At 37.2% G+C, this 214,982-nt stretch overlaps 14 protein-coding genes across 27 annotated transcripts; 6 read left to right on the top strand and 8 right to left on the bottom strand.

Moving 5' to 3' along the window:
- Positions 1 to 6,081: 6,081 nt before the first annotated feature.
- Positions 6,082 to 8,481, bottom strand: LOC132203076 (zinc finger protein 385B). Its single transcript, XM_059630536.1, has 9 exons — positions 8,330 to 8,481; positions 7,775 to 8,254; positions 7,597 to 7,691; positions 7,289 to 7,540; positions 7,071 to 7,237; positions 6,888 to 7,016; positions 6,701 to 6,837; positions 6,526 to 6,639; positions 6,082 to 6,466 (listed from the first exon to the last, which is right to left on the bottom strand). Exons 1-9 carry the CDS (start codon positions 8,382 to 8,384, stop codon positions 6,228 to 6,230), a joined length of 1,668 nt encoding a protein of 555 aa, XP_059486519.1. The 5' UTR covers positions 8,385 to 8,481; the 3' UTR covers positions 6,082 to 6,227.
- Positions 8,482 to 8,686: 205 nt separating this feature from the next.
- Positions 8,687 to 12,040, bottom strand: LOC132203074 (septin-interacting protein 1). The gene is made up of 11 exons (XM_059630534.1): positions 11,789 to 12,040; positions 11,460 to 11,682; positions 11,170 to 11,392; positions 10,794 to 11,113; positions 10,562 to 10,745; positions 10,301 to 10,504; positions 9,992 to 10,245; positions 9,522 to 9,940; positions 9,263 to 9,469; positions 9,080 to 9,204; positions 8,687 to 9,023 (listed from the first exon to the last, which is right to left on the bottom strand). The coding sequence occupies exons 1-11, from the start codon at positions 11,895 to 11,897 to the stop codon at positions 8,775 to 8,777; spliced, it is 2,517 nt and encodes an 838-aa protein (XP_059486517.1). The 5' UTR covers positions 11,898 to 12,040; the 3' UTR covers positions 8,687 to 8,774.
- Positions 12,041 to 12,145: 105 nt separating this feature from the next.
- On the top strand, positions 12,146 to 14,460 carry LOC132203077 (uncharacterized). The gene is made up of 4 exons (XM_059630537.1): positions 12,146 to 12,582; positions 12,771 to 13,124; positions 13,313 to 13,725; positions 13,779 to 14,460. Exons 1-4 carry the CDS (start codon positions 12,418 to 12,420, stop codon positions 13,999 to 14,001), a joined length of 1,155 nt encoding a protein of 384 aa, XP_059486520.1. The 5' UTR covers positions 12,146 to 12,417; the 3' UTR covers positions 14,002 to 14,460.
- On the bottom strand, positions 14,428 to 18,267 carry LOC132203075 (TBC domain-containing protein kinase-like protein). The gene is made up of 15 exons (XM_059630535.1): positions 18,093 to 18,267; positions 17,717 to 17,930; positions 17,275 to 17,536; positions 16,963 to 17,224; positions 16,755 to 16,901; positions 16,560 to 16,699; positions 16,353 to 16,502; positions 16,184 to 16,298; positions 15,964 to 16,125; positions 15,522 to 15,906; positions 15,294 to 15,455; positions 15,121 to 15,233; positions 14,926 to 15,062; positions 14,729 to 14,867; positions 14,428 to 14,667 (listed from the first exon to the last, which is right to left on the bottom strand). Exons 2-15 carry the CDS (start codon positions 17,910 to 17,912, stop codon positions 14,557 to 14,559), a joined length of 2,481 nt encoding a protein of 826 aa, XP_059486518.1. The 5' UTR covers positions 17,913 to 17,930; positions 18,093 to 18,267; the 3' UTR covers positions 14,428 to 14,556.
- A 227-nt stretch (positions 18,268 to 18,494) lies between these two features.
- LOC132203775 (probable ribosome biogenesis protein RLP24) lies at positions 18,495 to 19,286 on the top strand. Its single transcript, XM_059631789.1, has one exon. The coding sequence runs from the start codon at positions 18,609 to 18,611 to the stop codon at positions 19,110 to 19,112; it is 504 nt and encodes a 167-aa protein (XP_059487772.1). The 5' UTR covers positions 18,495 to 18,608; the 3' UTR covers positions 19,113 to 19,286.
- LOC132203774 (transformation/transcription domain-associated protein) lies at positions 19,268 to 33,743 on the bottom strand. Its single transcript, XM_059631788.1, has 28 exons — positions 33,486 to 33,743; positions 33,319 to 33,429; positions 32,711 to 33,199; positions 32,241 to 32,586; positions 31,568 to 32,182; positions 31,049 to 31,514; positions 29,695 to 30,508; positions 28,850 to 29,428; positions 28,218 to 28,724; positions 27,575 to 28,094; positions 26,909 to 27,510; positions 26,582 to 26,851; positions 26,175 to 26,504; positions 25,479 to 26,036; positions 24,725 to 25,389; positions 23,845 to 24,600; positions 23,359 to 23,781; positions 22,883 to 23,222; positions 22,570 to 22,827; positions 22,040 to 22,519; positions 21,658 to 21,955; positions 21,038 to 21,596; positions 20,886 to 20,979; positions 20,611 to 20,826; positions 20,167 to 20,499; positions 19,773 to 20,111; positions 19,505 to 19,708; positions 19,268 to 19,445 (listed from the first exon to the last, which is right to left on the bottom strand). Exons 1-28 carry the CDS (start codon positions 33,627 to 33,629, stop codon positions 19,368 to 19,370), a joined length of 11,394 nt encoding a protein of 3,797 aa, XP_059487771.1. The 5' UTR covers positions 33,630 to 33,743; the 3' UTR covers positions 19,268 to 19,367.
- A 1,637-nt stretch (positions 33,744 to 35,380) lies between these two features.
- Positions 35,381 to 159,205, bottom strand: LOC132203717 (lachesin-like). 5 transcript variants are annotated; one of them, XM_059631681.1, is made up of 11 exons: positions 159,120 to 159,162; positions 158,536 to 158,570; positions 157,673 to 157,801; positions 128,722 to 128,824; positions 95,578 to 95,684; positions 89,192 to 89,377; positions 81,221 to 81,413; positions 72,553 to 72,681; positions 70,798 to 70,917; positions 39,230 to 39,400; positions 35,381 to 37,005 (listed from the first exon to the last, which is right to left on the bottom strand). In XM_059631681.1, the coding sequence occupies exons 3-11, from the start codon at positions 157,682 to 157,684 to the stop codon at positions 36,698 to 36,700; spliced, it is 1,329 nt and encodes a 442-aa protein (XP_059487664.1). In that variant the 5' UTR covers positions 157,685 to 157,801; positions 158,536 to 158,570; positions 159,120 to 159,162; the 3' UTR covers positions 35,381 to 36,697. The 5 variants fall into 5 exon arrangements, with proteins under 5 accessions (XP_059487664.1, XP_059487663.1, XP_059487665.1 ...); XM_059631680.1 differs by lacking the exon at positions 158,536 to 158,570 and having other exon boundaries at positions 159,120 to 159,205; XM_059631682.1 differs by lacking the exon at positions 158,536 to 158,570 and having other exon boundaries at positions 39,230 to 39,397; positions 159,120 to 159,205.
- Positions 159,206 to 159,538: 333 nt separating this feature from the next.
- LOC132203711 (U3 small nucleolar ribonucleoprotein protein MPP10-like) lies at positions 159,539 to 162,687 on the top strand. Of its 4 annotated transcripts, none has more exons than XM_059631670.1 (10): positions 159,539 to 159,699; positions 160,064 to 160,261; positions 160,495 to 160,670; positions 160,733 to 160,962; positions 161,033 to 161,323; positions 161,381 to 161,651; positions 161,729 to 161,802; positions 161,932 to 162,032; positions 162,090 to 162,191; positions 162,258 to 162,687. In XM_059631670.1, exons 2-10 carry the CDS (start codon positions 160,099 to 160,101, stop codon positions 162,263 to 162,265), a joined length of 1,416 nt encoding a protein of 471 aa, XP_059487653.1. In that variant the 5' UTR covers positions 159,539 to 159,699; positions 160,064 to 160,098; the 3' UTR covers positions 162,266 to 162,687. The 4 variants fall into 4 exon arrangements, with proteins under 4 accessions (XP_059487653.1, XP_059487650.1, XP_059487651.1 ...); XM_059631667.1 differs by having other exon boundaries at positions 162,241 to 162,687; XM_059631668.1 differs by having other exon boundaries at positions 159,559 to 159,699; positions 160,069 to 160,261; positions 162,241 to 162,687.
- Positions 162,517 to 165,026, bottom strand: LOC132203714 (uncharacterized). Its single transcript, XM_059631678.1, has 8 exons — positions 164,909 to 165,026; positions 164,716 to 164,811; positions 164,213 to 164,385; positions 163,742 to 164,058; positions 163,106 to 163,685; positions 162,997 to 163,049; positions 162,825 to 162,946; positions 162,517 to 162,765 (listed from the first exon to the last, which is right to left on the bottom strand). The coding sequence occupies exons 2-8, from the start codon at positions 164,780 to 164,782 to the stop codon at positions 162,662 to 162,664; spliced, it is 1,416 nt and encodes a 471-aa protein (XP_059487661.1). The 5' UTR covers positions 164,783 to 164,811; positions 164,909 to 165,026; the 3' UTR covers positions 162,517 to 162,661.
- A 340-nt stretch (positions 165,027 to 165,366) lies between these two features.
- On the bottom strand, positions 165,367 to 167,955 carry LOC132203712 (glycylpeptide N-tetradecanoyltransferase 2). Its single transcript, XM_059631672.1, has 10 exons — positions 167,796 to 167,955; positions 167,428 to 167,630; positions 167,246 to 167,370; positions 167,100 to 167,191; positions 166,929 to 167,045; positions 166,406 to 166,757; positions 166,229 to 166,346; positions 166,028 to 166,173; positions 165,837 to 165,974; positions 165,367 to 165,777 (listed from the first exon to the last, which is right to left on the bottom strand). The coding sequence occupies exons 1-10, from the start codon at positions 167,891 to 167,893 to the stop codon at positions 165,757 to 165,759; spliced, it is 1,410 nt and encodes a 469-aa protein (XP_059487655.1). The 5' UTR covers positions 167,894 to 167,955; the 3' UTR covers positions 165,367 to 165,756.
- Positions 167,956 to 168,107: 152 nt separating this feature from the next.
- LOC132203715 (NADH dehydrogenase (ubiquinone) 23 kDa subunit) lies at positions 168,108 to 169,155 on the top strand. Its single transcript, XM_059631679.1, has 5 exons — positions 168,108 to 168,130; positions 168,182 to 168,264; positions 168,396 to 168,715; positions 168,772 to 168,900; positions 168,957 to 169,155. Exons 2-5 carry the CDS (start codon positions 168,228 to 168,230, stop codon positions 169,086 to 169,088), a joined length of 618 nt encoding a protein of 205 aa, XP_059487662.1. The 5' UTR covers positions 168,108 to 168,130; positions 168,182 to 168,227; the 3' UTR covers positions 169,089 to 169,155.
- A 73-nt stretch (positions 169,156 to 169,228) lies between these two features.
- LOC132203713 (vacuole membrane protein 1) lies at positions 169,229 to 172,076 on the bottom strand. Of its 5 annotated transcripts, none has more exons than XM_059631674.1 (8): positions 171,857 to 172,076; positions 171,487 to 171,664; positions 170,808 to 171,028; positions 170,657 to 170,768; positions 170,011 to 170,457; positions 169,876 to 169,956; positions 169,526 to 169,819; positions 169,229 to 169,469 (listed from the first exon to the last, which is right to left on the bottom strand). In XM_059631674.1, exons 2-8 carry the CDS (start codon positions 171,628 to 171,630, stop codon positions 169,326 to 169,328), a joined length of 1,443 nt encoding a protein of 480 aa, XP_059487657.1. In that variant the 5' UTR covers positions 171,631 to 171,664; positions 171,857 to 172,076; the 3' UTR covers positions 169,229 to 169,325. The 5 variants fall into 5 exon arrangements, with proteins under 5 accessions (XP_059487657.1, XP_059487656.1, XP_059487658.1 ...); XM_059631673.1 differs by having other exon boundaries at positions 171,881 to 172,076; XM_059631675.1 differs by having other exon boundaries at positions 170,657 to 170,747; positions 171,881 to 172,076.
- A 439-nt stretch (positions 172,077 to 172,515) lies between these two features.
- LOC132202917 (zinc finger protein 26-like) lies at positions 172,516 to 176,635 on the top strand. The gene is made up of 11 exons (XM_059630230.1): positions 172,516 to 172,618; positions 172,866 to 173,368; positions 173,420 to 174,169; positions 174,229 to 174,441; positions 174,499 to 174,662; positions 174,722 to 174,878; positions 174,930 to 175,187; positions 175,265 to 175,330; positions 175,382 to 175,545; positions 175,602 to 175,746; positions 175,804 to 176,635. Exons 2-11 carry the CDS (start codon positions 172,874 to 172,876, stop codon positions 176,080 to 176,082), a joined length of 2,691 nt encoding a protein of 896 aa, XP_059486213.1. The 5' UTR covers positions 172,516 to 172,618; positions 172,866 to 172,873; the 3' UTR covers positions 176,083 to 176,635.
- Positions 176,636 to 176,967: 332 nt separating this feature from the next.
- On the top strand, positions 176,968 to 186,224 carry LOC132202916 (polyamine-transporting ATPase 13A3-like). 3 transcript variants are annotated; one of them, XM_059630227.1, is made up of 17 exons: positions 177,774 to 178,115; positions 178,644 to 178,870; positions 178,926 to 179,389; positions 180,309 to 180,391; positions 180,503 to 180,670; positions 180,828 to 180,892; positions 180,960 to 181,093; positions 181,233 to 181,389; positions 181,512 to 181,716; positions 181,776 to 182,279; positions 182,345 to 182,545; positions 182,612 to 182,815; positions 182,869 to 183,003; positions 183,056 to 183,449; positions 183,507 to 183,658; positions 183,716 to 183,908; positions 183,976 to 186,223. In XM_059630227.1, the coding sequence occupies exons 3-17, from the start codon at positions 179,275 to 179,277 to the stop codon at positions 184,992 to 184,994; spliced, it is 3,729 nt and encodes a 1,242-aa protein (XP_059486210.1). In that variant the 5' UTR covers positions 177,774 to 178,115; positions 178,644 to 178,870; positions 178,926 to 179,274; the 3' UTR covers positions 184,995 to 186,223. The 3 variants fall into 3 exon arrangements, with proteins under 3 accessions (XP_059486212.1, XP_059486210.1, XP_059486209.1); XM_059630229.1 differs by lacking the exons at positions 177,774 to 178,115; positions 178,644 to 178,870; positions 178,926 to 179,389 and adding exons at positions 176,968 to 177,045; positions 177,332 to 177,466 and having other exon boundaries at positions 183,976 to 186,224; XM_059630226.1 differs by having other exon boundaries at positions 178,644 to 179,389.
- Positions 186,225 to 214,982: the final 28,758 nt, after the last annotated feature.

The following is a 214,982-nucleotide window of genomic DNA, read 5'->3' as shown; positions in this document are numbered from 1 at the left end:
AGAAAGCAGGCGGAAGTACGTGTGTAATCTGCTGACAAGAAACTCGCCCGCCGACGAGGAAAATATTTTCGCAGGGGCGTGATTGCGCGTGCAAATACCAGTCTGCTTCCTTTGACTCTCGAAATCATCTCGGGGAACGAGATGCGGCGCCGGGGCAACCCCTGAGATTTCGACCGCCGTGCGTGCAAGACGCTCTAGCTCGCTCTCTCTGCTACAATAATATGCATAATTTGATTAAGCCGAGTGTACGCAATCTTCAGTACTTACACTCACAGCCAGAGATGAGAGTCGGGGGTGGCCGAAAATTAGACTTGTGAGCACTTCAAGACCCCTCGGCGCAAATGAAAAGTAATTTGAATTTTGGATGTGAAATTAAACTTTCGGCGGAGTTATTGTTAATAAGGATTATGATTCCTCTCCGCGTCTCTTCTTCGCGCTGCATAATTGCCACTTTTGATTGCTTTTGATCTCGTCGCACTCTTCACTCCAGATGTCAAGGAAAGAAGAGGAAGCTTTTCATTTTGAGAAATTTGCATGTGATTAAACTTCATCCTTCCGCAACAGCCGCAATATTTTGAGAGATGTAATGATTTTGTGCTGAAAGTCAAGATTGTTCTTCACTCAGCTCTGCTTCCAGGCTATTTTCAAATATGCAAATGTGGAATAATCAAGCAAACGCGCTAAATGAATGTGTTGTGGTGTGAAAGCAACTTGTGGTTGTAGTGGTAAGTTTGCAACAGTTTGCAATCAATTCAAATTTTGCCGAGATAAATTTTTGTGTTTATATTTTAATATATACAAAATAATTTTTTTTATAAAATTTTAAAGAAAAAATTAACAGAATGTAATATGTATATTTGTGAATAAGTATATTGAAAAGATTAAAGATTTACATGAATTTTTCGTTAAATAATAAAAGTAAAGTTGTACTTTTCTTCTTTCAATAAAAAAAAAAGAAATGAATATAGATTTTAAAAAGTAAAATGGAAAAAAAATGCAACGTTTAAATTCAAAATTATAATTTTACTAATTTTTAACAATCTTTCATGGCTGAAATGTTATAAGGGGCGTCACAGCAATAAAATTTTATTTCTATGGAGAAATATGAGTTTTTATTGTTAGTTCGCGTCTGAGGCATAACAGTTGATACAGAATCCAAATAGCTAAATAATCCTGCAGTCAGGCGTATTTCCCCGACTGCAGCGTTTCCTCTCAATAATCCTTTATCCGCAGTAATTAGAGTGTAAATTAAAATCCCCGCATTTACATTTTCCTCTCTTGGAGCGCGAAAAATGCCGCAACCAGTCGCGCAGCGCGGTGTGGAAAAATAAGAGGAAGGAATAAATAAAACACACTCTGTTTGCAGCGAGTTTGCTCGAGTGAAAAGTGTGCAGTAATAAAAGTTGACAAGCAAGGTGATGAAAAGAGGTCTCGATGGGTAAAAGAAAAGAAAAAGAAAAACGGATAAAACGGGGGGAAGTGCGCGCAGACAAAATATTTTCCAGCAGCAGGGTCGGCGGCACAGCATTCACGCAGGGAAATTTCATCAGCTCATCCTTTCGATCACCCCACGGGAAAAGTGTATACCAACACATAACACAGGCACGTCGCTTGTACTCTAGTAAAACAGATGCGGGATGGAAAAGGAACACACATACATGCACAGGAAGGCAAGCAGAGGCGAGGATGAGCGTAGATGAAGGAGGAAGCAGCGAGCTGGAGCCAATTTCTGCATCATTGACTGCACTCACCCCGGCCTCTGCGACAATGCAGGAAAAACTTCTTTATTACTTTCCGGCACTAGTTGCTGAATTATATGAAAAATTAAATGGTAAAATATTGCTCCGATGTAAAAGAAAAGTTTTCCAAAATATTTAAAATTTAAATAATAGAAAAATAGCAATTCTTATAAAAATTTATGATCATAATTTTTGCTTATCTGAATAAATGCATAATTTCTTGTACAAATATTTTTAAAACATTCTGTTGCAAGAAACCTGTTGATTTTTGTATTAAAATTAATATCAGTGTTAAAAATTCTGCCCCATGTTTTAGAAAAATCAATAATCTACAAAAAAATCTCGCATCTTATGTAATTCAAATGTAAATTTTGCAATGTTTCACATTTCTCTCCACAGCAATAAGGTTTGTTTATCAGCAAAAGGGGATCCTTTTGGGTTGGAACTCATTCCGATGCACGCGTGAGGCCTCTTCGTAAAGTTATGCGCAATTAAAATTCAGAATCAAGCCAATACATCAAAATGCGCTCGCAGGCGCCACACGCGATGATGTGCTCGCACCCTCCTTAATGTTATGCCACCTCCAGCGCGCGTCAATATTAAATAAGAGAGCAACGTACCAGCCACCAGAGAGTGAGAAAGAGCAGGGAGACGAGATAGAAAGCAAAAGCTGATGACAAATGAAGAGACAGAGAGCGTCTCTTCAAACAACGAGCGAAAAGAATCTTTAATCTATTTTCGAGACGGGAGCAAAAGAATTTCGCTGATGATGCCCATCGAGCGCACTGATGATCGCAACGCAATTTATACAAAAGACGTCCGTGCGCGGAAGAGTTATGAAGAAATTATTGTTTGGCACATGCAGCGGCAGACAAATCGCATTTGCCGAGAGCGCACCAATAATTTGTCTCTTCCCCCTTTCTTTGTGTGTGTGTGTGCGCGCCATTAGAAGAAAGATCTGTCGTCGGGCCGGAGAAGAGCAGCCTGCAAGATTGCACCCTCACTTCCTTCACTCCTATTAAATTTGCTCTGCCGCCGCGTGAGCAATGAAGTTACTCCCTAAAAGTATTGCTCAAGTAGATTTTAACCGTGCCAACAACTAACGAACGGGCCAGTGGCGGATCGGATCTTTAATGCACCAAATGCACACCTGAAATACATACATACTCCCACGCTATCCAGCACATAGAGAACAAAATATTGCATAATTGAATTTAACACCCTTAAAATATTTCTTCCACTATTTGCTGATTGAATAAACTTGACAAATAAATAGTTGGAGTATCTTCAGCACTGATATTATTTATTCTGATATGAAAAGAGTAAAATTTTCCACTTTGCATAAACATTATGTTTTATACTTGTTAAAATAAAACCCTATGACAGGAATATAATATTTAATATTTTTTTATAATTTGATTTGATTGAGTGAATTACAATTATTCAATTGGTATCTAAAGTTTTAAGCTGAAAAAAATTATATATAGTTTATCCTCAAAAATTATTTATTTCGATCGACTATTGATCATGGTTTTTATTTTAGTTGTGCAAAACCGCAATGACTTAAACTACTTTCCAGAAAAATATATTACCTTTAAAAAAAGCAATAAGTTATTATTTTAGAAATGGCAAAAGAAAATTAATAGAATGTTGTCTTGCTGTTATTTTTATCGATTTTTACAATTTTTCAAATAAAATAAACAATAATTTTAAACTCTGAAGATTACGCATCATAAAATAAATACAGATTTGCTAGTCAGTACAAAAGTGAAGCTGATTTTTAATGGACACACATCTTGTAAAAAAATATTCTCGCTTTAAACTTGTGGTATGTTGTGGTGCAGACGCCCCTGTTTGGCAGGCAACAACTGCTGCAGCGAAATTGTTTCCTCTATCGCTCTGATCAAACGCAGAAACCCCCGGAACAAAAGCTGCGCGCAAGAAAGTTCTCTCCTCCGCTGCCTGTTCCATAAATGAATGTCTTTTTTGGCCATTTTCTCGACTAATTGCGTGAAAGCCGTACAAAATGATAAGCCTTGAGCGCGCGTGGGGTCGGCAGAGGGCGGAAAGGAAAGGGAATACCATGTCTGTTTCGCGCCGAGGGCTATACAATATATGGGAAATAACAATTAATCAGACGTACAATGCACCTTATCAAGGAGGAAACGGCCAAATAATTGCACTCATTTGTGCGCCTGCTGTTTTTGCCGACCAGAAAGTTTTATTCTGTACAGCGAAAGCAAGAACAAAAAGCAAGGGGCCAGTTATTAAAAATAATCTGCCAAGGGTTGAACGATTGCTGCAGTAATTAAATAAAGAATATTAAGCCGTTGGAGTTTTTTTTTCTTCTGCAAAAGAACTGAAAAATATAAATTTAAATTTGTGCTCTCCCCCCCCCCCAAAATTTATTTTCATTTTGTTCCCTTTCTTAGAATAAAAGTTCATTTTACAGTATTTATGAGAGCAAATTATAAAATTTTCAATTCATTTATTATCTCACAAGAGGTTAAAAAAGGTTAGTTAAATCATTAACAAATATGAAATAAATTAAATATGATTATAGGGTTCCCTTGATTAACCCTAAAAAGTTATCAAAGTAGTAAATTCATAAGCAGCCTATATATTACATTGAAACGGTTGTTTCTAACCTGTCGTGTTTTTACGTGTGTTTGCTGTCAAACAAAACACAACGTAATTAAAGCGGCGGAATTATATGGAAACTAATGAGGAAGTTGCAGCCCATAAACAAACCGCACAAATACGCATTAATACGGCGGGTCGGGAGTATGACATTCAAAGCAAACGTGCATAATTACAAAGCTCCGACACACGCGTATAGTGCAACGCGCGCTCGACCACATCAAAGTCAGTCTCGAGAATAGTGGCGTATGGAAAGCGCTGATGAGAATGGCAGCTAATGAAGTTTGCGTTCGAAATAAGCATGGGAGGAAATGAGAAATGTGTGATTGAGGTATTAGAAAGCTTTAGCAATATAATGAATAATGAACAAGAGGAGGGTATACAATATAATTAAACAATTCTCTGGCCGGCCCTGCGGCATGATGGTAGCTTTTTGTAAATGTAATTAAATATTGTGAAGAAATTAATGTTAAATACAATGTCCGAAATTTGATTTCTGTGTAAGCATAGTTGTAAAAAAAATGTAATTTTTAAATTTTCTTTAAGGCGGTAAAAAAATTAATATTAAAAAAATTAATCGCACAATATTGATCTCTTTGATTGACTTGATTTTATCATTTTAACTGATTTCTCTTATACTCTATAATCGAATTTAAAATTGTAAAATTTACTCTTTTTGTTTAACCTTGGCTTCGTCATCATGGTTGGGGATTTGGATTAAAACTGTGAGGAATTGTTGCATACATGAATAGAGAGTGTATGGCGCAAGAGGCTGAATTTGTATTGACATCCGCGCGACAGATTTACTCTCAAGCGGTTTACAGTATTGACTAGTGAAAAGCTACATATCAGCATTTTACAATCCAGCGTCAACTTGAAAAGAAGATGAGATTATATCATCTATGTACATAAAAAAGAATTTTAATTAAATTATTACTTAAATATCACGATATAAATGCGGATTGTGAGACGACGGCGCACGAAAGATCAGCCAGCAAACAGCATTAAAAAAATTTGGCATAAATAAACCTTAATGTTTGAAATAACATGGCGTTGGCATAGCGAGTATTGGTGCCTTTTTAGAAAATGATTTTTTTTAATAAGTAAACTGTCTTATTTAGCAAATATTTATTCCTTTTAAAGAAATAATTATTTGTACTCATGGTTTGAATTATGGAAGTTTTAAGGAAGTGATTCTTTAAGACGTTTTAAGACTGGGAGGGTGATTTAAGCAGAGATATGGAAAAGGAAAACGGTAGTTAGGGGTAGAGGTATCTTCGCGCAGTGCCACCTTTGTTAGGGGAGAAGGCATTTTTCTTTTCACTCTGACACACTGCCTCCTCCTAACAAGGGCTGCATGCATCTGATAAAATGCCTACCCGTTGTTGGGGAAAGAGAGAGGAGTTTCACTTTCTTATCGCACCCTGTGTGACGTGCTAAAATAGCTGTGTGTGGATGTGCAAGTGTGTGCGTTCCTCCACCTCCTCGCAGACTAATGTATTATATTGCATGGTAATTTGAAACTTTATTACTGCGGGATATTATTATTCAACGGGGGAGGATAACTGCCGTGAAATGTGTTTCATTAAGTCTACCTTTCGTCGGCAGATAACAATTTGCCTCCGCAATTAATTGCCTTCCGAGAGTTTTACCAGCTATGTGATTTATAGGCATATCAAATTTCCAAACATTTCTTGCATACTCTGGGTTCAATATTAATTTATTAAATTAGCAGTTTATATGGAACACCATACATCACACTAACTTGATCAAAATTCAAAATATACACAACAAACAACAATACAAATTAACAGCGTGTGGGAATCTAAGACAAGATGTGCCTTTGATCTATTTTTCCATTTTTGTTGCAACCGGCTCTCCATCGGTAGGTATCAAGCCGAAACTTTTGCCACTTGCGTCTTCAGATGGAGCTGCAAGAGGGTCCCATTTCACCTCTATTTTCACTGCAGAGTTAGGAGCCGGCTTGATTGTGGCCAGTTTAGATTTGTGCTTCTTGCTCTCTGAATGAGTCTTGAATTGGCTCTCCGAGTTTACAGAGAGATTGCAAATAGAGCAGTAGTAATTTCCTATCAATGTAAAAATGATTCGTTTAAAATAAAAATTACCCCTATGTTATAGCATTTACCAGAGGGAGTTCGGAAATTTGCCATGTCGGAAGCAGTGCCAGGCTTTTTGACACCTTGCTTGTTATCCTTTGAAGCTGCTGAGAGAAGAGTTTCCTTTGGTGGGGCTGGCTCCTCTATGGGAAAAAGAATTGCAGATGCTTCATTCGATATAATTATGCAAGGTGCAAAAACTACCTAAAAAGATCCCTTGGGGTAGATTAGCTTGAGATTTTTGCTTGGCAGCCCATTTTTTCTGATGTCGACTTCCCTTAAGGTGGTTTTGCATTTGATCTTGGGATGTTGTGTAACAGTCGCACACATCACAATAGACCCTATTTTGCAAGAAATAAAAATTTGTGGAAGTGCAGATCATTTGTTTTACTTCAACGACTTGTCAGGAGGCGCTTTGGGCATGATCACACTTACAGAGACGACCTCATCAGGGGGGCTCACAAATTCAGATCCAATTCCAAATCTCCCCGTAGGGTCCTCAGCTGGAGCTTGCATTGGCCTGTAAAAATAATTACATTGCATTCCCGTATAAAAACACAAAAATATTCCTTACTTTACTTGCCACTCGCAAGTTTCAGGATTGTAATATTTTGCATTTTTGGGATCCAGTCCTTTCATCCTCCTAAAATGGTTTCTACTCATAAAGTGCTGAGCTGCCTGTACAGGTGAAACAAACGACACATTGCAATGGACACACTCCATTTTCTGACTTTCAATCACCTTGAAGAATATAATAAGAAATTTGATGTTAAAAAAACTAAAATTAATTACAGCTGACTGCTTTTCGAGTGAACCATTGCTCTGATTGTTTGAAGGGATAGAGGTACTTTCTTCAGATTCTTCCAGTTTCAAATTTGCGGTGATCAAAATGGGCTTTGTTGAACCACTTTCATCACTAAGTTTTGGCTTTTTAGCTTCAGAGGCTTCACTCTCCGGTCCTTTGTGGTTAGCCATGTACTGCCGAACTTTCTTTTCGTGAGTTTTCCCACTATAGTGTAGCTTAGCCATAACAGTCGAGTTCATCTGTCAAGGATTCATTATTTATAATATTGGTGCGCAAAACTAAAAATGTTTCTTACTTTGGCGTTACAAAGGTCACACTTCAGCGGGCTAAACATTTCAAGCAATTCCTTTGGCAAAGACATGTCCTTACTGTTAAGGACTGATTCAAGCACTAAATTAAAAATAAAATTATTCAAAGAATCACAAAGAATCAATTCAATTTTAAGTAATTTACTTCTGTTTTCAATTCCTTACATTTTTGCTTAGCTGCTGCAACATCAACCTTGCCAGAGGGGTTGACACTCATATTGTAAGGACTGGCCTTTTTGTTTTTAGGGGCATCTTTGAACAGTGGAGGTGGCCTTGGATGCATATGTTGATCATTCGCTGAATGCTGATCTGGAAAATGAGACCTTGTAGGTTGTCCGAAACCAGGTCTTCTAAAAGATCCACGCGGTCTATTTCTGAAATCTTGAGGGGGTGGACCACCACCAGGTCCATCCTGCCACGGCCCACTTAAACCCATTGGACCGGGGGCTGGGTTTCGGTGAGGCGCCGGGCCTCGATACGGGACTCTTCTCTTCCGCTCCATCGGAGGCCCTTCTCCATAGTCCAAGTCAGCCATTGGAGATCTAAATTCATCATTTCTAAAAGACGAGAAGGACGACGTATTTTGACACGACGGAATGGTAAAGTTGTTAGGGTTGAACTGCGGCACGTTTGCTGGTGGTGGAACTAAAAGGAAAAAAACCGGAGAAAAACGATTTAATTAATATTTAATTTAAATATATTTAGTAATTTTATTACTACCATTTCTGAAGTAATTTATTTCTTCGTGATCCCATTGATTGCTTCGCCAGTCCATGATCGCGCAAATTGATTGCGGTCCTTTGAAGTGAATGATTTTCGGTGCACCTGACACCTGATTTTCTGCTTGTTTTCTTTTTAGAAGATGCAAGAAGAGGGCGTAACCCAAAACCCAACAGTTTGATTTGAGATGGGTGACGCGTGCGATGCCGGCTGCATACTTTTTAACTCTGCAGGCGCTCAAAAGTTTCTTCTTTTCCATACTTTTCTCTCTGCTTCTGTCCATTCAACACACCGCGGTCCAAAATTTTTGCCCAAATAGATTTTTATTCAATTTAATAAGTGATGAGCATAAAAGAAAAATTCCAAGCGCTGCGTTTTATGACATGTGAACAAATCGCCTAATTTATTAATTTACTTCTATTTAATAATTTTTTTTTCTCCAAATTTACTCTGCTGCGTCCAACGCTGCTTGCAAATTAGATGGTGTCCAAATATTTGTGTTACTTTTACAAACAAAGAGAACATTCCTATCAATGTAAGCTTGAATTTTTCCGCATTTGTAGACCTGCTTTGCCTCATGGTATCGGTTGGGGATCGGCATGAACAAAATTCCTCGTTCTTCACATTTTTTCTGCAGCAGTTCTTTGAAACCGTGCGGAATCTGTCCTGCAGTCCTGACAGCTTCAGCCATAATCTGATAAAATTTAAATAGTAGAAAATTTGCTTTAAAATATATAATAAGAGAACAACCTCGTGCGCTTCTCTCTGAGTTGGCGGAGGTGGTGGTGGAGGCACTGTCAAGAAAGCAAGACTTTGATTTTGACTGACAGCTACTGCTGCCCTGTTCATTAGCTGGAGTGCATCATTAAGTTTAGCTAAAAATTTGAATTAAATTAGACTAAAACTTTGAATTTGATGTCTTTTTAAAAAGACCTTTAACCGCAGGCTGATTTCTCAGTAAGACTGGAATCATGCCTTTCCAGCCTCGGAACCAATTCCCAACCTCGTCGAAGTTAGGATTGTGAGTTAACCACATTGTGAGAACGTGGAGCCACTTCGGGAAGAAGAATTTCTCTAACAAAGTAGCCATAGCATAAAGCGGCATCAACTCTTCCCACTGGATCACCCAATTCCATTGATCTAGATTAAAAAGAGAAATTATAAAGATTCAATTATAAGTTTAAAATTCTACCAAGTTGTTGTTGATGAGGATTAATGACCAGCTCTTGCAAAGCTGTTTGCAGTTTGGGTAGAATGTTGGCCATGAGGAAGGCGTCCATGTCTCCTTGAGGAAACGCTTGTTTCCAAGGTTTTAACATCAAAAGTGCTGAATTGTCCGATGGATGCCAAGCAGTCAGGGCAGAAGAAAGTTTCCTCCTGATCACTGGATATATTGTTGTAATTAGCCGCTCTTTCGCATAAGGAATCCACGGGTGTAGCCACTGATGAACAGGTACTATGTCTGTCAAAGGATTCCAGTTCTGGACTTCTTGTTCAATGCGAGGCATGACCAGTTGTTCCACAACCGAGTTCAAAATCCAACTTGGCACAATACCTTTCCATGTTTCGATCAAAGCAATCATGCTGGTGCTCTGCCGACAGTTCCAATTGCTACAAATTTTTACTTAGAATTAATATAATTTTAATATTTGTTTGAATAACCTTGCTGCGGTCCTAATACTGGGAGTCCAAGATCCCCAAACTAAAGTATGGAATGGATCCTTGGCTGCCGCTGAGCTCAAAGTGTGGCTCTTTTCATTTTCCAATATTTTTTGCCACCTTTGGAATTCCGACGTAAAAAGCGAGGGGTCTTCAAGAGGTTTCCAAGACTTCAATTTTTCCCTCAGAATAGGGCTGATCAAATTAGATGCCATTGTTCCCATTTCATATATTTCATACTCGGCATTGTGCTTCTCCTATAAATAATTAAAAGTAAAAAGATCTGCGGAAAGATAAAAAGTAAATTCAAACCTTTAGCTCTTTGATACAGAATGCTGCCTTTTCAAGCGACAAAGGCTTCTCACACAATTTTTCAATAAGCTGAAGAGCAGATTCACTATTTTCAATTTGTTTTCCTTGCTTGTCAATAACTTCACCAAGCTTTTCAACTTCCTGCTCTATTACAATTTTTCTGTCTTTATTTGTCCTTACACGTCGATCATTTTCAAGAATGTCCTACAATAAAAACTCTTCCAGTAAATATTTTTGTTTTTAACTCATTTTAACTCTTACCTGCTCACACATTGTGACCAGAAGGTCTAAATTGTGCATTAGTTCTGGCAAATTAAAATGGACAAGTTCTTCTTTAGGAACGTCATCATCTGTTGGCCTGTGCTGGCCAGCAATAGCATGATAGCCACTTAAAACCCTCTGCTCTGGGCCAGTCATGTCAATCACTTTGACCTTACTCAAATTGCTGAAAAATTTGATTAAAAAATATCATTTTTAACACATTTTTGTTTACCTATAGTCTTTGATTGACGGCCCTAATTTTCCTTTGCCCTCTTCGATGACTTGGTCAACAGACTTATAGACATACTTCACCTTGGACTTCTTTTTTGATGCATTTTCTCCTTTTCGCCACTGAGACATTTTCTCAGTGAACTCTTTTGCCTCCTCCTCGTCAGAGTCCATTTTTTCCTCTTTCTTCTGACCTGCTATCCTCTGACCAGTCTCTGGACCATATGCTCCAATGGCTCCTCTTCCTTTTCTAACCGCAGCTTCAACTGGGGCAGCAATGCCCTGCAGATTGCGGCCCAAACCTTTTCCAGGCTGGTAACCCATCTAAAAATTTATAAGTGTTTAAGACAAACTCAAGAGAAAATATTAATTGACTTTACTTGCAACAGAAGCTTTGCTCCAATTCCTTTAGTGTGCTTCTCCCAGCTGCCCACTCCTTTCTGTATAAGTTTTCTGCTAGCCATGTCAGGACCTCTCTTTCTCAGCCCTGCAATGTCTCCATCGATCTCAAAGGAAGGCCCTGCACCAAATCCAGATCTTTTTGAACTTCCTCCCAAGCCAGACCGTTTTCCAAAGCCAGCTCTGGGCATTTGCTCTTCCTCGCTGCATAAATAGAATGGTTAATAATTAACTAATGCAAATTGAATATCAAATATTGGTTTCTATCAACCTTGATGAATTGGCCTGTGTTTCTGTTTGCTCCTCGTCTTCTTCACCCTCATTTTCCTTCTTCACTGCTGTTTTTTCCGCCTTTTTCTTGCCAGCCTGTTGAATACCACCTGCTACAAAACTGACAGGTGCTGTGTAGCTTTGTTTCTTTTTTGTTGGCTTAAAGCTTGGCCTTCTAGATGAAGAAGTTCCTGCCTCATCGTCACTGTCTTCTGCCCAAATACCTGTGTTGTGTGTGAACAAAAGTTTAATCAATACTTACAATATGTATTTTCCAAAACTATACAAATAATTAGATTGAAATTACACATCTAAAAATAAGCAACGAACCATAGATTTGCTTATTCTTAGACAAGCGATGTCTCGGGCGGTTGATGTTGAACTCATTGTCGAGGTCGTAGTCAGTAACTTCAAACTTTTCCACCTCTTCGTCTGACATCTTCGAGACTTACAGAGATTTTATGCGAATTTTATACTACTTTTGAATACAAATACATAAACGAGAGCTGCGATATTATATAATTTACAGAACTTTTGAGAACTTATATTATGCATCTGTTGAGTACATACAGCGATGCGGCATGTAATGTAAACAAAAACAAAATCAGCCAGGCGTTACGCCCCCTTAATTTTCTTTCTCCCGATTGGTCGGACGGTCAAAAGTTTGTTCTTCTTGTTTTTGAAGATGCGTGCGGCCTCCTTGCGTGCGGCTGAACTCAACATGCATGTCTCTCTCTTGTTTTGATTACAACAAAATTCTTTTACCAGGGCCGCAGCAAGTTGAGAAAAACGTGTCCAGTTAAAATTAAAATATTTCAATTGTTGAAGCAGTAGGAAAAAGGAAAAAGGATCGAGAGGAGGTTTTGGCATTCGATTGTTGGTATAACCGTCAGTGAAGAATTCTTTATTCTTTATTTTAAATCAACCTGGCTGAACGATTGCTACTCTTAACGCGCAACATGGAAGGCATCAAGAGCAAAAAGAATTTCATTAAATACGACGAAATCAAGAGATTGCTGAAGCTGCCCGAATTCAAAGGCATCAGATGCGCCAATTCCTACAACAACTTCGTTGTTACTCTGCCGTCATCGAGCGAAGTTTCCAACTCTGCAAGTTCCAGCTTGGTAACTAGCATCCGGCATTAAAAATTCTTTTTACGTTTAAATTCAAAATTCATTAAATATTTATGTGATTTTAAATCACATCAGTTTTGTGTGTAGGGGAAATTATGAATTATTTACAAAGAATTTTCATGAAAAGTACATACATCATATACTATTGAAGTTCTTTGGTAAGAATTTAAAATTTTCAGATCAACATCCCTGCTGAGATTTTGCGAAACAACAATAGTGGATCATTGCTGAGGGTTCCGAGTGGAGACCATGGTCCAGACAACGAGAACAAAGAGAACGTTGCAAGGAACAATGCCTGGAGTGAAGAAGATGGCGCCTGGACAAATACAAAAGAATCCTCAGGTGTTCAAATTCCGTACAGCAGCATTCCTGATCTCCTGAGTGGTTATGATGAGTACCTGAAAGCATTCTACAATGGCAGCAGCAATGGTGTTCTCAGGGTGACAACTCAAGGCACCCTTTCACTCAGCTTTGGCACAGGCATGCAAGTCGATGTATCTATCAATGGTGCCATTCGAGTTGTTAATCCTAAGGTATATTAATAAACCACTGAACATGTTTTTATTTCATTTCATTTAAAAGTTGCAAAATCTTTAATATTTCACAGTAACAAGAATATACTAAAAAAAAAAAAAAATACGTCATTAGTTTTTATCAAATATTTTGTTTGGTGCAAAATATTGTTGAAAAGTGAGCAATGCAAGCATTAATTTCTCCACAGGCTCACATTGCCATTGGAATCAACCACGACGGTTTGGCCACTGCTGTGATGCACCCCATGGGCAGAGTGCACCATGAAGGCGAAACTGCCCTCCTGATGGCTTGGGACATGCAGAACGGCATCCATAAGTATGCCAAATTGTGGCCGGACAAGTCATCCTTCAAGTCGAGTGACATGTCCTTCTCCTACACCATGGACTCTGCAGGCACTCGAACTACCATGACTCAACTGCCGAAGATCTCCACCAATGACATTTCGCTCCCAGTCTTCTACGACACCTCCCCTCATGGCTCTCAATTCAAAAATGAGGCCGAAGCAGCCATGAATGGAGCCAAATCTTACACTGACGCCCAGGGCTTTCATGTCTGGAAATTTTGCAATGTTATCATCAAGTACCTGGACGGTGAACTCAGGTAAAGATATTTAATTTAAAATGAAGCTTAATCTGATGGTCCAATTATTTAAGAATTGCAAGGCCACCAACAGTGCATATGAGAACTTCAGCAGTTACTGGTTGTCTGGGAATTTCCACTGACGCACTTCATTGCACTGCCACTCAGGGAGACATGTGCCACATGTTTGTCCGCTTTGGATTAAACAAAATGCACTACAATGGACAGAACTTCAAGATCAGAACACAAGGTCAATCTGCTGGCTTTGACGAGCAGAATAGAATCACATTGTTTTAATTGCTGCGAAGAGTTGAAAAGAATATGTAAAATCAAGTTTACTGTATAAGAAAGAAAAAGACTGTATTGAATGTTCTAGTGGAAAAGTTGCTTTTAGTCTGAAAAAATGTGTTCTTGTCATTAATATAAAACTGAATTATTGTGAGCAGAAAGCACGCTATGATTTCAAACTGATTCACACTCGGACATTAAATGTGAAAGTGCTACCTTGTGGCTGCTTGATATAATGTTAAGATTTTTTTCTTGTGAAGTATAAGTTTTTGTTGATAAAACGGAATGATGAAGATGAAATTAAATAAATGAAGTGATTTATGAGATATATGCCCTGAAATAAAATATAATTTTCAATACATTTGTAATATTTAGATAATAAGAGAATTTATTCTCATAAAAATGGGAGGGGGAAAGAACAAACCAATTATTTTGTTAACGAATATAATAAACTCAAATTTATTACCAGCTTAATGGTTTTATTTTGAATGAAAAAAGCAGTTTATAATATACATGACTTCTGATTAATGGCCTATTAATAGGCGATATGATAAGGAATATTGGCTAAGGTTGCTGACGGACTAGATACAACTCATTGCAGTGTGTAAGCACATACAAGGGATTATGCAGCAAACATACCCTGGGTATTCCATTCTCAAGCAATATTTCTGCAAACTAGAAATGAAGATGATTCAATAATGTTAGTAAAGTAAGTGTACGAGTTATTTCAACACACCTTTGCAGCTTGCTCAACGTCTGAACTTACGATGACAGAAATTTTGCCTTTGAAATTGTTGACCATCGTCAAATCAGGCTCATTGGCGCCATCACCATAAGGAATGTTAACACTTTTCATGAATGAAACTGAGCTAAACCTAAAAAACTTTGGTAGTGTATATTACTGTTATTGAAAAAAATGTATATGTTTCTTACTCTTCTGTGGAGCGAATGTCTACAATTTGAAGACAGTTTTTATCTCTGGTCGGCTCCAATAATTCAACAAAATCCCTCCCACTTATCCTTGGGCAAAGTTCTGCCTTCAATTCTGCAATCGATTGAGCTTCCACGTCCTTTAGAAAATTAAAATAATTTTTTTTTTTTTATAGATAAAATTTTAAAAGAAATAACCATTGGGGTGTCTAGAATTTCAGTCTTAAGGCTGTGCTCTCGGAACGTAGCGCTTTTGGGTGTTGCACAATACAGAGCGACAGAGTCTGTTGTGCACTTTCCAATATCTATATCTGCTCAAAAATAACTCATTGAAGTAAACCATCACATATTAAATGATAGGAACAACTAACCCGGAAGATCAGAGAACAGAAGAATACATTCATTGAACCCAGAAGATAGCAAGGTATCTCGTAACTGGCGCAGGATCGCCAAGCCTATGAAAAGTGGGAAGGATGAATCTCCCAGCAGCAGCCTATCCCATAGCGGCAGTATTTTGTGAAGGGGAAATACATCTGCAATCATTAATGATTTTTTTTATGTTTACCAAATTCAAAGTTTTTGTGTGTTGGCTTACTTACGAGAGAACATGGTGAGGAACCAAGGAATGGCAAAAAGTTCGGGAACGAAAGCAATTTCTCTCATGTGCATTGCCAGGACAGGCTCGTGAAAAGCGGTCAGCCTGGCAAAAACAGCCAAATATTCTTGAACAACAGCCCAATTGTCCTGCAAGAAAAATCCTTGCAAGTACTTGGGAACGAAAGCTGCCAGACATGCATAAGCTCGAGCTTCGTTGTTGAAGTTCAGATAGAGGAATGGTGCGCACAGAGAGTCAATGCCCTGCCAGTAAACATACTGAGGGTGGCCAACCACCCACGCCTTCAGCAGTCTCTTAAATTTTAGATGTCCCACAGCAGAAGAGAGCAGTTCATCGTACTGATGACAACGAGGAATATCAACCTCTATCTGAAATATATTGTTTCAATTTAAACCGATGCATCGGTTTTGTTGTTTTAACCTAACCTGTCTATCAGTTGAAGTGGGTGTCTCTTTATCAAGAGATACATACTGGCCTTCAATGTCACCTTTTGCATTGAGCAATGCAGCCCAAACTGCAGCTCTGTACAATGGGGGAACATCCTGTTTGGCTTCCCTAAGAATCCGCGCGTGTTGATGAGGCCAAGCCTTTTGGGAAATTTTTTAAATAAACAAATATCTTGGAGGAACAATATTAATAAATTACTTTCAGCAAGCGGTCAAACAGAATAATTCTGTGGAATTGGTATTCTGTATCCCTCTCTCTAATAACAAGAGGCAAGCAACATGTTTCAGCACTCGGGCCCCAAGATCCAATTTCACTGAAAATAAACCATGTTTTCAGAAAAATATTGAAGAACAAATTTTTCACTTACGGTGTCTCAATAAGAGGGAAATAACTTTCAGGGGGAACGTTCTCAAGTCGGTTGTACAAACTTTCCATGGGAAGAGGCACAACTCTGGGATCATACAAAGTTGCTGGATCTCGAGTAGCACCAAAATGTTTACCCTCCAATAAAACTAGGCTGGATTTACAGATAAAATTTAATTAAAATATTAGAGTTTAAAAAGAATCAACTCACTTTCCAATAGATAAAATTGGAGGCCTTCTTCTTACTAAACCTTGGCGCCGCAGCTCCCCATGAACGTCACCTCCTGCCAGTTGCCACAAATAAAAAATCTCTTGCAGACTTCGTTCTCCCAGGTAGTCTCTTCTCAAAGTCTAATTTTATATTATTATCTTTATCCACAAATTTAACTTAAGTAAGCTTCCAAACCTGTTTCAGAGGACTTTTCAGTAGAGATTCTTGCTCTTGAAATCCCTCAAAAATTTTGTTGCTCAAGAGCTGCAAAGGTGAAGGTCGTTTCGAAGGCATCACAGACAGACAAGCTTCCAGAATTTCTTTTAAATCACCATCCATGTTCTTAAAAATATTAAGTTCTTTATTGACTCTGTTGTTGAATAAATTAATTTTTGCAAGCAACCTCATAAGCTTTTTCGTTGCCAGATTCCCTGGCCAGTCTTTCCAAAACAGATCCTTCACAATGAACCAAGCTAAGAACTCTCCGCAGACTTCTTGCCAACTGAACCATATTTCCTCCAGCCGAATGTGGAGACGAAGGTGCCTCGCCTAGTGCAAGTTCAGCCCCAATCATGCCCAAAGACCACACATCAACTTTATTTGATGTCAAAGATGAACCCTGAGGACCAGCAAGAAGAACTTCAGGAGCAAGGTACCGTGGTTGCCTAAGAGATAAAATTTTACTATCAGAATTCAGTTAAAAAAAGGTATTTACCCAATCGGGAAAGTGACAAACTTTCCCTCTCCTGTCATATAGTAGAGGCCGTAGTTAAACAACTTTGCTTCTCCACTCCATCCTATCAAAATGTTTTCAGGGTCCAGCGCTCGGTGGACGACTCCGTTTTCTTCCAAATAAGCAAGGGCCTTGAGGATTTGGTGCATAAGTAGAATAATTTCTTTTGGCTCCCATTTTTTGGTGCCAGCCATGATTTGTGACAAACTTTTTGGGAACAGCTCACACACCACTGATATTCTTTCTAGAAGCAAAACAAATTACAATTAATGTTAGCAAAACATAAAAATGGTGTTAGTTTAAAACAATAAATATCACCACAGTAAAAATTTGCAGAAGTAACTGAAAAATGTTATGAAAATAATCCAGGTAATTATTATTATTTTTTAAATTTAAAAATTTGGTTACAAATATATATTAATACCATGTTTTCCTCTAATAACATCCAGGTACGAGCATAAATAAGGGTGCTTCAGTGTCTTCAGTTTTTGAGCGGTCCCCAGAATGCTGATTGAATTTGGAGTGAGCGGAAGCCCATTGCTGCCACATGACTCAAGTGAATGGCTCTTCGCAAAAAAAGTTGTAGCTCCAAAACGAACCTTTCCTGAATATTCAGCCATCTGACCGATTTCCAACTCCTGTTTTGGAAACATTTTATGAAATTAAAGAAGTTATACACATACATCCACATTTATTTTTTATTCAAAATGCGAAAAAGCATCGTGTTCAAAATATGCCGATTAAAATATTTTATGATTTATTCAGATTGAATAATTTCATTTACGTAGTTACGTACATACCTCGAAATATTTAGAATATTATTTACATATTTTGAATTATTCCGTTGAAAATATTACAACTTATATCTCGTTATATCTAATCCCCGTAAAGGGCGTAAAGTGAAAAAATGCTAAGTGTAATTCCAATCAACAAAAATCAACTTTTGAAAGGGCGAGGGCGGTGTTCGGGGGGTGTGTCTTTTGTTTGAAAAATCAAGACGTGAGCGTGACAAATCATAAGCCAACCTAACCAAAAACCAAACATAAAATTTTCAGTTTCATTTTATGATTTCTTGACTAATGTGGACAAATGTAATGTTTTTAATTATTTATTTTTCAATAGAAATAAGTAGATTGCATCCGAATTAACATATTTTGAGAATATTTAAAATTTTTCATTGAAATGGCTTGCAATTGTTGGCAGCCTTGTCAGATCCAGAATTCCAAATTGATTTGTTTTGTTCGACAGCACGTGCACGTCTGTAACAAAGTGCTCGACATTTTCGGCCGAATCACTCGGTAGCCGAATTCGGCACAATGCGTATCGAGGTGTGCTATTTCTGCTCTTCGCGGATCTTTCCAGGCCACGGCATTCAATTCGTGCGCAATGACTGCAAGATCTTCAAATTCTGCCGGTCCAAGTGCCACGCCGCTTTCAAGAAGAAGAAGAACCCGAGGAAGGTCAAGTGGACGAAGGCGTACAGGAAGACCGTCGGCAAGGAGCTGGCCGTCGACCCGTCCTTCGAGTTTGAGAAGAGGAGACACTGCCCCGTCAAGTACAACCGCGAGGTTTGGCAGAAGTCCTTGGAGGCGATGAAGCAGGTCGAGGTCATCAAGCAGAAGAGACAGTCGCACTTCTTGATGCAGAGGCTGAGGAAGGGTCGCGAGATCGAAAGGCAGAGGGACGTGAAGGAAGTGCACAGAGACCTGCAACTCATTCGGGCCGACGCTGCCGGCATGAAGGAGCGTTTGGAGGATGACATTGTTGAAGAGATACACGAGAGTGATACGGAAATGGAAGCAGTGGAAGCCGAAGCTTAAGAAGTGTAGAATGGAGAGTACTGGAAAAACTGTTTGTGCGAATGGAAAGACGTTAAATATCTTAATAATTATCCTTCTGATTAAAGAAAATGAATGAGCCTTGAAGAAAAATTACTTTTATGTATGATTTATGTCTGACAAAATAAACTCAGAAATTGGTTCACAAAATCCGCACATAGCGATTATTATTTATTATAAAATACTTAAATTACTTCAGCCATACAACTGATATAAATACACTTAGAAAATCGTAATTTATAACCAAGGGTGCCATGCAGGGTCCATTCTGCATAAATTATTAGAGCTGCTGGCAGCTGTTACTAGGGTTCCAACCTGAATTAAAATAAATTTTTGTTTAAATGTAAACCAGTTTTAAATTTTGGAAATAGTACCCTTTCGCTTATAAGCTTGTCAGCATGAGGCAGTGCTTCGCCAGTAGCAGATGCTTGAGGCGTTTCAAGATTTGCCAAACAATTGAGACGTTTGCAGATATCATTTGCAGCTTTCGAAACTGTGGCAACCAGTTGCTCTCCCTCCAAGGGCGGGGGCATCAAGTCTTGTGATGATCGTTCCTCATGCTTTTGGAGCATTTGGTTCTTAAAAAAGAAATATTATTTACTTTAGTGATTATTATTTGATGATTTTTGAACAGTTTTATACCTTTTTGTGCCAGCTGATCATTTCGTCCCTCAGAATGGCTCGAAGGATGTTGATAATTTTAAAACTGGGTTGTGCCAGGCACCTGGCAGCAGCAACCATACTCGCCGTCAAAGGTCCATTGATGCCAACAGTTGTGATGAACTCTGCCAAAGTGGGTGTCAGTCGGAATGGCACTGGTCTTTTGGCCATCAAATCTCCTGTCGTGTCGTCAACGTCAAATTTGAAATAGGCTACGTTGATCAGCCCCGTGTCTTGATGAATGTAGATCATGTCAGGGTTCAGCCGAGTTAAGTGCAAAACATATTCCATCAATCCAGCAAGAGCCATTTGTCCAGTAAACTATGTAAAAAAAGAAAAAAATATATATAACAGGAATAGAAAATAAAAAATATACCATTTTTCTGAACGTCCAGTACTCTGTGGCTTGAGGAAAGCTGGTGAGCGCCCATTCTTTGAGCAAATCAGGTGAAGCCATTGTGTTTTGAATTTCCTTCATCAGGTTGAGCAGCATTGGGTGACTTGCTTGTTGACCCTGGCTCTGGATTGCCTTCAGTTTGTCATAGTAATGAGCAATTGGGCTATCAGGATCCATTCCTTTTGATGCGAGTTTCTGCTTAAAGATAGACATCAGCGCTAGAGAAGCAGGATTGTCCTCTACCAGACGCATCTGAGGAGAGACTGGGACCACTCTTGGCACTGTGATGTGCAGGAACCTTCTTGACGTTTCCTAAAATATTAGGCATAAATAATAATAATAAAAACTGTTCAAAACTCAATCGACAAAACTTTCAACTTTTTTTTACAAAATAAAGCTCAAATATTCAATAATTTTACAAACCTTTTTCTTTCCTAAGAATAAGTTGAGGAGTCTGAGGAGTTGCAAAACACGCTCCTCTCTTCTTGCCTCTCCCAATCCAGAATCATTCACAACCAGGTAAGGGTAGATTTTACCGTTGTGGCCTCTCAGGTACATTCGTCGCGCGGCAGCATTGTGTTTGTGGACAACCTCCACTCTTGGCATGAATCGGGCAATTCTCACATAATAATGTGCGTGCTAAAAGGGAAAAAGTAATTAAACATTTTCGGGCAATTTTTTTATTTTAAATAACATACTTTAGGGAGAAGTAATTCTCCAGGCAGCTCAACTTCGGCTGTTTGCTGACAGAAGTTACTTAGGAAACGACATCGCTCCTCAATCAGGAATGACCTTGAAAAAAATATTAAAAGGTAAGTAAAAGACAAAACTAAAATAATTTTTGTCTTACTTTGGCAGAATTTTGGCCTTATTTTCCAGAGTCTTAATCCACTTTTTGAGTTTATTGATCAAATTATGCAGTCCCATAGTTTCTGGTGCGGAAAACTCGAATTCCTTCTTGAATTGCTCCTTCATTTTGTGAAACACAGGATCTTGAACGGTGGCCAACGTCCTCTTGGCCAGACTTTCCGAGGAAGCCGAGTACAGAGTGTTTCCAGGTGCACTAGGCCCTGCTTGCACTTCTCCTATGCCAAAAGTTGAAGAAAGTTTGCGGACAAAGTTCAGCGTGTGTGGTGTGATTTTAGCTTCGTTGACATCTCCTCGACTCTCGTAAGCAAGGGCATAGCACTTTGCCAAACCTTGGCGGAGCTGCCGCAGAACTTCCTCATACCATGATTCTCTGAACCAAACCATCTGGTCCACAATGCCCTCGAGAGAAGCCAGGACGGTGGGATGTATTTCCCTCTGCATGTGCATGATTCGCGAACAGCGCCACATCGGAGGGGTTGCTCTGATGGGGATTGTGTTCTCGGTCTGCTTCTTAGTTTCTGGCTGACTTCCACTTCCATCTGTTAAAATGAAATAAATTAAGAAAATACTGTGTTTTTCATGCCTGAGAATTTAAGTCACCATTGGCTTTGCTGGCTGCAGCTTTCTGTTCCACACTCTCGATGAATTTAACATGCTCTCTTTGCTCGATCTTGAGAGTTAGGTATAAGGTACGTATCGGGAAGTAGACTGCTTGAGGGAACATTTTTCCAACCTGACTAAGCAAGTTCAGCACCACTTTGCCTTCTTGAGTAACCAGGCAAGTCAGGAGCTGCGGAATCCATGGCAGCCACTGAAGAGGGGGAACTTGTGTTGAGTATTTTTCAATGGCCTCTGCAAGGAGGCCTCTTGAGTCATCATAGGACAACAGCCACAAAACCTGAGGATTCAATTTTTGCCAATTACAAACATGCTCATTTGCATAAAATAAGAAGTCCATAAATTATCTGCATTTATCTTTTACCTTTGCCAGGTATTTGCGAGATTTGCTCTCGTTTTGGTGACGACAAGCATTCAGGAAACAAGCGATGGCAGCCACTCCAAGTTGTTTGTCATCTTTGTGCTGCACAAACACACCTTCCAGATACTCTCCCCACAGAGACCAGCCCTTAGCCAGAGTGTCGAAGAGTTGTACTGATGCAGAGAAAGCCTTGTTTGCTTCGTCGGAGCGATTTGACTTGGCCAACAGAAGACCCTTGATGGCGTAAAACTCAGCCGTCATGTCTTTCGTGAAGAAGGTCAAGTTGGTGCTTTCGATCAGCTCAAGGCATTCTGCCAGTTCTTTAGGTCCACCTTGCTGCAGGTGGCATTTGATTTGCTGACGTATCTTCTGGAAACAGTCCATCACTGGCACAGATGGTATGGTGTATATTCGAGAGAGCGAGTTTATACACACGTTGACCAGGCCATGCTTGCGAGCTACTTTGCCAAAGGTGATGATGGCCTATTAAAATAATTATTATGTGAGAGTTAAAGAGCACATGTGATACTTACAGACGCAGAAGAGTGTGCTCCTATTATAGCGTGGTTGTTTTGAGGCTGGCTTTCCCCTCCTTGACTGAAGTGGTTTGCTATAAATTGGTACTGATGCTGCCTCCAAGTGAAAACGTCACTCCAGTGACTGAGATTGTCCGCAACAACTGGTAGCCGATTCCTCCACGTTTTGACAATGGCTTTCATGTCATGGAAGGAGGTTGGTCGGGCATGAATGAATCCTTGGTGAATTTGAGCAGCTTCTTGGAGCTCCATAATCTAATTATTTTAAGAATATTATAAATGCTTCGTCAAAATTTAATTTCAAATTAACCTGTTGTGCAGCTTGCAAAAGAGGCAAATGTATGTGCGAAACAACTCGGGGCAGTCTGCGCCATTCTCGCATGCAAAGAGCACTTGAGGCCTCCACATGACGATCGATGAGACCGAGGTGCTGTTCGTCTGTGTTGCATACAGCCAGGTAGCCTCTGTAGAGATGCAGTTGCCACTGAAGCTCCTTAGGACAGTTCTGCTCCACCTGGACCAAACAGTCCTTCATGAGGGCCCAGTCTGGAACGCGCCACGAACTCTCCAACAGGAGCTGTGCATTGCTGCCCACATTACTCTTGCCAAACTCCAGCAGTTGCTCCCACTGGTTTAGCTCCTTTGAGCACCTAATTTAAAAAGTTAATTTAAAATCAATAATTTTACTATTTAAATGCTGAAATACATAGTTAGGAATAAAAAAAAAAAAAAAAAATTAAATTAATGAAGATTTAAAATTTAGTGAAAAACGTCAAGAAAAAATACCTAATCCAGTGCTTTTCCCAAAGTGCAGATTCTCTTTGGATCGAAGCTTGGGCTTGTGGTGTGCTCATGACCTTTTCATCTTTCAGCAGTTTCATTGCTGCCTCATAAGTGGCCTGAGCTTGCTCAAAATAGCCTTGTTGCTCCCACGCAATGGCCACACTGGTTTCCTTGAAGTGAGAATGCTTTTGCCAGAGACCAGCCCAAAGATCTTCTTCACAGAGATTCCAATAAAGATCTGATAATGCGTCCATTGACTCCTTCTGAGGCACTGCTAAAGCAGAAGTCGGTTCAAAGTCATAGCAGTCAGCAGGCTTTTCTTCAATCATTTTGGCAGCATAGATGGGATCAAACGCAAGTCTCTCCAGATTTAAAGCCATCCGATGCCAGAGATTGTGAGTTTTAGCAAGATAGGTCATCAGACACCTAATGAAAATTAAATTTGGTATTAAAATTTTGTAACGAATAATTAGCATAGTAAGAACTTACGGTGTAATTGGGATGGGTGGTTCACATAGGGCGACAGATTCAACAAATGTGTTTAAAGCGCTGGGGTGGCAATCTCGCTGAATAACGTGAGCTCCACTGCAGAGGAAGGGGATGATTTCTCCCTGAAGGGATGTCTGTTGCTTGTCCGTCATCACCTTCCACACTCTGGGGAACAAGTCAAGCCAGATTCTCTCGGCAAGACTTACTTCAAAGTGGCAAAGTTGCGAGGTGGCGTTCAAAAAGTGAGCGGTTTTAATTTCACGGCACGACTCGAGGAACTTGGTCTGTCGAACGACGAGCAGACGAATCGCATGACGCCTATCAGGCCTTTCCAAGTTTTCCTGCTTTCGTAGTTCATCCTCGCCAAGTTCAAAGTCAATCTCTTCATATTTCTCTTCCTGAGCATGCGCATCCACTGGCTCATCTTTGATGCTGGATATTGCAGCTTTGTCCTCAGTCATCGAGTTGCAAACTCCGGGGACCACAACTGAAGGTGCTGATGTGCGAATTTCAGTGTGTGGGGCTGCAGTGGCCAGAAGTAGCTCAACACTTTGTTTGATCCAGTAGTGTGGGCCCATAGTCTCCCAATTTTGAGAAGTGATGATGTAAAGGATCCGATCGTACAAACGTTTTTTAATGCTAGCATCAAACACCTCAAAGAATTTAGTTCTAATTGCTGGCTGGCTGCACCTCAGTCCACTCATGAAGGCTGGCTCTAGTTTTGAGGCAAGCTCTGTCTGCTTTAGAGTGTCATCCCTGAAAAACAAATTAAATAAGTTGAAATGAATTATACAAAATAATAAAGGCGTGGTTATTTGTATTTCAAATAATGATTGTTGCAGAAAAATTAAGAAAAAATATGATGTAAGCAAACTTTTACCTGTAAATGAAATTGACAATTTCCAAGAAGTTTCCATTCAGATCAGCATCTTCTGGGAATCTTTTCTCTGTGTACTGCATTAACTTAACAAGCAGTATCGACTTTTCTCGCAAGGAGGGACCTTGGTTGATCACCTGAGGGTCTCTGCTCTTCATCCACTCCTCCATCATTTTGATGATGGCCCTCATCACTTTCGAATCAGGAGTTTTCTCGATCAAGCCGACAAGGACGCCCCCAATGAAGCTCTTCCTCATTTCAACTCCCATCACGCCTACTCTGCCCTTCAGAAGGTCCAGACTGACAATCAGCATCTCATTGGCCACTGGACTGTTATTATCTCCTGCACCAGGCTGAGTTTGTTGTTGCGGTGTCAAATGGTCCCTTGTTATTCTTTGCAGGACACGCATGAAGAGTGAGATCAGACGGTCAACGTAGCACACATTGCTGATGCAGGCTGCTTTCAGTAGCATCAAGGTTCCAAACAAACTTGAAACAGACGCATTTGGATTCTTGTCAAATGCCTCCAACCCTTCGAATATCACCCGGCTGACGGTGGCGTAGAGAGCATTCAACTCTTCATACTGAGATGCAACTTGAGAAGTTGCAGCTTCAGTTGGAAAGATGCTCATGAGTCTTGAAAGAAGCCCGTGAACAAGGCGAATAACCTGTAAAGTTATTATATGTTTTAAGTAATTTCTTATTTATAAATATGTATAAATTGAAATCGTATTTTTTTTTTAAATAATTTATTTACCTTGAAGTTAGAACATGTCATGCAAGCAGCCAGTCCCCTCTGCAAAGGCTTGAAAGTTGCCAGAATTTGCTCACGAACAAAGACTCCACTCAAGAGGTAAGTCAGCAACTCAAGAGCAGTGCAAATGTTGGCAATATTGGGCTGTGGTGTTGCATTAGCGGTCGAGAGAAGTTTGTCGAACCAGATGAGTCGCAGGTCACAGTGAGGCCACATGTCAGGTTTCAGGGCCATTTTGAAGAGAGCAACACACCGTCTGGACAGAATCTCTCCCTGTGAAGCCTGGCCTGCTGCAACTGCAGCTGCGTTTGCTCCCTGGCTGTCATTTATTTGGCAAGCGAGGCGAAGGAGGACATTCAGAATGGCATCGGCGTGAACTTTTTCTATGGGTTTGGAACTTCCTTCAAATGCTTTGGGCAGACTGCCTGATGTGTGCCTCTTGCGAGCCGGCTCATCGTCTGACTGGGAAGCTGGTCGTTTTTCTCCAATGCTTGCTGCACTCTGAGGGGTGGCTGGACTTTCACCTGTTTCATCCCTCACTCGCTGTAGTTCCCATTTAACCTACAGAAAAAATTGATTTCAAAATTTTATTTTGTAAGCAAGATCTAAGAGATAATCCTAGTTTTTCATTCAATCTTATACATATATCAGTAAATTATTAAGAAAATGTACACTGAAAATTAATTTTAATTTACTAACCACTACTTCGGCAAGCTCAACAGCAAGCTTCCTGTGCTCCATGGCAAGCGTGGGGCTGAATCCTAGCTTCTGTACGGAGGTGACCATATATTGGACCAAATGATGTCTCACGGGATAGTAAACTTTGTAGTGACGCACAACTAGTTGCAGGATGTGGTACAGTTGAGGCATGAGATGACCTTCCTCAACAATAATTTTCTTGGTCCAATGTGTGAGCATAGTATTTCCGTCTTCCATTCGAACAGGCATGGCAGGGGTGAGAATTTCCAGTGCTTGTTTAACCACTGTTTTTGCTTCCAGTGCATGAGCCTTCAGAAGACTATGGAAAACCTAGAAAAGTAAGAAATTTGTTTAAATTATTCCAGAATTATTCCTATACTGAATAAAAATATCAGATAATATCTTACTTGGAGAACAATTCTCTTGTGGATGGCAAACTTCGCGATTATGTGAGAAAGCAGCAAGTGTCCGTGGTATCGAGTTGCTGGGTCAACACAATTTTTGCCAAGAAGGCATGGCCAAGCAAAGGTCATCAACCTGCGAAGCTTGTTACCCTGCCGTTTGTTTGCCGCGTCGTGGATGTGCGGTGAGGCTTGCTCGACCAGCAGGCAAGAAAATTGCAGCAGTAGGATCCGAACACAGTCCGCGTTTGCAAAAGGATTTTCGGGATCTATTACCTAAAAATAATTTTGGAAGAATTGAAGGGAATTTATTTAAAATTTCTGTTAACTTACTTGACTGATGAAGACACTGACAACATTATCGGAGTTGTCCTGTTCTGGGGCAGCTGGAGATCCAATCAGTGTCTCACCTTCTCCATTTTCAAAGCTGAACGAGAAGCATGGGATGAGAATATATTGTAAAATCTTGGCCTTCAGCTCCTGGCTCAGAGGGTGTTGTCCACTCTTTGGAGCATCCACAAACAGGTCGACAAATAAGAAGAAGGCGCTTCGTTTCCATTCAACTGAGTATGTTGGGGCAACTGTATTTTCTAAGAACTCCCTCAAGAAGTAGAAGTCCGGCATGTAGCGGCCGCAAAGTGCTCTCAAAAGTTGGAAGAGCAGGTTTATGTTGTCTGTGTGCTGACAGAAGTAGCGCAAGAGGATCTTGACCAAGAGTCTTGGCTGCTGCCAGTACTCAGAACTGTCAGCTACTGCCTGCATTTCTGTTGAGCACCAAATGTCGAGCAGAGTTTCAATCAGCAAAGCTTGCTCGGACATCCATTCTTCGTTCAGTTTAGAGAGTACAAATGTCAGTCTGACACTTTGATGAACCACTTCTTTGCGGTCTGGGTCTGCCAAGGCCAAGCCGTTCACCCCAATTCCTTTAGCCATTTCTGTTAATTAGAAAAATAAATTAAAATATTTGCAATTATTTAAAAAATAAAATAAAAAAATTACCTATTAGACGGGAAGTACTATTCTGCAGAATCTCCCTAATGGGCTCTCCATCCTTGTGCTTGATAACATATTCCAAGTATCTGCTCCACTGTTGCTCCTTGATGTTGGCATCATTCAAAAACAGCACGATGGTCTCACTGGGATAACGAAGCAAAAATTTAAGCAGAGGCTCTCGGAAGGGAGAACTGGCTTCTATTTGCAGAGTGCGCTCGGTTTGGAATACAATTCTACTCAGCTTGTCCAACCACTTGGCTGTGGCAGCTGGAATCTGGTGGAACATGGACACAATAGCTGCCATTTTCTCCAACTCTGTGTCCACCTTGCCACCTGGGGCAACGGACACTTCAAGCATTTTACGCAAGTGCTGGAGAAGTTGCTCGCAGAGCTTTTCGTTGAAGCTGGTCGGGAAGAGAAGAGTGAGATAAGAGAGACGTTTGATGCCATTGAGTGTGAGGTTGCGGTAATCTCCCAAAGTACACAGCAGAGGTCTCATTTGAGCATGAACCTTGGATACATCGACCTAGTAGACAAATAAGGAGTATATAAATATATAAGTAAGTAAAAAAGGAATGTAGTATATAAATAAGCGTTATACTATTGTAAAACTTAATTTTGATGCTGTTTTAAAAAAATTGTATCTCACCTGGTAGCCTGAGATGAACTGTTTCATGCACTCGAAGGCCGTTTCCTGAAGTTCTGTATTTGTCCTATCGAGTGCCTTGTACAATACAGTAAAGATCTCATCTCTCTGGGCAGGTATGTAATGGCAAGCGGCAAGGGCTCTCAGGGCTGATTTCCTAATCGTGACCAAGTTGGAAAGCGACTTGTAGCATGGATTTTTCAGTAAGCTAGCGTCGTCCTGGTCGCAGATGAAAATGACGTCTTTCAGGAAGGTTTTGTGTTCATCCAAGGACACATCGATGGTAAAGAGACGGGGGGTCAAGGTCGTGCAGAAAGTGTTTCCATCCATAAGGCCAATCTGAGCATGTGAAGGTTGGTGGCGGAGGAGGTGTCGTCGAGGAGGAATGATGTCTTGCAGGACGTTCTTGTGTGGCTCCATGACTGCGGTCACTGTTGTGCCCTGAAGTTCAGCCAGCTGCTTAAGAAGATGCATCGCTTGCTGCCGAACTAGTGTGTTGGGCGAAGTAACCTGAAAGTTGTTATTTTAGAAATAAATCACAAAAAAACATTAATTTCCAGAGTTAAATAGAAATAATTTCTACTTTTTTTATTAACTTTACTTCAGAATTTATAAAATTAAATAGCTATTCTTACTTGTCTAGTAAGCTCATGAGTAACTTCGTCCAGGCTCTTCCTTTGAACAGAAAGCAGATCGTCCCTGTCAGTTGAATCTGCAGGCGGAGGCGCAACACAGGTGACAAGCATCTTTTCCAGCAGATTCTTAGCAATGTCCACTGCGCCGTTGGACACTTCTCCCGTGAGATCCATCATTACAAAGAGCAAAGCCCGCAGGAACATAAATAGGTGCTCGTAGACCCATTTGAGTGCCATTCGCTGCACCATGGCCTTGATGGCAATGCATCCGCCAACCTTGGCGAACCACGCTCGCTCGTAGCATAGGTTGCACATTTTCTCGGCCAAATACTGCATCAGAGGCAGTCGACAGGCCCTTTCTTTGCCTCCCAGCACATTTGAGCTTGTTTCGATGATCAGCACCAAAGCCAAGTTGCCAGGCTTGACGAGTTCTTTCTCCTCGTGGCCCATTATTACAGCAAGTGCGTCAACCAGAACCAAAGGATCCATTCCTGAGGCCTGCCGGCGCTGCGGTCCTGCCTCTTGGGCAACCGCCACCAGAGTCAGATGACGCACAATTGCAACCAGGAAAGGCAAAACCTGAAATATTAACACACAATTCCAATTTAAAATTTTTGTATTGACCGAGAAGAATAAATAATAATAAAGTATTATTAAAAGACTTGGCTCCAGAATACAGCAATAAAATAGATTAATGATTGCTATTAAAAAGTTTAGTAAGTGAGGCTGAAATTTAATAATTCCAAAGGAGAAATATGTACCAAAAATATCTTTCTCGCAGGAAAAAATAAAATACCTTGTTTCCTTGCAGCATAGAAAATACAGGGAGAGAAAATTTAACAAACCTGCGCTCGAAGGTCCTTGATGGCCGCAGCAACAAACATAGCAGTGAGTGCTGTCTGCAAGGTCTTCCTTGCTTCTTTGTCTGTGGACTGATAGGGAGGAGTGCCTGGGGATGGAATCTTGCTCTCAGTGAAAGACGGCAGCATGAGGAACTTGCCCAGCATGGCCTTGTCATCGTCCAAATTAAGAGAAGCTACCAAGTAACACTTGACAGCGTCCCAGGCCTGTCGTCTGTAGAATGGGTCAGTCGTGTTGCTCTTCATGGCGTTGAAGGCCGTCTCAATGATCTTTGTGGTTGGCAGCGCAATCAAGGTCTTGCACTCCGGGAAGGAGGCCACAATGCTTGGGTCATTCACATCCGACAGTCTGTATTCCAATTTCTGAGGCTCAATCATCATCTTCCGATTGCCACCACCAAACTTTCCGAGCACTCTGAAAGCCACATGAGCTACTTGATCAGCAGGGTTCCTTAAGGTGCGCCACAGGGCCTGCATCAGGTCAGCTCTGACGGGTTGGATGTGCTCATAGAGGAAGTCAGGCTGCAGGTTGTCGACGCACAGTTCCAAAGTTCGGAGACCTTGACTTATCAGGGTGTGGCTGCCGTTGAGGGCCGAGACCAGAGGGTCCATCAGCATGGGCAGGTAAGGCAAAAGGGAACTCAGACGCACTGGGACAGTGAGGCAGAGCTCCACAAAGAGGTCTTTCATGTGCTGCTTATGGAGGCTGCTCTGAAGGCCATTGAGACCTTGAAGTAAATGTGGCAGCAGGGGCAAAAACTCTTGATATAGCAGATCATGACTTCCTCCACCAATAGACCTATAACAAAATATTGAAACATTTTAAATTAGGACTAACCTGGGACTAACTCAAATGATTCTACCTCAAGGAAAAGATGAACGCAATCTCAAATTTTGAGATCGAATATATTTTAGAAAAACGTACTTTCGAACGGTTTTTAATCAATTTGGGTTTCAGAACAAGGAGTCATAACAAAAATGTACTTTGTAAATAAAAGTTTTGTTTAGAAATTTCTCCATCAAATACCTAAAATTGACAGTTTTTCTTCTAGATTTAGCATAAAATTCTCCCAAAATTGCTGTACGCGATCGCAAATGATCCCATGCAATCTACCTGCTTTTGTGATTGCGATTGCGATCATCTTTTTTTTTAAATGGTGCAATCATAATCGAAGATCGCTTTCGCCATTTTGTCCACCCTTGCCTCAAGGTCTAAATTTTGTTTGATATATTTTAAAAAGGACCGAAATTCTAAATAATATTTTGAAAATGGTAATTTTAGATAGGAAATTGAGATTATATCAAATATTTGAAATAACGTTGAAAAAATTTTAAATACCTAAAAAGAGCTCGAAGCAACAGGAAGTAGTTGTATGGCTCACGAGCACTGAGTGCCAACTCCATTGCCCTGTTGACGATTTGATGCAAATGTGGCTTGAGCATTTGCTCGTTCTCAGCTGGGAATAGAGAAACACAACCGAAGACCAGTTTGAAGAGTCGCAAATAAAGATTTGACTTGTCGGCATTGTGACCCATCTCATCCATCCGTTTTAGCAGGTACTCGACCAAGACAGTGGCAAAGATAGGCGAAGTTGTAGGGTTGGACAAGAAGGTGTTGCCAATTATCTGCAAGGCCGAGTTCTTGGCTATTCTGTTCACCATGTAGTCAATGCAGGTGGAGAAAATTTCCTGGAATGTCTGGGAGTCCATCATGGTGAAGACACCAGCAAAGTGCTCTAGAACTTCTCTTTCTTCTTTGCTACGGACAGTTTGAATGGCTGTTGCTCTAGCCTGCATTGGATTGGCTGGAAAAAATGAACATTAATTATTAGAAAATAAATTTTTTTTAAATAGTTACTTTGAGCAGCTCCGAGAGTGTAAATGTCCAGAGCCTGCAATGCCCATTTGACCAATTTTATAAAAACAAGCGTTTCCTTAGCCTGAAACTTGGGCCCAGTCTCTGTTGTTTTGCAGGCTGCGCAGCCCCAGGTAATTGTCTTTGCGCCGCAGACCAGAGTCTTGACAAGACTTCGACAGTCTGCAACATTGTAGTTTGGAGATTGCGACGGTGGGAAGCCGAATTTTGACTTCTCGATGTCCTTTGTGTCGGCCACTTTAATCTCCTCCTTTGGCTGCTTCAGCTTGTTCACCAGGACCGGAAGTTGGAGCTTGACGATGGTCTTGAACTTGAGGACAAAGACCTCCAACATTCGCATCAGTATCTGACGTCCCTGGGCTATGTTGTTTTCCGACTCGCTCCGCTGGCGTATTAGGTCAACCAGGTTTAGCAGCAATTTGCAAGACATGGTTTGTATGTTGGTGGGCAACGACTCGTCATGAACGTTTTTTGAGAAGAGATGCACAGCGCTGGCCAAGTGCTTAACTGGCAGAAGGTGACGCACATGATGCACCAAATCTGCTAAGGTACTGTACGCTAGAGGCCGCAGAGTCTCGTGGGCAGTCCATCCCCCACCTAAGATTAATATTTTCAATGCAAAATATTCTTTAAAATACAAAATACTCAAACTCACCAAGCAAAATTTTCTCATCGAAGAGCTGGTCTAGGTAAGGCACAAACTTGACTCGCAGCTCAGTTGACAAAATGTGTCTGGCGGCAACTAGAAGCTCTTTCCTCTGGTGTGTAACTTCCGGTGGACAAAGAGTGAGCAAGCCGAGCACCCCTTGAACCAACAAGTTGCTGTGCTGGCTGACAGTCTCTTGGTAAATGCGAACAACGTAAGCCAAGAAGGAGAGGGTCTTGATCTGGGCGCCCATGAAGTCTACGAAGACTTCTTTGTTAAAGTGCGGATTGTCTCTGTGGTTCTGAGCAGGGGCCAGCGTCACTGTGCTCATGATTACAGGAACAAACTCTTCAACCTTGATAATAAAACATTTTGTTTAATCATAATAAAAATTTTAATTTTTTTTTATCATTTACACACACAAAAATATTAATTTTGTGTTGTGTAAGCGAGTTTCGATATTATTTTATTTAACTCACCTCCTTCTGTACGTTGTTCTTGTAAAGCTGGTACATGAGTACAACAATAATCGGCAGCTCCTGAAGCACTTTGAGGGAGTGAATGGCTTTCGGAATCAGGTTGTACGTAATCGGAGTTCCGTCTGCTGTTTTCTTTTCGCTGACAATGGCTGTTACGGTGTACGTTTCTGCCAGATGAGCTTCCAAATTAATTTCTGCTAGTTCTTTGACGCGCAGCATTGGCTTCGGCTCAAAGATTTTGTTCAGATGATTAGGAAGATTGAGGTAGATGGATTTGACAAAATTCAAGAAGTGCTGGATTTCGGGGCCGAAGGTTGGTCGGTAATGCTTGTGGAGCTCGATAATGATCCTTAGAGCGACTAGGACATTCTCTTCGTTCTCAGTTTCAAGCAATTTGAACATTAGAGAGATCAAAGGCTTCACATGGACCCGAAGAGCGTCGTTGGTAGGAAGACGGTGGATCATCTCAAGGATCAACTTTCGGACTTGCTGCAAGAAAAATTGAAATATTAAAATTTGTGTCACAGTCAGATTAAAAGAAAATATAATCAAAAACGTATTGATAGTGAAACTATTAAGGGAAAACAAGTAAATATGAACAAAATTACCTGAATATTGTACTCGGCGATAAAGTGGGGTTCTCCCTCACTTAGAATTTTGATGAAAATTTTAATTGAATGCTCTAAAAACATCAAATACTGAGGGGAGTTGACGATCAACTGGAATAGAGGAACAAAATTAAAGACTGATTTCATTGTTTTGTGACTTAATTTACCTCATAATTCTCGCTGAGTTCCTGTGCAGCCTTCAATTTGATCTCGTCCTTGGCACTCGAGTCGGCGAGCATGGTCACATAGGACCGGTAGTGGTTCATTTGGGTCATCGGGTCGGTGGCCATGGCTGCTTTGACTGTTGCCATATCCCGGGGTCACAGAAAATCACATGTTCGACCCCAAATTTGGTCAAAATTTGGCAAAAACCGGCGAAAAATTATACCTTGGGAGCGCGAAATCAAATTTTTGTGTATTTTTATGCGCCGTAGCGATCTGCGCACGGGAGAGGGGGAGCAAAAATGGAATGGAAGGGGCGAAGTGCGCGAAGCTATAAGTTGTTCGAAAGTTTTACATTATTCTTTGCGCTGCGCCTTCAGCATCGTCGGCAACTCCGCACAAAACTATTGTATAGATACAGATATGGATATAATTAATTATAGAATATTATTTCAAAATTTGAAGTAAAAAGAAAATTTGAAGAACTGACCCATTCGACGAGCAACCTTATTTTCCCACAACCAGTTTGTTTTGTATTATATATATATATTTTTTTTAATTATTTCATCATCTATTGTCAATATATAGCCTTTAATATATTACTCAAATTAAGTATTACCTTGCATTAAATATTATTAAAATGTTTTCAAGTAAATATTGAGCCTAACTATATACAATTAAATTTTCATACTGCTTTAGCGTAGTAAATAAAATTATTTGAGTGTATAATTTTATTTTTACATTTAACCATTTGTTAAATATTTATGAAAAATGATCATTTATTCTTATAAGCGCTTTCATTAATTTATATTCAAATTCTTTTTAATTTTTTCCCATTGAAATTTGTTATATATTTTTCAAACAAATTCTCAGCTTTGATGGAAAATGAGTCTCATCTCTCAACATGCGCTTACATAAGGGTTGGTGCGAAGATAAATCGTGGCGTTGGCGGCGTGTACGCGTGAGGGGTGCTGTCACTTACACCAAAAAGCCATTCCTTACCGATTTCTCTCAGTCGCGCATTATTTCTAGATGACTTCATCTTTTTGACCCTAACATACGCACTGGCCACCTTCCAATTCCGATTGTCTCCTTGGCAGCTTCCTTATTGTATTGTGCAAAAAATAATCGATGCGCCAGCAGACTATGGGGTGTCACGAGAGAGACAAAACACGCGCTCCGTAATATTATTTTCCAGCTATATAGAGCAGGCGTAGTAAATGGGAGAGCAGACTTTTGCCCAGTGCATATTTCACCTATTTAACTACGACCGTAATGACGCGGCCAGATGTTCTCTCTTTGTTGTACTATCTGCTGGTCCGTTAATTGCTCAGCTAAATATATACCCATTTTTATTGAGGCGCCTCAATTTTGCGTCCTGTTCCACTGGTGGCACTGGTCTCATTCAAAGGGCTTAACTGCGGGCTTTCTATTTTTGTTAAAACTTCATATTTTAAAAATTTGATAAAAAAAAATCCTAGAAAAAAAATACCCTTAGAAAAGATTATGGAGCCTTTTCCGCTCATGTTTTTTTTTCTAAACTGATATTTGTGGGTTTACCGCGGCGGCCAATTAAGTCTCTTTTTATCATAGGCATTTTAGCAGACATCTGCTAACCCTTTTCTTTTTTACATTTTAAATTTTGTTTTTGACTGGGAAGAATAAATAATAAAATTATGATTCATATGAAATAATCTGAATTCATCATAGTGCCATTTTCCTTTTTTAGTATTTAAGATTTGCTACGTTTTAAATTATTGCTATATAAAAGGCTACGTGCTATGTGAAAAATTGCATTTTAAAGATAACAAAATATCTTCCTATTTTTTTTCTAGCAAAAATACGATTTTATGAATACAAAAATGATGCAATGGGTCAAATAGCAAATAACAAGTTCATACTAATTGCAATGCGATTTTTAATCATAAAATTTCGCTGCATAGGGGCTACTTCTTTGTTTACATCATACAACAGTGGAGATTACATAAATGGGTGTGTATCGATAATTAACAGAGATATAATACGCTTTGGGCTTTTTGTGTAGAGTTTGATGCTGGTTTAGCTCTCTATAATATTTCTGTCGCACATTTTTATTTATTGGAGGTTGCTTGTTTTCTGCTTTATTTTTACACTTTGTCTCCCTCCCTTGGTTATTTATATACACATATTCTGAGTTTGTATTCGCGGGATTACATCTTTTTGAACAATTCAGTTTATAACATGCATTCACAAGTCTTTATATTGAACTGAAAACACTAAATAAATACATTTCGGATTAATTGCACACAACCAAAGATCACAGAAGTAGTGCTTCATCAACTATTTAAAATATTCGAATAATCCATGTTCTTTAATTTTTAAATCTTGACCTGTGTAATCAGATGTGTCAGATTTAAAAAGCGTACATATTATTTTGAGGTGTTTTTTAAATCAGCCTATATTCACTTAATTTGTATTTATTTAACAAAACAAAAAATACATTTCTGAAAGAGTTTAGAGATAATCACAAAAAAAGGATAGAATATAAAATATTTTAAACATAAAAATTTTCTAATGTAAAAATATTTTTGACAGATATACCACAGGTTCTACTATATTTTATGCAAATTATGTGTATTAAACAGAATAAAAGAAATCTTAGATATGCGAAGGTTGATAACTTTGCTTTCTGATAATAATTTTTCATAACTTTTGATATATAATTATTGGAAATGACAATTCGTTGTACACATGTTTCCGCACAGATTAATAAATATTGAGATCTCTCTTCTCCGCACTCATTCCCTTTTGCTAAAAAAAAAACCCAACCAGCAATCTAACACAACACGCTCCTCTATTATACTGCAGCAGTGAATATAATTGTCTCCAGCGAGCACACAAAATTGATCGCACACGCGGTTTTATTCCATTGGCATTCAGCAGGGGGCTTTTAAATTTCACACACACACAGGCGTCACAGAGTTTTGCAAACGGCGACCACAGCAGTTTAATATATACATATGCATGCAGATGGGTAATCGACGAGGCGTCATGGCGCACACTTAAGCAACAATGAAAACACTCACTCACTCCCTTTTTTGTCCCGAGTTCATATTTTTCTCTTTTTTTTTACATAATTTATTGCTACATTAAGGCAAAGAGCAACGCCGTCGATCCGAATATTTTTGCTTCGTGTGTTTACTTAATTGATTTTTATTGTCACGATATGCCCGAAGAGTCAGACCTTGAGGAGCAGCAGAAGGGCGGCGACGGTGCCCAGCAGCGACGCCACCTCCATTCGAGCCGAGGATTCAGAAATTTCCATTTCGCCACGTTCGGAGAACACGACGTGGTTGTTCTTGCGGCCCGGTGGCAATAACGTGGGGTGCGGACCACCCTTGGTTGGAACCCGGTCGGCCACGTTGTTGGTCATTTCCTCCTCCGCCTCCTGCTCGGCGGAACCCAACTGGTCAGGGTAGTCCTCCTCGTCGTAGTGCGGCGGCACATAGCGACCTGGCGTCGGTTTGCGCGTCGGTCCAGGGATTTCTGAAATCAAGGAAAATTTTGTGTTTAATGGTGCGGCTTTTTGCACCTGAATCGCCCAAGGGCCGAATCACGAAAAGCGGGCAGGGTGCACCAGATTGAATGAGTTTGTCACCATTAAATCCCTGCGCCATGCACTTTTATTGCGCATATAACAACGTAAAATTTTGTATTTAAAAATAAATTTATATGTAAAATTTATAGATAGTGAGAAAAAATTCAACCAAGCTAGATCATTGATTTAGAAAGTTTTATCAAAAAACCAGCTAGCGGTGCATGGTGCCGTTTTATCAAACAATTCAATAATTACATAATTACTAACAAATATAAAATATGAAACTTGAAACATATTTTTAATAAACAAGATAAATATAAACAAAATGTAGTAATATTCGATAAAAAATTTTATTTATTTATCTTACGAAAACTTCAAAAAATGTGCTGTATTATTCTGTTAAATGTTATTTTTTAAATTGCAAATTTTATTAATTTTAAGGAATTATAATCATTACTAGAGGATTTAAATCATGTAAATGTAATGCAATACAAAATAATTTTTTTTTACTTTATATTATATAAATTAATATCACAAAAAAGGATGTTAAGTATTTGTAAATTAAATTAGTAATTTTAGTATTTCTGTAACAATTACGTCATTTTAAATTAGAACTGGGGTAAAGGTTATATTAATACATTAATTTAATTATGGGTGAATACAAAATTAACAGACTATAAAATGGCAACTGACCACCAAAATTAGAAACTCCACCATTTTTTTTTTTTTAAATATACAGCAAATCACCATAGGGTTCCAAAAAAAAAACCAGAACCCCGAGCCTGATGCTGTTGTATTTATCGCGGCAGGGGTGCTGTATGCATGATGTGCGTTTGGGAGTGAATCGAGCGCGTACATACGCAGTTATAACAGGCTAAAATGCTCATTAATCAGCAGCAGCGAAAAGACAAAAAATGAAAGCGATAAACACAAGTGCCGGCGGAGTTTATTCGGTCGGCTTTTTACAGCTGCGCGAGCTCAAATTTTGATTGAGCAAAAAGTGAGTGGGCATTCACTCCCTGATGCGTATATAATATTGCATTGCTCGCGGAAGTGAGAGGCGACGCAGCGTTTTTTACACACACAAAAACACAATCCATTTAATCTGATACGCACAAGCCCGATTGCCGCGAGATAATACGAATGGAGTGGATCATCGTCAGTACTTGAAATAAACAAATAACAAAACTTCTGATTTGCTGCTTATTATTTAAAACTCTCTGACGCAACTACAGCAAAAATGCAAAATCAAACATTAAACGTTGAACCGCGTTGAACTAACAATGTCAAGTAAGCATAATAAGGTAAAATTAAAAATTTCCCTTATAAAAATATTAGTTAACTCTTAAAAATCACTTTTAAATTTTTAAGTTTGCATTGGAAAATTTGCTAGATGTATGGAAAAGAAAATTGTCTTCCAACTCATATAAAGACGTGAATTAGAGTACAAAAATTTAAAAGTAAGAGTCGCAAAATGGACAAGATGTGAAATCAAAAACGGTTTCAGTCTCACTTTGCTTGGAATCAAAATGAATGACATAATTCTCAAAGATCCAATATCAGAATCAGTGCGAAAATGAAAATTTTAATTTAAAAAAAAAAGAAATCGATTTCCTGTCACTATATAACCTGTGATTACTGACAAAACAAAAGCTAATTCAATCAGTCATTCAAAGCCCACCGCAACAGATAGGGTCTTTTTGATGTCAAAAATCTTTGCTTTTGGTGGTGTCTTTTTGTCTAACAATTCAATGTTTCCTTCCTTACAATTATTATTTTGTTTACTTGTAGTAAATTGATTTCCTAAATTTAATTGGATAAATGAAACGAAAAAACAGTAAATTTATTTTAAAACTTCTTCTAACTTGAAACATTTAGGGTACTTTTAAATGATGAGAAACCACTAAAAAACGAACATCAAAAGATAAAGAGAATTAAGAAAGATTACAAAAACAGAAAATTTAATTACTAGATAAAAAAAATTAACAAGTCACATTGTTATAGAAGGTCTTTCTTTTTGTTTCACTTTGCTTGGCAGCAAAGTGTCTCTCCATTTTTTTTTATGCCAGCACGCGAGTGACTAAAAAAACTATGGTGCTGCTTTGAACCGTCCATAAATACATCGGGGCGTGAAGGAAATAAAGTATAAAAAGGACAAACAATGGAACTCACCATAGAGTCGGATGCTGCTTTCGACTTCGCCAAGCGAATTTTTGGCAATGCAGCGGTACGAGCCGACGTCCGCCTTGGCCAGACTCCTGATGTTCAGAACCATTTTCACCTCGAACATGGACTTGCTGGTGGTCTGCACGTCGTACTTGTCGCTCGAGATCACCATTTCTCCTGGAACAAAGACGCTCGCACTACAGCGCTCACCAACTTTGCACTCACAAGGAAACCCTTTCAACACGCAAAAAAAAGTTAACGATTTTTTTACACCAATCGACTCTCCGCGCTGCCCTGATGATCCAAAAAAATTATTTTCGGCCGATCTTAAACGGCCGCTTCGGTAGAGCGGCCGAAAGTTGGCGTTTTTCAACTTATGCAGGCCCGCTTCACTTGCTGTGGAGCTCGACGCTTTGCAATCTTTTCTCGCAGCGAGCACGCACCGACCAGTTCGGCAAGCACACCGCCGGCGGCTCGCTCGCCACTCCACTGCGGTGCATACTTGCTGCGCTCTGCACTAATCGGCTATTAAAAAATATTTCCAACATTCTAATATAGTTTTATTTCATGTGTTAATAAAATGAAAAAATCTCAACTTGAAAATTTTAAACAAATTCGAAAATAATAATAATCTTCTTATGCAATGTTTAATATTTTGTTTCCAAATAAAAAATTACATATGCTATGGATTGCTTTGTTATTGAATAATTATATAATAAATATATATTTTTGCTGTTGCTAATCTCACTAGGTTAGCGGGTCGAATGAAAAAAAATTATCAAAATAAAAATGTGTAGACTGTGCGCTGGGTTCATTCCAGGTGAGGAATGGAAGATATTTGGAGTAATTTCATTCATCGTTTATTACAATTTAAAGTATGCAAAAAATTTCTTTCAATTGAGGGAGCAAAAATTGCATTGTTATTCGACTGCAGGCATCAGTGTGCATATGAAACCTGCACCATGAACTTCGTTTGTGTAAACTCTGTACTTGCAGAGCTTTTATTGATTTGCAAATTTGATTCATCGGATAAAGGTGTGCCTAACGATCGCGAAATCAGTCTAGCCGTTCTGCTATCAGGTAGAGAAATTATTTTTCAAATTAATATTTTAAATCGTCAAAATAAATATTAATTTTGAAATATTTCAGAACTACTTTTGCAAGCATCCATCCTGGAAACGGATAAATTCTTCCAATACCTTTGTATTTTGAATGGCGTGAAAGGTAAAATGTGAATCAAAATTTAAAATATAACTTTAATAAATCCCAGCATAGAGTAAGCCCTTCTTTATATTTATATTTTTTTTTTTTAGATTTTTCGTCTCACAATCAACATCAAGAGCTCCATGAGAATTACGAGCCGCCTGGAAATGAATGTGCGACAGTTGCGGGTTGGATTATTTTTATGAATTTTCTTTTAATGCTAACTTTTAATAATGCTGAAGGAGCTATTATTTTAAAATTTTTAATTAATATTTTGAATTATGCAAGATTTATCAATATTAAAATTTTTTTATTTTCTAGTTACTCACAACCAGAAAACTTTCCACTTCGAGCGCAATGAACGCAATTTCAGGAGACAGCTGTTCCCTTCTTCTTTTGATGAAAATTATTTTGAATGCAGTAAGTAATTTATTTCTTATAAAAATATTTATTATAAAAACAATGTGAATTTATAATAAGAAAATATTGTAATAACTCAGAATTTAAATTTAAATAAAAAAAATTAAAATTAACTCATTTTAAATTTGGTCTCTCATATGCAGGGCTCTCACCAGAACCAACAAACAAAGAAGCTGAAGTGACGTTGCAAGAGGGTGAAGAGACCAGCATGGAAGATGAGAAATTCCAAAATAATGTTGATACGTCTGCTGCCAACTCTGAAGGCAGTGAGTTTATTTAATAATTTTATATAAAAGATTTTTTTTAGTTGTAATTTTGAATTGCATTTCAAAACTAAAAATAATTGGCAATAATTTTTCTTATAATATTAATATTCGTAAAATATTTTAAATTCATTTCAAATATAAGTTTTACAATAACTTCTGTTTTAAAAATTTTAGTCCAGAAAATAACTAATTTAAAATTTGACCTCTCATATGCAGCGATCTTACAAGAATTGGCAAATAAAGAAAATGAAATGACCTTGAAAGAAAATGAAGAGACCAACATAGAAGAATTGCAATTGGAAAATGCAAGGACATCTGCAGAAGATTCCAATTGTAGTAAGTTGATTGAATAATTTCAATTTTACAGGATTTATCAAGGATTAATCAAAAAAATTGGTAGAATTGTTGTTACATAATACTTGAACATTAGTGGCTATTCATTTTTTCCAATTTGTTTGCGCTCTCCATCTAATTAAAGACGCAATAATTTTCCATGAAAACGATTGTTTTGAATGAAAAATGAAGCGTGTGAGAAGAAAGATTTTTAGAAGTTTTAATTTAATAAAATTGCTTTCAAATTTTATTCAATTAATAAAAAATTAAATAGTAGAGTAATTAAATTTCGATTATTTTGTTATTATTTCTTTTCTCATTGTCATAGGCAACAAAGTAGTGACATCAACAGGCTTGGCTGAAATTGAGAATATAAGGAAGAAAAGGACGGTTTTTACAAGAGCAGTCGCACATGAAGTTGACATTCATGACCAAAGTAAATTCACTTATTAAAATTTTATGGAAACAACTTTAATTAATTAAAAAGAATAAAGAATAAATTAGACATTTATTTTTATTGTAACTTTATAAATTTAAAAAAAAAACATAAAAATATTTATATTTATTATTGCTATACTTTTTGTTAATTTTAATTTGTTATCCTAATATATAAATAAAAATTGCAGATGCCTCAAACTGTCTTGACGAAGAGTCAATTGAGTCTGATGCTTTGACAGACGTTGAGAGCGATTGCGATGAATGTGAGCTTGATTTTTTGATTGGTGTCGAGGAGAGCGACTTGCCAAAACAGCAACCTCAACGGCACGTCCTAAGCTATTCCTTAAAAAAGGAAATTGTTGCTCATTGGCAGTATGAGGATAAGTGTGCTGAAGAGAAATATGGACCAAGGCGTGGAACAACTCGAAAATTGTCATCCATGCAAAAAAAGTATCCCAATGCAAAACTATGTATTAGAAAATTGTACCAATGGCGCACTGATATCAATGAGGGAGTAATGTTGAAATCTCATATAAAAGACATTGAATCAGACGTCTACGCCAAATTTCTCGAGTTTCGAGGAGATTTGAAAATCATCAAAGGCAGACATTTAAGGCAGTGGGCAATTGAATCTGCCACTTTGAAACATGGCTTATCCACGAAAGACTTTTGTGCCTCACCAACTTGGTTAGAGAACTTTAAACGCCGTTTTAAAGTTGGAGGAAGAAAAATCAACAAATATGTGACGAGAAAATCAGTCAGGGAAAAAGATGATATTCTGAAAAGCGCAACAGATTTTGTTGAAAATGAAAAAGGCGAGGTCATTCGGGTAGGAAGGGCTTGTTTCGGCAATCTAGACCATGTCGGGATCAATAGGGAGATGCACTCTGCGCGCACTTTAGCAATAATAGGCGAACGAACGATTGAAAAGTGTATTCAAAGCTCAAATAGTATGACTCACTCTTGGACGCTTGTTCCTGCTTGTGATGCAAGTGGTCGGCTATGGGAACCAGCTTATTTAATTTTGAAAGAAGACGGTGGTAAATTCGGAGTAAGAGTGCAAGAAACTGTCCTTCGGCCCGAAAATTTGTTTGTAACTTGCTCATCAAGTGGTAAAATGTTGGGGTCACAAGTGGAGGAACTTTTTACAAATTGCATTTTCCCAAATGTGAAGGGGAAAACTGCGCGATTTTTGATTGACCACTGGTGTGGCTGGAAAAAGAAGGTAAACGAACTATGCAAAATAGCAAAAGAAAAGTTTGGGCTAAATGTGACAATAGGACTCATTCCAGAAGGCACTACTGGAAAAATCCAACCTTTGGATGTTAATGTTAATGGTCCGTTTAAAAAGCTTCTACGTACTATTGAGGATGAAATACTTATGCATAGTATTCCCTTTCCCATCCAAACCCGAAATAACGGCATAAAGTTGATTTCGTTCACGTATCACCAGCTTTGCTCACCCCGATTCGAGTCGATGATAACCTATGCATTTTTTAAGCCTGGCTACATAAGTGAAAGAGGCCCAAAATACTTGACCCCAGTTCAGTACTGCTTCGCACTTTCAACCAAAACCACGTGCGAAATTCCTTTGTGCCAAAGTAAAAAGTTCATTGTGTGCGCTTGGTGCACTTCAAACTTGTGTTTTCAGCATTCCATAGAATGCCTTCACATGTGTGACAATTATTTGCCGTGATTAATTTTGTGCATTGTATTTTTTGTGCATTGTATAAATTGACTGGCGCAAATAATATATTTAAAAAAAACTTACTTCGCTCTTTTAATTTTACCAATTTTTATTGTTTCCAACTGTCAGGACATAATATCAAACGTTTAAAAAAGATAAGATAACAATTTAAAAAATAAAAAAATATCCTATAATTTGATTGGGAAACTTGATTGGGAAAATTGAATTTTTTTTTTTTTTTTGAAATTTAATAAAAAAAATGATATAATTTAATTTAGGGATAATAATTATTGGAGACAATAAAATTATTAGAAAAGAGAATTTAAATTAAAAAAAAAAATTCTAAATTTTCTAATCATTGTAAAAAAAAATAGTGCACATTTTTCCACTCATAAATTATTTGGGGTATTCATTGTCAAAATTATTATCATTATTGATTGAAATTGAAATATTTAACCAAATATTTTTTAATAGTTTTCAGACATCCAAATTATTTTTAATATCGTTTATTTTTCACAATAAAGAAATTAAAATATTGCATGATTTGCATTGCTAAATTAGAGAAAAAAAAATGGGAATATCAATGCTTTAAATTTCTTTTATAAGATTTTTTAATACATAGCCGATTAGTGCAGAGCGCAGCAAGTATGCACCGCAGTGGAGTGGCGAGCGAGCCGCCGGCGGTGTGCTTGCCGAACTGGTCGGTGCGTGCTCGCTGCGAGAAAAGATTGCAAAGCGTCGAGCTCCACAGCAAGTGAAGCGGGCCTGCATAAGTTGAAAAACGCCAACTTTCGGCCGCTCTACCGAAGCGGCCGTTTAAGATCGGCCGAAAATAATTTTTTTGGATCATCAGGGCAGCGCGGAGAGTCGATTGGTGTAAAAAAATCGTTAACTTTTTTTTGCGTGTTGAAAGGGTTTCCTTGTCAGACAAATTAAACTAGGTCATTAGCGAAATTACAACACAGCACCGCACTATAAGGGCGCATTATTACCACCCGCTCGCTGCATTTTTCGCGCTTTAATTTTCAATTTTTGGCTGCTCGGCCCCGTCCGACGGACAGACGAGTCAACTGGAGCGGCAAATTGCGAAAACCGCCCTGCTCTCTCGTTGGCAAACAAGCGCCGGCGGTCAGCTATGCAAAGAGAGAAGCACGACCGCGCGTCCTGCGGGACTTGGAGGCGGCTAGGGTCGCGGGGGTGTTGTCTCGGCCTCCTTTGGGGACTCAGCTTATTTTATTTGCAGCTGTGAAGCGACTCTGATTGGGACGCAAATTAATTTAAGCCCGTCTGCCTTGTGTCTGACAGGGAAACCTTCATTGTTTAATTTTTGATCTAGAATGCGTAAATCTATGGTAAAACACTTGACCTGTGGAAGGAAAAGTGTTTTTTTTTCACAGTCTGAAGCGTACTATAAACGGCAAAGATGGATTTTATCAATCATTTCAACGGCTTTTTATTACGTTATTACTAAGCCATTTGCACAAATGAAATAAACTCCAAAATCAGACTGGTCTCAGTAAAAAAATGAGATTGATTAATTTGCAAAGTAAGCGTGAAATTTTTCTCCTTGCAAAGTCTGGACTTTGTATTTATTAAAGCTTAAATTTTGGCATTAAAACTCTTCCAAAATTATGAACCTTGTTTCTCTTGCACCGTAATCCATGTAAACAATCATACTTAAAAAATACATCCAAGCTATGCTGCTCAAAGAAAACAGATTAATTAAAGATTATTTGCCATGAATGAAAACTTTTTTTTTATAATTTGTGGCATCATTAAACCAATTTGAGTAAATCAGGAATCAGGATATAAATAATCTCATATAACGGGAATTAAATTACTTCAAATTTCAAATAATACATGATTAAACCATAGATACTTGATTTTATTAAAAATTGAGAATTCAGACAGAGCAAAACTTGGAGCGCTTTAAGAAAACCAGCTTTAAAATTAAGTGAAGGAGACGCCTCAACACATGAATTAACTTAGCGCAAGCTGAGTTTTTTAGCTTCGCTCTTTTTTTCCCGCACATCTTAGATTTTATAAAAAATTGAGAATTCAGTCAGCGAATTGCTCAAAGCGCCTTAAAATCTAGAAAATAAGCTTTAAAATTAAGTGAAGGAGACGCCTCAACACATGATTTAACTTCGCGCCAGCTGACTTTTTTTGCTTCGCACTTTAATTCAGCAGATCTTTGAATTTATTAAAAATTGAGAATTCAGTCAGAGCTCAGAGCATAGCTCGAAGCGCCCTAAAATCTAGAAAATAAGCTTTAAAATTAAGTGCAGGAGACGCTTCAACACATGATTTAACTTCGCGCCAGCTGACTTTTTTTGCTTCGCACTTTAATTCAGCAGATCTTTGAATTTATTAAAAATTGAGAATTCAGTCAGAGCTCAGAGCATTGCTTGAAGCGCCCTAAAATCTAGAAAATAAGCTTTAAAATTAAGTGCAGGAGACGCTTCAACACATGATTTAACTTCGCGCAAGCTGAGTTTTTTTGTTTCGCACTTTAATTCAGCAGATCTTTGAATTTATTAAAAATTGAGAATTCAGTCAGAGCTCAGAGCATTGCTCGAAGCGCCCTAAAATCTAGAAAATAAGCTTTAAAATTAAGTGCAGGAGACGCTTCAACACATGATTTAACTTCGCGCCAGCTGACTTTTTTTGCTGCGCACTTTAATTCAGCAGATTTTTGAATTTATTAAAACTTGAGAATTCAGTCAGAGCTCAGAGCATTGCTCAAAGCGCCCTAAAATCTAGAAAAAAAGCTTTAAAATTAAGTGAAGGAGACGCCTCAACACATGATTTAACTTCGCGCAAGCTGAGTTTTTTTGCTTCGCACTTCAATTCAGCAGATCTTTGAATTTATTAAAAATTGAGAATTCAGTCAGAGCTCAGAGCATTGCTCGAAGCGCCCTAAAATCTAGAAAATAAGCTTTAAAATTAAGTGAAGGAGACGCTTCAACACATGATTTAACTTCGCGCAAGCTGAGTTTTTTTGCTTCGCACTTTAATTCAGCAGATCTTTGAATTTATTAAAAATTGGGAATTCAGTCAGAGCTCAGAGCATTGCTCGAAGCGCCCTAAAATCTAGAAAATAAGCTTTAAAATTAAGTGAAGGAGACGCCTCAACACATGATTTAACTTCGCGCAAGCTGAGTTTTTATGCTTCGCACTTTAATTCAGCAGATCTTTGAATTTATTAATAATTGAGAATTCAGTCAGAGCTCAGAGCATTGCTTGAAGCGCCCTAAAATCTAGAAAATAAGCTTTAAAATTAAGTGCAGGAGACGCCTCAACACATGATTTAACTTCGCGCCTGCTGACTTTTTATGCTTCGCACTTTAATTCAGCAGATCTTTGAATTTATTAATAATTGAGAATTCAGTCAGAGCTCAGAGCATTGCTCGAAGCACCCTAAAATCTAGAAAATAAGCTTTAACCCCTGAGCATTAGCGCTATGAACTTCTACGCGATGATTAGCGTGGGGTCCGCGCGGACCCCAAGTTCCCTTTTTTGGCTCTTGGCTCTCCAGTTGTGCACGCAATGGCCTGAAACTTTCAAGAATCAACCCATAATCATTTAGCATTAGGGTGGGCTGCATAATTTTCAACCACCACCCTTTCAACCCCTTTTACACCCCCTTGAAAATATTAAAACCTGCATTTTTAGTATTTATGCTACAGTATGAGCGCAGAGCTCCATGAATTAAGGGTGCTTGGCCAACTTAATGCAAAAAGGGATGACACATATGCAACCCCTTAACTTTTCAACCATTCAACCCCTAAAACAACCCCTAAAGCAACAAAATTCTTCCACTCTGTACTACGTCAATGTGTTTTTCCTGAAAAAGAATAAAATACCCTTCTGTGATTTAGATTTTTGCAAGGTTTTCTGCCACACCCTCAAATCACCCCAAAACTACCCCTTGAATAAATGGCAGAATGTTTTCTTTGTTTTCCTTGCCTTGAATTTTATAATAGTTGTCAGTGAATGCGAATAAATTATAATTTTTGCAGCATATTACATTTGAGGCAAGGAAAATATACATAAACCATTCTGCCATTTATTCAGGGGGTAGTTTTGGGGTGATATGGGGGTGTGACAGAAAAAAATGCAAAAATCTAAATCAAAGAAGGGAATTTTTATACTTTTTTTGTAAAACACATTGAAGCAATACAGAATGGAAGAAATTTATAATTTTCGGGGTAGTTTTGGGGTTAATTAGGGGTGTGACATCATATTTTGTCAAACGTAAGCCCCCACCATGTGATCAAGGTTTATTTTATTGTAACAAAGGTGCCTCACTGATTGGAAGCAATTTATAGCAACTAAGGGTAGTTTTAGAGGGTTGAAAGGTACAGGGGTTGCATAAGTTACACCCCTTTACTCATTTACTTGGCAAAAGCCCCTAAATTTTCTGTACACCCCTAAAAATATGGTTCTGCGCTCAAGATGCAGCATAAAAAGAAAAAAATTAGTTTTTATTGATTTGAGGGGGTGAAAAAGGGGTTTCAAGGGTGGGGGTTGAAATTTCTGAAGCCCAACCAAATGCTAAATGGTTCAGGGTTGATTCCTGAAAGTTTCAGGTCATTACGTGCACTACTGCAGTGTTGAAAGCAAAAAAAGTAACTTGGGGTCCATGCGGACCCCACGCTAATCCTCGCGTAGAAGTCCCGCTTTTTTTGAAAAAACTTAAAAATAAAAAAAACTAAAAAAAATTTTTGGTTTTTACGATTGGCTTTTAGTAAAGTATCACGAAAGAGTCAATTAGAATTTTTTTCAGATTTTTTAAAGCAGTTTTCAGGGAGCTAATTAAAAAATAATGCTTATGGGGTCCGCGCGGACCCCACGCTAGCTCTCAAGGGTTAAAATTAAGTGAAGGAGACGCCTCAACACATGATTTAACTTCGCGCAAGCTGAGTTTTTTTGTTTCGCACTTTAATTCAGCAGATCTTTGAATTTATTAAAAATTGAGAATTCAGTCAGAGCTCAGAGCATTGCTCGAAGCGCCCTAAAATCTAGAAAATAAGCTTTAAAATTAAGTGCAGGAGACGCTTCAACACATGATTTAACTTCGCGCAAGCTGACATTTTTTGCTTCGCACTTTAATTCAGCAGATCTTTGAATTTATTAAAAATTGAGAATTCAGTCAGAGCTCAGAGCATTGCTCGAAGCGCCCTAAAATCTAGAAAATAAGCTTTAAAATTAAGTGAAGGAGACGCTTCAACACATGATTTAACTTCGCGCAAGCTGAGTTTTTTTGCTTCGCACTTTAATTCAGCAGATCTTTTAATTTATTAAAAATTGAGAATTCAGTCAGAGCTCAGAGCATTGCTCGAAGCGCCCTAAAATCTAGAAAATAAGCTTTAAAATTAAGTGCAGGAGACGCTTCAACACATGATTTAACTTCGCGCAAGCTGAGTTTTTTTGCTTCGCACTTTAATTCAGCAGATCTTTGAATTTATTAAAAATTGAGAATTCAGTCAGAGCTCAGAGCATTGCTTGAAGCGCCCTAAAATCTAGAAAATAAGCTTTAAAATTAAGTGAAGGAGACGCCTCAACACATGATTTAACTTCGCGCAAGCTGAGTTTTTTTGCTTCGCACTTTAATTCAGCAGATCTTTGAATTTATTAAAAATTGAGAATTCAGTCAGAGCTCAGAGCATTGCTTGAAGCGCCCTAAAATCTAGAAAATAAGCTTTAAAATTAAGTGAAGGAGACGCCTCAACACATGATTTAACTTCGCGCCAGCTGACTTTTTTTGCTTCGCACTTTAATTCAGCAGATCTTTGAATTTATTAAAAATTGAGAATTCAGTCAGAGCTCAGAATATTGCTCGAAGCGCCCTAAAATCTAGAAAATAAGCTTTAAAATTAAGTGCAGGAGACGCTTCAACACATGATTTAACTTCGCGCAAGCTGACTTTTTTTGCTTCGCACTTTAATTCAGCAGATCTTTGAATTTATTTAAAATTGAGAATTCAGACAGAGCTCAGAGCATTGCTTGAAGCGCCCTAAAATCTAGAAAATAAGCTTTAAAATTAAGTGCAGGAGACGCTTCAACACATGATTTAACTTCGCGCCAGCTGACTTTTTTTGCTGCGCACTTTAATTCAGCAGATCTTTGAATTTATTAAAAATTGAGAATTAAGTCAGAGCTCAGAGCATTGCTCGAAGCGCCCTAAAATCTAGAAAATAAGCTTTAAAATTAAGTGAAGGAGACGCCTCAACACATGATTTAACTTCGCGCAAGCTGAGTTTTTTTTTGTTTCGCACTTTAATTCAGCAGATCTTTGAATTTATTAAAAATTGAGAATTAAGTCAGAGCTCAGAGCATTGCTCGAAGCGCCCTAAAATCTAGAAAATAAGCTTTAAAATTAAGTGAAGGAGACGCCTCAAGACATAATTTAACTTCGCACCAGCTGACTTTTTTTGCTTCGCACTTTAATTCAGCAGATCTTTGAATTTATTAAAAATTGGGAATTCAGTCAGAGCTCAGAGCATTGCTCGAAGCGCCCTAAAATCTAGAAAATAAGCTTTAAAATTAAGTGAAGGAGACGCTTCAACACATGATTTAACTTCGCGCAAGCTGAGTTTTTTTGCTTCGCACTTTAATTCAGCAGATCTTTGAATTTATTAAAAATTGAGAATTCAGTCAGAGCTCAGAGCATTGCTCGAAGCGCCCTAAAATCTAGAAAATAAGCTTTAAAATTAAGTGAAGGAGACGCCTCAACACATGATTTAACTTCGCGCAAGCTGAGTTTTTTTTTGTTTCGCACTTTAATTCAGCAGATCTTTGAATTTATTAAAAATTGAGAATTAAGTCAGAGCTCAGAGCATTGCTCGAAGCGCCCTAAAATCTAGAAAATAAGCTTTAAAATTAAGTGAAGGAGACGCCTCAAGACATAATTTAACTTCGCGCCAGCTGACTTTTTTTGCTTCGCACTTTAATTCAGCAGATCTTTGAATTTATTAAAAATTGGGAATTCAGTCAGAGCTCAGAGCATTGCTCGAAGCGCCCTAAAATCTAGAAAATAAGCTTCAAAATTAAGTGAAGGAGACACCTCAACACATGATTTAACTTCGCGCAAGCTGAGTTTTTTTGCTTCGCAGATCATTGAATTTATTAAAAATTGAGAATTCAGTCAGAGCTCAGAGCATTGCTCGAAGCGCCCTAAAATCTAGGAAATAAGCTTTAAAATTAAGTGAAGGAGACGCTTCAACACATGATTTAACTTCGCGCAAGCTGAGTTTTTTTGTTTCGCACTTTAATTCAGCAGATCTTTGAATTTATTAAAAATTGAGAATTCAGTCAGAGCTCAGAGCATTGCTCGAAGCGCCCTAAAATCTAGAAAATAAGCTTTAAAATTAAGTGCAGGAGACGCTTCAACACATGATTTAACTTCGCGCAAGCTGAGTTTTTTTGCTTCGCACTTTAATTCAGCAGATCTTTGAATTTATTAAAAATTGAGAATTCAGTCAGAGCTCAGAGCATTGCTTGAAGCGCCCTAAAATCTAGAAAAAGGGCTTTAAAATTAAGTGAAGGAGACGCCTCAACACATGATTTAACTTCGCGCAAGCTGAGTTTTTTTGCTTCGCACTTTAATTCAGCAGATCTTTGAATTTATTAAAAATTGGGAATTCAGTCAGAGCTCAGAGCATTGCTCGAAGCGCCCTAAAATCTAGAAAATAAGCTTTAAAATTAAGTGAGGGAGACGCCTCAACACATGATTTAACTTCGCGCAAGCTGAGTTTTTTTGTTTCGCACTTTAATTCAGCAGATCTTTGAATTTATTAAAAATTGAGAATTCAGTCAGAGCTCAGAGCATTGCTCGAAGCGCCCTAAAATCTAGAAAATAAGCTTTAAAATTAAGTGCAGGAGACGCTTCAACACATGATTTAACTTCGCGCAAGCTGACATTTTTTGCTTCGCACTTTAATTCAGCAGATCTTTGAATTTATTAAAAATTGAGAATTCAGTCAGAGCTCAGAGCATTGCTCGAAGCGCCCTAAAATCTAGAAAATAAGCTTTAAAATTAAGTGAAGGAGACGCTTCAACACATGATTTAACTTCGCGCAAGCTGAGTTTTTTTGCTTCGCACTTTAATTCAGCAGATCTTTTAATTTATTAAAAATTGAGAATTCAGTCAGAGCTTAGAGCATTGCTCGAAGCGCCCTAAAATCTAGAAAATAAGCTTTAAAATTAAGTGCAGGAGACGCTTCAACACATGATTTAACTTCGCGCAAGCTGAGTTTTTTTGCTTCGCACTTTAATTCAGCAGATCTTTGAATTTATTAAAAATTGAGAATTCAGTCAGAGCTCAGAGCATTGCTTGAAGCGCCCTAAAATCTAGAAAATAAGCTTTAAAATTAAGTGAAGGAGACGCCTCAACACATGATTTAACTTCGCGCAAGCTGAGTTTTTTTGCTTCGCACTTTAATTCAGCAGATCTTTGAATTTATTAAAAATTGAGAATTAAGTCAGAGCTCAGAGCATTGCTCGAAGCGCCCTAAAATCTAGAAAATAAGCTTTAAAATTAAGTGAAGGAGACGCCTCAACACATGATTTAACTTCGCGCAAGCTGAGTTTTTTTTTGTTTCGCACTTTAATTCAGCAGATCTTTGAATTTATTAAAAATTGAGAATTAAGTCAGAGCTCAGAGCATTGCTCGAAGCGCCCTAAAATCTAGAAAATAAGCTTTAAAATTAAGTGAAGGAGACGCCTCAAGACATAATTTAACTTCGCACCAGCTGACTTTTTTTGCTTCGCACTTTAATTCAGCAGATCTTTGAATTTATTAAAAATTGGGAATTCAGTCAGAGCTCAGAGCATTGCTCGAAGCGCCCTAAAATCTAGAAAATAAGCTTTAAAATTAAGTGAAGGAGACGCTTCAACACATGATTTAACTTCGCGCAAGCTGAGTTTTTTTGCTTCGCACTTTAATTCAGCAGATCTTTGAATTTATTAAAAATTGAGAATTCAGTCAGAGCTCAGAGCATTGCTCGAAGCGCCCTAAAATCTAGAAAATAAGCTTTAAAATTAAGTGAAGGAGACGCCTCAACACATGATTTAACTTCGCGCAAGCTGAGTTTTTTTTTGTTTCGCACTTTAATTCAGCAGATCTTTGAATTTATTAAAAATTGAGAATTAAGTCAGAGCTCAGAGCATTGCTCGAAGCGCCCTAAAATCTAGAAAATAAGCTTTAAAATTAAGTGAAGGAGACGCCTCAAGACATAATTTAACTTCGCGCCAGCTGACTTTTTTTGCTTCGCACTTTAATTCAGCAGATCTTTGAATTTATTAAAAATTGGGAATTCAGTCAGAGCTCAGAGCATTGCTCGAAGCGCCCTAAAATCTAGAAAATAAGCTTCAAAATTAAGTGAAGGAGACACCTCAACACATGATTTAACTTCGCGCAAGCTGAGTTTTTTTGCTTCGCAGATCATTGAATTTATTAAAAATTGAGAATTCAGTCAGAGCTCAGAGCATTGCTCGAAGCGCCCTAAAATCTAGGAAATAAGCTTTAAAATTAAGTGAAGGAGACGCTTCAACACATGATTTAACTTCGCGCAAGCTGAGTTTTTTTGTTTCGCACTTTAATTCAGCAGATCTTTGAATTTATTAAAAATTGAGAATTCAGTCAGAGCTCAGAGCATTGCTCGAAGCGCCCTAAAATCTAGAAAATAAGCTTTAAAATTAAGTGCAGGAGACGCTTCAACACATGATTTAACTTCGCGCAAGCTGAGTTTTTTTGCTTCGCACTTTAATTCAGCAGATCTTTGAATTTATTAAAAATTGAGAATTCAGTCAGAGCTCAGAGCATTGCTTGAAGCGCCCTAAAATCTAGAAAAAGGGCTTTAAAATTAAGTGAAGGAGACGCCTCAACACATGATTTAACTTCGCGCAAGCTGAGTTTTTTTGCTTCGCACTTTAATTCAGCAGATCTTTGAATTTATTAAAAATTGGGAATTCAGTCAGAGCTCAGAGCATTGCTCGAAGCGCCCTAAAATCTAGAAAATAAGCTTTAAAATTAAGTGAGGGAGACGCCTCAACACATGATTTAACTTCGCGCAAGCTGAGTTTTTTTGTTTCGCACTTTAATTCAGCAGATCTTTGAATTTATTAAAAATTGAGAATTCAGTCAGAGCTCAGAGCATTGCTCGAAGCGCCCTAAAATCTAGAAAATAAGCTTTAAAATTAAGTGCAGGAGACGCTTCAACACATGATTTAACTTCGCGCAAGCTGACATTTTTTGCTTCGCACTTTAATTCAGCAGATCTTTGAATTTATTAAAAATTGAGAATTCAGTCAGAGCTCAGAGCATTGCTCGAAGCGCCCTAAAATCTAGAAAATAAGCTTTAAAATTAAGTGAAGGAGACGCTTCAACACATGATTTAACTTCGCGCAAGCTGAGTTTTTTTGCTTCGCACTTTAATTCAGCAGATCTTTTAATTTATTAAAAATTGAGAATTCAGTCAGAGCTTAGAGCATTGCTCGAAGCGCCCTAAAATCTAGAAAATAAGCTTTAAAATTAAGTGCAGGAGACGCTTCAACACATGATTTAACTTCGCGCAAGCTGAGTTTTTTTGCTTCGCACTTTAATTCAGCAGATCTTTGAATTTATTAAAAATTGAGAATTCAGTCAGAGCTCAGAGCATTGCTTGAAGCGCCCTAAAATCTAGAAAATAAGCTTTAAAATTAAGTGAAGGAGACGCCTCAACACATGATTTAACTTCGCGCAAGCTGAGTTTTTTTGCTTCGCACTTTAATTCAGCAGATCTTTGAATTTATTAAAAATTGAGAATTCAGTCAGAGCTCAGAGCATTGCTTGAAGCGCCCTAAAATCTAGAAAATAAGCTTTAAAATTAAGTGAAGGAGACGCCTCAACACATGATTTAACTTCGCGCCAGCTGACTTTTTTTGCTTCGCACTTTAATTCAGCAGATCTTTGAATTTATTAAAAATTGAGAATTCAGTCAGAGCTCAGAATATTACTCGAAGCGCCCTAAAATCTAGAAAATAAGCTTTAAAATTAAGTGCAGGAGACGCTTCAACACATGATTTAACTTCGCGCAAGCTGACTTTTTTTGCTTCGCACTTTAATTCAGCAGATCTTTGAATTTTTTTAAAATTGAGAATTCAGACAGAGCTCAGAGCATTGCTTGAAGCGCCCTAAAATCTAGAAAATAAGCTTTAAAATTAAGTGCAGGAGACGCTTCAACACATGATTTAACTTCGCGCCAGCTGCCTTTTTTTGCTGCGCACTTTAATTCAGCAGATCTTTGAATTTATTAAAAATTGAGAATTAAGTCAGAGCTCAGAGCATTGCTCGAAGCGCCCTAAAATCTAGAAAATAAGCTTTAAAATTAAGTGAAGGAGACGCCTCAACACATGATTTAACTTCGCGCAAGCTGAGTTTTTTTTTGTTTCGCACTTTAATTCAGCAGATCTTTGAATTTATTAAAAATTGAGAATTAAGTCAGAGCTCAGAGCATTGCTCGAAGCGCCCTAAAATCTAGAAAATAAGCTTTAAAATTAAGTGAAGGAGACGCCTTAAGACATAATTTAACTTCGCGCCAGCTGACTTTTTTTGCTTCGCACTTTAATTCAGCAGATCTTTGAATTTATTAAAAATTGGGAATTCAGTCAGAGCTCAGAGCATTGCTCGAAGCGCCCTAAAATCTAGAAAATAAGCTTTAAAATTAAGTGAAGGAGACGCTTCAACACATGATTTAACTTCGCGCAAGCTGAGTTTTTTTGCTTCGCACTTTAATTCAGCAGATCTTTGAATTTATTAAAAATTGAGAATTCAGTCAGAGCTCAGAGCATTGCTCGAAGCGCCCTAAAATCTAGAAAATAAGCTTTAAAATTAAGTGAAGGAGACGCCTCAACACATGATTTAACTTCGCGCAAGCTGAGTTTTTTTTTGTTTCGCACTTTAATTCAGCAGATCTTTGAATTTATTAAAAATTGAGAATTAAGTCAGAGCTCAGAGCATTGCTCGAAGCGCCCTAAAATCTAGAAAATAAGCTTTAAAATTAAGTGAAGGAGACGCCTCAAGACATAATTTAACTTCGCGCCAGCTGACTTTTTTTGCTTCGCACTTTAATTCAGCAGATCTTTGAATTTATTAAAAATTGCGAATTCAGTCAGAGCTCAGAGCATTGCTCGAAGCGCCCTAAAATCTAGAAAATAAGCTTCAAAATTAAGTGAAGGAGACACCTCAACACATGATTTAACTTCGCGCAAGCTGAGTTTTTTTGCTTCGCAGATCTTTGAATTTATTAAAAATTGAGAATTCAGTCAGAGCTCAGAGCATTGCTCGAAGCGCCCTAAAATCTAGGAAATAAGCTTTAAAATTAAGTGAAGGAGACGCTTCAACACATGATTTAACTTCGCGCAAGCTGAGTTTTTTTGTTTCGCACTTTAATTCAGCAGATCTTTGAATTTATTAAAAATTGAGAATTCAGTCAGAGCTCAGAGCATTGCTCGAAGCGCCCTAAAATCTAGAAAATAAGCTTTAAAATTAAGTGCAGGAGACGCTTCAACACATGATTTAACTTCGCGCAAGCTGAGTTTTTTTGCTTCGCACTTTAATTCAGCAGATCTTTGAATTTATTAAAAATTGAGAATTCAGTCAGAGCTCAGAGCATTGCTTGAAGCGCCCTAAAATCTAGAAAAAGGGCTTTAAAATTAAGTGAAGGAGACGCCTCAACACATGATTTAACTTCGCGCAAGCTGAGTTTTTTTGCTTCGCACTTTAATTCAGCAGATCTTTGAATTTATTAAAAATTGGGAATTCAGTCAGAGCTCAGAGCATTGCTCGAAGCGCCCTAAAATCTAGAAAATAAGCTTTAAAATTAAGTGAAGGAGACGCCTCAACACATGATTTAACTTCGCGCAAGCTGACTTTTTTTGCTTCGCACTTTAATTCAGCAGATCTTTGAATTTATTAAAAATTGAGAATTCAGTCAGAGCTCATAGCATTGCTCGAAGCGCCCTAAAATCTAGAAAATAAGCTTTAAAATTAAGTGAAGGAGACGCTTCAACACATGATTTAACTTCGCGCAAGCTGAGTTTTTTTGTTTCGCACTTTAATTCAGCAGATCTTTGAATTTATTAAAAATTGAGAATTCAGTCAGAGCTCAGAGCATTGCTCGTAGCGCCCTAAAATCTAGAAAATAAGCTTTAAAATTAAGTGAAGGAGACGCCTCAACACATGATTTAACTTCGCGCCAGCTGACTTTTTTTGCTTCGCACTTTAATTCAGCAGATCTTTGAATTTATTAAAAATTGAGAATTCAGTCAGAGCTCAGAGCATTGCTCGAAGCGCCCTAAAATCTAGAAAATAAGCTTTAAAATTAAGTGCAGGAGACGCTTCAACACATGATTTAACTTCGCGCAAGCTGACTTTTTTTGCTTCGCACTTTAATTCAGCAGATCTTTGAATTTATTTAAAATTGAGAATTCAGACAGAGCTCAGAGCATTGCTTGAAGCGCCCTAAAATCTAGAAAATAAGCTTTAAAATTAAGTGCAGGAGACGCTTCAACACATGATTTAACTTCGCGCCAGCTGACTTTTTTTGCTGCGCACTTTAATTCAGCAGATCTTTGAATTTATTAAAAATTGAGAATTCAGTCATAGCTCAGAGCATTGCTCAAAGCGCCCTAAAATCTAGAAAATAAGCTTTAAAATTAAGTGAAGGAGACGCCTCAACACATGATTTAACTTCGCGCAAGCTGAGTTTTTTTGCTTCGCACTTCAATTCAGCAGATCTTTGAATTTATTAAAAATTGAGAATTCAGTCAGAGCTCAGAGCATTGCTCGAAGCGCCCTAAAATCTAGAAAATAAGCTTTAAAATTAAGTGAAGGAGACGCTTCAACACATGATTTAACTTCGCGCAAGCTGAGTTTTTTTGCTTCGCACTTTAATTCAGCAGATCTTTGAATTTATTAAAAATTGAGAATTCAGTCAGAGCTCAGAGCATTGCTCGAAGCGCCCTAAAATCTAGAAAATAAGCTTTAAATTTAAGTGAAGGAGACGCCTCAACACATGATTTAACTTCGCGCAAGCTGAGTTTTTTTTGTTTCGCACTTTAATTCAGCAGATCTTTGAATTTATTAAAAATTGAGAATTAAGTCAGAGCACAGAGCATTGCTCGAAGCGCCCTAAAATCTAGAAAATAAGCTTTAAAATTAAGTGAAGGAGACGCCTCAAGACATAATTTAACTTCGCGCCAGCTGACTTTTTTTGCTTCGCACTTTAATTCAGCAGATCTTTGAATTTATTAAAAATTGGGAATTCAGTCAGAGCTCAGAGCATTGCTCGAAGCGCCCTAAAATCTAGAAAATAAGCTTCAAAATTAAGTGAAGGAGACACCTCAACACATGATTTAACTTCGCGCAAGCTGAGTTTTTTTGCTTCGCAGATCTTTGAATTTATTAAAAATTGAGAATTCAGTCAGAGCTCAGAGCATTGCTCGAAGCGCCCTAAAATCTAGGAAATAAGCTTTAAAAAAAAGTGAAGGAGACGCTTCAACACATGATTTAACTTCGCGCAAGCTGAGTTTTTTTGCTTCGCACTTTAATTCAGCAGATCTTTGAATTTATTAAAAATTGAGAATTAAGTCAGAGCTCAGAGCATTGCTCGAAGCGCCCTAAAATCTAGAAAATAAGCTTTAAAATTAAGTGAAGGAGACGCCTCAAGACATAATTTAACTTCGCGCCAGCTGACTTTTTTTGCTTCGCACTTTAATTCAGCAGATCTTTGAATTTATTAAAAATTGAGAATTCAGTCAGAGCTCAGAGCATTGCTCGAAGCGCCCTAAAATCTAGGAAATAAGCTTTAAAATTAAGTGAAGGAGACGCTTCAACACATGATTTTACTTCGCGCAAGCTGAGTTTTTTTGCTTCGCACTTTAATTCAGCAGATCTTTGAATTTATTAAAAATTGAGAATTAAGTCAGAGCTCAGAGCATTGCTCGAAGCGCCCTAAAATCTAGAAAATAAGCTTTAAAATTAAGTGAAGGAGACGCCTCAAGACATAATTTAAGTTCGCGCCAGCTGACTTTTTTTGCTTCGCACTTTAATTCAGCAGATCTTTGAATTTATTAAAAATTGGGAATTCAGTCAGAGCTCAGAGCATTGCTCGAAGCGCCCTAGAATCTAGAAAATAAGCTTTAAAATTAAGTGAAGGAGACGCTTAAACACATGATTGAACTTCGCGCAAGCTGAGTTTTTTTGCTTCGCACTTTAATTCAGCAGATCTTTTAATTTATTAAAAATTGAGAATTCAGTCAGAGCTCAGAGCATTGCTCGAAGCGCCCTAAAATCTAGAAAATAAGCTTTAAAATTAAGTGCAGGAGACGCTTCAACACATGATTTAACTTCGCGCAAGCTGAGTTTTTTTGCTTCGCACTTTAATTCAGCAGATCTTTGAATTTATTAAAAATTGAGAATTCAGTCAGAGCTCAGAGCATTGCTTGAAGCGCCCTAAAATCTAGAAAATAAGCTTTAAAATTAAGTGAAGGAGACGCCTCAACACATGATTTAACTTCGCGCAAGCTGAGTTTTTTTGCTTCGCACTTTAATTCAGCAGATCTTTGAATTTATTAAAAATTGAGAATTCAGTCAGAGCTCAGAGCATTGCTTGAAGCGCCCTAAAATCTAGAAAATAAGCTTTAAAATTAAGTGAAGGAGACGCCTCAACACATGATTTAACTTCGCGCCAGCTGACTTTTTTTGCTTCGCACTTTAATTCAGCAGATCTTTGAATTTATTAAAAATTGAGAATTCAGTCAGAGCTCAGAATATTGCTCGAAGCGCCCTAAAATCTAGAAAATAAGCTTTAAAATTAAGTGCAGGAGACGCTTCAACACATGATTTAACTTCGCGCAAGCTGACTTTTTTTGCTTCGCACTTTAATTCAGCAGATCTTTGAATTTATTTAAAATTGAGAATTCAGACAGAGCTCAGAGCATTGCTTGAAGAGCCCTAAAATCTAGAAAATAAGCTTTAAAATTAAGTGCAGGAGACGCTTCAACACATGATTTAACTTCGCGCCAGCTGACTTTTTTTGCTGCGCACTTTAATTCAGCAGATCTTTGAATTTATTAAAAATTGAGAATTAAGTCAGAGCTCAGAGCATTGCTCGAAGCGCCCTAAAATCTAGAAAATAAGCTTTAAAATTAAGTGAAGGAGACGCCTCAACACATGATTTAACTTCGCGCAAGCTGAGTTTTTTTGCTTCGCACTTCAATTCAGCAGATCTTTGAATTTATTAAAAATTGAGAATTCAGTCAGAGCTCAGAGCATTGCTCGAAGCGCCCTAAAATCTAGAAAATAAGCTTTAAAATTAAGTGAAGGAGACGCTTCAACACATGATTTAACTTCGCGCAAGCTGAGTTTTTTTGCTTCGCACTTTAATTCAGCAGATCTTTGAATTTATTAAAAATTGAGAATTCAGTCAGAGCTCAGAGCATTGCTCGAAGCGCCCTAAAATCTAGAAAATAAGCTTTAAAATTAAGTGAAGGAGACGCCTCAACACATGATTTAACTTCGCGCAAGCTGAGTTTTTTTTGTTTCGCACTTTAATTCGGCAGATCTTTGAATTTATTAAAAATTGAGAATTAAGTCAGAGCTCAGAGCATTGCTCGAAGCGCCCTAAAATCTAGAAAATAAGCTTTAAAATTAAGTGAAGGAGACGCCTCAAGACATAATTTAACTTCGCGCCAGCTGACTTTTTTTGCTTCGCACTTTAATTCAGCAGATCTTTGAATTTATTAAAAATTGGGAATTCAGTCAGAGCTCAGAGCATTGCTCGAAGCGCCCTAAAATCTAGAAAATAAGCTTCAAAATTAAGTGAAGGAGACACCTCAACACATGATTTAACTTCGCGCAAGCTGAGTTTTTTTGCTTCGCAGATCTTTGAATTTATTAAAAATTGAGAATTCAGTCAGAGCTCAGAGCATTGCTCGAAGCGCCCTAAAATCTAGGAAATAAGCTTTAAAATTAAGTGAAGGAGACGCTTCAACACATGATTTAACATCGCGCAAGCTGAGTTTTTTTGTTTCGCACTTTAATTCAGCAGATCTTTGAATTTATTAAAAATTGAGAATTCAGTCAGAGCTCAGAGCATTGCTCGAAGCGCCCTAAAATCTAGAAAATAAGCTTTAAAATTAAGTGCAGGAGACGCTTCAACACATGATTTAACTTCGCGCAAGCTGAGTTTTTTTGCTTCGCACTTTAATTCAGCAGATCTTTGAATTTATTAAAAATTGAGAATTCAGTCAGAGCTCAGAGCATTGCTTGAAGCGCCCTAAAATCTAGAAAAAGGGCTTTAAAATTAAGTGAAGGAGACGCCTCAACACATGATTTAACTTCGCGCAAGCTGAGTTTTTTTGCTTCGCACTTTAATTCAGCAGATCTTTGAATTTATTAAAAATTGGGAATTCAGTCAGAGCTCAGAGCATTGCTCGAAGCGCCCTAAAATCTAGAAAATAAGCTTTAAAATTAAGTGAAGGAGACGCCTCAACACATGATTTAACTTCGCGCAAGCTGAGTTTTTTTGTTTCGCACTTTAATTCAGCAGATCTTTGAATTTATTAAAAATTGAGAATTCAGTCAGAGCTCAGAGCATTGCTCGAAGCGCCCTAAAATCTAGAAAATAAGCTTTAAAATTAAGTGCAGGAGACGCTTCAACACATGATTTAACTTCGCGCAAGCTGACTTTTTTTGCTTCGCACTTTAATTCAGCAGATCTTTGAATTTATTAAAAATTGAGAATTCAGTCAGAGCTCATAGCATTGCTCGAAGCGCCCTAAAATCTAGAAAATAAGCTTTAAAATTAAGTGAAGGAGACGCTTCAACACATGATTTAACTTCGCGCAAGCTGAGTTTTTTTGTTTCGCACTTTAATTCAGCAGATCTTTGAATTTATTAAAAATTGAGAATTCAGTCAGAGCTCAGAGCATTGCTCGTAGCGCCCTAAAATCTAGAAAATAAGCTTTAAAATTAAGTGAAGGAGACGCCTCAACACATGATTTAACTTCGCGCCAGCTGACTTTTTTTGCTTCGCACTTTAATTCAGCAGATCTTTGAATTTATTAAAAATTGAGAATTCAGTCAGAGCTCAGAGCATTGCTCGAAGCGCCCTAAAATCTAGAAAATAAGCTTTAAAATTAAGTGCAGGAGACGCTTCAACACATGATTTAACTTCGCGCAAGCTGACTTTTTTTGCTTCGCACTTTAATTCAGCAGATCTTTGAATTTATTTAAAATTGAGAATTCAGACAGAGCTCAGAGCATTGCTTGAAGCGCCCTAAAATCTAGAAAATAAGCTTTAAAATTAAGTGCAGGAGACGCTTCAACACATGATTTAACTTCGCGCCAGCTGACTTTTTTTGCTGCGCACTTTAATTCAGCAGATCTTTGAATTTATTAAAAATTGAGAATTCAGTCAGAGCTCAGAGCATTGCTCAAAGCGCCCTAAAATCTAGAAAATAAGCTTTAAAATTAAGTGAAGGAGACGCCTCAACACATGATTTAACTTCGCGCAAGCTGAGTTTTTTTGCTTCGCACTTCAATTCAGCAGATCTTTGAATTTATTAAAAATTGAGAATTCAGTCAGAGCTCAGAGCATTGCTCGAAGCGCCCTAAAATCTAGAAAATAAGCTTTAAAATTAAGTGAAGGAGACGCTTCAACACATGATTTAACTTCGCGCAAGCTGAGTTTTTTTGCTTCGCACTTTAATTCAGCAGATCTTTGAATTTATTAAAAATTGAGAATTCAGTCAGAGCTCAGAGCATTGCTCGAAGCGCCCTAAAATCTAGAAAATAAGCTTTAAAATTAAGTGAAGGAGACGCCTCAACACATGATTTAACTTCGCGCAAGCTGAGTTTTTTTTGTTTCGCACTTTAATTCAGCAGATCTTTGAATTTATTAAAAATTGAGAATTAAGTCAGAGCTCAGAGCATTGCTCGAAGCGCCCTAAAATCTAGAAAATAAGCTTTAAAATTAAGTGAAGGAGACGCCTCAAGACATAATTTAACTTCGCGCCAGCTGACTTTTTTTGCTTCGCACTTTAATTCAGCAGATCTTTGAATTTATTAAAAATTGGGAATTCAGTCAGAGCTCAGAGCATTGCTCGAAGCGCCCTAAAATCTAGAAAATAAGCTTCAAAATTAAGTGAAGGAGACACCTCAACACATGATTTAACTTCGCGCAAGCTGAGTTTTTTTGCTTCGCAGATCTTTGAATTTATTAAAAATTGAGAATTCAGTCAGAGCTCAGAGCATTGCTCGAAGCGCCCTAAAATCTAGGAAATAAGCTTTAAAATTAAGTGAAGGAGACGCTTCAACACATGATTTTACTTCGCGCAAGCTGAGTTTTTTTGCTTCGCACTTTAATTCAGCAGATCTTTGAATTTATTAAAAATTGAGAATTAAGTCAGAGCTCAGAGCATTGCTCGAAGCGCCCTAAAATCTAGAAAATAAGCTTTAAAATTAAGTGAAGGAGACGCCTCAAGACATAATTTAACTTCGCGCCAGCTGACTTTTTTTGCTTCGCACTTTAATTCAGCAGATCTTTGAATTTATTAAAAATTGAGAATTCAGTCAGAGCTCAGAGCATTGCTCGAAGCGCCCTAAAATCTAGAAAATAAGCTTTAAAATTAAGTGCAGGAGACGCTTCAACACATGATTTAACTTCGCGCAAGCTGAGTTTTTTTGCTTCGCACTTTAATTCAGCAGATCTTTGAATTTATTAAAAATTGAGAATTCAGTCAGAGCTCAGAGCATTGCTTGAAGCGCCCTAAAATCTAGAAAAAGGGCTTTAAAATTAAGTGAAGGAGACGCCTCAACACATGATTTAACTTCGCGCAAGCTGAGTTTTTTTGCTTCGCACTTTAATTCAGCAGATCTTTGAATTTATTAAAAATTGGGAATTCAGTCAGAGCTCAGAGCATTGCTCGAAGCGCCCTAAAATCTAGAAAATAAGCTTTAAAATTAAGTGAAGGAGACGCCTCAACACATGATTTAACTTCGCGCAAGCTGAGTTTTTTTGTTTCGCACTTTAATTCAGCAGATCTTTGAATTTATTAAAAATTGAGAATTCAGTCAGAGCTCAGAGCATTGCTCGAAGCGCCCTAAAATCTAGAAAATAAGCTTTAAAATTAAGTGCAGGAGACGCTTCAACACATGATTTAACTTCGCGCAAGCTGACTTTTTTTGCTTCGCACTTTAATTCAGCAGATCTTTGAATTTATTAAAAATTGAGAATTCAGTCAGAGCTCATAGCATTGCTCGAAGCGCCCTAAAATCTAGAAAATAAGCTTTAAAATTAAGTGAAGGAGACGCTTCAACACATGATTTAACTTCGCGCAAGCTGAGTTTTTTTGTTTCGCACTTTAATTCAGCAGATCTTTGAATTTATTAAAAATTGAGAATTCAGTCAGAGCTCAGAGCATTGCTCGTAGCGCCCTAAAATCTAGAAAATAAGCTTTAAAATTAAGTGAAGGAGACGCCTCAACACATGATTTAACTTCGCGCCAGCTGACTTTTTTTGCTTCGCACTTTAATTCAGCAGATCTTTGAATTTATTAAAAATTGAGAATTCAGTCAGAGCTCAGAGCATTGCTCGAAGCGCCCTAAAATCTAGAAAATAAGCTTTAAAATTAAGTGCAGGAGACGCTTCAACACATGATTTAACTTCGCGCAAGCTGACTTTTTTTGCTTCGCACTTTAATTCAGCAGATCTTTGAATTTATTTAAAATTGAGAATTCAGACAGAGCTCAGAGCATTGCTTGAAGCGCCCTAAAATCTAGAAAATAAGCTTTAAAATTAAGTGCAGGAGACGCTTCAACACATGATTTAACTTCGCGCCAGCTGACTTTTTTTGCTGCGCACTTTAATTCAGCAGATCTTTGAATTTATTAAAAATTGAGAATTCAGTCAGAGCTCAGAGCATTGCTCGAAGCGCCCTAAAATCTAGAAAATAAGCTTTAAAATTAAGTGAAGGAGACGCCTCAACACATGATTTAACTTCGCGCAAGCTGAGTTTTTTTGCTTCGCACTTCAATTCAGCAGATCTTTGAATTTATTAAAAATTGAGAATTCAGTCAGAGCTCAGAGCATTGCTCGAAGCGCCCTAAAATCTAGAAAATAAGCTTTAAAATTAAGTGAAGGAGACGCTTCAACACATGATTTAACTTCGCGCAAGCTGAGTTTTTTTGCTTCGCACTTTAATTCAGCAGATCTTTGAATTTATTAAAAATTGAGAATTCAGTCAGAGCTCAGAGCATTGCTCGAAGCGCCCTAAAATCTAGAAAATAAGCTTTAAAATTAAGTGAAGGAGACGCCTCAACACATGATTTAACTTCGCGCAAGCTGAGTTTTTTTTGTTTCTCACTTTAATTCAGCAGATCTTTGAATTTATTAAAAATTGAGAATTAAGTCAGAGCTCAGAGCATTGCTCGAAGCGCCCTAAAATCTAGAAAATTAGCTTTAAAATTAAGTGAAGGAGACGCCTCAAGACATAATTTAACTTCGCGCCAGCTGACTTTTTTTGCTTCGCACTTTAATTCAGCAGATCTTTGAATTTATTAAAAATTGGGAATTCAGTCAGAGCTCAGAGCATTGCTCGAAGCGCCCTAAAATCTAGAAAATAAGCTTCAAAATTAAGTGAAGGAGACACCTCAACACATGATTTAACTTCGCGCAAGCTGAGTTTTTTTGCTTCGCAGATCTTTGAATTTATTAAAAATTGAGAATCCAGTCAGAGCTCAGAGCATTGCTCGAAGCGCCCTAAAATCTAGGAAATAAGCTTTAAAATTAAGTGAAGGAGACGCTTCAACACATGATTTAACTTCGCGCAAGCTGAGTTTTTTTGCTTCGCACTTTAATTCAGCAGATCTTTGAATTTATTAAAAATTGAGAATTCAGTCAGAGCTCAGAGCATTGCTCGAAGCGCCCTAAAATCTAGAAAATAAGCTTTAAAATTAAGTGAAGGAGACGCCTCAACACATGATTTAACTTCGCGCAAGCTGAGTTTTTTTTGTTTCGCACTTTAATTCAGCAGATCTTTGAATTTATTAAAAATTGAGAATTAAGTCAGAGCTCAGAGCATTGCTCGAAGCGCCCTAAAATCTAGAAAATAAGCTTTAAAATTAAGTGAAGGAGACGCTTCAACACATGATTTAACTTCGCGCAAGCTGAGTTTTTTTGCTTCGCACTTTAATTCAGCAGATCTTTGAATTTATTAAAAATTGAGAATTAAGTCAGAGCTCAGAGCATTGCTCGAAGCGCCCTAAAATCTAGAAAATAAGCTTTAAAATTAAGTGAAGGAGACGCCTCAAGACATAATTTAACTTCGCGCCAGCTGACTTTTTTTGCTTCGCACTTTAATTCAGCAGATCTTTGAATTTATTAAAAATTGGGAATTCAGTCAGAGCTCAGAGCATTGCTCGAAGCGCCCTAAAATCTAGAAAATAAGCTTCAAAATTAAGTGAAGGAGACACCTCAACACATGATTTAACTTCGCGCAAGCTGAGTTTTTTTGCTTCGCAGATCTTTGAATTTATTAAAAATTGAGAATCCAGTCAGAGCTCAGAGCATTGCTCGAAGCGCCCTAAAATCTAGGAAATAAGCTTTAAAATTAAGTGAAGGAGACGCTTCAACACATGATTTAACTTCGCGCAAGCTGAGTTTTTTTGCTTCGCACTTTAATTCAGCAGATCTTTGAATTTATTAAAAATTGAGAATTCAGTCAGAGCTCAGAGCATTGCTTGAAGCGCCCTAAAATCTAGAAAATAAGCTTTAAAATTAAGTGCAGGAGACGCCTCAACACATGATTTAACTTCGCGCCTGCTGACTTTTTTTGCTTCGCACTTTAATTCAGCAGATCTTAGAATTTATTAAAAATTGAGAATTAAGTCAGAGCTCAGAGCATTGCTCGAAGCGCCCTAAAATCTAGAAAATAAGCTTTAAAATTAAGTGAAGGAGACGCCTCAACACATAATTTAACTTCGCGCCAGCTGACTTTTTTTGCTTCGCACTTCAATTCAGCAGATCTTTGAATTTATTAAAAATTGAGAATTCCGTCAGAGCTCAGAGCATTGCTCGAAGCGCCCTAAAATCTAGAAAATAAGCTTTAAAATTAAGTGAAGGAGACGCTTCAACACATGATTTAACTTCGCGCAAGCTGAGTTTTTTTGCTTCGCACTTTAATTCAGCAGATCTTTGAATTTATTAAAAATTGAGAATTCAGTCAGAGCTCAGAGCATTGCTTGAAGCGCCCTAAAATCTAGAAAATAAGCTTTAAAATTAAGTGAAGGAGACGCCTCAACACATGATTTAACTTCGCGCCAGCTGACTTTTTTTGCTTCGCACTTTAATTCAGCAGATCTTTGAATTTATTAAAAATTGAGAATTCAGTCAGAGCTCAGAGCATTGCTCGAAGCGCCCTAAAATCTAGAAAATAAGCTTTAAAATTAAGTGCAGGAGACGCCTCAACACATGATTTAACTTCGCGCAAGCTGAGTTTTTTTGCTTCGCACTTTAATTCAGTAGATCTTTGAATTTATTAAAAATTGAGAATTCAGTCAGAGCTCAGAGCATTGCTCGAAGCGCCCTAAAATCTAGAAAATAAGCTTTAAAATTAAGTGAAGGAGACGCCTCAACACATGATTTAACTTCGCGCCAGCTGACTTTTTTTGCTTCGCACTTTAATTCAGCAGATCTTTGAATTTATTAAAAATTGAGAATTCAGTCAGAGCTCAGAGCATTGCTCGAAGCGCCCTAAAATCTAGAAAATAAGCTTTAAAATTAAGTGAAGGAGACGCCTCAACACATGATTTAACTTCGCGCAAGCTGAGTTTTTTTGCTTCGCACTTTAATTCAGCAGATCTTTGAATTTATTAAAAATTGAGAATTCAGTCAGAGCTCAGAGCATTGCTCGAAGCGCCCTAAAATCTAGAAAATAAGCTTTAAAATTAAGTGCAGGAGACGCCTCAACACATGATTTAACTTCGCGCCAGCTGACTTTTTTTGCTTCGCACCTTAATTCAGCAGATCTTTGAATTTATTAAAAATTGAGAATTCAGTCAGAGCTCAGAGCATTGCTTGAAGCGCCCTAAAATCTAGAAAATAAGCTTTAAAATTAAGTGCAGGAGACGCCTCAACACATGATTTAACTTCGCGCCTGCTGACTTTTTTTGCTTCGCACTTTAATTCAGCAGATCTTTGAATTTATTAAAAATTGGGAATTCAGTCAGAGCTCAGAGCATTGCTCGAAGCGCCCTAAAATCTAGAAAATAAGCTTCAAAATTAAGTGAAGGAGACACCTCAACACATGATTTAACTTCGCGCAAGCTGAGTTTTTTTGCTTCGTACTTTAATTCAGCAGATCTTTGAATTTATTAAAAATTGAGAATTCAGTCAGAGCTCAGAGCATTGCTTGAAGCGCCCTAAAATCTAGAAAATAAGCTTTAAAATTAAGTGCAGGAGACGCCTCAACACATGATTTAACTTCGCGCCTGCTGACTTTTTTTGCTTCGCACTTTAATTCAGCAGATCTTTGAATTTATTAAAAATTGGGAATTCAGTCAGAGCTCAGAGCATTGCTCGAAGCGCCCTAAAATCTAGAAAATAAGCTTTAAAATTAAGTGAAGGAGACGCCTCAACACATGATTTAACTTCGCGCAAGCTGAGTTTTTTTGTTTCGCACTTTAATTCAGCAGATCTTTGAATTTATTAAAAATTGAGAATTCAGTCAGAGCTCAGAGCATTGCTCGAAGCGCCCTAAAATCTAGAAAATAAGCTTTAAAATTAAGTGCAGGAGACGCCTCAACACATGATTTAACTTCGCGCCAGCTGACTTTTTTTGCTTCGCACCTTAATTCAGCAGATCTTTGAATTTATTAAAAATTGAGAATTCAGTCAGAGCTCAGAGCATTGCTCGAAGCGCCCTAAAATCTAGAAAATAAGCTTTAAAATTAAGTGCAGGAGACGCTTCAACACATGATTTAACTTCGCGCAAGCTGACTTTTTTTGCTTCGCACTTTAATTCAGCAGATCTTTGAATTTATTAAAAATTGAGAATTCAGTCAGAGCTCATAGCATTGCTCGAAGCGCCCTAAAATCTAGAAAATAAGCTTTAAAATTAAGTGAAGGAGACGCTTCAACACATGATTTAACTTCGCGCAAGCTGAGTTTTTTTGTTTCGCACTTTAATTCAGCAGATCTTTGAATTTATTAAAAATTGAGAATTCAGTCAGAGCTCAGAGCATTGCTCGAAGCGCCCTAAAATCTAGAAAATAAGCTTTAAAATTAAGTGAAGGAGACGCCTCAACACATGATTTAACTTCGCGCAAGCTGAGTTTTTTTGCTTCGCACTTTAATTCAGCAGATCTTTGAATTTATTAAAAATTGAGAATTCAGTCAGAGCTCAGAGCATTGCTCGAAGCGCCCTAAAATCTAGAAAATAAGCTTTAAAATTAAGTGCAGGAGACGCCTCAACACATGATTTAACTTCGCGCCAGCTGACTTTTTTTGCTTCGCACCTTAATTCAGCAGATCTTTGAATTTATTAAAAATTGAGAATTCAGTCAGAGCTCAGAGCATTGCTTGAAGCGCCCTAAAATCTAGAAAATAAGCTTTAAAATTAAGTGCAGGAGACGCCTCAACACATGATTTAACTTCGCGCCTGCTGACTTTTTTTGCTTCGCACTTTAATTCAGCAGATCTTTGAATTTATTAAAAATTGGGAATTCAGTCAGAGCTCAGAGCATTGCTCGAAGCGCCCTAAAATCTAGAAAATAAGCTTCAAAATTAAGTGAAGGAGACACCTCAACACATGATTTAACTTCGCGCAAGCTGAGTTTTTTTGCTTCGTACTTTAATTCAGCAGATCTTTGAATTTATTAAAAATTGAGAATTCAGTCAGAGCTCAGAGCATTGCTTGAAGCGCCCTAAAATCTAGAAAATAAGCTTTAAAATTAAGTGCAGGAGACGCCTCAACACATGATTTAACTTCGCGCCTGCTGACTTTTTTTGCTTCGCACTTTAATTCAGCAGATCTTTGAATTTATTAAAAATTGGGAATTCAGTCAGAGCTCAGAGCATTGCTCGAAGCGCCCTAAAATCTAGAAAATAAGCTTTAAAATTAAGTGAAGGAGACGCCTCAACACATGATTTAACTTCGCGCAAGCTGAGTTTTTTTGTTTCGCACTTTAATTCAGCAGATCTTTGAATTTATTAAAAATTGAGAATTCAGTCAGAGCTCAGAGCATTGCTCGAAGCGCCCTAAAATCTAGAAAATAAGCTTTAAAATTAAGTGCAGGAGACGCCTCAACACATGATTTAACTTCGCGCCAGCTGACTTTTTTTGCTTCGCACCTTAATTCAGCAGATCTTTGAATTTATTAAAAATTGAGAATTCAGTCAGAGCTCAGAGCATTGCTTGAAGCGCCCTAAAATCTAGAAAATAAGCTTTAAAATTAAGTGCAGGAGACGCCTCAACACATGATTTAACTTCGCGCCTGCTGACTTTTTTTGCTTCGCACTTTAATTCAGCAGATCTTTGAATTTATTAAAAATTGGGAATTCAGTCAGAGCTCAGAGCATTGCTCGAAGCGCCCTAAAATCTAGAAAATAAGCTTTAAAATTAAGTGCAGGAGACGCCTCAACACATGATTTAACTTCGCGCAAGCTTAGTTTTTTTGTTTCTATCTTTTTTCCACCATTTATTGAGCGATTTTTAATATACACCAGTTGTAACTAAAATAACGGTACAATATCAAATATCAGGTTTTTTGCAAATTTTCTCTAAACCGTTATTATTATTATTATTAAATAAACAGCAATAATAATAATAATAATAACGGTTTAGAGAAAATTTGCAAAAATCCTGATATTTGATATTGTACCGCTATTTTAGTTACTACGTTGTAATAATTCAAATTTTTGTCATTTCATAAATAACTGTCAAAACTTTATAAGTTTTTGGAGTTAATCATGGATTGAAATTCATTTTGCAATCTTAAAAACGAGATTTAAAGTTAGCTTTTTATTGTTAGCATCTGCATCTGCAGGACAAACATTAAGCTTGAGAATGAAAATTAATTTTTTTGTTTTTAATTTTTAATTCGTGCCAAAATAATCAAACCATTTTAATCAAATTTAATATTAATTTTTCGAGTAGTAAAAGAAAAAACAGATTGATACCTGTGTCTCGGACCCAGTAGTTGATCGAACGTGGCGAAGCTTCGACTTGGCATTCAAGAGTTACGTCAGTCCCTAGTGGGGCACCAACTAGTTGATTGGGAACTTGAATGACTGGGTGAACTGCAAAATCACGTACAAGAGAGATTCAATTACAAAAAAAGACAACCGAAACCATTTTGGCAAAAGTCAATTTAAATTCAGTCGCGCTGAAATCAAAGAATTCAGATTGCATCGGATAGATATAATTGACAAAAATAATGAACTGTCAGTTGAGAGCTTCAATTTTCGGCCGTTTTCATCGATGCACGTTCACGCGTGGGCACAAAACACGCCGGCAGTTGGGAGTTGTGAAATCGATTATTATCTGCGCCAAATGCAGAGGCAAAGATTGAAATCAACCGGGCTGATCCAATAACAGCGATTGGCAAAACGTCCGTCCAACACTGATGGTTAAGGCAATTATAATATCGGCGCACGGGCTATTCAATAATCGCTCTCGTGCAGGTATGGACGGACGAGAGAGACAGAAGGCAATAAAAACACGGACGGGCCGCACACAACTAAATTGGCTGTCAACGAGATGAGTGCTGCACACAAAAGAGCGCGGTCAACATTAAATTCATCCGCATTCATCGCGAGTGCAAATCAAAAATAAAATAAAAGGATATAATAGGAGCGAATGACCCGATAAGCCATAATAAGTATTGGCTCTGGCATTTTCGAATTCATAAATTGCGCTATGAATTTATTGTTAAAATTTATCACTAGATGTGTATAATTTGCCATCATAGATTTGTCATCTATTATTGGAATATAAAAAGTTAATTGAGAAAATAACTGCTGAATGTTTAGAGATGACGAACAAAGGATTTAATTTGCTATTTATTTTTAAAAAGAGTGAGAGCAAACAATGCGTACAAACTACAATTAAATTTTTTCTATTATTTAATTTAAATTTAGTGAAAATCTTTAAAAAAGCTTTATTATTGGAAAAATTAATCATAAATTTGACAATTGAATATAACTTGTAATGAGGTCAACAATTGAAAAATAATCTAAAATGATAAATAATTAAAAATAAAATTAAACCAAAAATTGAATTGTATAGTTAATTGCAAGATTGCAACAATAAAATCTTTTTTTTTTAATTTGCCTGAAATGCTTGAGAATCGTTTAGTTAAAAAAAAAGTGCAAAATATGTATGATTCATGATTAACGTTTGGAAGCAGACTTACTGTAATAATGAACAAAATAATTATTTCATTAATTGAATTTCAAAACTCTGTTGTAAACAAATTCAATATTAATTTTAAATTTATCAAACAAAGGCCTCTTTTTTGCGCCAGCCTTTGTAATATAAGCATGAAAGGCGCCGGTAATATTGATCAGCAGCCGATCATTCAAATGTCGAGTGGCGCAGCTAATGGCACTGTTATTAAATTTGGGATGCTTTTCAGTTGATTAGCGCGGAAAAAATCAATGGCGATGAGAGAGAGAGAGTGCGGTTGACACTCAATGAATCATCACACAGCGGGCTGACCATCGCCATAATGCGGCCCGCAGACTTTGAAAAAACAACACACGCTCTCTCGCTTGCTCGCGGATATGATTAATCGCGTTCCCTCTCCGGCGACGAGATTGATGGTGCGTCCTAATTAGTGGCCCCCTTTGTTTCGTATCAATTATTGACGCCATTAATTTAAGAGGTCAGTCGCGTCGCTGATTAATGACTATCAAATGAAGTGCGTCACTCACAGTGCACGTTAACCATGATCCGTTTGCTGACCGAGGGTGGAATCCCGTTTGAGGCGATGCACAGGTAGGCGCCCATCTCTGACCGGGTCACCTTCGACAGCTTCAGAAACTCGCCTTGGAAGTTGGACACTGAAACATAAGGAGGAAATAATTAGAAAAATTGATTGATTTGGAAAAACTACGGTCTTGAACTTCAATATGCCTTCTTATATGATTTTTTTTTTTTTTTTTTTAATTAATGAAATGATTATTGAACACCACGATGTGCATAAATTCATGTTATATAAAACAAAAATCAAAGTTGTTAAATAATCACACCTCCTTACGGTAAAATATTTTACTCTCAAAATTAGCCTCAATAAAATTAATAAAAATTGCATTAGGCCACGTTACATCTTACAATTAAGACAAAACAAAAGTTTGGCCTTCCAATTTATATCAAGCTAATGTGAACTGTACGAGATGAAAGTTTTAAATGATCTGATGCATATTAAATTTTCAAATCACTTTTCATAAGAAACTATAAATTAATAAATAAGCAATTACAAATAATTCTTGATATACTTATTTTTTTTTTTAAATTTGTGAGCTTTTTAATTTGGTATTAATTTTGGCTCAATATTATTACTGAACCGCATTAACTGCAAAAGAAAAGAAGTATTAAATTTTCCAAAACATAATTTGAAAAATTAAATTACGTTTTGGAAACTGATTATTATTTCACCACTTTTTGCATTTCTGGCAAATAAAAAACGTAGAAGAAAAATTAAATAAAATTTCTTAGCTTGCTGTTTTTTCCAAGTGCCTGTTGTGAATTTTGAGCCCAAGTAAGAAGCAATAATGCGCTTATTTGAGTTTGCGTAACATTTTGTTTTCTTCAGATATTTTATCAAATTGTATGTATACAGTTTTATTTATTTTATAAGGGTCTTTCCCTACTAAATTCTTTCTCTTTCCAGTATAAAAGCATAACTCAAGCCTTTTCTTGCCCTCTTATCGTAGCACGTCCCCGTAAGTAAGAAAAAGTGGCGTTGCCACTTTTGCAAACAGCTTCTTCCTCGTTGTGCTGCTTTCAAGTGGGACGCAGATCAGGAAGCCAATTACCATTGTAGATGTATAAGTAATTGGCGTAATCTGCTTATGCTCTCTGGGCGATAATTAGAGCCGACCTCGTTACACGCACACCACCTTGTGGAACGAACGCCTCCAAAGGACAACAACAATCAAACAGAGCTGCAGCGTTTCTAAAGCCGTGATTATTCAAGCGTTAATCACATTAAACTTATTGTGCGCATGCAAATGATGTGCGCCCCTCTTTTACACACATACATATCGCCCGTTTGTGCAGTACAATGAGTGCTCTGCGCCAAATCACTTGTTCTTCTTCTCTCCACCTAGCTCATTTTCGAAAGCCGCAAAACCAGCGTTCTGCCTCGGCTCCATTTCCACTTTGTCTATTTTCTGTTTTGTATGTTTTGTAACAACTTTAATCGCAAGTATAACGCGCAAAGCCAAAGTTAACTCTCTAGTTGCTGCTGTGAGCTAAAAGCGTGCCCTGTTTTGTGAAATTTATTTAATTTAATGAGTGGCGCAGTTGTGCAAGCTTTTTATGCAAAGGTCAAAGACCGCTTAACAAATTGTAAAAAAAAATAAAGAAATAGAGAGTTATGACAGATGATGTAGAGAAATTAAATGACTTTGCGATAACATACCATTGGTGCATTTTTATATCAATATTTTCGTAATTATAACAATATTGATATAATATCAAAAATAGTATTTTATTTTTAATTTTATTTTAATTAATAGTAAAATTGAAACACTCGGCTGATGTGGTGAAATTTCTAAAAACTCGGCTGATGTGGTAAAATTTCTAAACACACACCAGTCGAAATTATTTTAAATCAATAAAAATAATGCCAATGAATACTCTGAATTGATTCCGTATGTATTTCATCGATACCAAATGCTAGATAATTTATTATACTTTTTAGCACTCTGCACTTCAAAAATTTTTTAACACCTCAGAAGTATCTTAATTTAAAAACACTTAGTACACACGCACGTTTAATTATTGATGTGTATAAGAATGTATTATATAATTAAAATATCGGCATTTTCCGTTAGCCACTGCAAGAGGCATGCGTATGTACCATGTGCACACATGCTTTGCACTTGTTCCCTTTTTAATCTGTAGCGCGACAGCGGCAATTATCAGGCTGCTCTCTCTTCGCGCTGTGCAAAAGAGAGGGCAAATATTTCGTGCGCATATCTCCGTCAGTCAGCTTTTGATATGGTGATTGCAGTGCTGAGTCGTGCGCATTCTGTTTTATCTCCTAATTAGCAGGCTTATGCCCTTTGAGCATATGCATTAACAAAAACTCGCGCCCCTTAGTTGTGCCATGGATATCCGTATTTCAAACAAGCAGAGTCAAAACGTGGAAAACAAGCTGGAAACTCCACTTCGGTCTGCTGTGTGTTCACATTTAAACTGAAACCTGGGAGAAAATCTGGGCTCTACACAAACAGCGACTGATCTCAACAGGTACACTCGAGTGCTTTCTCAACAATGAATTTTTTCGTTCGCTTCTCGATTATTGAATAAATTTTTCCTTCGGGTAATATTGAAATTGTCTTTGCCAAAGCCGGAGCGAAAGCGCGATCGCAATGAAATAAAAAGTGGAGACAGAGCACCACCAAGGCCTTTATTTTTCCATTACAGTCAATTTGGCTGGCACATCTCCCCGACGCAGGCAGTTTGGCTCTCTGTCCTGCCAAATGAGGTGGAAATGTCAAAAGTGAACGTGGTGTTTTGCTCGGCAGCCCCTTTGATCAGCGCGCAACACCACTTTCCTCCGCTATCTATCTGCAGACAATGAGGCATGCAGTGAATTTTTAGATAGCGACGACGGCAACTATAGGACGCCCTTTTATGTGGCCAGTGCGAAAATTCGCAGCAGAGACACCCTGGAAAAAACGGACCCCTGGCCTCTTTCTGCACGTCTGACTAAAGCACTGGCGCGAAAACTGGGCATTGATTGCCGTCTCGGCATCCAAAACAGAGGGAAAGAAAAAATAGACAAACAACTGCAGAGCAGCATATTCGTTTGTATAAATATCTTTGTGTGCCATTTCAGAATCTAGTACATATTCTATTTCCCAATAGGCTCTCACTCAAAAAGCAATAAAAATACAAACAATTTAGAATAAATTCCATAGATTTTGATTATTAAATGCTCTTAGAAATTATATTTTTAGTTTATTTTAGGTTTCCATATTTTGACCTAAAACTGTATGAATATTAATAAAGAAAAAAAGTAATAAACCAGAAAAGAAGAATATCAAAGTATCAAAGAAAATAGAGAAAAGTATGTCAAAATCAAATTTAGATCTCAACAGCGAATAGGTCAATTTATTATTGTTAAAACCTTGTGCCATCTCAATAAGAAAAATGGTATGCAAATAAATAAGAAATGTTAAGATAAAAAGTTTCGCTCTACGTTGAGATGGTGGGATATACAGCAAATATCTAATGGTAATTTTGCCAGCAGGAATACATTATGTGTGTATGCTCATCACTGAATTAAATTAAATTTCATTGTTTTATATTAATATTTATAATCATTGTTGAATCTTTCCTTTTCGTTTATATTAAAAATCAGAGCATTCAGAGCTCATTTGAATGATTGAACTTCATTTTCCGAAAGATATTTTCAGGACTTAATAATTAGGAGTCTCTTTCAAGAGCAATAATGACACTCAGAGCAGTGCTGCGGAAAAGCTGCGAGAGGATTATTTTCACAGGTGAAAACACCGAGTGAAAGGAACTCAAAACTCATAACACACACACGCTCAACTTTTTCTAAGGGGGATTGTGCGTCACCAGCCAGCATTTTTTGAAAAATGTTTCCGCGAAAGCAGCTTAAGCGCTCTTTAAGGCGTGCGTGGCGAAATTAAATTTGAGATAATAAAGAGACGCGCTGCAGGTAAATAAGTCGCTGGCTCATGCAAGGTGACAGCGCCGCCGCTTTCATGTAGCGCTGCTCAATCAATTTAACGCGTCTCTTCGTGTTACATATCAAAGCGCGCGCCATGAATATTTCACGCGGCAAAAGTTACACGAAGAGAGCGAGCGAGCGCGAAAGCGAGTGGCAACGCCGCTGTCATCTCCGGGTGATGAAAAAAAAGGACGAGCCAAAGAAAGAATGAAAGAAGAAAAGTTGCACCGCAAGAAGTGAAAGAGGAAGAAAGACAATGATTGCGCGGTGAGCAGGTGTGAATTGTCACAGTGGCAAAAATATTTATCACCCGCCGCACATGAATTATAAAACGGGAAAGGGAGGAAAAAGAGGAAACACACGCAGACAACCGCCCTGCAACGTGAGAGGGAGGCGATCCATTTTTGAGTTATGCAACCGGCACGACGTGCGAGCTCAACAAAAAGCCTAAATCTGATTTTGACTTGTACGTGTGCTTTCGAGAGAGGGAGGTCTCTGCTTGGTAAAGGTGGTGGCAAAAGGGCTTCAAATTTCAAGCCCATATAATCCAGCCAAATGGAAAAAATAGAATTGGAAAAAAAATGGATCTAAATATGACTTATCTTTCCTTGTTTGGTTTTGAATTATTTAAGTTGCTTAATATGTTTTCAATGATCTTTAGGTTGCTCTAACTGATTTACTAACAATAAGATTGACTTTGTTAATTGATTTTTTGAAGTAAAAAATAAAATTAATTTATCTTACGTGTGGTCTTAAGAAGAATAGAATGGTTAAAACCAATTTACTCTCTTAAGTCTTTAGAGTGATCGAGTCTTTTGTTCAGTCTCAACGTTTTATTTTATTTCCAGCTGTTCAAATTATAAATGTTTACATTTTTACTACAAGTTTTTGCTGAATTTGGAATGTTCATGAGTATTTCAAAGTTTTCTCAGCTATCGTCATCGTTTTAACTGAACATTATTACAAAAATATATTAGATACTTATTAGAAAAATAACTAATTTGTCTTTTCAGAATTGTTTAGAAGCCAATTAGGAAATTCATGAAATAACTGGCAATATGACACTTTTTATTTAATATTCTCCAACGCAGTTACTGTCGGAGCGATATAGCTTTTTGATTTGTTCAACCCCATGTGAGGGAAGCGCGCCCTCTCTCTCTGCTGGTTGATGACAAGAGGCAGGCGATGTTTTGCGCCAGAGACTAATTGTGTTTGGCCTGGCCGAGTACATTGGCTGGAAGAAGCGGATAAGGAAAAATAGGAGAGCAGAGAAGGAATGGCTATCGCAAGACAAACGACCTGGCCATTAGGAGGTGGTTTTCTCGCGCGTAACTGCGAGAGCAAAGTTGCGCGCCGCAGCCGAGCAAATTGCCATTAATTTAAGCAGCTGCAGATTTCAAACGAAGAAAGAAAAAGAAAGAAGAAGAGAGGAAAGGAAAGGGTCTCGGCGAGAAACACAGGCAATTAGGCTGCAAATTGATTCAAGAGCCACTTAGCAGACGGAATGAATTTATCCCCGTGTCTTATTAGCGCGGCGCAACAAGAAGTTGTAACGCGCGCGCGTTTTATTTTCATTGCCTCGAGGGCCCCTATTCATCATCGAGCCGCGTCTCGCACCAGACTTTATTAAAAACGCCTTGTGAAGAATCGCTTTTTGCATTTGCGCCTCGTTTAAATGAGAAAAAAATGCTGCCAGCAGGTGACGAGTGGGCCAATAGCAGCGCCACGAATTCGCCAACTTCAAAAGGAGCTCGAATTAGCAAAGCGAAAATTAGTAAAAATTAAGCCGCCGCACATTTCAAGCTGGGGAGATTAGGAGCAAAAGGGTTCAAAGAGAGGCTGGCTTAACATCCACCCTAGAATTTCCAATGTTCATTTGGCAAAAACCGGCAAAAGCGTTGTTTCTGGTCAATTTTTGCTGCGGGTAATATTATACTAATGTAAAATTTTGATACTCACACCACCGGTCGAATTTTAGTAGCGTGTGGGCAAATATTTTACGAGCTCTGCGGCTGTGTCAATTGGCGAAATTATCAGTCATGGGTGGACCTGAAATTGATATGGCTGGTGGGGAATACATCTGCCATATTCGTTTCAAAAGTTGGAGAAAAAAGGATAATATTAGGTTTTTGGTAAATAAATTGATAGTCAGTTGATGCGTAAATAATTATTTAATCTATACTTAACTGTAATTTCGCATTAAATTTATCAGACATGGTAAATAAATTATTTAAAAAATTAAATTAATGTAGGCTTGCAATTTAATATTGAACATTATACATATAATTTTTTTATCTGCTATTAAAAAAATTACACTAACTCATTTGCTTCAAGTAAATATTTTTCCATCTTTTTTTTCTGCAATTTTTCTGCAACGAGGAAAAGCCCGATCTCTTCATTTCTATTTTTCCATCGTTTGCTAAATATTTATGTTCAAAATTCAAGTGAATTAAAATCAAAATACCGATTCCTTACCTTTTGTTAAATTGGAATCGGTTCATTAAATTTAAAATCAAGATTTTTAGTGTCAAGTTTCCGTCAAAATGAGTTTATCCTTTTGAAAGGCTGAAAGTTTTGGCCGAGGCTGCGTCCAGGACGAGAGAAGAGGCCAAGCGTCTAAGAAAAATGTCAATAAACGTCCTGTGGCGCGAGCAGGACGCCGAGGAAAAATGAGTTTTGTAGGCAAAATGCAAAAACGTCGACGGCTTGAATATTTTACAAATGGCTCTCAGCCAAGGCTGGCAAGAAATATACGCTTGGGCACTTCTTTCTTGCACAACTTTATTGAAAACTTCTATGGCCAATGGACATGATAGCGGTAAAATGGCCCGGCATCAGAAATTTATGGCCTTCCTCGCGAGGCTGTGAATTTTATTCGCGTCATATTTAGTTACGGAGAAGAAAGGAGTTGTTGTGGGGGGTGAACGGATGCGTGAGTAATCAAGCAACAGATCAACTTGCTGACACATTTCACGACTTGTTGTTATTATTTGACTGCGCTTGTTTATTTGTTCATTGTCAATATTACACACTGAGTGAGAGCTGCGGCGAGAGGCAATTCAGATTTGCTCTTCCCTACGCCAGACTTGGCACAAACATTGCAATGAATAAAGAGAACATCGACACAACAAAAGGCGCCAACTCGCGCACGTCCTTTGTTGAGAGCGACAGGCTAAAAAATAATAACCAAGGAGGGCCCATTAGAAAATTATATTTTGCAATCACATTGACAAAATGTTGAGGGGAAGTTCAACATCTTGAACTATAATTTCCGAATTTAATGAATTTGATAAAAACCAATTTTTAAATATTGACAGATAAAAAGAAAAAATATAATTTCAAACAGTAAATTTTCAAAAGCATTACAAATTCAAAAGTATTGAAAATAATCAAGGAAGAAATATTTGATTTTTCTTGCTCAAGTTTTCTAAGCCAATTTCGCTCAACTATTTCACAATTAGCAGGCTCTATGAAAAAAAAAATCCAAATTGTGGCAGATGAGATCATTTTGACTTTTGAAGTTTTGGAGGGAAAAAAATTACTATTCAACACTAGTAAGAGTGCCGTAATAGTTACTAAACTTCAACACTTCATTTTTTTCTAGAGTAATTTTGTAAAATAAAATTGGAAAAATGATGGACGATTAAACAACAAAATAACCGGGTTAAAATCGTGTACTCAAAATTAGAAATTGATTTGAAAAATTTTATTTTTAAAAAAAAAATATATATATTATTTAAATCGGTAAAAGTAAAAACTTCTACTTAAATATAGAAAATTGATATATTTTGTTCCGTTAACTTCTCTCCTTTTGAGTATTTTTCCCCTCGTCAGTTTTTCAAGCTCCAACGATGAATAGCAAAGTTCTTTCCAAGATGATCCATTACAGAAATCACAATCAATCAGTATGAATTTTATATCAGAAGTTTCGGCGAGTGCTCAATTATTTTAATTAATCTTCCCCGCACGAATTAATTTCCACCCCAATCACATTACTTTAACAGCCCCCCAGAAAACTAATTCTCAAGAACTTTCTTTCTGCCGACTTTGCCCGAAATCAAGCAGAATTATTAATCAATAGAATGGCTCCCCCTGAATCAGAAGAGAGAGTTGGAGAGAAAAATAAGGAAAAGGGAGATAGAGAAATTCCCCCAAATAATCTTCCCCGCTTTTTATTTGGCTCGTTTTGCTTGGCAAGGGGCCTCGGTAAGTGTTATGAGCGGTCTCTGTATATTAACGCCGCTCCTCTCATTTTTTGTCGCATTAGCGGGCCACGCGCTCGCCCCGTTGTATTTCAAACTCCTTGGAGATTCTCGCGGCCACTTTTTCCCTCTGCTTTAATTCTGGCTCCACGTTCTCTCGCCGGCTGTTTCTCTCTTATTGTGAAAACAGACCCGAACGTGACCCTGCATTTATTGCTTCGAGAGAGACAAACCGAATTTATTCAATTACAAACGAGTTCGGCCGATCCCTCGTTTTGTCGATAAATTCCCAATTTTGCTAACGGAAAGACTGCTATCGTATCTATACTTAGAAGCGGAATAAATATTAAAAAAAATGTGTTTCAGCGGAAAAGTTGTTGGTTGGTCGTAGGGTGCATAAAGTACGTACTTCAGAGTTTGGAGGGGGAGGGGGTTAGCTTGGACAATTTGAATAACGGCACGACTGACCTTTGGTCTTGACGCCGCTCGGCTCCCGAATCACAATCTCGGAGTTGTCCTCGCGCCGCCACTGCACGTGAGGCGTCGGGTAGCCGCGCGCCCGACACGTGAGCTTGACGGTGCCACCCTCGGGCACCATGACGTCGCCGGACGTGTCCTCGTTCACAATGTCCGGCGGGACGACTACATCCAAGTGGCCCATCTGTAACAGATATTTCATTTAGATTTCTTGAAAAGATTGTCGTTTTTTAGAAGAAACTATAACACACATTTGAATGCCATCCAATGTGTCTAAAAATTAGTATGAAATTTAATTGAAAATTGAATTTTATCACGTGGGGGGATATAAAATATAAAAGTTTGACCAGAATTGCAAATTACAAAAACAAAAAATTTAATAGACAAAATTAAAAATTATTTATTTAAATGAAAAAATTTATTGTAAAATTAATTTTTTTCATATGTTATACTAAACTATTAGCTATTGTTACTGTAAAGAAAGGTGGTTTACTAGCTCCGCTTGAAACACACGTCGTTTTTGTTATTTTGCAGGAGCGACCATCGCGATGATTGCCCGCGGTAATTTGGTCTGCATTTTAGCTCTGGCTTTGTACCTTTGCTGCGCGTGCGATTAGCCCGCATTTCGGATTCAGGCCACATCGCGCCGGGTGTGCGCTTTTCCTCTGTCCGTCCGTTTGTGCCGGTTTGGGCTCAACAAGCAAATCGAGCGCGCGCGGTTTGTCTCCCCGTTCGTTGGGTGTGCAAATAGCTCACCAAATAGACGGTTTGCTTTACCCTCAGTCCGCCAAAATCGACAACAAGCAAACACACGCGGGTATAATTTCGCTTGAGCGTGATAATTTTAATGGAAAGGTAAACAGGATGAAAATTGGTAAAAGTAATAATTTCAGCTAAATTTTCATTCTCAATGGAGAATGCATCTAAAATTTTTTCCTCATAAATTATTAAATTAACTCAATTTTCAGCTAATATTTTAAGCTACAACTCATAAATTTCAGAAATATTAGAAGAAGGTCGCATCTTCTTTGAAACTGCTCCCTGAGGAGGAGACACAAATTTAATAACTACTGTATTCCTCTTACACGACGAAAAATATTTTTTTACATTTCTTAAGAAGCTTTTAGAATGATTAATGAAACACATATCACACTGTAAAAACTTCTAATGAATATTATTTCATTCTCGCTTTATTCAAAATAAAGATACATTATTTGGAATTGATCTATGTAGTGAAGTAGGTTAGGTTTAAATTAAGCTTAAATTTTTCTTCCAAATAAAATGACTTATAAAATTAATATAAAAAAGTTATAATTGCACTCCAGCCATTTATTTCTGTGCACTGAACTTATTTGATGGTATTTTAAAATTGACATTTAATTATAATTAAAAATTAAAATACAAATTTTTATTAACTTGAAATTTAAATAAACTTAATTAATTAGTTTTTACGTTTCCATTGTTTTGAATCTGAAAACATGATAGGCATCAAGTATTTGCATCATTACATATATGTATCCTTATAGGTTCATTCACCCCTTCTCGAGCTGTGTAATAAGCGTGATTCGTTCCACTGATGGAATTTTCATCATTATACAGAGCACAGCTTGAATCGGTCCTAGACTGCATACACTTGTATGCAACATGTTTTTTACAGCAGGTAATATGATATGAGACTATGAGTATGGATGCGTTTGCCAATTAAAGCGTCGAACGCAGCGAGATTTGCCGCAAATGCAATAATAAGGCTGCAATTTCTGGAGCAGCGAGCGAGCTCATCATTACTTTGAGTGGTTTCCAGCAAACATGCAGCCAAATGATTTCGAGTTAAACAGACACAATGATCATGTGTGTACGTATATGTGTGGATACGCAAATAAATTTTCCACTCTCGGCCCCGTGTAATCGATTTGCATGCTTGTGCACACAGCCAGGGAACTGGAATATGAAATTACGTTCATTTGATCGGGCTTGCTTTTGTCAAATTGCATTTCCATAATTTTGTATATTTTGAAGCGGTACAAGTTAATTTTCAGAAAGGCTTGAGCGTAATTGTTGCAAACGTTTGTAATCCAAAGATTATAATGGTGCATGCATTTGCAATAATTTCTGAGTAAATTAATTAGTTTAGACAAAGTTCTATAACCACTACGTACCTTAGAAAGACAATTAGATTGGCATTTTATATATGCAAATATTACAAAGAAGAAATATAACGGTGTATGGTATTATTTCCTGAAATTTGAAATGTTACCAAAAATTTTGAATCCTTATTATTCTGATGCATATTTAGTGCAGCTGTACATTTTATGTGTGATTTAATCAAAAAATTGAGAGCAAATAAATAGAAGGGCATAATTATATTATTTTTTTTACAGAGCATATTTTCTTTTAGATAAGAATAAGAAGAAAGCTTTTGCACACAGTTAAACATCATTAAAAATTACAACATTTTCTTATTATCAGTGCTTCATAACAATCCGCTCTTCCTCAGGAATTTTAAATATACAAAAAAAAGCCAACGTTTTCTGCTAATAAAATAAGTCTTAAGCTGCGAGTTTTCAAGTTGTTTGCCAGAGAAAAGTCTATTCATTAATCACCCTAATTAATGCTTAGTTTATTCTGTATGCCAAGCACTTTTACAAGATTATTTAGCTGAAAAGTAAATTGATTTTTTTTATTCATGGCAAGCAGAATATATCTAAAATAATAAATTGTGCGGCAGGATTCATTTACCCACACAGATCAATTTGAAAAAGAGCAATAATAGAAGAGTGTTGTTCCTTTTTTTTTAATAAAATAAAAAACTTTTATCGTAACTAGAAAACCAGAAAGTTGCTCGCTCCCATATATGGTCTGAAAAAAAGAAATATTCTCTTTACAAATAGAATCTTCTCTTTCACTCTGCAGCGTCAATTCATTTAAAAAGCTCTTGTTGTTGTCCCGCTCCCTGGCGGGTCTTTCGCCGCCGAGTGTGGCATCCAAACAATGCCGTGTGTATTGCTTGCAGTGCAGTACGTCCATTATTGTATGGTGAGCTTTCAACGTAATTACAAAAATAACCGGCAAACAACTGCCGAGGGCAAAGAGAGCAAGCCTCTTGCTTAGTTAGTTCTTTCCGGTGCGAATCGCTTGTGCTTTTCTCACGTCTAATTTGGGCACTTGGGGCCACGCCGGCCGATCCCACGCTACTCTGCGGCCAATTAGACGTGGCGCGAAAAACACAGGGAACCCAGCAGGTGATTGCAGTTTGAATAATATACACAGAAGAGCGAGGAGAAGTGGAAAAGAGAAAAGGGTCGCACACTGAAATCCTCGCCGGAGATAAAGAGATAGCAAATCCCATCAGCACGCGGACGAGACGCAGCCAGCGGAGAAGAAAAACTGTGGCTCTAAACGAAGTCATACACACTGAATGAAAAATCAATGCGTGGCCTAACCAGCCTGCAGAATTCAAACTTCCACACGCGGTGCATTTCGTCGAGATAAACCAGCTCGGCGCGTGTGTTTCCCTTTCTTATTTTGTCGACGGCGGATATCTCACTTCTGTCGGAGCGAGTGCCTTTCGCCAGAGTTTACAGCTTCCTCGGCTCCTTCCTTATTCTCATTGTTCGCAAGACCGACCGACCGTCTGCTCCGCCGATATATTTTTCGCACGGATAATCTTACGCATCACTGCGACTTTATCATCCTAAAACGGGACGGCCCGTGTCATTTGTTAAACGGATACGAGAAGTCGACCGGTTGCGTTGGAAAAAAATGACAAATTTATTGAGTGACCAAAGTTATGATTACGACTCGCAAGAAAACTCTTTTGCATTTATCAATTCAAACGTGATTTTCAAATAGAAACTTTTGAAATAATATTTCTTAAAATTCGCCAAATAAAAATTTATGCAAAACAAATAAATCATCACATGGACGCAAAAAAGGATGCAATATTTTGATCTTATAATAATAAGAAAATACTTAGATCATATTTCCGTCCACCATTTGCTAAGCGTTTTAGAAAAATGCAGTTTATTTTACATTAAACAAGTAAAAATAAAAAGCTATTTTATTCATATGTTCCTATCTTTCTAGCTCTCATTTCTCATTATTCACAAGTTATTTATCGATTCAATTCTCTGCCTAATTTTTACAAAGATGTGAATGATGAGGGCCAAACCAAGTAATATTAACATAAATTACGAAATAATGTTAAGATGTGATTGTGCAGCATATTTATAAATATTTGTATGTTGACTGATAAAAACTATTTATAATAAAAATGCGAAAACAAATTACAGTAGCATAACCTTTAATAAAAAAAATTAAATCTTTAAAATACTTTAAACATTTAAGCATAATAAGTGTTCAGTAAAGAATTGTTAAATATTTTTGTTGTAATTGTAGCTAAAAGTTATCACAAGTAGTTAAATAAACAAACAGCAGAAAGTTACGTAATAAATAACAATATAACCGGAATAGATTTGCATGCGTGGTTGTATAAAAATTGCATTCATGAATAACTTATCTGACCATAAAATACGGCTGTCCACGCGTAGGTCTGCGTCTGCAGCGAGGCTAATTCGGCCGCGCGCACCTCGCCGCTAATCCGCTCATTCCAGGTCGCAGTTTTTGCATATGCGGTGTCAATTTTTAGCACCCCCCTGAGCGGTTGTAAAATATACACAGGGCTCATTTGCATTTGGCCGTTTGTCCGCGGCAATAAATTGGAGCTTTGCCGGCGGTCGGCGGCGGCTCCCTCCAATTAGATCCCAATTAGGCCGGATTAGGCGCAGGTGCTTCTTTTGATCGGCGCCATTTGTCAAATTCGAGGCGACACAAACGGCACGTGTGTCGTTTTTTCTGGTGATTTGCGGGCAGCACGTGATCGGCATCCTTTCTCTTCCAAGTGGGTGCGTGTTTTTCTCGGCTGACGTGTCGGTTAATGACTGCTAATCGCACTCCAAGTGGAATTAGCGCGGCTCAAATTCTGCCTGTTGCTGGCGTGCAGCTGTCAGTTCGCACCAGCACTTACTTAATGAATTAACCGGCCCAACTTCTTACGATATTATTTCGCCCACCGACTTTCTCTCTCACATATATACACTTCCTCTTTCTTTTTTCTCCTCCACTTTTTTTTATTAAATCCGCCTGCCGAGCAGTTTGAGTGGTGATCTGAGCAGTTTTTACAGCGCGATTTATTATTGGATCAGGAAAATGCGCAGGCCGGCAGAGCAGGGACGGACTGCATGGCGCTCTTTCTCACTTCCAGTTAGGCGAGCGAGTCAGCACCGCGGGGTTTAGTGCAAATTGAATCCGCTGATTTAATAACCGAGTCTGCAAACCAGCATGCAGAGCGGCCAACGACTATGCACTCTTTCAATCTGCCTTTGTGAAATTTTATGCCGAGCGCGGATTATTAATGACTGGATCGTGCACGAGCACTCGCTCATCCACCGTGTGCGCTCTCACTTCGGAAAGCTGAATCAAGACGAGAGGTTGTTCAGCAAAAAGCTTTCAAATATCCTTTAGAACATTATTAAATTCAATCCATTGAAGGTGAATTTAATTTAAAAATCACTTCTATATAAAATTTTTCACAATGACTATGAACGTAACAAAATTCAGTTAGTTGATTGCATGCAAATAAAAAAATAAGAATGTCATTTATTTGGTGCCCCATTATTAATATCATCATCATAACATAGTAGGGTTTCTCCAGAATCAGATTATTCCAACCAACATTAATTAAATAATTTATGACTGTTCAGGATAGGTTATATTTTTTTTTGTATGAGCATTAATTCTGAAGTTACAATTCGTGTAGAGTGATATAATCATGAAATTCTCTAATAAAATTCACATTTTTAATGTTTAATGCGGTTTAATGCAATTAAAGTATGTATTGATTAACATAAAATGAATCTTGGAACAAAAAACAGGGCCTCAATGGCCTTCCTACATCATTTAAACTTGTTGAAATTGTTATGTAGACAATTTTTTGTACAACAATCTAGTTAATTTGTAATTTTAATGTTTATTAAACATGATTAATTTTAATGTATAAAAATTTAACTCAGAAAAAGTTTCTTATAAAATTTTTAAATCAATTAATTAAATTAAATGTTCTGTTAAAAATTCTTTAAAATATATAAATAATTATAAAAATATTTTGTTTTTAATGAATTTCATGAATATGTAAACAGTATAAATAATTTTAAAAAATCTGTCACTTCCATCATTGATTTACTAGGAGTCCATGTACTTAAAGTTTTGAGTTTGATCTGTTAAAAAAGGCATCAATTTTTTCTTTAAGAAAGCAGTCCGTTCCTCTATAATCCAAACTCTGTCTTGGCAAACTTTGGCCTGCTTCGGCTTTGTATAATATTGTGGCGGTCGCTGCAGATTATAATATTGGTAATTGCGGATTGTTGTTTGCAGATCAATAACGGGAGAGAGAGAGAGAGAGAGGAGCCTTCACTGAGGTCTCCCTCCCGCGCCGGCTCTTATTAAATCATCTGCATGAAGAGCACTTGCAGAGTTTGTGGAAAAACCAATGCCGTATCTAGAGATAGAGTGAAGCGCAATATTCATGGAGGCTGAGAGGCATCGATGGCCACGGCCCGTCGAGAATATTATCATAATTATTATCATTCAAACGGCCCGGTGCAGCAGCAGTTCTTCGGATCAATTGGAAATGTGCATTTTATTATGGCCTCCTTGTGTTTGTGGTGATATTTATGTGTGGTGGCGTAATAAATATAGAGGCGTCCCGACGGCATGCATGCATAATAAATGCAAAAAGCAGCAGGTATAATGTCGGCCCACAGGTAATAAAAGAGCGCATTATGCATTGTGTGCCCCCGCCAGACTGATTGACTCGCGCGCAGCCCCGACGGATTTGAGTGCCGTCACGAGATCGACGACATTTTTTTCTCAGCTTTTCATGCGCACAAACTAGGTTAATTCTCTGCTCACGAGAGGGATGACGCATTAAGTAAATCCGTTATGATCAAGATGAAGACTTCAAATTGGCTTTTCATCAATGGTTTTTTTCGATGAGTCTTTTTAGAAATGGGAAGGTTATAATTTACTTTTTTTTCAATTCATGTGACGCTCTAGTGAGAAATTGATTTACAATTTTGCATCTTATTATTGAATTTTATAATGAATTTTATAATTTGTCCTTTAAATAAGAGATGTTTCAAAATTATTGTTAAAAAGCTAAAATGTCATGAAGCGAGAAACTGTTGATTTTGGCCATTTTTGTAATGTGTGATTTCTGAAAGTCCCAATGAAAATGTCCTAGGTAAATTTTTTATCTTGAAGGTTTTTAAACATGTAACATTTGTCTTTTTTTTAGAATACCACCTGTTTGAAATGCTTCACTTTAATAAAGAAGGTGAATTTTGTTAGTTTTTTAGACGAGCACTGGCTAGATTTTTTCATTTTAGTTTGACTGACCTAGTTAAAGTCGTTCAAGACAAAATGTATCAACATCTTGATACTTTTCGTATTTGGAGAGATCAGGAAAACACACATTATTTTCCATCTTGAATTAAAAAAAAAAAAAAAAAAAAAAAAAAAAAAAAAATCAAAATTTCTTCGAATTTGTTGATTTAGTCAGAATTTTTCCTCGTAAAACATGAGAACGCAATATAAACTTATAATATTAGCAATTTCACAAGCATAAATTGTTTGTTTGTTTTTTTATTGAAAGTCAATGTTTTTAGTTTCTACTGTAAATCACCAGTAAATCAACAAATATACTTAAAAACTTCAATTTTTCAATAGACGATTTCAAATTCGTTCACTGAAAATAAACTAACTCATATCATAGAAATGAAAATCAATTGGCCTGTCGAAATGAAATAAAAATGTTTCGACCAAAATAAACATATCAATTTTCATCATATTTTTAATTAAATTTCTTTAATTCTATAAAAAAAAATTGGATAAAAAATTGACACTAACCTGGCTCTGCATGGGGTCAGTGTTGATCTGGCACATGTAGCTGCCGCGGTCCTCCTCCTGGACACCTCTGATGTGGAGGTTCCAGGTGCTGTAGTCGTTGTGCGACACGGCCACTCGCGGGTTGTGCGTGATGACGTGGTCGTGGATGGCCTGGATGGCCTTCGTGTCCGCCTTCACCCAGCCCACCTGCAACAATGCCCACTTGATGAGTCGCGCATCGATCCCAATAATGACAACGAAGAGAATGAAAAAAAATGCGGTGATGGTCGGGGACGCAGCGATGATGGGGCGAATTACTAATCGACAAAGAGCCAGAGAGGTGTACTGTCCGACTCTCAATCAACCAGATATCGATTCTCAATTTTTAACTCGCGCTGACACCGACGAAATTACACTGACTCGCGTTCGGTCCAACCCTCTCCATCATGTTTTGCAGTGACGCGAGAGGACGTCGAAGAGACGAGTTTGCGAAATTCGGGTGGACACGCACCACTGCATCAACAGAATGAAATTTTAATTTTGATTTGCGGCCCGCAAAAATGGGTGCGATCGGAAATTGATTTCATGAAAGCTACGTGAAATTGAAATTGAAATAAAATAGTACGTTGAGTATTTCTAACTGTTTTGAATGATTTATTTTGTTTAGTCTTTTATTCAGCATGAAAAAATTTAAGTAGTATTAGGCTTGGGGAAAAAGAAAGAATAAAGTGAATAGCAAGTAAAATCGGATACGAAAAAGTGTTGAATTCTTGTTATTCAAATTGTTTAAAAACTTTAAATTTGAATAAAAACAATTGTGAGGAGGAAATGCTTCAATTTTCGTTGGACAAAACCACGAAATGTAAAGATTTTGCATCTGCCTTCAGTGTATTTAAAATGAATTAATAAAATTTTAGTTCCAATTTTTTTTTTAGTAAGAATTTTCTATTCTTGATTTATTTTCTCATACAATACACATAAATTTTCCGAGCTTCCGAGTTCATATTTGTTGATCTGATCATTTTTTAAAATGACGATTTTGCAATTTTACAAAAAGTATCCCATAAATCTGTACAAAAATAATTAAAAATAAAAAATACTGGAAAATATATATTAAAAAAAAAAAATCCTGAAAAAAAACGTTTTTCAATGTCTTGTTTGTGTTTTTTTAATATTGTAAATTCTAGAAGATTTCTCTGCTTTTTTTATTTTTCTTATCAGTTTCCCATTTAGTATAAAAATTTTGTGTCCTGCTTTGATAAAATAAGCATATTATATTCATGAAAAAATTCAATTCTAATGGAGAATAAATAGATCTAGTATTTAATATTTGTAAATAAGCAAATATCCCTTTCTCTTTACGATTTAAATTTGTTTTTGCGTTCAACATATATTATTAAATAAAATATTTTCATATTGTCTGTTTCTCTTGTATATTTGAAGAAAGCGTACAGAAATTTGAGTTTAATTAAATGAACCAGTTTGAAAATAAGAAGAGTTTCCACGAAGTGGATGAAACAGGCCAAAGCCAATATTTGTCCTTGCTAGGATTAACCGAGGATAATGGCCAGAAAAGCCCATACAAAAATTAAAAATAAACAACTGGCCAGACGGTCGTCGTAAATTTATTTTTTTTCCGTGTGTGCAGAGGAAAAACAGGCGAAAAACTCGGGCAAAGCATTATTGCGTGTGTGCGGTATGCGACGTGATTGCCGGAAAAGTGAGAGACGGTCCGCCCGAGTCTATTATTGGAGAAGCCAGTGGGTGCAGTGCAGACATGACAAACGACTGCAAACTTGGATCATTTATTACACACAGCTGTTGGCACACGGCGGGCGGGCGAGGAGATTTTCCAGTGCAGCGTCAGCCAGAATTAGTCGTGGAAAGAACAGCAGTCTGTGTGTGTTTCGCCTTTTTTTCTCTCTCTTTCTCTGCCTTTCGCGTGTCGCCGGTTGCATACCTAAGCAAGTGGTGAGCAAACTCAATCAGGGCCGGTGGCGGAAAAATTAGGCAGGCTGTTCCCAGGGCGGAAGGGTTGAATTATTTAGGCGGCGTTAAACATTTAGCGGCGGCATTGCCTCTTGGCTTCCGACGACGGTCGAGCCGCGGCTGCCGCTTTTGCTCCTCCACGCTGAATTTAAAATCGAGTTTCCATCCCTGCAGCCGGAAATTAGGACTTGGGGTGTGGAATGACGGTGCATTAGCAGAGTGCGGTTTCCGGCCACAACATTTTGTACGCACTTTTGTAAAGGAGTGAAAAAATTATCAGATCTCAGAAAAGCTGTATTTTACAGATTAAACATTCAGCTTTAATTTATAACGCAGTTATTTTTAATTCTCTATACTATAATTTACTATTTCTTGCGGACAAAATTGAGGGCTTAAACACTAGATTTATTATGTTTATATTGTTCATTAATCCAATACAATGACTTAAGTCCGAATTTCATTTTATCCATGCATTTTGTTGTCAATTAATTTTTTCTAAAGCACAAAAGAAAATCACCAAAAACAATGATAAATTTATCTCAAAAGGCTTGTATGAGTTGCGGTTTCTTGTGAAATTTTAAATTAATAATTACGTATGATCTGCGTATGATCAAATTTGAGATCCCCTTTAAGCCAAGATAATTGCTAATTGGCTGAACGTTTGGTAATATTGTGAACTGTATAAATATAAAATATTGCAATGTCTATTGCTCACTCGATCAATACAATTTTCATAAATAAACATAGAAAATGCAAAGTTTAAGTCATCCACTATCTTGAAATTTAACATTGATTCTATTTACTTTTAGAATACAATTGTAATTTTAATAATAATTTTTTTTAAATAAATTCAAAACAGATTTAAAAATATTTTTTAATCAGTTGCCGATAAAAGGAAAAGATAAAATTAATTGAAATAAATTAATAAATTTAAAATGAAATATTTTTTTATTACGTTTTGGGTGAAAAATATAGTAAAAAAATTTATAACAATTTTTTTGAACTTTTCCCTTACATATAGCAAATAATTAAATCACTTTTTTAATTATTAGTCATAAACAGATATGCAATTTATACTTATTTCAATAATTCGGAAGATAATGCAGTGCTTACAAAAACGTAAAAAATGTTATAAATATTTTTAGTTGCATTGCAAAAGCAAACGCGTTTCTCTTTATACGATTCAGTCAAGAGCGCAAACTAATGAGCATAATGAAGGCCCCTGACGATCGCCGATAAGAAATCACGTGATGGAAAAATGGGGCCCAATTTTCATTATCGCAGGTGAGCACCCTTGGCTGCTTTTTCCACTTTTCACCTCTCGCACGTCGGGGGATGCAATTAGCGCTAATTAAATCAGGGACGGCTGACGAGTTTGCCAACAGCGGCCGGTCGGTCGAGGTGTTTGATTATCTTGATTGCGGCGTCGGGGGTGCTAGGCCTGATGGATGGATATAGATGAGTGCTCAGCCGGTTTTGCACCAACAAACGAACGAGGAGCAAACGAGTGCGTGCCTGCATGTTGTTGTTTGCTCGCACAGGTGCCATTCATAAGTAAAAACGCGTCGCCCCCATTACCATATGGGACTGTCATTGTCAAAAGGCACTTTGTACCGGATCACGTCGCCTCTTAGCGTTTTCAAATCACGTTTGCAATAGAGCGCGCGCGGCGAAGGGACGGAGAGCGAAAATATGAGAGACAAACTGAACGCCGCGTGCTTTTATTAAAATTTCAACCCTTCGCGTGCGACGAGGGACGCTTCGAGTTTTGTCAGCTTGCTTGCTTGCGATTTGGCCACACACACACGTCTAATATTATTTGCATTTTATGCCCAGCGTGATGCATTTCGCAGCTGCCGATGGACCGCCGTCGTAAAGTTTGTCGCCACATACTCGACGGCTGTTTGCGCAAGACGTGCAATTTTCATCCAGATTCCGTCCGTGGTTTGGAGCCAGAATTGACGCTGCTGCTGCTCAAAAGTTTATTTGCTAAACCGGGAAAATTAAATTTAAAAATTATTTTATTGTGATAAAATTATAAAAATACAAAAATTGTTTTGTTTCAAGAGTTTTTAATTGCAAGGAAATTTTTCATAAGATCGATCAAAGTTTAAATTTGCGCCTTATAATTTGATCAATAATAATAATGGATTTGAACTAATTCATTATATCTCTCTAGTGGTAAATTTGAATATAAACCATGGGTTATAGTTAACTGAAGCTCGGCAGCGGATGTGGTCTTTTTGATCTCGGAAATTTTAGCACAATCTTTGCTACCAGTTCAACAATTTAATGTTTAATGTAAAATGAACGTGACATAGATAAATAATAATAATAATCGTGGCCCAGATTAGAATTTGATTTTAAAAACTCATTGTTGTATGGTGAAATTCGACTTGATTAAATAGATTTTTTAAATAATACTAATGTTAATACCGTGTGTCTTAAATTCACAATATGAAATATTTTTTGCATGAAGATTAATGATTAAAATTTAATAACAATTTTATTTTAAAATAAAATAAGAATTAATAATTTAAATTGCTTTTAATGCTCCAAAATAAATTTTTAACTTTATTAATATTACAGCAAAATTTTTAAAATCATAAAATTTTTTTAAAAGATTTCCTTCAAAGTTGAAAGTTGGCGCAAGATCGTAGAACTCAAGTATAAACCAAAATGAATCGGAGGTCCATAAAAGTGAACGCGCGTTCGGGCCGGCACGTGAGAGCATTTTTGGCGAAATTTGCGTGGGGGGCCCGAAGCACCTTGCTTGCCGCCGGTAATCACTGTCAATGGGGGTGGGTGGTTTTCTGGGAGCACCCCTCCGTCGTCGACTAGGGTGGAATCGCACTAGCTAGCACAAAGAGCAGCAGGTGCAGATTATAGATGATGAGGAAATAGTGCCTTTGTGCTAATGACGTTCCATTCTCTGGCAAGATAATCCCCGCTCTCGGTGTTGCACCATTATTTGACCAGAGCCTTTTAATGTCGGTCCGTGAATGCCGCCACACGTATTTCGCCACGATTATTGTTTCAATTTCATTATTCACGGACGTGTGGCGAAATCCTAATCAGACTGCAGTTGTTTTGCGTGTCACCCTTTTATTCGCTGGGATTTTTGCCAGCGCCGGCATTTCGAGCATTTAAACCGCTCTCTCTCTCGGTCCAGTTTTACTGTTATGGAGGTGAGTTGAAAGTGGATTAGCCGCAGATTGCGAGGCGGCCGAATGTGCTGAAAGGCTAATTTTCTGCGGACGACCCGACGACAAAAAAATCCGTAGGCGCGGTCGTTGGGGATGAGCTGGGAAATTGCGTCGAGAGATTTCGCAACCAAAAAAGGGATGAACTTCTATTCGAAAAATCTACTATGCCAGGGGATTGAACGAACGAAAAAGAAATCCTCTGCATTTTTAACAAGCGAGCCAATCTCCGAGCAATTGATCTATTTTGGGCTGATAAATTTGATTAAAAAATTCTAAGATTATCGATAAAAGGATGAAGTAGCTAGCCGCAGATGAAAATTGGATGCTAATATTTCAATTAAATTTTTGTTTAGAGATCATTAAAAGATGTTTCAGTGTTAGACGAAAAATGAAGATATAAGAAATTTGACAGTTCATAATAATTATTAATTATGAGAAGATATGTTAAATTTCAATGCTACCAGCAAAAATAATCAGAAATTTACTAATGCTTCTTTTATTTTTAATCAAGTAACACCAAAAAAGCTTTAATCCAGAAGGAAGATAGCATTAAAAGTGGACAAATTTACTTTTGTAAATAAATTTTTCTATGGGATGCAGTAAATATTTATTTTGTATTTTATTTAAGTTTTTAGCGGTTTTTAGATGAGTTTCTATGAGGAATTGATATTCTTAAAAAGAATTTTCGCGAAATGTTTTAATTAGTTTAGCAGATTGCAGATCAATATATGCATAATTATAGTGGTCCTCTTAATGAATTCTTGTTAAAAATTGAATTGAGAAAAATGGTATCTGCAGTTAGCAAAAGATAATTCAGATATTTTGAAAGTTTGGTCTTCAAAATAACATGATTATATTTTATATCTCAACTTCTATTGCAAGTCAAATTGAAAAAATTAAAAATTTATGCATTGATGGTAAAAAAGAAACCATGAGACTGGAAATTACTAAGTAAGTGAAGGCAAATTCTGCGATTTGATCTAGCAATAAAGATTTCCTGAACCGAGCAATACAAAAGTCAATACATTATTAAATTCTTGAATTTTAAATGATTAGAATCAGACAATAATTGATAAAAAAAATTAATATCTGAAACATTCCAAGTATGTAGCGGAGAAAAATTTGTAGTTGGCTCGTTGGCTGACAACGAAAACTGGAGAGAACTTTACTATTTTTAAAATATAATACTATTATCTCATTATTCGAACTCACCCGATACCCTCCGAGGTGGCGGACGACGCATGTGAACGTCGCGTCCCTGCCGAGGGGCACCGTCAAGTTGAGGATGGGCTCGGCAAACTCGGGCTGGAAGGCAACACCTGTGAACAAATGAGAAAAACAGCGCGTCAGTCTCCAGCAGTAATTAACGGCTTAATTTAGGGATGCTCTCTCTTTTCAAGGCACGCGAGAGTGAGCTCGGAGATTAATTTCAGCAATCGGAGCGTGAGAATTCCGCCAGAATAAAAGGCGATTTGGGGCGGTGCGCGGCAACTTTTTTCATAAAAGAGAGGATGGTAATATGATAAAACGCAGGCCGTGTGTCACAGTGAAGTTTGAAAATTGAAAAGTTTTTATCCTCTCGGCGCCGAGCCGAGAGCGAAAAAAGTGTCAAAGGAAGGCGCACGCCGAGAATATTCAAAAGATTAAAACAGAGGTGACACAATTGAGTTGCCTCGTCTCGTAATCTTTCTCAGCTTTTTCAATCCTATAGCTGCGACCCGGCTCAGCAGCACTTTTTCCACAGACTTTGGCTGCACCCGGCCGGCAAAGATTTTGGCTGTCAATCAGCGCAGGAGCTAAGCTGGCAAACGAGATTAATATGCCCCGGCGGCAGTTATTCTTGAGTCATTTGGCTGGCAAACAGCTCCTGTGTGCCTTTTGGCCGACGCTGTCTGGCCGCCTTCCAAGCCCACACGTATTTAACTGAAAGAACGAACACAAATCTCGAATAAGTCACCGAGTTAAACTGCGCTGAATTATTTTACGGCCAGGATTATTTAATAAAGAGAAAGGCGGGCGAATAATTCATCCTCATTTGCGTCGCAGCCTGGCCAAGAAAGAGACGCGCGCGCTGCCAAGGTTTGCGCTTCGCTGCAAGTGAGAGATGCAAAAAATTAATCCCGATTGGGTTGGAAAATTTTATTTGCAAGATCTTTTACGGTCGTCCTTGGTGTGTGTGTGTACATGCTGGGAATTGTCGGTCTCGCTCTGTCGGTTTGGATTTTACAACCCAGCAAATTAAAGTTGACGGACTCGTATGAAATGAGATGTCAAATCGTGCCGATAAAAACGACTTCATTTCTTGACTGGATTAGTCGCTTGTGTCACTCCGTCTCTATTTCTCAGAATTCTGCTTTGAATTCTGATGAAAAGGAGGAGAAAATTTACCAGAGAGAGGATAAGATTCCACTTATAGAAAAATTAAGTTACCTCCAAAGTTCACCAAACAACAACAATTTTATAACGTATTAAGAATGGTGTCTAATTTCCTTTTAAAATGCAATAAATCATATTAAATGTAAGTAATTGAAGCAAATTAGCAAAGCTAAATTTTAATTTAAAAATTTTCATTTATAATTTCTTTTCCAACATTTAAACCTTGACCAATATTCCACACATAGATTCCTGAAATCAAATTATAGATTCTTTTAGAATAATGAGGGATATTTACAAGCTACGTTGGCTTATATGAATTACAGGAACTAACTTATCACGTGAATATCCCTCAATGTTTTGTATACATTTTGGGACGAACCCAAAAATTTTGAGCTAATATTATGTCATTGTTTTGAACGCGGAAGTTTGCAACCCGCAAAATTGCAAACGCTTCAATTATTGAGCTTTGGTTTGCACGTCGCGGTCATTATTTAAACGGAGCGGATTAAGTCACGAGCGGGACGGCAGGTGGTCCGCAATAACGGCAAAACCGCGCGCACACTCTGCTGCTGAACCGGCGGAACACGGTGCAGAATCGTAAGAAACGGATAATGCACGTCTGCAGTCTTTTAATAACAGTGAGGCCTGCAACGAACATTCGAGAAGAATGAGATTCTAAATTGTTACAATGCAGCATCAGTGAAAAAAAAATGTAGAATCAAGTGTAAAATTAATTTACTTTTAAGACCATTTATTAAATTTCTTCTACATAAAATGGCCAAAAAAATTATATTTAAATCTTTATTGATGTATTATAATATTTTTTAATTTTTGCAAATTAAATTTTTATTTTATATGTATCCATAACACATAAAAATGTAAAGATTTTTCACTGATAAATAAATGTTTATTATAACCTAGGTTTATGGCTGGTCTTTACTACAAATGAAAATTATTTTGCGGCTTAACAAAGTTAAGTCGTTAATATGAATGGTTTGACTCAAGCTATAAATTATATATTTACATAAATAAAAACTACAACAGACGTGAAAAAACAGTCTATTCACGGAAATTCAACGTGAAATTGCAATACGTATTTCCATAGCACAGGATGCTGCAAGTGCGAATCGCCTCAGGGCGTCTTCCTTTCGCTGCCGCAATCACGACCAGGGCAAATATTGGACTCGAGCTGACCCATTCAGCGCACCCCTGCCTTTCAGTAATTTCAGTGCGCGAGCGATTTGTGCTGGAAAAACATGAATGAATGATTAATGCAGGCTGCGTTTGCATTTTGCATGATGAAGTGGCTCCAACTGTCCTTCCCTTTGCGTTGTTTCTCATTCAAATTTGATCATTTTTAACTGCCAGCCAGATGACAACGCCGAGACAGCCAAGTGATTTGATTCTCTTGACAAACAACAAACACATTACCCATTAATAACACCGAGCGAGGGAATAAATTTATAAATGAATGAGAAAATAGCTTGAAAGAATGAAAAAAAAAAAAGAAATTACAAAAAAATCTTTACTGGTATATTTTTCAGGAATAATTAAGCGTTTCTCTAGATTTACAGTAATATAGAATAATTTCAATATATACATTGATCCTTCAATCATTTTCCCTATTTTTATGTTTCGTGTTTAAGATATTAAGAAATTATGTTGTATAAAATAAATTTCCACATGAACTTACTTCAAGATACCTAATTTCTACCTCCATGTTGTGGGACAAGAAGATTTTTAATTTTGATTTAAAATATATACCGTATTTATACAAATAATATAATTAATTTTTATATTGAAAGAATTAAGAGGCCAAATAAAATTATATCTATTTAATGTTGATTTTTCTCATGGATTCAAAGTAAAGTGATTTATTCTAATTTGATAATTCATGTGGACGCACAATATTCTCCAAGACTAATCACATTAATGCACGACCTCATAAACATCTACTTTTTCCTCTATAATCTTTTCTAGGGAGAAACCCTCTCGGTCAAATAAAATTCAATTACGGTCGCATTTGGATGGCAAATAGCAGCAGCAGGGAAAGATGCGATGCATCAAGTTAGATATTATTCGCTGGCTCGCCGCCACCAAAGGCTGTGCCAATATTGATATGGCTCGATCGGAGCAGCATAAGGCTGCTTTCGCTCCATTCATTCCTTTGGAAAAGGAGACACCACAACAGATGAGGAAAACAAGCCGCCGCGCCAACAATGGGCTCATCTTTTCTCCTCAGTCTTGATCAGAAATCACTCATTTTTAATTGCGGCGCCATTTTTTGCTGGGGCTGCTTTTTCGCAGAAAATCAAGCCTGTCTCATTAACAAAATGAACTGGCAGCGATTGTGCATTGTGTGAACGAAAGAATGGGCAAGGCGAAGAGGAGAGCCAGCTGGAGGTATTACAATGAGAGGAGGATTTTCTTTCTTGTGCGTGCAGTGTCTTCACAAAAAGCTCTAAAGTGAACATTTTCAATCCATTGTCTGCCTGCCATTTCTCGTTGCAGAGCCCAAAATTAACTCTCAATCGGTGAATCCACTCAATAAATTTTACAAAAATCGATTCATTTACAATTTTATTTCATGCTTTTCTGACTTTATAAGTTTTGCTAGATTAAAATAATATGAAATTTTCCCCTTTTATATATATGCATGTCATAAACACCAAGAGCTTTTAGAAAAAAAATTTATTAAATTCAAAATTTTATTTTTATAACACAATTTTTATGAAGTACATATTCGAGTATTTTGATTTATTTTTGCAAAATGAGGAAAAATTGCTATGCAAAAGGCCCCAAGGGATCTGCTTAAGTCTGGCCTATAGTTTTTCGTGAATCTCTCCTAAAGTGTATGATAATTATTATTTGTTGTTTATACGTAAAAAAAAGTGTAAAGAATCATTGCAGATTTTTCGAAGAATTAAAAAAAAGCAGATAAAACCATTCTTTGCTAACTTTTTGTTTCATATTTCATTGCTTTAAAGTACTTGATTTAATTTAAACGATTCAATTTCTACAAACAAATTGGGCAAATTGAATTGACCATAAATTACACAGGTTGATGAATTTTACTTGAGGGGTTATTGCAATTTTGGCATCAAGATTGAGCTAACCGAGCGTTTAATGGTCTTGTTCAGACTTTTTATGCGTCTCGGAGAAAACGTTTCGGCAAACCAACAACCCGGAAGGAGCGATTAATCTGGCTAAAAGTGCATGGGACGAAGCAACGGTCGTGTGTGTTTTACGAGCGTCTAAGCCGAGCGGCGACGCACCCCTTCTGCTCCATACATGCAATCTGCGAAAACTGCGTTTTTGCGAGCGGAAAGCAGCAAACAAAAATTCCTCAACTGTGTTGGAGCAGTTTCAGCGGCCAATCCATCAAGATCACCATGCACGCGCGCAGCTAGGCAGACAAAAAGCATCGCATTTGCAAATAGCGAGAAAGAAGCGTCGCGGCGACGGCGATATCCATCTGCTGGGTGGTAAGTGCATTTCTTTATTGCGCCCGAGAGCCGGGCTGTTTATCTCGAACAAAGGCTTTGTTATGGTAGTGACGCCAGCCAGCTCGCAATCCACTGGCTAATGCTCGCGTCCATTGGAGAAATGGTGACGAACTCGCCAGTGCCCCTCTTATCGCGGTCTGCAATCATATCTTTGAAGTGTCGCTGCGCCTTCTTCTTCGTCTTCAAATAAATTTAAGCCCAAATAGGAAAAGCACGCGCGCGAAGAAGGGGGCGGACGGAAAGAGAGCTAGTTTTGTGTTCCATTAGCAAGATTGGGCGGCTCTCCACAAAAACCAAGGCAACAAGCAAGCAAATTCCCTTATAGAGAGTGTATAGCAGAGGGTCTTTTTTCCTTTTCCTCTGCTTCGTGTTATTTTTTTTTTCTTACCCGTCGTCTGCTCTGGAATAAGACGCGCCGGGCGGACCAATTTAATTTCGTAACAAGCGGCAGAAAGAGCGAGATGAAGAAAGAGAGGAAGACACACATTTGCAAATGATTAATATGCAGGGCGGGCGGCAATCCTTTTGATATCACTCAATTCCGAGCGGGCGGTGAAAAGAAGCTTTTACAGCGGCGCGGCAACATAAAGGCCGATTCAATTAGGTGCCAATAGAAGACGAAGCTGCTCGGCAAAGCCTCTTACCCAATTTTGCATACTTTTGCTCCGAATAATAAACACGCACGTAGGTATGTGGGACTTTGTGGCTTCTGCAAAATTGCCTCCAAGACGAAATTACTTGATTTTTTCAGCATTTTCTTGAAGCAAACTAGATTCGTCAAAAAGTTTTTCAAAATTTTTAGCCTATAATAACTAGCAATAATTAGTTAGCAAATAATTAATAATTAAAATTTTACAGAATTTAAATATTTATTGGGGAAAAATTGGAACTAGAAATTACAGCCATTTTCATAGCATGACTAAATAATTTTTTTTAATAACGCAATTGGAATTCTCTTACAGATAATTATTAGTATTTTAAATATAAAAATCAAACATAAATGATGTATTATAATTATTTCTGCTGCTGCAATTAAATAAATAACTCCAGGTCCCCTACTTTGTGAGAGGAATTTGCCATGGCAAATTCCTCTTACAGAATTAGACTTTAGCTTCTGGAATTTGGATATTTTCCACAATTGGAAATCGTGTTGGTGGTAATAATTATGGAAATACAATCGTGATACATGATTTGATTGAAGATTAATTAAATTCACTCAAAGCCAACCAACCAAGCAGCAAGCAATTATTTCGTATCTGCAAGCAGCACCCATAATTTCGCAATACTGTATAATAATTTAAATTTATTCATTTTGGTCCTTTGAATTTTAGCATACGAAAATTCATACATCATTCATATTTTAAACCACATTTTGGGGAATACTTTCATAATGTTATTGGCAATAATTAATTAATTTATGATTGTAATCATAATCGGCTTTTATAAGACTTTCAAATCAACGTCAATGTATCAATTATGTACCTTGACGGAGCACAAAATTATCAAAATTAAATTATGTCGTTGAAGACAGTCTAGAGCAGGTTATCAGCAAACTGTGGCTGGTTCCTCGGCTAGTTGGCGGAAAGCCGGAAAGTGATTTTAATCCGCGTAATTATCTTATCTGGGCAAAGTCGAGCCTTTATTAAGAGCGTTCAGTGGGGTCGCAAGTGACAAAGGTCGGCCGATTGCACAGGGGCAGGTGCGGCGGCAAAGCAGTGTGTCTACGCGACGCCGGCAAAACCGACTTGCTTGTTGTTAATTAGAGGGCTGTTTGAGAGGCGTCGGACCGAAGGGGTGAAAGAGGAGATGGCGTGAGAGAGGGCGAGGAGAGGCCTCTAATCAGGCCTCGAGAGGCCCGCCTGCTAATTACACGCCTCATTGCGCCGCCATTCAATTGCCCACCTCAGCGGCGATAAAGTGCAAGAGGCACAAGCGGTGATTGAGCTTAATTTCGCCGATCCGGCCTACTGCAGAGGCCCTTTCATCATCTCATCTGTTGCTCTTTCGCATCATTTAATTTTTACAGTACAAGATCAAATTTTAAAACTAAAAACTAAATCGTCAAGAGATTTAAACTACATAATTCTTTATTACAACCATTAGTGAGGGTGAAACAAATTTCACGTATATTCATATATTCACGTAGAAATATTTTTTTTTTAGTGTATTTTAATATTATTTTACACTTTCCTTTCAGCAAGGTTGCCTTCGGTTTTCTGAAAATATTACATTATTAAAAATTGCAATATAAATTGTAAACACTTTGCAAAAGTTCACCATAATATTTGATCTAGTTTCCAAATGAACGCTTCGACCTTGTGCACTTGAGTGTCAAAAAGCGCATGCTTTATTGATTTTGCTAATCAATTAATTAATTAACAGCTCCCCACGCGAGGCAAATTTAATTAATTAATTTTCAGCACGCGGACAAATAATCCAAAGGTACTTCAAAAATTCGTTATTATTTCGATAATCTCTCTTGTCACTCCACAGAGGCAGAGGGGAAGAACATGGAATATTTTCGGCCGACCGGGAGCGATTAATTTGCATCGGCTGCATCGCCAGCGGGCTTAATTAATTTACTAGATGCAAATCCAGAGCAGTCCGTGCCGCTGTTTATTTGAAGTCACGTTTGAGTGCGTCCGCGCTGCATCGGCCCACATTAATAACCGGCCGAGCCGCGTCCATTTCACTCGTATACGTAATCATTTGAAATAATGCACCGCCACCATCGCAGCTCGTTTTATTTTCGTTCCGTTTTTATTTTTCACTCGAAACGCCAACAGATGTGCTGTATCTGTGTTATTATAATTGTCACACCACGTATTTAAATATATTTTTATCTCTTTGCTGCTGTGCTTTATTTCGTGTTCTGTATCGCGACTCCCGCGCAAATGACATATTACGGAGCTAGGCTTTCAAATTAACTCGTGCGGCTGCACTAAAAGTTTGCTGTGTGTAATGCACGGCTCGGCTTGCGCCAACACACATTATTCAAATATGTGCATCCACAAAGCCTTGCCGAGTGTTTGTGTGCATTACGCTTCTCGTTTATTTGATTTTAATTGAGATACAACTTCGGAATTAATGCTTCTGTTGCCAAACAGATGCAATCATTTTTAAAAAGCAGAATTTGTGAAACTAAATTAAGAAAAAAAAGATTATCATTATAAAGCTTGGTACTTCTACAAAAAGCAAAATTTTTTCTGTCAGCAAGTCTAGATAGTGTTTGTAAAATAAATTCATAAATTAATTGTTTGTGAAATTTTTAATAATTTAAACAAAAATTTATTTGTAGTACATATAATTATTGTGACATTTTAGTCTTCTTAATTTATTTAATAATATTAAATAATATATTACTTCATAAATTATTTTTTAAGATGTTATATATATTTTTGTTTCATTTTTTTTCTATTAAGCTACTTTTATACGTAGTAAAAATATATTCTGATAGAAATAAGTAATAAATAATATTATTGAGGTCCTCCTCGAGAATTGTGTAAGTAATTCAAAAAAGTTATTTATTGCTCGACGCTGTCTGTATATAATATAAATATATTTATCATCGTTTATCACATTATTATATCTCACTAATTAATTTGTCAATGAAGTCCTCTGCTGGTCCTCTGCACACATTAATTGTAAAAAGAGATAAATTTTAAATTTCTTAAAAGCGTTATAAGCAGAGGGTCACAAAAAAATTTAAAAGTTTTGATAATGACTTAATTATGTCTGTTTAGGATCAAAACAGCCTTGTACAACTTTCCTTCCTCTTCATAGTACATCATGTGAAGCAAAAAACTCAAATCTCTACAATTTGTTGCTAAATGTTTTCAATTCTATAAGCTTAAAAGTATTAATTTGCTATCACAATGATTGACGATACAGGTCCATTTAATTTTAATTTTGATGTCACAAAATAAAAAATAGAATTCCAAAAATATATTAATTGGAAAATGGTGTTAAAATAATTTAACTTGAAAAGTATTCAAACTTCCAAACATGTTTTCTTTGAAAAACCGGAAAAACCCTCTCCATTAACAAACAAAATGCACATTGTTGTCTGCATATTAAAATCTTTTTCAGCCGGAGCACACAAATCTCAGTAATGGGCGGTTTAATTCCCTGTAACTACAGTAACGGGTTCATCGAGCAGCTCGTTTGCATACATAGCACACAAGGCAATTGTCAACGAGGCAGAGAGAGAGAGAGAGAGAGATGCTCGCCCTAATGAGAACAAAGCGCGAATGCCGGCTGTTATTGGCTCGCTGCAACACTCTTGAAATTCACTTGAGCGCCGTATCAACTCGTTGTTGTTCAAAAAAGGAAAAGGCAAAATCCGCTGACAAAAGAAGACGCTAACGAACGTAAGGGGTTGTTGGCAGAGTTTCCAACACACGGCGAACAGGAAAACTGCAAAACGGTTTTTGCTAAAGGATTTTGTTTTAAAATAGATTATACAGTTACTGCGTAGCAGGTCTTTGAAATACCAACAGCAATGTGCATCAAAAGAGTCTTTGACGGCTACATGGATAATAATTAAAATGTCATTCTGTTAAGCATCAAAGTCCAGTGAGAAAAGTATATAAAATGACATTCGGTGCGTTTGCTCAGGGGAACTGCCAAAAGCGACAAAAGTTGTGGAAATCCCTTATGGGCACGAGCAGCGGTAGCCAAAATTTGTCCGAAAAAGCTATGATTGCTTTAATTTTCACACTGATTATAAATACATGAATTATTACAAGTTATTCAAATTGAGGCATTTTCATTTGTAAAATTAAATTAATTATCATAAATTAAAAAAAGTTAAATATAATATTTCAATTTAAGTTTGTCTTCATCAAAATAAAATTTTTCAATGTAAAAAATTCTATGTTTTATGTGTTTTATGTAAAAGAGATAGAGCTATAAAAATTTATCACTTCATAAACTTTAAGAAAAATTTTGATCAAAAGTTATGCTAAATCATTAAATTATTGTTGATCAACTAGCTTGAAGTAAGTATTCTTAATTAAATTCTTTGCATCTATTGCCCATGACGAATCATTTTGACCTTATCCAATTATTTTTTTGATAATTTCCAAATGAATATTGAGTTCTTTTCATTTTACTTTTGTACCAAAGGCGGTGCCCAACCTGCAGGAGCAGAACAAAATCATCGAGGCTGAAAATGGCATTCTGCGCGAGTGTTTTTAATTTGCGTCGGCCGGCGGAGCGACAGAGGCCCCTAGTGATTTGCAAAGGGGCCCCAGCAAACCACACACACACTCTCACACACACAACGGTCGTATATTTCATTAGATTAAGTGAAACAACAACAACATCAGAGGGCACGCGCAAATAATACACAGCCGCGTAGATCTGGGCGGCCAAATCTGCAGCGCTTTTGGATATACAATCAGGATAATTGCGGCGCTTACTCTCTCCCCGCGCGCTATTTGCGATATCAGAGGCGGGGTTTTGCCGTCATTAATCCCGTTGATACGTCGATAAAGGGAAGCGTCCGTGTTCTTCTGGCCGCAGGTGTTTTTCTCTCTCACGACACAAACAGCAGGCCGTGTTGTCTTAATTTGTCCTTTTCCCATTATCTGACCCCTCGGGCTCCTCATTTACCAGCATCACTGGCCGTGTTGTTCTCCAACACGTCTCCACTCCACCGACGAAACAAAACACTCGATCTCCACACATACGTCCGTCCGCCCATCTCTCTCTCTCTCACTCGCTCTTTGTTTTTGCCTTAAAGCAAACCTCGCGTTCTGGTCCAAAAAAAGCTCTGCCGGACGCTTTTGGCTTTCTCTCACAAAAGATTGCAAAAAGCCAGGAATTTCTCGCCTACAATCACTGTGGGAGAACAAAAGTTGGCGATATAAATACAAGTTTGTTATAAATAGAAACAGCTTCATGCTATTAGTTGAAACAAAGTGTAAAATAATAACAGGATTTTGCTATTTGCTTGAGATTTTTAGATACTATTTTAAATTCTGAATGTAGAAGCTGATAATTTTCTGAAAAATTCACTTGTAAAAGTAAATATGGAATTATGATTTTTTTATAATGAAGATAAATCATTTGAAAATTGTTTATGTCACAATTTTTCCTGATCAAATAATTTATTTTAAAGAGAAATTTTATGAACACATTATAATTTTATCAGGGTAAAAAAACTAGGATCAATTTTTGAATTTCGAAATTTTTTAAACTACATTATTTCAAAGTACCCTGATAAGCCGAACAAGTGTATTCCAGTATACAAATAAAATTTAATCATTTGCAAATGAAGTCCATTTTAACTCTCACCTTAATACAAAAAACAATCAAAAAATTATAATAATTTCCTAAATTTGAGCCATTTCAACTTGAAAAATTGAGATAAAATTCAATGTATAAACCTGCAATTTAATTGGAAATGCATAAATATGTTTCAAAAGGAATTACATTTTAACTAATAAAATTTACTATGAGCATTTTTAACCAATTTAGTCAATTTCATTCCACAAACTTATATTACCGAAAGCATAAAAAGTTAATTAGAAGCATTATAATTAATATAAAAGTCAAGTGACAAATGCATCTATTTTCCCTGCATCAACTTGATTAAACAAGCAGATGGAACTGGAGGGTGGGAAATTCTGCGGCGATCAAACACCCTTAAGTACACAAATCCAGCCGTGCAGCAGAATGCAAAATACATAACATAGAAGGGGGAGTTTTTGCTGGTCGGGAAGTCGAGCAACTCGAGAGAGAGCATTAAAAGTGATTGGCGGGAGAAGTTATTGCTGGTGGAGCGATTAGGCATTGTGTTGGTGTCAGCGGCACCAACGGCACCGTCGTCGTCGTCGGTGGGTAAACAAAGAGGGTTGGGCGCCGAAACAAGTCTCATAAATTCATGCGGAGAGAGACTCGGTTCTCACAGCCACAAGTAGCTGGCAAATATCACAAGAGAGCTAGTGCGAACAGGGGTATATATAATAATATTTGGTGGTGTGCCAGGCCGGCGTCGACGCGCGATTTAATAAAATCAAAAGCAGCCAGTGCATTAGCTGATGGCAATAACAATAATAACGGCGCTATTTTATTGCCGATTTTTTACGGCCCGAAAGAGGTTTATCGTGTTGCCGGGCGGAGCGTGTGTGTGTGTGTGTTATTGTTCCCCCTTGATGACTGCCAAGATGAAAAGTCATCTGTCAGGGGACGACTTCATCAAGATGACATGCGATGACACTGCATAAAGTCGCTTTCCCACCCAAAAAATGGCCCGAGGCGAACGTTAGCATGGAACTGGGCGCGGCAAAAAATGTCCCTTCAAGGGCGTAGTCCCTCCTCGGCCTTGGGTATCTGATTTGCGCCAGAAATTTGACTGATCTTCTTGAGATTCCGTTGCCTTTTTGCGCCGTTTCTTTCTTTCCTCCCTGCCGCCGTTTTCTCGACTTCAGTTTTTCTGCTTCATTTAATCCAACGACATCCGGCTGTTCGTTTTGAGTAATCAGAGTGCATTATGCTTGGGTGCTACGTTGGGAAAAATTGGACTCTCACAATAAGTTACGAGTCTAGAAAATTTATTCAGAAAAGAAAATTTTCCCCGCGCAAATGTGAAAAATAATGTTACTTTGGATAATTATGTGAAAAAATGCAGTGTCTCATATTCGTTATCTTTTTTAACTGAAACAAAAATTGTACGTATCAATTAGAAAATTTAATTTATTTTATTTTTAATATTGGATATAAGCATGCTAAATTTAGCACCAGCAAATCCCATAAGCTAACTCAGCATACCAATATCACCCCATACCGTCAACTTTTGGTAAAATTGATAAGAGCTGAGGAAGTCAACTTTCTTCAATCTTCAGCGGGACATGCATGTCCTGTCGATCGCCCTGACAAACTGCAATCCATTTGCCAAAAGACAGGTTGTGGGCAAGCGAGGCGCGAATAAATTTGGTAGCGAAATGCGGGTTTAGAATATAATTAGAGAAAGAATCGCAAAGCCAGGCGGCGGTTAGAGAAGGGAATTATTAATTATTCTGGTGGGTGAGCAGCATAATGCAGGCGGCATTAATTGGACCACCAGATGACAGCTTATCTGTCTGGCGGCGGCGGCGCCGAGGATTTGCTCTTTGACGGATTGTTTGCGCGCAGGAAACGCGCTGATTGCCGACATTGTCTTCTCCGTGCTCCACTCAAGTGCTGCATTTCTTATTTCTCGCGATTGCGAAACAAAAACGGCGCCGCTGGCTGTGCATTTCAAGAGAGCGGCCAGCAGCGCAGACACATCGTTTTTTACGGCCCCGATCTTATCACAACCACCACAGCCACCATGTTTTGCTTTTTGCCATTTTTGTCTTTTGCAAATTCGGCCGCATGAAACTTTCATGGCGCGTTGCTTTTTTAATCGTGCCACACGAGGGCTCGGCCAATGCGACTGTCGTGCTCTGGCATTGGCAAGTGGCGTTGTAAAGTTTTTTATTGCGTTGCGCCCAAATGTAAATACTTTGTGTGTGTTTATTTGTGAGTGCAAGTGTGAATAAAATGAGGTTTTTACACCTTTGAATTATTAATGGCCTCGCTGGTTGTAAAAAATAAATAGCTTGCTCTTTTTTTACATTATTGGAGGACTTACAATTAGTATGAGAGAGATTAAACAGGGCGTGATATGGTCATAGGAATGCAATTATATTTTTTTTGACTGGTATTGCAAATTATTTTCCTGCACAGTAATTTCACAGACATAAAATATCTAAAACAATGCATGTCGAACTTGAAAATTTTGCACCGTACAATTCTTTCTCATCTGATGATTTAAAAAAAATAATTTTGTTCTTTTTTATGAGTGGCAAACTTGATATTGCTGTTAAAAGAAAAAGGTGATATTTTAGCATGGATGATGATATTTTTCATAAATTTTTGCTGCTCATTCATAAAGATAGCCCTTTTATTATTATTTTTTTTTTAATTCTTTTAATAATTTCAAACTTAAAATTTTTTGAACAATTTTATTGTAATCATTAATGAGTTAAATTTGATGTCTTTTTTGCTGGAAAATTTTAAAGTTTCAAGAAAAATTTTGTATTTGTATGCAGAAAATGCTTTAATATTTTGACCGACCAGTAATTAATATGAATTGAAAATATAAATTTCCTGAATAATTGCCCAGTTTTCTGTGAGTGCATTTCTGCTTATGTTGCACAGTTTTTCAAGACTTAACTAAATAAAATTTACTTGATTAATTATTCCATATTATTTCTGCATACTTAAAATATTTTCGCTGATGAGATGATTTTGTTCCAAATGTGCAAAAAAAAAAATAGTTTCCAAGAATCTATATTTTTTGATCTTTGTATAAATATTATGATTTCTATAACTTTTTCAGTTTTTTTCCTTCAATGAGAATATAAAATAGAACGGATTGAGAGATTTTAAGCATTTAGGCTGCGTATGTGGTTAATAATTGAAATCAAGCGGCTTTCAGTGGCAGAGAGAACTTCGACTCTAAACCATCTTTCGGGCAAGGAGAGTCGAGGGAGCGGCTTTGAATGGAGAGTGTGGGCGGCTTGGATCCGCTTTTATTTGCAAATTCGCCACACAAACAGAGCGAATTAAATCGCTCCGGCGGGGTTGCTGCCGAGATGAAGAAGCACGCAAGAATATTTCACAAGTGGCCGTGCGATTATTGAGTGCTGGCTGGCTGTGCAAGCAGACCGAGGAGCTGCGATCCATCCATGTCTGTTTGTCCGGGCGCAGCTTTATTACTAAATAACATCGTTCTCTGTGCTGGCCTCTGCCAAGGAAAGCTTTATGTCCAAGGCAAATATTAGGTCTGCCCTTGATGTGGGATCTTAGGGAACGCCGGCTCAAGTGGCTCTACCTCGCCATTGTTCCGCCCATCAATCACTTGTACCAACAACAAGTCAAATGCCTGCACGCATCCGCGAATTAAGCGCCTTTATCTTTGTTCACCAACCAAAATTTTTGCTCCGGCCGACGATTGGGAAAAGAAAAAAATGAGCACTGATTAAAGGGCATCTCCCATCAATGATTTCATTTTAGAAAATTAAAACGAACTGCTAGAGTGGAGGGAATCTCCAGGCAAAAAATGCAGTATAGATCCAGAAAGACCTTTTGTTTATAACAATTCAAACTATTTTTTGATTACTGTTTAAGGATAAAAATTTATGGATCACACTGACAACCATTGCCCATCAGATCAATACTAAATATTTTTTTTTAATCTTCTGAAATATCATTTTTTTTCATGGTAATAATTATACAATAGTGTTTTTTTTGTTGTCAAAGCTTGATTGAGATCCATGATCGCGCTTCTTTTTTTGAAGATTTTGTTATCATTACATAATTAGATTTTAATTTTATACATTTAATTTTTTTAAATCATTTACCTCCAGACTTTAAAACATCACATTTATGAACAAAAAAATTATAAAATATTACTTAATGCACTCTAATAATGGTACAATTGTAAAGTAAAAACTAAAAAACGAGTTTTAAAGTATTTCAATAATAATCCTTTTGATCTAAAAACTTATAAAAAAAGCATAATTTGAAATGTCTGAACAAATTTAATACTATAAAAATTACACTAAAATCTTCTGTTATAATAGTGCTGGGGTAATATTCCAAAAGTATTCCCAGCCGTACAAATTACAAATAATGGCAAAGGATTAAAAAATCACGACGGCTGCGGCGGCAACGGGTGCATCTTTTCTTTCTCTCGGCTGCTCTGCCGTCCGTATATATCATGCCGCAGATGGAGTTGAGTGCCACCAAGGCTGCAAAGTTTGCCTGCGCCGCCGACAACAATATCGCAGCCTCGCCCCGATAATGAAATGAAATGCGTGCACTCACCCCTCGCTGCCTGCTGGGTGGTATAGGCAGGCGTCCGCGCGCGCACCAGACTTATAGACCTTTGTTCTCCGACTCGTGGTTTGGAATATTTAATTACGATTTAAAACTTGCCCGCTGTTTGGCGTGCCCCTAGCGAAATCTCATAATTGCTTTTCTCGCGCTAATTTCTATCTAATTAAATCTGCCTTCACTCCACGCAAATTCGCGAAATGGATCTTTATATGTATGTGCTTCTTCATGATGAGAAGTAAGGAAAATCTTAACGTGAAATACATAAAAGTTTCTAGAGAATTTTGAAGACAAATAATTACTGGACATATTGAATTGAATCATATTTGTCCTTTTTTGTGTGATAAAACAAATGAAATGAAATTTTGAAAGTCCGCAGCAGCACTCTCCTCGTCGCTAATTAATCATTTCATTAATTCCCGATAACAGCCGCAGTAAAAGGGTATTTGGGTCGGAGGCACAATAAAAAATTAACGGCCCAATAAGAGAAACACGCAGCGCGAGAAACAATAATCGAGTCGTCATGGATGTCGTAAAAATATCCGCGGGCATTATCGCCTCGGCTGTGTTTCCCATTTTACTGCGCCAATTTTATTATGCTAGCTTTATGCGACATTGGGCACACCTTCTTTCGCTTCTTACGCGGCGGGCGCGATGAAAGTATTTCACGCCTCCGGAGCAGGAATCCACGACTTTATAGATGGGTATCACCCTCCGGGGTGACATCGCAAATATGCCTTAAAACTGCGCTTACACGAAAGAAAAAGAGGCGCAGCGGCCAACGGTGACTTATACAAGTTTATTATAATTTTTTTCTCTAAAGAGAAATTCTAATACCGTGCATGTTTAGGAAAAAATCCAGCGTTCTTGAAAGTTCCCATTTAAAATTAACTCGTTATAAAGTTAAGAGGAAGACAAAAAATAATATAAACTAATTAAAAACCCAAACAAAGCTGGAGGCAAAAAGGTAGAGAAACTTCCATACAAATCATGGTTTTTAAGAAACTATAAAGAAACCTTCAAAGACACAACGTGCGAAAAAATTATTTATATTTTCTTATTTTCAAAGCATTTCTGTGAAATATTGAGAGGGAAAATAAATTTTATGCTTCTCGTAGTCATATTCAGATTATTTTTGATTTTTTTTAAAATTAATTTCATAAAAAAATCACTTATTAATTAGTGTGTGAAATCAAGTTCTGAAGGCTTCCAATTCAATTTTCAGAATCATTCGTTAAATGGGAATTAAAAAAAAATATAAGTTAATTTATATTTTATATGCCTTCGTGGGCGCTGTGCTTATTTTGGCTGTCAAATTCCATTTGATTTCCGTAAAAAACGGTTAAAACAAATATGGTCAATGACGCTGTGTTAGGTGCTTATTTATAGTCCATCAGCTAAAATTTAATAATTTTGGTTATGTAATATTTGCTTATTTGAGAGTGATTCTACATCTTCTCCAATTTAAAAAAGCATATTGGCTATTCAATATGCAAAAAAAAAATCATTCTCAGAAAAGACGTGGAAAAGCTGCCGTTGTGCAAATAAATCCATCAGCAAAAATCTGTGGTCGCGAGAGAGTGAGAAAATACGCCGAGGATTTATCAAATTGCCATCCATCTTCCGCATTCGGCCGAAAATGACAAAGCACGCTGAATGTTTTTGCCTGTTGGAATGTCACAATGCTCTCTCTCGCCAGCACTCTACTGTTTTCCGGCGAGAGCGGAATGAAAAATATTCGTCGGGTAAGCGAAAAATTCAAATAGAATTAGCAAAAAATCACGCTCTCGCCGGGCCACAAATGACTAATATGAAGCAGCGAGCGACGTCGGAAATAATGAAGAGCTCCTTTTGTGCGAATATTTTTCTAGAGGCGGCGTCGCATAATAGAGCTACACCATTATCCACTCGGGCGTTTCATAAAAAAGGCCCTGCTCTGTCTTGCAGCGTATAATAAATTGCCACTGCACACTGAATATTGGTAATTTCTTCTCGCGCTCACAGTTCAATAATAAATTACAAAGAAACGCGCCCAGAATTGGAAATATTCGCAAAAAAAAAGACGAGCCCAAATGCGTCCAAGATAAATGTTTCCAGCAGATAGGAGTCGCCGGCGAAGGAGCAGTTCTGCTTTTATTGCGTGCGGCCAGCTCATGAACACGTATCGCCCGCCCGCCCGCCCGTTCGTTCGTTCGTTCCTTTGCTCTCAGCGGCAAAAACAAAACGCGTGCTGTGGAAAAATTCAATTTCATTTGGCGACGTTCAGAGCAGTGCAACAAAAAAAGGGAGCGTCGCCGCTCAGTTTTATTATTGGGGGCGGCAGAATTCCGTCTCCTTTGATCAAGATAAAATTTCCAGTTAGCGACACAAAGAAGACAAAGGGTGAAATGGCTGGTGTTTCGCTACTTCGGGGCACGGCGCCAGCGTGGCAGGCACGTGATTTTAGGACCAACTCGCCACTTGTCGATTGCTCTTTCAAATTTCCCAAGTAGTAATTAGAATTAAAAGTACAAAAAAAAATTTCCCTCTGTAATGTGTGTGTGTGTGTTTTTTTTTTTTAAATTTGGCGTAGTAAATTTTTATCAAAAGTTGCTTATTTCAGTGATTTATTTGCTTTTGTTTGAATTTTTTGTTAAGAGTTGATACAATTGTTAATGGAATTTGGTACTTTCTTTAAGATTTAAGACCAAATTACTTTTTGTTGGGAAATAAATATCTACAATAAAATTTTACAATACGGTTTTCCGGTAGTAAAAAATAAAATTTTAATAATTTGCCTTTTTTTTACGGATTTCTTCAACTTTTTATATGAATAAATCGTTTGTGTAGTAGATATGAAACATTAAAATCCCACGGCTTTCGATTTTCCTGTTAAATCAAACGTTTTCTTGCATGATAAATCAGGCCAAATATTTGTCAATATAAAATAAAAGAGCGATCCACATTCAGTTACAAAACTAACATGGAAATATTGTTTATATTCCAGAAAATCAAACCATCTAACTTATTGGCTGACTATATTTATCTCTGTTAACGTTTTTGCAAGGAAACTTTACACAAATCAACAAAAACCGCAATTTGTACGACTCATCATCATTTTAAGTACTGTTGGTAGTAATTTACATAATTTACTGCCTTTTTAGAAACGAGAGACGCGTTTATCATTTAGAAAGTCGCGATAAACCAAATTTACTAACGCGTAAACCACAAACAGGAAAACAAAGCATTTTATGTGCGCATAGCTTTATACAACTAAAATTATGCAAAAGGAACCGACGGCGGCAGCTCTCGCTTTTAATAATAATTGCAGTTTAATTGGTGTGTGGTTGGACGAGAGCTGTGTCACGTCCGGTCAGGTGAATAATTCACCCTGCCCTAATGGAGGCAGGAAATCAAGCGAGCGAGCGCCTCTCCCGCTCTGGTCGGCCGCATCAATGATTCACGTCCCGTGTGTCCCGATTGAACAGCCGTGCAGACGGTCAAAGATGCCGCTGGTACTTGCCAGAATAACGTGCAAAAACTTTGTTTGTTTGTCAAAATGCACTCAATACGCTTATCATTTGCAATAAAAATTTATTGAAATGAATTAATTTAACTAATTCTCTTAATGTCATTTTAAATATTGCAAAACTGGCTAAAAGCAATGAAAGAACATTTTAAGTATTTCAAACCTTCACATTCAATTGTTGAAAACAATTTATTTGAAAAGAAATGGAATTGTTTGGACAAAACGGCACCCCCTCTAGCATGAATTTTGCTAAAACTTTCGAAATCAAAAAGACTCCCCATTCGCCGCAGTGAGCCTCGAATTGACTTTATTTTTCTTTACTACAAATGAAAGCTTTCAAAATGTTGAGGCAAATTTTAATTTTTCTGCATTACGCTGGTTTTGGTGCTACCAGGAAGATCAAATAATGAAAGTCTTTTAACATCTCGAACCACAGCCTATTCTGAGCCAAAGAGCTCATGTTCCATAAGAACTGGGATTTGCTTGCACTTTTCTCAAAAACGAGGAGAAAGGAAATTGCTACACGTGTCCCTGTTCGTCACTTATATTATGCATTTTGGCTGAGACTCGTCCTTTTTATCTGCCAAGTCACTCTCAGACTTAAGTTCCCTTAAGTCGGTATTTGTTCGCTGACAGTTTCATGGAATATCAAGGCCGCCGTTGAAGAGGGTCCTGATTCAAGCCGACAAGGTGAGTGCTTTTATTTCGCGGCCCACGGCGCATTTCACGGGCCATCAAATGCCACACAATAAAGCTGCGAAAGAGATTCTTATTTTTATTAGGCGACCTAATGAAATAACCACCGCGGCGCGCGGTAATCGGATCTGAATTTCCGTAATGGAAAAAGAGGGCGAAGAAGGATTTGGCGCTGCGGAATTGAAAATGGGGTGCACACGTCAGATGCAGCGCGAAAAAACGCGCGGCGCTGGGGCAGTTTGCTCGAATCTGCGATTTTATCACCGGTGGGTCAGCCGGCTAATGTGCTGACAAGTCATCCAGCAAGGGTAATTTGGAGGGCCGCGCGCCTTCGGCTCAGCCGCGCCGCTACAATAAAAAACGACCGACGACCTCAGGGATCCGGAGACGGCACCGAAAATCGACTTCACTCAAATCAAATCAAATAAAAAAATGTATGGAGAGGGCAGGTTAAAAAAAACTATATGCAAAGTGAATTTTTAATCGGATGAAATGTAAATCTACAAAGAAAAAAAATATTTGAATGAATTAAAATTTTAAGTTATTCAGTACAAAGCGTTACAATTTTAAGTCATATTCATATAAAATGCAATGCAAAATAATAATTAGTTTTACCTCGCCTGCAATCTTACATATTTAACTAATATTTGGCAAATTAAAATTCATCAATATGCAAAACACTTACAATTAGTAATATTTAGAAATATTTTTTTTTATACAATTTCATTTTATAAATTGAGCTTAATTATATTATTATTAAGTTTGAATTAATCTAAATATCAAATTTATACTCTTACTTCTAAAATTATAAATTACGTTATCATCATTAATTATCAAAATAAAAAAATTAGCTCAATAAATAACATTTTGTATCACTTTATGACAAAGACTAATGCGCTATTTGATGAGAAAAGAATTTATAATAATTGTTAATTAATAATTAATTTGTTGCTATCAGTATCTAAAAAAAATAAAAATATGTGAACGCCTGCAAGTTCCATACGTATGCAGCGTGCGCAGAGATGCTGTTGTGCCGGTTGCATATCTATCAAGCACGTAATTTTTTTACCTTCCTTTTTTATTTCAAAATTGGCGTCGCCGCTTTTGCACTTAGGCACGTTTTTCGGCAACTTTATGGCGGCGGAAATAATGCGAATTAGAGCTAATTGGCGAGGGTGCTCGGTGAAATGAATTCCAGCTCCGGGTACCTGCCTCTGGGACACAAAGATTGCGGCCGGATCTACCTGTGCGCAGTGCACGTCTTGTTTACAGTTTTTTGCCGGCAAAGCCAGCGAACGAAAGAGTGTGAGCAAAAGAGTGAGAGAGAGAGAGAGGGTGGCATAAAATAACGTAGTTGCCCCAAGTAATAAAAGTGAGAGCACACGGCGCGCGTATTGGGAATAAACAGCGAGCGCATAATATCCGCGAGTGCAGAAAGAGAAAAACGGGTGCCGCCATTTTTCACACATTCATCTCAGAGCGGCGATAGCTGCGCGTAGCGTGTGCATATGTTGAGGACCATAAGCTGTTTAGTCAGTGTAAAAATGTAATATAATAATTTTGTAGTTTCATGCAATTTATTAAATATTAAATAATTCTCAAGAGCTTGCTGCACCTTTACACTTCAGAGCTTTTTCCAGAAAATTAGTTTTTAAAAACTACTAATTTGTCAGAGGACGCTGTAAATAATAAAATGCTATAAAAACAAGATCTAGACACAATTATTATAATGATTTGTTTTTAATGTATTTCGCTATCTAGCCTGGTACTCTGATGTCCAAAGTTATGCATAATATAGTTCATAATAATCTTGAATTGCCTGGAATATAACTAAATATATTGATTAATGAAATTGAAAGCATGCATTGTTTATTGGAAAAAGTCCTGCGTCACGTAGAACAAACTTATTTCAGAGACAATTGAAAAATGTAGCATGTGTAAATTTAACATAAAAAATGAGAATTATCTCATTGAGTTAGTTAATTTTGCTAACTTATTTTTTATTATTGTGAAAGAGTGAGAAATTTAAAAATTCTATATGTTTTCATGACACTATAAATTTTTAAATTTTGAAACTGCACCTGGCGCAAAAACCATTCCAACTATGTACCAATTTCAACATGAACTAACCAAAATTTAAGTATTACTACAAAAGCGATCAAGAATAAAATTGTCATGCCTCATAATAAATTTTTATTATGTTTGACTTTCAGAGTATCTTAATACAAGAGACACAAAAGGAAATAAATGTGATGTGTAATTTGTAGGGGAAAAATAAATACATTTTTATAATATTTATTCTATATTAAATTTTGGATTGTTGGTTTTTTTTTGTAACACTGGCGGAGTCAGTCGCTGTTAATGTGTATCTTTCGGAAGACGCGCGAGAGGACTCGACGAGTTTGCTGATTATTGGCTTGACACGCGATGACACCTCATTTGTAATCATATAAGCAATGCAGGAAAACATTCATCAAAATTTACATGACAAAGGGGGCAGGGCTGTTCATCATTTCCTTCGCCCCCTCGTCCCGCATTGTGCACGAGACGAAGACGTTCGTCTTGCTGTGCAAGAATTTCTTCTTCTTCTTCTTCTCTCTTCAGTGGGGGGCCTAATCTTTTTCTGACAATGCCAGATGGATTAATAGCCCTGGTCGCCTTCTTGCCCTCTCCAGCTTGATCCCCATTCAGCCAGTGATGGCCGCCCTTTTATGACTGCACCTTAATGCGCCTCCATGTCCTACACGCGCGCCTCGTCTCGCCCCCTAATATCATTTATGGTCGCCAACCGTCCGCTTAAATATCTGCTCGCCGCAAACCGGCCCCGAGTCATCCGACAGACCGCGACTAACGACGCTGATCGCTTTATTATACGCATCGCAGCTAGGCGCGAAATATTAACCGCTGCGAATACGAGCCCCTTTTACTGTTCACGCCACCGATAAGCCCCTGTGTATTCATTTACCGACCTGTTTGGTGCCGTGTGGCTCATATATGGCGAACTACCGCCGCTTTCACGCCCGTCAATTTTTACGATTTACCGGCCGTCATATTTTTTATCATTAGCAAAATGATTTTTCGTTTTCAAAGATCAATGAAAGTAGTTTTGAAAAATTTGAATAAAATACTGTAATAATATATGAATTAATTATAACTTATAACTAATAAGAAAATTTTTTACAATCCCAGGATTTCAGGACAAAAGCAATTTTCCGTTTATTGTAAAAAAGTGAATTTCTCAGATTTTCTATTATGCTTCCAATCAACTTTCTTTATCAAAAGGTTTAAAGCAATATATTTTGTCCTCTATTTTAAAAATTTTGCAGTGATAATATTTATCATCCATTCCAAAGTTCTACGGTAATTATTTGTTTTCAAATAATGAATTATCTTATATAATGCCCTTTTTCAAACGATATCTGGTCAGATTTCATAATTATTTAGATATTCTACAACAACTAATGAAGTTTGCTGGGTAATAATTAAAGTGATTATAAAGCTCGTGTTGTTTATAAGTTTGTTTTGTTAAAACAAATCCATGAAACATGCTGGCAAATATTGACATTTATTAATTACTTGACTTTAATGATCAATTATAACAGCAGTCTGTTGTTTACTGTAAGCACACGCTTTAATTAGATCTTTTTGTACTGCGATTCAGTTTACATTTTTAGTGATTGAATCGGAGTAAATATTTCAATTAATCAGAATTTGCTACTTTGACCTTTATCATTAAAGTTATAAATTTTGATCAATGTCAAATTTTGGACGTGACTGGGAAATAATAAACAAAATCAAACCCTTCACAACTCCAAAGTTTTGACCAGTTCCTCTCATCAATTAGCAAATGAGAAAATGTATTGGCGGGCAATAATTTTTATCTCTCGACAAAACACAAAACGCTGTTTGCTGTGCCCTCGACGCGTTTTGTTTTTACTTCGATGACAACCGCCCAGTTCGACCTATCGATGCACATTCCATTAAATGCTCACTTCTAATTTGGACTAATTGGATGATGGACTGCTCAATAACCGCCACATTAAACAGCTAATTAAACAAATACACACAAAATGGATGCTTTTAATTGACATTTTGCCTCGTTGTATATTTTCTGTTTACCCGGCAGCAACCGTCATTTCCGATCGAGTGGTTTGCGACCCGCGGACTACAAGACTCGGCCAGAAGTATGGCAACGAAATTCACCCACGGAAGATGAGAAAAATGTTGGAGCGCGCGGTGAAAATTTGCGCGCGCGGCCAGTCAGGCAGAATGAGCCGCAGATTATTCATTCGCCTTTTGTGGGAGGAACATACGCGAGAGCGATTCGTGATCGCTCGCTCGCTCTGTTTTTATGCGGCCGTGCAGGGAAATTTCCTCCTGTGCGTTCCTCGCTCTCCAACTCCGTTATTGACTTACTTCCAAAATTTTCACGCTTGATTTCGCTGAAAACGCGCGTTTTTCCCTTTACTGATTGACGAGAACGCAATTTATTTTTGGGCGGATGGGAATATTGGAAATTCGTTTTTGATTGAGGGAAATAATTCAGGTGGGAAATTTTATTAACTAATATTGCCAAATCAAACAGAGTATTTCGATTTGAAATTTGAAAATAATAAATATTGGAAAAATGACAAAAAAAGTGATTTTTTAGTACTGTTTTTTTTTTTTATATTTGAGTCTCTACAAGCGTTTTCAAGCTTTAAATCGTGTTTAAATCTTATTTTCTTTTGATTTAAAAATTTTTGTATGGCCGAGAAGAATAAATATAAAAATAATTATCTCAGAAACATCTCAGCTGTAGAATCTTTGCTTATTTTTGTGCCCTTTTGTCTAAATATACAATCACAATTTCAATATACATTTTTTTTTAAATATTAGGCAAATAACAATAAAATTTACAACATTATATTTTCTTAATGTGCTTTTTATCTTTTATTTAATTTATTTTCTATTAGAACTAAACCATGTCTTTCAAAGTAAATTTAGCCTCTTTTCTAATTCAATAAAATTTAATTTGTGGTAAATTGTTTACCCTGTGATATTTAACTTACTTTCGAGATAACTAGTTTTCTCAAGCCAACACTTAATGCCATTTTGAATGCTCTCAGCGGAACTTTACCAGTGTATAAGTTCACGCAAAAGTAACTCTCTACACTGTGAGCTCCCATCTGGCCCTTTGCGATGCACACTGCGCTGTTGAAAGATGCATGCGACAAATTCGTGCTTCCGCTTAGGCGGCGAGGATTAAAACAAAAGGGTCGGACGGCAGAGGCCAACTCTTGGCTGCTTAACAATTTCGTACTCTATATAATACACTATATATACGCACACGGGGAACAAAAGAAACAATATCAGTGAGGATTTGCGGTGCCACCAGTTGAATAAGAACAAGCAGGCGGGCGGAAAAACGGCTCCCTCGCTCTCTCGCTCGTCGGCCGGCAAAGCAGCCGCTGCTGCTAATGTCTGGAAAATCTAATAAAGCCGCTGGTGACAAACAAACGGAAACGGCTGGTGTGGTCGGAAGCTGTAAATCCACACGTATCAGTGACGCACTCGCCAAACAACACGTCCCATAAAGATGTACTGCCACGGCTTATCATCTCCACTCTCCGTCGGCGTTTCCAATAACCAGCTCTCTCGGAAAAACGGACCCACCCAAAGGGCGCGCATTAATCCCAAACTCTCTCCTCGCTCTCTTTCTCCCGGCCTCTGATGAATCCAATAATGCGCGATGATTTCAGCAAACTCGGCGCTATTCACAGCAGTTGCTCCGAGGCCGCTGCAATACTCAGTGGCGTGAGCTGCACTCCATTCAATTTTTTTTCTATGCGCCGCGGGAAACGTCTCAACATCCCTCGGTTCGAAATCACATGGGAAACGTTGCAGATAAAATAATTCCTTGGGCTTTATAATCCAATAAATCTCCGAGATGGCATAAAAATGAGGAAATTAAGGTCACGATTTTATGAGTTCCTTCCTTTGAATAATATTTTCTTCAATCAATGAAAAGGATTTGATCGTTTCAGATTCTCTCAAAAAATTTAGTTGAACTGGAATGAACAAAAAAATTGAAGCTTTTCCTCAGTGGTTCAAATTTATTCTACATGAAATTATGCAGAAGGAAATGGTTTAAAGCAAACGTTTTAAAATTTTAAAATATCAAGATGAGCTTAATTTTGATTAAATAACTCTAGTTCACTGCGCTATGTGTTTTGAAAAGCAACGGATTGAAAGGTAATTTCTTTTTTAATCTCGAGCACAAGTAGAGCGGAGAGCTGATAGACGTTGAAATTTATTCAAAACGCTTTTTGCCCGCTTCACTCAACAGGCAATTTATGCAAAGCTGATTCAAGCACGGCATTAGATTAAACACACTGAAGTTGGCAAAGCGCACGCTTTACACGTGCTCTGTGTATTACATGCACACACCTATCTCATTTGCAAAGTCGATTTGCAGCGTGTAGGTGACGGTGTGTAAAAGTACAAAAATAAAAATATAATAACAACCTTTACAGAGAGGAAGAGCGCGAACGAGCACATAAAATCAATGAAATACCGCGGGAAATAATACTATTCCCATTGTGCTGGACATTTTTCAAACTTTATTGGCGGCCATAAAACGAGAAAGACCGCCGCGACACATGGTTTGAATTGATAAAAATGACATGTTTCTCACATCGGCGTGGCGGCGAAAGTGGAAACCGTTCCGCCACTGTTCGGCAAAAGTAAGCAAGTAACTTGTAAGTATGCCGAGAGCGAGCGAGTCGGAGAGCAAGCGGCAGAGGCAAATTAAAAGCGCTTTTAAAATTTCAACCGCACCACAAGAACAGCAGTCGCCCCGAAACTGTTTTTATGGTCAGCGCCAGATGGTCTATTGAAGATTCAGGCGCGCCTTCTTCCCCTTTAAGCGGCGCAAGAAGAAGTTTATTACTGGCGAGGAAAAATCTTTCGGCAACGCGAGTTTTAATTTCCATACTGCGAGAGGGGGCTAATCTCTCTCTCGCCAGCCACACCAGCATTTCCAGCCATCTGTTTCACCCGAGCAAGAAAAAGCAGTTCTAGTCGAAGAGAAGCCGTGCCGCAAAATTCCATGCTCGAGCCACGATAATTATCCGAGAGGCGATGCAAAAGAGATTAATTATGCGCGAAAGTGAAGCTCCTCCGTCGTTGACACGCGCGCTAATCATGAAATATTTCAGACCGTCTAATCCATGGTGACGCTCGCTTCTTAATCAATTCATATTAGTCGAGATGAAGCGTTTTAAACTCCGGCGCGGAGGCCCAGGTGCCAACATCTTTATTAAAATAAAAGTTTACTCCGAAAGTCGATCACCCCCAAGCGTCCCCCGCTATGGAAGACTTATTATGCTTGTTAAAATGATACGGGGGTGCGATGAGTGCTTCTAATTCCATACAAACAAAGAGAGTACGAGTGCCTGAATCGGCTTTTGCCGCTAATTGTCTTGTCTGGAAATACACTTTCCGAGGAACAGGATGTTACTGTTAATCTGCTGATAATGAGAAACAACGTTCCATCCGCTTTCACTAAAGAAGAAAAATAAATTTTCTAGAAACTTTACACAAGGTACTACAAAGATGGTTTATTAAATTTTACGCACAAATTTGAAATTATTATAATTGCTGATAGCCCGTTTTTTTAAATAATCTTTGATGTAACGCTCGTCTTTTGATTGACCATTATAAAAAATCTTACTAAATTCTGCACAAATCAACTTGCGAAAAACCTTATAATTGGTGAAAAAACTAAAATTTTCAATTTTATTTTGGTCAAAATAATAATAATAATAATCTAGTGTAAATGAAGCGAGGCAAAAATTATAAAATATTCCAAATAAAAATCTTATAAATATTTTATAATACGAGAGTCTTAGTCTGCCTGACTTGATCTAGGATTATCAAATTTAACTGGAACATGGACATCATGATTATATTATTAAAAAAGGTTGCCACTTGCAGATTTTCAAACAATATTATTAGCATATTCTTGTCAAGTCTTCAGAAGTTTTTTATAACTTTGACGCAATTGTGCAATAGCAAGGCTAAATAACTTTGACATTTTTATTTTAATAATTAATTTATTAATTAAAAAAATTTGAAGACAACTATGTCGGTGTCTGGGTCTTGAAACCATTAAAAAACGGACAAGAAAAGATAGATCTCAAATATTTAGGAATCAAGCTCCGAGAATACCTCTACCCACTAAGTAATTCACAAGCTGTCATTTTGAAGACTTAGCTAGGTTGTATTTTGATACGGGCCATGTCGGAATTTATGAAGGATCCCTAATTAACGTGCTGCTGCAGAGTGTCGAGCAGAATGCCGGTCCTCTCTTTCATTTTGTGTGCCACGGAAGGCTCGACAACAATCGCACAATAGCTAATTAATTTCGGCAAGACACTCTGCTCAGATATCACGCGGATTATCTCTCTGGTGCTCTCTACAGTCGAAAGCAACACAATAGAGCAGCAACTTATTTTCAATTAGAAGTGAACAGCCCGTTTTTACGTCACCGATAAATCACCGCTTAATTAGCAATAACGCCCTGAATTTTATTTCTCTGCCGGCGCGCGTGAAAATTTTGACTGCTGCGTAATAAAAAGAGGTGCTCTCTGCTTTTAATAAAAAATTATGCGTCTGCAGCAATAACGGCGCTGTTTGTACTCTGCTTTTGCCGTTTCATAAAACAAGGCGGCAGCTTCCCTTCCCTGCTGCTTACACGAGCTTCTTAATCGCTTTATTAAATCTGGAATGTAGGTCGTAAAGGTGCCGTGTTCATTAATATCATTTCAGCCGTGTTTTAACAACACGGCGAGCAACACAACACTCCTCCTCAGCTTGCGCGCTCGCGCTTTATTTCCTTAATAATTTGCCCAACTTTACACTTTTCATGCATGCAGCTCGCAAAACATTCCACAATCATTCTTGCGTGAGAAATCATCTCAAGCTGTAGTCTGTTGTTTTAAACTTAAAAATTTTTATTTTAAAAAAATATTTCGCAATTTTTCATGTTTGCTTGAAAAATGCAGATTTTAAAATCACATTAATTTTCAGTAAATTTTGGAGCTAAAAAAATTTAAGGCAAATTGAAAATTAAAGGGAATTTTTGTTATTTCATTACAGTTATCCCCCTCACCAAAAAGAATATGAAATATGAATAATTTAATTTAATTATTAAGGATATGAAATATTTAATACATAAATTTTTTTTTTAACAATTAGAAAATAACGTGGCCTCTCTTGGAGGAACAAAACTTAACATTGTTTCCAGTGTCACGTTTTAATCAATATTAATCAACTCATGATTGTTGAAGAGTAGAAAAAATAAATAAAATAAAAAATAAAATTCTAAATCCTCAAACATATTCAGTAAAATCTTGGATTTATTTTCTTGCTGTTTTTATTTTCAAATTTTATCAAAATGAATTTTATTCTTCATTCATTATTTCTTCATAATATCGCTACTTTGTAAAAGAATCGTCAAAGCGGTCATTGCAGTAAGCTGAATGGAATTTCAGTGTGGTCGTCCGTGCCAATTGTAGTAGTTTCTGCCACCGCACACACTCCCCTTCTAGGTAATTCAATTAAAGTCTCGTTTGCGGTAACTTATGGCAGGTGATTCGATTTTAAGTGCTGCTGCGGTCCTATCTGCAGCTGATGTCTTTGGCCGGTCGGTCTCATCAGGGAGTGGTCAAGCGTGTGCCCCGGCGCCTCTTCTCGCTCCGAGATAAGCCGCAAAACAAAGGGTCTTCTTTCTTTCTCCCGCAGCGTCCGCAATTAACCTGATTAACACGCCCATGCACCTAGCTGGGCCGCGATCGCGCGATTGAGAATTATTTCCTCCGATCGGCAGCGAAAAAGACTGGATAGGTTGATAATTGAAAATTATTATTAAGACGTCTGCACTCGTGCGATTGGACGCGGAGATATAGTTGATGAACGAAACGAAACAGCTGCAGCTATTTCCAATTTGCTTAAAAGCGATGTGAGGAGGAGAAGAAAATATCTACCTTCCTGAGGCTGACAATGATAATCGCTGATTGTCTATTAATCATTCTGCGTTCTTCAATTCAGTCACTCGCAAGATTCCCAATTATGTTTCATGTAATAAGCGGGAAGTAAAATTCTTCAGTATAGTTGATATTTTGAAATTATTTTATTATAATTTTTTAACAAATTGAATTCAGTCAATATATGATTCTTTAAAATGCAACGACAAAAAAAAGCATGGCAGCCATCATTAAAATTGGCATTATTGTTTTTTGGTTAAATTGTTTTTCTGCTCTTCAACATGAAACAGAGTCGTAATGATTTATCCAATGTTCAACCTATGACTCGTGAAAAGCTTTTCAGAGAGTATACGTTAATTTAATAAATGTTAAAATAATTTCAGGAGTTGTGGCCACACAGAAATTAAATAAAGTGGTGCAGTAATTAAAAAAAAGCAAATTTTAGATATTTTGGTCTTGCCCTGCTGATTTTTGCACTTAGCGATTGACAAGACTGCTATGGCGGAGGCGGCTTCAGGCAGCGAGATGACAACAACTTTTGCGTTTCAATTATCTGCAGAGCGTTGCTTTAAAGATGCCGGCTAGGGGTTAATTATTGGCTTTCGCGTCAAAAGTCAGCCCGGCTGCTTCTTCATAAAGGGGCCGCCTTGCGTTTGCTTTATTAACAAGTATATGCGTGCGTGAGAAATCTGTGCGGAACAAAGGCTTTGAAGCGAGAGCAGAAATATGCGCTCCGTTTGATACCAAACAAAAGCAAAACAAGCAAACTAGCTATAAATTAATAAATAAAGGCAGCCAGCGGTGCTCACTGCCTGCTTCTTTGGTAATTGTTCCAATTATGCCTAAAACAGTTTAGCAGAGCGGCGGATCGGCTCCGGAACGCGCACTCGAGGGCGGGCGCCTGCTTTTGACATTTCCACAAAATTGATCAATAGCTGCAGATCCAAGTTCGCCTTTGAGTGTATTCACAAAAGTACTCGCTTCCTTTGAAGGAATCTGATTTCCCGGTGAATCGGCCCACACGGCAATTCCTTTGAGCACAAGATAAAAATGTGTGCATTCTTCGACACAAAAGCGATATCGCGTTTTAAAAACGCAACAATGTGCTCACAGTGTTATTTTAAAGAGAGAATGCTCGCAGAAATAAAATCCAATTATGAAATTTCCCAGAGCATTAAATTGAGGTCTGATTCCATTAATTCATAAAATATTTAAACTCCGTTTCAAAAATTCCGCTGTTGATAATTATAATTCCACTATTGGACAAAATACTCCGATTACACTTATTTCAGAAAATGCATCCATGAGTTTATTTAATTTATAAAACCCACTCAGTGACTTCTTAAAAAACGCATTCCGCTAAAGATTTTCCAGTGAGCCATAGAAGTTAAAGGAATGGGCATATCTTAAATATTCTTAGTGTGTGACCTATATATTTTTTTTTTAATTAGATTAAATTACCCAGCATTGCAAAGCAGCAAGAAATTACTTCTTAATTATTTCCAGTTTGCTGGAGACTCACAACAAGCCACTAGAAACAGGAAAAGCCTCGGAAAACTTGAGCATTTGAAAATTTGCGGCTTTCGCAATCGACGCGAGGCAGCGAGCTGGTGAGAGAGTTGGAAAAAGAGAATCATCCTCTTCAAAACGTGCTTGCAGGCTGGATGAGTGAGCGGATGAAACAACGTGCTAATCCCAGATCTGGTGCAGCGGCAGCTTTATACGAGCCGGGGCTCAATGTCGCGTCGGGCGACACTCTAATTGTTGTGGCCGGATTAACTGGCTTTTTTCGCGCGCAAATCTCCGCCCTTGCAGACATGCAAAAACGCACTCTCCGTTAAAAGGTATATCGTGAGCCGGGCTGCTGCTATTTCGGGGCTTTGTTTAGGCCGTACCTGTTGCTGCGAGTTCGTTAGCCTAACAATCGGAGGCGCATAAATCACCAACGGCTGGCGCGCGAGCGAGCAAGAGAGTTGTTGGCGGCCAACTTTTAATGAAGGCGGCCTTGTTTAATTGAAATCCCACCGCATATTTGACGAATCCAATTAACGCCACCCCCGCCGCTTCTTTGCCATTCACTCATTAATTAACCGAGTCGGCTCGGCATTATCTCGAATGATCCCGTTATGCCGGAATCAGCCTGCCTGCCATCTCCAATGACATTAGTCGGCGGTGAGTGGGTATGCAACCGGCACCGCAGCCGAGTCCGACGGTTGGGGGGGGGGGGGGGGGGGTTTTCGCGCTTCAGATTGCCAGCTTGATTCGATGTCGGTGACCAGCTGCTCAAATACGACTAAGCCCATTATGTCAATGAATTGAACCCTTTTGAAATTGTGCATGGAATTAGTGCATGGATTCAGTACATAACATAATTAAAGGGCTTTGGAAATCAATCGTCAATCTGTAATTATTATTGATGGCAAAATTACAAATCCCTTAATTCACAGTTTAGTTTTCAGGTAGAGAGTTTATAATGACTAGGGAGAGAATTAATAGCGCTCGAAGCCAGACAATCACGCTAATGAATTTTGAGTTTAGATTTTTTGTATGCAAGTTTTTTTCATCTTCAAACCTGCTTTGTAAACTATAAATTTAAAAAAAAAAAATTGCTTTTAGCCATCCTCCCTTTAGTTTCTATGCAAGCTATTGAATTAAATTTCCATTGTTGAAAAACAACCAATATATGAAAAGGAACAAGGGATCTTTTTAAAAATTCATAGCGCCGAGACTGCCGAGAAGAATTAAAATTTCATACTCAATTACATTAATTATTTAGTAAATGTGAGGATAACCATAAGTGTCTGCTCATAACTTTAATTTAATTTTTAAGTACTTTATTATATCGGTAAAAAAATTTCATTATAAATGACAACGGCTCGACAGACCTAAAACAGTATAAGCATGAAAACAAAACAATGGATATTGCGAACTAAATACTTATAGTTCATCAATTCCAATTAACCTCACAAGGTCAGTGATGGTATTGATATATAATATTTACAAGGGCATAGTTCTAAACATCCAAAACATTAACTAACACGGCAGTTCAATTTAAAATCATACACCCTTTCTTAAGTAAATATTTGTTTTTAATTTACACCAAATATTACCAAAAACTGATATAACTAAAATTCTTTCAATTTTTCTTCTTTAATAATCTGATTTGCCGTGCAGTTGAATTGCGCATCTATTACCCCTGTCACATTATCGTCGACTGCGTTCACGGTTATGTCATCAAAGCCCCGTTCGGCGTTGGGCGAGCGATAAAATTTTTGTACCTCGACGGCAATTTAGCGCCTCGCCCTTTCATGAGCGAGCACTTACAGCCGCCGCGATATTGCGAGAAAATGGATTGAAACGTGTATCTACTCACCGACGTGGTTGCCAGGCAGGGCGAACAGCAGCAGGAAGCAGATAATCAGGGTGCGCGTCATGAGGCTGCAGGTCATCAAGGGCTCGGCAGCATCACCCACCACCTGCAACACAGCAGCCCTCGTCGGAATTAGACACGAGAAATAAATTCTCTCTCGGCGCCGCCGTCGTTGGGCAATGTAAACAAGGAGGGAAAGAGTTAGTTTTCAGCACCGCCGGCAGCGGCCCACTAATTCTTCGTGGTGCTCGTTAGAGGAATAAATCTACCATGAGGGAGAATAACTGTCTCCTTAAAGGAATTAAAATTTATTCCGCAGTCCCACGCTGTAACCGCATAGTTGTTTTTGATGTTGTGCCGCCCGGACCCTCGTATAACTCAAACCGCCTCCGCCGCCCCCCGGTTGCGTTCGCAATCCGTCAAGTAGCAGACGACGAGCTGCTCTTGGAATTCACCGCCCTCGTTACGTATTTCTCAACGGCACTTTATTGAGATTGCTGAGAAAAATTGAATGCCATTAATTAACGGTGTGCTTTTCGTAAATATTTTCTATTTAAAAAAAAGATATTTTTCAACAAACGCAAAACTCTTCACTGATTTGAACAAATTTAAGATATTCTTTAATAGAAATATTATTCATCAAAATAATGCGATTATTAAATAATAAACTATGTCATAGAGAAGCAGCAAAAGCAAGTTCATTGTAAGTTATTAAAGTCCTTACAATTGGGGTTTTGTGGTAATAAAATATAAAAATTTAAATTTAAACCAGGTTTTATAGTTTTATGCGTTTTACGTCTTTATATAATTATGTTTAATTTTTTTCAGCAAAAAAATTAAGATGGGGAATTTTAATAATCGAAATTCAGTAAGTATGATGTTGTGCTAATGAAGATTGTAGCTTTTTTTTAATTCATTATAGTTGTTATTATGATAAAAAATGAACCAAACTTTGAAAACCCGCTTGATTTGGATTGATCACAATTTTATATAGGGTTGACACTTATTCCTCACATGTTCGTGTTTCGTAAGTATAGCTAACGGCCCTATACATTTGTCCAAATATTCCTGGATGAAAGGCCGAGCGACGCTATTGTGTGACTAATCACCTCGCCGTCACGAGACCCCACTTGCTCTTCAGACCAATTGACTGACAAGGAGCAGAAAGCCTCGACTTCCTTCTTTCGCCGGTCGCTGACAAATCCGCCGATTTACTTTGAGGCTCATTGAGCCATTTCATCTGGAATGCATTCCCATTGAGGCCGCGCTTTTATTGTGCGCCAACAGCAGTTTCTTTTTGTTCTGCCGCATTTCAGAAAAGCTGCTGCCAAGGGAAGGACGCAGTGCGAGCAAAAAGAGCGGCAAGAGGGAGACGTGCCACCTAAATCATCACGCGCGGTTAAGTAATTACAAGGCACAATGGCACTGTTTGCCTCGTTGTTTTTGCCACGAATTTAAGCGTCCGGAGTTAAGGATGCTGCGTTTAATTTTATTTGGGACCACACGTCGCTACAAGCGCCGTTTTATTTACGACCCCTTCGCAATTAGTTACGTATATTAAACACGCATTTTCGTTAAAATTTTAACTGAAATGGTCCAATTTTCAAAATTTTATAAATTGAAAATAATCTAAATTTAGTTAATATATAATTTCAGTTTTGTTTTTTAAATTGATTTTTATTCATTCGATCATAAGTAAGATATGTGCTATATGTTTTTCAATGGAGAATAAATAGATCATAAATCATTTAATTTTTTAATTTCTTTGTTCAATTCACAAATATTGTGTAAGTAAGCAAAGAGGAGAAACTATTTGCAGTGGGCGGAGTAGACAGATTCTGCTTCATGTTTGAAAAAGCTCCGGCATTAAAAGAACAAAATCCTCAAGGGAAAACATCGAGTATGATGTTTCTGATTAAACACGGTCGCTACATTTTCATTAAAAGCTTGATAGATGAGTCCCACACTGCTAATGCTGAAAACAAAGCGCGTGTACCACAAAGCGAAAGATAGGAAAATGTTCATATTTAACATTCGATTTTTGCCTCCTTGAGCGCAATGCCGCTGTTTTATTTGGTACGAGAGCTGCGGACGTAAAAAGTGAAATATATAATGTATATAACTCACGTGGTTATTTCCATCATATCTCATATATAATTCACAAGCGGCGCAACAGATAAAATTGCCGCTAATAATTCATGAGAAAGCGCCGCAGGCAATTTTTGCTGTTTCGAGATGTAGATGGGCAATCAAAATAAACAGGATATATATTGCTTGTTTTTGTGTGTTGTGCACATGATTTATTTTAAAACGATAAAATACACTGCAGCGGCTAAGTCTCGTACGTCTCGAGTGGTTCATTTTATGTTTCCTGTACTTATTATATATAATTGTATCAAAACTTACAGGAACAACCTAAATCATAACTCTCATTCAATCTTATCATACCTTAAGTCCAATTTCATGAATTAAATGATATCTAAGTAAGGTGATCATATTGTAAATGGTAAATAATTATTATATTTAAAATAATATTAAAACGGGATGAAGTTCAAGTGTGGCAAAGATGCATTTGATTATGACCCGAATAATATTTCCTTTGCAACTAAAACAGGTTTTATAAAATTTGATACTGAAACACAAAATTATGGAGATTTTTAAATGAGAAAATAATAACTTTATATTTAAACAAAGGGGAGAAGCTATAATTTTATTTAAAAACTTCTTGTTTATGATAGAAAAGATTGTTATGAAAATCATTGGAAGATTCTTCTGAACTGAAAGTTGACTAGAAAAAATATTGGATTCAAAAGGAAAAACCCACCCTCTTTGCCGCACCTGATGACGAAACTTTTGCAAATCTCCCTTTATTCCATTCCGACCAAATGTGATTCTTTGCTCGAAAAGTCACAGTTTTCGCCAAACTTTGAGAGCAGAGCCTTTCAAACTCGTCTTTCGCTGTGTGTGCCGGCAAATGTCATCGAAAAGGCGAACGGCGGGAGGCGAATCTGCGTGCGCGTGTGGGCCGCTGACGAGCAAATAAATTTCACTTCTCGGGGCGAACTTGCCAAGCAGAGACGACACGGCGCCTGGAGATTATAATTTATTGGGCTCGCAGTGCATTTCGACTCGTCGCAGTTCCCTTTAGCACACGCATGAATCTTATTTAATTCTGAACAAAACACATACAACAAAGCTAATCCTGGTGGTGCGGGCTCTGATTCGACGCGCCACATTAAACGGAACAATTCCCAGCAGCATCTCTCGCATTGCTCCACTTAATTAGGACGCTCTCATTATTATTCAGCACGCCGGTCTGTGACGGCGGATAATTATTTCTGCCGAAAAGCTCTGCCGCCATCAAAGGCCAAAGTCGGAGCGATTTTTAAATGAATCCGCCACGACGAGAAGAAGAAGCGGGCAAAATCATTTTGCGCTGATGGCGAAGGATTTTCTTTTTAATTGCGCCCGCCTTTCATCTAACTCACGTCTTGGCGGGCACAAAAGTTTCTTAACAGATTGAGTACCTGCGAAATTTTTGCTCGGCGACCAGCGCGCACCGGCAGCTCATTTGCACATTAATCAAATCGCTCGCGCCGCGGCTCTTCAAAAGACGGACTTTTTTCGCATGCTTTGTTCGTCTTAATTCCTCTCCGGCGCCGGATATACTTGGAAAAAGGGCCGGACAAGATTTTTCCGCTACAAAAACTTTTTTCATGATACGTTCACCTCGGCCGAGCTGATTTTTGGGGGGAAATGTGTCAGAAAAAAATATATACGTTCCTTCTAAGGTGATGAGGATTCGCGCGTTCAGGCCCATCATTCAAGATAACACGCATCCCGGGGATTCTTCCACTTGCGAGATTAATTTTTCACAGACAGACATACACACAAGAATGGCAACACATACAAGTGAGTGTGTTACTCGGGAAAAGTAACGGGCGGTGGTCGTTTAAATTATTCACGAGTTCAATTTTAAAGGCTATCACACGCACTCTGTTTATTCATGCGACGGAAAATGGGATCTGGAGAATGGAATACGTTATTGTTTCCATTTCGTATGGCGGCTGTCTTGGTTATTTTCAAGCGACATCATCTCACATTCACCAAAAACCTTTCAGCAAATTTGCTCTCAAATGGATTAGAATTTTACTTTTCTCACTTTTAACTGCAGAAGTGAAATATTATTGCTTTGTCTACTCATAAAAGCTGATAAGCTGAAAACAAGAGACCAGAACAACCAGGAAATCTTGAGTTCTGGCTTTTATATCTTTAATTTTATTAAATGATATTTAATAAGGGCAGTTCTTTGGTTTTTAGAAATTTGATTTAATCAATAAGGAAAATTTATCTTCTTAAAAGCTCACCTCAGTGGTGCAACTTTAAGAATGCTATTCTTGCCACCATTTTTAACTGCTAATTGATCTTTACCTTGTAATTTTTTAATATTTATAATTCGAGATCTCCATTGATACATAAAATGGATATCGTTTGATATAATTACCAACCAAACCTCGAAGTATATTAATTAAGTCTTTTTAATTTAATTTTGCTTGGAGAAGTTGTTAATTTGTTGGACGATTTCCAGATAACAACTAACAATAACGTGCCATAGACTAACAAAATTATTACCAGCTGAGTGCAACGTAAATTGTAGCACACGATGAGTTTTCACTGATCCTTTTTCACTGCTGCCATGCGGTTATTGAATAAACGCTTGATGGGCCAAAAACTTTGGTAATATTCCCGGCGCGCCCGACTTTCTCGAAATTTACTGTCCGTCAAAATGATTTTCTCCTCGGGGCAAATTCTTTTTGTTACTTTCGACACCATTAATGATGCAGTGTGTAACGAGCATACCGCAGCAGCGCCGAGTTCATAAATTCCTCGAGAGGCAATCAAGGGTGCGTATATAAAGCATGGGTCCGGCGACGTGCGCGCAATATTAAAAATCACTCGCCGGTGTTAAAGGGGTGCTGCGCAAATTTGCACGCAAAGAAAGCCGACGAGCTGCGAAAAATGTGTCTCTTTTTCTTTGATGTCGAAATTTATGACGCTGCGAGCGTTCAACTGAAACTGATGCCGCGCTCCAGCCTTGCTCAGAAATAAATCCAAAACGCTGCTCGAAATATGGCTGCTTCCGTCCAGACTTCCTGCGCCTTCCTTTGAGCTGACGAAGCTGAAACACACGGGGCGCCGGCGATACAAAGCAGCGAAAGTAAAACTGGCGTCAGCACGCGGAAAGTCGGCGCTCTCCGCTTTCTTTAGGTCAGTCCGTCTGCTTTGGTATTCTGCAGGTGCAGTCTCGCGAGCGAACGAGAGATATTGATACTCGCGAGAGAGACGTTTGTTTTCTAAGAAATTCGTAGCGAATCCTAATGGCGTTTCGCGGCGAAGGGAAGAAATTGCTGTGTAGACATTGGGGGAGAAAATAGTGAAGGGCAAAATATGTGAGGGAGAAAAATATGATAACATTTCGAAAGCTAAACAAAGACTTCAAACTTCCCAATGCAATTTGTTATATAAAAATGTTCAAAATCTCATATAAATTGTATTTTTGATCACATCTTAATTTTAAATTATTTTAGTCTTTTTTTTAGAATCCAAATTTCTGATATTACCAGAGTAAATTACGCAAAATTTAAAAGAGATCACTATTATAATATTTTCCTAAAAATATTGTGGATGAGGTTTGGTATAATGTTGAGTTTGTTTTATAAAATTCGAATACATGACTTTGCCGTCGGGTGACCTTTTACCAATTCCCAGCACACATTTAAAGCGAAAAGCCGCTTTTGCCTTGCGAATTCATCAGGAAGTTCCAGCGCCACCGCAGGGCAGACGGAGAGTTAAACTTACAAGGCAAGACGAACATTGGACATACAATTGGCAACTATACTTAAACCTTCATCTAATTCACTGAGAGATTAGAATGGGGAGTAGCTTATAAGGACATCTTTGACCCCTCAAAAAAATTGAATATTTTAAATTTAATGTAGGAACTGCACATTTTTTTTTAATACTTATCCTCAATTTGAATTTCTGTTTTTTTTTTTACCAAGATCTTAGAGTGTCTTGCTCCAAACCTGGAAATTCAAACTTATAATTATAAAATCAAATTATTAATTAATTGTCCCCCTAGAACTAAAAAATAAAAAATAAAAATTATGATCGTCTACCAACTGAGACGTGTTTTCCAGAAAATTGTCATTCATGCTGGTAATGAAACACCACATTATGCAAAAAGCTTTTGTAATTACATAAACTTGGCTCGGGCAAATTGTTTTATTTCCGTCGTTTTTCTGTGGTGCAACTTTATATAGAGCAGACCAAAAACGCTCATAACGTCGGCCGGCTATTCGACGGCGGGAGAAGAAGCATCTTAAACACGCGGCGCGCGCTCTAAAATGTGAAATAATATGCGCAAAAAGCGCGAGAGTCTTCCGCCACCACTAATGCCACGCCACTTTTTATTACAATAAACTCCAGGGCTATCTTCGCGCTCTTCTTTTAAATTTATTATCATCACGGTAATAAATTCGCGGGCGCCCAGAGAGAGCCGCGGCAGAAAAGAGCAGGTGAGCGGGGAAAAAATGGAAAAGAGAAAAAGCAGCGAGGTATTTTGTTTCTCTTCCTGTTTGATTATATTGAGATTTATGGGTGGTCCCCGCGGATCTGGCTGCCAGTGTCACCGCATCCTCGGCGGGGATGAGATGCCGCGAATAAACACCTTTCGACTCACCGCCAAAGTCAAATCAAAACACGCGTGGTCGTAACTCTGGCGACTTTCTCATTCACAACCCGATAGGCCGCCGCCGAGTCTTCTTATGGGTATCTCGCCGCGGGCTCAAAGCCTCTGCTTCTTTATATCCACAGCACAGCCACAAAGCTGCGACTCTTTTCTGCGACTCTTTTCTATCACGCCGAAAGAGAGCGAGAGACGTGCTGCTATCTGCCTGCTCTTTATGCTCCCGTCCCACCCATAAAAACTCACGACAACACTAAAAAAGCATGCCGCGGCTATTAATGCTTGCAAATATGACGGGCACGTGCTACTCCTCCCGATTCCTCAGCCAGGAACATTTTATATGTACTCTTTCGCGACGCCGCTGCTCTGTTGTGGGGCGCTAATTTCGTGTTTTTGTTGCCTCTCAAATGCCGCCCTCATCAATTTGAATGGAGGATTATTCGGAACTGCTGCTCGGCGAACAAGTGACAGACCCCGGGGAGCAAAATCAAATGTTATGGAGCATTACACGCCTTTCATGACGAAGACTCTTAAACTTTGTTGTCTGAAGCGTTAAACAGGACAACTTTCTAAACGTTTAATATTAATTGAAAGCTTTCAATCTGAATCAACGTGTTTTCCTTTTTATGTAGACTTTTTGTTTCATTTTTTTTTTTTTCAATTTTGCTGTCTAAAATATATTTGAAGAAAAAAACTCCATAAATATAGACACTGATTGTGAGAATAAAACAAAAATATTATTTTGGGTGTTGTTCAAATATTGACTCTCAATGACCTTATGTACATGTAAATATATAATTCAATTTTATGATTTTTGTGCAAATTTCAATGCAATTTTAGTCTTGTGATAATATTTTCAAAATTCAAAAACGTATTTTTAAATATTTTTATACATTTAAAAAAAATGATTTTTTTGCTTATCTAGTTGAGAACCGGGAAAATATATTATTAATAGACACTTTTTAAAATTCTTTTTGAGACTATTTAAAAATGAAATATGAAACCGAATGAAAATATTGTTGCAGTAGGATTTTTTACATTAAGATAGATATCTATTGGTGTTCCTGTAATTATAAAGATTGTTAAAATAAATAGTATTGGAAATTGCTTGTAATGTTAAATGGAGATCATTTTATAATTGGTGGTGGGTGTATTCAAAATTTTTTTGTAATACAAACAAATCAATTGTATTATCATCGATGATTAAAAGAAAAAGTGAACATTTGTAATAAAAAATAATACTTTCAATCTATTCCGTTTTTCAGGTTCCTACACCCGTTCCCATTCTTTATCATTCGATTCAACAAAGGTTTGAATTTCTCCTTGGCCGCGCGACAGGCGGAATCAATGCAATGAAATATTAGGTGTCCTCCTCGTCGCCCCACAAAATATCCATCACGGCGGGCGTCGGTGCAAAGCGGGGTGCATTTTGCGATGCACCCCTCGGTGATAGCAGGCGGGCCTGTCGTCGTCGTCACGAAAAAACGAACGGACGGAACAAACGAGGCCCGGCCGGCGCGCGCGTGAAAAAGCCGGGTGATAAATCTTGATGCAACGGTCCAGCTGGTGCGGTCTGCTGATGATGGAGGACACAGATCAGCGGATAGAGACACGCGGGCCGCGATTTATTATCCGTGGATGGCGCCGCGCTGCAGTGGCCCCGCGTGATTGATTTTGAATTGAGACTGCGCCACTCTCGAACTAACCGGCCGGCATTCATTTTTCCGATTAGCTTTTGGCAGTTCGGCGGCGGCGGATGCGGTTAGTTAGGGGTGTAAGTGATATGAGAGAAAGAGAGCGCAGGGTTAAGTTAACCCCGCAGGGGTTATCTGACTGACAGGATCACCGCCGAGAGGATTACCCGACGAGAGCAAATTTCTTACGCCCCCCTTCTTGCTTTTTCTTCACTAATGGATCACAAAATCAATGCTCGGCGGCTCGGGTTTCATGTCTCTGTTCTTTTACGGCACATTTAATTAGGCGCGAAGTTAGGAATTTGATCGCGCAGGAAATGGTGAGCAGCCCACGAGAAAAACAAAGGCGTTCCTTTAATAATGAAAAGGATGCTGCGGAGCAGACATTGTCCCGCAGGAATTTCTCCTCTTCCAAAGCTCTAAATTGTGCTGCTCAGCAAGTTGATGCGAAACTTGCAACTTTCTAAAATTCGTCAAAATTGTTGAAAACAATTTGCGGAACTATAATTAAATGTACAATTTTTGAATTCTTTTAATTTTAGAGAAAATAAAAAGAAATTTTTTATTTTGTTTAACTTAAACAAAAAATCCATAATTTCTGACAGCTTCCTTGAGTGTATTTTGATAAAATTTATCAATTTCCTTGAACGTTGGAGGCTAGAAATGTTATAAAAATCATTATAAAATGTTGTTAGATTTTGTTAATGAACTTCCTTTTTTTTAGCTTCTATATAACGACTAAACTTACATACTGTTCTTAAGAACAATGACCATACTTTTAGTGAAACTGGAATTTTTTAAACACGTCAGAATTTTTTTTTATATTTTATCCCTGTAATTAAGCAAGGTACAAAACAAATAAAAAATTTTAAGAACTCTTTCCTCTCAAAAGATCAGACCAGGCAGATTTTTGCAATAGTTGTTACGTAAAAGCCATGGGCGCTTTTCCCGCAAAGTTGCGCCGAACAAGTAAATTTTAGTACATAAAAAATAAGCGAGAGTGTGTTTTTATGTAAGGGTTGTATAATATTTCTCGCTCCCCAATATATCCAGAAACAAAAGTGCTGGCCAAAAGCAATAAGTGTGATCCGCCCATCTATAAATATCGTCAGCTGGTCGGTTTTGCTTGGCAAGTTGCAGGAGACGTTTTTGAGAGGAAAGTTGAGGGCATTGGGAATGGAATTATGCGCACGCGGCGGCGGCGGCACCGTGGTAAAAGTGCAGATGAGACGCCTTGGGGTAGTCTGTCTGTTTAATGGATATTGTTTGAGTGTGTATTCTTTGGCGGGGGATTTGACGATGATCGCGACGGCGACACAGAAAGGCTCTTTGCTCTGATGAGCGTGGCCTGGCGGCCCGACCAACTCTCGTCATCTCATTTTTCACCGGCCAATTTGGCCTCGTCATGCCGCGCCTGCTCGCCCCCGATCATTCATTTGTCGCAAACGCATCAACCGAGATGACACCTTTTGCGCTACATTAGAGCCCTTTTCCGGCGCCGCTCTCAGGGGGGATGCAAACGAGCTGCACTTGACTTGCAAGATGCACTTCCGACATCTTGCTCCTCCAACGCCTCCGAGTAAATCGTTCGAAATCGCAAAAAGAACGGCTGTGATGTAAAGTGAAAATCGATTTAAAAACGATTTTGTTGGTTTAAAGGACCATGTTATGACTAAAAAGTAAAAATTTTATTTTTTAATACAATAGCACAAAATGAAAAGTTTAATAATTATAGTTGATTCATATTAATTGTACAAATTAAGGAAATCAAGCAGTTTTTCTTCAACCCCAGCAGAAAACAATAAATTTAAATATTAATTTGTAACTTCATTTTTCCTTAAAAAAAAATCCAAATAAAAATGTGCAACAGAATTAGTTTTTAAACTGCCTCTGGCAATGAAACATTGTAAAGCAGATTTAAAGCAAGATTTTTTTTATTTATTAACTTGGAAAAGCGATCAAATTATTTCTACATCTATGGAAATATATTTTCTGAGAACTAGCCAATAAATTAATTTAAAAATGGAAAGCAACAAAGGTTTTAATTTCGGTTAAAAAAGAAAATAAAAAGATTGTTGAAATGCATGGGAAACTATAAATTGTTGGAAAAAAGCAATACCACTATAGCAACTATTTATATTTGATGAACACCTCTCTATATCACCGTAAGTCCACCAGATGCAGTGTAATTGATTTATAATTGAAAAGTAATTCAGAGGCCTTGAGTGCGTTTGACTTTCCTAAGTTTGTAACACATTATGTGCCTTTCATCTTACATGTTAGCTCGTCTTGTAAAGATTTGCACAATTATTCAAATTCTCGAGGCACAAAAGGAAGCCATTAATGCGAATCAAACGCTTATGCAAATTATGGAAATGAATTCCTAATGGTGCAATATTGAACTGCCGACTTGCCACTTTAATCATACGAAGTGCTGTGTAAGACACACACCGTCAGTCAGTCACACACATATGTGATAATGCAATGAGTGTGATTAAACATGCAGCGAGTCAAGTCGATCCATCTCAAGTGAAAAACTTTCAGCCGAGCTTCTCTTCCTTAATGTAGGTTAGAAGGAGCGCGCTCGGCATTGGATGCCATTAATTTGAAGCGCAGCCCTTGAAAATGTCTCCAACTGTCCCGCTCCCACCCGCTTGCTCGCCGACAGACAAACTTTATTCCGCCAACTGCATAAATAGTTTTAACATTTGCTTCCGGTTTTTACGACTTGAATAATTTAAATTAATCCCAAGACACTTTTGTTGTCGTCGAGTGCTGTTTTAGTACTTTCTTACAAGAGCGAGAGCGCATTACTAATTTTTGACCCAGAAGTTCACGTTTTACGGCTAAAGTTAACTATATTTTTTCGATTTAATTGTTATAATTTATTAATGAAAAGTATAAATGAAACAACTCGCCAGATGTTGAATGAAGAAAATTGCAGCACTAGCAGTGACTTTCGATGAAAAATTGTTTAGAATTTAACTCAGTAATTAACCTAATAATTGAATCATTACTTCATATTTTTTAAATTTGATAAATTTTAGATATTAAAACAGCAAATAAAAAAATAAAAAAAATGTAGTTAAGAATTTTACGATCGAGGGTTGATTCATAGTGCAGCCAAAATTCATGAGCTTTCTGGGTGTTGGTTGAGAGAATTAAGACTCTGTTTTTCTTAAATAATAAACAACAAAAACCCATTGAGAAGAAGCTGACTTTAAATTCAAATCTCACCACAAAAAAAATTAAATATTTGAAATCAGAAAAACAATTTCTTAGATTTTTTAGATTTTGATCCCCTTCCTAATTTATTCTAAATTGATATTCGAAAGAAAAAATAAATAAATAATAAAAATTTTGCTGAGTTAGAAAGAATTTTTATTAATGAAAAAATTAAACCAAATGGCAGTAAACAAAAACCCAACAAGAATGAATCAACCTTTCTTCAAGCTCTCCTATTACTTTTTGAATGTAGTTTCAAACTTTCTTTATCAGGCAATTACTGCCAAAATACATCTCTCATAAATCATCACTTCTATGATATATATTTTTTTTAAATATTCATAGAAGTAAAAGTTTAAATTACGCTCTTTTCAGTAAAACTACTCCACCTTTACGAAATTCTGTTTGCTGTAAACGCACATTTGCCGGACACAGCACTTAAATTTGCGAGAAAATAAATGTGCAAAAGTAGCCTTATTGCAACGCCTCATGCTTTAAGTCCTGTTTACTGCGCCGTCAAAGGCACTTTTGATCTCTTTCACGTACACACACAGCGTATCAGAAGCCACAGAGAGGACACTTCACGCCACTAAAAGAGAAATAAACTGTCAGGCCGGGAATAAATAATTCATCGCGCCGAAGGCACCGTGCATGAGCAAAGCAGGCTTGGGAGGCGAGGGGTGAAGCCACAATGTCAAATCACCTGCATCCTTTTCGCCCTGTCTCTGCATTATAATTATGGCAGAGCGCAGCCTGTTTGCACAACGCTGACTGAGAGTGTTGAATGTGTTATTAGGAGGAATCATTACCAATTCACCTTGGCTGTATTGTTTCGCCTGGCGTTCCTTCTCCAAGAACAATCAAATCGCTCGTCTCTACTACTAATGCACATACCGGCGTGTGTATATTATTCTGGCCCTTAAATAATTACACGCTCACTGCCTCTCGCGCGCGTACACTCGCTGGCAGCACCAGCAAATGGGAATTAATTAGCTACACACCAACTCCAGTGGCGCCTGTATGCCGTGGCACGCTGTTTGTGCGAGTAAATTTTCACTTTGAGCAGTCAATTTGCATGTCATTTCCATTAATATGGCTTAAAATTAGAGAATTACAGCGAGCATCATGCAGCCTTAATGCCCCTCTGACGTCGGCCTGACTTAATTAGTGGCGGAAAAATGCACTCAATTGAGCGCGAGCACCTCCAGCAGAGAGCGAGGCCATTCATTAATATTCGCCACCGCAAACGTATATCAAGAGAGATATGCAACCTGTCTGTCTAGGGTGCTCTTCAGACCCTCGAACGTCTTTATTCTGTGAAAGGCGCGGCAGCGTGAAAAGATTTTCACTCGTTTGTGAGCTCTTGACTCAAAAAGGAGCGCTTTTCTTTTTATTTCCGTTTGCGTATTGTTGTCCATTGTGCGAATAAAATGCCGCAAACTTTTTTAATAAATTATTTTCAAATTCTTTGGCAGAACTTTCATGAAAAATTTTTTTTAAATTAAATATATTATATATTCACATTAATTGCATGGTAAGCAAAAATTTATTTTCGATCAAAATAATTCATAATTTCACTGCATTACCTTCCTACAAATAGGAAAACCATGAAAATATGAAATGTTCAGGTAAAATAAAAGCCTAAAATTGATTTTCTTTGTGATAAAAATATGTGAGATTCTTAACAATGCAAAGATTTTTTTTAGAATTTACTAGCATTATTATGTTTTGTGTGGTTATTATTTAACTTTTAATATTATTTAACCAGGATTTAAAAAGCACGAAGGTAAAAGAAATACATTTATTCCTATACCAAGATTTTATAGCTTTCTTTATAATTTCTAAGCATTACATGATTACTCTTAATGCATCTCGATTTACTTCTCTATCCTTTCGAACTTCCTCTGAAAGTAGACCAACCTTTCTACAACTTGTATCAAATAAATAACTATATTTATTCAAGTGATTTTTATATATTGCAAAAGTCTCCATCACAAAAATAGTTAGAAAATGCTCGCATAGCGATGGCAGATATTAAAAAGGGCTCCGCAATACATAATGGAACTCTTGAAAGTGCAAAACCGCAATATACCTGCTGCATACAATGAGAAAGCTATCTTTCGCCAAAGCAGCTGAACCTGTCTCGGAGTTATTATTAATATTCAGATTCGAACGGCGGCCATAAATAAAACATAAAAATCGCTGTGCGCGATAATGATGCTGCTGGCAGCAAAGCCAACTTTTTCTTACACTCAGCGGCCGGGAGTTTTTTTTTTTTGCTATTTTTCCATTAACTCAGCACCAAGAGCGGCGCATGCAAATTGGAGAGAGCGATGAAAATGAAAAATCTGCCTTGATAAAACCCAATTCTTAGGATTTGCATTAATTACGACGGTCGACGCGAGCGCCGCGGAAGCATTAGAATTATTGCCGGACAGAAAAAGCTCAAAATAAAACTCGGCAAAACGCATTCTATCTGGCACCGAGAGGTGAGAGAGAGAGAGGAAGATCCAAAGCTGACGATAGAGCCATTTTTTGCGGGCCGATGGCTTTTAAGACGGCCGCCAGTTTAAAAAATAGCAACAGAGTGGGCTCAGGGGGCAAGTTTGGCGTGAGATAGCCTCCTCGAGAAAAAATGGTCGGTTGGTCTCTTTTGTGGCGCCCACAGCACATTATGGACCGTTTTTATGTCACGCAGAAGATGCCGCCAAGCCCATTTTATTTCTTCAAATATTAAAAAATCCTTTGTGTAAGCCGATTATATCAGACCGTATCGCCCATTGTGGGCCAGATTATGTGGCGCTTGATGTGACAAAAGGAGACGCCCCCACCCTCTGCGGCTGGGCTAGGGATCATCGCGAGGGTCAAGTGGGAGCGACTTCAAAGAACATCCCCTCTGCAATCAATCGCGAATTATTCTATCTCGAGAAAATGCAGATGAGCCTTTTGACTTTGAGTCGACGAGCGGGCGGACGGACGGGCGCCGCCATTGTCTCAGTTTGCTCAGCGCATTGCACGACCAGATTCACTTTATGAATTCCAGACCAACGGCGCTTTGATATGATTTTCTTTGATTCAAGACGCTTTATTCGATAGTGAAATCTGCTTTAATAAAGAAAAAACGTCCATGTTCCTCTCACCAAATTCTTAAAATTTCAATGCAATTTTCAGTACTAAAATAAACACTATTTTATAATAAATGAAAAGTCTTGAAACCTTTAATTACCTTTAGAGGTGCTGTAAAATTAATTTTTTTCCTATTTAGTCACAAGAAGAATGGTTCGTTTTGCTTTTTCATGTAAATGCATTGCTGATACTCAAATCGGGACTTTGTATTGTTCTCTTTGACAAGAAGTTTATTGTTTATAGGCTTGAGAAAAAGGGTTGATTTTTGTACGCAAAAAAAAATTGGCTGTTAATGATCATATTTTTCAGCTAAATTTTAGGTGATAAAAGCAAAATACATGAAATTTCGTGCTAATTAAATACTTAACTAGGTGAAAGAAGATAAGTGTGTTCATAACTTCATAATTAGGGATGGAGGAAAACTTTGTTGAATGAATTGTTGAATGAACAGTTAAAATTCTCTAACTCGGATTTCCAGTGGTTTTCAATGGTAACTAACAAAAGATGAAAAATTTTCGCAGGAAAAAAATTATTATTACTATCAATTCTCTGAAAATATGTTACATCAAAGTTTCAAAAATTTATCGATCACAATACAATTTTACACTTTCCTTGAATATCAACCTATTGTATAATCAACCATTTCTTAATGTAGACCTAGGTTACCATTAATTTAATTAACATAGTCATTGTTTCTCAATAAACATATCGACTTTTACTTCACAATTAGAAAATCATCTCAGTTTACAATAAACAAAAAAGTTTGATCAGTTCCAAATTGACGCGTGCTGTTGAAATTGAAACCAAACAATGCTTATCACTTGAATTGAGACTTCAAAGCTGTCTCTGATTTTGGTGCCCCGCCCTATACGACCGCCTAACGAAAGCGAACTGAAGATGATTGCTGTTAGCCGCGCGCTTATTAATTGAAATTCACATTTTGCTTTGAGTGTCGCTCCGTCGAGCAACTCCCGCAAGATAATTTTGCTGAATACTCCTCCGCCGCAGCCGCGTGTATCATACAATAATTCCGGCTCACAACAACAACAACAAACTTCTTCTCTGGCTCAACACAAAAAGTTTTATCACAAAGCCGTTTGCTATGGAATGGCACACCGATATTTCACTCCGGCCTCTTGCTCCGCTTTGCTAATTGAAATGTAAACTTAATTAAAATCACCGCGCACTTTCGGTTCTGTGAGTCTGGTGTTTCTCTTCGACTTGGCTTGTTCGGTGAACGTGAAAGGAATTGAGCTACCGGTTCACAAAAGGAGCAGAGTTTTACATAATTTAATGTGCCGCGCACGCCTTTGATCAAATGAGCACGTTAACTTTTCAGCAGAGAAACGCCCACGACTCTGTTTTTTTTCTGGATCCGATAGAAAATATTGTACCGCGTTCTAACAGGTTTTCTGCTAATTTTTATGATGATAATATTGAAATAAAAAACTATCGATAAAAATTTTGCATCAAGTAAGGATGAGGAAAATCGTATAAATTTTTATGTTAATTATTATTTCACAGTAAAAATTGTCTCCTGTAATTTCTGCATTTATTTTAGTTAAACAATGACAGTTTATGTAGGCAATAACTTCCTTGATATTTTAATTATAATTAATCATTCATAGTAAAATAAGAGCAAGCTGAGAAACTGCAACTTATTTCAGCACAATATTTTGAGATTTTATTTGACTCTTATTATTTCACATATTTAATTTTTTTATTCCATAAGACTTACAATTAGTATTGAAAAGCAAATATTTTGCGTTGAAAAACGTGCATACTTAACTTTTTTCTCCATTAAAATTATCTCTTTGGAAATTTATCGAAATTGCTCAATTTGTCTGGTTATTCCCTCCGCCTCTAAAAAAGTTAGTCAAACTACACGTTTTTTATTAACTTAAAAAGCAGCAATATTATTGTTCTCTGAACTGTGCGGATTCAATGGAAGTGTTTTTCTATCGTAGGGAAATCACGGTAGCACGGTAGAGTGATTCCCAATCTTAACAATACTAATATCGTTATTTTATGAAATACATCAAAAGAGCAAACAATAAAAAATGCAATAAGTACCCTTCTTATTCCACCTTCCTGCATAAGGAAATTTCCACCGAGCTTTTAAAAAGTTTTTGTATAAGATAACTAAAGGACATTTTCTTTGTGTTTAAAAATTCCTCAATGTGTAATCATGTGGGATGAATTGAATAACTTGACTCTATAGCCTCTATATATCTATTAGTTTAATGATAATTTATTGTGCGCTTTTCTCAGTTACAAAGAAGGATATTAATATTTGTATTATTTTTTTCCTTTAGCGACCAGCAGAAAACAATAAAGTATCATGCAGATGCAACTCATGAAGGAAAGTTCCAGTTTCAATTCAACAACCTTAATAATATTTGATCTTTAAACAAAACTATTTTTACACCAAATAATAAAACCCTTGTGTATTGTAGATTTAAAAAATTATTTTCGGATGCGCAAACGGTTCATTTGGGCGGCAATGATGGTGTATATATCAATAATTAAACTTTACAACTAACACAGAAAAAAAACGCAAACAAATTTCCATTCTACAAACCACTTTGAATGCAAATTTCCCTTGTAACTGAATATAATTTTGAGCGCAACTTCAGTCAATTCGATTTATCACCCAAAGAGATATTCATTAAGCAACTTCCAAAGTTAATGGCAAGAGATAAGAGAGTGTTACTCACTCAGCACGTGGTGATCAGGAGGGTGCAGCGGCGAGGCGTTCGTCTGCCACAGATGCAGGAGACTGAGTGATGCTGGGCGCGCGGAGCACGCGGCCGAGAGGTGCGCGCGTCGCGTGGCGTTCATGCAGCACGGCCCTCGCCGCCGCCGCCGCGCACCACGAGGTTGGCTCGCCGCAAATTATCGGCGCCCCTAATTTGCCAAATAAATAATTCAGCCGCCAACGACTGCCACTCAAAGAGCGGCTCCTGCGGTCAGCGCCAGAGAGAGGCCTGCTGTCAGCGCAATTTTTACCTGCTCTCGCCTGCAGCCTGTGGTGCAGCCGCTCTCTCTCTATCTCCGGCTGAGAGCAGGGAGCCAACTCGAGTGGAATGTGCTCTGACAATTTGCCATTCAAATTCATTTTTCCTCCTGTCGTCAGCCGAGGACGATTTTATGGTTGGTGGATGGGAAAATTTGTCTTTTTTTCCTCATTACACGTTGAACAAGCGGAAAAGATTGAAACACGGTAATGAACTGGTAAATGAACGTTGATAAAAAGCAAATTTTTTATAGGAAAAACCCCCTTGCTTATGTTTTTCATATTTGTTTTCATACTAATGGTTTTTTAATTTCTTTTTTCCTTTTGCATCGCGCCTGATTATTAAACACTCACCCTATTATCCAAAAATTTAAGCAGATACAAAATATTTATGCAACGTTCCGCAACCCACACAAAAGAATAACAACTGCAATAAAAAGCATGTTTCATAAGGCATCGTATTCATTCTGGATGTTATTAAACGCTTTAGATTCAGACTAAAGTTTCAATTTTGATTTTTCTCTGATATCATTTTTGCAAGTTTGAATTTCCTGTTTTGTGCCAGATGCTTCAAAGAACTTGAAAAAGTTTTAGATGATTACAGCTATAGATTTTGTAGAAAATTCCATCCAATCGTGAAGCTTTTACGGATTTAGTTACAACTGTACCCTAAAGGTGCCTGAAAAGCAATAATTTTATTCAAGAATTTTCGCAAATAAAATTGTTAGCATCCTCTGCTCCGAAAACTGCGGGGAACGCTTTCACTCTTGATTTAATAAAAAGTCATAAAATGCGACACCATTTCACATTTTCATCGCGCGGCCAACGCAAAAGTGCTGTCCGACATTAATTTAATCTTCGCTACATCCCTCTAAAAGTTGGCATTTTTCATTTCGACCCGAGCCAAACGCCAAAACTTCCACCGTTTTATTATTCAAAAAGGCGGGAAAATCTGGTGGAGGCGCACTCGAAATTTGCATGTCGCAGCCTTTGTGTTTATTGGAATTATGCATGAAAAGCAGCTCGCGCGTTTTCTCTGTTACCATTTCAGGCGTTTCCATCACCCATTGTTATGCAGCAAGCGAGCAAGCAAGCAAGCAAGGTCTGTCTGTTGTGTTGTTTCTCTACGAGGTGTGTCTTGATAAAATTTGAAGAAGGAGGCATAATGGCTCTCTTAAGATATCCGCCGCCAAGCTTCCTTTTTATCTCTCGGGTGTGAGGGAAGAAAAGTGGAGCGGCATTGAGAGGGGGGCGTTTAAGGGCAAAAAGTCAATACTCTTCATATTTGGCTGTAAAAACGGTTTGTAAAAAACGAGCGTGCGAGAAAAGAGAATGCTGGGGAGCGGCCAATCACCTTGCGCTAGATTAGGTCACGGAGAAATACCCAGGAGAGACAACAAACGGTGCGAGAGAGTGAGTGTGTGTGTGTGTGTGTATGATGCTATTCCACAGCCTCCTTCGCAGCCAATTTGCTTGGCCAGGTAGAGAGGTTGAAAAGGTGCAGTGCTGGCGTGTCGACCAGTCGCTTACTCAATTCCCAAGGAGCAGATGCGACCATTTGAATACCGTGCTCTGGGGTGCTATGGACATTTCCCTCCAAATCGAGCTGACCCCTTTGAATGTGAGGTTGTTAGAAAAAATATAGTGCTGAACAAACAAACGTTTTGTGTTTGTATGGGACGATAATGGTTTTTATTATTATTGTTGTTTTATCCAAAACTTAAGTGAGCTAGATATTGAACAAACTAATTTGTTAAAATTAAACAAACTGAGTTGTATTTAAATATATGGAATCAAACACTTAATAAATTACAGGTAATTAATTTTCAAAACAATTAATCATATGATTCAAAAATTTTTATTTTAATCACGAAAATAAAAAAATAAAAAAATTCAAATAACATAATATGACTCACAGTCAGAAATTATTTAAAAAAATTTCTCTGACATTGCTGCCTTGAAATAAACAAAGTTTTTTTTCGTATTTTTTGATAAAAAATAAAGTACAATTTTTTTATAACTGCGTATAACCATAATGTTTGAAAAAATTTCATTTTGTTTAAAGTCAATTTTAAACCTTTGATTTTTGTTACATCTTATTGCAGAGATGGCGTTTAAGCACTGCACCATACTCTATGAACTAAATTACTTTTCTCATGGCTCACTAGTTACTCCCTTTTGAACGAGTAGAAGAAAAAGTTTTCCGCCTCTCTTGATTGCCCATGATCCATTTCACAGTGATGTGCGCACCACGGTAAAAGTTGTGCACAGACAAGACCCCGATGGCTTAGTTAAAACAAAAACAAGACGCGCAAAAAAAGAAGCGGCCGACGCCTTGCTCTTTTCGTGTTGCGGGATTAAGCGCGAGGAAGTGCGTGCGTTTTTGCGCAATAAAAATTTTATTGCCGACCTCAGTATTGACTTTTTGCATTGCTCGCCAAATCCACTGTCACTTTTTGTAATAAAACTTTTTGTGAGTTACTTTGACGAGTTGTAAGCAGAAATGATGATGGCGAGCAACAAGGCATAAAGTGCTCCCTGTATTTTAGCAGGAGATAAAAAAAAAGGGGCGACAAGGCGCGGCGGAGCAACTCCGGCAGCAGGGAAATTTCGCACCTTCCCCCTTTTCTCTTCCATCAGTCAACACTTTTCTCGTTCACTTGTAAATCGTTCTGCTGGCTGACTGCATTCAGGGCACACACATGACTCCAATCAATATAGGGTATGAATACATTTCCTACACGTTTTGCCAATTTAAACAAAAGTTGCGAGGGAGTGAGTGAGGAAGAGCGACTGCTGCGCCGTTTCTGGGAAAAGTTGTTTCCAACAAAGACCGTGCCTAAGACAAATTCCACGCACATCTCGTTAAAATCAAGTGCTTTTCAGAATCAAAATCAGATGCATACTCAAAATTAAACACGTAGAAGCTTGAAAATAATTATTGTTAAATGTTTCGCCAAGCAGTTGACTGGGTGAAGTTTGAATTGATTTGTTTTGTGGTTCGTTTGTGCAGCAGAACTGTTGAATCTAGAAGTTATCGCTAAGAACTTACATATAAATTGATTATTTTGGAATGGTAGAGTTTAAAACATATCATGCGTTGACTATCTAAAGATCTTTTAATGAATTGCTGTGGAAATCGCGAAATTCAAATATAAAATGTTGCTCTGTTATTTAATTTTATATTACTCAATTTGGGGCAAATTTTATTAAATAATGATGCATTATTATTCTTTTAAACAAATATTCTATCTTCCATTCAAGCGGATTCGACCAGACTAAGAAAATAATCATGAATGCTCGAAAATTTATAAAATAACGCAAGGAATAAAATAATATAAAAATGGTGAGCATTTGAAATTTTTAATATCACATTTTTGCTTTGACTAAAGCACAATATTTATTAGTGCATCCGCAATGATAATGCGATGTGCAGATTCATTTCACTGTCTGGTTGAGCGTTAGACGCGCATATATTCGCCAGAGCACAAAGCGCCACTTGGCAGTGCAGTTAATCTATAGATGCGTTCTCCACGCTCCATTAGCAGTTAAAACTGCATTCACCCATAAATTCCGCGCTTGCTGAACAAAAGCAAAGGGGCTGTTTAAATTTTCAATATGTGTGGCCGGATAACATATTGCTCTACACAGGACATATTCATTTCGCGGCGACCTCGTTTCGCAGCCGGAAAATTGATGGCCTTTTCAATTTTTAAACCCGCGTTTATTGTTTCTGTTAATGTACCTTTTTTGATCGACTCAGCACAACTCAACGAGTTCTGCTGCGCTCTCCCTTTAGCTTTTTGGATTATCAGCAGTGATTTGTGGCGGATTATCTCTCATGTTACGTGCGCGAGGACTTCCAATTACTTGCTTTTTGTATCTAGAGAAGTCTCAAGGTATTTTGCTCCGCTCCTCTCCATTTCTCAAATTGGGCCAGAGCGCAAATATAAACTTGAAGCGAGTTTATTGTCTGGCGACGCTCGTATGTTATACTTAAGAAAGGGACAGCTTGCGCTTTTTTAGGTGATAACAACGTGCGCAGACTGTGATTATTTCCCTGCCGACCCAATTTCTGAGCCAATGCTTTGCTCGGTCGTCAAAATTAGTTCTTGGATGTGTATGGAAATTATATTGCATGAAAAAATACTCATGGTTTAAATAAAAATTTTCAATGAGATCATAAACTTATGAGGGGGTTAACTATGAATTAATTAATTAAATTAATAATTAATCAAAATGTGTGAGAAGACAAGCACTTTCTTAAAATGGCATAAGTGAATACACTTACTCTCATTAATTTTCCCCTCCTGCATGTTTCTTGCAAATAAAAAATTGGCAGTTATATAGTTGCAAATTAGGTTTATTGGTGTACCACAAGGCAATCTCTGCCTATAACGAGATACATCATCTAGATATTCAAAATTATAAATGAAAACTACAAACAAAATTTGAGTTAGAAAAAAAAATTCACATATATTATATATATGAGAATTATTTCATGGAAATTTAAATTTTGATAAATAAAACATTTATATCTAAAAAAAAACCTGACTACGCTCAAGGGTTGATTTGTGCTATTTTCAATGTCTTATTTAAATACGTAATATATGTATATGTAATTATGAGATAAAACTAGTTAATTGGATTTTGTCTCTTGTTATTTGCCTCCATGCGTTTCATACCGTAAAAGGGGGAGAACTGGGGTGTTTTCGACTTAAGTTTTAACACCACCTTCCTTCATATAATGTGTAGACACTCACATGTGTACATAAGAAGCCGAGGGAGGGCATGACGCGCGTCTCAATAACTTAACATCAGCCTCACAAAAGGGTTGATTCAATTAGCATGCTAAGAGCTTGTGTCTAATGCAATAATAATTCAGCAGCTCCTTGTTTACAGCGCCTTAAAAAACAGCCTGCGAGAAAGGCAACTCAGCAGCTGCGGAACGGCGTAAGAAGGCGAGAGAGATCGCAGATTTACGAGTCGCTATAATGGAGTTTCCATGCTCTCTTTTTGCAGCGGGTGGTTAATTCTCATGGCCGAGGGCCGTGTAATAACGCCGCCGCCACCTCAGATAGGCCTATTGTGCGCTCCAGCCCCGCGGGACGCTCGGGCCACTTTTGATCACCACTGGTCATCTCGCCTCGGGCCGCCGATCATTGTCCAGAAAGCGTCGTTATTGCTTCGCCCAGGACACCTCCAGGCCGCCCCCGTTTCAAAGCAGAGCGCTGACGCTGCGAATTTTTTGCTTTCTACGCGCGTGTTTTGCCTCAAAAATTATTTTGGTATTATGCAGTCTTTCCCGAGGCAGGATCCCAAATGCCTTCGCAATAAAAAAATGACCAAATTGAATAAGAGACTATTATTAATGATGCAATTTCTAAAATCTAAGTGCGTCGGCGGAAATGCGAAACTAAGTTTGTAAATATAATTATATCACTTGTGAACAAACTTGCTTTATTTTAATAAATATTTAATATTAGGCAACTGTTTGTGTCCCAAAGTTGCGCAGGTTGCCTATATCAATTTTTCCTTCATGCAAATTGAGGATTATTTTCTCTGCTGTGAAAGTTCTTAAGAACAGTGAATGTAATAAGAAATTCTTATTCGTAAGTTGTTGAAGAGATAAATTAAAAAAAAAAAAACTAATAGAGAACCTATAAAGTATCTTAGCCCTCTCATTTTTAATAAATTATTTGTAATTTAATTTGTTACTGCTTTAATTTTTTTATTTTAAAGTCAGATAGCTTTTAGCAAGCGCAGATGTTAAATGAATTTTTACTTAAGTTTTTTTGCCCGCAGGTGAATAGTTACAAGTTATTTCAGTGCCAATTTTTGTTATACTCACAAGCGTCAGACTTTTTTTCATACGTTTTCATTATTTCGACATAATGTTTTCGCAGCTCTTTGCGTGGGTGGAGAACTAAATTTCTCGGGAAAAAGCTTCTGAGCCACTTTTGTTACGCCAGAAAAACCCGTGCTGCAATGGTATTCCGCAAAAAATATTCCAATTTGGTCTGGTAGAGGCGGATGGTGGCTGGGGGCCGATTTAGAGCGAGTGGTTCACTTATTGGAATGCCTCTTTCTTTGTTTCGGCTGTGCTTACCTGGCAGATTGGGAGGCTTGAGTGCTTTTTTAATAACACACCGCTCTCGCTCTCTCACCGGCTGCGCGATTTGAAATGATGATATCACGGGGGGGGAGAACAATAAGCATCAGGCGAGTGCGGTGCAGATGACATTGTGCGCGAGAGATGGATACGAGTGCGCCCAGCACACAGAGCCGCGTTCAATTGCATTCAGCAGCCAGTCAGTCATCAGGGGGCATTAGAGGCCGTTTTGCATTGTTGGACAAACTCACTCTGTTTGAAAAAGAACCCATTTTGCTTGGAAAACACTCGCGTCAAGTGCGCTGGTCGTGATCGATAATAATCATAATAATAATGATGGTTGGCGGCTGATCGGTCTCGGCATTTCAAAACGCCCGTCGCCGCGCCTTTTAAACAACAGAGCCTCGCCGCGTGCTCCCCACTGTCTTGGCGAATCAATTATTAATCCAATTACAAATGTAAATTGAATTTCAGCTGACTACGTTGTGAATTAATGCCGCCGTTCGCGGAGAGAATAACACCGCCGTCAGAGTGCGCGAGAGAGAGAAAAGTCTTATTTCCAACTTGAGAAAATCAAACTGATGAAGTGAGTGACTGGCTGGCTCTCCACTCGCGAGTTCTCTCTCATCTCGTTTCCAATGCAGGGAGCGGGATTGGATTATTGGATGTGTAGATATCACAGATTTGGGCGTCCCTCCCACCAGATCCTTTCAATGAAAGAGTCAAATCACAAAGCAAAAATTTTGCAAGTAAAATTATTGAGGCTTTAGAATAAATCACATTAAAATTCATAATCAAAGAAATTTGTGTGTATAATTTTCAGGATTCTAATGCAACAGGTTTCCTAATATTAAATAGTTTTTTTTTTATTTCTGAAAAAATATTTTTAGTTTTTGATGTAAAAGTTATTTACATAATTATGCACACAATTTGAACATTCGAATAATATTTAGGTCACCAAATTACTGCATCATGATTATATTTCATAATTTAAAAATAAATACAAACCCTCTTCTGCCATGAAAGACGAAAGAGACATGATCTTGCCCTCATCAAGCTCATCGAAGGGCTTTTATTCATATCCATAAAGCAATGAAATGAAATAACAATAATTGCTGAAATATAGAAGAAATTCCCTATATTTCTGATAAAAGAAAAATTTTAATTATAATGAAAAATATTATGCTTTTAATTTAGTATTGATGAAACAAGCATTTTTCACATAAATTTGATAAATTCAAATTACTTGTTAAATGTTTTGAATATTAATTATTAAATTTTTTCATTACAGGAACTAAAACTGCTACTTATATAACATTAAATTTGTTTAAATTGGTTTAAATAAGAGTTTTTTTAATCAAGTTGAATTCAATTCCAGTGTCCTACTCCCCTGCAGTGAGGGTATACAATAGCACAACTTAAATTAATTCTAGTGACGAACTTTAAATGCAAGGATGATGTAGGTCAAACGTGGTTTTATCTCTAGCTCTGCACGTACAGGGGTGAGAACAGAAGTGTTACCTTCCGTCTTTGTAATTGTGAGCGCATATATATTTGGCGTCCGCATTGAGTTTTGAAACGTAGAGAGAGGTGGACGCGCAACACCTCTTAATTGATCTTCGCAGGATGCACTTCAATAATTCAAGAGTGCAAAATGCTCGGACGCTTGTGCCGTTGAAAGAGGCGAGAGTTTCAATTCGGCAAGAGACAAAGAGCAAAACAAATGCCCGGCGGGCTGCAGCTCGAAAGGGTAACATGTGTTCCAGCTTTGCACCGTCGTTGCTGAAAAAGCAGCAACTTGGCGCGGAGAGCGCACAGGGTGCAAAAGTTAAGATTCTCTCACTGGTACGTGTTGGAAACGCTGCAATTGTGAAACAACTGCACCCCAGCGCATTATTAATGGGCCAACGGTGCAAATTAAAATAAAGAGAAGAATGAGGCAGAGATCGACCGAGCTGATACTTACACGGAAAACTTTATTCCTTTCAAAACTTAAATTTTTATTTTGTCAGACTAATCTTCTGCAGTTTAAATTTTTTCAGCTTACATTAAGGTTTCTCAAATTTTAAATAAATAAAATATCAGTATGAGAAGACGAGAGACTAGACTAATTATTTTCTTAGAAAATAACATCATGTTTGAAAAAGGCTTTCAAATCAAATGGCAAATGAATTGAATATAAAATTTACATCTCGAAAATAATTTATCTGGAAGACATTAATAATTATTTGCTTGCTTCTAAAGATTTATTTTTAACGATTTTCAACAAATTTAAATCATAATAAATTGCAATTAATTTTTGAAAACGCTTTAGTCTCCGAGGGTAATTTATCAATATTTCTAAAAAAATTATTTTTGTACATATAAAATGCAATTTTGAATATTTACCATGCACTCTATTTTTTATGTTAGTTTTGCAGAATTTCCACTGCACAGCCAAGAGGAAAATGTGTGATCAATGCACGGTGCACTCTCGAGGGAGTTGACACTGCATTCGCCAATATCGGCAGACAAGGCAGTATACATACGTAGGCGTATATTAGCGCCGGTCCCATCGGCACGTGTGCAGGCACCTTGCGTCCTGATCAAACACCGCACGCCTGCAATATGTCTCAATACCGCCTGTTTATCACAAATTTTATGGGGCCGGTAGGCACGTAACACGCCATAAAATGCTGCTTCACTCTTCTTTATTAAGTTTATCCTCCCCGTGTGGTCCCTCATCTGCCGGCAAGGCGAAAGACAAATTTTGACGGCAGCCGTGCGGAGGTGTCGGCGGCAATTCACCCAACAAGATGTTAGCCGCTTAAGCCTAAGTGACTGCTTTATGGAAATGACGTCCGACCTCTTAATAAAATGGTAATGAAAACGAATATAGTGCCAAATTCATGCTTTTTCTGTCTGAAATAATTTTTTTTTTTTTGAAATACATAAATAAATGAAAAAAAAAGATAATTCTGCGATAAAATGACCAAACAAAAATTATGTTTTTAAAAATATATAAATAAATTTTTAATTTTTTTTTTTAAGTTTTTCCTTAAAAAAGTTTTTTTAAATTTGGAATTAGTTCAGACCTGGTTCAAAAATAGTACGTAACTAGTGCAGAACCGGTTCAGCTGTTCTGGCATCAGTTCTTTACCAGTTTTGAACCAGATCCAAACCAGATTTGAACCAAGGGTCAATTTCTGTCATATAGAATGGTGCCATTTTCATTTATGTTTCGTTTTCTTGAATATATAGAAATAAATTTTTAATTTTTTTTAAATTTTTTCCGTAAATTTTTTTTTTAAATTTGGAATTACTTCAGACCTGGTGCAAAAATAGTACGTAACTAGTGCAGAACCGGTTCAGCTGTTCTGGCATCAGTTCTACACCAGTTTTGAACCAAATCCAAACCAGATTTGAACCAAGGGTCAATTTCTGTCATATAGAATGGTGCCATTTTCATTTATGTTTCGTTTTCTTGAATATATAGAAATAAATTTTTAATTTTTTTTAAAGTTTTTCCTTAAAAAAGTTTTTTAAAATTTGGAATTAGTTCAGACCTGGTTCAAAAATAGTACGTAACTAGTGCAGAACCGGTTCAGTTGTTCTGGCATCAGTTCTACACCAGTTTTGAACCAGATCCAAACCAGATTTGAACCAAGGGTCAATTTCTGTCATTTAGAATGGTGCCATTTTCATTTATGTTTCGTTTTCATGAATATATAGAAATGAATTTTTAATTTTTTTTAAAGTTTTTTCGTACTAAAGTTTTTCAAAATTTGGAATTAGTTCAGACCTGGTTCAAAAATAGTACGTAACTAGTGCAGAACCGGTTCAGCTGTATGTGACATTATTTATTATCTCAAATTTGGTACGAAATTGTGATAAAAAAATTTTGGTACCACATTGTGGTAGCAAAATGTGGTACCATGTATGTTAAAAAGCTTGTTATTTTTTTTATTGTAAATAAATGGAAAAATGTGCGCTGAAAATGAAGATTGAAATAATAATTTTGATATAAAAATCATGTTCACAACCGTTTAAAATTGGCTCCTCTTTTCAAAGCTCTCAAAAGCAAATTTAATGGTGGAATAGAATATAAAATTAAATAGCTTATGTTTAGAATGAGTAATTAATCGCATAATAATATGCTGTTAAAATTCTATCTTGAAAATTGAGCCACTGCTGGTTGAATTTTTATAGATATTTTAATACTAGCCTTAAATCATTCAAGCATTTGCGAGGGAAACTCACGTTTGACCACCACATGGGACTGTCTAGTCTTGAATGAACGCAACATTAAAAAATTCAGTTTCGAAATTGCAGTAACTGCAACTTAAAGCACTTTTAGGCAACCCAAGAAGATTTAAAATATTTGATTATTGCTTCAATTCCTACATTTGTATCAATCAAGAATATTGAATCTTTTTCATCACAAAATTTGAATTTGCTAAAAAAAACTTCTTTATTTAAAACAAAATTTTTTTTTAACAAAATTCAGTTTTAGGATCAGACCTCAGACACCACCTTGTTAACTTTAACCCAGTCTTTCGTCAGAGCAAATTTTTCACGCCTGGCCGTAATGAAGGTGTGAATATTCCAATCACATTTTGCAATCAGAGAGCGGCGGCTCCCAGTGCGTGCGCGCGATATTCCTCTGGACTGAGGTCACTGAATCCATACCAAATGCAATCAACAGCCGGCGGCACCCTTCGCGCTTACAAATGTTGATTTCCGATGGCCTGCGGGAGAGACGCGGCCCTCCAATAAAAATAATGGGAGGCAATGAAGGTGGTCCCCGCTTTGATATTATTTAATCAAATTCGATATTATATTGTGTGCGGAAAAAATATTTTTTGAGAAAATTCGCATCGATTTGCATTTTTGTTTTCTTAAAGAAAAAGCAGCGAAAGGCAAAAGCCGCGCGATTTCCAATCAATCAAGTGATATCAGATGGGGGGATGATTTTTCCTCCCTCCCCGCGCGGAGGGATTAGAGAAGTCATTAAATTATCCTTTGCTCCGCTTTGCATATCAGACTAATCCTACCTCAAGTTTCATAAAACTCCTCCAGCGTAATCCTCGTTGCACGCAGTCAGCACTTTGATTTCCTTATATTCCGCACAAAGCGAACCGAAAAGCTCGAGTCCCTGCTCCCTTCCGACTGCAGGTCCGTCTCTGTAAATGACAAAAACCTTGCATTTTTTTATAGAACAAAAACAAATTTTATTTCAAAACAATAAAAATTTTCTATAAGATAAAATTTAAAAATAAAATATTTCTCATGTACAAAATATGTATTTCTAGAGAAGGAACTTTCTGAGAAAAAAAAATAAATTTTGAAATATGGTGTATTCCGTTACAGGCAGCAATTGCCTTAGTGATAATATATAATTAAAAATACAAAATGCAAAAAGAGGAATAATTAATTCATTGATTATCCTTTAAAAATGTAAATTTTCACAAGAATGTTTTTAACTAATCAGGAGAAGTTGTTAATATATGGTTGCTGTGTATGCTTTTTTTTTTATTTTTGTTGTGAAATCATACTCCGTCTTTAAATAATTGAGACGATTTCTGATTAAAAGTTGAAATTTGGGTTTTAATTTGTTTTCCGAGAGTTGATTTTCTCGCTCAGTTTCTGAATCCACATTTTTTTTATTATTTAAAACGCATTCAATTGTTTAACATTGAAGTTGGCGTAAATGAGGTGAGTATAATCATATCGAAGAGACTGACTATCTAGATATTTTTTTTACATTAATTAATTCGACGAACTTGATCATCAACTTGAGTTCATCTTTGTGAAAAAATTGAACTTTTTATCTTTAGATTTTTTTATGGATACAACCCATTATATTATCCGCAGGCCCTGCCTCTTATATTGACAATTAAAATGTAATTAATCCCACCTGGAACATTTCCACTCCCCGCCGGAACAACCAACCTAAAGCCAAATACAAACGGCTCTACAAGTTTCGGATTTCGGATACGGTACATGCGACCCTATTTCATTTGCAAGAAAAACACAAAAATAATATATGTTAAAATGTTTTCCAATTTCGCTGATTTTTTTTTTTGTATATTTTTCTTCCTCAATGAAATAGGGTCTAGGGTCGCAGACCGTGACTGAAACTGGTAGAGCCATTTGTTATTTAAAAAAAAAAACAATTTCTGCAAAACGTGTAAAAAGCCTGATCTCTTCATTTCATCCATCTCCTCAAGTGTCAACTTCTTCAATTAAAATATAATATGATTGCAATTTCAATTTGCAAAACAATCAATTTTTGTATTCTCGACGGGGGTCGAAAAGATAGGTGTGGGACCGCACTGACAAAATGAGAGTGGGTACTGTAAAATTGGCTGAATAGTTTAATAAGTACATAAAAGGACATAAATAAACTCCATAATAATTATACTACATATCCTTAAAATAAGGTCATGAAAACTTGGACGTATAATGAGAAAGGTAGATAATAACGTGAAGTATACATACGTGTCACTATAAAATGCAAAAAAAATGCATGTCGCTGCGGCTATGGCAGCCGCCGGCACACTACACATGTCTGTCGTCTGCGCTTTTTGGTGCTTGTGAGGAACAAAAATTTGATGAATGTGAAAGTGAGCTTTGGCCGGGTAAAAGTTGCTCACCAAATTTTTCTCCTAAAGAATTCCGGCAATCGTGAATCGTGATGTTTGCGACTTTGCGCTCGCCGCTCACTTCTCACTTTGCTGAAGAATTGTTCCGACTTGCAATGCTTAACTCTGCATGCACTTGCACAGTGTTGCACGCACAGCACATTTTGCACAATTCCGAATTTGAAAATAAATCAGATTCTTGCCATTCTTGGTAGCCACTCTTGAATTCCTAGCTGGGCTACGTGACATGATTGTCATGATTCATGTCTCGATGTATCCAATGAAAAGCGCCGACGCCGCCGCCTCCACCTCCAGTAGCTGAAAAACGGTTTCTCGTTGCATTTTGGATCCAGTCAGCAATGAGAGTAAGGCCTTAAGGTCAGCAGGTCACGTATGCGCTGCAACCTTATCAATAACGTGGGAAACTCGAGCGAGAGGTGAAAAAAGTTGTTTCCTGCACAAATATCGTGTGGCACAAAACCCACCTACAAAATTCATTTTTTAAATTCTTTTACAAAATTTCCAAAATTTGAATTATAGTTCACCCTGGCTCCTGCATCGATTTTAATTATTCATATACATTACATTTTTCAGTATAATTACTTACAACTAACCTTTCTCTAAAATAAATGATCCCTCTTTTTCACATAAAAAATTTAAAAAAAAAATGGAACCGTTCCGTTCATCCCAATTAATTGCATGCTGTCCCCGCTATTTTGCTACATCTAAATTTATTTTTATTTTTAAATCATGTTCAATTTTTGTTTTATTATCGTTTGCAGTCTCAATAAAATTTTACAGAACAGTTGCTACAACGAATTTCCTGTGAACCCAGCATGGCACACAACGACAGATCGAAATCAAAGCAAAAAAAATTGCCTCTACCAAACTCTGGTTCTCTGAGTCCACGTCATTTGCGAAATGTGACTGTAAGAAGGAATAGAAGCACCACACAATCTCAGCCGACAGAAGAGGAAGAAATTGATGCTCAGCTTGAAGGTATAAAATGATTTATTCACATATTTTAAGTTTTTTGACTAGAAATTTACCATAAAAAATGTGTCCTTTTTTAAATACATAAATACTTGTAATATTTATTAGCAGAGGAGAAGATTTTAAATTACTGAGATTACTCAGATAATATTAATGTTAAATATTTTCATTTGTCAACAATATCAATCCAGTTCAATTTAATATATATAAATTATATATCATTAATATGTTTTTCAAAGCAATGGGGTTGGATACAAGTGACCTGGAAAGCTTAGATGAAAAGAAAAATATGCTGAAAGCTTTGAAGAACTCAACCACTGAAGGTTCCCTGCAGAATGAAAGTGTGCTGTCTGAAACTGATCCATTTGAAACTTCTTCGTTCGAAACAGCTTGCGGGTCTTCTAATGCCTCAAATGTGATGCCTTTTTATTCTTATATTCTCTGTGTATTTCCTTTAATATAATTTTGCTATCATAGATTGATGAAGAGATTACCGTCAAAGATGAGCAAAAAGAACTTGTTTACAGTCGTAAGCAAAGGCTGCAGAAGATTGAGGAGGAGATCTTTGAGCACATGCGTAATTGGACACGTGCAGATCAAGAAGATTACGAAAAATTGATGTCAAACAAGGTTTTTACTTTCGAGTCCTACTCTGATGATGATGAAGACCTTACATTTGAGAGAAAGAAGAGAGTGGATGAAAATAGGTACGCATTCTTGAGTTTACAGAACTTTTTTACCTTTGAAGAATGCATGCATTATAATTCATTATTTTAGTTTCACATGGTACTACACCAAAGAATCTGGATTAACAAAGATGCAGCATCATGAGAAAGTTGCAAATAAAATGGAGAAATTGTCTTTGATGGCTATGCAGAAGGATGTCGACAGTGAATTACAAGAAAAAGATGACACCAATTGGGATTGGGGTTTGCAAGATGCTGTCAATGTTCCATACAGGAAAGTGGTTGAATTCAACAAGCGCCAAGAATTGCTCAACAAATTAGAGGGAACAAGCACAAGTTCAAACTGGATTGGAGGCATAGGAGCAATGGGATCAAAGATAATGTAAATAATGAAATTTAAATTTAAGACAAACTTAATTAAACGTGTCATTTGATGCAGCAATAAGTTCTCAGGGCGAGACCCCAAGAAACCCTCATTCCCATCCCATCCTGATGCCTTGGATAGCAACGATGATGATGATGATGACATTTTTCAAGAGTCCAATCACAATACATTCCTAGATGGCAAGAACAAGGCCGGTAGAGGAAGAGGAGCCAAGTCAGCCAAGCGAGGTGCTAAGAGCTATGCAGGGACTCCTTCAAAGCCCCAAACATCTGGAACGGTACGGAAGCAAGCAACTACAGTGCGAAGCACAAAGGACGAATCCAAGGTGATTCTAAGTGTATATATGTATATAATATATGAATTAAATTATAAGGATGATTTTAATTTGTGATATTGTTTTAGAAACACGCCTCTAGTGACCCTCAGGCTACTTTGGATGTTGATGCCGACAAGGAGCAACAAATTGAGTTGAAAAAGTTTGTATATTTTAATTTTTATGTTACAATTTGAAGTATATTAGAAGTCATATTCCCACAAAACTTTGCATGAGAGTGTCTTACAAAGAGGATAATATATAATTTTTTTCTAAATATAAATTTATTCAGATGCCCTACATGCGGGGTCACCATTCCTGAAAATGTCCTTGAAAGTACTCATCGTGAGAAATGCTCCCAAAAATCCAAAAACCTGGGATTGAACAAAGAAGGTAACCCTGAATAAAAGCTTTTAACAAAAACAAATATTTTGAATTTTAACTTTTAAGATGTGATGAAACAGTTGGTTGAAGATTGGGAGAGTGATGATGATGATACCATACTAAACGCAGATATTACAAGGGGTGTAAAGAGAGGGCCGGAAACCGAAGGTACAGCTTTTGAATAACCTATTTACATTTTGATTGTTTCTTACTACAGGTGCTAATGAATTCAAGGAAACTGATGAATCAAACGTGGAGAGCTGCCATGCTACAAAGAGGAGCCGCCAAAATCTAAATTAAAAATATAACACATAGCTATAGGTGATGTGCTCTCAACTTAAATGATCAAAGGAGATGCAATCCAACAAAAGAAATTATATTTCAAACCAACAAGCGTGGCATTGTTATATTTCTTGGATATTCAAAAAGCCCAAAAATAATTTTGTGTTACTCATAAATATTCCTATTTCCACATTGAAAAGCACAAAAAAAATTACAATAATTAGAGTTTTAATCGGTTCTAATGTACATTGTGTATTGAAATTGAGCTCCCACAAGAAATTAAAAATTTTCTTATTAATAGTGGATGTCAATTGAAATTTGGTTACATGCTCAAGTCCGAAATACAAGTATTTTTCTTACAAATTTTCCAAACATTTCTTTTCCACCATAGTTTCCTCACATGCATCGCTCAAGTCCGAATCATCACTTCTTGAATCGTTAAGATTGTTGACTGGCTTGTCTACATGTTGTCAGAGAACAAATAGATACAATTTTATGTGGGGCATTAAATTAATTTACCATTCGAGAACATGGTCTGGATGGATGGTACTATCCCATGGGCTGCCTGTTTGCTCAGGCACTTACTCATGTGCTTTTCTCTTAAAAATTCGCCAGGCAATTCAATGTGGCAAAATGGGCAGCTATAAAATTAAAGTTAAGATTTATAATAACAAAATATTATAAGTTCTACCGTCCATCAACTAGCTCAGTATTTGAGCTACGGTCACAAAGATCAAAATGGGCCTGCAATTTCAAAGCGATATTAATAATATCAAAGTTTTTGTTAATGGAAGGAATACCTCAATTTCAAATTTGTCGAATTTGCAAAAGCACAGTGGGCAGTCCAGTAGATCGTCTGGAACCAAAGGTTGCACCTGAGGAGATTGAGATCCCTCAACCACTATATCATCGTCTTCTTCCATTTCTTTCACTGGACTGAAATTTGTTTCGTTGCTAGGCCCAGGCTTCACTTTGTTGACATTTTCATCTTCTAAATTTATAAGTCTGGGCTTGATAACAATTTTCTTAGGCGAAGACACCTTTTTAGCTTTTGGAGACTTGAAATCATCATCACTGTCATCATTACTTCTATTGTCTTCGCTTTCTGAGAGACGTCTCTTCTTAGCATAAGTTTGCTTGTCCTTAGGAATCACTTCACTGTAGGGAACTTCTTTAGGTATAAATCCATAAGGCAACAACTCATAAATTGGAATTTCTCGATTGTAACAGTCACCATTTTTTGTGAAACGCATTAGAAATTGCAAATTAGACAGCTCTTGTCTGGCAGATTTTTCAGTTAGTTTTTCCATCTCCCTATTAACTGCACAGAAGTGCTCTTCCTTAGAGATTCCAAGCTTTGCATCAAAATACCAAGGAACTCTGAAATTAGGGTGAAATTTTTAGTAACATCGCTAAAAAATAAATCCTTTCAGTACCTATTGCACTCAGCTTTGAGTTTTTGTTGTGCTTTCAAGTGTACTTCACAGGATAGGGCCACTTCCTGGGAAGGTTCAACCTGGTGATCCAAGATATTCATGCCCGACGACAAAATTTGAAACTGTTCGAACTCGCTAGGTGACGGAGCTGTTTTTTCAACGAGCTGGGTTTCAGTCTTTTTCGGAGATGTTGCTGGGCTTTGGGGTACGTCTTCATATGAGTTATATGATTGGAAACCAGAAGATTGATCAGCAGCTTTTCTGTTTTCTTTGGAGCTGAAGTCACTGCATTCTGTGCTTTCATTGCTGTCATCAATCTAAAACAGACAATGAAACATTAAAATAAAATATTCATTGAAGCTTCCTCTCATCATATAAACTTGAACATTTTTCCCATTATACATAATGAATTACTGTTATATTTAAGAACAGTTTTTTATGATTTTTTTTTTTTACTTTACAGTGAATTACTTGAACAACAATATTGTCTCCTTTGTTCTTCTCTAAAGTTGTTGACGATACAACTGCCCCATCTTTAGGGGCATCCACCATATGCATACTTTGGTTCTTGGAATCCTTTATGGCTTGGAGAAGTTGCCTCTTTTCCTCCAAACTCATGTCATCGAATTCATTCATACCTTCATCTGTAAAATGTAAAAAACGTTTACATTGTATGTACATACTCAAATCAATTTAAATAAAATTGCATTTTCAAACAAAATTAAAAATTAACAAGGAAAAATCTAAATTTACCAAGGAAAGAGAATGTTCTTTTTGTTGCTCTTGATAAATAAACAAACCCGGAAGGTAAAACGTACATACAAAATTACAAACTATTACTATTACCAACAAGTTTAGAAAATTGAAATTACGGGATTAGGGATTATATTGGAGACCTTAAAATGTGGTTCAACGTTTAAAGAAAAATTTGTGATTGAGAGCAACAAAAGTTTGTAATATTTCTAGATACGTGCCTTCCAAAGCTGAATTAAGCGACTCTTCTTCCGTCGGCACCTCACGTGACCGAATTTTTCTGACCATTTTGCAAGGAGCGCAGTCGGTTGGAAAATCTGCCAAATATTATGAAATAAAAATGATTTAACTGTTCGGTGTCGGTCGAGAAAAAACACTAGTCATTAATGTTTTCAGAAAATTGATTGGACTTACCAGTTCTCTCAATTACTATGAATTATCAACGTTTCTGTAAAGAAATAATCTCTCTGCTGTTCCTTGCAACGCACATGCTAGTCATAAACAAATAACAAACTCACGCGGCCAATCAGGACACTGTTAGTGAGACGTCACTAAACGGTTTCGACCAATCAAAATATTAATCATGAGCGAGGATTTAGCGGTAAATACAAAAAATGTCTGATTGCAAAATTTTAAATGCCATCAGGTTATATATTTAATTTATCTTCCGTGTTTTAAGGTTTCACAAGAAAAATAATATAATACACTGAATATTTCTGAACATAAATAAGAAATTAAAAATTGTGAAACTTTATAATAAAAATTAAAATACCGCAACAACGTAATAATGACCGCTCCCCCTTACGTATTTCATTTATAGGGACCCTCCTTCTATTAATACTTCTAGTCCATATTTTCAAAATTTTGCCATTTTATATTTATGTAATTAGCCGTTAAACAAAATTTGTAATTCTTATTTTATTAGAATAATGGAGGTGTGAACAATTAGCCACTAATATTTGTCGGCTCTTTTAAGAGATTCTCAGCGCCCTCTTAGGAAATACATAGTATTTTAAAATCCGAGTCGATCAATAAAAATCAGCGAGAAATAAATGAATAATAAAAGAGAGCCAGGTAATGTTAAAGACAATTTTGTTTTGAATTGAACATTATTTTAAATTTTAATGATACTTGCGTCCCATTTAAATTCTCAAGTAAAAAAGAAGGACTACAAACAGTGGTGCATAATTCTTGAATTCAATTTTTGCATCTTGTGTAGAAACTGAAATCACAGCTTGCTCCTAAACTATATTGGAGAATCTTCACTGCAAAACAAGTCCAATCTGGAAATTAAAATGTTGTTAATTTGATTTCAAAGTTGCAAAATAAACCAGATCCATACTTTGTGAGGGGGGATGGATGGACAACGCCAGTTGTAGAGGTAATACTGCAGGTTACCATCTCCTTTACCAAACTTAAGCTCCTTCAGAAACTCTTTATTCTCCATCAAATCAAGAGCGTTGAAAACGTCAAATCCGCTCTGCAAATTAATTTTATTAAAATTGCATCCAAAATTGAAGAAAAAAATCATACATTTTTGGCAGATATTAGAGCATCATTCATCAAATCGATCAGAGGTGTACAGGTGCTGACGTTGTAAAAGGAGTAGGCCGCCTTGAGAGACTTGTGTATGGGGTGATTCATTACAGTCGAGGGAAGAGTATAGAAGCTCACAAAATCTGGTAAAAAAAAAAATTACTAAATTTTTCTTGAGAGGAGCCACCACAACTTTACCTGTGATTTTTCCATTTTTCTCAACCACATAAGCATCAACAATGCCTGGTCGTGGAAAGAACCAATGTTTGAAGTCTTCTTTGGAAAACACCGGTGCCAGGTCAAATTTTTCCAAGTACTAGATCCACAAGAAAACAACTGTAGTTTCTTATTAATGTGATTTTATGTAATGTATACCTTATTTAGAATGGCATGAGTTTTGTCTAACTCTTGCAAAGTCAGAATCTTAAAACCCTCTGTCTTTGGCATATCTGGCAGTTTATTTAACTTGAGCGTTCGCTGCAAGGTCATGTTCCTTGCAAGATGAGAGAACTTGACCTCAATCAGCTTCTTAGGGTTGAGGGAGCGGTGGTAGTAACGGCAAGCGCCCACGGGTTTTGGCAAAACGACCCCAGCCGTGTAAACAGCTTGAAAGATTCCCTGCTGATTTACGCGGCGGGTGATTTCTCTGATCAACACAGGAGCCACTCTCTTGGAACGCAACTTCTTATGCACACATAAAAAGTTGATCTCTACCATGCGCTGCACTCTGTATAAAAATTGATAATTTCTATTAAATAAAAATAAAAATTTACATTTGTGTAAAATAGTAATTTTTTAACATGAAGCAACTTCAAAACAAAAATATTATTTAAAATCTCGATCTTGTATGGTATTTAAAAAGTATAATTCCATCAAAAAGCAACTAGTAAAAACTGACTTGTTGTAGATGCGGATAGAAGCAGGAATGGCAGATATAAATCCCACAAGGCGATTATTTTTGGTGACACGAACTCCGCAATGCCACTGTGAAAGCCATCCTGGAGGCTGCAGGGCCCTGCAGTTTATGTAGAATTTAATAAATATTCTTGTAAGGAGTGTTTAATTTTACCATTTCAAGAAATCCTGGGGATAGTCAAACCTGAAAAGACTATCGTCATCCTCTACATAATTCTCATTAAGCAAAGTGTATAGTTCTGTCAACTGAAATTGAAAAAAATGTAAGGCCAAAACAACATAATAGTTCATGTTTCTTACAACAAGTGGATCGTTCAAATCCAGGGTATCCCACTGAAAACCATCTGGCAGCGAGTATGGCTCTTGCCTGATTTCCGCAGCGGTTTTGTCAGGTTCGATTGATTCATTGCTAGTTATTTTTTCGTCTTCAAATAAATGTAAAGCGATGAGATTTTGTAAATTTTAAATTAAAATCGAAATACCCATTTTAGGCACTGGTTGCGTGTTCCAAAATTGGTATTGCTTTTGAAGTGCCTCTTCCTGAGTTTTTGCCGGTTTGTGTTGCATCGTGAGCATTTCCATGGCAGCTTTGATGCCTTCAATTGAAATACTGCTGCGGCCTTCATCTTGCTTTGCTTCTTCTTCAGCTTGGGCAGCTTCGTGCTTCCTCCTTCTTTTTTTCGCACTGCAAAGACGTTAATTTTTAATGACCACTGAAACAGTATGTGTAGCATGACACGGAAAAAAACATCAGAGTCACATGGAGGACTTTCATTTGCGATTTGCTTTGAAAGTACAGTGACGATAGCATTTTTATGACACAAAATGGATAACTCAGACGAAATTCAACCTTTTAGACAGAGGTGCTTTGGTGCCTCCGTCGGCTTTTTGATTTAAATCACAGGAATTCGACTCTCCAGTCGCCAAACCTTCCTCGCTGTCAGCCATTTTTCTTTTCAGCTGCCGAGTGCCGAGCCGAAGCTGCGCCTTGCAATCGATTGAAGCGCCTCTTTTAGTGTACATACGTACAATTTTATGTTTTATTTTTATGTACAGACAAATTATACGTGTCAGGTGTCTACTTTTCAAATTTTAAATCGGTCATACATTGAGCCTGTTATCCAAATTAATCTTTAAATATTTGTTTATTCTTTTTTAGATTCAGTATTCTGTGTCTAGGTCCAGGTAAAATTAAATACATATACCACATATACATAAATTAACTCTTGATTCTAGAATATTTTGAATTTCGCGCTATTTTGATCGAGAGAGTTGGTCGAACATGGCGGCACTCAAATTATTTTCGCTGCAAAGGACAGGTAAAAATCAAGTTTTATACGTTTATTGGCTAAAATTTACACGATTATGCTATTTATTGGAACTAATAAATTGCGTTTTTAAAATTTATCAAATAAAACGCCACTTTATTTCAAGGCTTTCGTATTTTTAGCTGCGCCTTTGATGAGGTCTGCTGTCCTGCTTGCACCCCAACAGCGAGGATGCTACAAAATTGTCACGCCAAAGGATCCAGACATGTCCTTCACGGACATCACTGACAGAGCAGCTAACACCATGTTCTGGACTGAGTTGGCGAGAGGTTTTGGTGTGACTTTAGCGCACATTTTCAAGGAACCAGCTACCATAAATTACCCATTCGAGAAGGGCCCCTTGAGCCCCAGGTTCCGAGGCGAGCACGCCCTGAGGAGGTACCCCTCTGGTGAGGAACGTTGCATTGCCTGCAAGCTGTGTGAAGCCATCTGCCCTGCACAGGTATAAATTTTTTATTAAAAATTTAATTATTGCATAAACGTTGTTCGTTTCATTAGGCAATTACAATCGAAGCCGAAGAGCGAGCTGACGGGAGTAGGAGAACCACAAGATATGATATCGATATGACCAAATGCATCTACTGTGGATTCTGCCAAGAAGCCTGCCCTGTCGATGCAATTGTTGAGGTACCTTTTAGCCATCAAAATTTTCTGCTTGGCCTTAAGTTCTTTAATTACTACAGGGCCCAAATTTTGAGTTTTCCACTGAGAGCCACGAGGAACTGCTCTACAACAAAGAGAAGCTTTTGGCCAACGGTGACAAGTGGGAATCTGAAATTGCTGCTAACATCCAAGCTGACCACCCATACCGTTAAAAGAATTGTGAATAGAAAAGTTGTATAATCCTTGTTATGTAATAAATAATCATACAAATTAAACTTCCTCAACATTGAAATAAAATTTCAGCAATTAATATTTAAAAAAGGTTTCAATTGTGAAAGGAAATTGCATACAATTATTTCCAACAACACAAGTTTTATTCAGGGCACAGGGAATGTATATTAAATTCACTTAGCTTCACAAGGGGAATGACTAAAGCACAGCTCACTTGACTAGTCTGTGGCCACCTTGTTTGCGTTTTCTTGTTTATGTATCCTCTTGTGGTATGCCTGAGCCAGTGAGTTAACAATTGAGATGACAAAGTAAAACACCATCAAAATGACAAGCTTTTCAAACAAGGACGCCAGCAAGCTTCCCTGTAAGGAAATATCATTGAAGACTTTCAAAGAGAATATATGTTAATTTGTCTTACAGATTGGCCGTCGCTGGACGTCTTTGCTCCAACCTTTCTGTGCAGTTTGCTTTTTTGTCTGGCAAGAAACTCCTTGAAAGGCTCCTGAACCTTGGGCCCTATGTAAGGGACGCGGGCGAGCATTGTCACAGCTGCCTCAACAAGAGGCTCATTGAAAGCAATTATGACGAATAATTTTTGTATGTGCATTTTGATGACCGCTTTTCCAATCAGGGTTGCACCAAAGAATGTCCAAAAAGGGACCAGGAAGTGACCGCAGGTTATGCCAGCCAGGTCAAAGAGAGGGTTTGGGATCTGAAAAATATTTTGTTGAGGAAATGTCTTCTCTAAGAAAGTTTGTGTTTAAATACCGAGGCACATGCGAGAATGCCAAAAAATCCAACTTTTTCCACAAGTTTCTCAACTCCTAGTTTAGTTCTCTCGACAATAGTCTGTAATAAGTAACACTTCATACATGTTGAACAAATTAAGTACAAAATACGTACCATTTCTTCGTGGTTTTGCTGCTTTCTCTGAAGCTCTTCAAAGTCTCGGAGTTCATCGTCGTCGTCCTCATCCTCGTCCGTTCCTCCTGAGAGTCTGGCTGCTCTTGCCATAAAATAAGGAGGAAGCTCACCCAAGGCAGTACCAGCGCCCCACATGAAGGCCTCCAGTCTTACTTTGGCCATGATGGCCAGCACAGCTGACCAGACCGATGTTGTGGCCTCCCAACTTGCACTGGGATGGTCAGGACAGACGATCTCGTCGGGATAGGGCGGCGCAGGAAAGTCAAGACTGTGGCATTCGTATGCTGCCAGTGTCACTGAGGCTATGTGTGGGCCAAGGTAGAGAAGAAAAGTATGCAGTCCAGTGCCGAGGCCAACAGAGGAAAGAACCCCCAGGCCTACCCAGTACGTGCACCACCACATTTGTTTGAGGAAGGGCTCGATGACCTAGGATTTAATTAATTTTTATTAACCAATGACTAACAACTTCATTAATGTAAAATATGCATCACTTTCTAATTGGATTGAAATAATATGCATAATATGCATCTGCAGCAATTTTTGAAATTGATAAAGTTAGCATCAGGAATTATGGAATGTGCGGAATTGTGATTAAACAATTTAATGATATTATTTATCTACTGACCTTTTGATGTGGCCCCTGCACATTGAATAAAAAGGCTATGGCCGCTGTTAATAGAAGGACCATTGTCATCAATACTCTATGCTGCATCATTCTAAAGCAGGATAAAAATGAGCTAACAAAATTAAATTTGCAAAAAATTTTAATTTCTTACTTTTTTAAAGAAGATCTTAAAAAATGAGTCATTTCCAAAGTGGCATAATACAAAGTGAGAAAAGGGCGGCGCCATAATACAAGTTTGGCACGCTCTTTCTTGAGCTCCTCTCGGTGCATCGCCACCTTATTTTTGGTGGACCCGTTGACCTGAGGGTCGGATTTCGTTCGACGAGACACTCCCGACATTGAGCTGGAAAAGCTGTTTTCCAACCGCTGTTGCTGAAAATTCCAAAAATAATATTTTAAATAAGAAAATGTTCAATAAAAAAAGTTACGAATGGAGGGTCAATATTGATGACTGTGTAGGCCATTGTGAGAGGAACTATTGGGTCATTGGGGTGCAATGGGGCAAAGGGCATATCAGGCATGCAAACAAAATAAATTTTTTTTTAAATCATAAAAGTTCACACTTTGTTTCAGTAAATATGTATATTATTTTTGGTGCAAAAATATATGTACAGCAAATAATTTTTTTTACTATTATGCGATTATGTACTTATAACTAGAAGGCATCAGAAAATATAGAAGGGCAAAGTTTTAAATGTGCCAATAAAGAAATTCAGAAATAAAGGGGAAAACAAACATGCGTCTCAAATTTCTCAATGACAATGACGAAATTAAATTGGTGCGTAGAAAACAGACTCGTCTGCTCTGATGTTGATCAATCTCAAAATTACCAATTCTGTCTTATTGCCGGATGTTTTGAGACCTCTTCGTTTCAGCTCAGCCTTGATCTGCTCCTTAGTTTGAGCCTGTGGTTCCTCGTTAGTCTTATTCGCCCTACTACTTTTCGTCTTTCGCTTGACGCTAGAAGAACCCATGGTCTGCGATGGGCTTCAGCAGAAATGCCGTCACCTTAAAACGCATGCAGTTTTCTCATTCAATTAAGGAAAGCTGAAAGACCACAGGAAAGCCACAGGGAGAGAAGACTTTCATATGAGCGGTTCAACATTTTAGAGAGAATTTGTTAGTATAAAATATCGCGAGCAGAAGGAAAAATAAAATGCAAGGTGGCCAAACAAAATAATTCACTCGCCCATCTGGCACCTGCCAAAATTGCCGAGAACACACCTCAATTTCTCGGGACGACTGCTCGCTCTGTTCAGGTGGGTTGTTTGTCAGTGGTCAACAAGAGTAGCTCATGGCGCACTAGAAACCCTCGTTAACGTCTTAATTCCGCTCAATATCGGAGAAACGGAGGATCATTGCAATGCATTTTCACCTCAATCAATTTCTAAAACCCTTTTCTCCTCAAACCATCACGTCATGTACGTCACCGCATGTTGTACCAACAAAAAATAAAATTCACCGAAGTCCAACTCGAGCAATAAGTCCACCGCAAACGAAAAATTTGTGAGGATTCCGAAAGTTAAAAATTTTATATTGTATTAAATTTTGTTTTTTACCATAATAATTATTATCCTGCGCATGTTCAATAATTCAAATTTTATTCCAATTTCATGAAAAATTACTTTCATGTCAACTTCAGTTGGCAGCAATAAAATCAACAAATTTCAATTGTCAATGTTGACAGCATTACAAAGTTTACTCTTTTAACTACGAAACCATTTTTAATGTCATGAAATGCTGTATTAATAGTATATGTATTATAAAAGAATTAAAAAACTAATTATTTAACAGCTGAAAGTGAAAAAAAAGTAAAAACAGAAAAATTGTTTTTCTGTTATCAGCATGGGCTATTTTAAAATTAATTTAGTTGGCAGCATTTATGACATGGTTTGAAAGAATTGAAAGGATTGAAAGACAAAAACAGAAGGGAGCCGAAGCAATGACTGAGACAAATAATTGGTAAGCTTTTTATCTGTTATTATCAAATAAAAGACTTGAAATTCGCTCTAAATTTACCATCAGATCGTTCTGGGAAATCTGGTTTTTATAATTGACAAAGACTCGTTGAATTAAATATGGGATTCCACGTCTAAAGCATCTCATAAAATTAATCATTTCTGACGGCTCGATGTTTTTTGTTATTGTTTACACAATATGGCGGTGGTCGAACTAAGGATTATGATGTATTTTTGCATATTTCTTTCAGGGCATGACATGTTCCACCAGGGTGGAGACAGCAGCTCCCTGCTTCACGATGACCATAGCTTGCCTTTGGACAGTGCCCTTTCGGCCTCTCTATATGAAGCTGCCGACTTCTTGCTAAGAGAGACAACAACACCTCTTATCAAAGATGACAGTTCAGAGAGGCCTTGTAGCTCCTGCATGGCCATGGCCTGTGTCTGCACTTCTGCCAGCATGCCTGAAATTCCCTCTACCTCGTCGTTGGCCAGTTTTTGTCCAGTTTGTCAGGGCTCCATTAATCTTCCTGCCCTCAGAATGGCACATGAAATTATTTGCTCGTCTATGTCATTCTGTTACCAATGCTGCATCACATTTCCCTCTGGGCTGGCCAAGGAGCTGCACATAGTACAAGAGCACAGCTCTTTACCTTGCTTGGGTTGCGGTGAATCTTTTGAATCCGAGAGAAAATTAACAAACCACCTTGCTAGAGAGCACTCAACGCTGCGTTGCCCCTGTTGTGATCATATGGTAAAATTATGATAATTAATTGATACATTTAATCAGCATTATTTAATTTAGATAACTGATAGTATGGAGGAGCACCTGTCGTCGTACCACAAGAGCTGTTCTTATAAACACCCTTTTCTTAGTCGGCCGGACTTTACTTGCTGCTTGTGTCTAAATTCTAACAAATTTAGCACCTCCGAAGTATCATCAATTATGAACCATTTGATAATAGAGCACAACGTAAAGCAAGCAAGAGCGCTTCTCTTTTTGTGCAGATTGGACACCGATACTGATGAAGAGGAAATTTCCAACGACATCTTAGTCCCTTTAGTAAATCTCTTTGCAAGCTCAGAGTCAAGTTCTGAAGAGGAAGACGAACAAGAACAACTTGATGACCTTTATGGAGTTGATCTCTTAGACGTTGATCCTGAAGACATGGACTGCATGTCTGAGTCAAGTGAAGATGAAGATTGTGAAGTCAATTTAGAGTGTGAACTATGTGATGAGCAAAATTTTGTTTCACCCAGAGAGCTGTGTGCCCACCTTAATGAAGAGCACAAGCTGGGTTGGGACAAAAAGAATGAGTCAGATTGCAAGTCAGCAGACTACAGCTGCTACTTGTGCACCTTTAAGTGTCGATTGAAGAAGGATTTGAAGAGCCATTTGAAAGACGACCACACACATTTAGGAAACAAATGCCGCTTTTGTCCCATTCGATTTCGTGAGCACAAAGACCGAGACAAGCATCAACTTGAACAGCATCCTGACCAGGACCAAAATTTTTACCAGTGCCCGGTCTGCAAGTTTGTTGCTACGTGCACTGTAAGAAATCTTAATTTTTTTCCATATGGCGGTGTGTGATATAAATGAAATTTTTTCAGGCCATTGCTCAACAGCATCTCATCTCAAGTCACCCAAATGAAAACATGAGATCAAAAATTAAGTACAAATGCAGAATCTGTCGACAACTGATGCCATCCATACTCTTGATGAGAACCCATTTTAGTTCTTGGCATTTAGGTGCCATGATCTACAGATGCAAAATGTGCTCTGCCACTCTAAAAACTAAGAAGACGTTAAACCATCATATTAAGGTATACAAAATTTTATTCAGAGAGTGGACCGCCCAAACAATAACTTATTACTCTTAGGTCTTACATTCCGAATTCAAGAAAAGAAATTGTTCAATCTGCAACAAAGAATTTCTCAATAGAAGAGCATACACAATCCACTTCAGGATGAAACATAACAAGGGATCAAAAATTGGGTTTCGCTGCCGTCTTTGTCAAAGAAAATTTGACACCAAAGAAGAGAGGTAACAATTTTCTCTTTTTATTGTTTTTTTTTTTTTTTTTTCATAAATTTGTATTATAGAAAATTGCATTACACCATCGACCATGAAGGAGAAAGTCCCTATCACTGTTCGGACTGTGGCAAGGGATTTGCAAGCAAATCGGGAATGTATGGACATAGACAACTCCACACTGGGTCTGGAACTAGCAAGTGTGAATACTGTGGCAAAGAGTTCACGGTAATTAGTGTATGCCACTAATTATTCTTGCTGATATAAAACAAATCTTAGCGCAAAGACAGCTACAACGAGCACCTACTAATTCACAATGGACCCCGACACAAATGCCCACACTGCCCAAAGGAATTCGTTCAAAGGTCGAATTTGATAAGACACATTCGCATCCACACTGGTGAAAAGCCATACCAGTGTACACATTGTGAAAAGAGGTTCTCGGACAAAGGAGCATGCAACTCACACATCAGGGTTCACACCAAGGAAGAAATGTGCACTTGTCCTTACTGTGGTCAGAACTTCTCAAAGAAGCAGGTAATTTATTGTAAATTAATAAATAACATGAACATAATATTTTCAGGCACAATTTTAATTGTGGGTCATTGTTTTAGAAACTCAAGTACCACATTCGAAAACACACTGGGGAAGGACTGATAGAATGTGAAATCTGCAACAAAGTAAATATTTATTTATTTTATTTACCAATATAATACCTTTTTCCTTTTTAGATGTTTACAAATAGTTTTGCTCTCAAAGAGCACCGTGTGATTCACAACCGCCAAACTCAAGTTGTGTGCCCCCAATGTGGCAAAGGCTTCAACTCTGAAAAGTATTTGCAGCGTCATGTCTCCATTGTGCACGAGCCAGCGAGCAAGTCATATAAATGCTCACTGTATGTTTGGGAAATAATGTAGCACTTTTCTGACCATTTAACTATATTTATTTCAGCTGCCCAAAAAATTTTTCCCAACAAGCAAGACTTAAGGCCCACATTATGACCCACAGTGGTGTCAAACACATGAAATGTTTGCTCTGTGATAAAGCTTACTCAGTAAGAAAGTCTTTGAGGCGACATCTCCTTGAGAAACATGAGGTACTTATCACAAGAAAAATTTTCAATAATTTAGCAATAAATTTACATTATATTTAGATTGGTCCAGATGACCCTAGGTACAAACAAAGTTTCCATGCAATGTCTCCTGAGGAGGCAGGCCTTGCTCTAAACGAGGGCGAGGCAGGAAGTCCACCAACTGAGTCAACATCAGGAAAGAAACGTCGACGGGTAGAAGAAATAGTACAGAATCTGCAGAACTCGCTGTCAACGTCCCAACAAACAGCACAAGTAGCTCCACTCATCATCAACCTGAATCAAAGGAGGGTGCACCAGAGACAAATCGATGGAGAGGGTAGCAGCTCCTCAGTAAGTTAAGATTTATTCACGATTCGTTCTACTCTGGTCTCCACAGATATACCTCTGAAAAATAGCCAGTTTCTAACTGCTCCACACTTTATTTAGTTTTAAGTACGCCAGTAACAGCCTGAGGGAAGTTGCATTTTCAATGTTCATTTTACAAACAATGCATTTAATTTTGTGTGATTTTTAACAATGAGTGACCAGACTGACACCTGTTTTCAAGTGCAATAGAAAATAAAATCGTAACTCAAGATTTCCGAAGCACGTTTACTAGTGCTGCCTAAGACTGTATAATACAAATGAAAATATTGAAATATAATTTAACTGCAAACTTCCACAATATGCCGACTTGCCTCAGGATTTTGTTTTCTACCTCAGAACTGCAAATCAAACATAACAGATACAACACACAAATGCAATAGTAACAACAAGACTGAAATAATCTTTTTCTCACAAAACCATTATTTTGAAAGTGCCACAAATGTTTTTTGATACAACATTGTAACTTCTTAAATAAAACAAGTTTTGTATTGTGAAAAGAAGCGTGTAATTTTTTAAGCTCTGTCTCTGTCAGTAACTGATTAAATTAAATTATTGTATTCGCTCCAACTATACAAACTTCTTCAACCTGTCGTTTTCAATTAACGTACATGGATTGTCTTGTATTTAGTTTACTGTATGAAGTCATGAGCTTATAGCTGTTTTCATTTAAATTGTTATTTTATGCATATACAATACTCGTGCTGGAATGCATTTTTATAAGCAGGTGTGTGTTGAGCGTACCTTCATAATTTATGACAAGGCAATTTACAAAGATGTTTCTATAACGCTGTGACCTACTTTTACAAATCTTTATTATTTAGCCACTGGCTTTTAAAATCATCATTCACTGGGTGTTATTCAAAGGGAAATATAGAGTTTACTTTGAGCTTTCCAATGTATATTTTAAATGGGCTCCTGCCTGCTACATTTTATTATGTATTATATATATTTAATTTTTTAATCTTCATATTATCGCATCATATTTTTCATTCCAATTTTGGCAACGCACAAAGTTCAAAATATTAACACGTGCTTAGTTAATAGGCTTCTCTTTTTTTCAAGCATTGTATAATTATTATCTTTTATTGTTTGAGGGACCTTTATCAAAATAATCTAAATCTCCGATGGCTTTGATTAGGGCGATAAACAGTGCTAAAGTTTACAATTTGAGTACAGTGTGGTGTCAAGATAAATTTGACTGATTTTGGCATTCCTTGCTTAGCAAGCGCGCAAAGAATATTGCTGTGTATGGTAAAAATCTTCAGCGTGATCGCATCAAGTTGACTGGCATATTCCCTAGGCTGACCGAACCACATGAGTAGATGCGGCAGACGAATCAATGACAAAAAGGCAGCAGGTGAGAAAAATTCAAATTATCCGAAATTATCTTTTTATTGCATATTTACTTATATACTGTGTGTTTAATTGTCTTTAAATTAACTATCAAAATTTCTGTGATCACAAAAAACAGGCGGTGCAGCAATATATTATTATGCCCTTGCGTTGAGGCACACTATTTATTTGAAAAGCTGACACTTGTAAGAAATACTTATCAGAGAGATATAAATTTTTGCTTGCTAGTGCAGAAAACCCCTTCTTTAGATATATAACACCAGGTTGATAATATTTCTTGGCTTGGTGCTCGGTGTTATTTTGCGTTTCCGTCACCAGTTTGTCTTGATCAGTGCTTTAGCTAGGGTGACAAAGGTCTCTTTTCATCGTTGCATCTGGGTTCATTCAATATATTGTCTAGAAATTTATCGGAGTGACTTCCAAGAGTTTTATTGACGAGGCCAAACAAACATGCAAGAGGTGCGCTCGCCGCGCTCTGTGATGTCACGCTGCGACTTGGCGTAATGCTATTTTATTTGCTGCCTTCGTCACAATCTTGGCTGCTCGACGCACATTTTCACTTGTGAGGCTTCTTCGTCATCGTCAAAACTGCTTGAAGTTCGTATATTTGGACGATCACAAGGAACAGCATTTATTTCTGTGGCGCACAAAAGGTTTCATATGCATTTATTTAACAGTGACTGATAATTTACTTTTTCTGCTAGAATTTTTTTATTTCATTGGCAAAAGAAATTCAGATATTTTTTTGTGCATTATCTCATATTTCACATAAATATTTTCTCAAACTAATAATATTTTTAATTATATGTCAGTGTTTAGGAATATTACGAATATTACATTTCTTTTTTCACTGCCTGCACGTTCTCAATTTCGCGGGCTTCGTACCAAATTTCAATTTAAAATCTTCCTCACCCCCGCACTTTGTATTTTGCCCCCTGGCGCATGAGCAGTTAAATCCCTTTGCAATAGTATCGAGGGTGAACACGAACCGGTAAATTAATCAGTTTGTCTTTGCGAGCGATAATTTTCTGTATGAAAATCTATGAAATATATTTTAATTTTTATCAAAGAAACCCCTTAACATACAAAGTTTGCCAAATAGATCATTATATTCAAGCAGAAAACCAGCCGGTGTTTGCATTGGTGAATAGTACCGGTTTTCTAAAATTGAGCACCCTTAGGATAATAACCGAGTTGCACGCGAAGACGGAGAACGTGGTGGTGAAAATTCGACGAGGTCAACCAAATTTTGTCACAGTCCGACTACCGCCTTGTCCAGCGCCCGACGCATCCAGTGGTTAAGTGTCCAGTGCAATTGGCGCCCACTCCGATCGTTTTCTCTAAGGGAAGAGGAAAGGGAGAAAGGAAAAAGGCATCCGAAGAAGGGGTGCACACTCTGTGCGACCTGGTTTGGGCATGAAATACAAACGCTTTTTGCACTTGTCCATGATTTAATCGTCTAGAACGGCGCCAATCATGTCCTCAATGAGTGTCAGGAAGAGTTTGATCGGCGGAAGTAGCAGTTTCGGACACGGCGGGACACCAGTTGGACATATTCTGTGGCAGAGGTGCAAGCCGGAGCCAGGGGACTGACACCCGCTTAAGACGGCCTTCCTCCCTCAGTTCAGATGATGAACCCCCTGTCCACGACATATCCCATGCTTCATCTGTGATCAGCAGCCAGAGGATTTCCCCCGCTAAATAATTTGTGCTGGACTGAAAGTGATAAAAGCACATTTGACTCGGACTGATTTGATAGCGATCGAGAGGAGCAGCAGCCCAATTAAGTTCTCCAATTTAAGTTTTGTAGATATGCCGAATTCATTTCAGCGATTCCAACAAAATGCCTACAATAGACTGTCCTTCACTAAAAAATCACCACCGAAACACGCAACAGCCACTCTGGCGCAGCAGGAAAAGTTGTTAGGTATAATTTTTAATTGTTGAACCAGGTGATTAATTACCTTGCGCGCTATTTTTTATTACAATATAACGCAAATAATATTCTTCCTTTTGGCAACGTGTTTCAAACTTCACAAATTGGCGTGGAATTTAAAAAAAAAAATAATAATAGATTTTGGCAAGTTAGTATTATTCATTTTTTTATGCACTAATATTTTTTTTACGATAAAAACTTAAACGTTTCTTTTTTTAATGATAAATTATGTTTGATTGAATTTTATTTATTTTAACAGCATTATTAATTTCAATATTATATTTTATCAAATTTTCTAGCAATTTTTGAAGAATATTATGGTATATTGATTTATTATTTAAACTTCTGTCCACTTCTGTCAAATATCTCATTTAAAAATTCAGCATAGCTAATTTACCAGAACTCTGTTGATACTGGTTGACACGTTAGAATTATGATCATTATTTAAAAAAAAAAATTATAATAGTTGCGACAAAGTTCTTCAAGTAATTTGCATGACTTTTTCAAGTAATAAAAATAATTTAAATAGGGATTCCCGTGCGATTTCCTTATATTTTATAACTGAAAAAAATATTGTAAAATTAAAAAGTTGCATTAAGTAAAAAATAAAAAGAGCCTGCCAATAAGTTGATCAATTTAATGTTTTAAAGAAATTTGAAGAAAAAAAATAAGAACCGCAAAATAGAATAGCAGATTTAAAATTAATTTCATTCATGTTGGTGGCTGGCAGCATTTTAATTGGAGAGGGGAACTAAATTTCACTATCTGTGCAGATAAAGGTAGAAACGCGCGCGTTGCCCCAGCCGGGCTTTCACTTCATAGTAGTTGATATTCTACCAGACGCTGCATGCAGACTCCCAAAACAGGTTCATATTTATGCTCGGCTCACAAGACGCCTCCCCTGTTTCAGGCGATGTTGAGGCCCAAAAGAAGAGCACCCGTCTTCAAAAGGAGGGTGTCGACTACCTCAACCCTGGGCAAGATGATCAAATGGTGTGCTATGTGATTTTAAAAATTTATGACCATTTTTATTCCAATGACATTTAGAGGCTCTTTTTGGAAGAGGTGAAAAGTGATTGTAAAGACTAGTTTTTTTTTTCTTAGGAGGTGTACGGCTATGTGCGGTGCTGGCTTCGGACGAGTGTCTGCTGGTTGTGCATTTTGCTCACCTGCGGCATGCTCCGGCTTTTTCTGCACTGGATGCCCAAGTACTTCCTTGTCTTCACCCACAAACCCTCTCCCTTGAGCGAAGCCACCAAGGTTTTAGTCATTGTAAGTTGTGTCATAAATTAAAAAAAAAAAAAACAATTTATTATAAAAAATTAACAAGATAATGTCTTTGAAAATAAATTTGTTAATGTGAAATAAATAATACGTTAAAATTAATATTTTTTAAATTATATACTAATGCATTCAATTTTCACTTCAGGAGGAGTTTCAGGAGAAATATAAGAACTACCATGTCAAGAAGGTGAAAATAATTAGTAGCACTGGGTAAGTAATTTTTTTTTACAAGCAATCTCTTGCTGGCACGTGACTGACGTATCAATTCCTCACACAGAGATGAGGAGAGCAGCAAAGAGGACGAGCAGAAGGCAGAGGAATCCTGCTTGGATGACGTCCAAGTGCTAACAGAGTTCAACAAAGAAGACGAGCCCAAGTTAAGTTACCACCTTTCAGGAGGAATTTTCCAAGGTAATTAATTTTATAATGTTATCACAAATAAAAGAAACGCTCACAATCTTATCCAGAAGGTAAATATTTGGCCTCTGTGACTTGAATATAATTTCCAAGAAATATAACGTAGCTTTAAAGCCAACATTTTATTTTTTAGATGTTGAGAGGATTAAATTGATCACGGTTAAGAAAAAACACTACATTTGGCAGCAAGAAAATAAAGTTTTTGAAGCTTTGAGAGGTTTGGATCGTGATGTGCTAGCCACCAACCTCCACCAACAGCAAGGTTTAACCAGGCAGCAGCAGTTTATGAGGTGCAAATAATTTTTCTTTTGGCGTTTATCAATATTCCTGAAAAATAAAATGAATGTTTTATTATTGAGAAATAATTCTACATATTTTGGCATCACATAAATGAAAATTTTTTTGTTTATAGGAGACGAGTCTACGGGAGCAATGAAATTGTTGTGCCTGTGAAGAGCATCTTGGCACTGTTGTTCTTGGAAGTGCTGAACCCGTTTTACATCTTCCAATTTTTCTCCTTCTGTCTGTGGTTTGCTGACGACTACATCCTGTATGCAATGGCCATCCTCATTATGTCACTTGGTGGATGTGCGGTCACTGTTTTTCAAACTCGAAAGGTTATTATTATAAATCTTATCATAAAGTTTCAATAATTGATTTTTAAAACTTATTTTAGAATCAATTGAATTTGCACAGCACTGTTAACACAAGAGACATGGCAGTGGTCAAGCGTCTAGAAGGTGTCAACGAAAAAATTTCCACTGACGAGTTAGTCCCTGGTGACATTTTGGTCCTGCCCCCACATGGTTGCGTCCTTCATTGTGATGCCGCTCTGCTCAACGGCACATGCATTGTCAACGAGAGCATGCTCACAGGGGAAAGTGAACCTGTGCCGAAAACACCTCTTCCGAGTACTCCAAACCTTCTTTATGATTCCAAGGAGCATGCCAGACACACACTTTTCTGCGGCACACGTCTGCTGCAGACTCGATTCTATGCTGGGGAACCTGTCTTGGCTGTTGTTGTGCGAACTGGCTTTTTGACCAGCAAGGGCAACCTGGTCAGAGCAATGCTCTATCCTCCGCCTGTCGATTTTCACTTCGAGAGGGACTCGTATCGCTTTGTGGAACTGTTAGCTGCCATATCATTCATTGGATTTTTGTACACCGTTGTTGTTAAGGTAATTATTTTAAATTAATAAATGTGCAATCTAATTTATTCTAAAAATAATTTTTATTAATTTAGCACTTGAGAGGAATTGGCACCGTTGAGATCATAGTTGACGCTCTTGATTTGATAACGATAGTCGTCCCACCTGCACTCCCTGCAGCAATGACAGTTGGAAGGATGTATGCGCAGAGCAGATTGAAGAAAGAAAATGTTTTCTGCATCAGCCCAAGAACCATCAATGTAGCAGGATCTATTGATTGTGTTTGTTTTGATAAGGTTTGCAATCTATTTGAAATATGATTAAATTTGAAATTAATAACTAATAATTTACTATTTTTACAGACTGGTACTCTTACTGAAGAGGGTTTGGATTTGTGGGGAGTTCTTCCAATTAACAATGGAACGTTTTCTGCTGCAATCACAGAATTCCCTCTTAAGTCGGATTCGGTTTCTGCACGCATTGATGAACTGACGATGGCAATGGCTTCATCCCATTCATTGACCCTAATCGATGGCAGGCTCTCCGGAGACCCACTAGATTTGAAGGTCAATTTAAAACTTTAATTATAATATCATAAAGCGTAATATTCTCTTTTTAGATGTTCGAAAGCACTGGATGGTTGTTGGAAGAACCTGCTATAGATGATAGCAGTAAATATGACACAATGTGTCCAACTGTTGTGCAGCCTCCACGGCCAGACCTTTTGATGTCTTCGCAGCATGCTGAAATCGAGGTTTGTCAATTACTTTTTACAAACCCAATTTAATATTTGTCCCATTTTTAAGGTGCCTCAAGTGGGAATTTTCCGTCAGTTTCCATTTTCTTCGTCGCTCCAGCGCATGTGTGTTGTGGTGAGGGCTCTTTGGGAAAGTGAATTCCGCATTTTCTGCAAAGGTGCACCCGAGGCTGTGATTTCACTTTGCAGAGCAGACACTGTGCCCAAAGACTTTTTGACCATTCTGCACAGCCATACCAGACAAGGGCTGCGGGTGCTCGCTCTTGCTGGCAGAAAACTGAAAGTTTCGGCTTACCACAGGATACATCGTTTAGCTCGAGAAGACGTTGAAGCAGAAATGACTCTGCTGGGCCTGCTTGTGATGGAAAACAGGCTGAAGAAAGACTCTGCAAAAGTGATTTGTAGCTTGCGAGAATCCAACATTAGGTGCATCATGGTCACAGGTATATATAAATGCTACCTTTTGTGCACCCCAAATGAAAATAAAATGACGCTCACAGGTGATAACATGCTCACTGCCTTGAGCGTTGCAAGGGACTGCGGCCTTGTCTCAAATAACGAAAGGGTAGCTGCTGTGCATGTACAGGGAGCGTCAGAAGGTCAGCCTGCCAGGGTTTATCACACAGATTGTGATCGTCTTGATATGCCAGAAGTAAAAAATTTAAACTTAATTTGAAATTTGTCTAATAATAAAAAATTGTTTTATTAGGCAGCTAATGAAATAAGCACTGCAAACAAATGGGTTCTGGCAGTATCAGGGCAGACCTGGCAAGCCCTGAGGACATCATGCCCTAGCTTGACTGTTGCTCAGGTTGCTGCTAGGGGGGCTGTTTTTGCGAGAATGAGCCCTGAACACAAGCAGCAACTTGTACAGGAACTTCAGACATTGGGATATTGTGTTGGTGCGTGAATTCAGCTACTCTGGAGCATTATAGAAATGTTATAAATAATTTTCAAATAAAATTGCAGGAATGGTTGGAGATGGAGCTAATGATTGTGGTGCTCTGAAAGCAGCGCATGCAGGAATTTCCCTTTCTGATGCTGAATCGTCTGTTGCCTCTCCATTCACATCCAAAGAACCCAGCGTGGAATGTGTTCAGCGCCTTCTACGAGAAAGTCGGGCTGCCCTGGTCACTTCCTTTGGTCTCTTCAAGTACATGGCCGCATACAGTCTGACTCAGTTTGTCTCTGTGATGCTTCTCTACGAATTTGACAACAACCTGTCCGACGTCCAGTTCCTATTCATTGACCTTTTCCTTATCACCCTAGTTGCATTTTTCTTTGGCAGGTCCGGCTCGCACCCGGGCCCTTTAGCAAAACGACCACCCTCGTCGTCTCTATTTTCATTAGCCCCTGTTACTTCGTTGATTAGCCAGCTCATGCTTGGCACTTTGGCCCAAATCCTGGCAGTACTTCTCATCACTTCTTACTCTTGGTACACACCATTTGACCCCGAACAAGATACACTTGCGTGCTACGAAAACTATGCTGTGTTTTCCGTATCTGCTTTCCAATATCTAGTGCTTGCTGCTGTATTCTCTAGAGGACCTCCTTACCGCGAACCTCTCTACACCAACGTAGGCATGATGATCACCCTAATTTTGGGTACCCTGTTGAGTGTGGTGATCGTCCTAGTGCCTCCTATGTGGCTTGAAAAATTTGTCGAATTTAAGCTCCCGCCGGAATTCTCCCCAAGGCTTTTTATTTTAGCCCTGGCCGTGATTCACGCTGCACTTAGTTTTGGCCTAGAGGCAGTTTTGATGCGCTGCCACTTTAAAGAAAGCCACCCCCGACACTTAGACATAGACAAGGACCTTGCGCAGGACCCTCAGTGGCCGCCTATGCAAGCAGAGCCGCTTCACAGGGTGCCCTCAGAAACGCCTGAAACTCCTAATGCAAAGATGTCAGTGGTTTTGCATAGAAATGGCGAGGTGACGCTTGACCCCGCCAAGTTAGTAATGCAATCCACCCCTAAGAGGACCATTTGACAATGGCTTATCACTGACTTTCCAAAGTTGATTGGCACTCTGTGCCTATATAACTTTTAAAATTGTGCGCTTGGAAAAAATCAAATTTATTGGATTTGTTATAGGTGGGAGGGCTGGAGGTATAATTTTGTACTTTTTCACGCTTTGTACTTTTTGTCACTAGCATTTTCTGTAGTTAACTACAAATCATAACTTTTAAACCGTTTACTTAGTGCAGTACTTATCTCTGTATTATTTGTTACTAGAGTGCCTCCATTTTTCCTCGCATGTACTTTTTAGCTAGTCCAAAAAGGTTACTTAATTTTGTTAATTTACTTATTTGCAAAACTTGCAATTAGGTCTTATAGATATTCTAACTCTCTGTTATCTAGTGTGCATTTGCGCACTTTACTTTCGAGGACCATTTTCCGAAATATTTCCCACCTAATTTAAGTCTTGTGTTTCCATTGTATCTTACTAACTTATTTTATATGTTGTGTCATTGCACTTAATGTTCCTATTTACAAAAAAACATGTTCAGTTTTTCATAAAAGTACTGCCAGCCCAATGGTGGGTGCAAAATTTGTGTCATATCTGATGATTAAAGCAGAATACCAGCTCCAGTGATGAACTGACTCGGGCAAACTTGAAGGAGTTTCCGCCGAGTCTGTTTTTGCCGTTCGTATATTTTCGAGTATCTCATGTACCACATTGCATGAGATGATACGTAGTAGCCGTAGTAGCTACATTAAATTGTTGTAATTGTTGTTGCCTTGCAATTTCTTTTGATAAGTGAGCCGAACAATACCAACCTCATTTGTTAGAGCTAAAATTTAACCCAGTAAATTGTTTAGTAAAAAATGTATCAATCTGCTCCTCTATATTTTGATCTCCAGGCATGGTGGTTTTAGCTGCCGAATTTTTGTTCTGTCCTTTTAGCACACGTCTCGAAATACTACTGGCTAGTATTATGATTGATTGCTCACTATCATGTATATACTTATTTCTCTGAATGCAGAAGTCGTTGCAAAAGTAGATGTTTGCATATAACGAAAAATTGTAGACTTTAATCACAGAGTATAATGTTGAAATAATAATGCAGTGTGATAATACGTAATCTATAATAGGTTACTGTGCAATTAATGATAACCCACTCTAATGTCGAAAGGAACTGCAAAATAAAACACATAGAGGTGTGTGGAGCAAAATATAATGTGACGTTTCTATATAACAAACCTCCAAAAAACAGGTTAGAAGTAAACCATTGATATGAAATTTTTATAGCATTTTTATGATTTAAATAAATTTAATAAATTAACAAAAACAAATAAAATGAAAATACCTCTATTATTGATTATTTTAATGAAAATAAAATTTTATAAGATTTTACTGTTGCTGCCGGTTGTTGCTTGTAAAAATAATACAATTGTGTTAAAACAAAAAACGCGCACCGGTGAACAAATTCAATTTAGGTTGAATAAATTCTGCTGATGAATTGTTTTTCTTGCGCGTCCATCACTTTCTGGCCCCTTGAAGACGGAAGAATCTGGCATCTTGTAGTATTTTATTTTTTAATCTTTTTGTGATTCAAAAGCCACAACGGCAGCAGTCAGTTCTGGTGAGAATTCATTTATCACGCAGTCGTTATACAAAAACAATTAATCCTCCAATTGACAGGCAGGCATAATTAGACGGGAATTTGGAGAGTCGAAAATATTTCTCAATTAGACAAAGCGAGCGTGACCGCCGTGTGGTTAGCAGAGAACCAACCGTGACCCTCTGCGTGGCCCACGGGCGGCCACCATTGTGCTGCCGGACGCTGCATGTGAATACTTTCTGTGAAAAGGCACTCCTCGGCAAACACACCAGAATGATTCGCTTTAATCAAATAAATTAGAAAAAATCTCACAAGCGCACAATCCAAGGTTTGCCCCCTTTGGGTAAAAGAATTTCTTTTACACAATTCTATTCTTTCAAAAGGAAAAGGCACACACCAGCCAGTCCTGTTATTTTTGCTATTGGATGTGAATTCCTCAAGTTGTTTTTTGTTTTCTGTTAGCAAATAAATTTCCAATTTCACATTATTTCTCTCCATTTGTGAAGACAAAATTGTTGATGATTTACAAAAAAAATATCTGAAATGTAGAATCCAAAAACAATTAAAAAATTCAAGATTTTTTTTATGATGTTTTAAAGTTTCTAAAAATAAATAAAATTAAATTGCGATTAATGCCAATTATTATTCACAAACGTAATTTTAATCTAAAAGAAAAACCTCTCCTTCTATTGAATTTTCTTAAAAATAAAATGCATTTTACATTATTATGTCTTATTATGGTCAGGAAATTTTCAACTTTTGCACTAAATTTATTAGGTTCGAGTAGAAAGAAAATTGCGCTTAACATCAATACTAGCAGTCATCCTCTGACTGCAGTTCCGCGCGACTTAAAATAGCAAGAAGAGGAACAAAAACAGACTATTGTGTTTGAGTGCGATCTTACATAATTTGTGCGACGTTAAAGCGTGTTTCCAGAATGTCATTCTTTTCTTTGTTGTCTGCCCTGTGCGCGGGTGTGGTGATTTGAATGAGTGGCTAAGCAGACAGCTTTAAAAGACAGAAGAACTTTTTGCTGCGAGGGTAGAAGCCGTACGTGCGAGACAGGAGGTCGCCTGTCCCAGTAGCCAGTTAGAAGATATAATTTTATTTAAAATATTTTATTTATATAAAAAATATAATATACATTAACTACTTTTTATATTTATTTCAATTTACATAACAAATATAAAAAGTTCAATTATTTAAAAGGTTATTTGAAACAAAGTACTATTTTATAGGATTTATAGTATTTATTAAATTATTTATAGAATTACTAACAATACGAATTGTGTGTGTGTGTTTTTTTTTTAAATAATTTAATCACGCTGCGCTTAAAGGCTACAAAATTCTGTTGTATACAATTAAAATTATTTAAGCTGCATTTCTGGTATTTGTCACATAAAATCGACTTACAAAATTAATCACAAAAATAAAAATCAGAATATCATATAAGCGGCGAGCGTTTCATTGGAACGCAAGTCATATGACTCGTCTTTTTTTGAAATAATGCGTCGAGTGTGCCGAGGCGCGCATTTATTAAATTTATTTCCTCTCGCGGGGCAGAGCCGCGTTCGCGGTCGGTCGTCTTTGGATGGACATAATTACTCGGCTATTGTGTCGACAGGGGATGATACGATGGAATTATCCAAACAGAGAGCGAATGTGCTTCGTCGTTATTGTGACAAGGCTGGATGTGCTTTTGTCTTGGCGCGCCGCGTGTGTGGCTCGCTCATTTGTATGAAAGGAGCGTTTTATTGACTTGATGCCCATTGTGCGCGCGGCACACTCACTGACACTTGTTGGGGAATCAAATCGAGTGAAGATGCGATCGAGCCTCTTTTCTTCCAGTTCGAGCCTCCTTCAAATGCACCTCCTCGGAATTTTCAGACGACTTTTAACACGTAATGAGCGCCCATTAACGCGGACGAGTCGTCCCTTCAAAATAATATAAAACTCTCGCTGGCGTCTGCTGTCTATTGAATCAACGTGATTTACAAGCGTGAAGAGGAAAATTTGTGATGTATACCCCTTTGTGCTCCGAAGTCAGTTGCTGGAACGAGATCTCAAAATAACCGGCTCTTTACGGAATGTAATTATAATGAGAGAGATACGTCGATTATTGGACCATTGAGGATTTGTTGTGAGCTTTATAAATACGAGCAAAATTAATAGAAAAAAAATACTCAAGATTTGATGCTATCTTGGTGATAAACCTTTTATAATTAATTCATAATTTACTCCTACCTATATGGAGAAACACAAAAAAATAATTAAAATGAACATATTAAATTTCTTTTTGAGACATGATATAAATATGATTCAAGTCTATATTAGAAATTAAATTATTTTATTCGATGATAGCATTTTAAAATTAATTTCATATTTTACATGAAATTAAGAAGCTAATGAAAATAAGTACATATAAACAAATAAATCAAACTCGCGGCTCAACACCTCTCTTTAATCTTGTAATCGCAAAGCATTTGTGCGTGAAAATGAATTATCTTTTGAATTGCTACGAATGCTGTGCTCCTGACGTCCAGTTAACCGCCGCGTCTTTAATTTACTGGCAATTTTCACCTGAAAGTGAGATCCAAAGCAAAGCAAATAATAAATATTCGATCGAGCGAAACGCCCTCCAATTAATTTCTCGCGCCGCCGAAATTGTAAATTCGCAACACGTCGTCGAGTTTTTGTTTTCCCTCTCTCGTAATTAAAGACGAGAAATAATAATTCAAAACGCGCTCTCTTTTGAGAGTTGAGAGATGCTGAGAGGAGGAGGAGGATTTTCGAGTGTGTGACAAGCAGTAGTGCGAGAAATAAATTTTAATTATGGCCGTGTAATAAAGGAGTAATTTATGTTGTGCTGATTACGGGGGCTTCTTAATCCGAATGGCGATTCATCAGCAGGCCAAATAATAATAATAATCGCTTGTTTCCTTATTTATGGCTGGGGGCAGGTGCGAATTAATCACCCACCTCGAGAGCAACAATCGTTCCTAATTGCGCGCCTTGATTCTGAACGCGCCATCCGTCTTCTTAATTTAATTGCGCTTTTATTGGGGAGTAATTCAGGATGAGTGGAGATTAGCGAGCGACGGGTAAGTCGCAGACTAAAAAAATATGGAGGAGACGCGTCATTCAGTCCGTTTATAACTTGAGTAGGAGACAATTTTTTGGTAGTAAATTTCATTAATGCCAGAAGTGCTTCATCAGGTGGTGGCTATAATAAAAAAATATAAAAGTTATACTTTAAGATCTCTTAGCTTTAAATTTTTGGTGACAAATCAAAGGAAACCATATATATATAATATTTTTTTGTTATAAAAAAGTACAAGGAATTGGCTATTAGCTGAGACAAATTGTTGAATAAAACTTGACAATTTTTCTTAAACCAATACCTTGAAAATTATCAAAACAAGTCTCAATTATACATTTGTTTTGATCATTTAATGTGTCCAAAAACCAAGCTGACTTAAATGACTTAAGAATAATATTATTAAATTTACTAAACAAGGCAGGCTATTTTGATGATCATACGTTGATTATAAAATTTCTAATAAATATAGTTATTTTAATTATTTAATAAATAAGGGTGATTTTTTATAAGTTCTGCTTTAGCATTTATTATTTTTGCATATGGAAAATTTATTAGTCGCTTTTATCAGTTTTTAAACAATATGAATAGGCTAATAGTCCCGAGCAATTTTAGACGCAATCTGTCCACGTTTTCCCCTCCAACCAAAATCCACATATTTTCAATGGGGGAGATTCAATAGACTTAGCTCTCCCGGGATAAAAGATATCCCGGGATATATCCAAAGGGATAAAATTTAGACCACTGTCCCAGATTAAATATTTTTTGTCCCTCCTTCAATTTTTTCTCCCCAGGTCATTGGGGGATATCTTTTCTTGGCCCCCTCTACGGGATAAATATTTAACCCGCGCTAAAATCAAATGAGCTGGTAAATAAAAGGTCGTCAACATGCTCGCAAACTTTATAGATTTTGGCCAATTACAATGAATAAAAAACTTTTTCAAATCAAAATTTTGTGAGGATCATGAAAATGAGGGCAAAATTGAAATCCAAAGGTAACACAAAATTCTGTATCGAACTTAATTTAAAATTACTTATTTATTTTGCTCAGAAATTTCTAAAGACCTCTTCATCAAAGCGAAATTATGCAAGGATTTTTTTCTTTTCAAATTTTGTGCACATAAAATTTCAAATTTCTCAACGCTTAAAAATTAAAATTCTCAAGCTTATTTTTTTATTTGTAGATAAATTAAATTCGCCATTTTTTTTAAATTACACTTAACAAATAAAAAGGAAAAAAATTAGTGAACGTGAAAAAGTAGAAGAAAAAAGAATTTGCTTTTCTTTCATCTGAAGTGTTTCCCAAATATTTAAATACCTTTTCGTCAAAGTTAATTTGGGCAAATAAATCTTTTTCTTATTGCTATCAAATCAAGTATTGAACCAGGAACCAGTGGCTGGCTACGGCTGCCGGCTGTCAAAAGTGCATCTGCAATGAACACTCAGCTCAGCCAATGACAAGAAATTTTGTGACTGTATTTAATTTTTTATTACTAGCGGCTGACCTTTTTGTTTCAAAATTGATAGCAAGGTCAGGTGGTTCAACAGTTGAAATAGTTGACGGCTTATTGATGGTAAAATTGTTGGGATGTTTAAGCAAGGTAGTATATAAATATGAAGGGAGAACGAGCTTTGCGTGTTTTAGCGCATTTTGGGAGTCGTATGAGAGTCGAAAACGACTCCAAGTTGACTACAAATTCACTAAAAAACGACTACAAACGACTCCAAGTTGACTAAAAATTCACTACAAAACGACTACAAACGACTCCAAGTTGACTACAAATTCACTACAAAACGACTACAAACGACTCCAAGTTGACTACAAATTCACTACAAAACGACTACAAACGACTCCAAGTTGACTAAAAATTCACTAAAAATAGACTACAAACTACTCCTAGATGACTACAAATTCACTACAAAACGACTCATTTGAGGTGCTCATATGAGCACCTAAATTGAGCTGCTCATATGAGCTGCTCATATGAGCTGCTCATATGAGCACCTAAAATGAGCACCTCATATCAGGTGAACATATGAGCACCTAAAATGAGCACCTCATATCAGGTGAACATATGAGCACCTAAAATTAGAGAGAATTAGTCATGTCATTATCTCTACCTAAAATGAGCACCTCATATCAGGTGAACATATGAGCACCTAAAATGAGCACCTCATATCAGGTGAACATATGAGCACCTAAAATGAGCACCTCATATCAGGTGAACAGATGAGCACCTAAAATGAGCACCTCATATCAGGTGAACATATGAGCACCTAAAATGAGCACCTCATATCAGGTGCACATATGAGCACCTAAAATGAGCACCTCATATCAGGTGAACATATGAGCACCTCAAATGAGCACCTCATATCAGGTGCACATATGAGCACCTAAAATGAGCACCTCATATCAGGTGCACATATGAGCACAACATATAAGGTGAACATATGAGCACCTAAAATGAGCACCTCATATCAGGTGCACATATGAGCACCTAAAATGAGCACCTCATATCAGGTGAACATATGAGCACCTAAAATGAGCACCTCATATCAGGTGAACATATGAGCACCTAAAATGAGCACCTCATATCAGGTGAACATATAAATGAGCACCTAAAATGAGCACCTCATATCAGGTGAACATATGAGCACCTAAAATGAGCACCTCATATCAGGTGAACATATGAGCACCTAAAATGAGCACCTCATGTCAAATGCACATATGAGCACCTAAAATGAGCACCTCATATCAGGTGAACATATGAGCACCTAAAATGAGCATTTCATATCAGGTGAACATATGAGCACCTAATATGAGCATCTCATATCAGGTGAACATATGAGCACCTAAAATGAGCACCTCATATCAGGTGCACATATGAGCACCTAAAATGAGCACCTCATATCAGGTGAACATATGAGCACCTAAAATGAGCACCTCATATCAGGTGAACATATGAGCACCTAAAATGAGCACCTCATATCAGGTGAACATATGAGCACCTCAAATGAGCACCTCATAGCAGGTGCACATATGCACAAAACATGGTATTATTGAAATGATGAGGTCTCAGTCAAATCATGAAAAAAACCTTTGAAATAGTGTGAAAGAACAGCCTTGACTCTTAATTTTATGGCACAATTGAAAGTTTTTTACTCCACTCGTATTAAGCACCAAACATGGTATTATATAAATGTTACGTCTCAGTCAAAGTATAGCTCGTACTGCTTTAAAATCATGAAAAAATGCTTTAAAATAGTGTGAATGAACAACCTGGACTCTTAATTTTACGGCACAATTGAAAGTTTTTAGCTCCGCTCGTATTAAGCACCAAACATGGTATTATATAAATGTTACGTCTCAGTCAAAGTATAGCTCGTACTGCTTTAAAATCAAGAAAAAATGCTTTAAAATAGTGTGAAAGAACAGCCTGGACTCTTAATTTTACGGCACAATTGAAAGTTTTTAGCTCCGCTCGTATTAAGCACCAAACATGGTATTATATAAATGTTGACGTCTCAGTCAAAGTATAATCGTACTGCTTGAAAATCTAGAAAAAAAGCTTTAAAATTGTGTGAAAGAACAGCCTTGACTATTAATTTTACGGCACAATTGAAAGTTTTTTGCTTCGCTCGTATTAAGCACCAAACATGGTATTATTGAAATGTTGAGGTCTCAGTCAAAGTATAGCTCGTACTACTTTAAAATCTAGAAAAAAAGCTTTGCAATAGAGTGAAAGAACAGCCTGGACTCTTAATTTTACAGCACAATTGAAAGTTTTTTGCTCCGCTTGTATTAAGCACCAAACATGGAATTATTGAAATGTTGAGGTCTCAGTCAAAGTATAGCTCGTACTGCTTTAAAATCTATAAAAAAAGCTTTAAAATAGTGTGAAAGAACAACCTGGACTCTTAATTTTACGGCACAATTGCTCAGTTTTTTGCTCCGCTCGTATTAAGCATCAAACATGGTATTATTGAAATGTTGAGGTCTCAGTCAAAGTATAGCTCGTACCACATTAAAATCTAGAGAAAAAGCTTTAAAATTAAATGAAACAAGAGCCTGAACACTTAATTTTACGGCACAATTGCTCAGTTTTTTGCTCCGCTCGTATTTAGCGCCAAACATGGTATTATTGAAATCTTGAGATCTCAGTCAAAGTATAGCTCGTACCACATTAAAATCTAGAGAAAAAGCTTTAAAATTAAATGAAACAAGAGCCTGAACACTTAATTTTACGGCACAATTGCTCAGTTTTTTGCTCCGCTCGTATTTAGCGCCAAACATGGTATTATTGAAATCTTGAGATCTCAGTCAAAGTATAGCTCGTACCACATTGAAATCTAGAGAAAATGCTTTAAAATTAATTGAAACAAGAGCCTGAACACTTAATTTTACGGCACAATTGCTCAGTTTTTTGCTCCGCTCGTATTTAGCGCCAAACATGGTATTATTGAAATCTTGAGATCTCAGTCAAAGTATAGCTCGTACCACATTGAAATCTAGAGAAAATGCTTTAAAATTAAATGAATCAAGAGCCTGAATACTTAATTTTACGGCACAATTGCTCAGTTTTTTGCTCCGCTCGTATTTAGCGCCAAACATGGTATTATTGAAATCTTGAGATCTCAGTCAAAGTATAGCTCGTACCACATTAAAATCTAGAGAAAAAGCTTTAAAATTAAATGAAACAAGAGCCTGAACACTTAATTTTACGGCACAATTGCTCAGTTTTTTGCTCCGCTCGTATTTAGCGCCAAACATGGTATTATTGAAATCTTGAGATCTCAGTCAAAGTATAGCTCGTACCACATTAAAATCTAGAGAAAAAGCTTTAAAATTAAATGAAACAAGAGCCTGAACACTTAATTTTACGGCACAATTGCTCAGTTTTTTGCTCCGCTCGTATTTAGCGCGAAACATGGTATTATTGAAATCTTGAGATCTCAGTCAAAGTTTAGCTCGTACCACATTAAAATCTAGAGAAAAAGCTTTAAAATTAAATGAAACAAGAGCCTGAACACTTAATTTTACGGCACAATTGCTCAGTTTTTTGCTCCGCTCGTATTTAGCGCCAAACATGGTATTATTGAAATCTTGAGATCTCAGTCAAAGTATAGCTCGTACCACATTAAAATCTAGAGAAAAAGCTTTAAAATTAAATGAAACAAGAGCCTGAACACTTAATTTTACGGCACAATTGCTCAGTTTTTTGCTCCGCTCGTATTTAGCGCCAAACATGGTATTATTGAAATCTTGAGATCTCAGTCAAAGTATAGCTCGTACCACATTAAAATCTAGAGAAAAAGCTTTAAAATTAAATGAAACAAGAGCCTGAACACTTAATTTTACGGCACAATTGCTCAGTTTTTTGCTACGCTCGTATTTAGCGCCAAACATGGTATTATTGAAATCTTGAGATCTCAGTCAAAGTATAGCTCGTACCACATTAAAATCTAGAGAAAAAGCTTTAAAATTAAATGAAACAAGAGCCTGAACACTTAATTTTACGGCACAATTGCTCAGTTTTTTGCTCCGCTCGTATTAAGCATCAAACATGGTATTATTGAAATGTTGAGGTCTCAGTCAAAGTATAGCTCGTACCACATTAAAATCTAGAGAAAAAGCTTTAAAATTAAATGAAACAAGAGCCTGAACACTTAATTTTACGGCACAATTGCTCAGTTTTTTGCTCCGCTCGTATTTAGCGCCAAACATGGTATTATTGAAATCTTGAGATCTCAGTCAAAGTATAGCTCGTACCACATTAAAATCTAGAGAAAAAGCTTTAAAATTAAATGAAACAAGAGCCTGAACACTTAATTTTACGGCACAATTGCTCAGTTTTTTGCTCCGCTCGTATTTAGCGCCAAACATGGTATTATTGAAATCTTGAGATCTCAGTCAAAGTATAGCTCGTACCACATTAAAATCTAGAGAAAAAGCTTTAAAATTAAATGAAACAAGAGCCTGAACACTTAATTTTACGGCACAATTGCTCAGTTTTTTGCTCCGCTCGTATTTAGCGCCAAACATGGTATTATTGAAATCTTGAGATCTCAGTCAAAGTATAGCTCGTACCACATAAAAATCTAGAGAAAAAGCTTTAAAATTAAATGAAACAAGAGCCTGAACACTTAATTTTACGGCACAATTGCTCAGTTTTTTGCTCCGCTCGTATTTAGCGCCAAACATGGTATTATTGAAATCTTGAGATCTCAGTCAAAGTATAGCTCGTACCACATTGAAATCTAGAGAAAATGCTTTAAAATTAAATGAAACAAGTGCCTGAACACTTAATTTTACGGCACAATTGCTCAGTTTTTTGCTCCGCTCGTATGTAGCGCCAAACATGGTATTATTGAAATCTTGAGATCTCAGTCAAAGTAAAGCTCGTACAGCATTGAAATCTAGAGAAAATGCTTTAAAATTAAATGAAACAAGAGCCTGAACACTTAATTTTACGGCACAATTGCTCAGTTTTTTGCTCCGCTCGTATTTAGCGCCAAACATGGTATTATTGAAATCTTGAGATCTCAGTCAAAGTATAGCTCGTACCACATTAAAATCTAGAGAAAAAGCTTTAAAATTAAATGAAACAAGAGCCTGAACACTTAATTTTACGGCACAATTGCTCAGTTTTTTGCTCCGCTCGTATTTAGCGCCAAACATGGTATTATTGAAATCTTGAGATCTCAGTCAAAGTATAGCTCGTACCACATTGAAATCTAGAGAAAATGCTTTAAAATTAAATGAAACAAGAGCCTGAACACTTAATTTTACGGCACAATTGCTCAGTTTTTTGCTCCGCTCGTATTTAGCGCCAAACATGGTATTATTGAAATCTTGAGATCTCAGTCAAAGTATAGCTCGTACCACATTAAAATCTAGAGAAAAAGCTTTAAAATTAAATGAAACAAGAGCCTGAACACTTAATTTTACGGCACAATTGCTCAGTTTTTTGCTCCGCTCGTATATAGCGCCAAACATGGTATTATTGAAATCTTGAGATCTCAGTCAAAGTATAGCTCGTACCACATTAAAATCTAGAGAAAAAGCTTTAAAATTAAATGAAACAAGAGCCTGAACACTTAATTTTACGGCACAATTGCTCAGTTTTTTGCTCCGCTCGTATTTAGCGCCAAACATGGTATTATTGAAATCTTGAGATCTCAGTCAAAGTATAGCTCGTACCACATTAAAATCTAGAGAAAAAGCTTTAAAATTAAATGAAACAAGAGCCTGAACACTTAATTTTACGGCACAATTGCTCAGTTTTTTGCTCCGCTCGTATTTAGCGCCAAACATGGTATTATTGAAATCTTGAGATCTCAGTCAAAGTATAGCTCGTACCACATTAAAATCTAGAGAAAAAGCTTTAAAATTAAATGAAACAAGAGCCTGAACACTTAATTTTACGGCACAATTGCTCAGTTTTTTGCTCCGCTCGTATTTAGCGCCAAACATGGTATTATTGAAATCTTGAGATCTCAGTCAAAGTATAGCTCGTACCACATTAAAATCTAGAGAAAAAGCTTTAAAATTAAATGAAACAAGAGCCTGAACACTTAATTTTACGGCACAATTGCTCAGTTTTTTGCTCCGCTCGTATTTAGCGCCAAACATGGTATTATTGAAATCTTGAGATCTCAGTCAAAGTATAGCTCGTACCACATTGAAATCTAGAGAAAATGCTTTAAAATTAAATGAAACAAGAGCCTGAACACTTAATTTTACGGCACAATTGCTCAGTTTTTTGCTCCGCTCGTATTTAGCGCCAAACATGGTATTATTGAAATCTTGAGATCTCAGTCAAAGTATTGCTCGTACCACATTAAAATCTAGAGAAAAAGCTTTAAAATTAAATGAAACAAGAGCCTGAACACTTAATTTTACGGCACAATTGCTCAGTTTTTTGCTCCGCTCGTATTTAGCGCCAAACATGGTATTATTGAAATGTTGAGGTCTCAGTCAAAGTATAGCTCGTACTACTTTAAAATCTAGAAAAAAAGCTTTGCAATAGAGTGAAAGAACAGCCTGGACTCTTAATTTTACAGCACAATTGAAAGTTTTTTGCTCCGCTTGTATTAAGCACCAAACATGGAATTATTGAAATGTTGAGGTCTCAGTCAAAGTATAGCTCGTACTGCTTTAAAATCTATAAAAAAAGCTTTAAAATAGTGTGAAAGAACAACCTGGACTCTTAATTTTACGGCACAATTGCTCAGTTTTTTGCTCCGCTCGTATTAAGCATCAAACATGGTATTATTGAAATGTTGAGGTCTCAGTCAAAGTATAGCTCGTACCACATTAAAATCTAGAGAAAAAGCTTTAAAATTAAATGAAACAAGAGCCTGAACACTTAATTTTACGGCACAATTGCTCAGTTTTTTGCTCCGCTCGTATTTAGCGCCAAACATGGTATTATTGAAATCTTGAGATCTCAGTCAAAGTATAGCTCGTACCACATTAAAATCTAGAGAAAAAGCTTTAAAATTAAATGAAACAAGAGCCTGAACACTTAATTTTACGGCACAATTGCTCAGTTTTTTGCTCCGCTCGTATTTAGCGCCAAACATGGTATTATTGAAATCTTGAGATCTCAGTCAAAGTATAGCTCGTACCACATTGAAATCTAGAGAAAATGCTTTAAAATTAATTGAAACAAGAGCCTGAACACTTAATTTTACGGCACAATTGCTCAGTTTTTTGCTCCGCTCGTATTTAGCGCCAAACATGGTATTATTGAAATCTTGAGATCTCAGTCAAAGTATAGCTCGTACCACATTAAAATCTAGAGAAAAAGCTTTAAAATTAAATGAAACAAGAGCCTGAACACTTAATTTTACGGCACAATTGCTCAGTTTTTTGCTCCGCTCGTATTTAGCGCCAAACATGGTATTATTGAAATCTTGAGATCTCAGTCAAAGTATAGCTCGTACCACATTAAAATCTAGAGAAAAAGCTTTAAAATTAAATGAAACAAGAGCCTGAACACTTAATTTTACGGCACAATTGCTCAGTTTTTTGCTCCGCTCGTATTTAGCGCCAAACATGGTATTATTGAAATCTTGAGATCTCAGTCAAAGTATAGCTCGTACCACATTGAAATCTAGAGAAAATGCTTTAAAATTAAATGAAACAAGAGCCTGAACACTTAATTTTACGGCACAATTGCTCAGTTTTTTGCTCCGCTCGTATTTAGCGCCAAACATGGTATTATTGAAATCTTGAGATCTCAGTCAAAGTATTGCTCGTACCACATTAAAATCTAGAGAAAAAGCTTTAAAATTAAATGAAACAAGAGCCTGAACACTTAATTTTACGGCACAATTGCTCAGTTTTTTGCTCCGCTCGTATTTAGCGCCAAACATGGTATTATTGAAATCTTGAGATCTCAGTCAAAGTATAGCTCGTACCACATTAAAATCTAGAGAAAAAGCTTTAAAATTAAATGAAACAAGAGCCTGAACACTTAATTTTACGGCACAATTGCTCAGTTTTTTGCTCCGCTCGTATTTAGCGCCAAACATGGTATTATTGAAATCTTGAGATCTCAGTCAAAGTATAGCTCGTACCACATTAAAATCTAGAGAAAAAGCTTTAAAATTAAATGAAACAAGAGCCTGAACACTTAATTTTACGGCACAATTGCTCAGTTTTTTGCTCCGCTCGTATTTAGCGCCAAACATGGTATTATTGAAATCTTGAGATCTCAGTCAAAGTATAGCTCGTACCACATTAAAATCTAGAGAAAATGCTTTAAAATTAAATGAAACAAGAGCCTGAACACTTAATTTTACGGCACAATTGCTCAGTTTTTTGCTCCATTCGTATTTTGCACACAACATGGTATTATTGAAATCTTGAGATCTCAGTCAAAGTATAGCTCGTACCACATTTAAATCTAGAGAAAAAGCTTTAAAATTAAATGAAACAAGAGCCTGAACACTTTATTTTACGGCACAATTGCTCAGTTTTATGCTCCGCTCGTATTTAGCGCCAAACATGGTATTATTGAAATCTTGAGATCTCAGTCAAAGTATAGCTCGTACCACATTGAAATCTAGAGAAAATGCTTTAAAATTAAATGAAACAAGAGCCTGAACACTTAATTTTACGGCACAATTGCTCAGTTTTTTGCTCCGCTCGTATTTAGCGCCAAACATGGTATTATTGAAATCTTGAGATCTCAGTCAAAGTATAGCTCGTACCACATTAAAATCTAGAGAAAAAGCTTTAAAATTAAATGAAACAAGAGCCTGAACACTTAATTTTACGGCACAATTGCTCAGTTTTTTGCTCCGCTCGTATTTAGCGCCAAACATGGTATTATTGAAATCTTGAGATCTCAGTCAAAGTATAGCTCGTACCACATTAAAATCTAGAGAAAAAGCTTTAAAATTAAATGAAACAAGAGCCTGAACACTTAATTTTACGGCACAATTGCTCAGTTTTTTGCTCCGCTCGTATTTAGCGCCAAACATGGTATTATTGAAATCTTGAGATCTCAGTCAAAGTATAGCTCGTACCACATTAAAATCTAGAGAAAAAGCTTTAAAATTAAATGAAACAAGAGCCTGAACACTTAATTTTACGGCACAATTGCTCAGTTTTTTGCTCCGCTCGTATTTAGCGCCAAACATGGTATTATTGAAATCTTGAGATCTCAGTCAAAGTATAGCTCGTACCACATTAAAATCTAGAGAAAAAGCTTTAAAATTAAATGAAACAAGAGCCTGAACACTTAATTTTACGGCACAATTGCTCAGTTTTTTGCTCCGCTCGTATTTAGCGCCAAACATGGTATTATTGAAATCTTGAGATCTCAGTCAAAGTATAGCTCGTACCACATTAAAATCTAGAGAAAAAGCTTTAAAATTAAATGAAACAAGAGCCTGAACACTTAATTTTACGGCACAATTGCTCAGTTTTTTGCTCCGCTCGTATTTAGCGCCAAACATGGTATTTTGAAATCTTGAGATCTCAGTCAAAGTATAGCTCGTACCACATTAAAATCTAGAGAAAAAGCTTTAAAATTAAATGAAACAAGAGCCTGAACACTTAATTTTACGGCACAATTGCTCAGTTTTTTGCTCCGCTCGTATTTAGCGCCAAACATGGTATTATTGAAATCTTGAGATCTCAGTCAAAGTATAGCTCGTACCACATTAAAATCTAGAGAAAAAAGCTTTAAAATTAAATGAAACAAGAGCCTGAACACTTAATTTTACGGCACAATTGCTCAGTTTTTTGCTCCGCTCGTATTTAGCGCCAAACATGGTATTATTGAAATCTTGAGATCTCAGTCAAAGTATAGCTCGTACCACATTAAAATCTAGAGAAAAAGCTTTAAAATTAAATGAAACAAGAGCCTGAACACTTAATTTTACGGCACAATTGCTCAGTTTTTTGCTCCGCTCGTATTTAGCGCCAAACATGGTATTATTGAAATCTTGAGATCTCAGTCAAAGTATAGCTCGTACCACATTAAAATCTAGAGAAAAAGCTTTAAAATTAAATGAAACAAGAGCCTGAACACTTAATTTTACGGCACAATTGCTCAGTTTTTTGCTCCGCTCGTATTTAGCGCCAAACATGGTATTATTGAAATCTTGAGATCTCAGTCAAAGTATAGCTCGTACCACATTAAAATCTAGAGAAAAAGCTTTAAAATTAAATGAAACAAGAGCCTGAACACTTAATTTTACGGCACAATTGCTCAGTTTTTTGCTCCGCTCGTATTTAGCGCCAAACATGGTATTATTGAAATCTTGAGATCTCAGTCAAAGTATAGCTCGTACCACATTAAAATCTAGAGAAAAAGCTTTAAAATTAAATGAAACAAGAGCCTGAACACTTAATTTTACGGCACAATTGCTCAGTTTTTTGCTCCGCTCGTATTTAGCGCCAAACATGGTATTTTTGAAATCTTGAGATCTCAGTCAAAGTATAGCTCGTACCACATTAAAATCTAGAGAAAAAGCTTTAAAATTAAATGAAACAAGAGCCTGAACACTTAATTTTACGGCACAATTGCTCAGTTTTTTGCTCCGCTCGTATTTAGCGCCAAACATGGTATTATTGAAATCTTGAGATCTCAGTCAAAGTATAGCTCGTACCACATTAAAATCTAGAGAAAATGCTTTAAAATTAAATGAAACAAGAGCCTGAACACTTAATTTTACGGCACAATTGCTCAGTTTTTTGCTCCGCTCGTATTTAGCGCCAAACATGGTATTATTGAAATCTTGAGATCTCAGTCAAAGTATAGCTCGTACCACATTAAAATCTAGAGAAAAAGCTTTAAAATTAAATGAAACAAGAGCCTGAACACTTAATTTTACGGCACAATTGCTCAGTTTTTTGCTCCGCTCGTATTTAGCGCCAAACATGGTATTATTGAAATCTTGAGATCTCAGTCAAAGTATAGCTCGTACCACATTTAAATCTAGAGAAAAAGCTTTAAAATTAAATGAAACAAGAGCCTGAACACTTTATTTTACGGCACAATTGCTCAGTTTTATGCTCCGCTCGTATTTAGCGCCAAACATGGTATTATTGAAATCTTGAGATCTCAGTCAAAGTATAGCTCGTACCACATTGAAATCTAGAGAAAATGCTTTAAAATTAAATGAAACAAGAGCCTGAACACTTAATTTTACGGCACAATTGCTCAGTTTTTTGCTCCGCTCGTATTTAGCGCCAAACATGGTATTATTGAAATCTTGAGATCTCAGTCAAAGTATAGCTCGTACCACATTAAAATCTAGAGAAAAAGCTTTAAAATTAAATGAAACAAGAGCCTGAACACTTAATTTTACGGCACAATTGCTCAGTTTTTTGCTCCGCTCGTATTTAGCGCCAAACATGGTATTATTGAAATCTTGAGATCTCAGTCAAAGTATAGCTCGTACCACATTAAAATCTAGAGAAAAAGCTTTAAAATTAAATGAAACAAGAGCCTGAACACTTAATTTTACGGCACAATTGCTCAGTTTTTTGCTCCGCTCGTATTTAGCGCCAAACATGGTATTTTTGAAATCTTGAGATCTCAGTCAAAGTATAGCTCGTACCACATTAAAATCTAGAGAAAAAGCTTTAAAATTAAATGAAACAAGAGCCTGAACACTTAATTTTACGGCACAATTGCTCAGTTTTTTGCTCCGCTCGTATTTAGCGCCAAACATGGTATTATTGAAATCTTGAGATCTCAGTCAAAGTATAGCTCGTACCACATTAAAATCTAGAGAAAATGCTTTAAAATTAAATGAAACAAGAGCCTGAACACTTAATTTTACGGCACAATTGCTCAGTTTTTTGCTCCGCTCGTATTTAGCGCCAAACATGGTATTATTGAAATCTTGAGATCTCAGTCAAAGTATAGCTCGTACCACATTAAAATCTAGAGAAAAAGCTTTAAAATTAAATGAAACAAGAGCCTGAACACTTAATTTTACGGCACAATTGCTCAGTTTTTTGCTCCGCTCGTATTTAGCGCCAAACATGGTATTATTGAAATCTTGAGATCTCAGTCAAAGTATAGCTCGTACCACATTAAAATCTAGAGAAAAAGCTTTAAAATTAAATGAAACAAGAGCCTGAACACTTAATTTTACGGCACAATTGCTCAGTTTTTTGCTCCGCTCGTATTTAGCGCCAAACATGGTATTATTGAAATCTTGAGATCTCAGTCAAAGTATAGCTCGTACAACATTAAAATCTAGAGAAAAAGCTTTAAAATTAAATGAAACAAGAGCCTGAACACTTAATTTTACGGCACAATTGCTCAGTTTTTTGCTCCGCTCGTATTTAGCGCCAAACATGGTATTATTGAAATCTTGAGATCTCAGTCAAAGTATAGCTCGTACCACATTAAAATCTAGAGAAAAAGCTTTAAAATTAAATGAAACAAGAGCCTGAACACTTAATTTTACGGCACAATTGCTCAGTTTTTTGCTCCGCTCGTATTTAGCGCCAAACATGGTATTATTGAAATCTTGAGATCTCAGTCAAAGTATAGCTCGTACCACATTAAAATCTAGAGAAAAAGCTTTAAAATTAAATGAAACAAGAGCCTGAACACTTAATTTTACGGCACAATTGCTCAGTTTTTTGCTCCATTCGTATTTTGCACACAACATGGTATTATTGAAATCTTGAGATCTCAGTCAAAGTATAGCTCGTACCACATTTAAATCTAGAGAAAAAGCTTTAAAATTAAATGAAACAAGAGCCTGAACCCTTTATTTTACGGCAAAATTGCTCAGTTTTTTGCTCCGCTCGTATTTAGCGCCAAACATGGTATTATTGAAATCTTGAGATCTCAGTCAAAGTATAGCTCGTACCACATTGAAATCTAGAGAAAATGCTTTAAAATTAAATGAAACAAGAGCCTGAACACTTAATTTTACGGCACAATTGCTCAGTTTTTTGCTCCGCTCGTATTTAGCGCCAAACATGGTATTATTGAAATCTTGAGATCTCAGTCAAAGTATAGCTCGTACCACATTGAAATCTAGAGAAAATGCTTTAAAATTAAATGAAACAAGAGCCTGAACACTTAATTTTACGGCACAATTGCTCAGTTTTTTGCTCCGCTCGTATTTAGCGCCAAACATGGTATTATTGAAATCTTGAGATCTCAGTCAAAGTATAGCTCGTACCACATTGAAATCTAGAGAAAATGCTTTAAAATTAAATGAAACAAGAGCCTGAACACTTAATTTTACGGCAGAATTGCTCAGTTTTTTGCTCCGCTCGTATTTAGCGCCAAACATTGTATTACTGAAATCTTGAGATTTCAGTCAAAGTATAGCTCGTACCACATTAAAATCTAGAGACAAAGCTTTAAAATTAAATGAAACAAGAGCCTGAACACTTAATTTTACGGCACAATTGCTCAGTTTTTTGCTCCGCTTGTATTTAGCGCCAAACATGGTATTATTGAAATCTTGAGATCTCAGTCAAAGTATAACTCGTACCACATTGAAATCTAGAGAAAATGCTTTAAAATTAAATGAAACAAGAGCCTGAACACTTAATTTTACGGCACAATTGCTCAGTTTTTTGCTCCGCTCGTATTTAGCGCCAAACATGGTATTATTGAAATCTTGAGATCTCAGTCAAAGTATAGCTCGTACCACATTAAAATCTAGAGAAATAGCTTTAAAATTAAATGAAACAAGAGCCTGAACACTTAATTTTACGGCACAATTGCTCAGTTTTTTGCTCCGCTCGTATTTAGCGCCAAACATGGTATTATTGAAATCTTGAGATCTCAGTCAAAGTATAGCTCGTACCACATTGAAATCTAGAGAAAATGCTTTAAAATTAAATGAAACAAGAGCCTGAACACTTAATTTTACGGCACAATTGCTCAGTTTTTTGCTCCGCTCGTATTTAGCGCCAAACATAGTATTATTGAAATCTTGAGATCTCAGTCAAAGTATAGCTCGTACCACATTAAAATCTAGAGAAAAAGCTTTAAAATTAAATGAAACAAGAGCCTGAACACTTAATTTTACGGCACAATTGCTCAGTTTTTTGCTCCGCTCGTATTTAGCGCCAAACATGGTATTATTGAAATCTTGAGATCTCAGTCAAAGTATAGCTCGTACCACATTAAAATCTAGAGAAAAAGCTTTAAAATTAAATGAAACAAGAGCCTGAACACTTAATTTTACGGCACAATTGCTCAGTTTTTTGCTCCGCTCGTATTTAGCGCCAAACATTGTATTACTGAAATCTTGAGATTTCAGTCAAAGTATAGCTCGTACCACATTAAAATCTAGAGACAAAGCTTTAAAATTAAATGAAACAAGAGCCTGAACACTTAATTTTACGGCACAATTGCTCAGTTTTTTGCTCCGCTTGTATTTAGCGCCAAACATGGTATTATTGAAATCTTGAGATCTCAGTCAAAGTATAACTCGTACCACATTGAAATCTAGAGAAAATGCTTTAAAATTAAATGAAACAAGAGCCTGAACACTTAATTTTACGGCACAATTGCTCAGTTTTTTGCTCCGCTCGTATTTAGCGCCAAACATGGTATTATTGAAATCTTGAGATCTCAGTCAAAGTATAGCTCGTACCACATTAAAATCTAGAGAAAAAGCTTTAAAATTAAATGAAACAAGAGCCTGAACACTTAATTTTACGGCACAATTGCTCAGTTTTTTGCTCCGCTCGTATTTAGCGCCAAACATTGTATTACTGAAATCTTGAGATTTCAGTCAAAGTATAGCTCGTACCACATTAAAATCTAGAGACAAAGCTTTAAAATTAAATGAATTAAGAGCCTGAACACTTAATTTTACGGCACAATTGCTCAGTTTTTTGCTCCGCTTGTATTTAGCGCCAAACATGGTATTATTGAAATCTTGAGATCTCAGTCAAAGTATAACTCGTACCACATTGAAATCTAGAGAAAATGCTTTAAAATTAAATGAAACAAGAGCCTGAACACTTAATTTTACGGCACAATTGCTCAGTTTTTTGCTCCGCTCGTATTTAGCGCCAAACATGGTATTATTGAAATCTTGAGATCTCAGTCAAAGTATAGCTCATACCACATTAAAATCTAGAGAAAAAGCTTTAAAATTAAATGAAACAAGAGCCTGAACACTTAATTTTACGGCACAATTGCTCAGTTTTTTGCTCCGCTCGTATTTAGCGCCAAACATGGTATTATTGAAATCTTGAGATCTCAGTCAAAGTATAGCTCGTACCACATTGAAATCTAGAGAAAATGCTTTAAAATTAAATGAAACAAGAGCCTGAACACTTAATTTTACGGCACAATTGCTCAGTTTTTTGCTCCGCTCGTATTTAGCGCCAAACATAGTATTATTGAAATCTTGAGATCTCAGTCAAAGTATAGCTCGTACCACATTAAAATCTAGAGAAAAAGCTTTAAAATTAAATGAAACAAGAGCCTGAACACTTAATTTTACGGCACAATTGCTCAGTTTTTTGCTCCGCTCGTATTTAGCGCCAAACATGGTATTATTGAAATCTTGAGATCTCAGTCAAAGTATAGCTCGTACCACATTAAAATCTAGAGTAAATGCTTTAAAATTAAATGAAACAAGAGCCTGAACACTTAATTTTACGGCACAATTGCTCAGTTTTTTGCTCCGCTCGTATTTAGCGCCAAACATGGTATTATTGAAATCTTGAGATCTCAGTCAAAGTATAGCTCGTACCAAATTATAATCTAGAGAAAAAGCTTTAAAATTAAATGAAACAAGAGCCTGAACACTTAATTTTACGGCACAATTGCTCAGTTTTTTGCTCCGCTCGTATATAGCGCCAAACATGGTATTATTGAAATCTTGAGATCTCAGTCAAAGTATAGCTCGTACCACATTGAAATCTAGAGAAAATGCTTTAAAATTAAATGAAACAAGAGCCTGAACACTTAATTTTACGGCACAATTGCTCAGTTTTTTGCTCCGCTCGTATTTAGCGCCAAACATTGTATTACTGAAATCTTGAGATTTCAGTCAAAGTATAGCTCGTACCACATTAAAATCTAGAGACAAAGCTTTAAAATTAAATGAAACAAGAGCCTGAACACTTAATTTTACGGCACAATTGCTCAGTTTTTTGCTCCGCTTGTATTTAGCGCCAAACATGGTATTATTGAAATCTTGAGATCTCAGTCAAAGTATAACTCGTACCACATTGAAATCTAGAGAAAATGCTTTAAAATTAAATGAAACAAGAGCCTGAACACTTAATTTTACGGCACAATTGCTCAGTTTTTTGCTCCGCTCGTATTTTGCGCCAAACATGGTATTATTGAAATCTTGAGATCTCAGTCAAAGTATAGCTCGTACCACATTAAAATCTAGAGAAAAAGCTTTAAAATTAAATGAAACAAGAGCCTGAACACTTAATTTTACGGCACAATTGCTCAGTTTTTTGCTCCGCTCGTATTTAGCGCCAAACATGGTATTATTGAAATCTTGAGATCTCAGTCAAAGTATAGCTCGTACCACATTGAAATCTAGAGAAAATGCTTTAAAATTAAATGAAACAAGAGCCTGAACACTTAATTTTAAGGCACAATTGCTCAGTTTTTTGCTCCGCTCGTATTTAGCGCCAAACATGGTATTATTGAAATCTTGAGATCTCAGTCAAAGTATAGCTCGTACCACATTGAAATCTAGAGAAAATGCTTTAAAATTAAATGAAACAAGAGCCTGAACACTTAATTTTACGGCACAATTGCTCAGTTTTTTGCTCCGCTCGTATGTAGCGCCAAACATGGTATTATTGAAATCTTGAGATCTCAGTCAAAGTATAGCTCGTACCACATTGAAATCTAGAGAAAATGCTTTAAAATTAAATGAAACAAGAGCCTGAACACTTAATTTTACGGCACAATTGCTCAGTTTTTTGCTCCGCTCGTATTTAGCGCCAAACATGGTATTATTGAAATCTTGAGATCTCAGTCAAAGTATAGCTCGTACCACATTGAAATCTAGAGAAAATGCTTTAAAATTAAATGAAACAAGAGCCTGAACACTTAATTTTACGGCAGAATTGCTCAGTTTTTTGCTCCGCTCGTATTTAGCGCCAAACATTTTATTACTGAAATCTTGAGATTTCAGTCAAAGTATAGCTCGTACCACATTAAAATCTAGAGACAAAGCTTTAAAATTAAATGAAACAAGAGCCTGAACACTTAATTTTACGGCACAATTGCTCAGTTTTTTGCTCCGCTTGTATTTAGCGCCAAACATGGTATTATTGAAATCTTGAGATCTCAGTCAAAGTATAACTCGTACCACATTGAAATCTAGAGAAAATGCTTTAAAATTAAATGAAACAAGAGCCTGAACACTTAATTTTACGGCACAATTGCTCAGTTTTTTGCTCCGCTCGTATTTAGCGCCAAACATGGTATTATTGAAATCTTGAGATCTCAGTCAAAGTATAGCTCGTACCACATTAAAATCTAGAGAAATAGCTTTAAAATTAAATGAAACAAGAGCCTGAACACTTAATTTTACGGCACAATTGCTCAGTTTTTTGCTCCGCTCGTATTTAGCGCCAAACATGGTATTATTGAAATCTTGAGATCTCAGTCAAAGTATAGCTCGTACCACATTGAAATCTAGAGAAAATGCTTTAAAATTAAATGAAACAAGAGCCTGAACACTTAATTTTACGGCACAATTGCTCAGTTTTTTGCTCCGCTCGTATTTAGCGCCAAACATAGTATTATTGAAATCTTGAGATCTCAGTCAAAGTATAGCTCGTACCACATTAAAATCTAGAGAAAAAGCTTTAAAATTAAATGAAACAAGAGCCTGAACACTTAATTTTACGGCACAATTGCTCAGTTTTTTGCTCCGCTCGTATTTAGCGCCAAACATGGTATTATTGAAATCTTGAGATCTCAGTCAAAGTATAGCTCGTACCACATTAAAATCTAGAGAAAAAGCTTTAAAATTAAATGAAACAAGAGCCTGAACACTTAATTTTACGGCACAATTGCTCAGTTTTTTGCTCCGCTCGTATTTAGCGCCAAACATTGTATTACTGAAATCTTGAGATTTCAGTCAAAGTATAGCTCGTACCACATTAAAATCTAGAGACAAAGCTTTAAAATTAAATGAAACAAGAGCCTGAACACTTAATTTTACGGCACAATTGCTCAGTTTTTTGCTCCGCTTGTATTTAGCGCCAAACATGGTATTATTGAAATCTTGAGATCTCAGTCAAAGTATAACTCGTACCACATTGAAATCTAGAGAAAATGCTTTAAAATTAAATGAAACAAGAGCCTGAACACTTAATTTTACGGCACAATTGCTCAGTTTTTTGCTCCGCTCGTATTTAGCGCCAAACATGGTATTATTGAAATCTTGAGATCTCAGTCAAAGTATAGCTCGTACCACATTAAAATCTAGAGAAAAAGCTTTAAAATTAAATGAAACAAGAGCCTGAACACTTAATTTTACGGCACAATTGCTCAGTTTTTTGCTCCGCTCGTATTTAGCGCCAAACATTGTATTACTGAAATCTTGAGATTTCAGTCAAAGTATAGCTCGTACCACATTAAAATCTAGAGACAAAGCTTTAAAATTAAATGAATTAAGAGCCTGAACACTTAATTTTACGGCACAATTGCTCAGTTTTTTGCTCCGCTTGTATTTAGCGCCAAACATGGTATTATTGAAATCTTGAGATCTCAGTCAAAGTATAACTCGTACCACATTGAAATCTAGAGAAAATGCTTTAAAATTAAATGAAACAAGAGCCTGAACACTTAATTTTACGGCACAATTGCTCAGTTTTTTGCTCCGCTCGTATTTAGCGCCAAACATGGTATTATTGAAATCTTGAGATCTCAGTCAAAGTATAGCTCATACCACATTAAAATCTAGAGAAAAAAGCTTTAAAATTAAATGAAACAAGAGCCTGAACACTTAATTTTACGGCACAATTGCTCAGTTTTTTGCTCCGCTCGTATTTAGCGCCAAACATGGTATTATTGAAATCTTGAGATCTCAGTCAAAGTATAGCTCGTACCACATTGAAATCTAGAGAAAATGCTTTAAAATTAAATGAAACAAGAGCCTGAACACTTAATTTTACGGCACAATTGCTCAGTTTTTTTGCTCCGCTCGTATTTAGCGCCAAACATAGTATTATTGAAATCTTGAGATCTCAGTCAAAGTATAGCTCGTACCACATTAAAATCTAGAGAAAAAGCTTTAAAATTAAATGAAACAAGAGCCTGAACACTTAATTTTACGGCACAATTGCTCAGTTTTTTGCTCCGCTCGTATTTAGCGCCAAACATGGTATTATTGAAATCTTGAGATCTCAGTCAAAGTATAGCTCGTACCACATTAAAATCTAGAGAAAAAGCTTTAAAATTAAATGAAACAAGAGCCTGAACACTTAATTTTACGGCACAATTGCTCAGTTTTTTGCTCCGCTCGTATTTAGCGCCAAACATGGTATTATTGAAATCTTGAGATCTCAGTCAAAGTATAGCTCGTACCAAATTATAATCTAGAGAAAAAGCTTTAAAATTAAATGAAACAAGAGCCTGAACACTTAATTTTACGGCACAATTGCTCAGTTTTTTGCTCCGCTCGTATATAGCGCCAAACATGGTATTATTGAAATCTTGAGATCTCAGTCAAAGTATAGCTCGTACCACATTGAAATCTAGAGAAAATGCTTTAAAATTAATGAAACAAGAGCCTGAACACTTAATTTTACGGCACAATTGCTCAGTTTTTTGCTCCGCTCGTATTTAGCGCCAAACATTGTATTACTGAAATCTTGAGATTTCAGTCAAAGTATAGCTCGTACCACATTAAAATCTAGAGACAAAGCTTTAAAATTAAATGAAACAAGAGCCTGAACACTTAATTTTACGGCACAATTGCTCAGTTTTTTGCTCCGCTTGTATTTAGCGCCAAACATGGTATTATTGAAATCTTGAGATCTCAGTCAAAGTATAACTCGTACCACATTGAAATCTAGAGAAAATGCTTTAAAATTAAATGAAACAAGAGCCTGAACACTTAATTTTACGGCACAATTGCTCAGTTTTTTGCTCCGCTCGTATTTTGCGCCAAACATGGTATTATTGAAATCTTGAGATCTCAGTCAAAGTATAGCTCGTACCACATTAAAATCTAGAGAAAAAGCTTTAAAATTAAATGAAACAAGAGCCTGAACACTTAATTTTACGGCACAATTGCTCAGTTTTTTGCTCCGCTCGTATTTAGCGCCAAACATGGTATTATTGAAATCTTGAGATCTCAGTCAAAGTATAGCTCGTACCACATTGAAATCTAGAGAAAATGCTTTAAAATTAAATGAAACAAGAGCCTGAACACTTAATTTTAAGGCACAATTGCTCAGTTTTTTGCTCCGCTCGTATTTAGCGCCAAACATGGTATTATTGAAATCTTGAGATCTCAGTCAAAGTATAGCTCGTACCACATTGAAATCTAGAGAAAATGCTTTAAAATTAAATGAAACAAGAGCCTGAACACTTAATTTTACGGCACAATTGCTCAGTTTTTTGCTCCGCTCGTATGTAGCGCCAAACATGGTATTATTGAAATCTTGAGATCTCAGTCAAAGTATAGCTCGTACCACATTGAAATCTAGAGAAAATGCTTTAAAATTAAATGAAACAAGAGCCTGAACACTTAATTTTACGGCACAATTGCTCAGTTTTTTGCTCCGCTTGTATTTAGCGCCAAACATGGTATTATTGAAATCTTGAGATCTCAGTCAAAGTATAACTCGTACCACATTGAAATCTAGAGAAAATGCTTTAAAATTAAATGAAACAAGAGCCTGAACACTTAATTTTACGGCACAATTGCTCACTTTTTTGCTCCGCTCGTATTTAGCGCCAAACATGGTATTATTGAAATCTTGAGATCTCAGTCAAAGTATAGCTCGTACCACATTAAAATCTAGAGAAAAAGCTTTAAAATTAAATGAAACAAGAGCCTGAACACTTAATTTTACGGCACAATTGCTCAGTTTTTTGCTCCGCTCGTATTTAGCGCCAAACATGGTATTATTGAAATCTTGAGATCTCAGTCAAAGTATAGCTCGTACCACATTGAAATCTAGAGAAAATGCTTTAAAATTAAATGAAACAAGAGCCTGAACACTTAATTTTACGGCACAATTGCTCAGTTTTTTGCTCCGCTCGTATTTAGCGCCAAACATAGTATTATTGAAATCTTGAGATCTCAGTCAAAGTATAGCTCGTACCACATTAAAATCTAGAGAAAAAGCTTTAAAATTAAATGAAACAAGAGCCTGAACACTTAATTTTACGGCACAATTGCTCAGTTTTTGCTCCGCTCGTATTTAGCGCCAAACATGGTATTATTGAAATCTTGAGATCTCAGTCAAAGTATAGCTCGTACCACATTAAAATCTAGAGAAAAAGCTTTAAAATTAAATGAAACAAGAGCCTGAACACTTAATTTTACGGCACAATTGCTCAGTTTTTTGCTCCGCTCGTATTTAGCGCCAAACATTGTATTACTGAAATCTTGAGATTTCAGTCAAAGTATAGCTCGTACCACATTAAAATCTAGAGACAAAGCTTTAAAATTAAATGAAACAAGAGCTGAACACTTAATTTTACGGCACAATTGCTCAGTTTTTTGCTCCGCTTGTATTTAGCGCCAAACATGGTATTATTGAAATCTTGAGATCTCAGTCAAAGTATAACTCGTACCACATTGAAATCTAGAGAAAATGCTTTAAAATTAAATGAAACAAGAGCCTGAACACTTAATTTTACGGCACAATTGCTCAGTTTTTTGCTCCGCTCGTATTTAGCGCCAAACATGGTATTATTGAAATCTTGAGATCTCAGTCAAAGTATAGCTCGTACCACATTAAAATCTAGAGAAAAAGCTTTAAAATTAAATGAAACAAGAGCCTGAACACTTAATTTTACGGCACAATTGCTCAGTTTTTTGCTCCGCTCGTATTTAGCGCCAAACATGGTATTATTGAAATCTTGAGATCTCAGTCAAAGTATAGCTCGTACCACATTGAAATCTAGAGAAAATGCTTTAAAATTAAATGAAACAAGAGCCTGAACACTTAATTTTACGGCACAATTGCTCAGTTTTTTGCTCCGCTCGTATTTAGCGCCAAACATAGTATTATTGAAATCTTGAGATCTCAGTCAAAGTATAGCTCGTACCACATTAAAATCTAGAGAAAAAGCTTTAAAATTAAATGAAACAAGAGCCTGAACACTTAATTTTACGGCACAATTGCTCAGTTTTTTGCTCCGCTCGTATTTAGCGCCAAACATGGTATTATTGAAATCTTGAGATCTCAGTCAAAGTATAGCTCGTACCACATTGAAATCTAGAGAAAAAGCTTTAAAATTAAATGAAACAAGAGCCTGAACACTTAATTTTACGGCACAATTGCTCAGTTTTTTGCTCCGCTCGTATTTAGCGCCAAACATGGTATTATTGAAATCTTGAGATCTCAGTCAAAGTATAGCTCGTACCACATTGAAATCTAGAGAAAATGCTTTAAAATTAAATGAAACAAGAGCCTGAACACTTAATTTTACGGCACAATTGCTCAGTTTTTTGCTCCGCTCGTATTTAGCGCCAAACATAGTATTATTGAAATCTTGAGATCTCAGTCAAAGTATAGCTCGTACCACATTAAAATCTAGAGAAAAAGCTTTAAAATTAAATGAAACAAGAGCCTGAACACTTAATTTTACGGCACAATTGCTCAGTTTTTTGCTCCGCTCGTATTTAGCGCCAAACATGGTATTATTGAAATCTTGAGATCTAAGTCAAAGTATAGCTCGTACCACATTAAAATCTAGAGAAAAAGCTTTAAAATTAAATGAAACAAGAGCCTGAACACTTAATTTTACGGCACAATTGCTCAGTTTTTTGCTCCGCTCGTATTTAGCGCCAAACATTGTATTACTGAAATCTTGAGATTTCAGTCAAAGTATAGCTCGTACCACATTAAAATCTAGAGACAAAGCTTTAAAATTAAATGAAACAAGAGCCTGAACACTTAATTTTACGGCACAATTGCTCAGTTTTTGCTCCGCTTGTATTTAGCGCCAAACATGGTATTATTGAAATCTTGAGATCTCAGTCAAAGTATAACTCGTACCACATTGAAATCTAGAGAAAATGCTTTAAAATTAAATGAAACAAGAGCCTGAACACTTAATTTTACGGCACAATTGCTCAGTTTTTTGCTCCGCTCGTATTTAGCGCCAAACATGGTATTATTGAAATCTTGAGATCTCAGTCAAAGTATAGCTCGTACCACATTAAAATCTAGAGAAAAAGCTTTAAAATTAAATGAAACAAGAGCCTGAACACTTAATTTTACGGCACAATTGCTCAGTTTTTTGCTCCGCTCGTATTTAGCGCCAAACATGGTATTATTGAAATCTTGAGATCTCAGTCAAAGTATAGCTCGTACCACATTGAAATCTAGAGAAAATGCTTTAAAATTAAATGAAACAAGAGCCTGAACACTTAATTTTACGGCACAATTGCTCAGTTTTTTGCTCCGCTCGTATTTAGCGCCAAACATAGTATTATTGAAATCTTGAGATCTCAGTCAAAGTATAGCTCGTACCACATTAAAATCTAGAGAAAAAGCTTTAAAATTAAATGAAACAAGAGCCTGAACACTTAATTTTACGGCACAATTGCTCAGTTTTTTGCTCCGCTCGTATATAGCGCCAAACATGGTATTATTGAAATCTTGAGATCTCAGTCAAAGTAT

The sequence above is a fragment of the Neocloeon triangulifer genome, unplaced genomic scaffold (assembly GCF_031216515.1).
Source record: "Neocloeon triangulifer isolate White Clay Creek 2 clone unplaced genomic scaffold, ASM3121651v1 ptg000017l, whole genome shotgun sequence".
Lineage (NCBI taxonomy): Eukaryota > Metazoa > Arthropoda > Insecta > Ephemeroptera > Baetidae > Neocloeon > Neocloeon triangulifer.
The sequence above is the reverse complement of the archived record's forward strand: the minus strand, read 5'-3'. Positions and strand labels throughout refer to the sequence as shown.

Bases quoted from the DNA above. Each gene is read 5' to 3' on its own strand.
- LOC132203715 (XM_059631679.1), top strand. From the start codon at position 168,228: ATGGCGGCACTCAAATTATTTTCGCTGCAAAGGACAG. The intron at 168,265-168,395 runs GTAAAAATCAAG...TCGTATTTTTAG, and splicing joins ATTTTCGCTGCAAAGGACAG to CTGCGCCTTTGATGAGGTCT. The intron at 168,901-168,956 runs GTACCTTTTAGC...TAATTACTACAG, and splicing joins CTGTCGATGCAATTGTTGAG to GGCCCAAATTTTGAGTTTTC.
- LOC132203774 (XM_059631788.1), bottom strand. From the start codon at position 33,629: ATGGCAACAGTCAAAGCAGCCATGGCCACCGACCCGATGACCCAAATG. The intron at 32,587-32,710 runs GTGAGTTAAATA...TTTATTATCAAG, and splicing joins AGAACAACGTACAGAAGGAG to GTTGAAGAGTTTGTTCCTGT. The intron at 22,828-22,882 runs GTTAATTTGAAA...TAAAATAATTAG, and splicing joins TTTTGCAAGCTGCACAACAG to ATTATGGAGCTCCAAGAAGC.
- LOC132203076 (XM_059630536.1), bottom strand. From the start codon at position 8,384: ATGGACTGGCGAAGCAATCAATGGGATCACGAAGAAATAAATTACTTC. The intron at 7,017-7,070 runs GTAAGGAATATT...TTATTTTTACAG, and splicing joins ACTTGCGAGTGGCAAGTAAA to GCCAATGCAAGCTCCAGCTG. The intron at 6,640-6,700 runs GTAGTTTTTGCA...TTTTTCCCATAG, and splicing joins ACCCCAAGGGATCTTTTTAG to AGGAGCCAGCCCCACCAAAG.
- LOC132203077 (XM_059630537.1), top strand. From the start codon at position 12,418: ATGGAAGGCATCAAGAGCAAAAAGAATTTCATTAAATACGACGAAATC. The intron at 12,583-12,770 runs GTAACTAGCATC...TAAAATTTTCAG, and splicing joins ACTCTGCAAGTTCCAGCTTG to ATCAACATCCCTGCTGAGAT. The intron at 13,726-13,778 runs GTAAAGATATTT...CAATTATTTAAG, and splicing joins TACCTGGACGGTGAACTCAG to AATTGCAAGGCCACCAACAG.
- LOC132203775 (XM_059631789.1), top strand. From the start codon at position 18,609: ATGCGTATCGAGGTGTGCTATTTCTGCTCTTCGCGGATCTTTCCAGGC.
- LOC132203713 (XM_059631674.1), bottom strand. From the start codon at position 171,630: ATGGGTTCTTCTAGCGTCAAGCGAAAGACGAAAAGTAGTAGGGCGAAT. The intron at 169,957-170,010 runs GTACGTATTTTG...TACTTATTACAG, and splicing joins AGCAAAACCACGAAGAAATG to ACTATTGTCGAGAGAACTAA. The intron at 169,820-169,875 runs GTATTTAAACAC...AATATTTTTCAG, and splicing joins GCATTCTCGCATGTGCCTCG to ATCCCAAACCCTCTCTTTGA.
- LOC132203075 (XM_059630535.1), bottom strand. From the start codon at position 17,912: ATGGCTGAATATTCAGGAAAGGTTCGTTTTGGAGCTACAACTTTTTTT. The intron at 16,503-16,559 runs GTGAGTTGATTC...CTGTAAATCCAG, and splicing joins CCAATTTTATCTATTGGAAA to CCTAGTTTTATTGGAGGGTA. The intron at 14,868-14,925 runs GTAAGAAACATA...AAAGTTTTTTAG, and splicing joins GACATTCGCTCCACAGAAGA to GTTTAGCTCAGTTTCATTCA.
- LOC132203714 (XM_059631678.1), bottom strand. From the start codon at position 164,782: ATGGTCAGAAAAATTCGGTCACGTGAGGTGCCGACGGAAGAAGAGTCG. The intron at 164,386-164,715 runs GCACGTATCTAG...TACATTTTACAG, and splicing joins GCTTAATTCAGCTTTGGAAG to ATGAAGGTATGAATGAATTC. The intron at 164,059-164,212 runs GTAATTCACTGT...TGTCTGTTTTAG, and splicing joins GAGACAATATTGTTGTTCAA to ATTGATGACAGCAATGAAAG.
- LOC132202916 (XM_059630227.1), top strand. From the start codon at position 179,275: ATGCCGAATTCATTTCAGCGATTCCAACAAAATGCCTACAATAGACTG. The intron at 183,004-183,055 runs GTTTGTCAATTA...CCCATTTTTAAG, and splicing joins CGCAGCATGCTGAAATCGAG to GTGCCTCAAGTGGGAATTTT. The intron at 183,659-183,715 runs GTAAAAAATTTA...TTGTTTTATTAG, and splicing joins ATCGTCTTGATATGCCAGAA to GCAGCTAATGAAATAAGCAC.
- LOC132203717 (XM_059631680.1), bottom strand. The intron at 95,685-128,721 runs GTGAGTAGATAC...ATTTGTTCACAG, and splicing joins CCTGCCTGGCAACCACGTCG to GTGTTGCCTTCCAGCCCGAG. The intron at 37,006-39,229 runs GTGAGTTCCATT...CCTTGATTTCAG, and splicing joins AAGCAGCATCCGACTCTATG to AAATCCCTGGACCGACGCGC.
- LOC132203074 (XM_059630534.1), bottom strand. From the start codon at position 11,897: ATGTCAGACGAAGAGGTGGAAAAGTTTGAAGTTACTGACTACGACCTC. The intron at 9,470-9,521 runs GTAGAATTTTAA...TTTTTAATCTAG, and splicing joins TCCTCATCAACAACAACTTG to ATCAATGGAATTGGGTGATC. The intron at 9,024-9,079 runs GTTGTTCTCTTA...AAATTTTATCAG, and splicing joins CTCAGAGAGAAGCGCACGAG to ATTATGGCTGAAGCTGTCAG.
- LOC132203712 (XM_059631672.1), bottom strand. From the start codon at position 167,893: ATGGCTGACAGCGAGGAAGGTTTGGCGACTGGAGAGTCGAATTCCTGT. The intron at 167,371-167,427 runs GTATTTCGATTT...ATTTATTTGAAG, and splicing joins GCAACCAGTGCCTAAAATGG to ACGAAAAAATAACTAGCAAT. The intron at 166,347-166,405 runs GTATACATTACA...TTGTGGATCTAG, and splicing joins CTCATGCCATTCTAAATAAG to TACTTGGAAAAATTTGACCT.
- LOC132202917 (XM_059630230.1), top strand. From the start codon at position 172,874: ATGTTCCACCAGGGTGGAGACAGCAGCTCCCTGCTTCACGATGACCAT. The intron at 174,170-174,228 runs GTAAGAAATCTT...AAATTTTTTCAG, and splicing joins AGTTTGTTGCTACGTGCACT to GCCATTGCTCAACAGCATCT. The intron at 175,331-175,381 runs GTAAATATTTAT...TTTCCTTTTTAG, and splicing joins AATGTGAAATCTGCAACAAA to ATGTTTACAAATAGTTTTGC.
- LOC132203711 (XM_059631667.1), top strand. From the start codon at position 160,099: ATGGCACACAACGACAGATCGAAATCAAAGCAAAAAAAATTGCCTCTA. The intron at 160,671-160,732 runs GTGATGCCTTTT...TTGCTATCATAG, and splicing joins GGTCTTCTAATGCCTCAAAT to ATTGATGAAGAGATTACCGT. The intron at 162,192-162,240 runs GTACAGCTTTTG...TTCTTACTACAG, and splicing joins GAGAGGGCCGGAAACCGAAG to GTGCTAATGAATTCAAGGAA.